Consider the following 287290-nt stretch of genomic DNA (forward strand, 5'->3'; position numbering starts at 1 on the left):
CCCTGCTCCTGCAGAAAGGCTTGTGAGCCAGATCTCAGCATTTTTTGGAGAGGCAGCAGCAGATATCTGATGAGCTCTATGAATAGAGTTGTTGATTCACTGCAAAATACAGGAAAATCTGGGGAGAAAACAAATCAAGTCAATTTAAACTGCTGACACATTCCTGGGTTGGGGAGGGAAATGAAAAAAGTGTTTTGAAGCAAGGCAATCACTTGGTAGCCCCCACAGCAGAATAAATTTCTGATTTGACACTAAGTATATTCAGAATAAAATGACCAAGTGTGATTGGAGAACTGAAAAACCCGCCTTTTGAAAAATTTCTGGTAATGGAAATACTGGGCAAAGGTTTTCAATGAAGAAAATACTAACATAATCCATTCAATATCTCCTATTGAACTTAAAATATTTAGATATTTTGAATGAAGAATTTATCCTTCCTCTCCTGCTGGGGAACTGGAGAACAACAAAATGAAATCACAGTTCAACTTTCCCCTCCAATTTTGCCAGTAAATGTGAATGCCCAGAGGTTTGGCCCAAGAGATGCTTCAAATGCAAGAGAATTCAGGGAACTGAGGTCCTTTTCAGTGTTGAGGAGGCTTTTAAAAAGCTGCATTTACAAGAAATTATTCTGTTTGTGGGGTTTTGTTGTGACATCAAAAATCAACAGCATGGAAGGGACCAAAGCTCAGTGTTTGAGCTGGAATTCACAACCCCCCCGGGGTCCCTGAGCAGGAACTGTGGAGCTGTGATAACCCACCTCACCTTAAAAACGAGTTCTGCAGGGTGATTAATTTGCTCTGGGATTATTTACTTGTCTAAATGTCAGCAAAAGATTTTGTGTTCTTAAAAAAAATTCTTCTCAGTGATATTTCTTCAACTGAGAGACTTTGCAGGTGCTGCCAGCACAGTTACAAAGGCTTTGGGCTTTTCATCCAGCTCCTTTTAACACATTTTACCAAAAATTCTTCTTTTGGTGCCTTCCATGTGTGTGAGCACAGAGCAGAACTGAGGGGCTTGAATTTTTAAATTTGGCTTTCTCTTATTTTTCCCTTTAAATATGAACTTCTTACATTTTTGATGCTCATTTGGGACATAATTAAAACAGCTCTCTTGTGTATATTCTTGGAATTGTTACAGCATGTTCTCCACCTTGGTGTCACCATCTCCAGGAATATTCCTAAATGTGCTCCAGATGAGTCCCAGAGTCAGAAGAGAAAGGAATCTTCCCCATCCTGCTGGGTGTTCATGCCCACATTACAGTATCATTAATTAGTTTGCTCAGTAGTAATTAGATGTTTTCTGAGGCCAGTATTTAATGAAAGGCCACCAGGCAGCAGAAAAATAAATAAATTCATGAATACATAAAGTCTCATTAACCACTGGAGCCATTGGAGGGAAGATCCACTCTGAGCAGTGAAGTTTCTCCGCTTTTCCTCCTCCTTTAACAGCTCATGGATCCCTGAAGACAAATCAGGGTTGTTTTCCTGCTAACCCCAAACTCAGGAGATCTCGTGGCTGCTGAAGCCCCACAAGCACAGGACCATCCCCTCTGCTCCAGGGGAGCTGTGCTCCATGAAATCCTCAGGGAACAGGTCCTGCCTGGAAGCACTACTGGTGACCCAGCTTTTTCCCTGTGTTTTATGGATAATGATCTCCTGGGCAGCAAAACCTGTCAGGCCAGATGCTGCCCAGCCACCCAAGAGGGTTGTAGGGAGGATGTTTGCACGGAGCTGTGATAGTAGGGCATGAAAGGAAGTTAAATATGTTTTACTGAGTTTAGATTTGCCATCTCCCAAGCTCAGCAGGTTTATTTCCCTTCTCTTTGTATCCTGGCAGGCTGTACATAACTTCAGTGCTTCCCAGGAGGTTGCTCTTGCAGCCACACAGTAAATTTGGGCTTGGATGTGAGATGCAAGGGGTGCTTCCAATGGTCTGGAAGTTGTGGATATTTTTTTTTAAATGAAAATTAAATAAACGTGAACTTCCATTCATCAAAATTTGAATGGAAAAGGAACATTCATTTAGACCTCACAAATGGAAAATAAGGAGGAAGAGGGCAGGAGCAGAGACCACTCAACTTGGCTCCCAGAGGTCTCATAGGGATGGATATTCCTGATGTGGGGGGGCTTCCAGGTCAACAGAAAATATTAATTTATCAGCCTGAAAATTAAGTTTTCTATATTCCTAAGAATTTAACTCAATCCACACACTGAGAAGTCATTCCATTTCTGCTCTTCCTTAGCTTTTGGTTCCCTGCTGCAAAGAAATAACTCGCCACACTCAAGAGGATATTGAGAAATTGTTTTATTAAAGCTCAGCCAGAAGATGAAAATAAATGTAAGAGTGGCTGAGAGCACTGGCATGAGCTGATAGGAACTGCCAGGACACAGAGGGACCTTCCACAAAGGGTCCCAAAAAACTTAACCATGCCCCAGGCTCTAATTTGAAATGTTTTAGGAAATTCAGGTGGTGATGTGGGGACCAAAAAACCAGGGCTACTCAAAGTTTCCAGCATTTCCAGCACATGTGGGATATTGGCTCATTTGGGAATGTGCAGGTTGAAGTAAAAGCCTGCAGATTCCACCAAAAATTGTGCAAATCTCCTCCTGGTGTCAGAGCATGGGATGAGCCATGAGGAGCACCCAGCCCAAAGCTGACCCACTGCCTGACAAACCAGCAACAACCAAAACACAGCATGAATGCACCAAATAACCCCAAGGGAGTAGAAATTGGAGGAAGTGGGGAGAATCAGGATTGGGATGTGGTGGAGGAGCCTTCACGCTGCTCCTTGACAACACTGAGCCATTGAGTCCCCTCACATGTAACCACAGACCTGTCAAACATTTGAACAGGCTTTTTGCCCTCTCTCCTTGAAACAGTAACAAAATCAAGAAATGCTACAGTTCTGAAATCAGGTTTTGGAGGGTTAAAAGTGCTTTTCTTGGCTGGGTGCTGCAAGGAGATGCATGGTCCCCATGATGCCATCAAGGTGTGCAAGGTCCCTGTGCCACCAGGAAAGGTGCTGGTGGTCCCTGTGCCACTGTGCACGGTGTTCTGGGTCCCTATGCCACCAAACAAGGTATGCCAGGTCCCTGTGCCACTGAGCAAGGTGTGCATGCTCTTTACACTATTACACAAAGTGTGCAGGGTCCCTGTGCCATCAGGAAAGGTGCTGGTGGTCCCTGTGCCACCATGCAAGAGGTTCCTGGTCCTTGTGCTTCCAGGTGAGGTGTGAATGGTTATTCCATCACTGTGCAAGGTGCAACTGCTCTCTGTGCTGCCATCCAAGGTGTGCATGGTCCCCGTGCCATCAGGAATGGTGTGTGTGATCCCCATGCTGCCATGTGAGGTGTGCACGGACCCTGCATCCCTGAGCAAGTTGTGCATGGCCTCTGTCCCACCAAGGAAGGTGTGCATGGCCCTTAAAGAATTATACGAGGTCCTTGCACCATCATACAAGGTGTCCCGCTTCTCTTGGAACCCCAGGGTGTCCCACATCTCCTGCCTCGCTGTTCGGGGAGCACAGGACAGCCTCTCTCCCACCAGACACCGCTTCTCGCCCAGCGCGGGGTGAATCCCCGAGCTCTGCTGCAACCCCCCGCAGCCCGGGCTCAGCGCAGGCCCCGGCCGGGGCAGGGCAGGCAGGGGCAGCAGGAGCAGAGGCCAAGAGCCGCAGTCAGCAGGGCCGAGCGCCGCGACGGCCGCTGGTATTTGCCGGCTCTCTTCACCTCGCCGCCCGTCTGGGCCGCGTAGTCGAGGGTGCGCAGGACGTGCTGCTCCACGCTGTCGGCAGCGCCGTGCTGCTGGGCCAGCAGCCCCTCCAGCTGCACGAACAGCCCTCGCAGCTCCAGCATCTGCGCCTCCAGCTCCAGCAGCTGCCGCTGGCGCGCCTGGGCCAGGCCCAGGTGATGCTTGGCCTTCAGCTCCTCCAGGTCGCGGCCGACGATGCGAGGCCCCTGGGGGCTCTCGGCCAGCAGATCCACGTCCTGGGCGCCCAGGTTGATGCCCGCCAGCTCCGCCTGCCTCTGGATCTGCTCCTTCAGCCGGTGCCGGTAGCGGCTCTCCCGGGCGTAGTGGCGGGCGAGGACGGCGCCGTAGCGGCGCAGCAGCAGCCACAGCTGGGTCTGGCGGACGCGGGGCCCCGCTCGCCCCGAGCCCCCGGCCGGGGCCGCCGGCAGCGCTCCCAGCAGGGGCTGCAGGGCCGCGGCCTGGCGGGCGAAGGCGGCCCGGGCCGCGCCGAGGCCGCTCTTCTCGCGGGCGATGCTCTCCTCCGAGGTGCAGCACAGCACCGACTGCTGCGTCCTGTCGATGCTCTCCGAGAGCTGCTCCAGCCGCTCCAGCGCCCGCCACAGCTCGGCCGCCTCCCGCAGCGCCCGGCCCACGGGGCTGGCGTCGTCCCCGACGAACGCGGGGTTGTCGAAGCGCGGGGAGTCGTCGTGAGGGTCCCCCTCGGCCGCCGCTCGCTGCCGCAGCTCCGCCAGCCGGTCCCTCATGCTCCAGGGGCTCGGGCACCGTCTGAGGGGACGTGTGAGGCTGGAGCTGCTGCGGGAGCGCTGCGAGCCTTCCCTCCCGGCACCAGAGCAAATATTGATGGAGGAGGGCAGGGCCTGCGTCAGCCCCGGGCCGGACACCGCCGGCGCAGGGAAGGGTTTGTCCCGGGCAGAGCGGGAGGAAGGCCCGGGCCGGGAGAGCTGCCAGCACCGCCCGCACCTGCATCACGGGACGGGCTCCGGCTCCACACCTGACCGGCACAAAGACGCTTTTATTCACCCAGAAACAAGGACATCCGAAAGTCCCGTAAGTGGAGGCATGGAGGGGGTGGCCCACTCGGCACCCTCGGCCTTCGAAACGGCTCCGAATTGGCACCGGCCTCACAGTGCGCCCAAACGCAGCTCCTGGATGTACCAAATGGAGGGAAATGACACAGAGTCACTGCCTCTGCCAAGCTGGGAGGGACCCGCAGGGGTCACGGAGCTCCTGGCCATACACAGCACCATACCCCAAAATCCCACCCTGGGCCTGAGGCGCTGCCCGAACGCTCCTGGAGCTCGGGACGTTCCTGCTGTGAGCTGGAAAGGTGCGATGGAGACAAAGCTTGGCCTCTCCCTGCTCCGGGAGCAGGATTCAAAAAGGTGCTCTTGGGGTTTTCCAGGCTGGAAATGAGCCTTGGGATGACCCAGCTGTCCCACAAATCACTGCAATGTTGACAGTGAGCAGTGTTGCCTCGCTGCTGCAATGCATGGAAATCACAGCTATGTTCTAAGACATCTATAAAAAATACCTTTAAAAAGGTACTGCTACAAAATGCATTTCCAAAGTGCACGGGAAAAATAGTTGTTCTCTACCATTCTGGTATTTTTTATAATGTATTTTATAACATGTATTTTATATTATGTATTATCGCATATGACCTAAACATGATGATATAAAGTATATACCAAGTATAATATATCAAATCTATATATTATCGACAGAGGGACAGCCATGGGAGGTTTAGCAAAGGTCAAGCACCTCTGAAGGCAGTGGAATTCCTTCCCTCCAATGCCATCTGATGGATGTACATAAAGGGGGGTCCAGCATCTCTGCAAAACAAGTTTAATTTTGTTCTCTGTAACCATCAAGGCCAAGGAAAAAATAAAAAAATAAAAAAAAGCCCTTTTGTCCCTGGGTTTTGGAGAATGAGTGCGTGTTAAAAAGGAAATATTCATTCCCATCAGAGAGGAAATGCCACTGGAATCAGCGCAATGAAGTGAAATGTCAAATAAGTGAGCAGATTAATGAGGGGAAAAGTCAAAATAGAATGACAGAATCCCAGAATTGTTAATGTTGCAAAAGGCCTCCCAGACCTGTGCCCAACCCCACCTTGTCACCAGCCCAGAGCACTGAGTGGACACCTCCATGGGTGAGGACTCCAAACCTCCCTGGGCAGCCCCTTCCAGTGCCTGACCACCCTCTCCAGGAAGAAATTCCTCCTGAGTTTGTTCCATATAATATTCCATATAATATTCCATATTGCCAGCACCTGCCGTAGGCCGAGCATGGAGCACCCCTGGCAGCTCTACACAAACCCAGCCCCATCCACCCCAAAAATCCCTGTTCAAACAATGTTAGCACTGCTATTTAACAAGGGCAAGAACAGAGGAGTAATTCCTTGTTTCCCCATGAAATATCCCTTAGGTAACAGGCACAACCTTCTCCTGCAGCCGAGTCACCCCCTGAACCCACCCATGTCCCACCGTGGCTGAGGGTCCTCACCCAGAGCCTCCTCCTCCTCCTCCCCTGCTCCTTTCATGGCATTTTTAACCATTTCACAGCACTTTTAGGCATTTTCCCCTTCTTTTTCCAAGAAATCATGAGCTGTTCCTATACTTTTTTCCCAGAAAAATGGTATTTTGGAGCCAGATAGGATGGTGACTGGGGTGAAGGCCTCCATCCCATCTTGTTCAAGACCTTCACAGTGTATAAAAGCTTCTCTATCCATTTATAAAGTTTCTATATCCAGTTTATAAAACTTCTAATTAAAACTATAAAATTATCCAGTTGCATTAAAAAGCTATTTTTTTCACATTAATACCTCCATTTTACTTATTTTTTTTATTTTTTTTTTACCTTTTAATGTCTCACCTACTCAGGAAGCAATGCAAAACCAAAGTAAGAGTTTCTCTTTTTATTTTTTTTTATTAAGACAATCCCACAGCTGGAAAATGAAACATCCTAGATTACATCAGTGACTTCAAAAAAACTCTAGAAAAAAATCTTTACAAATTTACATTTGTACAATACAAAAAACTAACAGCTCATTGCATATAAATATTACATTTGGTCTGCCAACATGTGGCATCAAAATCCCTGAAGTATTCATTAAAGGGACCTGAGATAGCGGATGTGAAGATATGGGCATAAATATCACCTGAAAAAAAATAATATAGAAAGCAGACATAATTCTAATAGTTTTGTGCATTTTTGGAGTATTTTAAATCCAGAACACGACCTGGAGAGCCTAAATCATGTGAATTTTGCTCTGACATCAAGTGGTATTTCTACATGAAATCTGCTCTAATGACTCATGGAGGAATGAAGAGCCTGAATTAATATTTCTACAGATAAATAATCCTCAGACACTGAGTTCTGAACACACCCAAACAGCCACCACTCTCTGAGGAAGAATTTTAGGAAGAGAAACGGTGGATTTGGATTTTACCTGCGAATATTCCAGCAGGATTTCACCCCCCACCCCCCCCAAACAGCTCCTCTCAGACCCAAAACCCAGGAAGATCTGCAGTGCTTGCCAATGAAAAACCCCAAACTGAAGAATTGCTCCTGATTTCCCACTGCTGGAATTATTTCCCAACTATTTACACATTTGCCAGCTCCCCAGCATGGCTGCAGTTACTACCAGGAGTAGTAACTCCAAGTGCTTGGTTTGCCTTGGAAGTCTCCCAGACTTGGATCAGGTATCCACATCCACGCACAAAAATGTATTTCAGCACCATTTTTAGAACACTAGAGTTAAGGCTGTGACAGCAATTCCCACTGGAAATCAAATTTTTCAGGGATTCGTAGCACAGTTGTGTGAGTTCGCTGTGGGCCGAACACGAAGTAGTAAAAATGTACAAGCTTCCAACAGGTCCTTGCATTTCTAAGACTAAAGAAAGATGAGTTTTTAGACTAAATTTTGCAGGCTGTTACTTACTGTACATAAAGGAGTTTTTTTACCATGTGTAAACCTTGGATATATTGAAGAGTTGAAAAGTCTCTGTCGCCCATGCGCAGGGATTTGCTATAATACACATTGTAAGAACACAACAACAGCTCCCTACCTATTAAATATTGAGTTAGCCTTGGAGGGTTAACTACTCCTTCAGGAAATCATCAGCATTTTATAAAACTCTGCAGGATGGTTTTAAATAAAAAGATAAAATTAAGACATGTAAACACACAAAGACGCTTTTAACCCATAAAATCCATGACAGGACGCTCCAGATCAGGACACAACATCCCTAAACTTGTAACTGTTCACTTTTCCCTGGTGTTCACCACTCCAAGATGGAATGAATCAAGTTTTTATCAAAAATTAGTGATTTAAACTGATTTTCTCATGTTAATATTCTGTGATTTGGAGCACAGAGACATTCCCGAGACTCCCAGGAGCAGCTTTTCCAAATGCTTGGCAAGGGTCATCTTGGTTTTGGGACTCAAGAAAGCCTCCAAATATTTTATTTTTTAAAATTAATTTAAAAACTCTCTGCCACACCCCTAGTGCCAGCTCTCTTTCATGCTCTCTGACCCACTCAGTCCTTCTGCTTCCCCACAGGAGGAGCAGCTGAAATGGACATTGGGGAAAACATTCCAGGAAAATGAAACTACGCAAAAAGGACGCAGAATTTGAAACAGCTAAAAATCCTCCATGAATTATTTCTCCACAATAATTTTTAGTTTTTGTGTCTGCAGGGTGGGGGTGGTTGGGATTAGGGGGTGGCCTCTGCTTGGCTGATGGAGAAAGGAGTGATGGAAAGAGGGAGGAGGGATAAAACTGCCCAAATCCATCCAAGTTCAAGCACCATCAGAAAGGTTTCAATTAAATCGAACAGCCTGGCAGGCCAGCCAAAATAAAATTCATCACGATAGTTTCCAAGAGAATAAATAAATAGCCCATAAAAGGAAACTACAGGAGAGAGGTGGGGCATGGCAAGGAGGAAAATAAAAGCTGATGGAGAAAATAAAAAACAGGTTAAGTTTGGGCTGAATCATAGAATTATTAAGGTTGGAAAAGGCTCCAAGATTATCAAGCCCAACCTTCAAACAAATCCCACCACGGCCACTGAACCACCAAGGGCCACAAGTTCCCGGATGGTGACTCTGCCACCTCCCTGGGCAGCCTCTTCCAATGCCTGACCACTCTTTCCATGAAAAAACTTGCCCTCATCCAAGACAACAGCACGTTCTACTGCCAAATAAGCTTTGTCATCCTTGCCCTGGTCTGGAGAGAAAGGGACAGTGCCTTGGGGCTGGGAGAAGCTGAGAGTGAAGACACCCAAGATTCCAGCCCTGTCTCTGGAGGATGGAGTGTGTGGGCCTTTCCCAAGGTGTCCCCAAGCAGCTCGGGATTGGGATCTGCCAGTGGGATGGGACACCTCAAGGGAACACAGGCACCAGTGCCCAAACACCTACAGGAACTGAGGAGCCCCTGGCCTGCCTGCTCGTCCTCAGGAACCCCATTCAGAATCAGACCTTAAATCCCATTCCTTAGGCAAAGTCTGGAGTTTTTTGTTGAGAGTGCAAGGAAAGACAGCACATTCCTGACTCTGCAGCCTGCCCGGAGCTTGACAGGGTCAGGAGCAGGGAGACTTTTGGATGGTTTAAATCACTTTAAATCCTGGTTCTGCTGCACCTGGTGGGCTCATCCTAAGTTTATCACACCCATAAGTGGCTCCTGATAGGATTTGAGAGCATCCAAGTTCCTATGAAAGTGTAATTATTCCACAGAACTATGAGAAATCAATTGCCCAACTCAGAAAAAGAATCCAGACACAAATCCAAGCAAAAAGAACAGCTCTAAACCCAAGTTATTTGTCATGCTTATAAAAGGTTCACATGCACAAAAAAAAAAAAATAAAAAGCTTTTTTTTTTTCAATTTTTACACTAAATTCTGCAGTCCCAGCACCCCCTGCTCTAGCTCATAGTCATGGGGCACGGTAATACTTACGCCACAGCAAAGTGATGCTTCATTGGTATCTTCACAGTACAGAGAAAAGATACAGTTAAGAACATATTTAATCTTAATCTAATTGCTGCTAAAATACACCAACTTATAAAATGATTTCTCTGGAATCCCTGTGGTTTCTCTCTCCCCGACCCCTACACAAAATAAATAAGGAATAAGTGGATTTTCGGCCAGTCAGAAATAGAGGAAAAAAGCATTTCTTTTGCATTTCAAGCTTTTCAGGCTTTAGGACAGAACCCATAGTGTTTACATTAGCTCACAGGACTGATCTAAGGGATATGATTCCAACTATGGACTGATGCATACATGCTATTCCTGGTTACCATATGTAAAAAGACCAATCAGTCAAACAAATAATACATTTCTTATAAATATAAATGCGTGTATATATACAGATATATGAGAGAGATGATAGGACAGGTGTTTATACTTTAAAGCCCAATGCAGAACTAGGAGAGCCTCTGCATTTGGTTTTTTCCCCACCCCCCCATCAAAATCAAATCAAGTCCAGCAATGGATTACGTCTGATTCCAAACATTCCTTACAAAATTAAAAGTGTAGTTTTTGTAATGTACCATAAACTCATATTAATGAGCAATTTAGGATATACTCTCCTCCATCACAAAACTAAACCTCTGCTTTTATTTTCAAGTCATTTTTGCATCTAACTAGGATTTTTTTTTTTGGAAAGCGAGATAAAATAGCTAGTGCTTAATATAGAAAGTCAAAAATTAAATTCCTTCTGCATCTGAGAATATACATGGGTCACTCTTTGCTGCCTGAGGTTTTCCAGAATTATTGACCAAGCTGTGCACAGAAGAACTTCAGGATATTGGATGAAAGCTTAAAAAAACCCCTAAAAACCTTGCAAAACTCCACTGGAACTTTGTAGTCTATTCTGACTTGCTCTTCTCTGTAACCTGACTCTGAACTGTCAGACAACAGGAGGAAATTGGAATCCCACATCTATTCCAGCCAGAGCCCAGGAAGGAAGGAAGAGGCTGCTCACCTCCAGCTCAGCCCACGCCACCGCCGAGGTCACCGAGGAGCCAGAGCAGGGATCTCCTCACCAACTGCACTACCACTGCCAGAGGATTTCAAGTCAGCATTTCCCAGGACAACAAGAGCACAGTGCAACAGGAATTCTCTTCTGGAAGCTTGAGACACAAGAGTCAGTGTTGGGGGGCAACAGCTCCCTCAGCACCTCCGAGGGGCCAGCGGGCCCAAACCACATTTCCATGGAGCATGGGGCAGTGGGGGCCAGGCAGCCCCTCTGCACAACCAAACCCCAAACCTGCCCCAAACATCTGCTGCTGAGAACTCTGAGAGCCACTGCATTTGTTTTCATGATGGCAACACAAGGAAGATAAAGCTACTCACAACTTCCACCCCTCTACGCTCCTTCTCGCCTCTTCTTCACCACGCTCTGAATAACAGCATCTATTTTCTTTTCAGTTTCCAGTAGTTGTAAATAAGAGGTAGCTGAGCTACTATTAAAAATCATGCTTTGAAGAGGAGGAACCTTTCAAATGTTGAAGTCACCCCTTTAGCTGCACAATCTCGATTAATACTATAAAAATATGAGAGGACAAAAAGAAAATAGATGCAAGTAACTTTTGCATTTGGCACCTTTTGTCTAGATATTCATACTTCTCAAGTATTCTCTTTTTAATAAAGTTAATGCACACATAGGACACACCACATCAAAGGTTTGCTACATATTTACAAGGCACCAACCCTTTGTCACTGTTTTTACACGAATAAAGAACCGATAGAAAGCACATCAGGACCCCCAAAACTGTAGTATGGGCATACTTCAGTTCAGCACAATTCCATCAACGTTTGGCCTGGGAAGATTAAAATAATCCAGATCCTTCTTACAATATAGAAACTGTAAACATTTTATAGCTGCCTTTAGGATTGGTGTATTGTGCAAAAGTTATAATTATTACTGTGTCTAAGGATTTATGGCAGAAACCACATAAAAACTCTGTAAGAAGGTGCTATTTCTATAATACAAAAACAAAACGAGGGAGAGAAGTCATAAGCGTGACTCGAAAATGTCATGTTCTTACTGAGAAGCTGGAAGCCTCTGTAATGTGATGAACTCGTAGTGTGTGGGGAAGAATTTCTGTAATTTAAGGCCTAATGACTAAGGCTTGTTTTGACCAATGAAGTGTGGAGATCTGAAGCTTTAAAACAAACACAAACTGACAGGATGGAAAAGCACCACTGTGAAACGTGAGTGGAGTCCCCGCACAACTTGCTTGGTAGAATTTCTGGTAAAATCCCTGCAGTAGAAGGCCATTGAAGTTCTTTTAAAATTGTTCCAAAGTTTTCCATCTGTCAATAATTCCATCCCATGAGATGGCTGACCCTGGCTTTTTCTGTCATTTTCCGCACCCTGCCTGACCTGGAAGTACCAAGGTTCAAAGGATCCTCGGTGTGCACAAAATTGTCATTGTCGGAGTCATCGTTGTACAGGACAGTTCTCCTGCCCTCGTTCCTGGTTTTGATCCGAGGGGGTCGGCTGAATCTCCCTCCAAACACGTTCTCCCCAAACTGTCCCCCAAAGAGGTTTTCAAACTCATCGTCGGCGAGCCGGGCGCGTTTCGCTCTGGTGGCTCCTCGTGAGGCCCCTCGGCCTCCTCGGCCTCTCCTTCCTCCTCGGCCGCCGCCTCTTCCTCTGCCGCAGCCTCTTCCACCTCTGCCCCCTCTTCCCCCTCTGCTCCACCTGCCCCACCTGCCCCATCTGCCCCTCCTCCCTGTCCCTCGGCCCTGCCAATTCCGTTTGCCCCCAGCGAGTTTCCGTTTGATTTTCCGTTTGGGTTTTTTGGATTGCACAACTTTGCTGTAGTCGTGGTCGCCGTCGATGTAATCCTGGTCTGTTCTGGAGGTTGATTCCGAGTCGGAATCAGAGCCACTTCTGCTTTCAGAACTGGAGCTGGATCCTGATTCCCCACTTTCTGATGAAGACAAACCAGATTTTTCCTTCAATTCTCTCTTCTTCTTTTCCTCTTCCTCCGCCTCCTCCAGGTGCTCGTCCTCTTCTGAGGCGCTCAGCAGCTTCCTCTTGACACCTGCCCGGGGTTCTCTGCCATCCCCATTGGTGAGTGGCCCATCAGGAGAGTGATCTAAGCAAACATAAAATAACCCCATCAGCATCACACCATAACCAAACAGGACACAAAAAGTGGGATTTGCCTCAGTTGCCTTTGGGATGCTCCTCAGCTGCGTCTCAGGTGTGCTCAGGGATGATCCACTGGGAGCTACTCACCCTTTATGTGCTGGGGACACAAGCAGGTGCTCTAAAGGGAAAATCTAAAATCTATCAAAGTAAACAGAGTTTTTATCTGGAAACAATGACTGCAAACTCTCCTGAGCAGGGGTTCAGTGAAGATCCAGGCAAAAAAAGGAGCCTAGAGTGACCAGGTTGGACACAAACATCTAAAACTCAGTCAGGTGAATCCTACCTGGGGTGCCAAGGCAGGCAAACTCTTAAAATCCGTTTCAAAATTGTACACACACAAAAATAACATTCTGCAAGCAGAATTTATTCCCTATCAAATGCATGTTCTCCAAAGAATATTAATGTTCTCCAGGGAATATTAATGGAAAGCATAACTCAAGAGAATCAATGACCCAAGAAAGCTCCCTGGGATTGCTGAACACCTTAAATGAAAATTAAATAAAGTATCTTGCTGGCTTGGGACCCAAAACCCTCCATGTTTTCAGGGTTATGAATCTGACATAAATATCTTCTTTAAGACAGGACAGGAAAAGCTCACCTGCAGCATCCAGCACCGCTACAGCACAGCAGTGTGGACTTGGGAAAGGCTCCAGGGTTCAGGAAACACCCATGCAGTGCCCACCTTGGTGGAAACTCTGAGTAACTCATCCCTGAGATTACCACACCTGAACTGTCTCCCTTCTATTCACAACTACTTTGTTTTGCATGTGAGAAAAATACTTAAATGTTTTTGTAAACTTTTTTTATCTTCGGTTTCATCTTGATTAATAAAAGGTGAAGGTTTCGGGGTGGGGATTCTCTTGGTTTGCTTTCTGTGAATCCTGAAGGAAGTGTAGGAATTTAAGAGCAATCAAGTTTTCCATCTGGAGAGATTTTAAAGGACTTCACTAAAGTGCACATGGAATAATCTGCATTCCACACCTCAGACAAGATACCACAGAGTAAAGGAGTAAAGTAAATTAAATTTTTTAGTATGGTTTAGGAATACATACAATGCTACACTGAGGCAATAATTCCTTAAACATCAGACAGAAGCAAGATCTTTCCTCTCTAGTGAAACCAGTCAGTCAAAGCACAGAATCTTATAATTTCTTACCTTGTTTCACTGGTGTAGATTTGCTCCTGACTGGTCTGCTTTTCCCTGGATCTATGGCATTTCCACTCCGGCTCTGTGCATTTGAGCCTGATGAAGATGGCTGACCCTCCAGCTCTTCACCAGTGGCTGAACCTGGAGGTTCTTCTGCTGTATCTGAAACTTCAGACAGGACACCACAAAGGGACAGGGTGATTTTTATGCTCTGTTTACAGGGCTGTGTCTGGGGAGGTTCTGTATGTCCTGAGTTAACAGCTCAAGTCAGGGTAATCTCACCAAGCTGCTCTGCAGCCATGGAAAGACAGATTCCTCCTGAATGTAACTCCAAGTAGGATTAATTTCATTAATTATTCATCACTGCTGTAGGAGAGACTCCCATAAACAGCAAGTCTAGGCTTTTGCCACTGGAATAATTCTTATTATGGCCAGACCCAGGTTCCCAATTCCCTGATCCTTACCCAGAACTTCCCAACAGCTAAACTCAGCTAAAACAACCTACAGACAACACACTTCCAGGACCTTGCTCCTTCAACAGGCAGGTTTTGCACGTGTCTCATGAGGACAAGACTCAACCTGCACAGACAAGCTGCTGTAAGAGAAAGGCTGGATTTTCCTCACCATGAGATGAGACTGAAGAGTTAGTCCTGGTCAGGGGCAGTGAGGTATTTTGGTTGGGTTTAGGCTGAATCTTCAATTGCTTCTGTTTCCCTTTTGGGCTGCAAACACAGAATACCCCGAAGAGAGAAATCTGTTATCACCAAAGACTCAAATATAAAACTGATTTCTCCTGTAGTGATCTCTTTTTCTAAGTGTGATAACACTAAATATAGTTACACCATGGTACTGTTTGCTTAAGGTATAGGAGTTTACAGGGACAAGACTTTATCTCCCATTTTAAAACCAAGTCTGTTTACTTAGATAATCTATCAGATGAAGGTAGGGAAGTGTTACACAACACTTTCTTCAACAGTTAAAAAATAAAGAGACAGCTGATAATTTCATTCATTTCCTCCAGAGGGAACACTTGTAGCCACATCATCTTTCATTTACCAGAATTACAAACTACAAACTGAGCATGAATTTATCTCCCAAAAGAGCACCTTCATCAGGAAATGAGCAACACTGCTGCTGGTTATTCCCAAAGCACATCAACCCCTGTGCTCTGGAATGGCACTGCCAGCCAGCCTCACTATCCCTGTCTTACCTGGATGCTCTGCTGGTTGAGGGGGAACTGCTGCTGCTCCTCAGCCGTTTTCGGTACCGAGGCCTCTTCCTCTTCTGACATTGCATTGCTGATTTGTACTCAGAGATGATGTTTTTCATGTGATTCTCAAATAAGGCAGAGAGTCGAAGGGTCATGCTATAAATCTGCAGTGGGGAAAAGTGGTCAGGCTTATTAGAGCTGAATAACTCGAAGATCAACCAAAAAACCATCACAGAGATGTCCAGACTTTGTAGCACAAAGAAAACATTCACAGTGATGTTCCACTATGAGGTTCTTTACTGATTATTTCCTTCCATGGGCCATGTGTATTCTTGCAACAGAAAGTGTTTTCATAAAAGGATTTAATAACAGTACAAAGTATTTCCAGAGTTGAAGGAAAATGGATTTCTGGATTACTGGAATACAGTCTGCTTTGTCAATCTCCATGAAGCATGGAAGTGGGCCTTAAGATAATTTGAATACCAAGGGAAAAACAATTGGATTTCATGTCTCCTCACCTTTGTTTTTGCATTAAATACCTGGTGAACTGTCCTTACACAACACTTACAGAGCTACAGAGAAGCAACCCAAAATGTCCTCAGTCCTAATTTCTGTAAACCAGATGTCAAAATCCTTAAACCACTTTCCTGTCCTCTTTCTAAGGCCTTGCTTTTGTATAGCCTCATCCACAATAGGTGCAGTTATCAAGTTTATAACCTTGTTTACAGAGATAAATTAATGAAAAAAATAAAAGCAACTGGTGACCAGTTTTCTGTTACAAATATTGCAAGGAACAGCTGCAACAGTGACCATCGTCCCATATGAAAATGGATGTTAAAAGTCATCTGGGAGAACAGAACAAAGCAAGTTTATAACCACAGAATTGGTGTATCCTGGTTATTTTTATTACACCAAGTAGTGCTTTGCTTTTCAGACCTCATTTCATGTGTCTTATTCATGTAGGGCCAAGATCTTTGTTTAAAAACAAACATTAAAGTTTATTACTTACACGAGACTTTTTATTAGGAGTGTAAGCTTTAGAGTTGCAGAATATTAAACGAATATCTTTGTAGAATTCCAAGGGACTGGTGTAGTTTCCTGCTTCCAAGGTTTCTTTCACAGTGCTGAAGTCCATGGGAGTGTCTACAATATCTCGATAATCCTGTAAGAACACACAGGAAGAAAATCAAAGCTCTCAAATCTCCCTAGCATCACCTCTGTGTTCAACCAGTGGCTCAAGTCATTCTTTTACTTTGAGAACTGTTGCAGATAATTCCCTGAAAACATCAGCTCATAAAGGGAGAGGACAGAGCCATGCCCAGCATGGATGTTCTGCCAAAGGAGGAACAATTCTGGATGTGGAAGCTGCACTTACAGGGTAAGAGAAGAGATCAACAGGCTGCCTGAAAGGCTCTGAGTCCTCTCGTTCATAAATCAGGTTTAAGAGCTGCTGGCACTGCTCCTTCCAAGCATCAGCACTGGCTTTCATGGGCTGCCTCTTCACTCTTCGTCTCACCTGCAGGGAAACAGGTATTGCAGATGGTATCAAAATGTTCACATTGTTCCTTTGAAGTTCCTACTGATTTCCCAGAATTCTGGTTCAAAGCATTCCCCAATTAAAAACAGAAATTCAGGAAGATTAAAGCAGAGCTGATGGCACAGCAAGACGCAAATTAGACAAATTTGTTTAATTTGCCTTTTCTGTTCATATATAACACTCAAACCCATAAGAAGCTGCAATATTTCAACTCCAGCCTTGCTGTATTTATCAGCTGCATAGAAATTTGATTGCTGGAGATATATTTTTAAAATTAAATTTAAAGAAAAAATTGACCAAAGCAGAAATTTCACTCACTCGTCTCTTCCCAGAGGAAGTGCCTGGAGCGTCTGAATCCACATCTACTTCTGCCACCTAAAGGCAAAGGGAATGATCACACACAGGCAGGTCTGGGTAACCCTCAGCCACAGAAAAAGGGTTAAACAGCAGCCAACGACAACCACAGGACACTTGGCAACAGGAACTACAGCACATTTCAAACTGCACTGAAGGGGAGAAGGTGAGCATCTTCCAGGAGAGGGAAGTAGCTCAAGGCAGCGATATCTACCCTGGATTCTACCTGATGTTTCACTCCAGGGATAAACTGATGGGAAATGACAGAATTACATAAGGAAATCAGCTTTGCTGCCTCGCTGACAATGGAGAGCTGCTGCCCTTCTGACTGAATAACAGCTCCACTTCCAGCTCCCCTCATTACTCATCCCTCCAACAAAACATCATGTACTGAGAGAAGATTAAAGACAGGCAGTTCCAAGAAGCATTTTTACTTCAGGGAGCTTATTGTTCCAGGTGAGCCTAAACAACCTCATCTCCAAAACTCAGTGCAATTATCCAGAAAATAAAGACTCAACAAAAATCAAGATTTCTTTCATGTGCTGAATTTTAAAAGGGAAGAAAATTATCTTACCTCCTCTTCCTCATCAGTACTGCTCAGGTCTTCTGCTTTCACCTTGTTGTAGATTTCCAATATATCAGTACAGCTCTGATCTCTGCAGGACAATGACAAAAACCAAGGTACACAATGAAGGATCCCAAGAATTGGAGCTGTGGGGTCTGTGAGGTCCAAACTCACCCAATAAAGCGGAGCAGGACATCTGTCACAATTTTGGCTGCTTTGACTATGGGGCTGTCTGGCTCGTTGAAAGTCCTGGCATTGTGTTCAATGTATCTCACCTCCCACATCAGGGCAGAGATTCTCCTGAGAAATACACAAAATTAAAGGAATGGGATGGAGAGGAAAGTGTAAGTTATTTTTCTTCCACGTTCAGAAGGATTCTTTGGTAAAAAACGGAGTTGGGAATTCAGATCAAGCAGAAACAGGTGGTCCTCAGAGGGAAAAGTAAGAGCAGGACATTATTTATTCCCAAATTAACTGGAAAAACCGAGATTTCCAGTTTCCAGCATTATTCAGTCCCCTTCTGGCAACTGCAATACAAGCAAAGCCCGTGCTCAAAGGCAGCAGGGGTGGAAACAAAGCAAACACGCTCTGCCTCCAACACAGAGCCATGCTCAGGGTGTTAAACCAACACTCCAGATCCAGCTACGGCAGCTTTTGCCTTAACAACATGGCCAGGAGAATTTATTATTCAGGAAGACTCACTTTGCCCAAGGCCAATCTGATCTTATGTAGTTGCTGAAGTGACTTTAAACAGCACTCAGCTCCACATAATAACAAACGCAATAAATGTCAGCTACAAAACCAAACTCACCTATAAAACCTGTTTTCAAGCCTCCTCCTGATGGTGGTGAGGTCAGTTGGATAAGCAACGACAGTGCAATACATGGGATAGGCACTAAGGTCCACTGGAACAGCAAAGGGATTAGAAATGTCTGCAAGACAAAAGACCACAATCATTTAGATGCCTCCTAGGGATGTTATACCAAGATTCTTTTTCATGGTTTCTGAGGTTTCTGTGGAAGAATTCAGCAAAAGCAACACAGATCTACAGCTGAGAATGTCATCATTACAACACTTACACAGGAATGTGCACTTACAACAGGAATACTACAACACATCATCAAGAAGAACAGATATGTCCTGGGTGTAAACAGAGGCAGAATTTAAAGCACAGTGTGCTATTAAATGGTTACAAAACAATTACAAAGAATTTGGAGGTGAAGGCATTTAGTGAAGATTTGCTGTGTGGTTTTGAGGGGTTTAATTATATGTTTTGCTCTTTCATCTTTAGATATGACCCACTGGGAAGCCCCACTGCAAGAAATCAAGCAAAGCCCCAGAAGAAAATAGGGATTTAGCTTGGAAACTGAAATGTAAAATTTACAAAGCTCTTTTCAGTAATTTAGTTGAGTACATCTCAAATACTCCACACAAGTCCCAGCTCTCCATCCAATCTACTCTTCAGTCCTATGCCACCTCCCTGATACTGTTAATCCTTCCCCCTTTTTTCTCCAAACATACCGAGGGAAAGAAGCTGCTCGATCCCTTGGATTACTCGTTCACATTCTTCATCTCTGGAATGGGCCCCCCATTCTCCTTCCTGGGGTTTGTAGAGAAGAGCTGTCAGCTCCTCTGGGGTCACAGGAACTCCAGCACCGACCTCCTCCGGATATGCAGCTGGAGAGGAACAATTCCAGAGGGTAAATCCAGAGCCCCAGAGCTGTTTGCTTTGTGCAGGGACAGGAACCCAACACACACTTACTTCCTTCTGGGATTGGTTCCATGTCCCATGGACTCATCCTCTCTCTTTCATTGTTGTCCCAGCTATTAAAAAAATCATTCAAATGCACAAGTTAGAGCTGAATATATAAACACACCTTTTCTTTACCAGATTTGACCTAAAAGGTCACTCCAGTTAGAAATAAGACATTCCAACTCCCTATTTTCCTTTTGTATCTCCTATACAGTCACTGCACTGCTGTTTATACCAGAAATGTTGCTTTAGGAATAAATTCAATAAAAAAGTAAATAAATTTTATAAGTATTTATAACATTTCAATAAATAAATAAAATATTCAAATTAAAGACATATTCTAAAATAAATAAATAGCAAGTAACAAATAAGAAGTACAATACGTGAAATTAAATAAGGAAATAAAAGTGTCTGGGTATGTATTTAAATAGAAAAAGGGTTTCTAGTTCTTGAGGTTCTTGATTCTATTTTTGAAGTTCTCTGAGTTGTGCAGGAGCCCCAGGACATGGAAATACTCACTGGACACTGTAACACTGGAAGGAACTATCAGGATATTCTGCCTGGAAAGGCTGCTGACTCTCCACAGTCCCAAACCACCAGGCATCATCAATAATACTGCGAAATCTATCCCCTGGAAGGGCAAACATTGCATTCAGAAAAAGAACAACATCAAGAATTGCTATATATTTCCTTCTAGAGAATCAACTCCCTCTTTTGTGAACATCCTACTCCCACCCTTACATTTTCACCACAGGAACTGAGCCCTTGCCCTGAGGGCAGGACTTGCCCATCTCTGGGAATTACTTGCAGCTGCCTCACGCCTCAGATCCCAACAGATCAGGAGATTCTCCTGCTCCCACTGCCCTTGGAACAGTTTCTCTCTTTTCTTTTCCTTTTCTTTTTTTTTCTACAGGAATTGCAGCAAACATCAAATAAAAATTTTCAATAATCTTTACAATATCGTGTGTGTATAGTTCTTTACATAATGTAATAAAGACACTATAATCCATTAAACAGCTGCAGAAATAGTGCAAAACACATGGAATGGAAAAAAAATACTCACCTATTTGCCAGTTCCTTTCTTTGGCTTCATTATAAAACTGATGCAGCACAAGGAAATCAATAACATCTGGCATATCGTGGTACCTTCAGGATATAAGTACAAAAAAAGTTATTATTACCCAGAAATACAGTTCTAGATGAACTAGAGAGTCCTCAAGTTCCATGCATTTGGGATAACCATTACTGCCATCATCATCATCCTTGCACAGGAAATAAGAAAGGAGGAAGGGGAAGCCTCTGCTCTGCAAGGAAAGCTCTTGAAGAATGTTATCAGCATTCCAGTGACTTACTTTATGGAAAAGGATTCTCCTGTCATTTTGCCTGTGATTGGATCCAGGAATGCAAGCTTCAAGCAGCAGAGTGTGGGAGGCCCAACTTCATATTTAATTCCTACAGTCTTCACAAATTCTTGTTCCTAGTTAGCAAGGAGCATGGAACAGGATTATTTTACCTTGCCAACAATAAAAATATCCATTTTAAAGTGAAACATATTAATAAAACCCAAATATGTTTCCACTCTACAGCACAGGTAATTTCACCCATTAATTTTCCTTTTCCAAATACTAAAATCAATCACTGTCACCTCAAAGAGAAAAATGAAGAAGCTCATTCCCTTGGCAGGTTTGTGAACAGGAATTCTACATATTATTTAAGAAGTTTCTGAGGAACAAACCCAGTTTTAATCACACCAGAGGTTCTCCCTGACCTACCCCAGGGCCCCTCACTCTTGCACAGGGGGGAAAAAGGAAATTCTTCCTCTGAAAACGGAAATTCCACAATAGCCTTTATGTTCATGTCCTGTCAAAGCCCATCCTAAGTGAACAGCTATTTCCTTTTCCTCACAAACTGATCATGCCTTGGAAAATTACAGCTGGAATCACTGAGTATCTGGGACTGCTAACTGGGTATTTTCCCAGTTCAGCAATTATTTTCATTAATAGAACCACAGGCAGGGTTAAGTGAATATGAACACATATATGGGCTCTTCTCTTGATATGAAATCCTGGGAAAGCAGGGAAAATATAGCAACACTGTGGATTAAGTCTTGGGAGATCATTCAAAGCAAGATCCAGTGTTTTAAGAGAATTCCTGCACACATTTAGGTGTTTACACCATGACTTCTTATTTCTTACCACAGCATTAAAAACAAGAAACAGAACCCAAATGCTCAGGTCACTGTAGAGTGGTGAGACAACCACAAACAGCTCTGCAGTGTTGGGTTCTGAATGAATTCAGTGTTCAAGCAAAAATAATTAGTGTTGAAAGAGACCCCTGAGAATCAAGTCCAAAACCAGTGAAGTGATGTAAAGAATTTGTGTTAATAAAAACTAACTTTAATATTTACAATTAAAACTTTGATATTAACATTTTAAAGCAATGCTTTCTTTACATTTTTCATGCTGGTTTTTCATGTCAGTTTAACATTACAGAGACATTCAGCTCTTTGAAGTATTTCTTGAACTTACCCTGAGTTCCATTTTGTTCCATGGTTGTTTTTGCATGTTAATACTGTAAATTTTGGCTTTCCTCACTGCCCTCACATAAGCTTCATGACCTTGCCTAAAGTAGATGATCTAAAAAGTTAAAAAAAAAAAAAAAAAAGAGAAAATTAAGAGAGAAAAAAAAAGAGCAAATGAAAAGAGAAAAGTAGAGAAAATTACTTTACTGATTCTACTCTTTCTGTTCAGTCTATACCAGGTCTTATCCCTTTCAGAACACATTGCACACTTACTTATTTCATCATAAAACACTCTTCTGGTTAAAAATATTTATATCAGCCCCCAAACTGTCGCCTTCTCTGTGCTTTAAAACTGGGGTCATTAAGAAATGTGCAGGTGAAGATGCACAACCAATTTTTCCTGCTAATCCCAAGTTACCTGTTCAGAAAAAGGGACGCAGGACGTGGATCTGTAAACAACAAACTGCCTGGTAATTAACAAAATTATCAAAACTCGGCCTGTCCTGAGCACAATTCCCTGCAGATGTTGCTGGGTAGGACAGTCCTAAGCAAGCTGAGCTGCTGATTCCCCTGGGAATGTGGGAATTGCTGAGGGCAGTACCTCATCCCCCATCTGGGGCACGAAGGGCGAGCGGCGGGGAATGGTGTCCAGGATCCACTGTGGGGCCAGCCACTCCTCACTGGGCTCCCCTTCCAGGGACAGCAGCCCACTGGCTTTCTAAACACAGCACAGCAGCACATAACAGAGGTAAGTTACATACAGGAGTTAAATATTTGCATTAATTTAGAATGCAATCAACAAAATATTCAGAATACAGTTAATTACTAAGGAAAACTCATCATGCAGCAGTTGCTGCAGGTAAGATACAAGGAAAAGCAAATTGTGGAGGATCATCCTTCCCAAAATCTCCACTAAATAGCAGAGAATAAGACAGATTTGTTATAAATATAATTGAAAATTAAAACCTTGATAAATCATTAAAATGCCTTAAAACTTTCATAAATCAGTAAAATGCCCATGGCAGGGGAGTGGGCTAAGATGATCTTTAAGATCTCTCCAAACCAAACCAGCCTATGGCTCTATAATTAAGAAATAAATTGTACTTTTATAAATATTCTAAATGTCTTTAAAAAAAAACACCAGGAAAAAGTAATCTGACCATGTCAATACAGTACAGGTCCATTATAATATTACAACAAAACCACCCTGCTGTAAACCTGACTGTGCTGAAGAGCATAAATCTGGGAGAAAAAACCAGGCATTTGTAATGAGGAACCACCTGTGGGAAACATGGAAGCACAATAAAACAAACAATAAAATTTCTTGGTACCACTGGTACCACATTGTGATTTCTGTAATTTTTTCTTTTACTCTACACCTATTTATGAAAAATTTTACTTTGAAAACAACCACTAAAACCCAAATTTATATTCATAAACTACAAAAGACACTGAGAATTACACTTGCTGACCTTTTTCCTTGGCTGTTTAAGTTTCCTTCGCTTTGGCTCCAGCCCTTTTGTTCCCTTCATATTTTCATCTTCAGAACTACTACAGATTTTCCGAGCTGCCTGCCTGGTTTGTCTCTTTGGGGGCTGCAGATTAATCCCAGCATCTGCTGTCCAGTCTGAATAGTCACTTGATGAATCACTGCAGATAATAAAAAAGTTGTAAGAAAGAGAACAGAAAACTTAAATTTCCCTACAGTGGATTGAGAAGTCCAAAAATTCAGCCTGCTCTCCTGGTTCTGCTCAGGATTAGCACAGAATTTTATCATGTGAATTTAAAAAACAAGTGCTCTCTGATATGTGATTTCAGTAAATCCTTTTATCAGTTTGAAACTCACATTAAAACTACACCTATGGCTGATATAAATTCTCACTGATTCACAGACTGACTTCATAAGAACTGGCAGCAAAAAAATGCATGAAACATTTGAAAAACTAGTGCACTTCTCCAAAAATCCAGTTCTGACTTCTTTAATACCAAATAATACATGTACAGGACTTATATGGAAAACTGGCATTGATTTCTTTCAAGCAGCTCTTTAATTAAAGACAATATTTTCTTATAAAAGCCTTTTTAGAATTGTTTTTGACTTTGAAAATAAAAAAAAAACAGAAAAAAAATTGCAATACAAAATGCTTCATGATAAACTGATTAAAAATCAGTCTTCAAAATGAAGTCTGAATATGTGAATATCAACTGTCCTACTTAAATCCCATAATAAACCAATGTTACCAATTCAGAGCCCAGTGGAGGTACCTGGAACTGCTTTCACTCTGCCAGGCTGCCACAGGATCATCCATGGATGCATCACTTGTGCCAACAGTCTCATCTTCCTGTAGTGAAAACAACAGGATTCACTCTGAGGCCAAGGGTAAAATGTATCATTTTTGTTTGCAAGCAAGTTGTGTCACCTGAGGAAAGCTTTGTATTCAAGGGCTGGTTTAGCTTTAAAGAAATAAATCCAGAATTTCTTCCTATATCTTAATTAATATTATACTACATCCTTATGTAGCTCCTATAGAAACAAATGTGAATTTTAATTCTATCAGAACTATAGAATGAGTTATTTATGTGTTTGACTAATAAATTTTAGTACCCAGGGCCCAGCTTTTTGAGCTGTTCTGTACTTTCAATGCATTTATAAAGCAACAATGTTCAGTCTCTTCCTTAAGGAGAACAAGTTATATTTATCTGGTATATTTTAAGTTCTTCCCTTGCCAAAATCAATGATTAATACCAATACTCCATCTCTTTCAACAGCAATCTACAGATGTAGATGAAATCAAAGCACTGCAAAATGAAATCAAAGTCCTGACCCAGAATCTATGTGCTGTATGAAATCCCAAAATAGCAAGTGGTTTAACACAACCCAGTTAAATTTACTTGAAAATATTTCAGGTTTCCAAAAATACAGGAGCTGTTTTAAGCTACTTTTGAACGCTGTCCTGGCATTTAGGTAAATGATCCTTTACTCTCCAAGACCAACATGCCACAGGAACACCACAAATCCCGTAGACTCAATGACCTGAGTGTTTCTTCCCATGTGGAGAATCACAGAATACCCTGAGCTGGAAGGGACCCACAAGGGTCAGAGTCCAGCCCCTGTCCCTGCACAGACACCCCAACAATCCCAGCCTGTGCATCCCTGGGAGCAGTGTCCAAACCCTCCTGGAGCTCTGGCAGCCTCAGGGCTGTGCCCATTCCCTGGGGAGCCTGGGCAGTGCCAACAGCCTCTGGGGGAAGAACTTTTCCTGATCTCCAGCCTGACCCTGGCCCAGCTCCAGCCATTCCCTGGGTCCTACCCCTGTCACAACCTCTCTGGATTCCCAAGACTGCTCAAAAAATCAAGTGAGGCTCTGTGATGGCATCAGCAGCATTTTGAGGATTCTTGGATGAATCCTCTCAGGCCCCATTGATTTGTAGGGATCCAGCTGGAGCAGCAGATCCCAGACAAGTTCAAGGCTGACTGGGAGTTGATCACTCTCAGTCATGGCCCTCCAGCTCAGAGCACTGGGACCCCTTTGCTCCATCATCCATGCACAAGACAGAGACAAAGGATGTGTAAAATCCCACTGCCCTGTCCTTTTGTCAGGTGACCATCCCCATCCTGGAACGGACCAATGTTATTTTTACACTGCCTTTTGCCATGAATACATTTGAAAAACCCCTAAATGTTTACTGCCCCCCACTACAACTCCTGGCAGCTCCAGCTCCAACTGAGCTTCAGCTGCACAAACTTCCTCCCTCCCGTGGACATGCAGAACCTTAATGTGCTCTGGGATTTGGGAAGGGGGAAGCTGCTGGAGGCTGCTGGGAGGCTCAGACCTCAGAGGAGCTGTCGGAGTCGTGGCGTGCACAGGGGTTCTGGCTGGCTCCCTGCTGGCTGTGCTCGATGGTGGAGCGGGTCTGGTACGCGTGCTGCCGCTTCCGCTGGTTCCTGCGCAGCGATCGGCCGCCTCCCGCCTGGAATTCGCTCTGCCAGGGGCACAGGAGCACAGACAGGAACAAATCAGGGAGTTACTCATGAGTTACACAGTTAAAAGGTGCCTGGTTACAGTGGTTGAGTGTTGCACCCCGGTTTGAATTTCTACGTTTCAAATTAATTGAGCAGTAAGAAATCACTTTAGAATTAGACATCATCTAACATATAACCAGACAACATCTCTGACACACTGTGGATGTTTCAGGTGTGGATTTTTTGGTTCAACAGAAATTCTACTTTATAAAGTAGCAGTCTTTGGAAAGAATTTTTTTTCTTCCTCTGCATAAGATAAATTCAGCCCCTTATAAAAGTTTGCCACCTCTACTTCCCACAAGTCAAACTGAAAACCCACCATGGCTCTGCAATTTTCCTTTCCCAGCATCTTCCCACCACTGAAGCCTCAAGGATAGAGATTTACCACTATCTGGATATTACAGACAGCCAAATCACAGTTACAGAAGGAAGAAGACAGTGAGCCAGAGAAACAATTAGGACTATTGATCTTCTAAATAATTCAACAAAATTGGTTTGGGGTTTTTTGTTGGTCTTATTTTTGTTGCTCAGTGCTCAGAACTGCTTCCCACCCAGGTTGTCTCTTCCAGGGCATTAACTCACCCGTTGTAAGGTGTGAGATGGCTTTCTCTTCTTGTCAGCAGTGTATAAACTGATTTCTATTTCACCTTTGGCAGCTCGACATTCTTCCTGGACCCTAATTACACGTAAGAAACACACATTATATTCATTAAATTATCATGGAATGCACAGCCTCCTTAATATATCCATTAAAATACTTGTGCTGCTCTAAGAAACCTGTGCATAAATCCCCCAAGCAGCATCCACCCATTCGCTGCTGAAGCACAAGTTAAAGAAGTAAATTTGTTTGCTGAGCAGCTGTAATTATTTTCAAATGTATTAAAATTATTTTCAAGTCTTTTTTAAATAAAACTTGAGGGAAATGTGGTATTGGAAGTACTGAAGTAAGACTGAATTGTGAAAAGAAGGAATTACCATTCTCAACTCTCCATTCTGATCCCAGTATTCCAAACAACCCAACCAACCAAGCCCCAAAGCCGATGCATCGCTTAAAAATCATTCCAGGAGTACGGAAGGATCGTTACACAATTGAACCTCTCGTCCCACTGAGCCTCTTACTTGCTGATGCCTGGAGGGAGCTCGTTGACCACCACCCTCCTGCTCCAGGCCATCAGGTCCCTCTCGGTGGCCATCTGGCTGCGGGGCGCGTTGTGGTGCATCTGCCGCACGCCCTCGATCTGCCCGCTGCGCCGCAGCCCCACGTTGGGCGGGGAGGACACGTCCAAGCCCGGGCTGCGAAGAGCTGGGGAAGAGATAAACAAAGAGCTTCTTCACTTCCATGAACCATCAATAAAATCCTGGAGTCACAGGATGGTTGGGTTAGGAGGGACCTTAGAGATCAAACAGCACCAGCTTCTGCCATGGGACAACTTCCACTATTCCAGGTTGCTCCAAGCCCTGTCCAACTTGGCCTTGGACAATTCCAGGGATCCAGGGGCAGCCACAGCTTCTCTGGGCAGCCTGTGCCAGGGCCTGCCCACCCTCACAGGGAAGGATTCCTTCCCTGTATCCCATTCACAATTTAAAGCTTAAGGATGGCACAAAGATTGATAATAATGGAATCACTGCCATCACTGTCCTTATTTATCCCTCAACACAATTCCCACAGTAAATCACACGATAATATTGCATTTATGGTTGTGCAAAGCTATATAAAAATACCTGGCTATTTAAATACTTTATACACACTCCAATTAACCTACTCAAATGGGCAGTTCATGTGGGCAAAATCCTTGATCAATGCAAGTTCTCGAAGGGAACTGCTTTAACTTCCACACCACTCATACCTGGAAATTCCTTTACACAACTACAGGGACACACAAATAAAACTGGGAACTGGAGCTGTACAACACATCAACATATCCTAAGCAGCAGAAAAGACTTTGTGTGAGCTGAAGCTGCCTTTTAGGCAACCTTTTTGAAATACCAATTTAGATCAAAGCAAAAATGCATTTTTGTATTTTTCCCTGGTATTTTTTCCTGATATTTTTCTTACTCCTTGAATTGAAACACAAGCAATTCCACATCCAAATCCTAATGAGCTTTGCCAGGAAATCTACTTCAAACACATGTAATCAGTCACTTAACCTAGAAGTGATTTATTAGCAGCTGTGAATTCTCCCAAGGCTCAGGCTGACTTGCAGCACAGTCCTGGGCATCTGCTCCCTCCCATCAGCTGCACTCACTCAGCTGCTCACTTCTGATTGAGTGTGGTTTCAATTTTTAATCTCTTTGTGTATTAAAAATAAAATCACAGTAGCAGAACACTTACCAGGAGAATAATCTCAGGCTTTCTAAGGAAACACTAAGACAGAGCAACATGTTTATTTTATTAGCACTGATGCTCAGCCTTGTGCTGCAGCAGGAAACCATTAGTCTGTCACAACACTGTATTCCACTGACAGCCCCTAATTATATGCTTTCATTTTGGCATTTTGCAGCTATGAAGTTTCATCTCTGCACTGATATCAAGACAATACAGTGAACTTCATGCTTATTTTTCATGAAACTGGTTTACAGCAGGAATAATTTCAGTCTAACAACTCCAAGCCATCAGATACAGCCCAGTTAGACCATTGGGTGCCCGCAGCTGCCCCTTAAATTTATAATTCAATTCCTCTGTTGGGATCCACAGAACATCCCACTGCTCCACAGGGGTTAACAAGGTGTTCAAGAAGAGAAGAGAAAAGCATCCTCAAAGACATTGTCTCATAACTGCATTAACACTTGGACCAGTCCTCCCTGTGATAAGGAATGAATCTGTGATGGAGATAAGGCTGGACACTGACCTCCATTAACAGAGTGGGATCTGTTGAGTGGAGGGTTTGGAAGAGTTTCTCCTTCATTAATTAGTCTGAGATCTTGTTCCCTCTGGAGCTCTCTGATCATTCCATCAAGGATACTCTCATCCTGGTCATTGGTTTGCTGCCCGATGACTTGTTCGACCACCTCACCGTCACCTTGACAAGAACAAAGCACAAATGCTGATAAAATGATGGATTGCTGTATTACCAAACACCACAGAAATAATCCCATTTAAAACTCTGCACCACTATTTGTCTGCTCTGCAAAACATCTGATCACCAGCTGGCTTTCTGCTCTCATGTAATAAATGGAGGCAAAGTTTAGAAGAGAAGTTACAATAAAATCCTGAAACTCCAGACCACATGTAGAACATAAACACAAACCCTTAGAAAGACCAGAAATAAATTATACCTCAGTAGGTAAGAACAGAAGGTCTTTTTTGGGGATCAGCATTTTGCTGAAGTTTATGTCTACAAGAAAAAGTAACTGTTTTAAAAAACAAAAGTTTTTTCCATGTTTTCCTCACCTTCCTTCTTTGTTTCTCACATCCACAAATACAGAGATTAATAGACAATTAAACATCTGCCACATACCTGGAAAAAATCCACTGATTTTGGAATACTCTTGCCTACAGTCAATTTGATTCCACACACAACCCCAACCCCACCCCCTCTTCTACCTGTATATTGAATTTAAACCATTAATTTATACATCCCCACAGCACCATCCCAGGAGCTGGTGCTCAATACTGTGCCACACTTGTATTATTCATGAGCTTCAGACAGAATACCATTAGCCACATATCCCAGCTGAGGAATAAGTTGTTCATCCTTGCAATTTTCCCTTCCTGGCACCAGCCGCTGGAATCTCGTGGGATGAGGATTTCCATCAACATCCACCAGGAATGGAGGAGGCATAAGGTGTGGAGCCTGTTGAGTCTGTTCATCCAGCACATAATTATTGGCATCCCGGATCAGGGGCCGATAATCCGTGTGGAAGAACATCTGATCGGGAATCTGAAAGAAAAGCAATTCAGTAAATAAATCAATGGCCATTTACAGCTGTCTTGCTGCTCTGGAATGGCTCCCATAAACCTCAACTCCTACACTTGGGACCAGCACAAGGAATGTTATGACAGAGAACAGATTCCCACCACAAATGTAGCAAGGCCTGATGCAGAAATTCAACAATAAAATAGGCCAAGAGAGGTGGACAGAGAAGATAATGCTTTTCTCCTCTATCTATAGAGTCACTTGTCTAAATCTTTATGCATTAGATAAAGAGCAACTGCTCCATGACCTAATTATTATTTTGTCTGGGGCAGGGTGAGGGAATAAATTGTAACACAAATACTTCCAAGATAAAATCAGGTCAAGACAGGGAAGAGTTTAAAATTCATTCAACCCACCTTTTCATAATATTTATTGCATCCAAAACCAAATAGTAGCAGATGTCCATGAGAATCTGTGCAGGCAAAATGCTGCCCATCTGGTGAGAACTTGCAATCAAAAACAGCTCCATGGCCTTGGCCCTCAATCTGTACCAAGCACAGAGAATTCCTTTCACAACCAGACATTCTCTATAAGAGCATTTTCACCAACATTTCCCCTGTGTTCCAACACATACCGAATCCACATTCTGTGATTTCTCATCTAGCTCAAGACTGATTTACACTTTTATTTATTAAACTGAATAACACAGTAAAACTTCACATTTTCTCTCTGTCCTGGAATTTCAGCCCAATTTTTAATGTATGTTCTGGAACAACCACCTAAAAGTCTACATTTTATGTTAATGGCAGACATAGGGCAAGATCACCAAAGATCTCAGAGCTGTACTGGCTCTGGAGGTATTTAATGACATCTGCTTTTGTCTCAAGGCCAGTTTTGTGAAAAAAGAAAAAACCAAACCTTCTGTGATCCTTCTTACCATGTTAAAGTAATTGCGAATTTTTGTTCCTTTGTCTATATCCCAAACGAAAATATTCCCATCGTGTCCTGCCGAAAGCACAATCCTTTGGTCAAAGGGATGAGCCTCCAGAACAAAAACTTCATCGTCATGACCCTGCAACAACAGCAGAGGGGAAAAAAGAGGTTTTATTTCTGCATTTGCTATCTCCAGATGTGCTGGGAGTTACTGAGCCCAGACCAGGCCACCTCAGTTTACTGGAATTGTGCTTGGTCACCACTCCTGCCTCAGGTTTGGCAGTGTCACTGCTCAGCACCACTGAGATGGGGAGGGATGGGGAGAAAGGAGCCTCCAAAGGGTTCCCTGTCATCCAGCAATGACCAGGATTCTGCACATCAGCTCCTTGCCCCATGGTGCACTCTCCTCCCAGCAGGCAGGGGACAGCTGGATACTTCAACACCAAATCCTCCTCATGGGAATGGTGATGAGTTCAGCCTGAAATCAATCTCAGAGTGAACTACATCCACTTGGGATTCCCCCCTGGAATTGTACTCACAGATAAGCTATGCAGAAGCTGCCCTGTGGATGAGTTCCACACTTTGAGGAGGAAATTGTTGACTGCAGTGATGACGGTGGCATCGTATCGATCCCAAGCCACCATGGTAACCTTCAGCTTGGTGACCTTGTCCTCTCCAGATGCCACATTGTTTCTAAGGAAATCAACAATTAAAAAAAGGAATAAATCAGTAAGTACACATGGAAACATTTAGCAGAGCTAATTCAGTATGAAATTCGGGAGAGGATGGATCACAGGCACCTCTGTGACTCTGGCTAAGGCAGGAGAATAAAGGATGGTTCTGCAGTGGTACAAAGTGAATACAGGAAATATTTAGTGCCACTGAGATTTATAGAGCTCTATTTCCTTAAAAAGGACATTTTCTCCTCTGCTCCTAAGTCATCATCCCTCTCTACCCTAATTTTTGCTTTCAGCTCTATTAGGCTTCTTCCTACAAGGCGTTTTTCTTATCAGTCATCAATATCAGTAAACTCCACAATGAGCAGGAACCTGCTAAATAAATCCAACTCACACTTCCGACTGCAAACACTGCAAATGCAACCACTGAAACATGGAGAATTCTGCAAAGCAAGTGCCTAATGGATTTCTCAATTTCTGCTCTTTGTTGTTTAGAATATTCAATTACAATTCAATTACAGGGCACTTAAAGAAGTCACTTGAGAATCTCAAAAAGAAAAACTCAAAACTCTAATGGAACCTGAGAACCAAACATTAATTTCACCTCTTACTTGGAAACCTAAGGTAGAAATACAATGTTAAGAACTATATTGGAGATATATATATATATGTGTATATATATACTAGTAAATGATCACTGGAGCTCTACCAAGACCTCCTTCTGTGAGATAAATTGTTTGACATTCTTATTTCATGTGTAAAATACTAAATATTCCTCAACCATTAGGATAGGGAAGTACCAACAGATTATTAGTTATTTGGGGGTGAATTAACTATGCAAGTTGACAAAGCCACAACACTTTGAATACATGCATGGAAGTCAACTAAAAATGGAAGCAAATAACCAGTTTTCCATATAATGGAGGATTTAGCTTGCAGGTAAATGTACCCATGAGGTGTGTTCTGCTTGCTTTGCTTTACCCTGTCATTTTTGTAGCCATATCCAGGACCAAACTCTTCCAGTCGTGTTGATGGTAGTGCCAGATTCTTGCTGTTCCATCCCTGCTTCCACTGACAAACCTTAAGCTGTGGGACAAAGGGGAAAAAAAAAGCCATGAAATTCTGAATAAAGATGGTTTCATCCCCACATGGACACCAATAAATTATATATATATGTACTTGTAAATGTGTACTTGTGCATCTCTACTTCTCTTACTCATGAGGTTACAATTTTCCTATCAGATATTGTAGGGTACAAGAGAGTTTCTAGCCCACAACATTAATTACATTTGGCTCCAGCAGCAGATGGCCTTGGAATGACTTCAATGTCGTAATTCATACGAGCTGCACATTCCCTTTTTAATGACATCAGCAAATCCCTGGAGCAGCTCAGAGTGGCAGCAAAGAAAGGGAAACTGTGTGCCAGGAGTCTGGCATAAATTATAATGCATTAACTTAGGGACAGGGTGAAGACAGGCAAGCGAAAGAGCCAAATGGAGCACAAGGAGGTTGTCCTGCCTGTGGAGCTGAAAGGGGAATATTTTAATTTTTAAACCCCTTCTTACTGAAAAATTTCAAGCATGCAGCAAATGTATTTAACCACATCATAGTGCTTTGGCCATCAATGTCACAGAAATAATTTTTATTGAGAAACTGGAGAAAAAGCTCTTCAAGTAATACATTTTCACAGGATGGCCAACAGCTTTGGAAGTACATTACATTTTGTCTACATTTATATACAAAATTACACTTAAAAGGCAAACCTATTCAATTTTATGAAGTAATTGTTTCACCTTTTCAGTTTCCCTGACCTAATTTTTTTCACTGTGATGAAAAAGAGTTAGAAAATACTTGTGACAAATTAATTTTCTTCCTAATTTTACTTCTTTATATTAAAATAAAATGGAAGGTACCCCTTTTCCATTCAAAGCATTGTTACAGAATATAAATTTTCAGTATGTGACCTCATTCCCCTGCACATGGCTTGGAAGGAATTGGTGGTACAATTACCCCAGCACATTCCCACATAATTCCACACGACAAAGCTCTCCCAAGTACAGGTGCACAGTTACAGCTGGGCTTGGAAGGCTCATCCCTTAAACATCCTGCCCAGCAAAATAAGGAACAGGAGCAAAAGTTGAGATAAAAACATCCATATTTACCAAATTTTGCTTTAGATTACACTGATTACAATGCTCTTCCTCCACAAGCAACCCCTCTGTGGGGGCTTCCTGGGAAGGTTCTTACACAGAAAAGTTATAGAATTTGGGTTCCAATTTGCTCTTTGAAAGAAAAAACAAATCAAAAGCACAGTTACAGAACACATTTGTTGTTACAACAGAGGACAACGAGTTCGAGCTTGTGGACATGACACACATCTTGCAACACACTGCAATAATTTGTCCAAGATTAAGCCAAGCCCACAGGCAAATCTTCCTGTTGCACCAAATTTTCCATGAAATGTTGCTTGGAAAATTACATATCATCATTATCAGGTCAAAAACCCAGCACTCACCTGTCACCGTTGTTACAGAACTGCACTGCAACCACTTTGTCCTAAACAGGAGGGAGGAAAAGAACAGAATTAAAAAACCTCAGCCTAAAAGATCTCCATGATGAGCTTTTTACTCAGCTAATAAAAAAAAAAAAGTCAAAAAATTCAAGTACAGAAAAGTTGTATTTGAAGTTAAAACGTCACCAGACACGTTGTGTTAAACACTGAAAGAGAAAGCTTCAGAGAGGTGACGGTTTCCTGCAATTTTTAGACCTAACATGAAAGTGCATCATAAAATTTAATCCAAAAAATGCAAACCTTGGCTTTATTAACACTTACATATCGTTGAGAAACAAGTGTTATGTTTTTGACATAGTTTTGCCCTTTTTTTAATTTCCAAATACTTGTGCTGGCTCCATGATTTGCTCTCCTTACTCCCACTGATGTCTCTATCTCCTGCTAACTGGGATTTGTTTTAGGGGGGGATGGTAACAGCTGTCTGCAGGATTAAGAGTGGATTTAAAGAAATTAAAGGAATTACAGCTTCTTCCAAACGTGTTCAATAGAGAAAACATCCTTTTCTTTTTGTGAGCAAAATGCTTGTTAGATGTGTTGGCTTGGAGACTTCAATGTGAGAGCCACAACTCCCAGTGAAGTTCAGGGAATCAATTTAGACCTTGGGCTCAATCCATGAAATGTTCCTGAGGTGGTAAATTTGTAGTTTGAATTTTTATGGGAACCTTTCTGCATTATCTGAAAAAAATATGCTTTTAAGCTTTATTTTCTAAATGAAATTACCATCATGATCCAAATTTTGACAGCACAGTCCAAAATCTGAATTACTTTGTTTTATGTGGATTTAACTGAACATTCAACGGCAAGTTTAATAGGAAAGTATGACATTGTGTAATGACATTGTGAATTAGAACTGTTTTAATTCCTCATTCCAACACAGACTTTTTCAAGAAAAAGGGAAAATTACCTGGTCCCTCAGTTTTCTGGAGGAATGAAATACATAAAGCCTACTTTGCACAAACCTCTTGCCTCAGAGGGATTTAAAAATAAACATCCCACAAATTTCCAGGCATTTAAATACCACAATGTTGAAAGCCAAACAAATTCTAGACAGTAAATTAAAAAAAAAAAAAAAATAGGATGTACAGAAATCAAATTCCTGAAATGAGGAAAAGGTGGGGGGAAAAAAGAGATTTTCTTTTGGATTTGCCCCTTACCGTGTGAGATTCCAGCTCAGCCATTTTCTCTGGAGATTCTGAGCCCAAATAATAAATTCTTATGACATGGTCAGTACTCCCTGTTGCAATGAACATGCCACCTAAAACAGAGAATTCTCTGTGAGAAGAAAAGTCATCCAAAGAACAACTTATTTTAACTTCATTTATTTTAATTTGCAGCTTTCTTGTGAAAGCAGCAAACTGGTTTGAAACAGAAAATTTCAATGTAAACAGGTAAATGTCGAATGAAATATTTAAATGCAGTTTTAATATCTACTTGACACACATCAGAGAAATTATTGCTGAGTTGGGATGCAGTGATTAAGGTATTTTATTGTAATTTCTTTACAGTATTGCTCAAAAAGGCCACTGTTGTGTGGTTTACTGCACTGAAATGGGTTTAGTTAATTCAGGACTTCAGCCTTTAAAAAAGGAACGTGGCACTACAAAAGTTCTCAATTCCGAGAAAGAAAAATTAATGAGTAATTACACAATTTTCTTTGTAAAAATCAGTATTTTTGCTCATTTAAAGCTGCAAAGAAGATTTGTTAGGCTGAGATTTTACAATACATTGAATTGATCCTCTTAGAATTCAGGCAAATGTGGAAGATTACCAAAAGTGTACTCTTTGACAGAGGATTTCCACAACTTTTCACTCAAAAACTTTACAAGGTGAAGTCTTAAAAGGATGTTACAGAGAAATATCTCTGATGTGCAAAACAAGAGACTGAAAGCCTTGGAAATGGTCAAGACATTTTAGCTTAATTTATTGGAAGAGAAAGAGCAGCTTGAGCAGACACTTTGCAGGGAAAATTTCCAATAACCACAATTTGACAGGGATAAAATTAACTGGAAAAGAGTTTAACCATATTTGTATTTAAAGAGAAGTAACAGAACTGTCACCAAAGCCCCAAATTCATGAAACAGCTGATGCTGCACACGTACCAGAACTGAAAGATGAACAGGAGATCTGAACACCAGGCCTGGACCTCTCTGCAAACTTCACAGGACGATCCCTACATGCAAAATACACTAGTTTTATTTTTCCTTCTTTATTCAACACAAACAGTTCCCTGCAGCTCAGCAGGTTGAGGTCAAGCTCATCTTAAGTCTCTTAATTCTCATCTAAGTTTGCTGGAATATATTTTTCATTTTTGGAATTTTCTTCCTTAGTTTAATAAGAAAACAATAATTCTCTAAACGGAGAAGATTATTTAACTGATTTAATATTACCCTCACCAATTCAAATCTATTTAAAACTGACCCTGCCAAACCATTAATCCAATAGCATTTCCTCCCAATGAAATATGGGTTTGATGACATCTACATATGTTCATTCTTCTGATTAAAAGCAAATTAATTCTTCTGTCTGTACATTTTGGACAGGGATTTAATCCTGAATGTAAAAACTGGAATTCCTTCCACAACTTTGGCTTGCAAAGCACAAACCTCAGAAATAACAACCCCAATCTCTGCCTCCCCTTTGGGTTCCAACACCACAGAATCCCAAAATGCTCCTGCCCCACACACCGGTTTATTGAGCAAGAAAACGCCCTTAATTCATTATCTCAGCACTCTTCTCCATGCCAAAATCAAAAATAAGTTCCTCCTTGAGTTAAAATAATTGTAATTATCTAAACAGTCTCACTTGAATTTCATGGTGTTCGCATGCCACTGCCAGAAACAGATTGTTCCGTCGGCACCAGTGGAAGTGAGGTATCGAGTTGTTCCTTTCCTTGCTGGAGAGAACTAAAAATAAAAGTTGTAACAATTAAACCAGCTCCTACTTTCTCTTCTTTCATGCTGGAAACTTGTTGACAAGAATGTTTTTCACTAACATACTAGTTTCTCCCCAGGAGTAGAGAGAGCAGGGGAAAGCACAGAACCTAAACTTCCATGAAAATAAAGCTGAGGAAATGGAAAACACCTACATTTTGGTTAGGAATTCTTTGTTTTTACCACACAAAGGAAATTGGACAGATGAAACAAGCCCAGACCCTGTAAATGGGGTAAAAATAGTTCTTTCTAGGATAGAACTGGATCAAGCAAACACAACTAACTATTCCTGCATCCAAGGCCAATGAAGAACAGCTGCACAGCAGGATCCCCTCTTCTCTATCTTCCTAAGCCTCTCTAAGGAGTGGGAAAGCTTTTTATTCTTAATTTCATAACTGCAACAATACCTTTAATCCTCTGGCTACCTGGTAATTTGATAAAGGAATCCAGCACTGCTTCCTCAAAAAGCAATGACTGATTATATTCTAAATTATCAGTTTTACAAAGAGCTTGAGAGAAACACACCCACCCATATATATATATATATATATATATATACACATGTACATGTAAACAAATAATACACCAGTTAGAAAGTCAGGCTGGAAAACACATTTCTAACATGATCACCTTAACATGGTTGAAATCAGACAAAACTGGAAGTGCAGGGAAGATGGGGAGAAAAGAGACTCCTGGGGAATACTGGCACGATGGAGAAGCCTGTGCTGAATCCAAGGCAGCACAACTCCAGGAGAAAGGGATTCTGAGCCAAACAGCCCCACTCACTCTCCCCTCTATGTGCATCATCTGCCAAATTGCAGGGATTGTCTTTTTTATCCTGGAATTTTGGTTTTTGGAGGTCTCTGCTGGCAGTTGTGAGATTTTTTTTAAGAAAATCTGCATTTGCTACAACATCCAGAACAGCTCTTTAAGCTACAAGTTAAAATAAGAAGGAAACAAGATATGGGGAGTAAGAAATTTTAACTGATTCTTCTGAAAAACAACTATTCTCTGTGAACACAAATGTCAGGTCAGGTGCTGTGCCAGGAGCACCACCAAAGATGCCAAACACGTCAGCAAGTTGAGCCAAGGAGATGCTGCTGCTCTCTGAGTTGCTTTAAAAGAGCATCAGAACTTCCATTTTCTAGACCTAAGGAAGCAGCAGTGGGATCACACAGCTAAAAGCACATGGAAGCAGAAGGATGATTCCCTGGGCACCATAGGATTGAGTTAGCCAGGAAAAACACCACTGAGTTGGGACACATCACAGAAATTTTATCCTTGACCGCCACAGCTCTTACTACCATTCTAACTCAAGAGTTTAGGGGAAAACCCCATCAGTCCTTACCTGTATGGAAGTGATGGAAGCTGAGTGGCCCTGCAGGACTGCCAGGGGGGCACAGGTCCGGAGGCACCACACCCTGACCACCTTGTCACAGCTGCCCGCGGCCAGCAGCGTGTTCTCGTAGTTGACGGCCATGTCCGAGATCTCGGCCGAGTGGCCCCGCAGGGTGGACAGCAGGCGCCCGTCATCCGTGGCCCAGATCTTCACCAAACAGTCATCTGACCCCTGAAATTGCACAGGAATTCCCAAAGATTACAGAAAATATGGGACACGTTCCATGCACGTCACACACGGATCGCTGTGGATGGACAGGGATCCCAACCCCTGGGAACCGGCAGAACAACTCAGTGGGATTCCACAGAGGCACAATTTTAAGAAGAAACTCTTCCTGGGAAGGTGCTGAGGCCCTGGCACAGGTTGCCCAAAGAAGCTGTGGCTGCCCCTGGATCCCTGGAGGTGCCCATGGCCAGGTGGGATGGGGCTTGGAGCAGCCTGGGACAGTGGAAGGTGTCCCTGCCCATGGCAGGGGGTGGTTGGATGATTGAAATATTCCATCCCATCCGAAGCACTCTGGGATTCTATGAACTGTGGAGTCTGGGGATCACCTTATAGAGTCAAGGATTTCAATTTGATAAAAGAGAATCATGGAATCACATGATGGTTTATGCTGGAAAAGGATCTATTTGGAAGGCAGGGACACCTTCCACTATCCCAGGTTGCTCCAAGCCCCATCCCACCTGGCTCCAGGGATGGGGCAGCCACAGATTCTTTGGGCACCTTGTGCTAGGGCCTTACCACCCTCAGAGAGAAGGATTTCCTCCCTACATCCCACCTAACCCTCTCCCCTCTGACAGCAGGAAGCTATTCCTCCTTGTCCTGTCACTCCATGCACAGGGATTAACATTAACAGCTAAAAATGCAACATTAATTTGAAAATTCTGTTCGTTTTTAAATATGTCCAACAAAAAGCAAGGGCATCACCACAGAAATGGATGTCACTGCGCTCTGGAGAAAAAACTTAAAATAATTGCCATGTATTTACTGACACACTACAAATCCAGGAAGGTAAATTTAGCAGAAAAGCAACTTGCAGCTGAACGAAGTCAGTCTGCTTCTCAATCAGTGACTAAGAGGCTCTTGAGGAACTCAAGAAGGAAAGAAATCAAACCAAAAAAAGCAATCTTTGAAAAGAAAAAGGTCCACATTTTAAACTTACTGTAAAAATTCTCCTCCCACTGCGATCAAAGGCTATGCAATAAACAGAGGAGAGGTGCCCCAAAATCCTCTTGTGCATCTTCATGTGTTGGTAGGTGGATGTTGGGAACAAGTGGCTGAAACGGCCACATCCAGTTAATTGCCTGGCAGAAAGGATATGAACTGGGAGAGAAAAATGAAGCAAAAAGAAGAGTGAGACATGAATTTTGTCCAGAACTCAGAGTAAATAAATATTAAATCAAATACAGTATTTATTAACAACTTTATTATTAGAATCAGTAATAAATCTGGACATCTTCCACCTCATCAGAACATTCTGTCCGGTGTTATAAAAAGAAATCCCACTCTTGATGGTGCCTTTCAATACCAACCACAGGCTGCACCTGCTTCCTTACCAAAAACTAAAGTAGAATGAAAAGTTCCCACCACAACTGGGAGTTATTCCAATGTTCAGTTCATCAACAGGTAACAGATACATTTATCCTACATGAACGTGGAAAATCTTTAAGAAAAATCTTTGAAGGAAGAAAGGAAATTTAGGAAATTACATGTAAGTAATATCAGTTACAAGAGGAGTATAAGAATAGTTTATTTTAAGTGCTTTTTTTGTGATAAAAGAAGTGATAAAAATCTTCCGTTGGAATGGCTTCTAGATCATATGTGAGGGCCAAAGGACTTCCACATCCACATCCTTGAATTCCCATGCCAATGAAATTGAAGAACAAGAAATAGGTGGCACTGATGGAAAACTCCCAGTGGCAGAATGGCAGGTAGGAGAAAGAACTGCAACAACAACAAACTCCTTCCTATTCCCATAGCCAGCAGCTCTTCCAAGAACAGCCTAAAACTCAAATGCACAAACCCATCCTGTAATGCACAACTGGAGACCATTTTGGGGTATTTAATTTCACCAATCCTCTCCTATTACTGTTTTCCCCAACCTATCCTCAGTCACAGCACTTGAACTTTGGATTTGAAAGTTTTGAGAGGGTTTTTCAGTGGCACTTGAGGATCTAACAGAGCTGTGCTGGTGGGTTTGTGGCGTCCCTGTGATAGCAGATCCCCTGGAGCAACTCCTTATCTTCCCCTGCACCTTGATGTGGGCTGGGCTTCACAGGAGCCCCACAAAGCTCTTTAGTGCCTTTCCCTCCTTTAGCTTAAAAGTCTAGTGAAAAACTCAAGCTATTTCTTAATTGTCTCATGATATCGCTGCCAATCTACACAAAAAAAAAGATCACGGAATACGTTAAAAAATTAATCTACAAAGTCAAGAAGTGCCATTTCAAAGGGCTCCTAACCCGTAACTCCTTGTGTAAATTGATACCATTGAAGTATTTACACACAAGCAAGGAAAAGAAATTGTTTCCAGCTTTAAAGAAAGCATTTTTGTGTCTCAGTTTTAGGCTCTGAAACGTGGATTATTTTTAATCACTCAACACAATTGAAACATGACACACGAGGGAAAAAAGCTGCATAAAAGATGCTTGCAAAAGGCATCAGGCTCCAGCATAACCTCACCCTCAGTCAATATTTGCTTTGCATGCAGAAACAGACATTCTGCAATACTAAAAAGCAAAACACACTAAAGCAAATTAATTTACTACCTACCTACTATTCAATTGATACCTGATATTATACAGGGCTGTTAAACAAAACTGTCTCCCTGAGCAAAGTAAAACTGAAATTTTAAACTCTTTTTCCTACCTCTAATACAGAGATCCCGCAGTGATAAATGCTCTATAAGGTACCTTAGCTTTGCCTACACATTATTTTATTTACTCTTCAAGTATGACAGCTTAAAAGCCGAATTCTTAAAAAGATTACACCTCCCTTTCCCCCACCCTGTGTGCCAACAGAGACGTGGAGTTGTTCAGCAACATGGTGATTCTGCTGTGTCTTTCAAGGCTTCAAGCATTTCAATATATATTTATATATTTAAATACATAATAACAGTGTATCTGCCTGTAAGCAATTTCAAATGGCTTTGAATATTTTTTTAACCAAAGAACTGTGTGAATCAAAAAGATACACTCTCATGTCATAATACCCCTAATAATCTCAATATTTTCTGTGTCCCCCTGCAATGCTTCTGAACATTTGCCACTGCTGTTTGTTGTAAATCCCATGAAGGAAGCACCAAAAGGCACCAAAATCCCACAGTTTTGGCACCTCACTTTTCCGGTCAAATCCCAGCCTTGCAATCAGTTCAGCTTCAGCGGATATGAAAGTAATTTCTTTTTTTTTTTTCTGTGTTTATTTCCCTATTTGCACAATGGGGACAAAACTCCTCCATCTCCCACGGATAATTACCAAATAAAAAGCCCTGTTTATGAAATGCTTCAATCAGAGACATCCAGAACTGTTGTTGAGCCATGAGGAGCAACAACTTTATCGAGGCAACAGCATCTTTGGACAAAAAAACCCAAACCTATCACTGCTTCAAAGGAACGACTCAAACATTCTCCATTCCTGTATTTTTTGGAAGATTAATACACAATATCTAAATAGGGAATTACCCCCACATGACAAAAATCCCTGTGAAATTTCCTTTCTACAGCACAATGAAGTTATTGTCCTCCTAAGGCCCCAAAGCACTAAAACCCAACAACAATTCCCACATGGAGAAATAGCAACTTAGTAACCCTAAAAAATTTTACTAACCTATCTCATTAACTGATGTATTTCATGCCACACTGGATGTAAGAGCTGCCAAGTCCACCCCCTCACTATTCCTTGCCAGGAAAAACTTTCAAGACAGTTATTTCCCATAAAAAGGGAGGAGATCCAGCCTTCTTGATAAGAAAAGTTAATTTTGTCCCAACACTGAAGGGCTATCTCAGCTCCTCCAACTACCAACCTGTAAAATACAGACATTTTTCTCTTTCTTTCCCACAGTCCTTGGTCCTGGAAAGCCACACCTTGAGGAAAATTGCAGTGCTTAATGCAAGACACATAAACTGACAAGAGCAATTCATAAATCACAATTTACCTCATATTCTACTATAGGAAACAGCACACCTTGCAAGAAAGCTCACCTAGGAAGGACAAACCCCAAACCTAGCAACAACAACCCACCAGTGAAAGCTAGATTTAAAAAACAATCACCAGACAGCCCAGACTTCAAAGTTAAATCACAACTTCAGAAGGAATTCAAGCATTTCAGTGAGACAAAGTCACTGAGCAGCACCAGCTGCAATTCCTGCTCTCCCTAAAAACCCTTGTCTCGATCCACTGTTTGCAAGGAAAATTCAGAAATGGGAAACTGGTGCAAATGTTTGTTTTAAAATCAGTTTCTCAGGGGTGATGAGCTCCTATCAGACTGTTTCACCTTCTGCAAGAAGCACTGTGACTTTGTAATGAGGACCTAGATTTTGCCCTCATCACAAATCCGAGCAGGGATCGGGTACCACTCACAGGAGAGACACAAGCCAGGATTTCACAGGAATGCCAGGAAACAAACACAGCTGGCTCACACATGGAAAACACCTTCTCAGAGAGTGGCTGTGTGGCCACAAAGAGCTTGGACCCAGGAAAAGCAGCGAAAGCACAGCATGTTCCAGCTCTGGGAGCTGCTGACCTCATGGAACTCATTTCCAGCACGAACCATCATCGATTCCTGACTTCATCCCAGCGCTGCTCTTTGGCAGGCCCAAGGAAGCTGCATCACCTTGACAGTGAACTTCCACCCAGCTAAATGCTTGTTCACTGAGACTGTGCTGAAAACCTTCTGCTTCTAAATTTTGTGTTGTTCTCATTAACAACAGCTGCCCATGGAAAGATTTCCATCCTCAGGTTAGAGCAGCTCTCAAAGAGAGAAAACAACCTTCCTTCTGATCTGCTCTGAGCTGCCTGTAAAAAACAAAAGAAGCCCAGACAAAATCGAAGTAGCATCAAAAGCATGTTTATCAAAGGGGAATCACTCCCAGTCCTGAGGTACTGCATGACCAGTCTTTCCACTTTCTGTCTGGAAGAGCACAAAGGGAGCCCTAAAAGTTCCACTACAGCAAAAGCTGCCCAGAAAGATTCAAGCAGATTCTCCTCCTCTGTGTTGTCCTGTTGGCTGCAGGAAGCTCTGACAGTGTTTTCCCTCCCTGTCCCCCACCAGCAGATCACCACAGCCCCAGCACACAGCCCTGGGAATGATTTCCACAGCTCAGCACTTTCCCAGAGACTCCCTCAGCCAGAAGATTCCCAGCTCTGCACAAACACACTGGGGAAAGGCAACACGGATTTCCCACTCCGGTTCCACTGTGCAGGACCGTTTATTTTGGAATACAGACCACAAGGTCCCATCCCAGCCACATGGAAAGGCAACCACTGCAACTCCCAACTCTTGCAGCTGGACTCCCAGTTGATCCCAGCTGGACCATCACCGACCCCACTCTCTCAGCATTTATGGTGGAAAGCTTAAATCCTTATCACTGAAAGGGAAAGGATGTGAGAATACTCCTGGCTGCTCATTCCATACCTTATTTACCACTTTGCAGGGGTACTTACACAATCACCTCACTCCTGAATACACATTAATGGGTGTCTTACTTCAGCCCTGCTCCTTCAGCAAGTAATTCCAGAAAAGTCCATCTGCCTGAGCCAGCACGGTGTGGGAATTCACCGTTATGCCAAAATACCAAAGAGGTCAGGCACACTTCTTCATCTTCTGCTTAAGACACACACACTGCAGTATCTCTGGCTGGCACCACTCACCAGGAAAAAACACACCCATTTTGCACAAATAGGCACAGAATTTTCTTGACTTCCTCTTCAGGACTAACAAGGAATCCCAAAATCAAACTCCTGCCTGAAGTCAAATCCTTACTTTAATATTTATCCACATTTTCCTCCCTTAGTAGTAGTTTATGTAGCTACAACAAGGACTGTATTCTTCCAGAAATCAATACTTATAAAAATTATTTCCTGGCTATTAAAGACCCTTTTTCATATAACACCTCTGCATTTCTTAAAAAAAACCAAACAACAAACAAACAAAACCAAAAAACCAAACAATTAGGGAAATGTCCAAACCAAAAAATTATTCTGTTCTTTAATTCACTAAATAGTTACCAAGCAAGCAGCACAGCCCTTTGCCACGAAAACATGATAAATGCTGAAGTCCAATCTGCCAGGATGCCTCATTAATAATACCTCATATTCCAAAACCACCCAGTCTGATGAAAGAATTGATCCAAGAATCTGTGCAGAAATACAACCAGAAGAGTTGTGTGCAATAAATCTGCAATTCAGACTATTAGTAATCCATCAGCACAACTGCTCACAGCAAAGTAACTGCAGAACCAGCCTAAAATAATAAATACACAGATAGGGTAGAAACAGGAAACTGCCAGCACCATCCCTACTTCTCCAAAGGGAGGAAGGATCCACATGTGAAAGGACTCTCTGACAAACCAGGAAAATGTATCCATTTGCACAAACTGAGATAAAATACCCTAAAAAGAAACAAACCAAGATTTACTTTTATGCCTGCAAGAATCAATTTTTTTGTGCTATAAAAATGGTTAATGCAAGTTCAAACCATACAAGGCAAACTCTTGAGTTTATATAAAACAGAGCAGCTCTGTGATGAGATGTAAGCTGAGAGCCCACATATATCTGAGTTTTATACAAGTTCTTTATCTAATTGTGTGGACAACTGAGGCTGAAGGAACACAAATGTTGCTTTGGTGATTATTTCCTTTTTGGAGAGGGATGCTGCAAGCAGTCTGCTTTCTGTCATAATCCAACTAAAAGGAATTCTTGAGTCAAAGAAGTTCCCTAGGAGCCAGATGCTTTGTTCTGGCTAAGATTCCATGATGATTCCAGGATTCCATGCTCCTGTGACCATGCCCATTCAATCTTACAGCCACATGTACATATTATGGAGGCATAAAAAGAAAAAAATACTCAAGCCCATTGCTCTCCAAACAACCATGCAAAACATGGCTACACACACTGTGGCAAATGTAAGCCTGAATAAAACAAAAATCATCCTATTGCCAGGGAGAGACTTGTTTTAGACTAATTCATCATGAAATGTCAAAGAAAACATTAATGCAAACCCGGAGTAGTGTTTTAGTCAGCGAGAGGAACTTTCTGTGGGACAGGAATAAATAGAAAAAGGAGAAAAGAACATTTTATGGACTTCCAGACTCACCCACGTTTGGTGGTTTCCCGTAGTTCACTGGGAGTTCTGGGGGTCGGCCCCTGTGCAGAGCTGCAAACGCAGATCCTTTCCATAGTGTGTGTCTGAAGTCTGCACCAGAAAGAGTGGCAAGGGAGAAGAAATAATCAATACATCAAATAAGCAAGAGATCAAGCACCACTCCCAACAGCCCAGAATAAGATTTATCTGTTTGTCAGATTCCTCATTTAAATATTGCAACTCTGCTTTCCAGTTCCCCAGCAGTGTCACTGTAAATGGTTTCAACTTATTTTTGCTTAATTTGGGTGATTATTGACTCTAAATCCATGGAGAGAAAAAGTGAATTTAAAAAGTGGGTGCACTTTATATTGAGGTCCAGCTGAACTCTGCCATGTTTTCCTTCCGCAATGCCAACACTTACAGCACCCCTGCTTAGGAACTGCACATTTGAGAATTCACATTTTGCTGCCTAAAAGTGAGAGAAGTGAGGGTTTTTTCCAATAAATCTGTTTTCCTGCAATATGTGGCAATGTGCCCTCCTTTCAGATTGTCCTCTGCACACCCCCCACCCCCCCCCCAAAAAAATCATTGTTTTAAAGTGAAGACTGTTCTCTTTAAAGACTCTCCAGCTCTCTGCTGCCAACTGGCCTCAGAGAGGCTCCTCTCTAGAACAATAGTGATTTTTCTGAGACTGTTCAAAGTGCCTCAGAAATTAGACCTGGATTTCTTCCATTTCTGGCCATCTGGAGGGAGAGAAATGAGCTTCCACGGTGAGTAAGTGCTAAAACAGAAGGACAGTGCCGCAGGTTGGTGGATCTGTGTAGCACCATGTAGGTCTCTGAACATAAAGTGCACAAGCTGAGGTGACTCAGAGACTCCTGAGAGCACCTTCTGATTAAACCCCAAACTGCTGCTGCACAAAGTATTAAATGATACTCATTAAAAACAGCACTCAGACTTCCTAAAATAGATCCTTCCACCTAAACCCTTCTGTTCCCCTGCAGAAAAATGTTTATTTTCTCTTTACATTTTGCTGCTGTTTGCTTCTAAGCTGCAAACTGAGTGTGAAATGAAGGAAAGTTTCACCTGAATTTCTGCATCCAATTACAGCAAAGCACAGGCAAAACAAAGCTCAGAACCAAAACTCTGTAGGCCAGTGTGTTTGAGAACAGCTCATCCCTTCAGGAGATATCCAATGGAACAGCAGATGCTCGTCAACATCACCACAGGATGCAGGGAATTAAGTGCTCAACTGCCACCAAAACAGGAAGGTCCTGCTCTGCCATCCCTCCTCCTCGCCCAGGATGATGCTCCTCCTCCTGTGTCACCTCCAGCCCTGTGATCCTTTTCCACCAGCTCATTTAACTCACTACAACAAATTTTGCAACATTTCAGCTCTGTGAATCAGCACATCACAGGATCAAGGAAGTTCTGGCTCCTGCAGGGAGGAAGTGGCAGGGGCATGGAGTGAGGAGGGAAGGAGGAATCACTTCAATAGAAGATGGCTCTCAGATCTCTTTAGTTCTAACACAAAACTGCTCTCAGGATCAGTCTCTCAACCAGAGAGAGTTTTTCAAAGGGAAAAGGACTGGTGCTCTCTTCATGAAAGGAACAGGGGCTTTCAAATTAACCTGAAGCGAGGACAAGCAGGAATTATCAGCCTGGCCTTCTCCTACTCCCCAAATGTCACCACCCTGTCCTGTGTCCACACAGCCAGGGAGTCACAGAATGGAAAAAAAACAGGCTGAAAAATAGCCAAGCTCAATGATTTTAGACACAGATGTGTGTAAATGTATGTGGAAAAATTGGCATTTTTCAGATGCATCAAGCCCCTAATCCCATTCACATCATTTACACAAACACAAACCCACTGGGGAAGGAGGAGAGGAAGTAAAAAGATCAGTCAACTGTAGGCAAGAATTGCTTAAAATTACATTTTCAACCCAAGAAAATATATCCAACAGGGCCAGCAACAACTGCATTTTAGGAAGAAAAAAACTGGCAAGCACAGGAGACAAACCAGAGCTCATGAAAACACACAGCCATCCCAACAGGAATGGCAACAAAAGGGGGTTAATCATTAAAACAGAACTCAAGCCCAGATAAACTGAGAATCTTACCTTTTGCTGCCCTCAGGAGAGACTGGCGCCCAACACCCAGCAAAGTCTGCACCCCCAAGACACTCTGGGGGATTTCCTTGTCTAAGAGGGGTCCAAGTCTCTCACAGATCCTAAGAAGATAATCTGGAGGGATGTGTGCATTGACAGCCACCTAAACACACAAACAACACAGACAGTTGAAAACCGGTTTCTTTTTCCTTCTACTGGTAGTACTCTGCTACATATTCAAGTGTAAAATTACTGCAACCAAGCCTTAACCCCCTGAAAATCCCCTCAAAATTAATTATACTGCATTTTAAAGTGATGTGGAGTGTTGCAAAAGCCACAGCAGAAATTTCAGGTTGTAACAGCTTAATTGTAAATTTAGGATATCCCTTCATAAGAAACAAAAATCCCCAGTGCAGTCCTCTGCTCAACTTTTTTTAAGCCTTTTTTACCTTTCAATTCATTCTCTTCTCATTTTTGCTTAACTGAAACACCCTTGCATTGACATCACTGTATGAAGCACATGTGCAAAAGAATAAAAACCTTAAAAATTACCTAAACCCCCTAAACATTACCCTAAAATCAATACTCAGTCTCCTACTTTCCTACTCCTGGGAGTAGGTATCTTTAAGACCCATATGTGTAGGCTCCAATTTTCTCATGTTGGGAAAACATCCTTTATTTTTCCCTTTGGACAGAGACTGTTTTCTATGGAGTGACAACAGTTTTTCTGACAGTCTGTTGGAACAACAAATAACTTGTGCCTCATTATCCAGAATGTCCTGCACTGCCTGACTCCTATATTTACAAACTAGCAGGAAAAGCTGCCCATCAGAGCTCCTTTGACACAGGACACACAGCTCCATCCACCCCTTTGCATGGATCAACAGTCTCCTTCCTACCCAGATCTCAGGGATGTGCCCAGCTCCCACCCCAGCACACAGGAGGGAGTGCCAGGCATCAGGAAGGAGAAGGTCTGTAATTCCCTGCTGCCAAAACATTGTTCACTCAACTGTGTCATCAAACAGATTATTAGGACACGTCGTTGGGAATTTTTTCATTCCAATTGGGCAACAGCAGTGGAGCTACAGGACCCAGCACAGCCAGGCAGGGCTGGATAATGTCACCACCTGCACCACGAGCAGGATCAACACTGTCCCATAATTCAGATTTTAACCAAAAAGAAAAGGGAAATGTCGCTAATTAAATATAAAAATTATCAGTTAATTAAATCTGACTAAAAACTCTTCCAATGTGAATGAAATTCTTGGAGAACGAAGGTATTGGAGAAGGTTCCTCCCTCTACTTGTCCCTCAGTCACTGCTGGTTAAAGAATCATCTCATCAATCATGATGATTCTAAAGATCCCAAATCATTATTTTTTCAGTGCAGGAATGAGAGACCTGATGAGTTCATTAAAATGTTCTCACTCCAGGACTTTTCATCTTGTGAGTGAGCATCAAGGAATGACCTTGTGAATGCTCTCCTGCACTGACAGGTTTCTCCAGTCATTTTAGCTTTTTTCCCTAAAATGGGAGTTCCAGAATTATATTGGCACCTTCCCAGTAGTACAGCCAGTGAAGTTCAGTGTATGAGCACGAATTGTCTTTCACTGTAAATGATGGGATATAACAGAAATTGAAATGAGAGAAAAGGATTATCCAAACTTTGGTATTTGCCTCTATTTTGGAATCATTCCTGAAACACTGTGTAAGTGTTCACACTACAAAATATTTTATGATGGTGCACCAGCCTCCCTTTAGCATGTAAGATTTCTGAAAGGGTCTGAAAGGGAAGTCCTAGAGAGAGAATCTGCAGTTAAGTAAAATCTGAGCATGAAATTCTTATTTCCATGTCTGACAACCAGCAACAAGCCCCTGAGTCACCAAATGCCAATACACAGCAATGTATCAATTTTAAGATTAAAAGATCAAGAAGACCAACCTAGAAGCTCTGAAATTTTATTGCCAGAGCATCAAAAGAACCGAAAACATACCATTCTCTCTGGAAATGTAAAAAATCCAAACCATTTTCCCCATGTAGCACAGCAAACACTCCACCCTGGAGCTGGTTTGGGAGTTTCACCATATTCCACGCCCAGGAAGGTGTAGAATTAAGCCTGACAGCAAACATCCCACTGCAGAGATGGAGCCCAAGGTGTTCCACAAGCAGTCCTGATTAACTCCAAGATGGAAAAGGACTTGGTGGCTTAAAGATGAAGGCACAGTTTTATAGGGAATAGCAAAGAACAAACACTGACACACATGGGGCCCGACAGCATTCCCTGATCACACTTCTTTCCCTGCACGTTTCCATGTTTCTACAACCCACAACAGCCCCAAATAAGCAGCCCTTAATCTGAATATTAGCACTGCTGTTACTAACAAACAGCTCCATAGGCAGGCAGCAAGAGCAGCAAATTCTCCTGATGATTTTTTTTCCATAATAACTTCCAGAAAAAATGCTTAAATCACAGCCCAGAGCTAAACAAGCAATTCTATTCTCAGGTTCCCAAAAGAACTTGAATCAAAAATCCTTCCTTTCACCTCTGTGTGAGAGAGTTGTAAATGGATTTTAAGTATTTTTCTAGAACATGAAGCTGCAAACATCCAGCTGAAAAAACCAACATTTCCCAGATCAGATTTTCCTTAAAAGAAGGATGGAAAAAGGCAAAGTTACAGTTACACCTCTTAATGGGTGCTTGTCCAAATCCCACGTGGCAAAATGAAACAGCAGCAAGGATATTATCAGCTCTTCAAATATATTAGAAAATATTTTAAAATACAATGAGAAAATATTTCAGAAAATAATCAGAAAATGAGAAAGAATTAGAAACAAGTAATACATGCTCAAACCATGCATGTTAAAATAATGCAGAACTGAAAATGTGCTGAGTGAGAATGAATGCTGTAGCTTGGGATAAATCATAAAGAAAATACGTTTTGCTGCCTTGGGATGTGAAAAATCCTATAAAACTTAAAATATGAGAGTAAAAGAATGCAATAGAACCAGGTGAGCTCTCTGACACAGAAACCACACAGGTACAATGGATCTAAAAAGTGAAGGATTAAATGAAGCAAATCTATTTTCAAAAAATCTCCTCTTTTTAGAAAACTCTCCCAGTCCTGACTGCTTGAGCCAGGCTGAGATAAGCTGCTCCAGTGATAAGCACAAGGAAAGAACTATTAGTGAAGTCACGTCAGGGCTCAGAGAAATTCAGCCCCGAAAACTGTTCATGGTCCTGTGGTTGGAAGCATCACCTCAGAGACCACGAGCAAAGAGTCCTCCCTGGAGCTGGGAGAAGCAGCTCCTTAATCCCCGAAACAAAATCCCCTGGTGTGCCTCTGATCCCTGTTTAGACAATGCCTTCAGGCACAGGGTGGGATTCTTGGGGTGTCTGTGCAGGGACAGGAACTGGATTTGATGATTCTTGTGTGTCCCTTCCAAATCGGGAGTCTGTGATTCTACAGCTGCTGACAACTTCTCCTCCAAGGAAGGTTTCAATGAACAGGAAACAAACAACCCAAAAAAGATTCTTTGTGACTACTACTTAAAGTAAGATGTCTGTTTTGCCAGAGATGGGAACCAGGGAGCTCTGGGAACCATCTCTGTTGGAAAATCCAGTGGAACATCTCTTCCAAGCACAGATTTAAGGCAGGAGCTGCAGACTGGAACGAGGCAGCAACACAGCCTTTCTGAGGCTGCTCTGTCCCCACTCCTGCTGGGCAGGCCCAGCTGGGCCTCAGCAGTGGATTTCTCTCCTCCAGGTAGTCATCCAACACTTCCCTCACTTGCCAAAATAACCATCAATTAAGAATCAATTGACAACTGTATCAAAAAGCAGTGGAGGAGGCCAAGAGGCCAAGGCAGCTGAGCAAGCAGGAAATTACTCACAACCTCAAATAGGGAATCTCAGCAAAAGGAACACTGACCTGGACCTGCACAAGATACCAACAATATGCAAATAGACTGGAATTAAAAAAGCCTTTACCCACTGGGGTCCCTGGAGAGAACAGGTTGGAACGACCATGCTACCACATGACATTTTCCTGAGGTGACAAAACTGTAACATCTCTGCTCTGCTAATGCTGGGATTGGCAGGATCTATAAATACCAGCACCTCGAACTCAGGGCTAGTATTAAATCAATGCAGATGGGCAAGGCAGGAACTCGGAGCCAAATCCCATAAGCTGTTCCATACCAGCACAGCCGCTCATGGATGCAAATACCCCACTGTCCAACAACAGCTGATTTTCTGTTTTGCCTGGAATTACATGTTTTTCAGCACAAAGACCAAACCAGGCTGAGCCAGAAGACTCAGCCCATCAGAAAGTTCTTAAAACCAGAGCAGAGCCAGTCACCTTTATCAGGAATAAACAAAGATAATGTGGAACAGCAGGTCACTGGAGACTGTGCTGATAATCAGAGTTGTTCAGCTTGACTCATCTGTACAGCAGCTGACTCCACACCGAGCTGCTGCGGCTCATTTAAAACCAGAGTGCTAATTGCCTGCAAGTTGGACACACTTCAGACCTTCATAAGGCTGGGCTGGACGGGGCTTGGAGCAACCTGGCCTAGTGGAAAGTCTACCTGCCCATGGCAGGGGATGGAATGGGATGGGCTTGAAGGTCCCTCCCAACCCAAACCAGTCTGGAATTCTGTGATTCACTGATCCTCACATGTACAAATACATCTCAATGTATTTCTCAAGACCACCAGCAGTCAATGAGAAAGTCAAACCACTGTGGAGTACACCTGCAGAATTCAGTCTGGAGAAGAAGGAACTGAGGGGAGAGTCATGGAGGGCTACAGCTCCTTCTGAGGAGCAGCTCCAATATCTCTCCCTGAGACAGGGACAGGACCCAGGGAATGGCTGGAAGTGTGTCAGGGAGATTTAGGTGGAGATCAGGGGAAGATTCCTCCCCCAGAGGGTGTCAGGCACTGCCCAGGCTCCCCAGGGAATGGGCACAGCCTCAAGGCTGCCAGAGCTCCAGGAGGGTTTGGACACTGCTCCCAGGGATGCACAGGGTGGGATTGTTGGGGTGTCTGTGCAGGGCCAGGAGCTGGACTGATGGTCCTGTGTGCTCCTTCCAGCTTAGGATACTCTGTAATTACCCTAACATGCAGCCACATGCTGCAGGCAAAAAGTGCTCCAATGTGAAAATAAACAGGAAAAACAAAGGGAACACAAGTGCACATAAACTTGTATTCGGTGTGGTTTTCCTCCCTAGGTACAATTTTTATCAGCATGTCTTAAATTACTCGTCTGCCCTGTGATACCTGACATTTAAAGTAAAAGATTAAGTTAAAAAAAAAAAAAAAAGGAACAAACAAATCTCACAGTGAGATTTCAGAGCTTTCAGATCTTGCCTAAAAACTCGAGTGAAGTGGGAGTAGACATTCCCTAGATAAAAAACATCCAGGAGCCATTGGGCTGTTCTATCTTTATCACTCCCAAAAGCTCAGGAGCCGTAACAACGTACTCAGTGGTCACAGTATTGACATGTTTTCTGAAAAATACCACTCAGAACTTGAACAGCCACACTGAGAATGGAAAACAAAGCTGAAAAAACAGAACAAGAAATACTCTGTCTGAATATTAGGCAAACAAACAAATCAGACTTCTCTGGGTTGTAAACTCCCATGAATTCAATTACCTGCCTGACCAGAGTAGCTGCACCACCCAGCTGAGATTGTAAATGATTTTGGGGTTCTGCCTGTAAAAAGCAGAAATGGGTAGAAAAAAACCTCTTTACCTCCAACTGCTGGCATCTCCAATTTAATTTTGGTTCATTATGTGCCTGAGATAATTAAAATGAAGGTCAGAGTGCTTTGTGTCCTTCACAACCCTGGCTCTGTTCTGAACATGGCATTCAGACATCCAGCCAGCCCTGAAGTCGAGGAGCTCAGGTTAATAAACAATCATATGCAGCCAAAAGTCCAAATTCCAAACACAGCAAATCCTAAGCAATGAGGGAGAAAAAGCCTTCCTTCAACATCCTTAACACTCTGAGGATTCACAGAGAGAAACCCAGCTCATCCCACCTGGCATCAACCTGTCTCACTGTAATGATTCATTTATAATCCTGGTCCTTACTGCAAACCATGAGAAACAGTTAAATAATACTAGATAAAAAGGCAAACTAAAAGCATTGGTTAGTGCTGATTATTTTAAGACATAGGAAAAAAAAATCTTAAATTAAATGATGAGTTTATACAGAAAGAAGAAATGTCCCATTAACTCCAAAACTCACTCCAAAATGGTTTTTCTCTCATTTCTGAAATGTTAAAGAAAAGTACATATTTCAACATGTAAAATAATAAAAACAGGTTTTAAGGCTTTTATATCTGTGCCACAGAAAATAAAAGGAAAAAAATTAGATGTTAATTGAATTAATTGATAGGCAAAACCACTCTCTCTGACACCAGACTTCACAGGGGCACTGCTAATATTCCTCTTGGATACTGGGTGCAGTCCCACACTAAACCTGAGGCAGCCCACAGTAAAGATTTCAGATTCCCTAGGAAGACCATAGAGCATTTATTGAATGCAGAACTTACTCTATGCCTGCTCACTCAATTTACAGTCCCAGAATTATCCACAAGATGTGTGAGGAAGCCCAGCTTCCACCTGAAATGCTGAATAGGCTTTGGAAAGGGAAAGGCAGCGGGTCCAAAGGTCTCCTCTGGGCACAAGGAATTCTGTCCACACCTGAACTCCTACAATGTTGCTAAAGTGGGAAATCAGCTCCTGAGCCAGATGCAGAGGAGTTTGAGCAACAGTCATGGCAAAATCCCACGTCACCACTGCTCCATGAGAGCCGGGAGAGGCCGGGGCGTGCTTTCCATTCCTTCCAGGTGAGGAGCCAAGCGCTGCTCGCAGGTATCAATGCTATAAACGCTTTTGGGAAGTTTACAGCCTTCCAACTGCAAAGTGCTACATCAGCGCCACACGACATTGCCCAGAGCTCCCAGAAATGAAACCAAGGCCGTCTGGACCCTTTGGAAAAGGTCTGGAACGGCTTCAGTTTTGTGGCTTTCACACAGACACATTTCGGGGGTGCGGGGCCAGGGGCCACCCCCCACCCCCGGCCTTGCGGAGGGACTGACCTTCCTCAATGACACACATTCACAGGGTTTATACCTCGGCAAAAGCAGCCACTCCGTGTATTTCACCGGCATTTAACAGCCAGAACACAACACTTCCTAACCCCTCCTTTCCTGCCTGACAGCAGGCCCAGACGCCGCGGCGAGGGGCGGGTTTCGCGCAGGCCGCCGCAGGCCGGGAATCCCTGACCCAGCCCGGCAGCGCCGGGCCCGGCGGCACGTCCGGCACGTCCCCCCCGCCGGGCCGCGGGAGTACGGCCGAGCCCGGCCCGGAGCGGGGCAGCCCCGGGGCCGCGGGCGAGGCGGCGGCGATGGCGCGGGGGGTCCGGAGGGGACCCGCGCCCCGCGCCCCCCGCCCCGCCGGCTCCGCCGCGGCGCCGCCGCAGCCAATCAGCTGCCGTCTCACATCGCCGCGCACCGCTCTTCGCGTTGTAAGGCGCAGCGCCATTGGCCGCGGCGGGCCCCGGTGCGTGCCCTCGGATAACCCCCGGCCCCACAATAGCGCGGCGCGGCCGCTCCGCCGGTGCCACCGGGCGGCCCACGGGGGTCTCACCGGCAGCCCCCGGCCCTACCGCGCCTCCGCTCTCTGCCCTCCCTTCCGCTCCGTACCCCGCGGCCCGCCGCGGCCTCGGCGGGGCGCAGCCCGCAGCCCCGGTGGGGGGGACCAGACAAACGGGGCGAGGGGGGGGAACGCGGCGCCCGGTGCGGCGGCGGCGGCGCGGGGGGCGGGGGGAAGTTGTCGGAAAAGTCAGGAGTGAAACTTGTCTCACCAGGTCCTCGAAGCTCCGGCGGTGCTCCTTGCCCTGCCAGTCCAGGCGCCGCGGAATCAGCTGCGGGAGGGACACGGGGACGGGGGCGGCCGTCAGAGCCCGAGCGACCCCTCACCGGGGAGATACCCCCGGTACCCACCCGCGCCCCCCGGGATGGAGCCCCCCGGCCGCTGCCCCCGGCCCCGCCGCGGGGCAGCCGCGCTCCCGCCGGGCGTCCCGGGCGGAGATGGGCTGGGTTAGACGGGGCAGGGCAAACGCCGACCCCGCCGTCCCGAGGGCTTCCCCCGTCCCGCCGGGGCAGACGCCTCACCTGGTGCTCCTCCAGCTCCTCCACCAGTACCTGGGGACAGAGGGACACACAGACACACACAAAGGACGTGAGTCCGGCGACCGCAGCGCACGGCTCCGCCGCCCCGTCCCGTCCCGTCCCGTCCCGTCGCCGCCCGGCCGGCCCGGCCGGAGCGCCGGCTCCGCGCTCACCTGGGCGGATTTCTTGCAGGGTCCGGACTGCAGGAACCGTGCGATCAGGTAGTAGAGCTCTGCGGAGGGGCGGGGGAGAGGGGGTTAGACACGGTTAGAACGGAGGGGATGCGGAGCGCAGCCCCCGCCGCCAGCGATACCCACCGGCTTCCAGCTGGGTCGGGGCGGCCGCCGCCGCCATCCTCCTCGGGAGGGGGAGGGGAGGTGGCGGATGGCGCCCCGGGGGGACTCGGCTCCTAGTGCGGGCGCAGCCCCATGCCGAAGCGGCGGTGCCGGTGCGGGGCGCGGGTCCCGGTGCGGGTGCGGGCGCGGGTCCCGCCCGGGCTCATCGCGGCTCCGCGGACCGAGCGCCGCCGGCACCGCCCGCACCGCCGCCGCCCGCCGCCGGGGGGCGCGCGCGGCAGCGCCGGGCGGGCGGGGGGGCAGGAAGGGCGGGGCGGTGACGCGCCGCGGGGGGGCTCCCGCCACTTCCGGGCGGCGGCTGAGGAGGAGGAGGAGGAGGAGGAGGAAGGGGAAGGGCCGGGCCGGGAGAGCCGGGAGATGCCTGAGGCGTTTGGCCGCCGTCACGCGGCAGCGCTGAGCCGGGCTGTGCTTCAGAGGACCCGGTAGCCGTCACGGGGGAGCGCTAACGGCCTCTGTGCTCGCGGCTTCGGCCCTCAGAGCCTCAGCGCTCCCGGTGACCCCGCCTCAGCGCTCACAGCTCCGGCCCTCAAGACTCCAGCCCTTCCTCACGGCCACAGTGTTCTCGGCCTCAGTGGTCGTGGCCTCCTGCCTGGCAGTGCCTGGGAAATGGAGCCCCATGTGGGCCTCAAATGAAGCAGTCTTTATGTGAACGAGGGGATTCTGGAATCTTGGGATCCTGTCAAGGACAAGGGGGATGGAACCCACGCGTGTGCTGTGGAGGGAACACAGGAGGGAGTGCGAGGTGGGGAGGTGTCAGCGCTCCCGGGCTCCCGGTAAACAAGGCCTGGCTGCAGGGAAATGTCTCAGGTTCGGGTAGCTTTAGGAGTCAAATAAAAGTGCTCCCAGAGAACAGGAAACTCAAATGCGATGGATACAGCACCCATTCTCCTCAAAGAACAAAGGGGTCAGACTCAGTAGATAGTTTTAATAGAAGGAAGTATTATTCCATGTAAGCATATTGCCAGAGCTCCTGAAATCAGTGTCACTTCAGCAATAAGTTGTTAAAACACATAAACTGAATGGTATTTTATCTCAAGTACCTGGCATTTGGTGTTAGAACTCCAGAGCCTTGGCAGTATAAAAACTGTTGTCATCATGGAATAACAAAAGACAACCTCTTTTCATGTCTGGAATATCGAGAGCTGAATCACTGTGAGTCGATGCTCTGGAAATATTAAGAATAAATTGAGTTTGAACATATATTTATAGCAGCTGCTGAAGACTGGGTTTGTTGTGAAGCACTGGCTCAGAGTTTTCTTGCTGTGCAGTCAGGTTGCAGTCCTTCCTGGTGGCAGCTCCACAGGATGCCTCCAGGCACCCAACCAATCTAGGGAGAAGGATTTAGGGATTTGGCATTAAGCTGCTCCACATAATTCACCTGTACTCACCTGCCCCGTCATCCAGCTGTGGAAGTTGTTTTTTGCCAGGAGCTTGGATTAACTGGATGATGTGTGCACCCTGTTTCCTCTTCATTGTCCTCTAAAGTCCTTGAGTTGTCAGTGGCAGTTTGGTGGAAGGGGCCTTAAAGCTCATCCTGTCCCACCTTCTGCCATGGGCAGGGACACCTTCCACTATCCCAGGCTGCTCCAAGCCCTGTCCAGCCTGGCCTTGGACACTTCCAGGGATCCAGGGGCAGCCACAGCTTCTCTGGGCCCCCTGTGCCAGGGCCTCACCACCCTCCCAGGGAAGGATTTCTTCCTAATATCCCATCTAAACCTCCTCCATCCATGGATCCATTCCTGTGCCAGGCCCTCAGCACCTTAATAAAAATTTCTTCCTAATACCCCACCTAACTCTGCTCTCTCCCAGTGGGAAGCCATTTCCCCTTGTTCCAAGTCCCTTTCCATTTTTCTTGTAGGCTCCAAACAATTACTCTTGGAATGTTTTCAGGGCAGGATCATTGTTCCACTTGTCAGTGGACAGACACAAGGTGCCTCCTCACCAAAATGTGAATTCCAGTGGCTTCCCAATAGTAACAGCTCTCCCAGCTTCCCAGCATGACCCTAGAGCTTCACAGGAGAGACAGGGTGAAACTGCTGTTCTCAGAATGAATTCCCAGCCAGGAGAAGCACACAATGATCCCACTCTCCAGAGAGGTAATGTTTCTCCCACCTGTCTTCAGAGCTCAGAACTGCAAGCTCATCTTTTCATGCTTGATGGGAAGGCAAAGGAGAAAACACAGATGATGTTTTATATTATGCCCTGAAAGTACAAATCCATCTTCCTGAGCTGAACAGAATTCCGTGTCAGGGAAAAACAGCCCCATAAATACTGTCCAGCACCATGTCCTGGTGCATTCCAGTGCCAACAGCTCCTTAATATATCCATGCTTAGGTGAGACCCCCTAGCTGCAGAGCTGCCTCCAGCCTGGGATACCCAGCACAGGAAGGACATGGAGTTGTTGGAGCAAATCCAGCGAAGGCACCAAGATGATCAGAGGGATAGTGCAGCTCTGCTATGAGGAAAGGCTGGGAGAATTTGGATTGTTCAGCCTGGAGAAGAGAAGCTCCATGGCGACCTAATTGTGCCTTCCAGTGCCTGAGGGGAGCCCACAGGGAGGATGGGGAGAGACTAGGTGGGTCTGGAGTGCCAGGACAAGAGGGAATGGTTTCCCATTGCCAGAGGGCAGGGTTAGGTGGGATACAGGGAAGGAGTTCTGCCCTGTGAGGGTGGGGAGGCATTGGCACAGGGTACCCAGAGAAGCTGTGGCTGCCCCTGGATCCCTGGAAGTGCCCAAGGCCGGGTTTTACAGGGCTTGGAGCAACCTGGGATAGTGGAAGGTGTCCCTGCCCATGGCAGGGAGTGGGGCTGGATAGGCTTTAAGGCCTTTCCAATCCAAACCATTCTGGGATTCCATGATTTTGTATTTCTTTAGGAATGTGATATTTCCTTGGTACCTTTTGGTGCCTTACTGAATCTCTCCACTCATGATTTGCTATTATTTGAGCTTGGGGGTGGCACAGGTGACACTGCAGCACCACCAGGCAGGATTGTTCTGTTTGGGCCTGTCTAGAGCCCGTGGGGATTTCTGCAGTAACTAAAAGGGGCTTTCAAAAGCCTGGGATAGAAAATGCTCCCAAAGTAAGCTTATCCATGCCTTGCTTATGTCCTTCCTGCAGCATTCCAGCTGAGAGCCTGGCCACTCCTTGCTTGGTGCTCAATCCATGACCTTGTGTCAGTGCCCAGCCGTGCTTGGTGTTGCTCCACAACGTGTCTGAGATAGATTCCTGCATCAGCAGGAGGGGAGAGTGTTGGGAATGCCCCAGGTGTGTCCTGTGTGTGCTGCAGGGCACAGCTGTGCAGGTACCTGCACCAGGGGTACAACCAACATTCCTCATTCCCAAACAGTTCACAGGGAGCTTCCCTCGGCCTGGCTGTGCCTGGACTGTGCTGCTGTGCAGTCATTCCCGAGCCTCTTCCCAACATTCCTGACTCCCTGGCATCTCAGCTCCCTCTCCTTAATCCTCTTCCAGTTGCTTCGTTCCTCCCCAAGCCTGCTACAAGGGCTGTTACCGATATCTCTTCCCACCTCTCCCGGGTTTTCCCCTCCAGGAGTCATGTCTGGTGAGTAATGCCCATCCTCTCTTTCCCCAGGAGCTCCATTTCCACACCACTCGAGGATCCTGCAGCTCCATGACTCATCTTTTTCCAGATCCTCTGCATCCAAGCAGCAGCATGCTGGGGGTGATAGTAAATCTCGGAGTGAAAGCAGGATTTTATGGATGTGCTGATTCATCTTTCCTCAGAGCAGAGCTGTGTTATGTAAATGCCAGCAGCAGCTGGTGGCAGGAGGAGGGAGAACAGACTAATGAGCCACGGAAGCATTCAGGAGCAGAGATGCTTTAAGGAAGAAGCTGGATTGTAGCTGTTTCCATACCACTCTTTCAATAAATAAAAACTAAAATTTTTGAGGGATTTTAGGAGTAGGAACTGATGACATTCAAATACCCATCACTTCTCCCCATTTGGTGTTGTAGGGAGTTTTACTCTCAGTTGTAGTTGAAAGTAATACTCAAAATTTGACTACAAAATTAAGTGGTCTTCCTCACAATCAGCTTGTAATACCAGGTAAAGGTGTCTCTCTCATATTTTATGTATGATTAGTCTGTCCTCACGAGTCAAATCCTGCTTTAGCTGTGTGTGGAAACAGAACTGTGGTTTAGCATAACCAGAAATGTACAGTTAAAAATAAAAAAAAAGCAGGTTAAGAGTGGAATTGTGTATGTGTGGTAGGTTTACCTGCATTGTACCTTTCCAGCAAATGTAGATGGGGATGCACATGCCTGAATCCAGCTGCTTTGAACACTAGAACAAATCAAGCATTTTTGTCTTTTTTTTTTTTTTTTAATATATTTTCTGTGTACATTTCATAGAATACCCTAAGTTGGAAGCAACCCACAAGAATTTCTATGAACATCCTGTTCATCTTGGGACTTTCATATGGAGCTAAATGTCAAACAAGGATAGTAGTTAAATCCAAGTTTTTGTTTAGCTGATTCAAAAATAAGAGCTGTTCAGAAGGAATTTAGGAGTTGGTGCCTTGTTCTACATACTTGTGAGTAAAGGAATATTGAAAAGTCCAAGCTTATTTTGAGATCTTTACATACAGAAACCTCAAATTTTGATATCATTGTTTATTTTAAAAAATAAATGAGGTGCAAAATAATTAGCACTAATTACAGTTGCCGGAGTGCAGGGCACACCAACATCCTGTTTTTGCAGGACAAATCTCCAAGTTCCCACTCCTTCCTGTGGTTCTCTCCCTCGACAAGAGCCGTTAAATAATAACTAAATAGCTGTTAGATATTACACAAGATCTGCTCTAGGATTTTGGCTATTTTTAATAATTTAATTCCTCTGCTGCATCATTCCAGTCATTCCTCTAGATGGTGCCAGACATCCAAGAGTTGGTGCGGCATTATCCCGTAGGAAGGCGATGGAGGAACGGCCAGGACGCCGCTCGCCTTTGTTTCTAAATTCTGTCTTGCAATAGTTCATCTTGTTGACAAACTACTTGTTCCGCTGATGTAAATACGATGGTTTTTTTTTTCCTTTTGAGAATCCTAAAATCCATTCAGCCTAAATTCCACCTGCCTGAAGCAGTGTCCTCCCTTGCTCCGTGGACTGATCCATATCTCATATTCCTTATGGCAGCCATTAGCTGCTGTGAGCTGTGATCAGTGTGTGCAGCCCTGCTGCGACTGTGGGAACTTAATCTGCCTGGTTTGCAAAGCAGTGAAATTTCTGACTATTATCTAAACATTTCTCCCTATCTCTGTTTCACACAGAAATGCCAAATCCAGCTGTGGATGAAACACGCAGGAAAAGGGGTGGCTCTGTGTCCCTGTGTGCTCTGGGCTCTGCCAGCAGAAGGACCAGGGGAATGATGTCAGTGTCAGATCCATCCTCAGCATCTCTGAATTCCAACTTTATACCTCAAAGTGCCTGGAACCCCCCAAGTTTTATAGCAGCAAAATTACTCCTGGGTGTAAGTGACCAGGTAGGTTTAGTTATTGGTGGTGTTGCTACTGCACTCAGCATGATCCCTGTCTAAGGGCCTGATTCTGACCTGTGTCTCCTGCTTGGGATCAAGCCCCCCATTCCCAACCGTTCCCAGTTTCTCCTGACATGCCTGTGGCTGCTACCAGTCCAAGGGTCCCCTGCACAAGGATCTCACCCCAAAAATACCGCCTGATATCACTACTGGGCTAATTCAGCAATTTCAAGTCATGCTAAATATTTGTAAATAGTTCTTTGATGTTCTGTTTGTGATTTTTTAGGTTTATAGGGCCAAACCCTGCATTTTTGGCTTTTCGTGGAAGCCTGGGCACAGAGCATCTGACTGCAACTGGGAATTCATCACCTCTCTCCCTGGACATGCAAATTTTACTGGAACTCCCTCAGCTAAGTAAACAATTTTAATAAAATTACATCCCTCTCTATCCCATACCTTTTTCCATAAAGTTTTGAGGATTTTTGTGGTTTAATTATATTTTTCATTTTACAAAAATAACAGAAATATCAGAAGGAGTACAATAGGGTTTCTTAGAATGCTGCTTTTATTGAAATAAAAGGTTATAAAATAGTTTAATGTGTTTTTTATATTTATTGACATCCCTAACAGGCAGACATTGTAAATAAGCTCATTAATACTCTTTAAATACAGTCTTATCAAATTAATTCTCAATTACTGCATGAGGTGATGGATTAGAAAACTGTCCTGTGTAAATATGCCCACAGGAGTGTGAGTTTAGAATGAACTTTCTAAGTCACTAATCATGGAATCTGGGGATGAGATTTTGGAACATTTCTAAAAGTGCTGTCTCATGCAGGAATTCTCTTCCCATTATTTTTATTTATTGAGTATAAAGCCTCTTATCAGGATCTTTAATTGGAGATGACATCGCCCTCTTATCCCTCTTAAGGAAAAACTTTAACATGGAAACTTCCATAAATTCCTCTGCAGTAAAGTGACCCCATATTTCATTTAATTCTTGTACTTCCATCATTTAATGGACATTCATGTTCTCCTGTAGCCTTCCACCTTTGTATCTCTGGGAAAAGTCTTTCCTCTGATGTCCTCAGGAGTTCAGATGTCAGAATCTCTTTTTATTTTTTGCCTTAAATTATTAGGGCTTGAGACATAACCTGCTAATATATGTTTTGTGTGTCATCTTTATTTGGAGAGGCCTGACATTCTTGGAAGGTCTTTTAAACTGTTTTTTTTTTTTTTGATTGAATGACTAATTTAATTTAATTTCCAGTGAGGTGGTTTTCAACACCTGCAAGTTCTTGCCCTGTTGGCTGTTCCCTTTCATTTCTCTTACACCAATAAAAGTGTATTTAGAGTTTGTGAAGTCCCTGAATTCTGTGTGGTTGAGTTTCTTCTGGAAAACCACCAGGGGTGGAAGGTGAAGCTGTGAAGGCCCATGGTGTCCATAAGGAAAGAATTGTGCCATCAGTCCTTATTTCCCTGAGGTGTTCATTGTTATCCCTGGATTGTAATGGGACAAGTGTGGAATTTGATTGTAGAGGTGGAAAAAAACATCTCCTGTTCGTTCTCCACATTGTCCTTGAAGTCTAAAGGATCTTACATTTTCCATTTCCTGCTGAGGATCCTCTTCTCTCCATGCATTTCCTGATGTCTCTGGACACCTTTCTCTCTCCTGCTCTGTGCAGTCAGTAGATCTCAGTCTTTTCTTTTTTTTTTTTTTCCTCTCTTTGCTCCTTCCTCCTTCTTCCTGACTGAGGTTGTTACAGGTCACACCTTTCAGAACTTGACTTTCTTCCAGCCCCATCTTCCCATCTTGACTTTGCTGCTATGGACTCTGCCAGTCCCCCATGCCCTTGTGTCCTGGGGGTTTTGTCCTTGCTGATTCCAGGATGTTTCTGAAGTGGCCAAGGAACATTTCCATGGGAGACACAGTGCATCCTGAAATGGGATATGGAAAAATCCCACTGAGAGTGATGCTGACCTCTTACTGCAGGTTTCAAGCAGACATTGGAGAAATCCTGGGAGCTGAGAACTGAGGGAGGGATTTAGGGAGACCAGAGGCTCATGAGATGCATCAAGACTCTTTAAAGCCTTGTTTTGTCTTTCTTGAACATGTGGAAAACAAACCAGGCTGCGGCATTCCCTCCCTGTCGGGAGAAGAAAGCAGCAGGACAAAATCTGTTGTTGGAATTTCCCTGCAGCAGCACTTCCATCCCTCCCACCTGAGGGCAGTCGGGGTGAGCCATGGCCATGCTTGGGGGGACTCATCCCAGGGGACCCGGCTGTCCCAGAGCTGGGCACTCTGCTTTGTTCCCTGCAGCCCCACCCACCCCCTCAGCCAAAAATGACGTTTTTCACCAACTGCAAAGCCTCCTGCTCCTGCTTTAATGTTAATTTTGGGAGTGTTCAACTGGACTCTGAGCTACCTCATCCAGGAATCCGCGTGGCAGCCCCAAGGTCCAGCCCCATCTGGGTGACAGAGTTTGTTTCCTTTGGCAATGTGGATTTAACAACCGGGCTTCCAGCCCTGGGAATCATTTCCCTCAAATAGCTGCAAAATAAATGATGGGACATTTTCCAGTGTAGTGCTGCAACCACCCAAAACACCACTGTAAAATTCACAGAGGCCAGGCAGAGTGAGTGTATTAAGCAAGGCTTAGGGGGATTATGGAATTAAATTGGGAGCCCCTTCCACCCTTCCCCCAGTCAAAGACATTCAAAAATAAATATTAAAAAAGGGTGTTAAAACAATGGCTTTGGCTAAAACCTCTGTAAGCAAAGAACCTCGTTGTGGAGGCTGTTGCTGAGCTGTGGACTGGTGTGTTCAGGCTGTGTTCCAGAGGGTTTCCATCAGGGATCCGGGATAATCTCAGGAACACCCAAGGGCCGTGGCTGGAACGCTCCCAGAGTGGCTCTGCTTCCCAAATTCCCTCTGCAGAGGAGAAGTGCACCAGCCCCTCGTACAGCACAGGACCTTGCCTCCTCTCCTCTGGATCCTGCTGCTGCCTTTGGCATTCCTTATCCTCTGCCTGCAGTTCCCAGCTCTGTCCTTTTCCCAACATCAGGAACATCCTGCTCCTTTCAGGGAGAGTTTGTGCAATGAAAGCTTTGCTTTAATCTGGGCTGGATTTAGCCAGATGCTGCAATCCTGGGAAGGCTTACACAGGGCTCAGGTCTGCCATGGGAATGTAGCCTTGATTTGATAATCTGGGAATGGTTTATTTAAAATTAAAAACATAGAAAACCTTTAAAACAGCTTTTTTCTTTTTGAGCTTCTTTTGGCCTTGCAGTAGAACAGGCACCCAGGCTCTCGGTCACAAATAGGGCCTGGCACCCATGAAATAGGTTTTAGGCTAATGAGGCACACTGTGCCTGCTTTAATTAAATTAATTAGAGCCAAAAAAACCCCATTTCCCATTAAATCTTTAGCATCATAATAACACAATGAATTTAAATATTTAATATAAAAATACATAAAATTAAATATTAATTTCAAATACACTTACAGAGCCCATTTGACCCAAATGACCCCACAAATATTCCCTTACCAGAGAATCCCTTTTCTTTGCATCTTTATTAATGTGATTACAGACCTTTGTATTTAAAATCTTTATTTTAGTACAATTCTCTTGGTAATAAAATAAATTCATGAGACACCTGTGCAGCAAGAAATAGGATGTACAGAGATTTTAAGCGATTGGAGGCAAACATGGCTTATTCTTGCCCATGTCAGGGCCTGGGGTAGATGAGCACAATGACACCAGAGGCAGCTGAGTGTATTAATTAGTGCTAATTAATAAAGCACCGGGTTATCTTTGACCTTCTCACAGCTCACTGCACGGGCTGAGGAGGAAGGATAAGGAATAAGCAGAGGAAAATCCTTTTGGTCGGAGTTTTTCTGTGCCTGCCTCTCCTCTCTGCCTCCCCCAGGTCCTGTGTCCCCCATGCCTTAGCAGGGAGCAGTGACACCTCATCCTGCAGTCTGGAATTCCAGGGAATCCTGCAGCCCCGTGGGAAGCTGCTGCCTGGGAAGGGGCTGGGGATGCTGACTGCTTGTGACAAGTCTTGCCTGGGAGAAAACCAACACGGCAGCGGTTGGAAACCTGAATGATGTCACTATGGCAACAAAATAACTCACCTTAAAATAAAATGTGCATTGGAAGCAACCTCATGTGCTCAGGGAATACAGGGAGGAAGCTGCTATTTTTTATATGTATATATATTTTTATGTTTATGTATTTCTTAATATTTTTTCAGCTTCCTGAATTCTTGCCCTGTTACCAGATACTGATGCAGATATAAGAAATATTTTAATTTCTCTCAGCAATGAAATGAAACAGAACATGACCAGACCTCCAGAAGAAGGAAAAATGTGTTTGCTGGAGGGCAGGAAAACCCTGGAGCTGCTGATAACTACAAGTCATTCTGATGGATGTGAGATCCAGACTATCAATATCCGCAGCTCACGGCAGTGATTTGGGACTAATTATTGCTAATATTTTTCATGGATGTAGTCCATCCCTTTCCAACAATTCCAAACTCCATTTCCATATTTGTTCTTCCCAGACAGGTTTCCCCTTGTTTCTCCATTAAATAACAGCAACAGGTGGAAACGGAGAGATTTCTCTGGAAATTCCAAATTCTCCCTGGCTCTTTTCATCCCATGAGCATCCCAGCCAGGTTGGAACTGTGGTGATTCGGGCACAGCGCTGCTGGTGAGATGTTCCCAAGTTTTCCCATAATCCTGGATGTTTTTTAGGCTGGAGTGAGTGACTTTGACCACCTCAGTGTGAGGGGAGCCAGGATGGGAAGTGCAGTGGGGGATGAGGCCGTGAGCTGTGCCGAGCTGTAGCAGCCCTGGCAGCTCCTCAGAGAACCAACCCCGGATCCAAGTCCTGCCAGGCTTTTCTCCTGCTTGCCAAGGGCAAAGAGCATTTATGGGATGAAGCATAAAGCCAGGGAAAGCCCAGAACCCCTGATCTGGTTCTGCAGTGCCCCTTGACTAATCCAGGGTAAAAATAGAAACACAAATTGTCCAGTGTTTTGCTGGGAAGCAGAAATCGGGCAGTGCTTGAGTTTGAATCACCCAGATGATGCGCTGCAAGAGGGGGTTGTTGCTCTGGAAATCCCAGTGATCCCCAGGGACTGGGATCACGGTCCAGGTGGAGAGATGTTCCCACTGCTCCAGCGGGCAGAGCGGGGCTGGTGCTGGAGCTATTTTAAGCCGAGCAGAGGCAGAGCCTTCATTGGTGCTGTGTGTGCTGGGAACAGCATCTGCCTGGGAATGGGCAAAGAAGTGCTAAAGGCTCCACAGCCACAGGTTTTTCCATGGTTTTTGCAGAGTTCAGCCCATTCATGAAAGCCATGGAAAGCTCAGCACATCCCAGCAGGAATCGTCAGCACCCACAGCTGCATGAGCAGCTCTGGACTTCCAGTTCTTGCAGTGCAAAAATAAATACATTTACAGAATAACTGTATTTTATATAATACTTATATAATGTATAATTCTATATTATAATTATATTACATAATATCATAATTTTCCTCCCTATATCCCATTTTCTGAGAGCTTTGCACCCTGTTCGATGGCAGTGAAAATAATTTACTTCCAACCACTGCTTTTATAGGAAACCAGAAAAAGTGGATTAAAAGGAATGAGGTTATGGAGCATGAAAAAATACTCCAAAACAACTGTGGAGGAGGGAAGAAGAGATTCTGCTCTGGCCCCGGGTGAGTTCAAGGGGATGCTTCAGATACTTGGGTGCCAAATAATGCTAATAATTGGGAATGTCATATTTTGACGTCATCAACACAGCATCCAGACACTGCCTCTCTCCTTCCCATCGGTATTTCCTTGCAATCCCACATTCCCTGCAGCCTGTGGTCATTGGGAGAGCCGGGAATAGCTGCTGTGGCTCCCTGCTCCCTGGCAGCGCGGGAGGGATGAGCCGAGATTGAAATCGTTTCCTACCATTCACATGAAGACGACTCCCAACACCGGCTCCGGCTCCATCCACATCACTCCTGCACCCCATCTCTGCAAGGAAAAGTAATCACTTGTCTTCCCTCCGGGTTTAGTTAGTCCCTGCTCCGGGGCTAATTAGGAGCGCGGTCCGCGCGGAGATCGGAGCCGGATCCCTCCCTCTCTCCCTCTCCCTCTCCCTCTCCCTCTCCCTCTCCCTCTCCCTCTCCCTCTCCCTCTCCCTCTCCCTCTCCCTCTCCCTCTCCCTCTCCCTCTCCCTCTCCCTCTCCCTCTCCCTCTCCCTCTCCCTCTCCCTCTCCCTCTCCCTCCTCTCCCTCCTCTCTCTCTCCCTCTCCCTCCTCTCCCTCTCCCTCTCCCGTGCCATCTGCCATTGCCATGACACTGGCTTTGCTTTTCACGCCTGGCTGGGCGCGCTGGATGTGCGGGGTAATGGGGCTATTTTTCCCCCCTTGGTCTTTGGAAAGGAAATAATAATAATAAACCCAGGAATGGCTGGAACTGCTGCACGCTGCCCTTTTCCTTCCCACTTTTGAAGCTTTTTAGCATTCAGTTTTCCAGCAACTGGGAGGAAAATTGCCCTGAGAGAAAGAAACAAAAATCTGTGTTATTTTTTAAACACACCCCCCCCCTCCCCGCACCACACAGGCAGCTGCAGAGAATTTCTCTTCCAAAGGGATGATGTAATGGGCTTTGTCAGCCAATGCTGGAATGAATAAAAGAGACCCAAAATCCATCCAGGCTTTTGATGAAACTCCTGAGGTTCCTGGAGCAAGTGGTCGCCAAAATAGGCTGGAACCGCTGGTTTTGTCATGAAGCTCTTGAGAGAAGTGAGGTGGAAAGCCAAGGGCTCCAACCACCAGGTTTTGTCCCTGCTGAGGGAAAGGGGACCTTGTAGGGCATCTGGGGACACTCAGTGAAGGTGCACAGCCCTTGGTGCTGGGATATCAACCCAAGCTTCAACACCCACCATAGAGTCACTCCTGATCTGAACATGGCACCCACATCCACATTTTATAGAGAGATATATGGGTATATTTAATATTATGTATATACAATATTATTGCCCAGAGAAGATCTGGCTGCTCCAGCCCTGGAAGTGTCCAAGGCCAGATTGGACGGGGCTTGGAGCAACCTGGGATAGTGGATGGTGTCCCTGCCCATGGCAGGGGATGGAACTTGATGGGTTTATGGTCCCTTCCTATCCAAAGGAGTCTGGGATTCTGTGATATGTATAAAAATGTATAAACTACACACAAATATCACCAATTCTGCTGCAGCAATGAGCACATTGTTGCTCTCCCAAGGATGTCGTGGGCTGCTGAGGCCAGGAGATCTTTCCTCTCACTCTGTGACTTATCCCAAGTCTCTGTCTAGCATTCTTTGGGGCCCCTTTAGGCACTGGGAGAGGCTCTAAGGTCTCCCAGAACACCCTCAGCTCTCCCAGCCTGTCCTCATAGGACACACAGCACTATTCCTGTCACCCCAAATTTCTGCAGTGAAGAGGCTGTGGGGCAGGCAGGGAGAGCTCCTGGCACTCCAGAAGGTTCCAGCTCTTGCAGGGACATCACACTTCCAAGTGATGGAGGAGAATCATGCATACATTTTGCCTTGGCTGCTCTCTGGTTCCTGCCAGCAGGAGCTGGGACAGAACTGCTGCCACCATCCCCCTGCCCTGTGGAGCCACTACCACAGTGCACATCCAGTGACACCCTGAGAGCTGTGGTACCTGCTCCTGATCCTCATGCTGTCACCCCAGGCAGCTGGACAACCCCAAATTCCCAGGGAGGATCTTGCTGTGTGTGCAGAGCAGCCGTGCAGGAATCCCCATCCAGGACCTAGAGGCCACAGCATCAAGTGAAGCTGAGGAGATTTTTGGCCCAAGATGGGCCAGAAAGGGGGTTGGAAAAAATTCCTGAGCCCAAATGGAGCAGCACTGTGAGCTGGGAATCTGGATCCATTCTCCAGCCCAGTGGTGGCCATCACCTCACCTTCAGCACCAGCAGCACCCAGAAAACCTGGGCCCTAAGGTGGCATCTGGGGAGGGAGTTTTGCCAAGAGCAGGAGGATGTAGTTCCCTTTTCCTCCTGGGAAAAATTCAGCTCCAATGGAGAATATTTCCAGGAACAAACCCGCACAGGAGGATGTGCACAGCCCAGGTCAGTGGCACAGGGCTTGGCAGGGACACAGGTAGTACCCTGGGTTCATCCACACCATGTGTCTGTCCCCACCAACAGCCACATACAGTGAACAGCAGGGAAGTTTTTCTCCTTTCAAAGTGTCTGGAATGTGGCTGGAGGGGCTCAGACCACAGGGGAGGTACAATCCTGTGTCCCCTCACCCCCCAGCTCCTTCCAGAGGTCCAGAGCTAGCAACAACCCCAGGGCCTCTCCCACCACCATGGTCCTGCACTGGTGACATGTCTTTGTGTCCCACAGCCCCACTGGATCATATTCCAAGAATTTGTGTAATTGTGTAAGCCCATTACGATTCCTGGGCTCCATTTAGGCAATGAGTTGCATGGTTTAATTACTCATTGTGTGAAATATGTTCATTTTACATCTGCCACTCTGTAATTTCATTTGGGGCCTCTTTGTTTGCTTTGTGTCCCTACACAAGAGCCACCGACCCCTATTCACTGTCCCTGTGCTGCTGCACCAGGGAATACAAATCCCACCTCCTTTTTCCCCCCCGTCTGTCAATTCTTTGCAAGACAAAAAGGGTAATTTACTTAATTGTTGCTGATATAATGTCCTAAAAGTCTCCTTTCCGCTCCAACAGTTAATTACACTTGTTAATTATTTTAATTATTCCCAGGGTAATGCTGTAGGTATAGAGGAGCACAGGAGTAAACACCGAGCAGGAAAGTTGGGGTTTTACTCCAAGATCTCAGTTGATAACCAGGCTGTAACCACATGGGTGGTGAAACCAGAGCAGGGAACGTTTGGCCTGGATTTGGAACTTTCTGTTGGCAGCATGGAAGGATTTATAGGAAGAGAAGGCAGATCCTGCAGGATTGCCCTCGGATGAGGCCTGGAGAGGCTACTCCGACCTTTCTCTCCTGGCAGAGCCAGCACAAAATGGAACTATGACTTGGGGAAGAACTTCTGGTCAGCACCTCCATGACTGTGGATTTATATGAAGGAAAAAACTAAACCAAGCAAACTTCCAGCCCGCTGGAAAGCTGAGGCTCAGCCTGAGGCTTAGGGACAGCCCAGCTCCAGCTCCAGCCGTGTTCCGAGGGGAGCAGCAGCCCCGGATCCGTGAAACAGCAAAGCTCATTTGTGGTCCCACAGAGCAGCCTCTGCCAGCGCCCCCGGAGCCAGGGTGAAACCCGAGAGCTGCCGCAATCCAAACCTTCTCCACAGCCCCTTTTATCTTCCTGGGGGGAAAACAAACAGCGCGGAAGCCGGAGCTTTGTGGCTGGGATGTCGCACATCTGGTTTGAGCTCCAAGAAATGCACTTCCACCCCCTCCCCGAATTGTTCATGTTAAACAAACAAAACCCCGGAGATTTTGTGAGATTTTGGCTCTGGGATAACTTTGGAGCGGCTTTGACTGAAAATTCTGGGCTTGTGCTACACTTCATCCGCAGTGGAAGCAGCACACCTCGCTCGCCAGGAGGGAGACACTTCCAAAGGGAACAGCCGTGCCCTGGAACCCCCTTACTGGGAATGCTGCTGAGAGTGGGAGGGGGGAGTGGTCTTGACCACTCTGTTTAGATTTCAATCCAGCATTTTTCCCTGTGTTATTTATGCTTCCTTCCCTCCCCCCTTTAAAGAACGTCTGGAATTGTTTAAGATGTGTCCAATTGTATTAAGTTGCCTTTGAGAGTTTTATGGTGTCAATTGGATTCTCACTCTTAGGAACAGAGCTTTCCAATTTGCTGTTTTTCTATCTTTTCGATCACACCAGCACCAGCTTCCTTTCGGTGCTTTCAGGTGTTACCTCAGCTTGAAGTTCACGCTAATCCCCGGACATCACTTCCATTTGACACAGTTCCAGTGGTTCCCTGGTTGGTGCTGCAGGAGGCAGGCAATGTCATTTCCTCTGGGATCCTCTTCCACCCGTCCCTCCCTGTTCTCTTCCAGCAGAGGTGGATAAATCAGGGCAGATCGTGGAATCATGGAATCACAGAGTGGTTTGGGCAGGAAAGGACATTAAAGCCAATCTCATTCTATCCCCTGCCATGGGCAGGGACACCTTTCACAAGACCAGGTTGTTCCAAGCCCCCTCCAGCCTGTCCTTGGGCACTTTCAGGGACGGGGCAGCCACAGCTTCTCTGGGAGCAGATGAAAAGTGTGGATGAAGGGGTGGGAGCAGTTCTGATCCTCCCTTCATCCCCTCCTTGACTTACCCTAGCCCAATCCCAATCACACCCCTTCCAAAGCAGGGGACAGTGGCCACACGGGTCACCAGTGACATCTGTCCCCCTGTCCACGCTCACTTGTGACCACCTCCAGTTCCTCTGGGCACTGGACAGTCTCTGGAAGCCACGTTGATGTTCTCTCCAAGGACAGAGGCTCATCGAAAGCTGCCCAGCGCCAGGCCCGGGGTGTTCCCGGCTTCTGGAGCCTCTCCAGAGCATCAGGTTTCAGAGCGGGGGCTCCCGGCAGCTGCACGGGAAAGGAGCAGCGCACTGGGACAGTCAGAGGGAGGAGCCATTGTTCCCATTGCAGAGATTCAATTTGCTTTCTCCTTCATCAGATTAACACCAGTGTTACTCCATTAACTTCCAGGGTGCTCTTGATCTGAAAATCAGACCTATCAGAATGTCACAGAATTTCAGACTCATTTGGGAAGAGACTTCATATATCCTCTAGTTCTACTGTCTGCCACAGGCAGGGGAACCTTCCCCTATCCCAGGCTGCTCCAAGCCCTGTCCAACCTGGCTTTAGTCACTTCCAGGGCTGGGGCAGCCACAGCTTCTCTGGGCACCCTCTGACAGGGCCTCCTCACCCTCACGGGGAAGAATTTTCCCCAATATCCAATCTAAATCTATCCTCCTTCATCTTAAGGCCACTTCCCTTTGTCCTGTCCTTCCATCCCTTGTCCTAAGTCCCTCTCCAGCTCTCCTAGAGCCTCTTCAGGCACTGGAAGGGGCTTTAAGCTCGCCCCAGAGCTTTTCTTCCACAGGTGAACACCCCCAGCTCTCCCAGGCTGGCTCCAGAGCAGAGGAGTTTTCTTTTCTTTGTGTACAGTGACTTGACTCAAAGGAGCAAAGGTACATGTGGGATGAACCTGCAAAACCCTTCCTTTTATGTGTTTGGAGGGCTGTTTTATTTTATTTTCCCCCATTTCACCTTTTTTTTTTACATCCCAAGCACCTAACTGTGATTTCTATTCTCTGCTTGCTGAGGCAGCTGTGCTGTTTCCCTCCCAATCCTCCTGTGCTGTTCCAGCACATCGCTGATGGTGGAGACCAGGATGAAGTCTGGAGGTGCCTCCTCTGATTCCCCCGTCCCTCCCAGGACAGTGACCAGTGTTTTCAAAGTGGTTTTCAGTGAGTTTATTGTTCTGAGCAAACAAAAGCAAATGCTTTCCCAGCTCTGTTGAAGAGCCCGTGAGGACACTGTGTGGGGACTGTGCTGCTCTGGGAGCCTGCACCAAAAGCTGGATCTTGGAATTACAGGAACATTTAGGTTGGAAAAGCCTTCCAATTCCATTGAGTCCAACTGTTCCCACAGCACTGGCAAGGCCACCACTGGCCATGTCCTCAAGTGCCACATCCACAGTTAAATCTCCCCAGATATGTGACTCCAGCCTGTTCCAGGGCTGGCCAACCCTTTTTTTCCTAATATCCAACCTAAAACCTCCCCTGGTGCATCCCAAGGCTGTCTCCTCTCATCCTGACAAGCTGCATGGACACCTCACCATGGCAGGGTGTTGCCAACATTGCTCAAATCTCTTCCCGTGACATCAGAACCATCACTATCTTCAAACTCATTAATCTGTTCACTGTTGCATCTTCAAGGTCTCCAATTATGATGAATAATGATAATCAGATCCACAGCAATCTGTGGATCTTTCCTAACCCACCGGTAACACAGGGAACAGCCAGCCAAGGACCTCGGGGAAGATGCTTTCTCCACAAATGACAAATAAACCTGAAAGTAGGTTGACTCTACAATTTGAAACCTCTCCTTTTCAGACAAAATAAACCAAGCTTGGGAGCTGTCATGGAGCTGGTCTTGGATTCAGTGTCTAGACACCAGGACAGCCATAGAGGAGGGTTTGGCATAAACCAGACAATGCATTCAATTGTGCAACTCTCTCAATACCCCATGGCTCCGAAAAGTTATGAATTTGAGCAAAATGTTCTTGGGCAATTTTCTGTACTTATTTGAAAGAGGAATTTGATTAGAACAATAGTTATAGAATTAAGAACAACTCCCACCCTGGCACTCAGAAAAGAAATAACCAAAACCAAACACTCAGTTATATGTTCTGTGTAACAACCTCAGGACTCAAATGGAGAGACACAACTTGTGATCAGAGTGACCTCATTCCGAAGGTTGTTTGTACCTCGGCAGATGGATGGATCCTGTGCTAAGAAAATATCAACTATATTCAGTGTCTGCTGCTTAAATCACAATGCTTGAGACTCAGTGATTGGAGGCTGGACAGATGGTCCCATGGCACCAGGGCTGGGAGAAGGGGCTTCACCTTCCTGCAGAACTGGATTCCTGTTTAAAGCCCTTTTAGAGAAACCAGTGGAGTAGGAAATAACAAAAATCAAAAATATTTTGAATATGCATTCTCTCCCTAGAGCAGTATAGACCCATTGGGATTTCTCACCAACTGCTGGCTAAACTTATGGAATCATGGAATCCTGGAATGATTTTGGTGGGAACTTAAGAGATCATCTACCCCCTCCCATGGGCAGGGGCACCTTCCAGTATCCCAGGCTCCAAGTCCTATCCATCCTGGCCTTGGACACTTCCAGGGATGGGACAGCCACAGCTTCTCTGGACACCGTGTACCATGACCTCCCCACCCCACAGGGATTTCTTCCTAATATCCCATCTAACCCTGACCTCTATTTAAACCATTTTCCCTTGTTCTGTCACTCTGTGCCTTTATACAAGGTCCCTCTCCCTCCTTTTTATAGGCTCCCTTAGGCACTGGAAGGGGCTCCAAAGTCTCCAGAGCCTTCCCTTTTCCAGGTTGAACACCCCCAGCTCTCCCAGCCTGTCTTTATAGGCTGGAAATTCAGTGAATCATTTTTAAGCATCAGTCAGGATGACATTTGAACTATTGTGGGATCATGTTCCCACTGGGATGTTTGGTCTCCCTGGGTTTGCCCACATCTCAGCACACTTCCACCAGGCACAGGGAATCCAGTTACTGCCCCTTCAGTTTCCACTGGAAGAGAGACCAGAGCATGCCCCAGAATCTCTGCTGGATTAAGGGAATACACTGCCAAGGAAAAGGCTCCTCAAAACTCCCTCACCGTCACTGCTGAGGAAGCTGGAGCCCAGTTAACCCTGAGCATTTGTACAGAACAGGTGGAGCAGCAGGAATAAAAATCCCCAGTGCCTCAGGCCTGGAAAAGGAAATCCACATTTAAACATCCTTGAGTGGCCTGAGGGACTGATCCTGAACCCCAAGAATCCAAGACACTCTCACTGAGGTGCTGTTCAGGGTTTGGACACAAAATATTCAAGCTCTTGGAATTTCCCATTGCTAGGCTGAGGAACAATTTAATGGGAGAGAGAAGGTTTCTGCATTGCAGACATTTTTCTTATTATTAAATATATCCTGTAGTTGGTCATGGATGTGGAGACTTCCTATAAAAGCAGGTTTTAGCAGGAGTTGATAAAGTTTGCACAAAAAAGCTGTAACAGAACTGGGACTTAACCACAGTTCACTGGTCTGGTCCAGTTCTTTCCCAGAATAAGGCCTGGATTAATGGGAAGTCACACAACTGAGGCAGAGAGGGGCTCGAGCCCCAGCCAAAAGCCCAAAGCTCTCCAGCTCCATGGGCTCTCCCTCTCCCACTGCAGCTCTCCTGGAATTTGGGAGCTTTCCAGCAGCACAAGCAACAAACCACAATCAGCTTTTGAGGAGTCTTTTTTATTAAGATAAATCCAGCAAAATTCCTAACAGTGGGTACATACAACCAACCTGCCCTTTTTGAAAAGAAATGTTTGTATTTCATTTAAAAACAGGATTACACTTTTATTTATTTATTTTTCTTTTTTTTTTTCAAAACTGACAAAATAAAATTACATTTGGGAAACAACAGATTTCCAGCTCTTAGGTTTTTTTTTCATGAAAATAGCTCACCTTCTTTATAAAAGCAACCCACAGAACCACTGGAATGTTTCACACGGTTATTTGTTTTGAGACCTCCCCACTTTAAGAAACCATACAACACATACAAGGGAAAAATTAAAATCTGAAGTCTGTAAGCATGACTTACACAAAAAGGGACACACTGACAGAAGTCAAAAGCTACCACCACTTATTCTTTCCATGTACCATACAAACTATTACAATCACAAAATTTAAAAACAATGACTTTTTTTTTGTTGTTTTGTTTGTTAGGGATTTAATTCCCAAGTAACCGAGATGAAGATGTTCCATAATTAAATTCATGCTAAAAAAACCTGCATTTATAAAATAGTTGATAAAAATATTCCTCTCTGTTAACAATACAGCATGGAGGTACGGATACCAAATGATGGAGATATAGGGCAGGGTTAACATTACTCGGACTTGGCTTCCTTATCGTCAGATGCTTCAGCAGCTGGTGCCTAGAAAAGGGGTTGGGAAGAATAGAAATATTATTGGTAATGCTAATTGGATTCCAATCTAACCAGCATCAAAAAGAGACCAGGTTATTAACACAGACATGGACAAGGCTTTGAGTGGATAGACAGGAATGCACAGAAAATATCGACACAACAATGGGCTGATAATTCTTAAAATGAAAACACAGGAATATTGATTAGTGAGGTAACTTTGGAGTAAGTGCCTGCAGAGAGGCAGAGGTTTGGAATGTATTTTAATTAGGATCAATTATATATTAGGGGAAGTTCAAGCCCTCATCATGGAGCAGTGTAAGAATTACAGATCAACCACAATCCCGTCAAAACTTTGGGGAATCACTTCTCATCTTTCTCTATAAAAATGTGCTTTTACTTTTCAGGCAACCCATCAAAGCTGCAAAGCTCCCTCAAAGCCCCTCTGAAGCACATCAGCCATGTAGTGCTGTAACCAAGCAGCTCCTGATCTTGCTCTAGAAATGAAAGAATAAAGTGCCCTTGGCTGGTTGGTGACACTCAACCCATGAAGAGACACCACTGTCAGTGACAGAACACAACAGGCTGGGCTGTGCCACAGGCAGAGAGAGCCCTGGGAAACACTGCTTCACTATCAGCAAGGAATCTGCTGGGACAATCCATCAGATGGAGCCTGCAGCTGGGCCTAGCAAAAGGCAGCTGAGGTAAGGAGCTGCCACAGCAAGGACTGTGGGAAGAGGCTGCAGATAAGAGACAAGACCGAGTCTACTTTGCAAATCTCTTGTTGAATTTTTCTGAGGCAAATAATTGTTTTAAAGAATTGTGTAGAACTCAAAACCAGATTTCTGGCCCAGCACCAGCCCGTGCTGAGCAGCAGAGGAACCCAGCAGTCCAGAGGGGATGAGCAAAGTCAGCCCAGGGCTGGAGGGTGATGATGTCCCTCCACTGTTCCCCGAATCTTGGGCACTGCTGTGAGCCAGCCCCAAGAGGGACCAGGGCCAGCAGACAGCACCTGTGGAGGGGTTCCCACACAGAGAGGAAGGAGCTGGAAGGAGAAGGCCATTCCTGCAGGCCCTCCCTGGGAGCTGCCCTGGGCAGGCACCACAGCTGCTCTGTCCTCTCATTGTGGCAGTGATTCCCCACTCTCTGCAGAGCTCCTGCAGCTCTACTTCCAGCACATGTGGCTCTGCTCCCAGCTTTAGTAGAGATAAAGTACCTCATTAGTTTTGGTATCTCCATTTTCAGAGTGGTTTTCTTCTTTAGCATCCTCTTGTTTAGTTTCCTCTTTGCCTTTGGCTCCTTTCTTCCCTTTTGTTGCTGCCTTTTTGTCCTCCTTTTTATCATTTGCTGCTTTTTCTTTCTGTTAAGAAAACAGACAGTGATATATTAAATCCTGATTTCCACCTTGTACATCAGCATGTTCTCAACTCCAAAACTCTCTGCATAATCTCCTTCCACCCCCCAAACTTCCTATAGAAAAAGATGAGATTGAAGTCTCACAGGGGAAATGTTTTCCTTCTGTGTGTCCTGAATGTAGTACAGGAAAGTGCAGAATATAAAAGCAGCCATGGCTAGGGTTAAAAGAATTCTTATTTTAAATAGGCATTCAATTAAATTAGCTAAAAAATGTTGAACTGGCCTGTACTTCTGCCCTGCTGCTGAAAGGCAGCCACAGAACAAAACCAACATGTGCAAACACCAGAACACTTCAGACATGCTGTTAATGGCCACTTAGAAAACTGTAACAAAGCTGTAGGCAAAGGACTTTCCCCCTTCCCTGCCAGAAATATTCCTTGTGATAATAAACCACTTCCATGCCAGAAAAACTGGGGGCTCAACAGCATCACTTTGCTAACCACAAGAGAATTGCATTTATTATTTAAGTGCAGTTTCTTATATATGGATCAGGCTAAATCAAAACAGAATCCAAAACCTGATGCTTCTGTAGTAATAATTTTCCATAGGCAAGGTCAGATCCTGACCCAAATACCTGACCCTCATTAGTTTCACTTCCAAGGATGTGCCTCTTGCTGCCAATAAGTAACAGCACTGGCTCAGCCCCTTGCTTGATTAAGCTACTTCCCACAGAGGAACCAGAAACCCTGCAAGATCTACTCACAGCTGAGTGAGGATTAATGAAAATTACTGGATATACATTTATCTACTCAGGAGATGTGTCTCAGTGACTACAAGTTACCAAAAGGTTAATAAAAGTTTACTTCCCTCAGTTATTAATGCACAAAGTTAACTCACCTTAAAAATGAGCTGCTAAGGGCAAACTCAGAGTGTTAAGGGCTAAAGTGATTTTACCCTTAAATTTTGATTTAAGAATCAGAATTCTAATTCTTAAATTAAATTTTAATTCTTATTAAAAAATCACCAAAATTAACAGAAAATCCACCATTAATGCAGAAAATTTAAGGTGGAATCAGTACGTTCAGTGAGTGAGGGTCTCTTTCCTCTCTAACCTCTCACTCCTCAGTCTGAGGGATTTCATCCCACCTGGAAAACTCTCCCACAGTCTGGTGTCAGGAGTCTCTGTCTTGAGAGTACCCAGTATCCTGGTGCTGTCTGGCAGTGAGATGTAGAATTAGAACTGTACTATGGCACTGCTTATCTGTTCCCTTATCCCACAAAAAATATCCACAACACAGTGTTAACAGAGCTAAAACCAATTCTTCTGTGCTGGAAAAGTCCCTCTTCAGAAAGCAGTGGAGGAGAATCCAGGGAAACTGACTTCCATGGCTGGACTCAGTGGAAAGGGTCCCACAGGACACAACAGGTCCTCAGCTACAACATTGTGTTAATTTTCATCAATAATTTTGCTCTAGAGATGGCAACAACAGTTCAATAATCAGGTCCTGCATTATAGATAGAAGTGACAAAACTCCTTTGCCAGCTCTGTGTTTTTTAATATGGCAAAGTTTAACAGTTGAAATCTATTCTGACACACAGGAAACCATTCCAAGATCCTGAAGGCTGACAAGTAAAGCACTTGGGGCAGATACAAATTAAAAATGCCTCCACAATTCTTACTCCATCACTCTTTGCACAGATGTTGGTGCAGTTTGAGGAGCTCTGGAGAGCCAAAATCACAGCTCAAGTGTCCTGGCTTCAAACAGCACCTCGGGAGCAGGACCAATGCTTCCCAAGTCCAGCTGGGGGCAATTCCCAAGGCACAGCTCCCAGGGGATCCCTGCATGATCCCAAAGGGAGACCACACCACCCAGTAGTGCATTGGGGGCCCAAACAAAGCTTTGCCAGTCCCTTACAGACCTTAACTCTTGCATCCTATTCCTACAACTTTCCACATTCAGTTCACACAGTTTTAGTATTTAAACCCCTACCATGCTTCCATGAAAATAAAAAAGCAAACTTGGGAAAAAACCCAAATACAACAATGTGGATCATCCACTGGTGCCCTGCCCTGTGTGCCACCAGCAGCTGGCTCTGCTCTGCTTGGGGCACCAGCCACTAGAGGGAAGTGCAATGCAGAGTGTCCAGTGCTCCATCCAGCCAGGAATGTGGTCTAGAATTCCAGCTGCATGGCAAAGATGGAACGGTAAAACCTCACTTTGCACAGCACTGAGACTACAGAGCTGAGCCCAAAATGACACATGGGGTTCTCTCTCTTTCCACAGCACTTCTGCTGCTCCACACAGAGGATGTGGAGGGAAACAGTTCCCTCACCTGCAAGTCTGTTGGGCCATAGGCAATTGCAAATTCCCTTTCAAAGGAAAAGGAGAAACCCACTCCCCAGCCCATCGTCTCCCTCTGCAATCAAAGCATCTCTCCTCTCTGTGCTTTGCCCACCTCATCATCCCAAACCACAAGAAAAATGTGTGATGAGAACAGGTGAAAAAAAATCACTGAAGTTTTGTTGCTGGGGTGTTTATTGATTTAATCCTTTGGCTCCAAAATCCTAGATGTTTACAGAAAAATCTAACAAAAAAGCACTGCAAACTGATGGCTGGGAATGCTGATAAGAAGGGGATGGAAAGAAATCCCTCACGGATTGCAGAACTGCCCCCTATGAAACTTCAATCTGTTGCTCCAAACTAAAAAAGAGCTTTAAATAGTTTCTTTTTTAATTATACTGTCAGACATGCCTATGTTTTTGACATTTCCAAAAATATCCAGCCAAAAGGGTCTCTAGAACTCTGAGTGATTAAAATGTGATAAACTGATAACTAACTGCAGAGAGGGCCTCCAAATAGAAATATAGTAAGAAACTGTAATTAAAAGCACGATTTTCAATGCTTCCTCTAATTGAGTCTCTGATCTCTATTCCAAGCATCATTTTCCCAACAATGCATAATATGAAACTTCAGAATGGCCTTGTAAAGCAGCAGCAAAGCCTCACCGCAAGGGATTTCAAATCTGCTCAGTTTACCACATTCCTTCAGTAGAAATTGGATAAAATTATGTCTTTCCCATTCTTTTAGCTCACATAATTCCATCTTAAAGCTTTCAGGATAATTATGAACAAGCAAAGTGGTTAATTGTGGGGGGTTTATCCCTGTAAATATCTCGAGAAGGAAAACATAACTTCAATTCAAGACCCTTACCTTAGGTGCTGCCTTTTTGGGCTTTGGCTCCGGTTTGGGTGGAGCAGGTTTCTGCAAAAAACACAAGAAAGAAGTCAGGTGAATACCAGAAATAAATATTTATATTTTTATAAGCATTGTATTGGTAACTTTTGAAAATTATTTGCTGGCCCTGCAAAAAATAAGTGGCAAATTACCAGGCTAAGGAGAGAGCAGGTGATTTACAGAGGCACAGACATTTGTATGGAGAAGTCCTACAAGGAAAAAATCCATCCTGAAATCAATATTCCTTAACTCTGGATACTTGTGCCCAGATGGAATGTGCACTAACATGGGTGTTATATCTCATGTGAGAAACCTGGGATGTGGGGCTGTTCGGGGAACGGGAATTTTAAATACTCTAAGTGTGCCTTTCCCAGTCCTGCGGGAAAACCCCCAATAGTTTATTTTTAACTGTCCCTATCCCAAATGATAAAATATTAAAGGATAAATACAGATACTCACAGCAGATAGTCTGGCTGACCTTCTCTTTGGCTGCATAAGGAAAGATATGTCAGTAAAATTCAGACAGCACATAAAGCACAGCTTTCTCCTAACTGCCAACCAAAATAACATGGCATCATGAAGCCCCAAAGAAATCCTAGGATTTATGAAATTATGGGCATTATGGTGAGGGCCTTGATGTCTCCCCATCCCTGGAAGTGTCCAAGGCCAGGCCAGACAGGGCTTGGAGCAACCTGGGACGGTGAAAGGTGTCCCTGCCCATGGCAGGGGCTGGTACTGGATGAGTTTAGGATCCTTCCAACACAAAGCATGCTGTGATTCCATGATCCTTGTAGGTACAGGGTATTCTATCACTTCCTAGAAATGCACCTTTGCTCAGCAGTTCTCTGCAGCCTTAAATTTACTCTGCTGACATGGTAAGGGATGAAGTTTCTTTACCTGCAGGAGTTGTGAGGCTAAGAGGGACATGTTGCACTGGAACCTGTCCCTCACCTCAGCCCAGGGGAGCTGCTGGACCCCCAGAACCACTCAGGGCGGTCACCTGCCACCTCAGGCGATAATGATAGCCCCGAGCACCCCAAAACCAGGCACAGGTCACCCCCAGGGGCTGAACACCCCTCATGAGCTGCGTGGGCTTCCTAATTTCTGCAGAACTCCATGGGAATTCTTAGGAGTGGGGATCACACACGACTCCTACCTCCTCCTTTGCCTCGCCTTCAGCTGGAGCCTGCAAGGAAAGCGAGACACGGAGGTGAGAAGGGTACACCATCCCCTATGACTCCACCTGAACCCTGAGGGGAGCCGTGGGGGACTCACAGGGTTCCCCAACACCACCCGCAGCAATGGCGGCCTCCTCCAATCCCCGCCGCCTCACGGACTACAAGTCCCACAATGCTCCGCGGCCGCCAAAGCTACGTCATCACGTCGAGTTCGAAAAGTTCCCGCCAATTTCCCCTCACACAACAAGGTCGCCGCGGGCCCCGCAAGGACAATGAGGGACAACCGGGAACGCGGCGATCGCGCCCGCCCGAGGCGTTTCGACTTGGTCCAGGCCCCCGGCGGCTCCGTCCGGGGCCGTGGGGCGCCTGGACCGGGTCGAAACCCCTCGGGCGGGGGCCTGGATGACTGAGGTGCGACCGCGTCCCCGCCCCGCCCCCCCAGCCCGCGCTGCGAGGAGTGGGGGGGGGCGCCCCATATTCCCGCCGCCCCAAAGTTCCTGATTACGGTGATAAATCCCTTTTCCCCGATTTCCTTGAAGGCCAGTTTCAAATTCTGCGCCGCCTAATGGCCCCAAATTACCATTGCACAACCATCTGGTATGACAAGAAGTGGGAGGCAAAAAAAAAAAAAAAAAAAAAAAAAAAAAAGAGAACAAAGGCAAACGCAGGAGAAAGAGGCGACATTTAAAGGCGAATCCAGCCGGGAATGGCGCGATGGGGATTAAAAGGCTGGCGGAGGTGGGTGGGGGGCTGTGGAGGGGTCGTGGCGCAGGTTTTGGGGGGGTTTTGCTGCCCCGCGTTCTCCACAGGGGCAGCACAGCACTATGGCTGTTTGTAATCCAGCATGGAGACACTGCTGCTCCAGCCTTCTCCTCCTTCCCAAACAAAACAGCCCAAAAGTGAACTCGCCGCGCTGCCCTGCCCGCCCCGAGCCCTCTCCCTCCGCTCCCCGCTCCGCTCTAGGACATACACCCAAAATTAAAAATGCAAAAAAAGAGAAACCAACCAAAAAACCCAAAAAACTCCACACACACACGCGCGCGCGCGCTAATTTTTTTTTTTTTACAGCTAAATTTCCGCGATTGCCGCTTTAATCTCTCCCCCTTCGCTCCCCATCTGCCTTCCCTCGTTTTTTAATTATTTTTTTTTCGTACTTACCTTTCTTTTGGGCATAGTTGCACCTTAATAGTTGATTGCAAAACCTAATAGAGATAAGATATCGAAAAATAAATGGAAGCGGCGAAAAACTGTTCCGACCGTCCTGCAAAAAAAAAAAAAGAAAAAATAGACAGGAAAAAAAAAGCAAAAATAAAAAGGAAGATGTTTAAGGGACCAAGAGTTAATTGCGGCAGAAACTGAACAAAAAAAAAAAAATCCCCCCCTCTTTATTGCAAACAGTAAAATACACCAACACGCAACCAAACTGCATGAATGGGGAGCGCGAGATGGGCCCGGCCGCTGACTGACGGCCGGAACGGCCAATCAGAGTGCGGGGAGCGGCGCGGGGGCGGGGCGTGGGCGGGGCCGCCGTAGCGCGAGCGCCGCGCGCTTTCCGCGTGTGCGCGGCCCGGAGCGCGGCCCCGGCGCCGCCGCCTCCGCCCGCCCGCCGCGGGGCCCCGCGCCGCCCGCCGCCCCCGGGCCCCTGCCCCCCGCGGGCCGCCCCAGAAACTTCCCCGAAAGTTCCCGCAGGCCGCAGGACCACAACATGGCCGCCTCGGCCCCGCGGCCTGCGGGAGCGCCGCCGCCGCCGCCGCCTCCCGGCCCTGCGGTACCTGTTGGAAAGGGCCGTGGCCCGCCCGTGGCCTCGGCCGGCGCAGGGAGGGGGCCGCGGCCTTTGTCCGGCCCGGCCCCGCGCGGGGTGAGCGGCTGGTTTAACTGCCCCGGGATTGTCTGAGCACTTGGGGCTCTGAGTGGCCTCTTGGGCTGTTGCACCTCGGCTGACGCTGTTGAGGTTGGCCCCGGAGCGGGGCCTGCGAGCCTGAGGCTGTTCACAAGGTGAAGTCTCAGATTTCGGCATGGATTAAGGAAAATCAGCTCTCGTTTCCATCATAGCTGCAATGTCTGGCAGTGCCTCCACCATCTATTTTGTGTATTTCCAAAGGGAAAGCACGAGGTGTGTTAATACCACCTTCAGGACCAAAACGTTTGCAGTAAGACTTGGAGCAGGAGCTGCTGCTCTGAGGTGTCACTGCCCAAAGCCAGGACAAACCTTTCTAGAACCTACAATAAAGTGGATTCTGCAATCTCCCAAAAAAGCCAGTTCCAGCACCCAGCTGGCCTTCATCCCCCAAAGTTTTCCCCAGCATCTAAACTCTACTTTTTGAATTTCAGCTTCTTTGTGCTGTGTCCAGCAGATCCAAAGAACGATTAATAAGCATCAAATTCCAATAACATTTTACAGACTGTGCTGTTTGACATAATATTATCATTTTCTCCCAAAAACTTCGTTTTTCTAGACTAAACAAAATCTTGAAGGCCCCATGATCTCATAGGCCATATTTTCTAAAGCTTTTGTCATTCTTCGTCTCCTCTGGACTCCACTTTGCATTCCTGCCCAGGTCTGTATCCAGTAATCAGGTTAATTAGGTAACAGATCTGAGCGTGGCATTTGCAGAGTCAGCAACAGCATCACCATGTTGGTTCAGACTGCTCCTGATCCCCTGTAATCCCCAGATCCCTTTCAGTGCTGCTCCCTGAACAGCTGTTCCCCCATTCTTGACAAATTCATGGTGACTTTTTGATTTGTCACTTTTTACGTCACCTCCCTCTCCAAGGGCCGAGATGTCAATAGTTTATTATCTTCCTGCACTTTGCAGTTAAGCTGAGCAATTTTCCCTCCACAGAGCCACCCTTCTCCCCCTTCCTCCAGTCAATGTTGATCCATCAACGCCATGATTATTTTGTTAAAACGCACCAATTATTTAAGGATGCGTCTGACTGGCCTCCTGAATCATGGTAAAGGCATTTTCCAGCCTCAGTGTAACCATATAACCAGATACAATCACACCTCCTTCAAGTTCTCCTGTGTTAATCAAGATTTTAAATAGCATTTCCAGTAGTTTTCTCCATCTGCCGAATTAAACGTGGTGAAACATTTCAAGAGCTCTTGGTCTATGAGTTCTCCATTACCATCAAGGTTTGTGTTTGAGTTGCCTCAAGAGGTTTCTCCTGTCTCCCTGCAGTTACTCTTTCATCCTTTCTATATTATGGGAGAAGTCTTTGTGGAAGAGAAACTGGAATTTATTGAAGGATCTGTCAACATCTCCTGAACAACTTGCACAACAAACAGTTTGGATCAAAATGTGCAAGTGAAGCACAGATTTAAAATTCACAACTGATTTTTGCATTATATTTGCTCTGCCTTCTTTTTCACCTTTACATTTTCTCAAACACTTTTATTTAAAAGAAAAAAAAAACATTAAACCACAAACTGACCTAAATAATGACTAGTGAGAAGATGATTCCCTCTAAAGAGACAGGATAAAATGCTGTGAGATGCTGTTATGCTGCAAGTATAAATGGCTGTAACTACGCAGGAAATTGCAGACCTGGTTGTAGCCAGGAGAATAATAAGTTTTTTTCTGGAGCATCGGTTTGCAACATGTGATTTCTTGCATGTTTTTGCCCAAACTGGCATTTTTTATTCAATACAAAATCACCCAAAACTGAATTTACAAATCATCTCAAATCAAAGCAACAGATCAGAAATTAATCTTCTTTTTGTGTGCCACTGTTTCAATGAGAAAATTCCATGCTAAAATTCGAAATCTCTTTCTATAAGGAGTCATTGACTGCAGAGGTAAAACCACCCAGTCTGCAAACAGAAACATGGGACTACATCAAACCAGAAGTGAGCAGCACAGGATGGTCACTCTGAACAGCCCACACTGAGCTTACAGAGTGATGCTGAGGAATGGTTTGAAAATTTGGAATGGCCTGCAAAGGAGAAGGGCCTGCTCCTGATATCAGAGATCTGTAGTACCTCGGGAATGTTTTCCTGGACCACCTTCTTGAACTGAAGTAGATCAGGACATTCCTGAATAAAGGCAGAACAGACCTTGGGTGATTGACTTCTCACCTTCCTGGAACAGGCAGTCAGATCCATGTTCATTTCTCATTCCTTTGTGCTAAAATTCATGGGGGTTGGAACGTTGGGAGATTCCACACATTCTGCTCTCAGCCTGGTTCATTTAACTGTGCAACAGCCCCACAGTCACGATTTCAGGGGAAGGGAAATCAGGATTCTGTGTACTCATGGCACATATGACCAGTAATATTAATACATATTTTTGTGGCAAAATACCACAAAGCACATTTTTGTGTTCTGTACTGAGTGTTTAAAGTGTCCTTCTGCCTTATTTTATATAACTTTTGGGATGAGTGGATTATTGATCTACAGAAGAGGTTTGTGCTTGGTTAATTTTATAGTTTGTCCTGGGTGATTCTGTGGTTTGTCCTGGGTAAAAATTGATTTATGTGTCAAATTCAGTATTGATTTCAATAAAACATTTAAAGCTTATTAATTTGGGAAGATGAGGATGAGGAATTTAGGATTCTCATTGAGTCTGTGCTTCAGTAAAACCTTTGGCTCAGCTACAGCTTCTTACCCGGTCCTCAATAGCGAAGGGGGTGACTACATGCTTCAGAATTGTATTAAACACAGAACACAGGTAGGAGGATACAAGAATGACTTCCAGGGAGCTTCAGGCATCTATCCCAAAGCAGGAGCTCACACTGAAGTTCTCTGGACTCCCTTGACAGTTCCTTTGGGAACTGGTGCACTCCATTCCAGGAGTTCCATCAGGTGTTCTAAACCAGAAAATGTGTTTCCTCATCTAACAGCAAGGGGACTGTTCACAGATTTGGTGCATAAAAATAAATGGAAATGTCTATTTCCACTTACAACACACTGGCACAGGTTGTCACAACAGAGCAGCTGTGGCTGCACCATCCCTGGACGCATCCAAGGCCAGGTTGGAAGGGGCTTGGAGCACCCTGGGCTAGTGGAAGGTGTCCTTGCCCATGGCAGGGGATGGAATTGGATGAGCTTGAAGGTCTCTTTCAACCCAAACCATCCTGAGATGCTATGATGCCAGGTTTTCAGCCCAAATAACAGCAATAGTTGTTCTGTTAACACTGTTTTAGGACACTTTGCTCAACTCTGCCTTCAAGGGTGGCTGCCCTGAAAGGCAGAAGACACAACCCCAAAATCTGCCAACAGCCTTGTCTGGCCCTGGCTCCTTCTGACACAGGACTGGGCTGCACAGAACACGTTTTGTGCTCTGAACACTAAATCCTGCCTTTCTCCAGCCCATCCCATGAGAAACCTGCAGTTCCCACTGGCTGTGAGCTCGGAGCCAGCTGGAAGGAAGGAAATGGGGCTGCAAATCAGTATCTGCTGCCTGCCATAAGGTGATGGAGGTTTTTACATACTTGGAGGTGGCCCCTTGCATTCACTGTCTTAGACTTTGCAGAGTCCTTGGGGTCTCCTAGGACTGGGTCAGCTTTGCTCAAAGGGTCTGCTCACAGACTTGCTTGCCCCCAAATCCTCTGGGAATCTTCAAATGTCTTCTGGGAAGATTTGTAGTAAAATAAGTTCAAATCAGTCCTAAAAGTAGCATGGTTTTTGAAACTTTGCTGAGCTTTCTTGGTCAAAACCCTCTAAGTTGCTGAGTCTCCCTGGGAATGGATTGTAAAAGCAGGGAGCACCAGCCATGTCCTGAGGCTGTGTGTGGAAGCAGTTTTACCCACTCCAGGGGTGCAGGGAGGACCATCTGGCAATGGTTAGGTTGTTATTATTTGCTGTGTCCATTGATTCTACCCCAAGCCGATGCTTTGGCGTGAGACAGATCCTCAGGCAAGCTCGTGAGTTCCTGTCTGGGAACTCCCCACCCTCCTCCTCCTCCTCCACAAACACATGCAAAAAAACTCACTGTGGTTTTCTGCCCCAATTTTGGCTTTTCTGAATATTCCTGTCAGCCCTCCATGGCAGACTGGTATTAGAAATCATCTTTCAGGCCTCCTGCTCCTGCCAAGACTGAAAAATGACTGACTTACTGTGGGTTTGAATTTTTTGTAAGTCTGGTTTTTACACAATTGTCTTTATATTTAACTTCGTGGAATCACAGAATCCCAGGAAGAGACCCTTAAAGCTCATCTTATTCCACCCCCTGCCATGGCAGCGACACCTTCCATTATCTCAGGTTGCTCCAAGTCCCATCCAACCTGGCCTTGGACACTTCCAGGGATCCAAGAGCAGCCACGGCTTCTCTGGGAACATGTGCCAGGGCCTCACAGCCCTCACAGGGCACAATTTCTTCTTAGTACCTAATCTAGATTTATTCTCTGTCAGTGGGAAACTACTCCTTGGATGTATTTGTAGTCTTGCAGCCTTCCGTGTACTTCCCTTGGGTACTCCAGGGTAACTCAGTGCCCTTCAGGAGCAGGCACAGGGCTTGCCAGAGCCCAGGCTGGCTGCTGGCTCAGGGCTGGGAGGATGGATGGCCAGTTTGGAGCACATGGAAAAGCAGGGATTCAAGGCTACGTGAGGAACTGTGTGTGGCCAACCCCACTCTGGATAGGAGATTATTTTCAAAACAGGAAAGCAGTGAAGTCACCCATCCCTGAAAGGGTTCAAAACTGTGTAGATGTGACACTTGGTGAAACGGGTTAGTGAACGGTTGTATCCATGGTCTTGGAGGGCTTTCCCAACCTAAATGACTCCATGGTTCTTAGAAAGCTCTACTGACCCCCACCCCCCAAGGCACCAATGTGGACGCACCCAGGCGTCCAATGTGTCACAGAGCCCCAGGCAACTCCCTCTTCCTCTTCTTCCTCCTCCTCCCTTTCTTCCTCCTCCTCCTTTTCTTCCTCCTCCTCCCTTTCTTCCTCCTCCTCCTTTTCTTCCTCCTCCTCCCTTTCTTCCTCCTCCTCCTTTTCTTCCTCCTCCTCCACCTCCTCCCCTCGGGCCGAGGGGAGCAGGCCGGGCCCCGGCCGCGGTCCCGCCAAGCGCCAGCAGGGGGCGCGCCCCGGCTGCCAGCGCGGGGCTGGGGCTGGGGGCGGCCTGGGGCTGAGCCGGGCCTGGGGGGATGAGCCGGGCCTAGGGGGCTGAGCCGGGCCTGGGGCTGAGCCGGGCCTGGGGGGCTGAGCCGGGCCTAGGGGGCTGAGCCGGGCCTGGGGCTGAGCCGGGCCTGGGGGGCTGAGCCGGGCCTAGGGGGCTGAGCCGGGCCTGGGGCTGAGCCGGGCCTGGGGGGATGAGCCGGGCCTAGGGGGCTGAGCCGGGCCTGGGGCTGAGCCGGGCCTGGGGGGCTGAGCCGGGCCTAGGGGGCTGAGCCGGGCCTGGGGCTGAGCCGGGCCTGGGGGGCTGAGCCGGGCCTAGGGGGCTGAGCCGGGCCTGGGGCTGAGCCGGGCCTGGGGGGCTGAGCTGGGCTTGGGGGACTGAGCCGGGACTGTGGCTGAGCTGGGTCTGGGAGGGGTAAGCCGAGTCTCTGGGGCTGAGCCGGCCCTGGGTGGGTTGAGCTCAGCCTCTGGGGCTGAGTTGGGCCTGTGGGGGTCTGGGGGTGCTGAGCTGAGTCTGTGAGTCTGAGCTGGGACGGGCGGTTTTAAGGCAGCTGCAGTGAAATGTCACTCACCGGTTCCACTGCACAGGTGAAAAGTGGCACTCGGTCCCCGCTCTGTGCCCTGGGAGTGACCTCCTCCCGTGTGCCTGCCACAATTACACGTAAATCAAGGTTGTAAATCAAGGCCTTGCTGAGCTTCCAGATGAGGAAGATCTCTTGGACTTCCAGGCATACTGCCACAAAGTTTATGGAGCAGAGGAGCAGTTTCCACCTCCCGCGGCCGGGGATGTAGCAGGACACGGGCAAAGCCAGGAGACACGCTCTGAGTCACGGTTTGCCCTTTGGCTCCAGTTACTGCCAGGCTGGGACTGGGAATGAAGGATGGATTTCTGATTTCCTGTTGAGAGTGCTGAGCTGACGTCCCTTGCCCATCACACCTTCTCCATTTCACACAGATCCGGGTCATCTCCTCTGGCACAAGCACGATCCGAGAGCGGACCTTGGCACAGCCTTATGTTACTCACAGGTGGATTCTGGATTAATTTCTCTCTGTGATTACAATGCAGCTGTGGAGCTGTGGAGCATGTTCTTCCTGACCTTTTGGATGAGAAGGAATTTGCAGTGGACACTGCAGTGTCTTTCATTGTGAGATTCTCCTGCAGTTCCTTTTTTAAAGCAGATGAACATGCCAGCACTCAGAAGGCTCCATCCTTGCCTGTGCTCGAAGGAAAAAGCAAGGGGATCTGTGCCATCACTGGCAGTGTTTTAATGTAAAAATCCCAGGATGACTCTGGGATGGCCAATCCCTTGGGCTGCTCTTTTGGGAGCACCTAAAATTTGGTCATTTTGCTTTAGGTTTTGTTCTACATTGAGAAGGATGTTTCATAGCTTCCCAAATGTTTAACAGTGAAAACAAAAACAACACTGTGAATTTTACAGGAGTAGCGTGGGAATAGAAAACATCGCACTTTCCCATCAATAAAGTAGAAAATTTACTTTTATGAGTCAAGAAAACCAAGTTGTGTCAACGATACCTGATTCGTGTATTGCTCTTAACTTAATAAATCTCATTTCACGAAGATAAAATGCCTCCTAGAGTGCACTTTTGAGAGTAATGATGATAGCAGTGTTTTTAGGAGGCAAGAGGATGAGGTGCAGCTTGCTCCAGGTGAATCTCACCTCTGAGGAGCTGATTCCAAGTCTCCAAGGAGAGGAAAGCTGGCAGGCAGCCAGAAGCATGACAGGGGAGCCCAAAGTTCAAGTGACCCTCCCTCTCCCCTTCTCCACCTGCATTTTTTCCTTCTTTCTGATAAGCTGTGGTTTCTCCCTCCTGCGTTCCTTGCTGTGAATCAGGTTACACACTGGAACCAACAGGAATTCCCAGGGTGTTTCTTAAGCAGCTGGGAAGAGGCTGCACAAACACAACTGAAGAAACATTCCTTAAAGAATTTTAATCTCCTGGATTAAACTCGGTTTGTTTTGAACAGATTAGAAAGTACACCATTTATTTTATTAAATTTTGAAATTCCTTGAACCAGGGAATTTTTATGGCGTACCATCATCCTCAATAAATTCTGGTTTATTGCTTTTTCAAACATACTTAAAACTCATGACTGCTTCAAAGATTCAGGTCAGTATCATAAATAATATCAAATTGAGGCATGTCCTCCTCAAAACAGTTTCCTTTACTATTGGCAAATTAATAAAGCAAATATAGATTACTTAATTCAATACTTTTTAATTCAATGGGTTTTTAAAGAGAGAATTTTTTCCCAAAAAAATAATAATTTGAAACAGGAAAGCTTGTTTGGAAAACTCATTTCAGAAACACCTCCTTGTTTTTCACCAAGAGCAGAACAAACATCTTGCTTTCATTTTAGCTTGTAGGTGTAAAATTGCAGCTTCTTGTGCTTATCACTGTACATATTTTCCATTTGTAGTGAACCTGCTATCGGAATAGATAATACAACATATGTGAGGTAATAGTTGGAGTACCAGAGGCAAGTGGGAGACAGGTGCTGGATATAAATTTCCTTCAATAACGTGTCACTATGACTGTAACAATTAAAAATGTGGGGGATTTGATGCCGTTTTTATTGTGTGGGAGATTAGTTTACAACAACCGCAGGAATGTGAATAACTCCACAGGATGCCACCTGTCCTTTGGCACGGGATGACACATCAGTTGGGTAGTACCTTCCACGCTGGAATAGATTTTAAAAGGAAATTCTTAATTCTAAACACCATTTCCCAGAAACAGCCACCCACCCCTGACTTCTGGTGCCCCAGGTCGAGGTGAACGGCCACGACATGGGGCTGGCGGTGCTGCCGCTGCCCTCGCACCACGGGCGGGGCGGGAGCGGGGCAGGGCCACAGCGGCTGGAGGGCAGCCGGGAACGAGGGAGCCCAGCACGGGGCCATCGGTCCCGGGGACCCGGCCGTGAGGGAAGCGGCTGTGAGGGGACCCGGCCGTGAGGGAAGCGGCTGTGAGGGGACCCGGCCATGAGGGGACCCGGCCGTGAGGGAAGCGGCCGTGAGGGGACGCGGCCGTGAGGGGACCCGGCCGTGAGGGAAGCGGCCGTGAGGGGACCCGGCCATGAGGGGATCAAGCCGCGAGGGAAGCGGCCATGAGGGGACCTCATGCTGAGGGGAGCCGGCACTGAGGGGAACCAGCCGCTACCATGGCGACCCCCCACGCTTGGCTCCCTCCCTCTCTGTGTCTCCCGCCCCGGTGTCCCCCGGTTCCCCCCGCCGCTCTCCCCCGCCCTGAAGCGGCTGCCCCGCCCGAGCCCCCGCGTCCCCTCGGCGCGGCCCCGCCGCCATGGCTCCCCCGCCCCCTCCCCCGCACGTCTCGCGCGGCTCGTCGAGAACGCTCCTCCTCTCCCTTTTCTTTCTTCTTCTTCTTTTTTATTTTTTTTCCCTTTCCTTTTTTACTATTTATTTATTTAATTAATTTTAAAAAAACCATTTTCCGCCCTTCCGGGCTCGGGCGGTGGCAGCTGCGGAGCGAGGCGGGGCGAGCGCTCCCGCCGCCTCCCCGCGCCCGCCCTCCCGCCTCAGCCCCAGCCCGCGCCCGAGCCGCCCTCACACACCCACCGCCCGCCCGGCTCCGCATCTCGCTGCTCTCAGCATGGTCATCAAGGTCTACATCGCCTCTTCCTCCGGCTCCACGGCGGTAAGCGGCGCCCGGGGGAAACTTGTGCCGGGCGGGGAACGCGAGGGGCGGTCGGGCAGCGTGGGGAGAGGCCGGGGCAGCCGCGGTCCCCTCACGGCGCCCGGCGCTGTGCGGGCGGTGCTGCGGCTGCCTCCGACGGAAAGCGGCATTTCCTCGGTGATCCCGCACCCCTCGCCCTGTGCTGGGAAGACACAGCCACCACTAGCTGGTTTTCTTTTTGTTGTTCTTGAAGTTAAATTCTAAATGTGTCGCCCGTCATTTGGTTTTGATGAGTTTATTCCTCGTTGATTGTGGCAGGCGTGTGTGGCCGCTGTCCCAGTAGCCTCTGGTTCTTGCCCTGTTGGGAATACTGGGTTTCGCTTTTTGTAGCCCCAGTGTGTTGTAGGCAGAGCTCGGACTGTGTTTTTCAAAGGGAAAATAAAGGTACACAGAAATAGCGGGATTTGTGCCTGGGTTCAGGTGTACCTCTGTGTCCTCAGGATCATCTGGTTTCTGTTGGATCCATGTGGGAGATGCTCCGAGGCTGAAATCCGGGGGATGTGGTTGCACTTGGAATGGATGTGCTGGAGAACTACAAAATGCCAGGGACTCAGAAAATGCCAGCTATTGCAGTTAATGATCAGTGACTTTTACTGCGAGGAGATAGAGTCTGAGTTGTGGCTGTATGATGACCTTTTCCTGTCACTGTTTGTGCTTCAGGTCCCCAAACTTTGGGAGGACAGTGATGTAGAGAGCATAAAAACAAGCCCTAACTGCATTCTCCTTCTTTGCTTGAGTGCAGCCACTGGTCTATGGGCTTCAACAGACCAAATACCAGTTGGTAAGCTTGGGGTGACGGGCTGCAGATGGCACAGGAGCCTGTGCCTCAGGTGTCCTTGCTGTCCCTCCCTTCCTGGGTCATTTTCGTTAAACTTGATGCCAGCACTGACAGTGCTGGTGGTGGTGAAGAGCAGAGGATTATTTCATGCTGATCTGGGGAGGGTCTTGGCATCCTGAGTAGTTAATTCATAAAAGGGATCCAAAGGGATTTCTTCTGGGTTCGTACAGAATGATCATCTGGAAGGAAAGCAGCAGATTGGAAAAGTAATCCTTTCTTTCTAATGCAGCTGTTAATAGGTTTCAAGTTGACTGCTTCAGTTGCTATAGATTTTTATCAGCGCCCTCTTCATGGCACCTATTGATTTCTATCTGTCTGGTGATACTGAGCTCTAGGGGTCCAAGCACAGATCTCAATCCCAACTGTGTTTTTCTGGTTTTAAATTAAGTTTTTGATTATTAGCTTAGTGTTTTCTACAGTGCTGCCTGGTCCTTGTGTGGGTTGTACATGTTACAAAGCTCCAGTCTGACTAACTGCTGCCTTTCAGGCTCCTTTGTGCATCCCTGCCTGTGGAATTTGAATGTAGCGTTGGTGTAGTCTGTTTTTTGGGGAATTTGAGCGTAATGTGCACATAATTGCCAGTTTTATGACGTGTATTTATATATATACACGCACACACATACACTCATGCCTGTGTCTAAAGCTGGAGCAGCTCAAGGGATCTTGTGGTAATGAGCAAGACTTTCACATTCTTAGATTCCTGCGTACACTGAGGGTGTTTCTGTTGGCAGGACCAGCCCAGCACCTCACTGAGTGATGTTTTCTTTCCAGTATAAGAATTTTAATCAATGTTTCAACCTAAAGTAAGACAGAGAGGCACGTCTTTGGTGGGAATGGGAATGAGTTGTTTCTGTGGCTCTTAAAACCATTGGTGAGACAGGCTTTGCTTGGAGGACCAGAGAAGCCTTTCTGGGCGCTGAATTTGAAATAATCCACTCCAGGAATGAAAAATCCACATCAGAGAAGATTGCTACAGAGAGATGGAACAGAGACAAGGCTGTGTGCAGCAAAGTGACTGAACTGGGTAACATCAGCCTGGGAAGGGCTCTCACTTTGTACTGTAGTGACACCCAGCACTGTGTTTATTTTGGGTTTTAAAAGGCTAATTTGCCTGACTAGAAGCAAACCAGAAATAAGTATCAAATCTCCTCCTTCCTGCCCCATTTCTGTAAGCTGAAGAAGCTTTTGTGAGAAAAGGCTTTTGTGAGACACTGGAAAGTGTCTCCCACTGAAGGGAAAAGGGTTGAGGTTGCTTCACACCTCACACCCTGGGGCTGTGAGTCTTGGAGAGTGCCCAAATTTTGTGGTCTATTATTGGCAAAGTCCTGCTTTGTTATATGGTATAATTTGCCACATCACAGTGCATAAAATGTTTCCCCAAGGCACTCTCTCTATAATGTTTATATTCAGTATGATGTATCTGTGAGGAAAAAACGCCGTGTGAAGCTCATGTCTAAGCAAAGACATTTTATGAGTGTGTTTCAAGGGATTTCTGGAAAGTATGATGATTGACATCTTGTCTGGCCTCCTCTCACTCTATAATGTGGTAGTTCCAGCACCAGTTTCCTGCTGTGTTTGAAAGTCTTGCTTGGGAAGTGGTCCGTTGTCTTTAATCTTCCTCACCGTGAATCCTATGCTGGCGAGTTATAGGCTGGGCAGGGATGCATGGGGATTGTAATTATGAAGATGAGGTGAAGACACCCACATGGGAATGTGCATGTGGAGCTGCTGTCCGGCAGCTTTCCTGCATAGGAGACAGTCAAAGTGAGCAGTGTACCTCAGCCTGGGACAGTGGTGAAGGCTATGGACAGACATGAGATGTAAGTAGTGCATTCAGAAGTGCGGGAGCATTGCAGGAACAGGGATTGTGCTGGCTGTGAGAGGGGTTTCACTGCGACCTGCCATTCAAGTCCTTCAGGAGATGCAAGGAAGAGAGGCCTGAGTCATTTGACTCTTTGTCCTGGTAGAAAAGGATACAAGAAGGGAAGAAGCTGAATGGCACAAATCCAGCGTGTGATTTTCTCCACAGGATTTTGGTATTTTATTGATTTCAAGGCAAGAGGTTTCCCTGCACCAGAATCCGTTTCTTTCTGAGGGCAGCTGGATTGCCCATTTTATTGATCTCATGTGGAAGGGAACCAGCTGCTTAAATTCTTGGTCTTAAAAGTGTGCATTTGTTGCCAACAACTGCACAGGTGTTGAATACGGACTTTGAGAGAATTGTATTTGTTCATCCAACACCACCCTGCAGCTCCATGGCTCTGGCTGAAACTGCAGTCTGTGGCTGTAGAACTGAAGTGGCAGCACTGGTTGTGGTGGGCTGAGCTCTGCCCTGTGCCGCTGCCAACGCTGTGGGCTGTGGAAACTGCCACATCAAATGTCTGATGTCCTGATGCTTCATCTTTGTGATCTACATCTCACATTTCCATCTCTCCCAGCTCTGCTCTCCTCCCTTGTTTTGATGGCAGTGTGAGTGGTTTTCTTTCTTTGCCTCCTACTGCAACTGCAGAAACGGCAGAAAGATGATCTCCAGAGTCAGAGTCAGATGATCTCCAGTCGGAGTCAGAGTCATGAATTACACAGACCTGCCACTGTTGAGGGATGCTTTTAGAGAGGAAAGGAAATTCAAATTTATTTTTCATTCACAAAGTTAAGGATGTAAGGGGTTCATATTTTTCTTGTATTGTTTTCTTGCTTGAGAAAGGATCTAGGTCTTCCTCTCCCCACCTCCCAGGAGATGAAGAGGAAAGTGGCCCATGGTCTGGAGACTGAACATTTGCTTGCAATTACTCTTCTCTTTTCCCAGTAAGGCACCAGAGAACTTGCTGGTGCTACTGGAGGCATACAATCAGTGGCAAGTGCTTCCTGGAGCATTCCAGGGAGAAGAGCTCTGGAGAACAGCTGTTGGAAATGATGAGGGCGTGTAACCACCATCTCTTGTCTCTGTTTAACAGCTCAGAGCTTTGGGAGGGCTGCTGGGGCTGCTTCATCTTTCTGAAGTTTGAATCCCGGGGAGGTAACACATGGAGAGATGGAGATTGTATAAAAAAAATTCTGTTTTGAACTTAAATCCACCAAGAGCCTTTTTTCTCAGATGGTCACAATAAATGCAAATAATGCCACCCTTACAGGAATGAGCAGAGTCTGTGTGCTTTGTGTTTGTGTTGTTTGGCTGCTGTGAGGTTTCATGGAATCAGGGAATCGTTCAGGTTGGAAAAGGCCTCAAAGCTCATGGAGTCCCAATGGCTTTGCCGTGGTGGTGCCGGGCTGTGGCAGGAGGTGGCTCTGAGGGGAAATGCAGCCACAGCAGGGTGGCTCTGTGCATGCAGTCCTTATCAGTGTGGATCACAAGTGTCCCTTGTTCTGCTGCCACATTCAAGGTTCCCAGCGTGCTGTCTCAGCCCGGATGTCTGTGGTCACGTTTGTCGCTGCGGAAGCCCCGAGCAGCGGCAGCAGACGATCAGGAGCTGCTTGTGAACTTCCTTGGGCTGCCTGGCAGGGCAGTTTATGTGGGAAGAAAACACTTACACAAGTCTTTGGTAAATAGTCTTGTACTGTGATGCAAGTTTAGGTAAACACACATATTATGGGGAAATAAGCTGCATCTGGCGTTAAAAAACAATCTCATGGTGTACGTATGTTTTTGTGATACTCGGCTCATGCAATTTATATACCATGGGTGAAAAGTGACTTGTTAAGCTAGGTATTGATTTTTGGACCCCTCTCTTGTGGAAACATTATACATGTGAAGGACTTTTTTGGATACCCAGTGTTCACCAAACAGAGTTTCTCTCAATAAAATGGTAGGAGTTGTTCTGAGTTACAGCTTTTGGGATGGAAGACAAAATCCGTAATGTGGCTCAAGCTGGGATATTTTCCATCTGCCTCCTGTTGTTTTTTGTAAAGTCATTGTTCCAAGCTCAAGATAAGTCAAATATTTTTCTTAAAATATTGCATTCAAATTTTTAATGGAGCCAGAGATTAAATTGGTTGCAGTTGTTGCAATAGTTTTAATATATCAAAATAAAAAACATTCTACTGTGCTTAACTAAAACCAGTTTATGACAGCAGGATAAAGATGGAAAATTCTACTCCACAGTTAAAGCCAGTAAAGGCTTTTCATTGAGAATTTTTCTAGGTTGTATATGCAGGTAGGACAGTGTTTATTCTGAGGTGATGCATCAGGATTGTGTCTCTGCTTGGGGAGAAGAGGCAGATTTTGGGAAGAGGCTGGATGCTGTCAGCTTGTGCTGGCTTTCCCTTAAACCCTGAACTGCAGCATATTCTAAGACAGGATCCACACAGCATCATGTCAGGGCTAAGCACTTGTGGGTTTTAAATAAATATTTATAGAGTTGAGCACAGAACTTTCCTTGTCCTGGGACATTAAAGTTACACTGACAAAATTCCTATAGCAGTCAGTGAATTGGCATCTGCGTTAATGAGCAGAGGGTGTCAAGACTTGAGTCTCTGCAAGGTTATTCTTATTCCTTCCAGGAAAGGAGTAATTGGTGAGAGGGGAGACAAAGGGAACTCCACCAACATTGACAGAACTGAGCTGTTTAAGGTCAAAACTGAATTGAAATACTCCCTTCTATGACAAAAACAAGAACTAAGGATGCATTGTTGCCACAGCCGAAGAGAGGTGAGCTCTGCCTGTTCCTTATGCTCCTCAGCCTTGGAAGCACCAATCTCAGTTCCTGACACTGGTTGGAGAGCTGGAAACCTGAACCAAATCCACATCTTATATCAATATTCTGCTATTCATACATAGGAATGTTTCTGCTCAAATGGGAAAAATCAGTGTTAATGCCATTTGTTTAACCCTGGCCATACGCAGGGGAGACTTTCAGTTTATGATTAAATTGAAATGCTTTTGTTGGTCAGATACTTAATCAAACCTGAAAGAGCTTTAATTGTAATGCTTATCTACTCTTGTTTGTCCCAGAAAAAAAAAGCCTCCATCCAGGAGCAACGTCCTTTCTGGGACAGCAGCTCCAGCTCAATGTTAAGGCCATTTCCTAACACTGAAAAGGCAGCAGAGTGAGACAGAGGTTTAAAACACCAGAAAAAAATGTGAAGGGTCAGCATCCAACTGGCCTGACTGAGATTTGTGCTCTCAGGATACAGCTGAAGTTGTTTTCACATCCTGACTTACAGCTCCTTCCTGGACTTGGTTTCCCCTGTGAGACATGGATGTGGTGATTTATTTCTTTAATTAATGATCTGCAGTTCAGTTTTTCTGGGGCTGTTTCCATGCATGAATCAGCCTCTCTAGAAAATCTAAAGGCGCTCAAGTGTAAAATTTTAACTATTACCTGTTGTTTGATTGCTGGAGTGTTGGACTGAAGAGAGGAGCCAAAGGCAGCTGTGGTTTGAAAAAGGATCTCAGGGAAATCTGGGAGCTGTGAGCCATCTTCCGGCCCTGCACAAATGGATGTTATTCTTCACTGGGCTCTTTCCCAGTGAATGCGTGGACAGAGACAGAGCAGGGAGGAGAATCGGGGCAGTGTCAGAGGAGAAAGCTGTGCCTCACACCTGAGCTACCTGGAGCATAGGAGGGAGAGGGATCCATAATATTGAATCCCTGGACTTCTGGAAAGTTTTGGACAAGCATTGGCCAGGTTAAAAATCTTTTTTTCCAGAAAGAAACTAAGCTGCTGTGGGATAAGAGAAAAGGATTATTTATTTTCTTTTTGGCTTATGTAATCTATTGCACATCAGTTACGGAAAGCAGATAACAATCAAGATTTGGAAATACACAAGCATCTTTTTCAATCTGCAGAAATTACCACGAGATTCCTCCAGAGATCTGTGCTGAACTCCAAGCAAACAGTGTAAGAGCAGCCTGCTGTTGCTGTCCCAGCTGGAAAACGGGGAAGAAACAATGGTTGTCCTGTGCAAGAATGAGTTTTAAACTCTGCTAAAATACTGTTTAGCAGAGAGGTCTTGGAGCCATACTAGGTAAATCTACAAAAATACCATATTCATGGCCATAAAAAGCAAACAGAATGTCAGGAATGTTTAGGACGGGAAGGGGCAAAAAAAAAACCAAACCAAAAAAACCCCACTATACAAATGTGTGGTGAGTCTGTCTTTAGTAGACTGGAATTGTTCTCTTTAAGTGATACACAGAAGTGAGAAAAGGGAAGAAAGTAGGGTGAGGTGATCACTGTAGGAGGAACAACCAAAGAAGGCAGAATTTGTGCATAATAAGGTGGAAGCTGTGGCTGCCCCATCCCTGGAAGTGTCCAAGTCCAGGTTGGATGGGGCTTGGAGCAACCTGGGATAGTGGAAGGTGTTGCCCATGGCAAGGGGTGGAACTGGATGGTCTCTAAGGTTCCTTCCAGCCCAAACCATTCCATGATTCTGTGAATTGTGCAGTTGAGAAAGAAAGAGCTGAAAAAGTCAGAAATGTGATAACATCACGTCAGGCATGGGAGAACAAACAGGACGGGTTTATTAATAACTTTTCCTAATGGAACAACTGGGAGAGAGCAAGTGAAAGTGGCAGGTGGCAGGTTCAGAGTAAATGAAATGCTTTGTTTGACAACACAGATTTCAGGGAGGAACTCCGTGCCAGAGGATGTGGCATACAGCAGAAAGTGCATGGGCTTGGGAAGCAGTGAGACAAATTAAGGGGAAAAGTCTATGAAGGGCTATTAAACATTACTACTACACCTCTGACTCAAAACTGTGAATTACTGGAGTCTGGGAAGAAAGCTGGATGTGGTGTAGCTCCTTGTGCTCCGTCTGTTGGCGTGATCTTCCCTGGGATCTGTGACCAGTGGAGACAGGAGACTGGGCTAGACAAGTGTTGGATCCAACCCAGTAAAGCTTCCTTCTCTTTTTGAATGAAATTGGCTGTGCTCCCAAAATTATGTTAACAGTTTGCATTAAAAAAATTAAGACCATGTTGTCCAGGAAAATGTTTGGTGGGAAATAATGTATGTGTGTATGTTGGTTTGATGTCTCTGCATTTCTTACATATGAAACAAGCATTTGGTGATTCCAAGACCAGCATCGCTGTGCAGATGCTGACACACTGCATGTTTAGCCCATGTTTAGGGTAGATGATCAGACACCTCTCCTGCCTTAGGCATAGATCAAAGTCAACTGGAAAAGCCTGATGGAGACAGCAAACACAAAGCCTCTGGGAAAAATAATCATGATTTTCACATAAACCCATGTTTTATGGGAGTACTCATTGCCAGGCAGGTTTAAACAGCACATCTGTATTCACCTCATGGGATCAACCTCTGGCTGTGCTTATATCGCTGGGAACTCTGCCATGGACTACAGCAGGACAAGATTTTATTCCTTAGGAAACACTTAATGCTGCTTATCCAAGACATTCCTGTGCACATGTTGCAAATGTATTTGGACAGAGCAGCAGCTGCAGAACAACTGGCAGAGCAGGAAAGAAGCAGAATAACTCCATGAATGAATTGAAATATATCCCAAAACATTCTCACTAGATATGAACAGAAATGAAGTTCAAATGAAGCTGATTTATGGCTAGTAGATGTTTGGTGGTTTTGTTTTTTTTTTCTTTCCCTAGGTAGGGAATACATTATATGTGAATAGAGATATAAAGGAGCAGGTTTGCAAATTTCCTTGTTAGTGCCCTGGTAATCCCGATTAAGAACTGGAAATTCCACCCTGTAATGCAGATAAACAAGTCCCTTGTTCTGGTAGCTCAGTCCATGAAACTTTTGTGCCTGAGCAATCTTCTTCAAAAGTTCTGTTCCCTTCCATCACAATAAAATGAACCAGGATGTCCCTGTGAGATCCTCCCTTCACCTGCAGAAGTCTGGAGTTTCTTGTGCATGCTGTGGAAAGATCAAAGTAAATCTGTAACACTAACTTGGGAAATGTTCCCCTCGGGAATTTGCTCCCTGATGAACTGAGGAGCAGCTGGACAGACAGCTCTGTCTTCCAGGGAATGATTTGGGACCCAAGCCGGCAGCTTGGAAGGTGTTGGGAGAGCCATCACCTCCCACTGCCAGCCATCAGCATTAGGCTGAGACAGAGGAACAGCAGGGGAATGAAGCCATTTTGGCTGCTTGCCCAGGCCTGGAGAACTCCATCCTACAGCAAATAAACAGCTGGGGACTTAAACTCCGATAAAATAAAATGCAGTGTGTATTTATCTTAGTTTCTGATTGGGGTAAGCAGATGTTGGCTTGCACTGAGGCAGAAGGAAGCTTGTGGTTTAGGGAAAAAAAAAGCAAACCCAGATACCATGGTGACAAGAGGGATCTGTAAAACTTAAAAAAGATAGTGGGGAGTTGCAAAGTGGCTCCAGGTCATGGCTCCAAGACATGGGTAGCATCCAGATTAGTGCTCCTGCTCTGGGGTGAAGGTGGCACTTCCCTGTGGACTGCAGGGATGCAGTGGGTGGGAGCAGCCTGGTGATGGGAACAACCTCACTGTGTTGCAAAATGCTCCATTTTGTTAATTCCTGAAAGAGTCACTTCAGGATGTTTCCTGAGCAGTCATAAGAGCAAACCCCCAGGCATTGGCCTTCCTGCCTATGGCAGGCAGAGCTTGGCCAACTCCTGTATTGTTTCTGCTGCCTAAAGTGTTAGAAACTGCAGTGTTGCCAGGTTTTGTGAGAACAATTTATCTCTCGCTCTTAAAGACAGTTTTTAGACAATATTTTGTCCAAGTATCATAAAGAAGGATCTGGGGCCTCCAAGATGATTCACACTAGAAATGTTACCCAGGGCAATTAATTACTGGGTCAGAAAACTGCTGCCCATATGGGCTGTGCTCTGCTGAATCTTTCCTCTCCAGGATGCTTTTGGGATGCTGTTCTGTCTCAAGACAGCCTGGCTCTTCTTGCAAAGAGGAAGAAAATTTGTATTTAATCCATAGCCTTTTCTCTTCTTTTGTATTATATTTAGGTATTTTAGTTGAAGAAAAAAACTTTGTTCTCTTCAAAAAATTACTTGGTTTAGTTTTAGAACAGCAGTCAGCAAAACGACTCTTTGTTAACTAAGATCTGTGGTATATGAATTCTTCAAAGATAAAAAATAATACACATCAGAAGCACCTGGATCCCTGAGGCCATGTTGTATTTCTTCTTAAAGTAGTCTTTCATTTAAAGAATAAATGCCTGGCAATATAAAGGCAGTGAAACAGCAATTAATGCTGTAAACTTTTACTTCTGTCGGTTAATTTAGCCTCTGTGTGCTAAACCATACAGGAAATAAACTTTGCTTTTATTGTAAACCACAGGGGCCTCGTGCAGAACTGTCTGTGCTTTTAACTCCTTCCCCAACCAGAGTTCAGCTTGTCACACAAGCACAACCAAACCTGTTTTCCCTCTGCTGTGCAGGGCTCCTCATTGCCAGCAGAAATCCACAGCTTTTGAAAAATAATTACAGGAGCAGCTGTTTCAATAAACCCCCCGAACTGCAGCCCTGTGTGTGTTGTTATCTCAGGCTGCTTCCCTGGAAATATTATTGGAGTGCTGGTCTGATGTGGAGGATGAGGTCTCAGGGGCACTGAGGTGGGACTTCAGTGTTTGTGTCAGTTCTTACAGGGTGGAGTTGCTGCCAGCTTTGAACAGACCTGTCCTGGGATGTCCATGAAGCTGAAGATAAAGGAGGAGTAATTCTTCTGGCTTTCAGAAAGAGGCTGGCTGAGAAAAACAGATTTAGAACCTGACAGTGGGGGTGAGGTCCAGACTATCAGGATATTTTAAAGCTTGCAGAGCAAGCAGTCAGGTGACCCAGCAGCACCTTCAGGGCCTTTCTCAGCCACAAGGCAAATATTTGAGTATTTAGGAATATATCATATGTCAGAGAGTTGTCTGCATCTTGTGATACCGAGCCTCACTGTCTTTTTGGAGATCAGTTTTCTGTGTGGTAAATTGCTGTATAGTCCGTGTGCAAAGCCTGTCTGTGGGGCTGGGCTGTGGTGCATTGATACCGTTTGTAGAATCATCCAGAAATGATGCATGAAAGTAAATAAGCAGTGATTTCAAAAAATCATTATTCCTGATGACTAACAGCTCAGGAAAGGGAGCTTTGAGAGGTGAAGAGAAAATTGTTCGAGGAGTCTGTGAGTCTGTGTCTCTGTCTACAGAGTTAGCTTGGATTTAAGGACTTTTTTTTTCTTCTTCCACATAGCAGAAGTTCCCCTTTCCCTGTTTTGTGACTCAGGTAAGAGGTCCAGTGAGGTGCGGAGGCTGTGGAGACCCCAGGACTACACAGAACAGCTGCTTGATGGATGGGGATGCTCCCAGGCCTTGCCACTCTCAGCCTGTGCTGTTCAGGAGTTGTTAGTTTGGTACTGGGCTTTGGGAGGAGTGAATCTGTTTGTTTTTATTTAACCCAGCCCTGAGTTTGGATGCTGTGACAAGGCACATGGAGGCTTCCAGGGAAACTCAGCCTGCCAAGCTCCACGTCTGCTGCAGAAAACAACTGTGTGTAATAAATGAAGAGTTCATATTCTGCTGCTGCTCATGCTTTGTCAGTGCATAACTGAGATAATGGAGCCTGTATTCCACAGTAGGAAGCTCGCTCTCTGTTGGTTTTGGACCAGACAAGCAGTTTTCAGGCTTGTAAAAGTCAAATGCCACGAGACTGACTTAGAAAATTGCCAAGGGTCAATTTATTTAGTATTGTATTGGTGGTGTTTTCCTTTAGAAAATGACAATTCCTGGTGCTCTGGTGGTTCAAGGGCAGTGTCAACTATGGTTTGCCAAACATCAATGTTTCTTTACATCCTCACCTAAAGGAAGGTAAGAGGAAGCCTAGGTCTGGAAGTTTGATTTTTCATATGTTTATTCTGGATAACTTCAGTAGTCATTAAGAAAAGTAAAAAAAATCATGCTGATATGTGAATATTTACATTTGCAAATCCTTCCTGCTGCTGAGTGAAGCAAAAGCCTGTGGCAGGAATGGCTCGAGGCCATGGTTTGGGCCATGGCCCTGCTTTCAGTCCTTATTGCTGCTGGGAGAGGCAGTCTTGCCTTCCCTGGCTCATTTTTTCCCTTGGCTTGTGATGGCACAAGAATCCCCACGTCAGCTGTGAGCTGGGCTGGGGCCCCAAAGCAGCACTGCTGTGTGACTGGAGGAGATCCCCGGCTCAGAGCTCCATGGAGCCTGGCCAAGGCATAGCCTGGCACTGACCTCTGCTCTCTGACCAGGGACAGGACCCCAGGGGATGGCTGGAGCTGTGTGAGGGAAGGTTCAGACTGGATGTTATAAAAAGATTCCTCATTGGGAGGTGGTCAGGCACCAGAACAACACCCCAGGGAATGGTCACGGACCCAGAGCTCCGGGACCACTTGGACAGCGCTCTGAGGCACAGCAGGGGATTGTTGGGCCAGGAGCTGGACTTGATGATCCCTGAGGGTTCCTTCCAATCCAGGATATTCTGTGAGTCTGTGATTCTGAATAGTGAATACATGCTCAGGACAGGTCTTTGGACTTGGTGGAGAAGGCCTCTTTCCATAACCCTGATATATGCAGGTTGGGCATCTACAGTCCTGGTAAAGAGCTGTGCTTCCCTGACTGTCTCTCCTGGACAATCCTGCCCAGACCTGGCTGGATGAGGTGAGGTTTGGGAACAGCCTGTGCAGAGCCCCTCATGAGGATGGGCAGGCTTTGGATGTTGGAGTAGTCAGGCTGTGGGAGTTTGGAGCTACTGCCAGGCTGTGCCCAGAGACTTCCCAGAGACTCAGGCTGCTTCCCGTGCAAAGTTCATCCCTAATCAAACACAACTCCTGGTGGGGTTGTTTGCAGAGATCACGTGAAGGGAGGGGAGACTCCTGCTGCTGTCCCTGGCCCTGGAGCCCAAGGTGAGCAGAGTGAAGAGGAGTCAGGCACCTCCATGTCTATGAGCAAACCTTCCTTGTGTGAGGGGACAAGTGTCACTCTGACACCTCTCCAGATGTGAGACGCCTCCCAGCATTCGGCAGTTGGAAGCTTCTGTTGCATTCACTGTTTTTCTGTATTCTGGCTCTTGGGTTGTCTACAAAAAGTAGGCAGGGAGCTTTGGGGCCTCTGCTAGTACCAGCTCCAGTACTGCCAGAACTTCTGGGGACTTTTGGGTTTTAACTTCTCCCTTGCTCAGCTGCTGGAGATCTTGTGTTCCATGTGCATGAAAGTACAGTATAAAAAGGCTTACTGTCATCCCATGAGCAAACATCTATTTTTTGGCTGATGTTGGAATATCTTAAATGTTAAAATCTTTCATTAAAATCCCTGCAAGTGGAAGTTTTGGCTGCGTGGGGTTTGTTTAGTTTTGAAATCCAGGCAAATAATCCCATTGGGCATTGCTGTCACTTTTCACAGAACTTTAAAAAATGAAAAAAAAGGAAGGAAAAATCCCGGAGAAGCAGGAAGTCAGTCTCTGGATGCACACAGAGTGTGCACAGCCTTTAAGCAGGCCATGATTCCTGTGGGGAAGAGCTTTGGTATATCCTGACTTGTGAATGACTTTGACTTGGCAGTAGTGACCCTCTGTGAGCTTTTTACAGAATGAACAGAAGCACCTGAGCAGAGAGTAGAGGGATGTGTCATTTCTGGCTGTGGTGAGGACACAGATATCCTGACTAAAGAGGGTGCAGCTGATCTGTGCCACCCCCGGAACACTCCCAGGAGTTTGTGCATCTCTGGTAAGCTTGAGACTGAGCTGGGCTCTTGGGCAAAACAACTGGATGCTGCCAGTGCGGTCAGGATCCTGGATAGGCCAGGAAGTGCTGAATGAGCAACTGAAAATGTGTTGGGGAGCAGCCAGGAAGGAGGAAAGTTGAAGGAGAATGCACTGTATCACCCTTCTTTTCATGGAATCATGGAATATCCTGAGTTGAAAGGGACCCACAAGGATCAAGTCCAACTCCTGGCCCCGCACAGACACTCCAACAATCCCACCCTGTGCCTGGGAGCGGTGTCCAAATGCTCATGGAGCTCTGGCAGCCTTGGGGCTGTGACCATTCCCTAAAGAGCCTTTTCAATGCCCCACCACCTTTTCCTTGCAGCTAAAAAAAGAGAAAGATTTACTTCTGAATTCGGTGCTTCATTAGGAAAAGAGGTGAGGTTTCAGCTGACAGAACCATTTTCATGTGCTGGAACAAAATGTGAAGTTTATTAAATGGTACTTTTAAACATGGGCTTCATGGTGTTGTTGATAAGATGTTCTGTTAGAATCCTGGTAACACCACATAAGCCAGGTGCTAAAGGATGAATGGATTCACCCCCACACACTTCCCCAGTGCTTGGGTTTCATTTGTTAAGAGCAGAATTTGCCTTAAGCTGTGATAATAATGTGGATCCTTAAGGTGCCTTCATGGAAAGTAAACCTAAAACACATTAAAAAGTCATCAGGACTTCGTTAGGCAGTGCTGCTGCTGCTGTGTGCCAGAAGCTGGGGAGGTATAAATAAGGAGATGCTACTTGTCCTCCTACTTGACAAATGGGTAAAGGAATCTGCTTTTGGCCACTGCAGGAGGAAGGTAGCTAAACAGACACTGGATGTTGTAGCAAGACAGTTCTGACCTATTTGTGGCCTTTCAGTGTTTTGTTAGAATTTGACTGTAGTCGAGGGGTGGTAGAATTGGCTGTACTGCATGTCTGACACATTGGTGACACTGAAAAGCTTTGCTGGAACACCGAACTCAGACCCTCCTTGCTGCAACAAGAGAGAAAAGGTTTATTATTTTTTCGTAACTAATTCCGTGAACTCCAACAGCAAGTTGGCAGTGTGGCACTTAGGGACCTGCTCAGCTGTGCTGGGTTGTGCCAAGCAGAGGGGCCAGGCTGGTGTTGCTGGCTGAACTTCCCAAAGCAGCCCAAGGGAACTGAATGCCAAATCCCCTGGGATTTTATTCTCTTTGCAGTCTGTGTCAGGGTAAATAAAAATGAGTGGGAGTTGGGTCTCTAAGTGCCCTTGGCTCCCTTGAGAATTATGATTCCCCAGGACTTTAGTACATGGAGGTGACGTTAATTTTCCTGTTTGGTTCTTCTGGTAGGGAAAAACTTGTTGCATGCACAAGGATCTTTGGACTTGGGTGTTGTCAGTGTGGGATTTAACAAGTTTTTAGGCATTGGGTTATTGAATGAATGCAGTTACAATGGCATTATAATCCATGAGAGAAGCTTTTATTTTTATTCTCATGAATCAGCTTTTTCATTTATATAACTTTCTATGGTTTCTGGAGCAAGTTGTGGTCTTGTTTTGGGAAGTGTAGACTTTGTCCTTTGTTCCAGCTATATTTTTGGCTTGTGTTCCAAAATCTGGTCTGTGGGGTGGTACCTTATACCAGGCTAAAGCCCTGTTGCAGACAGCCCATGTGTGCTGCCAGACGTGATGTAACCTCCAGGTTAAATTGCAAAACCCCTTTGGTAGCCTGGATTTTCCCCCAGCCTCACTCTTGAGTGGTGGTCCCTTTGCATCCTTTCACCTTTTCTTGCTTCTAAAAGGTGTCTTCCAAAGCCACACGTGAGCAGCAGGAATGTGGTTGTTGCTCTCAGTGGGAGCTGGAGCCTGTTCTGTCCTGTCCCACGTCTTGGGCTGGTGATGCTGGCACAGCCCACGGTTGGTGGGTGCCTGGTGGTAAAAACCAGTTCCAAATAAAGCAATTTTAAGCTGTTGGGGTCTAGCCACATCAAACCAGCGCTGCTGTGCAGGATTCATTCAGATATTGCCATGGGCTTTCCCAAAGGACCCTGCAGGGAGAGAGTCTGTACATATGGAGTCCATCTGGACACTGCTGAATTTCTGGAAAATGAAAAAAAGAGGAGCACAAGTCCAGCATGAACTTTTCCAGCCTCCTGTGTTTGATTTAGGTCCCATAAGTTCATGGTGGTTTTGCTGTGTTTGTCCTCAATCTCATTCCCTCCAGACCAGAATCCATCGGCAGAAACAACGATGGCACCACTCATGTAATGCTCTGCTTAAAATAACCAGAACAAAGAAGTGCTTTGAGTTCTGTGATGATAATTACCCAGACCTAAAAATAAGCAGATGTTCTACCAGGCAGGGAGAAATAAGTGAGACAGGAATTGCTGGGGGACACCAGGCAAAGCTCTGATCAAGCCAGGTCATTGCTGGAGTTTCCTTGCAGGTTTCCCACCCTCTGACCACATTTACAGCGGCACCACCAAAACTGGCACATTGGATTTTTAAGCTATTATAGGGGGGAAAAATTGACTCATTAATACAAATAAAAGCAACAAAACCACTCGAGACAAAAAATAGCTTCTGGAATATTAGAGTAAAAGCAAGGAGAAAACCATGATGGAGACCAGGACTGAGGCTGCTCAGATGGGAGCCCTACTGCCATGTGCTGGGGTGGGGAATGAGCTTAGAGGGCTGTCAGGAATCTGTGACATTTAAATCCGTGGCTGAGCTGCTGGGATGTTTAACTCCTACAAATTAGGTTGTAGTTGGAGCAGAAATTCTAAGCATTTTGCAGCTCATTTGCAAGGATGAGGTTTTGCATTAGGGACTCGGGTGAGGAAGGCAAGGTCATTTGAGAAATTAGGTGAGACAGATAAAAACCAAACCAAAACTCCCAATAGTTTTTACTCTTAATTCCAAAAAGTGGCAGTGGATAGTGGCAGTGTGGCCACAGCTCAGTCCACAGGACACCCTGTGACAACTCAATTTGTCTTGGCAGCGCTTGGCATTCCTCATGCTACCCATTCCTCCCAGGAAAATCACCTCCTGGGGTTTTCCACCTTGCTGCTGCTGGCTGACAGTGGAATTTGCTGAACATTTCATGCACAGCACTTTTCCCATTCAGTGCTTACATTTCAGCTTATCCATCTTCAGGAGACTCTGAAGCTTCTGGGGAGCTGATGGCTGCAAGTCTGGCCACAACCAGTAGCATCACCTGGAGCTTGGACTTCACCTACCTGCACAAAGCAGCTGCTTTTGGGATTTAAAGGTTTGCTCCTGCTAGGATGAAGCAGCATCTTTAAAACCATCATTGGCATACAATACACCTGCTTTAAAGCTGTAGTTGCTTTGCTAATCTAGAACCTAGAAGGCTGGCATCAGAAATGGAAAAATAATCCCCTTTTATATGTGGTGTTGTCTTGAAACTGAATTGAGAAATGTGTAAGTTCAAATGTGTAAGATCTGCTCTAAGGTGTTGCTTCTCTGTCCTGGTGCTGGATCCCAGCTGTGAGGTTGGGAGAGGCAGCTCAGGACACACCTACAGCAGGAGCTGGAGAGAATCACAGAATCATGGAGCCGTTATGGCTGAAAAGACCTTTGAGATTGTCAGCCCAGCCCCAGGCCCGTGTTCATCACTAAATCATGTCCTCAAGTGCCACATCCACACATTTTTTGAACACTTCCAAGGAATGGTGACTCCACCACTTCTCTGGGCAGCCTGATCTAATGCTTCATAACCACTTCCATGGAAAACTTTTTCCTAATTCCTAATCTAAACCTTCCCTGCTGCAGCTTGAGGCCATTCTTTTTGTCCTGATGCTGTAATGGATGACATAATGATGGCTGGGAGCATCATAAGAAATCTCTTTATAATTCTTTTAAATCCTCACAATAAAGCATGAGCCATTTAATCCCATCATTGGGAAAGAAATTAATAAAATCTATGTTTTTCCTCTGCGTGGAGGTTGGGACACAGGAGCCACAGAAGAGGTGGAGAAACACCGTGCCAAGGGCCAGGATAGCAGAGCCACAGTCAGTAAGTTTGTTTTTGGATCAAAACAGCAGCACTCAGACTGTAAACCTAATTTGAGTTCCAGTGGTCCATAAATAGATTTCCAAACATGTCTATTGTCCAACGAGGGGTTTATTTATAAACTGAAGAAATAACAAGACTGAAAGAAACCAACCCAAAGCCCTTCTTGGCCAGCAGTGTGGACTGGACTGTGCTGTGTGCCTGTGTACACCAAATGAGATAGACCCTTCTGTGAAGTTCAGCTCCAAAAAGTGTTTAAATTAGTGTTTCCCTGCAGTGGGGTGGGTGCTGGGAGAAGTTGGCTCTTGAACAGCCAGCACAGTCCTGGCTGGAGTTGAGGCTGGAATGCTGCCTGCTCGCTGGACCAAGGTCCTGCAGCATCATCCCTGCCTCTTTTCTGCTTATTATCTTTTAGCTGAGTTCTTTTTTTAACTTTTCTTTTGTTTCAGTGAGTAAAGATTTGAAAGAGAGTCTAAAATGTTCCAGCATTTTCTGGAAAGTTTATTCCCACTTTGGGGTTAAATTTTTGTTTTTGATAGATTGATTTGTTGGCAAACATCACCTGCTTGTACTCTTAGCAGCTTTGATGTGGTTTCTCTTGTTACTGACATCACTGATGGGAGATAGATCTGAGAACAGTAAACTGAATTTCTGATGTGTCCTTAAGTGAGGGGCAATACTTGTTCACAATTCTATACTCATTTTTATCATGTTATTTTGCACCCATGCTCTGTTGAAAGTTTAATGTTTCATGATTGGCTTGTAATTGGAAAAGAAGGGATTCTTGATACCCAGTGGATTTTGTAGCACAAGATCACAGTGTGTGCTGAGACTTTCCTTAACCACCAATAACTTGCCATAGAGCTCTTAATGTCTTGAGACCAGACCCTGAAAGCCAAAACAAAGAGACAACAGATTTATTTCATTAAATGTTTCTTTCAGTACTATCTTGGGAACATCAGCAAGGAGGAAGATATCTCCACTCACCTTAGGAGTCATTTTTCTCCCAAGTGTGTGTTGAGGCAGAGAAAGCAGGATGTATTTCTGTCTCTGAGGTTGGGATTATGACACCTGTGAGCCAGACAGGCTGTTCTGAGAGTATCTTTGTTCCCAGGCAGGGCAGTGGGGATACAGCCCTTCCTCCTGGCAGTGCTGACTTCACCTGCTCCCACCCCTTCTCCTTCCATCCTGCTGCGTCCATCCCACCAGGATTTTCCCCTATCTCTATCCATCCATTTTGGTCATTCCCTCCACTCCTTCCCCCAGCCTCTTCCCTTCCTTACAGCTGTCTGTCCATCCCTGTTTTTCATTTCTCTGTTCTTGTGCTTTTGTGTTTCCATAAATCCTCCTGCCCCACCAGTGCTGATCCCCAGCCTCAGGGTCCTGCTCGGCTCCCCAGCTCCTGCGCTGACTCCGGGTGCATTCCCGGCTCTCCACTCCTGCTCTTGGCCCTGCACAATGTGTCAGGAGCACTCGGAATAAACAAGGATTTTCATGTTTGCCAACTGCAGTGAGCTGCCCTTCACGGGCCAGAATGGCTTCAGACATGACAGTTGTTTACACAGGCTGAGGTGCGGGGTCTGGGAAGGCGCTGGCCGCTGTCCATGCCTGCCCAGGCAGCTGGGGGAGGTTTTCTGGGAAGCGAGTGCTGCGTGTTGACAGGCGCATCCTAAAGAAAGGTTCCTCACTCCTTCCCAAACATGGGCAGCAGGAACCATCCTCCAGGCTCTGTCCCGAGGAGAACGTGTGCCCTTTCAAGTAAGACAAAACACCCTGAAGCATCAGCAGACGTCTCTTGCTCTATTTTCGGCCCTTCCCTCTGATCCTGCCTGAGATTAATGGAAGTTTTCTAAATAAAATCCCATAAAATAACAGGATCTGGCATCTTTGTGTCCCTACTGCCCAGTGGTTGGTGCCCTGTTTCTCTGGAGCCTTTACTGCTCTTGTGTAAGTGCTCATCACTGTGCCCGGAGGACTTGTCTGAGGAGCTGGGAGAAAACATTGCTGCTTAATCTTCCAACTTTTTTTTGTCTGGCCAGAAAACATGGGCTCCAGACTAATATTCCTCATGCACCAACACCATCCTTGCTTTTCTGTAGAGTTCTCTAGAGAATTACCTCCCTTGACTACGGACAGCCTAAGAGCAACAGAAACCAAACTTCATGCTTGCCTTACAATGGTGCCTTTTATAGCAGAAAAAAAAAATACATTTCTAGCTTTGCCAGCTCTTCAAAAACAAGCAGAGAGGGTTGTGATCACCCTTTGGAGCCACAGTTCCCAGTTTGGGATGTTGTTGTACCTCCTGGAGTTGAAAAACAACCCAGAGACTGTCCCACTGTTGAGATGCTGGGAGGGTGTGAGGATGTGTGTGTGCCTAAGACAGTGTAATATTCAAAATGATTAAAGAAAAATAAAGTGACTTCTCAGGGGATCAAAGTGCTGATTCCTGTCCAACTCGGATCTCTTGTTTTACGTGGCAGTGTACAGGCTAATGGTGGAGTGGGTAAAAGCTTGGTTTTCTCTATTTCCTTAATAAGTCTGTGGTTATCTCAAAGTGTGTTCTCACTAAGCAGTGGATTTTGGACAAGTTAAGGACCTGAGAGTAATAAAAAGTATTTGGATCTGAAATACAGAGATAAGAGGAAATGGTTGATTAAACAGGTTCAGGGAAAAAAATTTACATTTACTACCAGGTCATACTGACAGAAGAGTTTACAATTCCAAAGACCTCACCCTTATTTATTCATGAAGGAAGTGCTCCCTTTTTTCCCCTCTGAGCTGTAGAGCACGACAGAGAAAAGCTTTCCCTGCTTCTGCTGCTGTTAGAATCAGGCAAGAAAACCTCTTACCCAGAGCTTTGAGTCTGCTGAGAATGTTTTTCTACAGCCTCTACATGAATTATTTCCTCGGGGCGGTATTAACTCCTCCAGTTTGATTTATTTTTAGCCATGATGAAAATTAGCAATATTCTTGTGTTTCAGGGTGCTCGCACAGTGAGTCCAGTGGCTCCTGTGCTGACGTGGTTGGAGGAATTACATTGGCTTCTCAGCAGGCAGCTTCCCTGCTGGAGCTGGGAGCACATTTCCCTCTGTCGGGAGAGTGGGGTCGGTCCCTTTGTGCTGCACTGAGCTGGATGCGCCCCTCCCGAGCTCTGCTTGAACCTGCCATGGATAGAGCAGCTCCACACCGAGTCAGGGAGTGCTTGAAAATTCCCTTTTGGATTTGCCGGGCTCTGCTCCCCAGCCCACATCCTTCAGGGCAGCGCTGTCCTCATACTCCCTGCTGCTCCTGGCGCTCCAGGCGCGGCTGGGTGCCCGTGGGTGCGCGGCTGGGTTGCGGTGCCGGGTGCCCGTGGGTGCAGGGCTGGATTCCCGTGGGTGCGGTGCCGGGTGCCCGTGGGTGCTGGGCTCTGCAGGCCGGGGCACAGGCTCCATATTTGGCTCCGGGCTGGCTGTCCCTGACCCCGGCAGCTCCGGGTTTGCCTGTGGCCGTATATGGAGCGGCTGCTCCGGGAGCTGCGGCTGACCTGAGTTAGCACCAGCAACATCTGTGTGAAACGCTGCTCCTGCGGCACCCAGCTCATTAGGGTAAAGCCAGGCCTTGGACTGACTTTGCAGTGAAGGGGGTTATTTGAAGAAAACAAATTTCCCATTAAATTCCAGTTTTTTATTGTTTGCTAGGATGTGCATGGTTATAATCTCCTTTGTGGTGGTAAAGTCATGCAGAGGGAGAGCAGAGCATAAGCAGAACATCTCTGTGTCAAGAAGTCAGTAATTTACAATGACAGTAATAAAAACCTCCTTTCCTGTGCAGAGCCAGCACTGTGCCTGCCACACAGATCCTGCTTTTCCCTTGGATGCTGTGTGAGTGCACAGGGATGGGTGGTGTCAGATGTGGGACCTCACCTGGCTTCCCTGACACAAGTTAGGATGGGGATGTGGGGTCACAGCTCTCCAGAGACTGTACCTGCCCTGCTGACATGCAGGACACAGCGGGAGAGGGGTTTTTGTGCAAAGAAGCATGAACCAAAAATGCTTGGTATCTTTTGTCACCAAGGAGGACAAAATCCTGGACTCTGAGAAGGAATGTGGGGTTCAGCCTGTGCTTCCAAGGGCACAAGGAAGCTTTGTACCTCAAATGTGCCTCCAGCAAAGTCCACTGCACCTGAAAAATTCCCTGAGTTAACTGTAAAGTTCCCCTGAGTTAACTGTAAAATCTGGCCAGCACAAGGGCCCTGCTCATACCTCTGCTTTTGGGTGGGCACCTTCTAGGTACACAACACTTATATTTGTGTAGGGGCAGCATCTTTAAGCTTTAGCCTGTTCAGTTTTGTAAGTTTGCACCCCCTGGTTTCTAACTCGAACCCCAGAGTGGCATCAAAAATTATTTCACTGATCTTGTTTGCCTTATCTCCCTCCCTCCCTCTCTTGTAACAGATTAAAAAGCAGCAGCAAGATGTGTTAGGCTTCTTGGAAGCCAACAAAATTGAATTTGAGGAGAAAGACATCGCAGCTAACGAGGAGAACCGGAAATGGATGCGGGAGAACGTCCCTGAGGACAGTCGGCCAGCGAGCGGGAACCCCCTGCCCCCCCGGCTCTTCAACGACAGCCGCTACCTCGGGGTAAGGGCTGCTCCAGCTCTCCTGTGCTCCTCCTGCTCACCTCCAGCTCTCCTGTGCTCCTCCTGCTCACCTCCAGCTCTCCTGTGCTCCTCCTGCTCACCTCCAGCTCTCCTGTGCTCCTCCTGCTCACCTCCAGCTCTCCTGTGCTCATCCTGCTCACCTCCAGCTCTCCTGTGCTCATCCTGCTCACCTCCAGCTCTCCTGTGCTCATCCTGCTCACCTCCAGCTCTCCTGTGCTCATCCCGCTCACCTCCAGCTCTCCTGTGCTCATCCCACTCACATTGGGTTCTCCCTGTGCTCATCCCACTCACCCCCAGCTCTCCTGTGCTCACCCCACTCCTCTTCCTCAGTGCCACCGCCTGTGCTTCACTGCGGTGAGCAGCAAGGCAGAGCTTGCCCAGCTGCAGTTGCCCAAACTGGGAAGGCTGTAGGAGGTGTTAGACATTTCCCCCCATATTGGGCTTTTAGTAATAATTGATTCTTGAATATTCCAGTCACACCATAGAAGAGATTAAAATGTAGAGCTCTTGATTTGGATCCTACCTTGCAGTACATACATAATTTTCCTTTCCTGTGGTTTTTTTTCCCATCTTATGGCTCTGAAAGTTCCCAGTTTTTTTTAATCCTCATTTTCCCCATGATTGTGAACTAACACCTCACAGAAATCTGGCCCTTTTACACCAACCTTATGTTCTGTAGCAAGTTCAGAGATCTGTTCTGCCCATGTGGGATTTGTCAGTAGGTGTGAGTCCCAGATCATATGAATTGATGTCTGCCATGATCATAAATCGGTTTTCTGATCCTTCTTGGGATCAGCTCTATGTGCTGCTTGCACAAGGAAGGCTGCTGTGGTTCACTTACTCCAGTGCCTCAGACAGATTAAAACTCATGTTGCAAACACAAATCCTACTGTAATTATTTTAATGCTTGATCAAAAGTAAGTTGCCCTGCAGTACTTGTACCCAGCAGGCCATGCTTGAATGATTATTAGATTAACTGTTAGTTTTATTTTTAAAACTCAGTATCTTCTGAACAGAGCTCACAGTGTGCATTCCTCTAGTCCTTTTGATGTCTGGTTCTGACCTGCACAGTCTGTAAGTTAAGACCTGCCAGATCTGGACCTTTGTGAGACAAATCTATGCCTACTGAAAGAAATTATTCTCAATGTGCCAAGAATTTTTCTTGGTTGTAATAGAAGCAGAACTTGAAATAATATCTGCAGTGAGCTGTTGTGCCACTTGGCTCTCAAAATTTTACTGACTGGTTGTGACATGGAAAAAGGTTGGTTTGGAGTGACAAACATAAGAATCCGTAGTTATCTGAGGAGGAGCTGGTTACAAGGTTCTTGCTATGGGTTTATTTCTTCCCAAAAATTTGGTTGATGTCACGTTGAACTTTTGAAATTCGATCAGTTTGTGTTGCTGGATTTGAGTTGCTGCAGTTCAGCTTTCAGGAAAGTAAAAGTTAATTCTGTGCCCAGAATTTGAACCTCTTTCTGTCTTTATCTGATGCCTGTCAAGCATGAAGTTCTCAGTTTGTTCCATCTGATGCAGCACAACTGGCAGAGCAAAGAGCAAATTGGCCTTCCTGGCCCATGCACAGCGGAGAGGCTGGAACTGGAGATGCTGTGTGGGCTGGCATGAGCCCTGCTCCTCAGCCCCAGGAATTCCTGTCCTGGGAGATGCTTCGGAGCAGGCTCATGGACTGTGCACCAGTGAGATAAACAATCCCTTTGTTATCAAGCAGCCCCAGTCCTGTCAACAGAAGGGCTTCAGGGAGGATTTACCATAATCACACACATTTTTATCAAACATCATGTGAATGCTGTATGTGCAAATGGAGCAATAATTTGATACCCCTGAAGTCCAGGCAGCTGGAATCTTCTGGTCCCTGTTCTTTGTTCTGTTCTACTTGCAGCAGCCTCCCCTTAGAGCTGCCCCCCCCAGTTGCTGTTCTTTTGGCTTTTGCTGCCCAGACAGTCAGGAATCCAGAGCAGGGTGTCCTAAACAGCTCTCCCTGAGGCCAGCCTGTGACTGAGCTGCTGCCTGCCTTGGGCTTCCCAGCCAGGACTCCTGCATCCAAACATTGCCCAGGAAAGCTGGAGGAGGCTGGTAATGTTTATCAGTTAAAATGGAGAGCAGCAAAGTCACTGGACTGATCCTTGCTGAATTCAGAAGTCAGAGCAAGGGAATTGTGTGGTAACTTGGACAACAGTGAGCTTGCACAAAACTTCTGGGTTCCTTTAGTTGGGGTTTGGCAACTGGTATTTCTTTTTATGTAATTATTTTTTAACTTAATTTTCTTGGGAAGTGGCTGTGTGTGTTTAGGGCATTTGTAGTGCACTGTGAGTGAACAGTGCCACCCCATTGCCTTCACTTGCACAGACTAATCCTTAGTGGGAAATCTGATGGGAAAGAGGCACTCTTAGTGTAAAAGTTCCAGTTGAACTTCTGACAGATTTAAGAGCTGGAGTCCACAGTTGCACAGTTGCCATTCCTATCAGGATTCAGCAGTGACATCTGGGAACATCAGGGTTTCTGATGACAAGGGCCAGGCTCAGCTGCTTCTGCAGGAGGAATGTCCACACCAGACCAGTGACAACACCTGCCTTGTGTGGAGTCTGTCCCTTTGGGAGAGGCAGGAGCACCTCACAGCAACATCTTGCTGGGACATAGAATGAATTCCCAGCTTGTCCCTTTCCAGTTTTGTGCTGTTAGTGCTGACACCACGTACCTGAGCTGACGCTGGATTTTGCATTTGGCCACAGGAAGTAGATTGCTTGCTGTGGGTTGGGTGAAACCCCAAACTGAGTTGAGATTATTTCTGACAATTGACTCCTCTGTCTTTTATTCCCTCTCCCTCCTGCCATGGTGAAGGACTACGATGCTTTCTTCGAGGCACGGGAGAACAATGCCGTGTATGCGTTCCTGGGCTTGACTGCACCTCCTGGGTCAAAGGTAGGTGAGCACCTCCTCACAGTGAGCCTGTGGCTTTCACCTCCTTCTTCTCTGCTCAGAACAGGATCTGGTACATGTGCTGTCATTTTCCCCATCCATTTCCCTGGGAGATACTCAGTCTCCAGAGGTTCTCAGGCTTCATTTTCAAAAGAGCAGTTAATATTTGCACTGAAGAATGCATAAGAAACCTAGATGAAAAAAATTATCCCAAAATCAAAGAATATTTTCAATTCAGTAAAAAAATTTAATTCATGTGAAATTTTGATGAGATTTTTCTACTAGAAAATCTCTTGAAACCAGAGCCACTGTTTCTGAAATAACATGGTCTTGCTTCAGAGTAATTTTTTTCCTCTGGCTTGTTATCTAAAGCTTATTTTCCTTTGCCAATTATGAACTGGGCTGCTGTTCTGTGGATGCAATGGGCTGGAATTCTCATTTTGATTCTGATAGGATAAGACAAGCCTGCTTTATACGTTTCACTTGACAGCAGCAGGATCCTCCAGGTCACTTCCAGCTTTCCTGTTCCAGTGGATAAATACACCGCTCCCTTTCAGTTTTACTCGTGTACGAGTCGAAGGTCGTGCTGTGCACATCACTAAGAGACCTAATTTTAAAGGTGGATGGTGACCCATGGGCAGTGAGCACTGCAGGTTGTGAGGCAGACTGAAGCAGTTTTGGAAGCAAAATTTCCAGCAGTAGCTCCGCTGGGAATGGTGTGATGAAGAAAAACTGCCTTGTGCAGAGCTGCACAGATCTGCACCCCAGCAGTACCTACTGCCAGCATCAGACCAGCTGCACACAGCGCCTCAGTCCTGGTAAAGTTCCTTGGAACATCTGCACAGCACTGCTCAGCAGAGTGTGCAGGATGGAGCCAAGGAACCAGGATGCAATCCTGAGACTGTGGGATGCAGGGAACCTTGTGCCTTTCCCCTGGGAAGTGCAGTGGTACCAGAGAGCAGCTGCTGCCATAACAAATCAGGTCACCTGTCTCAGTAACGTTAGGAACATTGCTGCTACCCAGACCTGCCGGCTGGCAGGAGCAGCCAGCATGGCTGTCAGGAGCTCTGCTTCTGTCCTAAGGGATGCTCCAATTCTGTCCTCACCTAAGGAAAAGGTGAATTTTAAACAGGAGGGATAGAACACAACTGTACTCTGCTGGATTTCTATGTTATGTTGGGCTGATGATGGTAAATAACCTTTGCAGAAGTGACCTTGTACCCCCTGCATCCTGCTCTGGGGCTGACTTTGGGAATCCCTCTGACACTTAGAACGTCCAGTCAAGTTGGTTGCGAGCTGCTGAGGAGGGTAATCAGATTTGTAGGTGCTGAAATTGATGTTTCCAGCATAGCTGTGTGAAACTTGGATATAATGCTGTAGGGAATGACATAGCAACTGCAGAAAATGGCAGGGAGCAACCTTGGCAGGAAACCTCCATTCAGTGCCATCAAGAGAGATTTGGGAAGTTACTTGACTGTGAACACAAAGGTTTGATATTAATGCTAAACAGGACTGGCTCAGAAGTGACCATGGTAAATTCAAGCAATTACTTCCTGAGCCCTGGTGGTTTGGTTTGTCCTTCGGACAAACTCTGGACAAGCTCTGGAAAAGACTGGCCTTTAGTTTATCTTACATATCTCTACTTCAAGCAATATGTGTGGATTTTAAAGGATTTTGTGAGTTAAAAACTATGTTTAATTATTTCTTTATGAAGGATTTAAGGACTGAGAGGATGCTCAGTGAGGAGCCTTGAGGGAAAAATAAGGGAAAGTGTGAAAGAGGGACAGTGTCAAGCCTGGAAAGCTGAGCCTCTCCCAGATAACTTGGAGGCCTATGCCCAAGGAAATGGAGTTGGATCTCCAAGAAAAATAGGTTAGCAGGTTACTTGTACCAACCTTCTTGGGCATGAGGGAAATACCAGGAATCCTCTCCAGCTTTTCACTGCCTGTTCTGAAGAGAAGTACTCTGTCTTGGAAAAAAAACCCAAAAAGCAGTGAATTGTCACCATTGCAGTGCCCTGGGCTTGTTAAAGGAGTTGTTAAAAAGCCAAGGGAACCTTCTCCTCATTCTTACTATTCAAAGAACCACTTGTGTTTTAGAGAATATCAAACATGCTGCTTTTTTCCAGGCTTTGTAGCTCTTTTTGATCTTCCTTTTGCTGCTCACCTGCCTTTTGTGCCGCAGGTGGCCGGGATGTCCTCGCACGAGGCTGTGGGTGCACGGTGACATCCGAGCCCTGGTGACATCCTGCCCCGCTCTCTGACCTGTGACAGGCCAGCAGAGCAGAGCACGGGCCAGGAGCACGCAGCTCCAAGCCAGGCTCTTCCCACGCCCTGAGTTCAAAGGCAGGATGAGGGCAGTTAGCCAGGAAAACCAGAGTGAGCCACCACGTCCAAGATATGGGAGATACGCGTGGGACTTCCTGCCCTGCAGGCTGGGGTCACCCACTGTCTCCTCCTAAAAGAATCGTACAGACTTCTTGGAAATTGCCCTCTTCGTCCTTTCTCCTCATGTGTTTTGTTTGTTTAGCAAGCTGGCTCATGGTAACAATGATAGTGAATCTGTTATCTTGAGTATTTCTATGCAGTCACAAAAGTAAATGGCTCCAACACATCTTGGCAGATGTTGAACTTTGTCCTTTCAAATAAACCAGGCTGTCCTTGCTGAGGTGCTGCACTGAGAGCACTGGGAATTCATCTCTCGTTCATCTCCTTGTAGGTCATGGTGCTGCTAGCGGGTAATTAATTTAATCTGCAGTCAAAAGTACACTCAGAGAAACCAAAAGGAAATTCCTTTTGCATTTCTTCTGTTGTCATTCTGTTCCCATTTGTGATCACCTTACAAAGGCTGAAAGAAAATTGAAAAATGCAGGTTATTGTTTTATAGTGTTCCTTTGGAAACATACTGAGAAACTACTAACATGTAATTCTCTTTTGCTGTTTCAGGAAGCTGAAGCACTGGCCAAGCAGCAAGCATGAATTTCAACTGCCTTAAATGTCTGTAAAGGGAATTTCCACAGCTTTTTATAAAATAGTCCAAACTGTCTCTGCTTCAAGAAATGTAGATGTGATTTCTAACATTTGATTGGTGCTTGCAGCATTCACTGTCCATAACACAAATTGAATAAAGGATGGGAATGGGAATTTCAGGGTAGGGAGCAGGACTGGGCTCTGATGGGAGCCCAAGCAATCAGACATGAATGAGTTACATTTAGTTTAAACTGTCCTGGCAATTCGTCCATTTTGTGTAAACTTAAAGAAACTATTTTAGTACTAAAAATGCAGATGGGTTTTACCTAGAGATCCAACTATTTAAACTATGGAAAACAGCATCTAAAACCTCGTCAGATACTAATTTAGTGCCTGAATTGCCTCAAAAATGTTACTGAGTTACACAGTAAATATTCAGTGTCTTTCCTGGTTTCAGATGAATTTGTAGGTGGTACCGTGTAGTTTAACCATTGTAGTCACTTTGGAAAGTTGTGTTTGTCTTCTGTAGAATGGATATTTAAGGTTTGTATTGTTACACACTGTACAGGTGATAAAACCCCCAACAAACCCCATGTATTTCCCATTTAAGTGATCTTTGTGGGCTCTTTGGACAAAAAGGGCAACAGACACAGGTCCCTCACAGCTGCCTAAGCAGGAGGGATGACACATCTGGGGCAAGATTCAATGTTGCAAACAAGCCAAAACAGCCAGAAATGGCCTTTCCTTACCTGTGTAAGGGTGAAAGCCTTTAATGTATTTCTCTACAAAAATACCAGTTCACACTGCTTAGAGCATTAAACATCTCACTGCATGTTCAAGTAGCCATTAGGTTCATATAGTATTTTTTCAAATGAGGAAATAAATGTTTGAATAGCAAAAGTTACTGTAATTAAGTAAGATTTCTTTTTTTTTTTTTTTTTAAGGTTTAAAAACTACATTTCCATTCTTATTGCCATATCATAAAGCTATTACAGGAATTGCAAATCTCTCAGTGTCTTGTGTGGGTGAATTTACCATGTGCAATATTAACCTGTGTGTTCTCCCAGTGCTCAAGAGGGAGCCTGTAATTCCTGGCCGTATTTTAATTCCTGATTTATCATTTTGGGAGCCTGGGAAGCTGTTGAAAGCTTGTGCTTAGAAAAGCAGCACAGCATCACGAGGCAGAGGGATGGATGGATGCTACCTGACCTTAAAGATGAACACACACACAACTGTGCTCTTTTATTAACAGCTTTTGTCAGGAATCACTGCAATTCTGTGAAATTTCAGATCTTTGGGGAATGGAAGTTTGGTTATATTTTAAATCCAGCATCAAGATTTTTGTTGTTCACTATGATTTCATCTTTCTGAATGAAGTTGTTTTTCTTTCTTAATATTGGCCGAATCTTTCTCTGTGTCTAAATTCCTGCTCAAGTTTTGGGAGCTGTGGAATACTAAATGAAGTGTGGTGAGGAAAGTGGGATTTGACACACAGGTCTCTGTACCCACACCAGTTTGCTGTGCTTCCTCTGCAAGTTTGGTGAATTACAGCCATTATTTTGGGGAAGCTGTAATTAAAAGTCTCTGCCAAATTCTGTCAGTTCAGCGACCCAAAACATTCTGAAACGAGGTCAATCCCTGTCTCAACGGTCAAGAAAATTGCCAAGTTTAAGAAAGCAAAGTCACTGCCCTCGTCTGTCCCCCCCTTGCCATATGGGAGCATTCAAACTGTATCAGCATTCCTCAGGCAGCTCTGGTGAGCCAGGCTGAATTATTCCTTTGTCCGGGGAACAAGGCACCGACACAAACTGAAAATACCGAAAATCTCTTTGTTGTGTGTGTAAAACTTGAGTTTTCTGATGCAGATCTCTTGCATGACTTTAGGAGTGCCAGGAATCTGTTACCTCTGTGCTGGTTTTCTGTTTCCATGGGTGCAAGAACTGAATTTGTTCTTTCCTTTCTTATTTTTTTCCTATGTAGAAAGCAGGCATTGAGGATTTAACCTGTATATTAACCATTCCTGTATCATTCCAATAAAGTTGTTTTAGAACACTTTCTCACACCATGACTTGTGTGCATGTTTTGTTTACAGTTTCAAGTTTGAAGCTGAAAGAAATGAAATTTTGAGATAAAAATACTGCTCTTTTTAAAAGTCTAGGATTTATAGAAGGTGAACATCAGGGATCTGCTGCTGTGGGTGAAGTCTGCTGAGTTGGATCTCTCACCTGTTGCAGCTAATGGGATTTAATTACTAAATGGGATTTAATTTAGGATACACCTACCCAAAATAGTGTGTCAAGGTTTGGGTTATTTCCCTCATTATCCCACTTTCCCACACATTCCCCAGGGCAGGGACAGGTCGGAAGTGGCTGGGACACAGCAGCTGCTCCCACACTCGGAGCTCACCCACCCCTCCCCTGCTCGTTTACAAACTGTAATTAATTGGCTTTATGCTGCTCACAGCAGGGAGCCGTGCTATTTTATATTTGTGTTGCCACAGGGCAGTGCAGGATAAATTTTAAACTAAAAAAACTTCACTTACACTTTCCCTGTTTGCCTGGCAGATCAGCAGGCACCTCCTTCCTGCCTCATGCACTGAAGTTCTGCACCACCTGCAAGATCTGTAGAGTTACAGAAATGACATTCTCTGCTTCTGACCTGCCCAAATTCCAGACTTCACATCCTCTGGAGGAAACCAATAACATGATTTTTTTAAGAGTGGTTAGTAGTTTTTACAGCATCAGCTTCTGTGTGAGCAGCTAAATCACATCCAAGCACCATCAGGCACAGGATGCCTTTTCAAGAGGATTATTGCTTGTCCCTCACACTTGTCCTGTAGAGTCTTAAAGCTGCTCCATAAGATGGGAAAAGGAGCATGAATGCCATTTCATGTAATGAATCCCATTTACTTCCCCTGTGTATCCACTCCACTTGTGCAACTCAGGAAAATCGATGCTTTCCTTGTTCTTTTTAATTAAAAGTCTTAAAACCCCAGTTGTTACTCATTAATGTAAAGCTAAATGAAAATAGTTTCCCAAAATCTTCAAAAAATTAAGCTACACACGTGCATGCAATGTGTGACAACTTTCCCTACACCAGATTGCTCAGATTCTAATCCCATGGCACAAATAAATTATTCCTAAATTGTTACCTTTGATTGAGTTCCCTGACTTACCCATATTTTGTGATCTTGACAGAGTGTTTCAGATTGAAAGGTTCATTATGACAGTTTTGCAGTGAATTATTAAAAATTTTGAACTGTATTGATAAACTCGTGGAAATGCAAAAGGATTTTACAAGTTGAGGTGATGAAGTAGAAATTTCTGGATTACTACAGTAAGCACAGTAGTGAGTAGAGTATGCAAAATACATATATTTAGTGGAAAATACATATTTTTAGGACAAAATATATGCGTTGTATTCATGAAGTATTAGACTTGGCCCTGTATATCTTGTAACATGAATATACAGTAATTCATTATGTATATTTATAAATATTTATATACATACACAATATAGCAATATGTAACTCTTATAATTCCTTATAGCAATTCCTTCTCTCACACGTTGGTTTATTTAAGATCATCGTGAACTTGACCATTTTCTCACTTTAATTTGCTCAGTATTTCAAAATCCTTAATAAAAAGAAAACAACACATCATTAATCCGATGTCAGCAGCACTGTAATTTCCATGGGGCCTCAGTTCTTTCCTGAACCCTTCCGCAGCACGCACAGGAGGTTATTTTGTGTTTACACGAAGCGAAGCAGATCGCACACACATTTTATAAGCAGGATTATAAACATTTTATGCCCAAATCCGGCCCGCCCGCTCTGAGGGGCCGCAATGGCGCCCGTGCCCCGCAGCGCCGCCGCCACGCGCCGTTGCTGTGGCAACCAGCGGCCACTCAGCGGCCGGGGCGGGCACATCCCGCCTTTCTATTGGACCACAGAGCTGTCAATCACCGCTAAACTCCGCCCTTCCTCTACTTAAGGCGCGCCGGCTGAGGGTGCGGCATATGAGGGGCTCCTCGGCTGACGGGAGGTGTTCGATTTAAGTTCCCTTTGGAATCGAAAATAAAGGACCCGCAACAGCTGTGCTTAGGAAAACATCCCCAACATAAAACCTTTCAAACAAGTCAATATCTATGTCACTTTTATATGCATGCGAAGTACACAGGCTGTGCTGAAAGAAAGGACTTTGTTTAAATGCAGCCATAGTTCATATAGTATCATGTACTGTGCTAGTATTTATTTTTTCCATATACGAATCATAAGAGTGATTTTTATTTTTTTCCAATATATATTCAGCTCTAAGTTCTGGCACCCTTGTTTTGCTGTTTATCCTAACTGCAATCTGTGCTCAGCTTCTGAACTAACTTTGGTTCTATCTCGTTCTGACTTTATTTTTTCAAATAAAAGGGAATTTCTTCTTGGTAATATCTTATTGAGAGAATACATTGATTTCCTTGGATATTGATACATTTAATACCTGAATCCCAGACTTTGGGTTTGGGTTGGAAAGGATGTTAAAGCTCATCTCATTCCACCCCCACCATGGGCAGGGACATCTTTCATAGATCAGGTTGCTGGGTATGAAATGGAAGTTGATTTGCTTTTAATCACTCCACACAAATTACCTGACTTGATGTCTTCCTCTCTCTCTGTTACTTTTGTGTTTTGTTGAAACAGCTGCACAAAAATTCCAGCTGCAGCTGGCACTAATTGCAAGCTTGGCAGAGTTTAAAACTACTTGGAATTTGATCTGCTCTGGTTCCTGCCTGCCAAGATTGTGGGCAGTGACTGCTGTAGCCACACCTACTGTGCAGAAATTGCTCATATAAGGTGATTAAAAATCAGGTGATTTGAACAGCCTTTAAATATTAAATGAGTTTTATAAAAATCTGGCGGGAGTAAAAATAGCTTTCATTTTGCCTTCATAAAAACTGAAGTTTTTAATGAAATACAGGAGAAAAGGAGGGAAGAGAGCTTATTTTACAGACATCATTGAACCGATATGGCCAGAATTACTCCAAACCTAATTCTAAGGCACAACAGGATTTCCCACTGACAGGGGACAGGGTTAGATGGGATATTAGGAAGAAATTCTTCCCTGTGAGGGTGGGGAGGTCCTGGCACAGGTTGCCCAGAAAAGCTGTGGCTGCCCCCGGATCCCTGGAAGTGTCCAAGGCCAGGCTGGATGGGGCTTGGAGCAGCCTGGGACACTGGAATGTGTCCCTGCCAGGGCAGGGGGTGGCACTGGATGATTATTTGTGTCTTGCCCCTGTATTAAACACTGTCTTTTTAGAATCTTTTGTCTTGTACTTAGATGAGATTCAGCTTCTGCTGAATTGGGGTTTTTTTATCTTCTGAGAAAAAGGAAATTCAGAAAAGGCGTCAACAGAAAACTCTTCAGACTGTCTGTGGGCTGGATTCTGTGCTGAGGGGAGGGGTGGCTCTGTGCATGAGCTTGGCTTCAGCTTGAAGAGGACACCTAAAACCACCATGGGGGCACCTGGGATGTGCCAGAGGTAATTTTTGAACCCTTAAAGACAAGTTTGATCAATGAGCAACACGAGCTGTCCACTGGCTGCTGCTTTCAAATTGGCACGTTGTCCTGTTCGTGTGTCATAGACACAGGGTATTTAATCGAAATCTGGGTGGAAGGAAGTTGCCAACTTCTTTCCCATCAGTGGCCCATCACAAGACTCTAAATTTAGCTGCCTGTTTCCAAAGGGGAAGTGGTGTAAGTCCACAAGTCAGCTGAACAGCACCGAGCTCCTGCCAGTGGAAGTGCTGGTGGAATTCGGTTCCGATTTCACTCTGCCCAGTGCAGCCTGACCCTGTGCTCCTTCCCTGTGCCCTGTTCTGGCTGTCAGCAGCTCCTCAGCATCACACTGTGGTCAGAAACATCTCAATTCATTTTCAAACATCCTCTTTTAGACGTAGCCCTCTCTTTGTGTTCAAAAACCGCGCCCTCTCTCAGCAGGATCACTTCTGTTTTATGAGTTAAAAACCCTGGGGAACTGCATCATGAGCACGTCAGGCTTTTTCTGCACAGACAGCAGCGAGGAAAGGGTGTGTAACCATCTGCCCCCTCCCAGCTGCTATAGCAGGAGAGCTCTGGGCTTGGGCAAATCTGCCTCGGACCTGACTGGGTTTGGTAAGTTGGGCTTTTTGTGCCTTTTTGTTTTCCTTACGCTTTGTTCCAGAACACAAGAACCACTTATTTTGTTTGGAGGAGACCACTTTTTCCAAGATTACCATATTTTAGCTCTTCATGAGCACTTTCAAAGCAATAAACCATAATTTTTCAGCAGGTAAGGAGCTGGGTACCCTGAGGTCCTACAGAGCAGAATAAGGACCTGGTTACCCATGTCCTACCAGGCACAGAGCATTCTAAATTCCACGGATCTTTAGCAAGATTTAGACTGCCAATTCTTCTTTCTCTGGAAATTGATTTATCAAGTCCCTTGAGTGCTTAAGAAAGTGTTTCCCTGCTTTTTTGCATATGTAAATGACTCTGTAGATAACCAGGTTTGCTGCCTTTCCTACCTGGTTTGGCCTCAAAATTCCAGTGTTCCTTTCAGCTTCGGGGAGGGAACTGAGTCACAAACATAAAGAACCCCACAAAAATAAAAAAACAAACAACTGTGCTGTGCCAGTGTGTAAATTTTGGGGGAAAGGTCAAAACTTCCATCTCTGAAATAACTGAAGATTTGGAATATATCCTGGAAGGAGCACTGGGATTGCAAAGTGACCCAGTGTAGGAAGTTTCAAATATACCAGGGTGTAGGGGCATGGTGAAAAGTGTTGAGCCACAAGCACACTTTGGTTGTGTGGGTACTTCATTTATGCAGAGATTTAAAGGATATTTGAAGAATTGAATAATTTTCTTCATGTTTCCCATTCCTCCATAAGAGCAATGGTTCAGGTCAGACTCTTAATGTGAAGATTCCCATTGATTTTAACAGTAGGTAAATTGGAAAGGGATGATAAGGAATTCTTAAGTGTATAAACTTACTTTGAGACACTTATCTCTTCACTGTTATCACTATTGGGGAAGGCAAAGTAAGTATTTATATCTTTTAAGTTCATCTTTAAGAGGGACTGTAAACACATTTGATCTGCATTTTGAATACAGTTTCATTGTATTTGCAGAACTCTCAGTTTCTTTTGAAGCTTCTTGGCACCTCACAGGAGTGCTCAAGTCAGAAATACCTCTAAATATGAATATAGTCTTTTATTTCCTTTCTATGTCACCTCTTTAGTTCTTGGAAATGGTTGTCTTGTAATGAAAAACATTGATTAATTACTGATGGTATTGATACAGACAAGTAAAATGATTTTTCTGATTTTTGCAGCTTATCAAGTACAATCTGTCTCAAGTAGCCACGATGCAGAAGAGACCTGGGAGCAGAAGGGATAGTACAGATGAAGCAGCTGATTAAAACTATTCCTGTATCTTCAGAATGATTTTTGTGGACATGGTAAAGAGGAATAGCATGCAGTTTAATTTTTGCTAAAAATAAATGCTTGAGAGAGAAAGAAAAATCACTGACTTTATGAGAAGTGCACTGTTCATTATTAATAATAACAACAACAATAATATAATTATTCTATAATAGTTGTTGAATAATAGTTGTTGTTAATTGTGCCTGTCTTTCCATCCCAGGGCTCCACAGAACTCTGGTGATCCCTGTTGCTCACACTTGTCACCATGTTGGCAGAAGGCATCCTAACGAGGCTCATCTATAAAGAAAGCTGTCATCAAGATAAGCCTTGCAAATCTCCTGCATCCCAAAAGGCTAAAGAGGGAATCTGGAGACAGAAACTTGTAGACATCCCAAAAATTAAAGGCTTTGCTGATGGATGTGAGAAGCGGGAGGAGCTCTCTGCCAGAAGCAGCCAAGTGGAAGCCGGGAGCAGCCCCCGATGGAGATCCATGGAAAAGGAGCCTGCAAAAGATCAGGAAATGCTGGTTAAAGGAACTGCATCCCCAGCTTTACATATCCCCAAGAGAGGAGGAAGCCTAGACCAGGTGGATTTGTACAGATCCTGGCCTTGCAACAGCATTTACCAGAACTATCCTGACCTGCAGATCGGGGGGGACCACGTGGGGGGCCACACGTGTGACTCGGGCTGTGTCCTGGACCATGTGTGTGATGAGCTCCCTGATGGCCCCGTCCTGCTCTCCATAGATATTCCCCAGGATCAGTCCCCTCTGTGTGAGCATCCTGAAAAGCCCAGCGGGATGTCCCTGCCTGGAGAGGAAGCTGGAGAAAGGAGCCTCATGCTCAGTGAGGAGCCCCTTTCCAACTCCACGCTCAACAAGTACATGGAAGCCAAAGTGGCAGAGCTCTACAAACAGTTTTTTGAAGAAAGCCTGGCCAGGTGTGGTTCCATAACAAACCTCCTCACCTGCAGCTGGATAAGGAACAGCCTGGACCAGATAAGTGTTCAGATCTCCCAGGAGCAGAACATAGAAACCTCCAAAGCCAGAGGAGCCCTCTTGCATTCGTTGGCTTTGTTCAGCTCCCACAACGCTCCCAACAGGAACAGCTCCGAGTTCAGCACCCCAAACCTCCAAATCTCCAACCCAGTGGGTGCAAAACGGAGCTGCAGGATGGAATTCACATCCTGACGGAGCTGCTCAGCTCAGGAGAGGGATGGGATTCGGGTATGAATGTTTTGCTCTGAGGATTGGGTTGGGAAATGGAAACATTTGCACACTACAGTTGTTCTAATTAATATCTGAAGTCTTAAACCCCTTTGGTAGCAGGGGAAGTAAAGGTCACTGTTTTCTGTTTTCTAATGGAGAATTTGAAGTTAATTTCTCTCCAAAAACTGGTCAATCATGTTTTTATAATATATATAGAATCATAGAACTGTTAAAGCTAAGATCATCAAGTCCAACCATCAACCCAGAACCAGTAAATCATGTCCTTGAGTGCCACATCCACACATAAAAGCATTAATTTTCTGCAAAATCAGCAGAGATGACTGCAGTATTCCTGAAAAAATAATGCAAGATTCCTGCATCTTCATTTGGAAATTTAAACACAGATTTTTGAATGGAAATTCTGTTGTTTGGCTCTCAAATAAATTTTCTCCCCTTGCTCTTGCTTCTCAGCAAATATTTCAGCTGGAAATTATTCATTATGTCACTGCTGTAAAATGAGAGATGAATTGGAGTGTTACCTGCTCTGCAGAATTTTTTTTCTAATAAAGCTTGTCATTGGGCATTTTTGCTTTTGGTTGGGTTTTTTTGTTTGTTTGTTTTAATCTTTATTTCTTGGGCATTTCTTAAAATCATCTCTGAACTCAAAGAAAATATCAGCAGGATTGAGAAGAAGCTGCTTCTGAGGGAAAAGTGATCCTAGTGGGCAATGTAAGGGCTTCTTTCTCCTGATTAAATTAAAGATAATTCCTGATAAGGAAATAAATTTATAAAATCACACTCATACACATCCAAGACCTAACTGGTCATTGCCTGATCCAAAATTCCCACTGACCTTGGTGCAAGGAATACAAGCAATACTGAATCTCATCCTTGCTTTCTAGGTGCATGAGAGGAAAACGATTTGCTTCCCTATGCATTGCCCTAATTCCACGTGTGTCTCATTAATCTCCTTCTCAGCATCCAAAATCAAGCCAGGAATCCTTTGGAAGAGGCCAAATGACTTCATTAAATTCCAGAGGAGTCCAGGGTGGCCAGAGCTCCCCAGATTTCTTTGGTGGAGGTGCAATTTAACCAAGGGTGAGAGGGGAAATATTCCAGAGGGCAGCAGTAGCCGAAGGGTTTGCAATTATCTGTAGCAAGAAGTGCTCTGTGCCATTTGTGCTGCCGTGCCCCAGCCCTTGCTTCCCCCTGGGATCTATTTATAGTTCAAGCCAAAGTCTGGAAAGAAGTTAATTGCACGAGGTTCTTCCTCAGGAAATGAGGAAGTCGAAGGTTAAACCTGAGCTCCAGACTCTGGTGGTTTTCTGTTCTTCCCAGCGCTCAGGAGTGCGTTGGAGGAGCCCCTCTCTGCTCTGCTGCTCACCTCAACCCCCAGGGATTAAAATCAATGGATCAGCAGCAGCTGCTGCAGGGGGAGAATCCCTGATGGATCTGCTGCTCCATCCCCGGGACAGAAACGGAGTGGCAGAGGAGAAAACACATAAATAATAAGAGTTTGGCAAAACCTGACGTTATTGGGAGGATGTGTTCATCCCTTCCCTTCTCAGGACTGGTTTCAGAGCTCATTTTAAAATTAATTTTGTTAAATATGTGGACAATTTGAGCTGGAATGAAAATAAACCCCCATAACAGCAGTGTTTTTGAGGAAAATAGGTAATTTGGACCACCCCAATGGCGTGTTTTCACAGCACAAATGGAGGTGCAGGTAAATGCACATTGCTAATGTAAAGCACATTGTATTTTGTTACGGATTTTATGTAGTTTTGACCATAGAAAAATATTGTCCATGTGCTTTCTCCCCCAGCATTTGTTAAACTAGTTTAATCCACAACTTAAGTAACTTCTCAAAATTAATTTCTCTCTGTAGGAAGAAAGATGTTGCTGCAGAACACATTTTAGGGGGCAAAATCTGTTAATTTCTAAAAAGATGAGACATTTATTACTAACTTAAATACTATTTTAATTCAATTTTATTTTAATTGATATGTTGCAATCCATGACCTGCTTTGGATTTATTTATATTTGGAAGATCCTAAGTCCCGTTATGAGTTTGAGTAAAACTCCATCAGCTGCACTGGAGCTGTGCCCGTTTTCATAGGAGGAAAAATGCCTCAGTGAACTCAAATTCCATGGGGAAAATCCCTGGAAAGGTGCTTTTCCAGCCTGCTGAAGGGCAGCAGCTGGAGTTCATTACAAAGAAAAGCAGTGCCATATTTTACAGGGCAGACATCCACAGCCAGATTCTGCCTGGAGTTGATTTTTATCCACATGCCAGAAAATCTGATGTTAGGGGAGAAATGCTGGCAGGGAATTTTTACCTTCATATCCAGCTCTCAGTCCGTGTTCCCACAGAGGAATATTCACCAGGTCCTGGGAACCAGACCCTGTAGGAAGCTGAACTCTTTGGTTAAATTTCCCCAATTAATCCTGTAGTCAGGATGTTCCCCAGCCTGCTTCAGCTGTGGGAATTAAGCCCTTCTAGAAGGTGACTTCATCTACCTGGAGGATAATTAGGGTTTTTGTACATTAACAATTTTTTTTCTGAGATTTCTGAGATTTATTAAATAGTCAAATGGTGATATCTAGTGGTGGTTTCCTTTAGTACCTTCCAGGTCAGGATTTTGAGAGCTTTACAACCATTTTGCAATGAAATCTCAAAGCCCATCTTTCTCTGGAGGGAGGATTATTTCCCATAAAAAGGATGCCCAGGTGTGCAGAACAACAACTTCCATCAATTAATGTTCTATTCCAGTTAAAATCAAGGACTTAAAACCTGGAAGGCCAAACCCTTCCCTTTAAGACTAAAAATTCTGACTGACAATCAGAAAAATCTATAGCACTAAATACCTGTAGTTTTCATTCATCTCTCTTTTAATCAGGAAAAAACCATTTGCTTGTTAAACAAATGGAACTAAAGCTGAGTGGCTTATTTTTACGTTTTTCAAAATGTAAAATATTAATCTACCTTTAATGGGCTGAAATCTACTTTTTAGCAGAGTGCTCTTTCTTGAACTCCACTGGTTTATACATGGCATGGCAAAATGGATTTTTTCTCTCTGTTTTGCTCCTGTTTTACACACAGATTTCAAAAATTCAGATACTTGATTGTAATTAACCTAATTTTCTTTATCTTTACCAGAATATCCTCACCACTTAATCCTTGCCTGCTTTTCCTTTGAGTTCATTTATTTGTGATAATCCCATAAATGTGTTGGGAATATAAATCCCTTGTGAGGGTCAGTGGTTGTTTGGTAAATGAGTGCCCAGGTGCTAAAGAACCTTCCACTCCCACATCCACCATCCTGGCTTCCTTCTGGGGGGAAATAAAAGGGTTTAGTATGGAGCTGTGAATCCCAGGAGGTTGCAGACCTTTCCTTTTCCATTCTGTTCCACGTAGGAACAATTGTTGTGGATATTCTCCTTCACTTGTGGGCTGTGCTCTTGGGGAGGCAAAAAATCTGGAGGAGTATTTGATGCACTGGAGCAAAGTTGGGGGAGATTTATGTGTAGAGCTGAATTATTGAAACTTGCACAAGATGTGTTGGGAATCCTGTGTGGTCTATGCCCATCAAGGCTTTGTTTTCCTCAGGATGCTCGTTTGGGGCTCTCTTTGGAGGAGGAAATTTGTTGCTATTTTTACAACCTTTTAAACTGAAATGCCTTGGGAACAATGTGGCATCTCACCACTTTTCTGGGGCTTTATTTGGTGATGTTTCTGAAAGAAAGGTGAGCAGGGAGTTTCCCCTGGAGAAGGGAACTGCAGGACCCTGAGGGATGGGGATTAAAACCGGCTCCAGAAGATGAGCTGAGACTCACAGAGGTTTTCTGTGTCCCACCACTGCTGCTCCTCCTTGAGGGCAGGTGGGAACAGCATCTTTCCTAAATGGAGCTCTGGGTAAAGCTGAAATCTGGGCTCTGTGGAACTCTCTGGGAATATCAGCTCTGCTACAGAACCAGGCTGGGAGAGGTGGGGGGCTCTGGAGAAGAAAAGGCTCTGGAGAGAGCTGTGAGCCCCTTCCAGTGCCTGAAGGGACTCCAGGAGAGCTGGAAAGGGACAGGGACAAAGGCCCAGAGTGACAGGACAAGGGGAAATGGCTTCCCAGGCCAGAGGGCAGAGGGAAATGGGATATTGGGAAGAACTTCCTGGCTGTGAGGGCGGGGATGCCCTGTCAGAGGGCGCTCAGAGAAGCTGTGGCTGCTCCAGCCCTGGAAGTGTTCAAGGCCAGGTTGGACAGGGCTTGGAGCAACCTGGGATAGTGGAAAGGAGGTGGCACTGGATGATTTTTGAGGTCCCTTCCAACCCAAACCAGTCTATAATCCCATGATTTTTTTACCTTTTCTCTCTTTCTCCCCACACTGCTGCAGGAAGGGTTTTCCTGCCTCTCACTCCTGTGTTGGGACACAGAGACTTTGCTTTCCTGGGCTCTGATTTGCTATTTAGGGATGCTTGATCCTCCTCAAAAAAGTTTCTAATTTTGTGCAATAATACAATTTCATAATCTGCTGTGTTGCAGCTTTTTGTTTTCATTCCCCATCCGTAGTGATTACACACTTCTGCTTTCCATTGCCAAATTTCCAAGGCCCATGGACCATTTATTCCCTTTGTCTATTGCTCAACCATACAAAGTTAATATTTCAATAATTAATTACTAATCTGACAGGTGACAAAAGTTAACAAAGATGAGTGAGAGAACACCCAGACCTGCTATGACTTTTTTATTTTATTTTATTTTATTTTAATTTTAAGCTGTGTTGGCTCTTTGTTCAAATCAGTGAGATTTTTGAATGTAATGGAATAGAGAATGGAACTGCAAACAAATCTCTTGAAAATCTTGCCTTGAAGTTTTAAATTACTGAATTTTATCCCTTTTTCCTGGTAGTTGAATTATTAAAAATCCCTTTCCTGGAATAGAAGGATTCATATTGCACACATTAAATTGATACAAATCAGAGTGTGAAATGCTGTGTGTGGATATTGGTGCTGGTGTTTGCATGCTGGGAAAGGCCATGGCCACAGCTCCCTTTGCTGCCCAGGCTCTGCTCCAGCTCAGCCATCAAACAACAAGGACAGGTCACTGATCACAGAAAAATGTCCTGGGGACAATTTTATCGAATATTTTAATGTAACAAAGACATCCTTAGAAATAGCCACCTGCTTATGTTCATTCCACAAAGAGAAACAAAACGCTGTGTCCAGCAGGTAAAAGACTTCAGGGAAAGTGTGGATTTCTCCTGACAATGTGTGGGACCAGGGTGTGGTGTCCTGGGGGCAGCCAATAGATGGGAACTGATCTCCACACGGAGGTGAAATCTATGAATTAAATATCCCAGATCTCACTGGAAAGGAGGCAGAATGTGCTCACACCTCTGCTGAGATGAATTCTTTAAATTTGTTCCTTATCAGTATTCCAGCTGCTCAATGTAATTTTGTTGGAATTCTCCTTAAACCCAGATTTTTGGCTGGAATGACTGATGTTATATTAAACCTCAGCTTGCCTGGGCTCTGGGTGCCCATGAGGCTCCCCAGCTCCCTGCAGCACCAAGTTACTTTTCAGTGTCCCCCTGGCCTGTGATGTGCTGACAGAACCCACGTGGTGGCTCGGGGTTTTCTGGGGTTTCCCGTTCCTGCTGCCCAAAATAGCTGTGGCTGAAATCCTTCCCAGAAGGGGAAGTGGGATGAGTGGCTTGGAGGTTTTTAGGTTAAGCTAAAAAAAAAAAAAAAAAAAGGTTTGCTTCTAAAAAGGGCCAAAACCCCAAAAAACCACAAGTGGTAATGCTAAAACATCTCCTGGCTGCTCCCAAATATCTGTCCCGGAGGTCAGCATGGAGCACTGAAGGGTTTCCCTAGGGAAAGCCAAGAGCTCCCTCAGGGATAATCCACCATGGTACTTGAGGGGCTGCCCATGGTCAGGAGGTGGATGTTCCCTGGAGAAGAACGTGCAGAAATGTCACATTTTTATTGCAGAAGCCTGAATTTTGGTCACTGATATCACATCTCACAATAACTCTGTTCTTCTCCCAGTCTTCCTCATTCCACCAGGAGCAAGGTGCCCATCAGTGCAATTGTAGGGTTCAAAATCCAGCCTGGAGACTGGAAAATGTAGGAAAGAGCATTACATTAGGGAAAAAAAATGAAAGCCTGTTCATAAATATCAGATCAAGTGGTGCTCACATGAAAAAGTAGATCAATACCATCAATAGCCATTAGCAGAGGAACAGCATGAATTGTGTTATCACAGAACTTTGGAAAAATATTTTGTCTTTGGCTTTTGGCTTACTCATAGCTAATATGTAATTGGAACTTGGTGGTCTTAGGGGTCTTTTCCATCCTTAATGATTTTATAAGGTAGCTTTCTTTGAAAAACTGAGCATATTTTAAAATTATGCTCCCTGTTGACCTTCCTCAAATTCTGTCCCAGCTCTGTTGGGTTTTTTCTGGTTGCATTATTAAATAAATATAGATTCTACACACAAAGCCAGTTTTCAGGATGCTATTGAACTCCCCACTGCAAGGTTTTTTCCCCTTCAAGATGCAAACATTTAGTTTTTTCCTTAAGGGAAGTGTAGTTGAGCATTAACTTTTTTGCCTTTATTTGCGAGAATAGCAAAAGACAAAACGGATCGTTTGGGGATGGAGGGGAATGGGAGGTTGGCAGAACTCCTTTTCCCTGCTGCCAAATGGAACAAGTCCTCAAACCCTTCACTTTAACACCCAATATTTCAACAGAAGGAGGAAAATATGATGGCTTGGGATGTAAGCCCAGGCTCAGAGCTGCTTCCATTGCTCTTCCTCTGGCTAAGTAATTTCTTAATTACTTCTTAATTGCTGTTAAGAGCACTCTTCTCCCTTTTTCAGAGTAATGAGTGATTTCTTCTTAGATATTAGGAAGAAATTCTTCCCTGTGAGGGTGGTGTGGCCCTGGCATAGGTTTTCCAGAGAAGCTGTGGCTGCCCTGGAAGTGTCCAGGGGATGGAGCTTGGAGCAAGCTGGGACAGTGGGAAGTGTCCCATGGATGGGGGGTTTTAATGAGATCAGCTTTAAGGTCCCTTCCAACCCAAACATTGTCTGAATCTATGAAATTCAGAAGTGGGTCACCAGCCTGTCACTGGCACTCGATTTTGGTGTCACAGGCGACTGAAGGGAACAAATAGGCCATCGATCTGTCTGGCAACAGCCCTGGGCCCCAGATTTTAATTACCAGTGTTCTTTGGGCTAAATTTGTGTCTCTTGAAACATCATCAACCTAAATGAAACTTCACAATGGAGGAATTTGACCCAATAAATTTTTTTCCCCACTGCTTTATTAAAATCCATTAAACACTCTTGCAACTACCTTTATTTTTCCATTTTTCCAGCTATTCTGAGCAACTCAGTTTTTGATCTTTTCAGGAGAGATGAAGAGAACTTTTCCTGTTAATCTTTTTTATGGGAAGCTTTAAGCAATCATAGAGCCTTATTTGTCCCACACAGGTATCCTCCATCCCTGCAGCTCTGTATTTAGCCCAACAAACTGGGTGATTTGCTTGTTGCACCAAATGAAAACTGATTTACAGTAATGTTTGTGTTGTGTTCTTCATGTGGGTACTGCAGAAATCCAGGGAAGCCCGTTGTGTGATGGAGCTGTTTTGGGATGGGGTTTTTTATGGGACCTGTTCAGTCAGAAGTCTGTCTGTTCTAACAGCAGTGAAGATTATTTTTTTCCCCTCCAAGAGAGGTTTATGAAGGACTGGGAGCCAAAATACATCAAGAGTTGGGACTAAAATGTGAGTTGTACCATTGGTCTGAGGGCACACAAGGCATTTCCTCAGGGAAGCATCTACAGGAGGACACTGTTTGTGTACATGGCACCAAAAAACACCACTCTACAGTGGGATCTCCCAGCTGGAAACTGATGGACCAGGGAGGGAAACCAGCCTGAGGTGGAGCATTTGCTCCTCCCTTTGCAGCCGCCCCCACGAGCGCTGGTGTCTCCAGCTTCCAACCACTCACCCACCGCAGCGGGAGCAGCTGCGGCTCCCAGGGACATGGAGAGCCAGGGACACAGAGCTGCAGCTGTCCTGGCTGGGTCCTGGATCTCCTGCATCCTCCAGTCCCAGCAGGTGGGAGCCCTGCAGGAGCCGCTGTTGGAGGATGTGATCCTGGAGAACATCAGCTGGGCTGCCGAGGAAGCCCAGGGCAACGACTCCTCAGAGCACGCGTTCTTCTCTCTGGATTATCAGCACGTCCAGGTCCCCTTTGAAATCACGCTCTGGATCATGCTGGCATCCTTGGCCAAAATAGGTGAGGCCTCCTGAGAGGATGAGGAGGGATGGGGAGTCGCTGTGGGGGTGGTGTGGGCAGGGGTGGCCTTTGCTCCATGTCCTCTCTGGTTTGGAGCCTGAGGTGACATGCCAAACCCTCAGAATCTGCACACTGTGTGCCAGAAACACTGCACAGGTGGAAAACAAGTTGCATTTTAGGTTGGAAATGGTGGTTTTCCATCTAGAAATTCACACCTGGGAGTGCTGCTGCTGTTAGGAGGAAAAATACCGGGTTTCCAGGAGGAGGAATTTGATTTAACTGCAGGATGCACCAAGGTGTGTGTTCATCTTGATTTCCTTGCCAGCCATGCTCTGTGCAGGTGGTCCACTGACATCTTCATCTTAAAATGAAGATTCCTTATTCTTCACAGAATGCCTTGTGTCTGGCCAAGGAATGATTCCATCCATGTCAGGGTGTTACACAGCCTAAAATAAAATCTCTGTGCATTGATTGTTCATGCAAGGTCATCTATGAAAGATTTAAATTATGCAAAGTATCTGATTTTTTATATTTTCCTCTGAAAAATTTGGCACAGAAAAGTGAAAATTTTATATAAATATCATATTACATAATGAGACCCCAATTCTAGTCACATGCATGAAGACATAAAAATGATCAGAGATTTTAAAAATTCATATTCTAATTAGGTTTGTTTCAATGATTTTTTAATAACTCACCTTGTACTTGTGGTGGTTGTTCTAATGTTGGGCATTGCACAAGACAGGCTTGATTGCACATTTTTCAGCTTTCTAGCTTTAAATGCCAATGATTAAATACTATTAAAAGTGGACCTGTTTATAATTAATGGGAAGGATTTTTGTGATTTTAAAAAAATGTATAGAATCTGTATTGTGTTTAAAATTAGAAGTTGCTATTTCTGTTAGTGCTGAAGATGGGCTGCTGACTAGCTTACATAATTAATAATTCCAAATACTGTTTTATTTATGCAGATTATTACTCTTTGTTTATTACCTCAATATATCTCTCTAACCTTATGATATGATGAAATGAGGTCCGAACAGACGGGAATTTGAGGAAATTTGGTATTTTCAGTAATTTTTGGATTTTCTAACTGATTTCTGAGCAACTTCACCCTCACTGTGTGAATTTATTTGTGCTACTCTGAGGTGAAACCTGCTGACGGTGGGAGTGTGGGGACCTTCTGAGGGTTTGGGCTGGTGAGATAACACCAGTTTTATCTCTCTTTATCTGTGTCCTCCAGGGTTCCATCTCTACAACAAGCTGCCTTCCGTCGTTCCCGAAAGCTGTTTGTTGATATTTGTGGGGCTCATCATGGGGGGAATCATCTATGGGCTAAATGATAGGTCACCACCAGTGATGGACAGCGACATCTTCTTCCTCTACCTTCTGCCCCCCATCGTGCTGGACGCCGGCTACTTCATGCCCAGCCGCCCCTTTTTCGAGAACATCGGCACCATCCTGCTCTACGCGGTGGTGGGCACCATCTGGAACGTGTTTGGGATCGGCTTTTCCCTCTATGGGATCTGCCAGGTGAAAGCCTTCCAGCTGCAGGATGTGTCCCTGCTGCACAACCTCCTGTTCGGCAGCCTCATCGCCGCCGTCGACCCCGTGGCCGTGCTGGCCGTCTTTGAGGAGATCCACGTCAACGAGAAGCTGCACATCCTGGTTTTTGGGGAATCGCTCCTCAACGATGCCGTGACTGTGGTAAGGACCAGCCTGAACTGGGGCATTTAACCCGCAGAGGATGGTGCTGAGTGATGAGATGGGAGAGCTCAACCTGCAGAAAAGGAGACTCAGGGAAGACTTAATTTCCCTCTACAGCTCCTTGAAATGAGGTGGGGTTTGGTCTTTTCTCCCAGGGCGACAGGATGAGAGGAAATGGTCTCAAGCGTCACCAGGGGAGGTTTAGATTGGCTATCGGGGAAAATCTCTTCATGGAAAAGGCAGTCAAGCATTGGCACAGGTTGCCCAGGCAAGTGGTGGAGTCACCACATCTGTGAATATTTAAAAACCATGTGGATGTGGCACCTGGGGTTTAGTGATGAACATGGCAGTGCTGGGTTAATGGTTGGACTTGATGATTTTGGAGGGCTTTTCCAACCTCAATGATTCTGTGATTTGTTAAGGGAAAAGGCATCAACAACCCCTTCTAGCAGAGGACTCCTGGTCCAATTCTCTGGCCTGAGGTCCTGGGCAGCATTCAGGGGAACTTAGAGCTTTTCAGGTTTCTCTTTGACTCCATGTCTGGGGACAGAAATGTCCGTGAGGGCTTCAGCAGTCCCCTGGTGGGAGCCAGACCTCCTGGGCAGGAGGTGATGCTGCACTTGTAGAAATCCCAGTGGTGTATTTGGTGTCAGGAACACATCTGGTGAACATCCAGTTAACAGCTGTTCCCTCTTTCCCCCACAAGGTGCTCTACAAGCTCTTCCGCTCTTTCTGTGAGATGTCGACCATCAAAAGCGTGGATGTTTTTGCTGGGGTTGGAAAATTCTTCGTGGTTGGGCTGGGAGGAGTTTTAGTGGGGCTGAGTTTTGGGTTCACCGCCGCCTTCACCACGCGCTTCACCAAGGACATCCGAGTCATCGAGCCCCTCTTCGTGTTCCTGTACAGCTACCTGTCCTACCTCACTGCAGAGATGTTCCACCTCTCCGGGATCGTGGCGTAAGTGAGGCCCAGCAGCTCCTCTCTCCAGGAAAACTCCATGCCTCTATTCACTGAAAAATACCCAAAAACATTTTAAAATTTGGAAATCTCTGTATGACAAGGAGCAGGGCCCTCGCCAAGTGTCGCTCTGTTTCCCAAAGTGAACGTCGATGGCTGATGGTGGATTTATGTAGGTTATTGAGGAATGTTTATTTGAGCTCCATGGGTTTTTTTTGGAAAGGTTGGGTGTTCCAACAGTGAGATGTCTGGTAGGTTTGGCAGAGCTGGAAGAAGTTTCTTAGCTTATTTTGTTATTTTCCACATGGCCCAGTCAAAACCAACATGGAAAGAGTTACAAAGAGGATTTAGTCAGCTCCTTGGAAAGGTTTGGTCTCAGGTTTGCAGCACATCTGTTCTCACATCCCCTTCCCCATCTGCATGTCCGGCCTGGCAGCCCTTGGTGTGACAGATCAGTGAGTGATGGGATGGGAACTGAAGCCTGAAATATTCCTGCTTTGTGGGAGCAGAGGATTCTAATGGAAACCTCTGCTTTGGAGGGTCTGACTTGGCTCCAGAAGCTCAGACACAGCTCATGTCTGGCCTCAGGTGTCAACCAACACATCTGTCTCCAATAACACTGGGAATCTGCTGGCCAATTTCAGCCAAAGCTGTCAGAGATCATTCAGTTAATTTAATTTTCTTTCAACGGGGTAGATCTTTCAGTAAAATGAGTAATTTTAGGCCAGATCCTTCAGATTTAAGAGACTAATTAAGCATTGTGCTTACCTCGTTGGACATCTCACTGTCAGAGCAGATGCTGAGACAGAAGTAGCCAGAAAGACCCCAATGCTCACCAAAATCTCACCTTGGAAAGGAGAGAGAGAGAGAAAAACCGGAGGGATCCAGCCCTCCTGGATTCTGTGGGCTGGTATCTATTGGTTGTGCTTCTCCTACCCAAACTGAGTCAGCTGGTGCTGAGGATCACAATCATTTAATATTCCCCCAAAGACACCAAAATGCACCTACCCTGCATCAGTGGCTGCAGTGTAAACAACTGTGCAGCTGATGAGAATGAAGATAAAAAGAAAATAAAACAAAAGAAGTGGGCTCCCAGCTCAGCACAGAAGTATCTGGGAGATCTATTTTAAAACTAATGATGTTGCTTTGGATATAAACCATTCCTGCATCTTGCAGATTTTGTTTCCTCAGCTGGTTAATAGGAGCAATATTTGAGTGTTACTGAAAACAATTCCAGCTCTGGGAATAGGTAGGAAAAACCTATTTATAGGAGTGCAAGACAGAACAGTGAAATAAATATGCTGCATAATCATCGTGGAGCAGAAAACATTCAATCCTAATGGTGTCTCTTTCTATCAATCACAATCTGCTGTACCCATTATGGAACCCATTTGCTGTTCTTTTGAATAATGCATTTTTTTCTAAAGCAAAACAATGGCAAAGGCAGCTGATTCCTGCACTGTGCCCTTCTAATTGCCAAATTATAAATGCCTCTCTTATAGATCTGGAGTTCAAACAATTCATTCTGTTGTGGCCAGGGAATACTGTATTATAAGAAGCAGCTTTTGGCTGTTTGTTTCTTTGAAAAATAATTTGATTGCCAAAAACTCAATTCTACATAGTCCAAAAAATAGAAAAAATCTGAATACAGCTCAGTCTGTGAAATGGCTCAGCAAATTGGTTTTAGTTTGATTTTTTCCTTTCTTATTCTCCTTTTTTTTTTTTTTTTCCCCTGCCCCTTGCCTTGGTGGCAATGTCCATCTTTAGCCAGGACAAGAAAAGTTTATTCCCTTTCTGTGACCCTGCTGCCATCCCCTGTCTGTTCTCCAACACGCATTCCCAAACCACAGCTCTGGAAGTTACTTGCCCATAAATACTTGGATTTCTTCGTTTTTAGCTGCAACTGTTTTCTCCACTATTTATTGAGGCAGACACAGAAACTGAAGAATTTATTATTTTTTTTCAGTCTGTGGTTCAGTTCCTGTTGCTCTTTCTGGCAAAGCAGGTCAGACCTAAAAAGGATAAATCAAACCAGACTTGTATTAGAATATTTTTTTGTTCTGGTACATTTTCTTAGGAGATGAGAGATGTGAACCTAAACATTTGGTGAAAAAGGGATTTGAATCTTGGTCTCCTGCTGCTGGATGACAGAGGATCCCATTCCTCAGCAAAAGCATTGTGGCTTTCCATGTTCTGACCTTTCCTGTCCTCTGCTTTTGCCACAAATCCTCTCCCTAAAGCCCACTTTTGAATTCAAACAGACCCAAATGTTTGTGTCTTCAAAATAATGTGAGATGTTACTGAGATTCTGGGGTTAAACAGGCTATTTTCAGTGCAAAGCAGTAATTTCCTGACAGTTCTCTGAGTAGTTGATAGTTCTGGGTGAGCCACCACCTCTCTCAGCATCTTTCTTTGGGTCACTTACCTGTCCTGGTCCCAGCAGGTGTGACCAGGTCACACCCAGAGCCAGGGAGAAGCCAAAGTTCTGCTTCTCTCTTGGCTTTTCTGTGACCCAACATCGTGATGCTCCCTGTGGAGGTGGTTTTCAGTGCAATAAAAATATGGATGGCCTTACCAAACGGCACTGGAGGTCAGATCTTGGCAATTTAAAGCCCTTTTTCTATTCCTGCTGCAATATTTGGAACAAAAATGTTTTGGTCCAGACTAAAATATAAAAAATGGAGCTTCAGTGCTTCGAGTGCTCAATTGTTTTGACAGTCTGGGATTGCTGGCCTGAAAATGTATTGATTTGAAAAGCTGATGAATTAGGCTAATGCCATGTTCCCTGGAACTCGAAGAAGCAATTATCCATGAAAAATTGCCAGGCAATTGCTAGGCCAGAGTTTGGCAAAGTTAAAGAACTGGAAATGGTGTGTGGGGATGGGAAGAGTTGGGTGTTAGTTGGAGGTGTTGCTTTGTGCCCTGATAAAATGCAACATGTGATGAATTGTTTGTCTGTGAAAATCCACATTTGGACAGTTTCAGCAACCTATAAAGTATTTTACTGTCCTAGTGGTCCTGATACTCTTGGCCTGATGTAGGAAGTGAATCAGCCCTCAGTGAAATGTCTGCAAACACCCAAAACTTGATGAAACCCACTTTTTTTTTCATAAGTGATGTATTGATGTTTGTCTTAAGGTAGAAAAATGTATTGTTTCTTTTCCATTGTTCATTTTTCACTTCCTCAGCATCATTTCCTGTGCCATGGGCATGAAGCGTTACGTGGAGGCCAACATCTCCCTCAAGTCCCACACCACAGTCAAATACTTCATGAAGATGTGGAGCAGTGTGAGCGACACCCTCATCTTCATCTTCCTCGGAGTTTCCACCATCGGAGAAAACCACGAGTGGAACTGGCCCTACATTTGCTTCACGGTTATTTTCTGTCTCATTTGGAGGGCGCTTGGTAGGGGAAATTGCAGAACTTGATTTTTCATGTATGTTATTGTTCATGGCAGTGAGGGATGAGATTCCATTAGATGAGAGGGTGCTCTGTCCCTTCATCATCCTTTCCCGTCACTCTGCAGTGTGATTATTCCAGATGGGAATGCTAGGACTGGACTGGGACATTCCAGCCAATGCTTCCTGCTCCTCCACCTTACTCAATCCCAAATCTTACATTTGGCTGCAGTTCCCTGCTCTGTGCACTCACTGGTGCTGGATAGAAGCTCTCATGAGTTCTATTTTATCCATGTCTCTTTTTTTGCCATGATCTTCCTTTGCCCTCCTTCGTTGCCATGATCTCCTCTTCCATTGCAGTGTTTTTCTTGGTATTCTCCCAACAGGAGGGAATCTGTAGGTACAGAACTTGGGGTGAGAGATGCATGAAAATCCTCTGACCCCATATTCTGAATTGGGGCAGTTTAAGGGATTTAATTAATAACAAGCCATGTACAGCAGCATCCTTCACTGGGAAACTGGAGGAACATTCCAGTAGCTGTCCTGGGTAGATGAAATTTGGGATGTAAGGGATGCGAGGATGCTCCTGCACCTACTCAAGAATTTCAGGCCAGGGTTGAGAGTGGCAGAATTGGGGAATTGCTGAGGTTGGCAGGGGCCTGTGGAGATGATCTGCTCCAAGCCCCTGCCTGAGCAGGGTCAGGCAGGTAAGATTGTGTCCAGATGGCTTTTGTTTATCTCCATGGATGGAGAGTCTGCAGCATCCCTGGAAAACCTGTCAGGGTGTGTGACCAACCTCACAGCAATAAAGAGTCCAAGGCCTGGTGATAATGAGTAGCAAGACAGGAAAATACTCTCCTGATAACTGATCTCTGTATTTTCTTTAGTCACAATTACAGTGAAAACCCAAGTCCTGGTTCCAGAATTCCCTGGAATCCCATTTTCATGCATTGAAAATGACCAGAAAAAATAGATGTGCTGTGTTTCCATTCTCCTCAGTTGCATCTTGTGCTGATTCTGTGCTGGGAGAGGCTGGACCTCCACTTCTCTTACAGTGTTTGGCACCTAATGAGTGCAGAGTGCCTCAGTTATGGATATTTTTATATATTAACAATATTTGTGAAAATAACAGCTCCCATTTTTGGCAAAGAATTCCTGAGCTTAAAAACATTCAATGGAGGATTTATGTTTACAAACCAATGAGTCAAGCAGTGAACTTGAATTTGACAGACACCTCAAGAAATTGTTTAAATAGGTTAGGCTGTGATTAGCAAGGCAGAGCAGAATGGGGTTTATTAGCTGTTAGGACATGCCAAAGTTTGTTTTAATAACTGTGCACCATACTTGGAAATGTGCTCATTAGTCAGTTTTTTGTACATTCAAGTGTTTTATTACCATTAAGTGGTTTCTCTTAAATTATTTGCTCAGATAAAAGGAGTTCTCAGTGAGTTTGATTTTTTTTTTTTAGTTCAAAAATTCTTCATTGCAAGATAGAAGAAATATAGCAATGCTAGAAAAGCACCCCAAAAATCCTCACTAAACACAGCCCTTCTGAGAGCATCTTAAATTATGCAGCACATTATTAGGGGAGGGCTGAGGCTGCAGCCACCCTTTTCCAGTGAGAATCTCCCAGGAATTAAATAAGAACACACAAAGCAGGGTTGGAAATTGTCTGAGTGGTTCTGAACAGGGTGTTCCTGTCCTGCAGCACCTTCCTGGGGAGCTGTCAAGGAGCTGGGAGGATCAGAACTGGGAAGGGGCTGCACCAAGCCAGGCTGGGAAACTCCTGCCTTGGAGATGGTGGTTGAGATTAAACTTTGACCTGCTTAGAGCCATCCAGCAGCTCTGGATTAATTAATTAATAATTAATAATTGGATAGTAGGGAAAATTTCTTCATGGAAAGGGCTGCCAAACATTGGAATGGGCTGCCCAGGGCAGTGGTAGAGACAACAGCCCTGGAAGTGTCCAAAAAACGTGTGGGTGTGGCATTTGGGGACATGGGTTAGTGGTGGCCTTGGCAGTGCTGGAGGAATGATTGGACTTGATGGCTTTGGAGGGCTTTTCCAGTCTTAACAATTCCAGGATTCTGGGATTCTGGAGGTGCTTGAGGCACTGATCCAGAAAAGGGAGGTGCCTCCACATTTCCTTGCAGGATTTGGGGATTTTTGGGCAGTGCTGGGATTGGTGTGTAAACTGTACCCCAGTCCTTCATAGAACACTCTCAGTGCTTTACATATTTGAGAAATGATTCTGCTGAAATCTGGGGAATTCCTTTGGTATGAGGAAGATCATCTAAAAAGGAAAATAGAGCCCTTGCATGGCAGCACTGGGGCTCTGCTGATATCCAAGCCCTGGGGAGATTTCCTCCTGCTCTTTCCCAAGGTATCTGCAGGAGAAAATACATTTTGCTCAGAATGATTAATTGTATGTCATCTCTTGGAGCAAACTGGCCTTGAATTAGTTTAGGGAATGCTAATAATAATTTATGAGGAAGGATTAAATTAAGACAAAGGCCAGGATATCAGCTCAAGTAAATTTCATTGCTTTAAATCATTGGCACTGCCTGAGCTGTAGAGTAGGGGTGGATGTGATCTGAGGGAGGCTTTGTTTTATTTATTTTTTAAGTTGCAAAGAACCTTGACACCCAAGTGCTTCCCATCTGCTGGTCTGGGCACCAGTTGTGCAGAGCTCCAGATATGGGGAAGGTGTCACAAGGTTTCCTATTCCCAAACATCCCCAGCTTTTTGTTTTCTTCAAACTCCTCCAGTGTACAGTCAAAATTCAGCTATTTTTAGCTGTAGGTGTGTGGGAAGATGTTTGATATGTACATAATAAATGCACTGTTTTTATTTCTTTTACAAACACCCTCTAGAAAAGCAACAGTGCTGTGGCTCCAGCTAATTCCTAACGAAAGTCGGTGACAGGAGGTGCCATCAGTTCCCAAAAAGGCTTTTAATCTTCGGGAAATGGGATGTTTATCACTTCCATTGGTATTAAAATCATGGCCTCCTGATTTAAGGCCTGACTTTTTGTACCTTTCTGCATCTGTTTGTGCATTTGCAAATGGCTGTAAATCACAGCAATTGCTGTGTCACCTCAATTTGTACAGTATAAATCTGAGGGAAAGAAATAACATTAACACAGGTGGAATATAGCTACTTATCCAAGATACTGCTTGGAAACTTTGGCAAATAGGAGGGCAATTTGTGGCTAAGTTGTTGCTGATGATTTGCCTCAAAAGCATTTGTAACCTCAGCAATTCAGTCATTTGTTATCACCAATTAGAATAAATCAGTTAATATTTCGGACTGTAGCCAGTCAATATTTGTAATCCGTCAAATTAGAATATGTTGGGGATTAAGTTTTATCTGGACAAAGCAAATTTCAACCTGTTGGATCCAACCAGAACAAAAATTCTCTGGTGGGATATTGGGAATGTTCCCCCTTGTGCCCTGGCTAGTTCCTTGTGGTTGGTGTTTACCAATTCCATGATGTTTTACTGGAACTTGTAGGATAATGAGTTTTCTCTAATTGTTCTGTTTGATTGATGTGCCTCAATCTACCTTCCTGCTTTCCAGGGGTTCTTGTGCTGACTTTCTTTGTGAACAGATTTCACGTGAACACCATCACCAGTAAGGACCAGTTCATCATTGCCTACGGGGGGCTCCGAGGGGCCATTTGCTTCTCTTTGGTTTTCCTGCTGCCTGACTTCCACAGGAAAAAGCTCTTTATTGCAGCAACAACTGTCGTCATCCTCTTCACCGTGTTTGTACAGGTAAAACCAGTATTGGGCACAGACTGGGGATTAGGTCCCCTCCAGGAATCTGATGGAGAAGGTTCCCTCATGCTGGGGCTGTAAGTTCTGGTGCTCCAACAGTGAGTTTGAAGGAATTGTGGTGCTCCAGGGCTCGGGAGCAGCAGCAGCTCTCAGCATTGCTGTGACATCTAGTGGTAAAACCATTCCTGCAGCTTTCTGTGGGATGGGGGTCTTGGATGTCTCCCTGCTCCTCTCTGACCAGCAGCAGGTCTCTAAGGGCAAACACAGACACATTTGAAGGAGGATGTGGTGGAAAAACTGGGGTTGTCTGGTGCTGAAGTGATCAAAGCCAATGTCCACCTGCTGTTTATCCCAAAAAGTAAAGAGTGGGTCTCCACATGACTGAAGTGAGTGGGATGTGGAGGTTTGGGAAAGATCTCATGGAGGAAAACTCCCTGTGAGCTCCTGGTCAAGGACATGAGGTCCATGAGGAGCTGCTGACCAGGAGCCACCCTCCTCCTGCCCTGGGATGTGTCCAGTCACCTCTGGGAGATGGTGGCTTGTGGTGCCAGCTGCCAAGTGGCCCTGTGGCTGAGCATCACCGTCAGAGCAAATCCCTTCTGCTTTTCCTGACTGAACCCCTCAGGTGGGTTGGGGTTGATTTTTCTTCCCCAAGTCCACCTAAATCCTCATCCTGAGCTGGAAGAGTGGTGGAGGAAGGATCAGAGTGTGTTGTGCCAACGGGATCAGAGCTGGGAGCCGCAGGGCAGTGGGACTGGGCACAGCCTCAGCCCAAAAGGAGAGAGCAGGGGCCAGGCCAGGGAGGGGGGTGCGCTTAGGTGGAGCTTGACAAGTTTTAAGATGCAAATTTGGGTGAGAAATTGAAAAGCCCCGGTCCCCAGGCACGTCTGCTCATGCTGAGCCACTCTTGAGCCTCACACAAAGGTTGTTCTAAGGCAGCAGCTCCAGGCTTTGGGAAATCCTTCCCGGGGCCAGGAAAAAGGGCTTTTGTGTAACCTCAAAGCTCAGCTGGTGATGTCATCCCCGTGCAAAAGGGTGAGAGTGAAACAAGGTCCCCGTGTCACCGGGGAGACCCCCTGACCTTCAGCCATTCACGGGAACATTGTGTCTGCAGAGGGGCTGTGCTGGGGCTCCAGGGATCTGCAGGGCCCACCACAAGAACAGGGGCAGGAAAAAAACAGGAAAATTACTTAAAACCTGAGGCAGAGGGATGTTGCTGGAGGTCAGCACAGAAAAGGTGGGTAAATGTAACAGAACCTTCAAAAACCTGGGTTTGGAAATCAAGTTTGTGGTGCTGCTGCCAGACACATCGATGGATACATTATTGAGGACAAGATATTTTTTACCATTTCAGAGTCTTTCATGGCCACTGTGTGTGGAAAGGGAAAGAGAAATATTGTTTGTGAAACAACTTTTGTGCATAGTGGACATTTTTGTTCTTGTTTTGCAAATGTTTTCTTGTTTATGCAAAATGTTTTCTTTATATTCACAGTGATCTCAATATAGGCTTGGTGGGGAATGTCTGTGTTAAAATAGGACAGAAACCAAGGCAGAGGAGATTTGAGCCCTTTAAGGCTGGTTTGGGCCAGGAAAGCATCTTGTCAGAGCTCAGACCCTCCACATCCTATGACTCCCTTGTAAATCCTGCTCCTGCTGGCTGGGAACCCTCGTGCCACAGAGGAATGAGCATCCCTTGAGCAGTTTGGCTTGGTGACCTGTGGCTCTTTCAGTGCATTGCACAAGCCAGGAAACTCCTCTCTTTCAGCCTTCCTAACCCAGTTGCATAAGGCTCTTCCCACAACAAGCCTGGTTAATCATTTTGAGGAAGGTGACTGAGCCATTGTCAAGTCCTCAGTGCTTCCAAGCAGGCTGGACATGTGCCACTTAGACCAGGAAATTCCCCGGGGAGCTCTCTGGGCTTGTCTGGAATGTCACAACCACCCCTCACATTGTTCTGACTCTTGGTGTGGTTTTAAAATCAAATCCTGTTGGAAGTTCTCTCTCTCAACTTACTGGCCCCTGACCTCTGCCACGAAATTCTGAGCAAACATAATAATTGCGAGGGGGGGAGGTTGTTTGATGCCTGCATTGTCCCACTGGATTTCTGGAGGTGGAAAATGTTGTGTGAGCTGTGACAGAGCCGTCAGACACTCCCTGGGATGAGTTATCCCTGGTGGGAGGAGGAGCAGCACAGGGGACCTGCAGGTGTGATGTGAAATGATGTGTGGCCTGGAATGACACATGGGATTCCCCTAAGAGTCCCAAATGCTGCTTTAAAATAGAAACAACTGTGGCTGATTATCCAGGAAGGCAAGAGGCCAAATTGCACAGTCTCTGCTTAATTTTTGTAATATCTATTATTTTGGAATTTTTGAGTTCTGTGTTATTGACTCTGAATAGCGACACATTTTTTATTGCTATTAGCTATTAAAATGACACATTAATTGTTTCTGCAATTAAAAATGTGTTCAACTCTCCTCCGTGCCAGCATCTGTGACATTCAGAAGTCATAAACATCAACTACTCCATCATTTTTGCTGAAAACATGTCCTAGGAAAGTCATTTCATACGGAAGTCGGACTAAGAAACACATCACAGCAGCATTTTAGTTCTCTCACGGGGCTTAAAGGATATTAAAACTTTTCCCTTGACCCTTTCCACCTGGTGGATGCTTTGATTAGGAAACTTAGGCACTGGCTGGCCATCAAAGATCGCTGGAGTTATGGTGTGTGACACACAGTGCTTAAGGAGTGAGCAGACAATTGCTGGTGGAGGCTCCGTGCTGAGAAATCTCGAGGATTATCCTCATTTCAGGCATTTGAACTTGGATCATTTCAAGCCCCTTTCCATCTGGGAGGCCACCAGCAGCAGCAAACCACAGGCTTGACCTTGGAATTACTGGTTGGCTTTTTGTGGTCTCGGAGAGGCTGGAGGAGGCGAGCGGAGGTTTCCTCCCCCCATCCTGCAGCCTCTCCGTGAGTTCCCCTTGACAGGTTCCTACCAGGAGCACAAACAGAGTATTTGGGGTACACCTGGGAGAACAATTTCTAGTCCTGTTGAAGCTTTGCAGGTTTTATCCTGCCAGGAAAGCAGGGCAGGTGAGAGAGGCTGCTCGAACACCAGAACAAGGTCGCTGTGGCTCAGCCCCACGCCGGTGGCTTTTGTTCCAGTGCAGGGAAAAGGAAAAGCTGACTTTTGTGTGGGTGGTTACTTTGCAGGGAATGACCATCCGCCCCCTCGTTGATCTGTTGGCTGTCAAGAGGAAAAGGGAGAGTGCTCCCACCGTGGGAGAGCAGATCCACATTCGGGTAAGTGGAGCATCCATCAACGCACGGCCAGAGCTTGCTGATATCTTCTGGAATGTGCATGTCTCCAGGGACCCTGCAGATCTGCAATTTTACCTAAATCCTCTGCAGGTCAGCCTCTTTCCATGTGTGAAATCCTGTTCAGCTTCCTAACCATGGGTTATTTTTGCATTGGAAGAGCAGCCATCAATCAGGCTGATATAACATCAGCTGGTGCACAAACATGAGAGAAAAAGATGATTTCTTGCCCAAAACTTTAAGCTCTGACCTAACTCAAATTTCTCTGGTCTCTGGAGTGAGAGAAAGAAAGTCAGGCTTGGTTGCTTTCAGGATTAGGAACTTCCATGTGTTCTCCAGTCCTATCACCACCATTGCTTCAGATATTTTTGCAAAAAAACTAGGAAAGGGAGGATAAGGTTGGTTGCTGTATTTGGAGGGAACCTCTGAAGTGCAGCATCCCTGGAACTATTCTAGGCCAGGCTGGATGGGGATTGGAGCCACCTGGGATAGTGGAAAGTGTCCCTGCCCATGGCAGGGGAGTAAGGTCCAATCCAACCCAAACCATTCTGTGATTCTACATCCATAATCCAAAGGTGGGATTTCATTCCCCTTGTTCTCACCACCCAAATATTGGTATTTGTAGTCATAGAGGGCTTCAGGGCTCAGCTCAGCTCCATGAGATCAGCTGCTCTCCCACTCAGCTGAGCCTTTGCATTTGCATCTTCATCCAATGGAAAATTAATATATTTCTGAATCTAATTGTTCAATCCCAGCCACGTTCCTGTGGGTATGGCTCCTTCAGGAATATTATTGTCATTGTCCTCTTTAGCAATAAAGCCATTGGGGCTGAGGACATTTGTAAAACCTGTTTGGCATCCTCACAATGGGGTTGGACTGCAGGGCTTTGTCTGAGGTTAACACAACAGCTCAGGAGGCTGAGGAGCCTTTTCTAGTCGTGAACAGAGAAGACTTTGTTCTTTTGTTAGGGTGTGAATGGTAAATCATCTCAGAAATGTGTTTATTAGGAGGTGTGAGCTGAAAATGGCCACTCACCAATTTAGCTGAGGAGGTAAAAATGAAGATAGCTGGAAATCAGGGATGCAGAAGCCAGAAGCAGCTTTCTTTCTCAAGTTTATTTTGCCATCTGGATAGTCGGGATGTTATTGCTCACAGGAGTGATGATCAGAGTGTGTGAGGGTAAATCCAGAGAATTAGAGTAGTCTGGGTTGGAAGGGACCTTAAAACTCATCTCATTCCACCCCCTGCCACGGGCAGGGACACCTTCCCTTATCCCAGGTTGTTCCAAACCCCGTCCAGCCTGGCCTGGGACACTGCCGGGGATGGGACACGTCAGTGCTTCCCTCCAGTGCCGTGTTTGAGGAACACACAGCCATGTGAGGGCACTAAACCCACACCAGCCTGCAGGGCTGGGCCTGCTGCTCTGAAACTTTTCTGTCTCTGACCCCCCAAAAAGATAATTTTAAAAAGATTTAGAGCTGTAGGAAGTTCCTGGGTCATCAGTACCTGAGTGTGGATGGGCAGCAGAGCAGAGCGCTCTCCCAGTTTAGAGATGCCATTAGGAGGAAGAACAGTTTGGGAAATTACAGGGATTTAACTTGTAGGTGGGCAGCCCAACCAGGCTGGGATTTTTTATATAACTTTAAACAATAATAACATATTTATATGAAGTATGATACGCTGATTTCATTTAGTGGGAAGTGTCCACAGTATTTATTATTCAAGATTAACATTTATGTGTTACCTACATTTATATCCTGAAGATACTGATTTCCTGAGACAAATTGTCCTCAAAAACCCCAAGATGAGCCTTTCCTGTTGGTCAAGGCCCAGAGGGCAGAACATGGGAGCCATCAGCCCTCCTGTACCTATCACAGAGAGCAGATTCACAGCCCTCAGCATTTATTCTCTGCTTGCCCATATTTAAAAGCAAACCACTCATTGTACTCCAGCACCAATGGATGAGTGGATGGAGAATTATCCCAGTGCCTTCTCTCCTTGTTTCCCAGCTCCATATCCCGAGCTGGAAGCATCCCCTGTTGTGTGTGTGGCTGGCTGGGTTCATCACGTATGCAACTGGCATCAAGCGAAATCCTCTCTCCTCTTTAGTTCTTGGATCATTTGCTGGCTGGCATTGAAGATATATCTGGACACTGGGGACAGTATTACTGGAAAGACAAGTAAGGATTTGCCAAAATACAACTGTGTACACGTGTAGGAAAAAAAAAGGAGGTTGGTTTCTGTTCCCAAATATGTGGGCAGCTGGGCCTTGTTCATCCTCATGGCAAGAGGGAGGTGACAAAAGGGGACAGCAGGTTTTCAGGGCACTTCCCTGCTTGCAGACACCTCTTGTGCATCACCCTAAAAAGATCCTTTCTCCTTTCCTGTTGTGTTTGTCCCTTCTTGCCCAAAGAAATCTTCTGGAAGTGCCAAGGCCGTGGCACTCAGCTTGTTGCTGTGCACATTTAACATTAAAGAGCTGAGTTTGCAGCACTGCTTGTGGTGGACTGAAATTACAGAGGATCTCTACAAATTTCTGTAGCAAAGTGTTCAATTTTCATTGAATTCTGGGAGTTTGTACATTTTAAAATTAAAAAAAAAAAATTATCAGGATTAAAAAAAAAAATACCATAAAATATGCTAAGATGATTATTTACCGGGTTCCATTCCTTGGTGGTCCAGTCACAGATGCAGCTGGTAGAGATTTTTTAGGAATGCCCATGCTTGGAAGTGCCACTAGAGGGTATGGGAGTCACTGCTGCTGAGGAGCATCTCCTTGTAAGCAGATCTTAGAGAGATTGATGATCTCAGAGGTCTTTTCCAATCTAAATTATTCAACGATTTGAGCAGAAAAGAAGAGGAAATGGCTCAAGAGGGAATCTGGAAGTGTTGAAATCTGTGGCTGCTGCATGTGCTTGTAGCACTTCTACAAGAGTTCATGATATATCTGGCACTTTTGGGGAGTTTTTATTCTATTTAGCAGAGTTTTAATATTTTGACTCATGTACTGTAGTGCAGAAATAATTAGGACTGACCTCTTGGACCATCAATTTCTGAGGAGGAGTTAATGGGATATAATGGAATTTAATGGAATATGGGGCAGTCGTGGGCTATGACCCTGCTGCCTTGCTCACGTCTTTTGGTGCTGAGGAGTCAGGGGAGAGGTTAAACCCACCTCATTTTGTTCTCCAACAGATTGGAATATTTCAACAGCAAATACCTGCAGAAGATCCTGCTCAGGGAGTACGACCAGCCCAAGTCCAGCATCGTGCTGCTCTACGAGAAGCTGGAGCGCAAGCACGCCATCGAGCTGGCCCAGGCTGGGCAGCTGGGCCACGGCCCAGCCCACCCCTCCTTCCTGTGAGCAAACACCAGCCCAAACTCAGCAGCTGGCAGCTAAAAATGAGGGGCTGGATGAGCATCACCCGGCACTGATGGTGGCACGTGGAGGGTCACCTGTATCCCCACGCGTTCATGGGAAATGGTGCCCCGAGGAAGAGGCTCCTGCCCAATTTTGGATGGGTTTGCACTGTTAAATGTTCTGAATGGCCACTTCAGACCTCACAGATGGTTCTGCTCTGCCACAGCTCCCCATGGCTCTTTTATCCACCGGGGAGCATGTGGACAGCCCAGCAAACGCCGAATTCCTGCTTTGCCGTGAGCTCCATCTGCGAGGATGAGCTGTTGGCTGTGCTGGGATCCCAAAGGGGCACTGAGATTTGGGGATGCACCTCCTGTGAATCTTCCAAAATAAGGGGTTCTGCTTTCCTTTGCAGCACCAGCGACAGGACTGTCATAACAGACCAAAAACTGGAGGACACTCCAAATCCTGATGTCCTGGACAACATGCAGGAAATATTGGCGAGGAACCTGTACCGGATCAGGAGGACGGTATAACTTTTCCCTCAATCCATATTTTAAGTGTCCAATAACACAAATTTCCTCGGTTATCCGAACAGCCTGAGCAGATGTTATGAATATTTCCATAATTACCCAGGATGTCTCTTTGTGAGCAGAGAATAGTTGGCTGTGTGGAGCCAGATCCAGTTTCCAAGTCAGTGGCACATTTCTGTTTGCTGCCTGACAGCTTTTGAAAGGTTCACCCAGTCAGCCTATAATTTCATGGAATATTTTCGGCATCGGTACCCGGCAGTGAAAAGGAGAAAGGAGGAGCATGTGGAACATCAGGCACTGGGTTAGCAGATCCAGCAGCAGCTCCTAGGGCAGAGCAGGGATGGGGTTATCCTCATGGTAAATTTTTCCCCTTGGAAGAGAGGTGTGAGTGGGAATTAATCTGCAGAGCTTTTAAATCCACCCAGCAGTTTTGCCATGGAACTGGTACCAGTGGTTCAAGGGCATAAACCCCACTTGCTGTCTACAGGACCATGGATCATGTCTGGGCTTTCACACAGCACCTGGGGCTGTGCATTGGAATTGCTGTCTGTAGGGAGACTTAACCTTAAAATCCACCTAAGCCTTTGTTTTTTGGATTACACACAAAACACGGAGTCTTCAGAGGTGGGGCTGGTGTGGGCAGCTCAGCACAGAAGGATCAGCCTCCCCCTCCTGTCCCTTTGCTGAGCTGAGGGAAGCAATGGGATAAGGCTGGGAAGAAACCTATGGACATGGTGCAGGGACGATGATGAAGGCACAGCTCCAGTTTTGTGCTTAGTCCTGCATTAGTCCAGCCTAACCCCTCATAGTGACAACATTATCCCACTGGTGTTAGTGGGAGATTTCAGCTTGGCTGGGTGGTGGCTTTAGAAAGAGGATTTATGGTTCCCATTGTCTGCATGACTTGGGAAGGTGGGGTTGATACAAAACATTGGGGGCTGAAGCCGTGAAGGCACCTGGAGCAGAGTCCCTGCGCTCCTTCTGTCACCTGGACTTCCAGGTGTAACTCAGTTCTTGTCACTCAGTGACTTTTTGGGTGATTCCCCTGCAGGGCCCGGCGTACAACAGGCACACCCTGCCCGGGGACAGCGAGCCCACAGAGCGGGCCAAGGAGATCCTGATCCTGCGGCACAAGAGCCTGCTGGTGGAGGTGAGCGGGAGCGACTCCTGCAGCTCCAGGAAGGAGGTAAGAGGGAAACACAGGCAGGCAGGACCGTGCACAGGCTGCTTTCCCCACAGCCTGCTTCTTGATGGTGGTGTTCCCTTCCAAGGACAAGTCTTGTTACTTTACCTTAAAATCAAAGAAGGGTCTCAATCCCAAACTGCATTCCAATGAATGGGAAAAATTAAAAAACAAACCTCCCCAACCCAGCTCCTGGCAAACCAAGGAACCATCCCAAGCAGTGCTTTGTGAACACAGACTTCCACCCGTGCTGGGAAAGTTCCTCACTAAGCAAATGTAACTGAGGTCTGGTTTTCCCATGTTTTCTTTTCTGGGAGATTTCATCGAAGACAGGAATTTGTCTCCCCCATTGTCAGTGGTCCAGAGGGACTGTAAATATTTGAAACTGCTCAGTGTTTTTTCCCCCCCCAACTCTTTTGAAAGGGCAGGAGCATTTTTGTGATCTTTCTTGCTCATTCTGGAGGTGATTTTTTTTTTTTTGTTTTTAAACACATCTACAGTTCTGGGCAGGCTTGAAAGAAGTAAAATAGAGGGAAGTTTTGCTTACCAGATTCCTGTGAGAAACAAAAAAATTTCCAGTTTACTACTGGCATAGCTCTGTGTTGGTTTATGTTCTGAATCAGAAGAGAAACAGGGTTAATACAGTGTCTGTGCCCGATGAAGACTTTTGCTCTTTGGAAATTGGTGGGAGAAGCTGGGCCAAAATTTAACTATGGGAAAAAAATAAAAGGTTTCAAAAAATGATGCATGAAAAGCAGGCTTGGTCTTTTCAGTTCCTCCCATCCTCTGTAACTCTTTAGAGGAAAAACATTTAGCCCTTGTCATATTTTGCTCCCAAATGCCCAGGTCAGCAGCAGTGCAGAATCACAGAACATCCAGAGCTGGCAGGGATCCATGAGGATCACTGAGCCAACTCCTGTCCCTGCACAGGACAGCCCCAAGGATCCCACCCTGTGCCTGAAAGTGTTGTCCAAACACTCTTTGAGCTCTGGCAGGGTTGGTTCTTGCAGTAATTGCTGAGCCATCCCTAAATTTCACCCTAAATTCACTTCTTCAAATCTTAGGTTTTGATGGCTTGAGCTGGAGCACCATCCAAGCGTGAGCTGTGATCTCTGAGCAGCCAAGCTCCATCACTGAGGAGAACAAAATGACCTTTTAGAAAGAAATAAATTACCCTTCCCTATTTAGACAGTAATTTTCCATGACAGCACAAGAACTCAGGAGTGCTGTGGACTTTTTTCAACCCCAATTTCCTTGTGGAAGTGCCAATCATGGAGGAGCCCACCGAGAACGGCGGCACCGCACCAAATGCTGCTGGTGCTCAGCCCTTCCTTCCCAGAAAGGTGTTCTGGCTCTTGCAAACAACTTGAAAGATTTAATTTGATCATTTACATGCTGATTGGTACTTACAATTCAGAATAGATAGGCAAGAACATGGCATGTTCCTGTAGAACATTTGGTATAATTAAACTTCAAAAGAGCAACATCAAACTCCGGCTGATTTTGAGCACGACGTTCCCTACTTTAAGGATATTTGATTGTTAACCCTTGTGCTCCTGCTTTCCCCTTCTCTGCTGCATTTGGTGGGAAATTCAGGAGCTTTGGGAAAGCTGTTTCTCCTGTTCCTTTTGGTGCTCGTGGCTGAGCTTTGGGGGAACAGAATAGTTTTTGGGGAATTGCAAAAGCAGTAGGATTCACTCTGTGTCTGTACTGACTCCTGGATGATGAAAAATACCCTTTGAGGGCTGGAAATGCCCCGTGGATTATGGAAAATGTCATCTTGATGCTGAATACTCACTGCTGTGTCATTGTGGCCACTTGTTGGTGCTGCTCACACCCCGTCACTGCAGCCACCTTGGCTTTGTGCCAGGTGAAGGGAAGCAGATATAAATCCCAGAATAGTTTGGGATGAAAAAAAGATCATCCAGCTCCAACCCCCTGCCACGGCCAGAGACACCTTCCACTAGATCAGGCCATCCTGTCCAGCCTGGGAGATGATAGTAGATACTGGGAGCTGATCCCAGTGACACCTGTAAGGGTGGCTCTAACCCAAGAAGCATCCCTCAGTGCCCAAAAGGATAAGCCAGGCCTGTTTTGTGTCACCAGCAGCTTTTCTGCTTATTTTTAAGAGTAGCCACCTCATTTACTCTGAATAGAAATAAAATGATGCCCCAAAGTGATGGGATAATGCTCTAACAGAGCCCTGAAATATTAACACCATATTAATTTTATATATATAATATTATATAATATTAAGGAGGGTGGATGAATGCTGTTACTTCATGCTGTAGGAGGACAGATTGCAGAATTTGTCAGCTGAAAGAAGGAACGCTGTGCTAAAAAGTAGATTTTAGCCTATTATAAGCAGCTCAATACTTAGCAGTTTTTGGGGAAAAAAGCATCTACTCATGTTTCTTCCATGCCAAATTGAAAAGAAAATTGTATTTTCCTGATTAAAAAAATGCTATTAAATGAAAAATGTCGTTAGTGTTAGAGATTTCTCCAGTTGTCAGATATTCCATCTTTTGTGGTCCCACAGGGAAGGGTTTGGCCTTCCGGGTTTTGAGTCAGCAAGAAAAACTTGGATGCTGCTGCTCCCCACGTTTTTCTGTTCCACATCTCACCACGAGATGGGAGCATTACAACTGTGTTTGCAAACCCTGCTGGAAATGCAGGGATGGGAAACAAACTTCCAGCAAAGGGCCACAGAAACCCCTGTGGTGCTGGTGAAACTCCTGCAATTCCACTGCCAGTCTTGGAAAAAGCTTTGGTGAAACCTTGAGCGTTAGGAGCTGAGGGGAAAATTAAAAAAACCCCTTTGTTTCAGTAGAAACCCTGTTTTTTTCTGTTTGGTGAGTGGCTGTTTTTCTTCTTTAGTGAAGCTGCTGAGAGTTTCCCTGTTAAATGTGACGCTGTTGTAGCTCAGTTAAACTCATATTTTATTGGGGACTGGTTGGTCTTTTCCCCCAAACAAAATCAGGGATGTGTGGGAGAACATCCTCCTGTGTTCATCAGGCTGGGGAGGAGCCAAGTTCATCTTGGCTGCTGGACAATCCTTCTCCTTCCACGGGAGAAAGCAGTGTCCTCACCAGGATGGAGATGGACACAGGCCAGGGCTGCTGGGGTTGGAGCAGGATGATCTTTGAAGCCCCTTCCACCCCAGACCGTTCTGTGACTCTGAGTCACCTCTCCTGGGTGGCTTTAGGTGCCTTGGGGCTCTCCTGCACTTTGGGTGCTTTTACAGCATGGAGAGAGGGCTCTTGGAGCCTCCTCCAAGGAGAGTTTGGAGAGCAAATGGGGAAGAAGCAGAGAGAAGCAGCAAGAAAAGAACAATCTTGCTCCTTCCGGAGCAGGTTAAATGATTTACCCGGCAGAAGGACCTTGGCAGGAGAACGAGGTGACTTCAGCTCTGAACCACAGCCCAGAGGATTAACTCCAAGACTATCTATTTCCAGCAGAAAGTTCGCCTTCCTCCGCCTAAGGACAAAATTCCTGCCGAAGGCTGCTGCTTCCTGGAGCTGTGCATCACTGCTGGCTCCGAGCACCGGCCGCATTTGGGGCTTGCCTTATTTTAGGCAGGGATCCAGCCCAGCCTGAACTGGCAGGGCAGATTCTGAAACCCAGGACAGCTTTTATTTACCACGGAGCACCCAGAAAATCCTTGCACCTGTAGCCAGGCAACTTGGTCCTCTTTTCTCCTGCCAAAACACGAGTGCACTCCCCCAGAAGGAGCTGATTTGGAGCTGCCTGTGAGCCATGTGCGTAAATGACACAGTGCCTTTGGTAATTATGTCGGAGCCCTTTCATGGAGCATGCTCTGAGAATCATTAAATGCCCCTGGGAATGGCTTTCCAGGGAGCCAGGCGCTGCTGCTGGAGCCGGGAAGGCATTGTTATTAAAATGGTCAATAAAAGTGAGAACAAGGGATGGAGGGCAGCGGTCCTCGTTAGGGGAGGGAGGAGAACGAACCGAAACAAAATAGAAAACCAGGCTGGGAGGTGTCCAGAGTTATTTTGGCAGTCTGGGTTTCTGGACCGAGGTGCCAAATCACAGCTGCGTGAGAGACTTATTCCCAGTTTACAGAGGCACCGAACAATCCAGGCGGCATTGTGCTACCTGATTTTTATTTTTTTCGTTGCTATTTTTTTGTCCTGGAGGGTGGAGATTAGCACTGGAGTGAAAGGACAGGGAGCTCGTTAGTGCCAGCTCGTTACCTGCCTCCTTGGCCTGCAGCCAGCGTGGGGAACAGCCAAGGTGAGAAACATCCATATCCTGGGGACAGCTTTGCCTTCTGCGCTCCCTGCCCCATCCTCCCAGCTCCAGGGCTGCTCCTTCCCATCCGCTGTGCTGAACCATTCCTGGGAAGCTCAGACCTGTCCCAGAGCTCAGAACATAATTGTTGTATTGTGCAATTTTAATTATTTAAGCTTCTGACACTGGCTCAGTTTTATTTCTAAATTCTTGACATCCATAAAGAGCTTCCAGTGTTGTTTGGAGAAGCTGTGCATGCCCCATCCAGGGAAGGGTTTTAGGCTGGTTTGGATGGAGCACCTTGGTCCTTTGAGAGATGTCCCCACCCACAGCAGAGGGATTGGAACGAGATGATCTTTAAGGTCCCTTCCAATCCAGGCCATTCCATGATTCTGTGTTGACACTATGCAAATCAATGTCTGCAAATAGATTTCTTCAGTCTGTTTTTAGCAATCCTTCTTTTTTCTTTTCTTTTTTTGTTTATTTTTATGTGGCAAAAGTTAAACGAATGGGAGTGGAGTCCTTAGGGATTGCAGAGGGTTGGTTTATGAGGCAGGGGTGTCGTGAACAGATTTCACAAGGCACTGAAGTCCTTCTCTCCCTCAGTCCCAGAAGGAGGACTCGTGCTCGGCGCAGGGCGAGGCCACACCCCAGCCCAAGCTCTGCCGCTCCTTCACCGGTAAGTTGTGGAGCTGGGGGTTATTCCCTGCCCTTCCCTGCTCACCCTCATCCCCGTGGAATGGCCCAGCAGGTGACAGGGAAGATGTGGAACATCTTTAGATGAGCCTCATGGTTGAGCAAGGAGCGCCCAAAGCCTTCCCAGCCCCGGTGCCCCCTCTCAGCCCAGCCTGAGGTTGGTGTGAATGGTTTGGGCCCTTTCAAAGCCATCTAATCCAACCCCTCTACCACAAACAGGGACTTCTCCAACTAGCTCAGGTGGCCTCATCCAACCTGGGATGTAGCTGTTTTAATCCACAGTTTACCAGGAGTACTTCAGTTATGTTCTTCCTGAAGAAAACCATGACTGTAAGCAGAGAAAAATGATAAAAACCATTGTTTCCAGGTAAGGTATTTTTCCACCTCAAGGAAAACACAAGCAGCTTGGCCCCTGACATACAGTGGTGGCAAAGCAGAAGGAGATTGTAACCCTTCTGTTGTGGTTGCATGTTCATCCCTGCCAAAAAATCCCATAATGTGACAGCATGACATTCCAGGTCATGAATGAACTCCAGCAGGACACCTGCATTTTCCAGAGATGGTTTAAGGTAGTCACCAATGTGAATTTTTGCTCTGCAAAGTTGCAGGTGGGGACTGACAAAAGAATGATGATATTGATCCAAATACTTCATGTATTTCAAAGTGTAAACCTGGGTTTAAATTACCTTTTCTTGTTTTTTTTCTTCCATGGAAACGCTGATCTTTGTCTCCTGTTTTATAATTGGGAAGCGATCCGTGGAGTGGAACAGCTCATCCCCAGAGAGCACGCGGCCACCTGGGTGTTCCTTAATTCCTGCTGCAGCACAAGGAAGGGTGTTTCTCATGGTGTTCCTCATGGTGTTTCTCTTCCCACAGTGGGGAACACGGAGAAGGCTTGGGAGGTGAAGGAGAGCCGATCCAAGTCCGTGTGTGCCATCCCACCCCCGCAGCCCGGCGGCGCAACCTGGGCCGGGAGGAAAGACGCGAAGAGCGAGCTGAGTCTGGAGATGTACAAACACAAGGGATGCTCTGGCTCCCCATGAGGGTCTGACCCCTTCAGGGAGGGCTGCTCCACATGTACATAATGTAAATTAAGATGCATGTTGGAAAGGACAGCGTGGGCAGGGCGGAATATCCGGAGTGGTTGCGTGGAAAGTCGCTCTTATTGCCCAGTGCTGGGTTTTTGGTGGGAACCGAGGGAAAAGATGCTCAGCAGAGCATCAGCAATGCCAGGGAATGGCTGAGGAGATATTTATAGGGAATTTCTAGGAAAAATTAGCCTGTTTAGTTTGGGAAAATTGCTGAAATTGCCTACATCTGCAAGGAAGGATGTTTTAATAAGGTGAGATATGGGATCTTCTCATTAGTTTTCAGGGATAGGCTAAACAGCAGGGAGCATTTGGATTATAATTGGGAAAAACTTGATAATCTCAAAGAAGCTTTTATTAGGGGATGGGGAAAAGAGCAGAAACAGCAACAAGTTTCTTCTGCTCCTCAGGAACTGATGGATCCTGGCTATGAACATTAATCTCACGAAGCCCAAAGTTAAATGACAAAGTTAAGTAAGGGGTTGTGTCTCACCTGAGGGATTGTCCCACAGTTCTGCTAATGAAAAACTATTGCAGCTGAATTGAAAAGGGAGAAAAATGTTCTTACTGGTTTTTAAAAATTTATGTAAGAAATGGTTCACCTCAAAGTTAAAATGAGGAAGCTCTAAACCCAGTGGTGATACCAGGAGATGGTGGTGACAGCCTCTAAATAGATGGGAAAGGTTTCTGATGTGGTTGATTGGCTGCATTAATCCTATAAAGATATTTTGGGATGATCTGTGCTGCCATAGCTGGGAGCTGTGGGTTTAGAAGGATTTGAAAGTACCAAGAAGGTGACCCAAACCATGGCTGCTTCTCCCAGGAAAGGAGTGAGCCCTTTGCACAGCAGATGCAGGCAAACTCCAGGGATAGGACCTGAGGAAGACAGCCCCAGCTTTGGGTAATTTTCTTTGAAACTCCAGGTAAGTTCAAGCCTTTGAATTCGTGTCCTTACTGAACCTGACAGGACAAGTTTTAGTTTTGCTGTGACATTTTTCTTTCTCTTCTCCTTCCTCTGATCTAAGAGTGTTTAATCTGAATGAGTGGCTCTTTTTGAAACAGCATTAAAAGAAGCTGTAGGAATTCACAGACTCCCCTCCATGATATTTTTGGGCTCGCAGAACCCGTCTCCTATGTGCAGAAATGCTCCCTTAGGAGACCCCTACCCAGTACATTGGGGCTTGCATTTTATATTAAAGGCTCAAATTTGCATGAATTTGCTTTGCAATGATCCAAGGTCTCATTTTCTTCTGAAAAAAACCCTTTATGGTGTCCTGGCATATGCTGAGGCGGTTCCTGTCGACTTGAAGGTCACTCCATCACTGGAAATTCACTTCATTGCGAAGGAAAATTGGGGCTTTTAACAATAGATGTGTGTTTTATGTGTGTATATACATATATGTACATATGTATTGATTTTAATATAGGCTCATTGTCATCTTCAGTTAATTTATTACAATTTTGGTTTGTTTCCTAGTTTAATCCATGTGCATGGGAGCCATGTGGGTTTGGTTGTACTTGGTTTAGAAAACAGCCCATCTTTGAGTATGTTGTAATATATTTAGATACAATCTAAGACATTTAGGAATATGTTGAAGTGTTCTACGTTTCAATTTCAATTAAACTCGCTGTGTTATGGGATCATCTCTGAGTTATTCTCTCCTCACCACTTCAGCGTGCTGCTGGTGATATCATCAGGAGCTGGGGACACTCAGGGGTGCCTCTGGGTGTCATTCCAGGCAGATCCTCTTGGAACAGCAGCTCCTTCCACCCTTGGCCAGTGATCCCAAATCACCACTGAGGAAAGCGGTTGTAACAGGGAAATAAAATTGGTGTTCTTGTTATTGGTGAAAGCCATTGCATACAAGGGAGAGAAAAAAACACTGGTCCTCAGCTCTCTGGGGTTGGAATGTCCCTGTTCACCTGCAGTTTTATGTCCTCAGTGTTTTAAATTTCTCCTTAAATTCTGTGTAGTAAATTGTCATAAGAAGATTTACTAAGGTGAGTAGTTTTTATTCTATAGTGGGAGAACAAAAAGGAAATTAAATAATTTTGCTTGTCAAGGGGTATTTAATCAAGGATAGAAACTGTGATTGGCTAATTCTTGCTTGGGTTTTGTTTGGGGTTTTTTGGCTCTTTTATTTTGGTTTTATGCTTTTGCATCTGCGCTGTGCTATTTGGTCTGAACTACCTGGGTGTCTGTACCATCTTTGTCTTGCATCCATCCTTGTCATCTTTGTCCAGCCTCCATCATTTTTCTGGGCATCAGGCACTTAAATAAGGAGCTTTTTTTCAACTGAGATTCCCATCAGTTCTCTGCAATATCATTATGGGTTATCAAGGACCTTATTAAATGCTGGCTGTTTTGGTGGGGGTAGATTTCTATGTAATACTGTTGTAGGCGACAGAAGTGGTTCGAAGGATGCCAGAAAATGGAATGGAAATTTTATCTGATGTGGGAAAAAAAGGTAAAAAAAAAATTTCCTTGCATTTTTTTTTTTAGAAATGTACATTTTCATCTCAATTCAGCACAAGGGACGTTTCCATGGCAGGATCTTGCAGCTTCTGGCAGTTCCAGAGGTTGCTGGCTCCAGGTGTGCAGAGGCTGCTCCAGCCCAGCCCCACACATTCCCATGCTCAGGCATGGGATCCTTCATGGATCCCAGCCCATCATTCCCTTCCAGCCCCACTTCGAGTGCTGGGTCCATCAAAACCTCTCTGCTGCATGAACAATTTGCTTGATCTGCAGAGAAGACAGTATGTATTCCCAGCAGGACATTTTTTCCCAATGAGTCACTCTGCCCTAAATTTAACCTTCTGGATACTGTGGATTTTTTCTTAAAATTTCTTTACAAAATATAATAGCCCATCTAAAGCTTTTATGAAGTATTTTCCAGTCACTTAGCAGCCAAGCCCTCTGACTAGTTTGTATTTCAGCCCAGAGTACCTTTGATAATCTTTGCCAGTATCCAGTGTTGGTGGTCTTAAAATTCTACAACCAAGTGGAAAACTGTTAAGTGCTCAGGCTTCAGAGCATGCCTAATTAATTCTTTCCAGGGTTTTAGTCCTTTAAAAAGTGTTAAAAACACGGATTCAGTGTATCATTGAATATTGCATGGTTCTGTGGAAATAAATTGCTTCAGTTTGATTCCTTTAGGAGTTCAGAGAGTTTTTGCTCTGTGCTTCCCCTGGAAGTTTACAGGAGTCTGTGGAAAGTTCAGGTTAAAATGGGCAAAAGTTGTTAATAAGGGGGAGTAGCTTGAGAGCAAAGAGAGAACCCAAAAACCACATCAGAAAACTCTTTGCAAAGACATCAATCAGCTGCATTTGAAAATCAGGCAAAATCTCCCCTGCACTCAGAACTCCAAAAACATTTTCTCATGTGAACTTAAGTATTTTTATTTTGAGCAGAAAACCACGCTTGTGTTTATTTTATTTCATGACTGCTTAAGGAGATTATAATGACTTAATCCTGGAAAGGGCTGGCAGCGCCTGAGAAGCAGGTGAGGCAAATTTGAGCTCTTTTCTCTCCTGACATCAAGTCCTGGAGGGGATTCAGCCTCAGAAGAACCATGAAGGATCTTTCAACAACCAGGCTTATGTGCTCCTTCCAAGAGACGTGGAGACGGGGGAGATGAAAAGGGAGCATGTGATGGAGATGAACTGGAGATTATCATTTTAATTCAGAATTAAAGGGGCAAATGTCAACATGGGTATCTATTGCCCTCCCTTCCAGCACAGCTCAGACTGGGGGGTTGCTCTTTGTGAAACCATTGGGGATGCTGGTGGATTTTCCAAGGTAAAGTTGGCAGTGTTTGGGGGCTCTTGTTGTGGTCTGGTTGGCTTTGCTGTCCTCAGTGTCTGTTCTGAGGTTTGGGGGAAAAAAGAGTAAAAGAAGAGCCTCGAGACAGATTCACTCACCTACCTGAGGAAACACCACGAGGGACATCTTTTGGAGCAGGGCAGATCATAGAACCATGGATCATTTAAAAGGGCTTTGGAAAAGCCCTTTAAAACCATGGAGCCCAACCATTCCTCCAGCACTGCCAAGGCCACCACTGGCCCGTGTTCCCAAGTGCCACATTCACAGGGCTTTTAAATCCCTCCTGGGATGGAGACTCCACCCCTGCCCTGAACAGTCTATTCCAAGATTTCAGCACCCAGGATCATCAGGCCAAGCTCCAATGAAGAAAGGTCTGCAGATCTCCAAAGAGACTCAGTAATCTCCAAAGGCTGCCCTGGAAACTCATCTCTTTATCAAATTCCAAGAAATCCTCTGCTTTCCACATGAGAGAGCGAAAATATGTTGATCTATCTACATAAAATGTAAATTTTTCTGTGAGCATGGATCAAACTACAGGAAATAACAACACAGACTGTGCTGATGGAGTCTTTGATCAATTCAAAGGTAAAACACCCAATTCTGTGAAAAATCTGAGCTGACTTGTCCCAGCTCCTTGCTAGAATATGTATGTTTTGGAGAGTCACAATTTTGGTTCAAAAGCTTAAGGGAAAACAAACAAAAAAAACTCCTCGGGGTCAATTAGGAATTAATAAAATGCTCAGGATAGAAGTTTCCTTTCCATCCTCTGAAGTCCTGGAGCTGGCCAGGGTGGCACTATCATTTGACCTCTGTGGATAAGAGGATGCTGAAGGCAGCTCCCTGCTGGTGTCAGGAGAGGCAAGGGAAGAAAGGAAGGGCTGTTTTCCTTGGGAATTAAATGCTATTTGTGTCTGCCTTTGCATGGAATGTGGTGCTGGATGGTTGATTCACCCCCCCCAGCTTTGGTGTGGATGCAGAGACCCCAACAGGGGCTCCAAAAGACAAATACCATCATCATCACTTCCTACAGGCTATGGGAGAGAACACATGGTCTCACTGGCCAGGGATTTTTTGGATCCTGAAGGTGATGAGAACATGCTTGGGGCTGTGACAAGGAATCATAGAATCACACTGGAATCACAGGATGGTTTGGAAGGGACCTTAAAGATGATCCAGTTCCAAACCCTCCTGTGGGCAAGGACACCTTCCACTGGACCAGGCTGTTCCAACCCCTGTCCAACCTGTCTTTGAAAAGAAACACCTGTCAGGAGTGGGATTTCATGGAGAGACATCCCAACCTTGGGAGCTCAATTCCTGTTCCACAGCCTCAGAATTTGGAGGATATTTGACTGGGCAGAAGGCATCCTGTGAAGAGCCAAGGCTGGGCACCAGCAATGTTCTGCCTCAGCCACGCAGGGTTTTTCTGCCAGTGGGACCCAGAATTCCTGAGGACACTTCCAAATGGCAAACAGCACTAACTCGGGATGTGCAGTAGCACAAAAACAGCAGTGCCAAATACAGCTGGCTCAAAACACACCCAGAGATGTGGAAGTGTGCATTAATCCCTTTTTAAAAACAAAAATACACAAGTGCCCACTTTGCATTTTAATTTTATGTAATTGCAGTGTGAGCTACAAAAAAAAATCCTCTCTCCTGGTGTGCAAATCCTTGTTTTCACCCAGCTCCTCTGAGCATTGCCAAAGCTCCTGTCAGTCATGTCCAGCTTTGAGGAGGAGATCATGAGAAGAGATGGCAACCAATTGTCATTGTCACTTCAGACAGGTCTAGCCAGGATTGTGTGGTAGTTAAATGTCTGATTGGAATTGCACTAATTGATTATTTAGGTGATAGATAAACTGTACTTTGTATTTAATCAACCATTTTGTGTTCACTACAAGGAGCAGCAGTGAAGCCCCAGTGGCTGGGAGATGGGTGTGTTATTGCTGTTCAAAACTATGGAAAAAGAGTGAATATGCTGGGATGAGGTGGGAAAGGGTAATTTGTGTAGGGATGGGATGAGTGGAGGTTTAGGGAGGGTTGATCACAAGAACCTACATGGAAATCCCTCTCAGTGGCTGGGAGTGTTTCCATTGGAATGGCAGGACAATGGGATGGACAGGGTGTGTTTATTCCTGCAGAATCCCAGCTCTGTGGCTGGGTTTTGACCCTGCATGATGGTAAATCTGAACCTTGCCCTAGCTCTCCTTTCCCTGTCAGTGAAGGGCTTGCTCTGAATCCTGGATCTTGTGGAATTCCTCACCTGCTCACAGTCAGGTTAAACCAGGAGCAACTCAGCCCCTGGGACAGTGAGGGAAAGAGAGGCCTGATGTGTTATTTAACAGCTACCCCTGCAATATTTAAGAAAGACAATGCAGAAGATAAAATAAATTATTATAATTTAAATTCCGTTGTGCTTGTAGAAGCTCAACAGAAGATTGAGAACATTCAGCACTCTATATGCCTCAATAAGAAGTACAGTCAAAAATTTTCCCAGCCTTCTCCAGGTTCCCCAACCAGTGTGCAGTTGCTTTGAGATACCCATATGTTCACAGGTAACTTCAAATATTAAATTGATTTGGGAATCAATTTGGCAACACAAATTACCATAGGATAGAGAAGTCAACATCATCAACCTCCCCCCTGTTTAGAGCAGGTCATGACTAAAGCTAAGGTTAGAAAATCGGAATGCAATTTTTAACTGTGATTTAAATTTCTTCTCCCAGCCTCCTGGCATGTCACAGGAATATAGTTATTGCCCTACAGAAATTATAATTTTCCTAGTCTGGCATCCCTTTCCTGGCAGTGATCTACAGCAGATGCTCCAGCAGAAGCCAAAAACATTAGGAAGCAAATGGCAGTGAAATTCCATGCAGGAATGTCCTTGCTCCCAGGAGACACTTCTCCCACAGCAGGCCGGGTGGGTGGGAGAGGTATGGATCCATATAATCCACTTTTCTCTGGGAGGAGGGAGAACATCATTTACAACTGCAGGACATCCCTGGTGTGTCCGTGTGTGCACCTGCTTGGATGCTCCTTGTCCAGCTCCATGTGGACCTGCCTGGTGCAAAGGTGTTGATTGCAACCCTTCCAAGAGGACCAGGATATTTAAGATCTCCCCATGTTTTAATGTTTTTCTTGCATCCCTGGGGTTGCTTTCTCTGAAAGCCACATCAGAGTTGAAGAATGAAGATGAAGAAGGAGACACAAATTCCAAAGGTGCCATTTGTGGGGACACGGTGAGAGGTGTCACCACAGTGGCTGAGGACACCATGGGCTCCACAGTGTGGGGAAGACCTTTGGGTCCAGCTCTGCTCGTGTGTGCAGGGAGGGAATAACTCCCTGGTGTCCCAGGAATTCTGCACTCGTGACCCAGAGCCGTGTCCTGAGGGCTCTGGGCTCAGCTCCTCCCGGAGCAGCAGCCGTGTGTCCCCTTGGATGGCTCCTGCTCTGCCTCAGTAGCTGTTTGTCATGATCCTTAATGCCACAGCTGCTTGCTTACGCCAGGTCATCTGCTTTTATTAGTCCTGCTCCACCACCCACTGAAACTCACACCAGCCAGGAGATTATTATCCACATCCAAAAATAGCATTTCTCTGGCCCTGCTCTCCCAGAGACCCGGGAAACTCGGGGGTTTTCCTCCTTTTCTGATTTCCAGTTGTGCTGGTTTCCCCCCTGCTGCCCCATGAAGGCCGGAGCAGCCGCCCTGGCAGCCGGGATCCTCGGAGGCATCGGGGTGTTGCTCTTCCTCATCGCCTTTGGGACGGATTATTGGCTTCTGGCCACGGACACCTGCGGGGTCTTCGACCATGGGAACAGCACTCTGAGCACCAGGGGGGTGAGCTCTGCAATCTTGTGCTTTGAAAGGACTTACCTAAATAATTTCAGATCTAAAAATTTGAAATCTGTGATAATATTTATGCTCAGTGAAAGTGACCTGTTAATGTAGAACGTCAGCGCGAGGTAAAACTTTAAATTCTTTAAAATCTAACCCTGCTTTTCCATAATATTGAGCATTTTGACTGGAGTAAATTGTGTCTAGGAAACATGAAGACGGCACCTCTGTAATCTGGCAGATATGAACATTAGAGAATGAAAGGCAAAAATGTAAGAGCTTTAGTTGTTGACAGCATTTCCCTCTAAAGACAAAAGATATGTCCCGATATTTGCCATTAAAAGATTTCTCTCTCTATAAGTTTCTTCATTTAAAACTAGTTCATGTTTAAAATTGTGGGGCTTGGCAATCACTTCCATCTGAAGTGATACAGCTGCAGCACAGACACCAAACAAAAGTGAACATCAGACACAGAACAGACAGGTTCCTGCCCATCCGACCAGTGGCCTGGATATCCTCAGAGTAAGATTTATATAGGATTTTAGTTAGCAGGAAATGTAATTTTCAAGGGACAGCTTGGTATTTTAGTGCTAAGGGCTGGTGTCGCTCGTTTATGGATCCCCCAAGCTGGATTTTCACTGCACTTGCTGTTGTCTAACTCTTCAATGAAATAACAACCAGATCAGTTCCTCGAGCCACCCACTCCCCCGAAATGTTTTTGTGCCAATCAATGTGTGGTTTCCATTACAAAATGACAGGAAGATCCTTGTTGTGTGCAGACTTTTTCTTACTTCAAAGTTCAATCCAATTAGGTTTGATTTTTTTCCTGGTGCGGTGAGTCACCCTGGGTAAGCATCATGATGCCAGCAAGAAATATTTTTCTTTCATTTCAGAATCCCATAATCAAATGTAGGGCACTGTTTGCTTGAGTCATGGTTCCAAATGACTTTCCCAACTAAAAAAAACCAAAAAATTATGATGGAAGAAAATGCCTGGAGAAGTGGAACAGAAGACAAGGTCTTTAGTTTCACACAGCTCAGTAAAGCCTGGGGATGGCAGAGACAGAGAAGTGCCACTTGTTTTTCGTGCACTTGGGAAGTGACAGTGTTAATTGTTTTGCATTTTGGTTGTTTTTGAAAGTGGAGAGAGCAGAGATGATGCACTGCACGACACGAATAAGCATCTCAAACATTTCAGAGACGCTCTTGGCCAAGTGTTGGGGAGCCTGACGCTGAGGCAGTGACTTCAAAAGCACCAGGCAGAAATAGGAACCGCTCTTACTCTTCCCTCTGAGCTATTTTCTTTCTATTTCAGACACTGTTTCTATTATTTCTATTTCTGTTACTGGTTGTGGATAACAGGCTCAGTTTTTACCTTCTCTGCCCTTTCTTGAACTGTCAAATCCTGTCCCTTACAGATAAGGATGGGCTGAGTATCTGGCAAACTCAGTGAAATGTGCTGTGGATGCACCAAGTCAGAGCCACCAGCTGAGGAAGTTTCAGGGCTGCATGTTCCCCTTGTCATAGTCAGGATTTTATTCTGAAAGTCAAAGGAGAATCTGGGCAGAGCTCTGGAAGCTGCTATAATGTGATGCATAAAAGCATGGAGGTGAGGGAAGCAGATCCCTGGGGAAACCTCAGAGCCCCTTCCAGTGCCTGAAGGGGCTCCAGGAGAGCTGGAGAGGGACTTGGGACAAGGGATGGAGGGACAGGAGAGGGGCAGTGGCTTCCCACTGCCAGAGGGATATTGGGGAGAAATTCTTCCCTGGAAGTGCCCAAGGACACGTTGGATGGGGCTTGGAGCAGCCTGGAATAGGGGAAGGTGTCTCTGCCCATGGCAGGGGTGGTGCTGGATGGGCTTTGAGGTCCCTTCCTACCCAAACCTTTTAACCTGTGACAGGATAAGTACCTCTAGCACCTCCCTGTTGTGTCCCTTCTCCTTTGTGGTTCACAGGGCAGATTCTTCTGTGGACATTCCCCATCCATCATAAAACATAATTTTGTCACAGTCTCCTTTGTCAAACTGTGTGAGGAAGATAAAACTGGTTTTGAGATAATTTTAATAAATCCTTTGGTAAATCTTCCATGACTAAAGTTTGCAATATCCTCCCTTCTGGAGAGACCAAAACCTTGTGCTCACAGGTCTGGTTTGGGGGTTGGAGGAAGGTGTTTGAGGAGTAGGGCACACCCAGAAGGCCCAGCTCCCTGAAATTCCCATCCCGCTCTGGCCAGCAGGGGTTTAAGGACAGGAGAAAAGGAAGCAAATGGTTTGTGCAGGTTCTCAGGACAATTTGTTAACAGAACATTTTGTAGCTGTGACACAGCAGAAAGTCAAGGACAGCAGCTCCTCCGTGTTCCCCCATCCCTCCAAAGTGGACCCAAAAAACAAATGAAAACCCCATAAAAAATTAAATCAACGTCTCTCTAAGCAAAGCATGCACTCTTTGCACAATGATCTTCCCTGTTTCAACCTCGGCTTTCATTGCTCCCCAGGCTGAGACTCCAACAGAGGTTGGGAAGGAGATCCTCACTTTCCACCACGAGGGTTTCTTCTGGCGGTGCTGGTTCTTTGGCGACGGCCACCCCGCGACCATCTGGACCTTCTGGTACAGTGAGTACAATGCCACCACTCTATATCCACAGCATTCCCTCACAGTTTAATGGGAAACAAACACAGGAAGTGCTCCCAGGGATGTGGAGACAGTTTTAATTTAATTTTTGTCATTCTCATCTTCTGTCAAAAGCAAACCTGGCTCACTCGTTTTGTCCCCTTTCTGTGCTCATTTTTTGGCTTGGATTTTGCTCTCAGAGGGCTGTTCACAGAAATGTTGCAACCTCTTGAGGCCATTTAATTTATCACCTACAAAGTTATGTGGAGTAGTGGCTTCCACCAGCAAGGAGAACTCTTCCTTCCTCCCCCTCCCTCCCAATACCTCTTGATATTCGTGTTTGGCAAAGTTCTGTAAATGTGAGCCCATGCCCTTTCTTGCATCACTCTTCTGTCCCTGTTTTCTGCCTTCCAGGTGCTCAGAATTCCCAGCTCCCACTGATTTCAGCACTGAGAAGGCTGGAAATGTGTGTTCGTGGTGTCCCTGGGTGCTCAGGACCAGTGGTGCACCACGGAAAGCCGTTTTATTTTAAGATCTCACCTTTTTTACTTTTTAAGATCACTGGAATTACACTTGAGAATAAACAGAGAGGGATGCAAAATCCTTTATTTTTTTGAAAAACACATTCATTCTTCAAAAAACAAATTGAAGAAAAGGGTGAAACCTGTTCTGTGATACTGGATGGTGCCAACCTGGTGGCCCTCGTGCAGTGAAGGGTTGGCCCAGTGACCCAGCTGTTCCCACCAGGAATAGGAAAGGAACAGGAAAGGAATAGGAAAGGAATAGGAAAGGAACAGGAAAGGCCCCTCCTGCTGGGGACCCAGCTCTACAGTAGGATTTGGGACAAAACACCCCCAGTTAAAAATAAGTTAAATATGAAATCATATTTAAATAAGTTCTGCAAAGGCTTTAAACACCACAAGAACCTTGGCCCTGTGCCCGCCGAGGCCTCGATGGAAGATGTTCCTGTGGTTGTGGAGCAGCACAATCACCTCAGAGGGCACTTCCCTGCAAATAATGCAGGTTCCTACACTAAATTTACTCTGCAGTGATTAAAATTTCAAATGACTTCGCTGTCCCCCAGCCCCTGACCTGTTTCCTGTAAAACCTTGCAGGAATACTTCCCGCCACCGTTCAACTGAACAATGGGAGGTTTTTCACACGGGAAATTTGTGATAAAAAAGGACAGGCTTGAGAAAGGGAGTTTGCTACTGAATTACATTATATGGAAATACATAATATAATTTTACCTGAAGTAAAATGAGTCACTCTGATAACTGGCAAATTTTTTTTTCTACTTCTTTAGGTATTTATTATAATAGGATTGATCATGGCAAATTAATTTGCTGCTCTTGTGGATGTAATAATTAATTCAATAGGTATTCCATAGTCAATTTAGCATGAACTAATGTCCACCTATTATAAAGTGCTCCTTTGAGCTGGGGAACATATTTAAATAAGTGGCCAACCATTAATTAATTCATTTAACATTCATTCTATTACTGTTAATCATGATAAGCCTCAGTGGTATTAATATTGATGGGGCATTTCCATTCTAATTGTGCTTTTCCTTCTCACCAGCTGGAGGTCTTGGAAGTACCTTGTTCTGGTACCCAAATATTTTGACCCTTCCAGGTGGTCATGCACATTTTTCTGGAGGAAAACAGCAATGAGAATATTGACACTGACTTCAGTTTTTCCATCTTTCATGATTTTTGTCCACCTCAGACTCAGGTTATGAAGATGAGAAGATGTGCAAGAAGTGGTCTCAGAGCCTCTGATATCTCCCCTCTTTCATAATTCTTATTTCTATTTTTTTTTCCTCTCTAGCCAATATTTATTATCTTTTTTTCCTCCCCAGCCTTCTGATTTCACTGAAGGTTTTTCAGGTTTTGTGCAACAGCACATCACTGTCTCAGTACTGTAACTGATTCTGCAGGAAATAAAAGCAAACAGGGATTTAATTCTTCTTTACCTTCATCTCTTCCAGCCAGCCAAGCACACCCCAAGTTCTGCATGCATGGCTACCTCTTCCCCATGCCCATTGCTGTGGGACCTTTCCCCCACCCCTCCTATGACACAACTGCAGGTGAGTTCCTCTCCTTCTCCCCCAGCAGCTCCTTTTCCACGGGGTCAGGCAGAGATTTGGGATGTGTGGCAGTGCTGTGCTCCTCCCACTGTAAATTCACACAGCCAAGCACAGCAGAGACCTTTGGAGAGCTCCTTCACCAGCCAGTCCTGCTTGGTTGGCTGCCCCAAGCACAGAGGTTCTCCTGTGTTTTCTCTCCTCTCACGGGGTGCTCAGCACCGACTCCTGTGAGCAAGGCAGGAGGATAAATCCATCCTCTCTCATCTCCTCACTCATTGGGAAGAGCTGGAGCCCTAACCCAAACCCAGCCCAGGTGCTGACTTGGTCCCAAAATCTGGTTTCCCTGGATAGCTCAGGTGTCGATTTGTTGCAAGACAAAATAAAGAAGCACTGGAAAATCGGTTAAACACCAAATTGTTAGAAAATCCACACAAGTGAGTGCCTTATTTTTAAAGCACTGAATACTACGCAGTTGGAGAGCTCCCTTTCAACCGAGTCCCTTTTTATTTATGTTTCTCTATATTTTCCAAGTTCTTTAATGAATCAGCTGCTGTTAGGAATTTTAATTTGCTAAATTGGTGGCAGCAGTTAGAATTAATTCAATGATCTTTTTTGAAATGAATTGATTTCTTTAAATAGTGTGCATCAGTCTGCCTTGCCTCCGGGGATGCAGGGCAGACGTTCTGCACAAACAAACATCTTGACCTTTTCCTTAGCCTTTAGTAGTACCTTTTTTTAGTTTCGGTTTTTTTTTTTTTTTTCCCCTATGAGAAATTAATTTATATAAAAAAAAAATATTGTCAGTAGGAGCATGTGAGGGAGATCAGCTCGTTTCTTTGGCTGTGCTGTGCAGAATTCCTGCCCCGGGGAACGCTCAGCGGTGTCAAATGGATACAGGGGACCTGTGGAGGGAGGAGGAGGAGGAGGAGGAGGAGGAGCTGGTGCAGGATGTGCAGCAAACACGGACAAAACAAAGTGCGGAATAAGCACTGGGATTGTTCCTGCCTGGGAGAGACGGGCACAGCGTCCAGGTTCTGAATGATCCTGCTGATAAACGCACACTCATTTTTTTTTCCGTCCTAAATAAAGGGCGCTGGAGGCATCTGTCCCTGCCTGTCAGCCCGGCTGTGAAACCCTCCCCAGCTGCCTCCCAGATGTGTCCCCTGGGGCAGCCCCGGGAATATCTCGATCTTCTCAGAGGTCTTTTCCGACCTTGATGGTTCTGTGAGGGTGCCGGGGAGGGGGCTCCTCTCCCTGCCTGTCCCCATCACCTCTGGGGACGTGGGGGCGGCTCAGCCTCCACATTTTGGGCAGGGGGAGCTCCCAATCCTCTGCAAAGCCCTCGTGGGGAGCAGCCACTCCTGTCCTTAACACCCTTTTCTTCCTAACCAGTCCGTCCTCATTTGCAAACGCTGACAAAACAGGAGGCTGTCCAAGGAGAGGGGTCCTCCAGCTGTTACCTGCTCCAGAGATAATTCTGCCTTATCTGCATCCTCTTAGACTCCCTGAGAGAAACGGGTGACGGGAGGTTAAACATGAAAATGAATTCTGTGGTTTTGGAGAGTTCAAGATACTTATCTCTCCCTAAGTGGCTCTCCTGACAAAATGGTTTCAAATGAGGAAAACACATCTTCTCTGTATCATTTTTCTTTCAAGTGTGAATCATTTCAGCACTACCCACTTGCTCATGCTCTGCTTAAATCGAACTGGAGCTTCTGGAAAGCTTCTGGCAGGGCAAGATGTGGTGGTCCAAGGGATAAACCAGGGGATGGGGAGCAGGGTGTCAGAGGGTCTCTGCTGGAAGACCTTTTGGATAAGGTTTATGGCAGTATCCCACTTGGCTGCTGGGAGACTTAAATTAGTGGGCTGCATCCCATCCTGTTCTGTCTGGTGGGATGTGATGGAGCGAGCCTGCTCAGCTCTGCCTGGGGTGGTTGTATGAAGCCACAGCCAAACCCCCAAATTCCCTGGATGGAGAGGCAGCTGCTCTCCTGCCCCTGGACTCAAGCAAGGCCATTAATGGGGGAACTCATGAGCTCCTGTTTTTCCTGCAGTCCTGCTAGCAAACACTGTTTTTATTTTAAACCAGGAGCCTGGCCCCTTCCCGAAGTGTTAATTAAAGTGGAACAAAGCTGTAGTCTGAATCCACCTCTCCAAATTTTTCAATTTTCTTTCCTTTCTTGCCAAGTTTTTCCAACCTCCTCTGGCACAGCTAAGAGCAGTGTCCTTTCCTCCCACCTCTTTTTTTGGTGTGCTTCCCTGGCAAACCTTCCCAGCCCTTTGGCTTCATTCCAGTCCCATCCTGTAGGGCATGACATTCCCCCTGAACCCGTGGCTGTTCCAGGTGCCCTGGCAAAGCTGCAGCCTCAGCTCTGCCTGACACAGCGGCGTCACAGATTGTTGTTTTCACTGCTGATAAATCAGGAGTTAAACATGGCATCATAAGAAAAAGATTTCTGAGGTAGAAGGAAGCCTGTTTCCCTCTCCTTTCACTGACTTTGCTCCTGTTGCAGTGTACAGAGGTTTTTGGACGGCGTTCATCCTGCTGGCCGTGGCCGCCGGGCTCGTGGGGGGGCTCCTGCTGGTGTGTGGGGTCCCCTTCTCCAGCCCCCGCTCCTACAAAGTTGGGGGAGGATTCCTGCTGCTCTCAGGTGAGGGGACATGGCTGGGGCAGGGTGGCTTTGGGATGGGGGAAGGGGGGGATGGATGCTGCCGTGGGAGATGAGGCTCTGGTGGGAGCAGCAAATGATTTCCCTCTTCCCCACTGGAATTAAACCCCTGGGAGCTCTGAGCAACCTGGTCCAGTGGGAGGGGTCCCTGTCCCTGGTCCCTTCCTACCCAAACCATTCTGTGATTCTGTGCTCAGCCAGGCTTTAGCAAGATAGTGCTTAGTCCTAGCAAGGCTGAGATTTTTGAAAATCACTTTGTTTTTACTATTCCTCTGTGCAACCCTTTTATTTCAGTAAAGCCTGCAGGTGTGTTAAGCCTGGGCACCGCCAGCCCCGCTCAATTCCCCAAAGTCAGGCTCTGCATTTGGGCTGCTCCTGCCTCTGCTGCTAGCTTTGATAGAGCTGGAAACCCACAGAGTGATGAAAGGCAAACCCCATGATCCAAAATGGGAGGGCTGGCTTAAGGAGACCTGAAAAGATGAAACGATGGCACTGCAGGAAAATGAATTAAAAATAGGCATTTATTCATTTTTCTCACTGCTGTTACCAATGATTCCACTGAATTATCACTTGGGCTCTTTCCTTTTCTGTATTTGAGAGGAATAACTGGCTTCAATAGTAGAAATACTTGATTTATACCAGTGACTCAAACTCAGAAAAAAGCTCTTTTATGACTCAAGCAGCCACAGGCTAGAGCTCAGTTGAGCTGCGCCAAGTGAAGAACTTGGTAATGAAATCAGGCCTTTCTCTGAAAAACCACTGCTAAATTGCAGATCCTTCACCAGCTCCTGCTGCCTCATATCTGGCATAAAGCACATGAGACACCGTCTTTGCTCTCAGTTTATGCTTTAAGTGAGCCCAATTTAGGAGGGGCTGAAAACATTAATGAAAATATTTAACAAGAAAGGTCCTGACATTGACCCATGTCCCCAGCTGCCACATCTATACAACTTTTAGATTTCTCTAAGGATGTTCATTCTACCCCTGTCCTAGGCAGCCTGTGACAGAGATGGACAATGAAGAAATTCCTGCTGATTTCCAGCCTGAACCTCCCCGTTCCCTCTCCTCCTGTCCCTGTTCCCTGGGAGCAGAGCCCGATCCCCCGGCTGTCCCCTCCTGGCAGGGACTTGTGCAGAGCCAGAAGGTCCCTCCTGAGCCTCCTTTTCTCCAGGCTGAGCCCCTTTCCCAGATCCCTCAGGAATTCTCCAGCCCCTTCCCAGCTCTGTTCCCTTCCCTGGACATGGACACGCTCCAGCCCCTCAATGTCCCTCTTGTCCTGAGGGGTCCCGAGGTGTCCCAGCAGTGCCCTGATCCCCCTGGACACCATTCCTGGTCCAAGCCTGGTGCCATTGGCCTCTTGCCCACCTGGGCACCCCTGGGCTCATGTCCAGCTGCTGGCACCAGCACCCCCTGAGCCTTTTCCACAAACAGATTCCCAGCCACACTGCTCCAAGCCTGTAGTTTTCCATGGGGCTGTTGTGATCCCATAATGGATAATAATCCAAGGGCTGTACCAGGGCCCTTTCTCTTCCCATCTGTAGTCCAGGCTCCCAGGAGGCAGCAGATGTCCCTGAGGAGTGTGTCCAGCCTGCACATTGGGCAGAAATATCACAGAAAAGGATGTCGAGTAACACTCAACTGTCTTCCTTTTTTTTTTTTCTCATTGTTTTTCCACTTTATTTGACTACTCCTTGATTAAAAGGCTGAGACTTCGAATGTGACACTTTTTAGAAGAGCTGATTATGCATCACATAAACCTCTTGGCATTAGACAAAGATGCTGCTGTTAAAATTGAAGTTTGTATTAATGCAGCTTCAATCTGAACAGCAATCATTGTTATTAACAGTCATTCGAGGGAACGAGTTCAGCTGGAAGACACTTCCTACTATATTTTCCATTCAAATGATAGCAGAAGGAATCAATGTGTTTTTCAGCAAAGTTTCCTTAGTGTTTCAACTGATGCTTTTATTCAGCAGGGCTTATCCTGATCTCAGACCTCTGGATCCTGCTTGGCCCTGGCTTCTGGATGGATTTGGGTTGCATCCCTCCATGGTTATTTTGTCGTTATCCCTTCTAAAAATATTTTGCATAATTGCACTGAGCAGTAGGAACAATGGATTTAACACAGCCTCAAGTCCCCAGCCACCCCTTTCCTTCGGATAGCGGGATGTGCAGGGATGATGCAGGAGAAAGCGCCTCTTGTCTTCTAATCATGGCCTGCAGGTCAGTTTTAATTAACCTCCCTTGCAGAAAGGATCTCTCCTTGAGGAAGTGTGAAAAAGCTGGCAGTCTGCAGAGTGGGAATGTGGTCTGGCAGTCGGAGTGGGAGATGGAGCACCAGAACCACGGGATGTCCCGGCCTCACAGGGAGCCCTTCACCAGCAGCTTTGTTCTGCCCACCAACTCCCTGCTTTTGGGAGAAGTTGTGGTTATTCATTGTTAAATGACACCACTTTTTCTGCCAAAAGACTGGAAATGCATTCCCAGACGTTTATGGACATCCAGACTGGTGCGGGTCTTGAGGAGGGTTGTGTGTCCATCTGTTGCTGGGGAAATCCAGCCTCAAAGGGTGAGGATTGTTATGGATCCCTTTGGATTTCCCTCAGAGATGCTTTTTATTTACTGAACATTCCAGAGGGCAAATCTGCCTGTGCCAGCTCCCGTAACCAATGGACCACTCTGGGAGGTGTTTCAGAGAGCCCTTCCAAAGCATTGGATCCATTTCTCTGGATTTCCTCCAGTGGGTGACTCTGGAAAGAGCCGGAGCCCATCTGACATTTGCTGGTGCTGCCTTTGCACATCCACAGCCTCAGCTGAGCAGTTTTCCCTGCCAGCTCTCCCAAAAGCACCTGGAATACGTGAGCCAGGAGCCAGTGTGCTGCTTTCCTCCCAGCCCTTGCCATCTCGGAATGAGCTTCAGCACTTCCAAGCGGTGGCAGATCCTGCCTGATGCCTGATTGTCCCTTTGTTTCAGTAGTCAGAGGCTGGTTAATTGTCACTACAATGTCACCAAGAGGTCTGGATGGGCTCTCTGCTGCAGCTTCTGGAAGCTCTGAGACAACTTTGCTTGTGGTCTTTCATTTTTCCTTACCTTGTGCTCCTCGGTTTTCTTTTCCTTTGGGTATTTTAGAGACTAAACTTAGAAGTGCAGCACTGGCACTGTTGCCCAAAGAGGCTGTGGATGCCCCATCCCTGGAAGTGTTCCAGGCCAGGTTGGATGGAGCTTGGAGCAACATGGGGTGATGGGTCACATCCCTGCCCATGGCAGGACCAACCTGTTCATCAGCATGACCCAACAGCATGGAAAAAAGGCCCAGTTTCCCAATCCTGTGAGCTAAAGCGCTGGATTTTTTGCTCATATTCTGCTTCCCAAATGGAGCAGCTCCACTTTGGCAGTCTCAGGCTCCCCACGTGCAGTGAAGGCTGACAGTTATGGAAGGGCAGCTGGAGGTCACCCCTCCATTTCATCGTTATTAACATCCTTAAGAGGCAACGAGTGAGAGAGGAGAACGAGTCAAAGTTCATTATTCTCCTAATTAGCAGATTACACAAAAGTTCAGTAGCTTCCCCAGAATAAGAGTTAAAGATTGAGTTCACTCACCTGTCCCCACAATTAGCAGCTATAAAGGTGTCACAAGGAAATAAAGTGAGAGAAAGGAAAAGCTCTACTTCAATTTGCCCACACGGAAGACACAGCTCCGCTGGGAGAGGGGGATGGAGCTCCAGGCTCCTGGATCTGCAGCTCACAAAGGAGACAGATTTAATACCTCACTGCAATTTTCTGGCAATTAGCCCCACCCCAGAAGATGCCGTTGACCTCATCTGCCTGGAGATGGAGTTTCACAGTTAATTTTTCCCAGTACCATCCTAATGGCAAAAGGGAGAAGGAGGCAAGGAAAGGGATCACTCGAGTAATTTTCCTGTGAAGGAAGTACAGGAATGCTGAGAGGAGCATGGGGATGAGGTTTGATGAGGTCTTTACTTCCCCAAGCCCAACACACACCCTGTGTCTTGTGTGTGGGTGCCAATGCCAGTGTCATGTTTAGGACAGAAAACTACATTTTTTCAGTTTTTCATTTTTCTGCTCAAAGCAGGAAGGAATCTACGTCTCTAGACCCAAAGCTGACAGGAAACAAAGATGATTTTCTGCTGTGTCCAACACTAAAAGCCCCAGAAAGGAGGGGGTAATGTAAAACATGTTCAACAGATGAAAAATCCCAAATTCAACAGCATTTTAAAACAAAAATGCCAAACACTTTGGTAACAGGGGAGTGAAACATCCTGATTTTCTCATGATGAAGAGGCTGCTGATGGCTGTAAGTGTGACAGATTTTAGGCAGGCTCAGGTACACTTGTGATTGCTCCAAACAGGCATTTCTGGCTGAGCAGATTTCGGTGAGCTGCCCTTCCCGAGCTGCACCTGCCCTTCTGATTTTCTCTTCCCACTGAGGACGTGGTGTAAATCCCAGGGATTCTTCATCACTCAGCTGTAATTATTCCAGGGAAGAAGGCTGCTGGCTTTACTTATTCTTGTCATTTTCCCAGAGTGTGAAAACATTCTTAATTTAGATGCCATGGCCATGCCATCACCTCCAGTACCTGTTTAATAATAATTCCTTCCATGCCAAGACCTGGAGCTTCTGCTGAGCCCCGAGGAGGGACCAATTCCCATTCCTGACCTCCTCTAGATGTTGGGCGTGGTTCCACTCACACCTGGGACTTCCCACACCCTCCTCAGTAAGAACTGGAAGGTTTTGATCTGATTACTTAAAAAAATGAGACTTAGGACGTCTGAACTGTCCTGGCAGGAATCAACACAGAATTCCTGGTTATTTAAAGCGAAATTCCAAAGCACTTTTCCATGCCCACGTTCTCTGTCCCACCGGGGCAGCGCTTTCATTTGCGTCTCTTACGGTAGGTATTATAAGTTAATGAAATAGAAATTGATCTTTAAAGGAGCACTTTTCAAGGTTCAGTTGCTATCTAATTAATTTAATTTTAAATTACATCAGTAATAAAGACTTAATTGCCTTCTTATCAATACATTGTATTTTGTAAAGGACATGCGACTATTTGAACACGCCATCGCTTTCTTATAGTAGAATAATTGGTATTTTAAGTGTACAACTATCATAGTAAGTGTAAAATATTTATTTGTGCACTTAATTTCAAGTGGTATCAAAACCTCAATGAACATGCAAATGTTCCAGCAGCTGCTGTTTAACTCCTCGCCTGCCTCTCCAGGAAACACAAGGACTCCTCCACATCAGGGAGAATGGCTGGAATATCACTGTGGGGTGATGTAAAGAATATTTGTACGGCTGCACCAATTTTTGATTGATAAGATTGCATCTTTTTAGGGCATGGGAGGCAGTTTAGTAAATGTGACAGCTTAGGGTGGGGAACTGCAACTTCTACCTCGTTCCTTGTGAGGACTTTGAAGCCTCTTACCTTCATGTGAGCCTTATTTTTGTCTCTGAGATGTTTTTATAACCATTATAAACAGAATCACAGTAAAACACAGACCTGTTTTCTCTGACTGAAGATTCAGTAACCTCCCTAAGCAGATAAATCAATGTCAAGCTTTACCCCTTTCCTTTCCTTAGCACAGGAGCTGGATTTTGGAGTGTATAAGCTGCCAGGAAGAATAATTAAATACACCACAACTACCTTTGATTTAAAAATGGCAAGGGGAGAAATTAAATCCTGCAGAAGCCACAACACCTCCACAGAACTGTGTGGTAACTTGTCAACTAAATTAATTTCGAGCGGTTCACTTCAACCATAAAAATAATATAAGCTGTGATGTATTTCTTTCATATATGTGTGTATGTGTATATCTATATGTTATACAGAACCATTTAAAAATAGCAGCTTCTACCTGTGAAGTAGCAAGATCAGATATTTCTGAACTGCTTTCAGACCTGTCATCACACCATCACTATTTAGCTTTAATAGATGTCGAGTCTAAAATGCAGCATAGAAATGTATTATTTTAACGATACACAGTAAATGAGATTTGGGCCACTCTAATTTTTGTCATCTGCTTCCAGCCTTATGGCATAAGCTGCTTAATATTCTTGTTATTATTCTGGTATTTAGTAGCCCATCTAAGATTAATATATCATGGCTTTAATTAATAATATCTATATTATATTTAATTAATAGATAAATATTAATATATAACATATTAATATATAATGCATAAATAAATATATTTAATTAATATCTCGTGCCTTTCCCACCCTGTAATGTGTTGGCCCTGCAGGCTCTGCTGGCTCTGGGGGTGGCAGTGCCAGAATTTTGAAATCAGGAGGATTTATCACGGCATCTTTGCGTTCCTGGTGGGGACTGGCTATGGCACTGCTTGCAAGGGTAGATATAAACCAGGAAGAACTAAGTTGTGGTGTCTCCTCATTAATACTGGAGAAATTAAAAGTGAAAAAAAGTGGAACATCCCAGCTTTGAGAGAGGAAGGCAGGACCCTGCTGGGAGCATCAGCCCTGCTCTGGTGGTTTCTCCACGGCCTCATCCTGCTGAAGCAGAGCCTTCACAAGTGCTGGTGCTCAAAGTCCAGGGTGTCAGAGGGCAGGAGCTGATCCCTGTGGTGTGAGGCTCTCCCATGGCAAGCAGCCTCAGCTTCCACAGGAACCCGCAGAGCAACGCCAGGAGCAGCAATCCTGCAACACAAAGCTTTGATGCCGAGCATGGATGACCTTGTTTCACTTTTATTCCTGAATTTCCTGCACAGACAATAACTCAGTTTTGTCTCTCTTCTCAGGAGGTTTGTTTCTCCTGCTCGTGTTTCTCTTTGTGATGTGGAAGGAGTTTGCAGCTGACTTTCAGAAGTACATCCTCCTGGAGAGGAGCGAGGAGTGCCTGGATGATGTCCCCGTGCACGTCTACTACGGGTGGTCCTTCATGTTCGCCGCCGCCGGGGTGCCCCTGGTGCTGCTCTCTGGACTCCTCTTCTTCCTGGTGGGCAGAGACATTATGGATTCCCTGCAGTAAGACAAATGTGGAGAAGGCTTTGAGAAAATTGGTGATGCTCCTTGTAAAGAAACACACCCAAGTTTTGAGGACTTGATTGTTTTCTTGTAGCTCTAATTGTCGGGATAGGTTACACTTGTTGTCATGGGGAAGCAGGGATGGAGAACTGGGCATCCACAGAATCCCAGGATGGTTTGGGTTGGAAGGGACCTTGAAACCCATCCTGTTCCTGCCATGGACAGGGACCTTCCCCTAGCCCAGGCTGCTCCAAGCCCCATCCAGCATGGCCTTGGACACTTCCAGGGATCCAGGGGCAGCCACAGCTTCTCTGGGCACCCTCACAGCCAGGAATTCTTTCCCAATATCCCATCCATCCCTGCCCTCTGGCAGTGGGAATCCATTGCCCCTTATCCTGTCCCTCCATCCCTTGTCCCCAGTCCCTCTCCAGCTCTCCTGGAGCTCCTTCAGGCACTGGAAGGGGCTCTGAGCTCTCCCTGGAGCGTTCTCCAGGTGAGCACCCCCAGCTCCCCCAGCCTGGCTCCAGAGCAGCGGTGTCCGAGCACTGCCCATCCCAAAGCAGCCCCAGCTGAACATCCAGCTCCAGCCTTCTTCCACTGTGGAGATATTTCAGCACGTTGGGGGGGTTTGCACCAGGTTTTTCTGCAGCCCAAGGGAAAGCAGCTCTCTGTCAGCAGAGCTCTCCACATCCATATTCAGCAGAGCTGGAGTTTTGCAGCATTCCCAGCATCCTGGTTTCTTGTAAAAGGAAATCGAATCTGGCTGCGATGGTGCAAGCAATAATGTCTATTTCTAAAAAGCAATTAAGGATGATTTTTTTTCCTTAGCTGGCTCTAATTGACGTCAAAAGAAAACCATTTTAATGGGATGTCGGGAAACATGAGAAACTTTTTTCTTCCTTAAAATCCCTGATTCTGAAGATACAAATGTGCCTGGACCCAACCTAACTTTCAATAAGGGAATAAACCAATTTCTGTGGCTTGAAACATAACAGGAATTAATTTGTATTTCTTTACAGCAATGCTTTACTCTGCATTTAATATTTTCCCTGGATACAGTTTTGTGAGGATTCCCAATGCGAAAACTGAAAGGTGATCCTGGTTGAGGGAAAAGGAGGGGGGACAACATCATGATATTGTGATTTCACTTTGGGCTGTGCCTGTGCCCCATCAGTTCTTCAAGTGGCAAATTCTCGATATAAATTTGTTTTGAATAATTTTTGTCGTTACTCTGAATTGAATATTTTCCCTGGACACAGTCTGGGGAAGTTTCTCAACCCAAAAACTGAATAATGGTGGGAGCTGGAGGAACGGGAGTGGGGACAATAGCGTTGGTATATTTATTGGCTTTGTTTTGGCCCTGTCAGGCAGCTCAGCTGGGACTTTGTTATATTCTACAGACACCTCAGAAAAGTCAGATTTAAAAAGACAAATTATATAATGCCTAAATACATTTAAATTCTTGCAGTCACTCAGGTGATTGGCTGACGTGGCAGTGACCCTCTGAAGAGCAATCACCTCCTAATTCTCCTCCAAACTATCCGGATACTGAAATAATTTGTCCTGAATATGCAGAGGTTTGTAAAGACACTTGAGAAATGACAAAGATTTGATCTTGTCTTGTTTTTTGGGCTGGAGCACGGTGCTTTGAAGTAGTTTGTTGGGTCCTTGCTTGCTGAGCTCATTTGCATAAATTTTAAATCAAACTTCTCAAAATGCGCCGTTCTCGTGGATGTCAGAGTTTGTGCTCAACTCACATCTCCCGAGCTTTATGTCACACTATTGACTCAGAGCAGTTAATTAATAATGGAATGTAAATCTCTGCTAGGAAGCGCTGAAGATTGTTGGCAGTGTAAAAATGTTTGTTAATGCTCTTCCTAAAATATTATTCAAGTCTGGCGTTTCTTTCCTTTCGGAGCAAGTTCTAATTATTCTTTTACAAGATTCATGGCATACACAGAGTGAGAAATTGTAATTCCCCCATGTAAAGATTAGTTCTTTCATATGAATAACAGGCTTGGGCTACAGTTCTTAAGCAATATCCACACTGTTTTCCCTTAATAGAAATTTTGTTTGAATAGAATTGGGATGTGCAGGTAAAAACAGGTTTTTCCTGGTGAATGGATGTTTCATGACATTCCCAGGTACACAGAAATTTTAGTGTTTTATTTGTCCATTCTAAACTGTTTTTTTTTTTTTTTTCTGGTTCTCCTTGGGTTATTCCGGTTCCCCATCAGTTCTTCAAGGGATAATTTCTCACTATAAATTCCCTTTGAATAATTTTTGTCATTTAATTATCTATTCAGTGTGGAGATGAACACTTATGGTCACAAAGAATAAAAGTATATAATCCAGGAGCAGAAGAGGTCAAGATTTACAGTCACTTGCCTTTCACTGATCCCATAAAACAATCCAAGCATGCAGGAATGATGATCCCATAAGAGACACCAGGGCAGAAGAATGAGAATGCAGCAAGAAATCCATCAGACTTATTGATATCTGTGAAGCTGAGGATCCCTGAAGTTGTGAATATAGAAGTGAGTTTTATATTATAGAATGAAATATTTATTAACTTTCTCCATCTGTTCTTTAAAAAATTTAGTTTAATGTCATCAAGGCATTTATGGAATACATTTAGCTTAATCATGCATTCATGCCTTAGGGAGTAAAGCATCCCTGGAGACTTGCTCTTTCTGGATCAGCTCTAGAACAAGCAATAGTTTAAAATTCCATCATTCTTTGGGAAGAAACCCACATGGCTTTGAATCGTTCTTGAACAGAGGGTATTTTATTTTAAATATCTGGTATTGTGCACATCCAATTGTTGTCTGGTATTGAGCTTTTGGGTAACCTCATCAAATCCCTGGATCTGCTACAGGTTTGGAAAATCTCTCAATATTAGACATGTATCAAATAGTCACAGCAATAAGAAAGAATGAGATTGTAGAGTTGCATAATTAAAGCAATTAACTCCTTCGTTAAAATTCCATGTTTATTGTAAGCACAAGGCCAAACACATCATTTTGGTGCACTAAAAAGTCCAGTTCCTTTGCTCTCAAGTTTCTCGTGGCAAGTATAACTCAAGCAGACAGAATTTGCTGTGAGAGTCGTCATTTCTGTAGGAGAAATTTCAAAAAAAAGGAACTCGTGGGCTCAGTGGTAGAGTTGGAAATTGCAGAAACCAGTCGCTTTCATCTGTTGAATGTGAAGTTTGATGAAAGGATATTATAGAGTAGTGACAAGGACCTAATTCTGATCCAAGTTTTGTCATTATAAATCATGAGTAATTCCGAAGGCTGCAGCAGACCCTTATCACTGCTAAACATCTGTAAGTCAGATCAGAACCGGGACTAATAAATACATTCAAAATGCATAATTAAAACAGTGATTTCACATCACTCTGATGAATTTTAGTCAAGGATTTCTTCAAGGATGCTTTTCTCACATTAGCATTTGATGTTAGTAAGCAATGAATAATTCCATTTTTTCTTTCCAACATCTGGGACACTTCCTGCTTTTTTTGCTACTTACTGAGCACTCTGCAGGAAATATTAATGAATCCTGGGTGTTGAAACACGGGCCCTGTGGATCGTGCTCAGGAGGAAGCCTTACGTAGGAGAGGAGAGGTGTCTTGAGATTAAGAGCTTGATTTTGGTGAAAGATATTGGGAGATCTGCCAAACCTGAGGGAGATACAGGCATTTGGGGAGGTTACCCTGCAGCAGCTTCTTTCATGCCATGGAGCTCTTCCCTCATACCTAAGAGACAACAATTAATAATAAAAGTCTTTCCTCTTGGCCAGATCAGCTCTTTTTGTGGTGATTCTGAAAGCCAACGCCCAAGGATGCCCCGAGGCTGGGAGGGTGCTGGTGCTTGGAGAGATGGCCCAGGGGACCAGCACACCCTGAGAGCATCAGTGCCCTGCCCAGCTGCTTCCTCACGTCTCCAGAGGCTCTTCTCTTCCTTGGGAAATGATGGAGTTCTGTGTTTGGAGAGCCCTGCTGGCCCTGCAGAGCAACCAGTGGAGGAAACCTGAGCTGAGCACCAGGAGAGCCTCTAAAGGAGGAATTAAATGTCCTCCTGGGTTAGAGTGAAGCGACTTTGACAGTTCAGCATCTGACCAGGGGGGATGAAACACCCTCTGCCATGGAAAACAGGTAAATTGGAAACTGCCCAACTTCATTCCAGCTGAGGGTGGAACAGCCCCTATGGGATTTATTACAAACCTTTCCACTTTTTCTTTTTTTACCCAGAAAAACTCATGTGTCCAGGTCATGTTTCAACCTTGGTCAGACACATTCCTTGGTAGCTCCTGTAGCAAAATGTGCATGAGCAGAACCAGGATCCCCACTGGAGCTGCTCCCCTGAGGTCCCAGCTTGATCCAGGCATTGCTGGTGATCTCTTGTCCCCTCAGTGCCCCCAAAACAGATGGAAGAGAGAAGTTCTGGGGTGTTCCATCCCTGTGGAAGATGCCCACGGCCCCTTTCCTGCAGCAGCCCCCATCCTGCTGGCTCAGCACCTCCTGAAGTGCCCCTCGGGCAGTGCTGGGGAGAGCCTGGGGGGACAGGGCACAGATGTGGTGCAGCAAATGAAGGCACAAACCAAATTAAAATAAATGGGGAGAGGGGAGCGGGCTCCACGCTCGGAGCACGGGGCTGTGCATTACAGCAGGATTAAGCCATATCAGGCAGAGTCCCCTTTACAAGAGTGCACAGCACCTCAATCCCAGAATCAATAAGCTGTACATGCTGCAGCACAAAGAGCTCTTATCTGCAGTACCACTTTGAATTTAGTGAATTTATTTAATCCCTGATGCCTGCAGAGCATCAGTCCTGTCTTCTGGGTTAATTTATTTATTCCGGTGATGTATTTTTAGTCTTTCAAGTCCTTGACATTTGAGAAGCAGATTTCCCCCCTCCCCAGCTTAGTTTCCTAAAAAACATCTGAATTGGGAAAAAAAAAATTATTTACAGAAAAGTATTTTTTTTCCTGATTAATTCCCCACTTTTCCTTTTGGGAGCCAAGAGAAATACAATATCAATACTAATAACCATAAACTGAATGGATTGGGAAAGGCTCCTTTTCCCCCCGCTTGGCAGAGCCTGTTTCTAAATCAGTGCTGGATATTCACTGACCTTCTCTCTTCCTTCTCATCTTTCTTTTTTTTTTTCCTACAAGTATTGTCTCCTCCTCTTTAAATTAAAGGAAATAAAAATCACCTATTTTTGAGATATAGCCAAGATTCTGTGCTGCATTTAATTTGGGAATTGTCAGGAAGGCAGGTGATGCTCTTATGTCCTGGAACTTGATATTTCCAGGTGAATCAGATGAATCCTTGGCTCAACCCAAAAGAACCAGTGGGTTAAAGATTGGGACTGCTGCTAAAAAGAAATACCAAAGGAAAATGCAGTCCAGCAGGTACTAAACATTTGGTTATGGAAAAGCAAATTGAAGCTTTATAATCTACAGGATCTGCAGAGAAGGAAAAAGTCTCATCTGGCCTTGGCTGAGTCAAGGATGGCTCCAGGAAAGCTGGAGAAATTAAAAATAAAGTGCATGAAGGGCAATTGTTTGAAAAACAGAGGTTTCTTTCTATATCCCTTATCTATTTATTCCCCCTATCCATTACCCAAAATTTCCTTGTGTTTACGTTAAGAAAAGCAACAAACAGCGAGAAGAAAGAGCCTCTCCTTGAACAGGGACTCTGCAAAGATATATTACATGTCCTCAAAAATAACTCTGTAAAGTCACAGAACAGAATTGTTTTTCCATTTCAGATGTAAGAGGTTTTTTTGGTGTTTTCTTGTATTTAAATACCAGTCCATGGGAGATGATGTTCAGCAAACCATCAGTGCTCAGATAACATTGGCTGAACTGGCTGATTTGAGATTTTTATATTAATTAAGCCTCATTGGTTACAAGCTGGAATAATTGCAGTGCATGGTGAATAAACGTGGCTTATTCTGAAACAGAGGCATCAATTTTTGGGCATACCTGCCCCCCCCCACAAAAAAAAAAAGGGAAATGTAACAATTTCAACAAATCAGCCTCAAAATTGGCCCTGCTGGGTGTCAAAGTGGAGATTTTGCATCAACTCCCCTGAAATGCAGGCAGAGGTTTTGCCTCTCAAATCACAAGCGAGGTCATTACATGAGTTAAATAATTAGCTCCAAACCCAGCCATTAATCAAATTTATTGCAAGGCTTTTGCATCACCTCCCCAAAATAAGTTTGGGGGTTGTGCCAGCTGCCCTGTGGGGTTGGGCATCCTCAGCCTCTTGCTCCTGGTGTTCCCAGGCTTTTTTTGGTGGTATTATTTCCTCTAAAGGGAATCCTGGTGCTGGGAGAGTGAATGAATTCTAAAGGCACTAAAAAATATTTTGGTCCCTCTGAAGGTCAGATAATTTCATCTGCATCTTCAGGATGGTGCTGATGAAGGCTGGAAGCATCTTAGAGATGCTCTCACGGTGGTTTTTCCTTCAATTTTGCTCTGCAAGTCAAGATCCCATTCCTGTTTTCCCACCTGCCTCGTGAAACCCCCATTATCCGAACCCAAACACAGGCACACACACTTCACACATTAAATATCTGTAAAATAACTGGTGTTCTCTGAGGAGAGACTCTTCCTGTGCCACAAACACTTCAAAGGCTTCAAAGCAGAGGTGCCTGCAGCGAGGGCTGAAGCTGAGAGCACAAGTGCCCATTTCAGCTGACACCAGAGGTTTCAGGCTCTTAGGGCATAAAGCATTTTTCACTCTGTTTAAATTAATTTAATTGGAAAAAAAAAATTGAAGGAGAAATAACTGAAGACATTTTTGAAGGTGGTTTTTTTTTTTGTGTGTGCGTGTGATTTTTTATTTTAAAGTGGAAAATGCCGTTTTGAGATTAAACCTGCCTTTAAGTAGATATTTTTAAATGAAAATATCTTTAGTGCTTAAGGAGGGATTCCAGAGACCTTCTGTTTGCAGCCATCTTAGGGGGGTGTTTTTGCTTTCTCTTGCTCTGCTGTTGCTCAAAGGATGTTCCAGCTCCAGGCTTTCCTTCTGCTGCCCCTTCTCAGAGTTAATGCATTGGTTCTGCAGGCAAAAAAAGAGACATTTTTAGTATTCCAGAAGCCAAAAGGCTGTCTGCTGGATGGGGGGATTTGCTGTACATCCCAGGCAGGAGATGCAAACCCAGTTTTATACCAGAAATGCAGCACCCTGTGCCCAGCACTGCCTGCACTCCTGCCCAGGGAAGGCTGACAGAGAGGACATTCTGCTGCTTTTTTTTTACATTTTTTTTTTTTTTTTTCAAATTAAAATCCTGAAGGAGTGGAAATACCTTGGTTTTGATGGCATGGGAATCTTCTTAAATTTTTGAATTTATTTATTTAGCTGCTCACTCGGAGGTAACCCTGAGACTCTCAATACTTCAGCAAAGAACACACCAGGTTTGTGTTTGCTGGTGTTTTCAGGTGGTTGCAAGAATGTGAGCAGGGTTTGGATGCTTTGTAGTGGAACAAAGATCTCCTTAGGATACACGGCTGCTCAAGGAGCTCAGGCAGAGCAGAGGATTCCCTGGACTAGCCAAAAGTAGCTCTTAAAAGATGGAGATGGTCTGTGCCATCACATTAATTTAAAATAAAAATGTATCTCATATACATATACACACACACATATATATATATATAATATAAATAAATTTTTATATATCTATATAAAAATAAAATGTATTGCTTTAAATAAAAACAAAGTCATTAATACAATAAGGAAAATAATTAAAATGATGTGGGAATGAGTGTGTGAGTGCAAGTACCTCCCTGACCCAGTCCAGGGCTGCATTCCATGATATCCAGCACAAGAAAAAAGGGATTTCTGCCCAGCTTTCCTGCTTTTTCCCACCTTCCCTGTGATTCCCTGTTCCCTCCTTTTCGGCCCAACCCTTGGTTAGGGAAAATCACTGGAGCGTCACGGCCGCATTGATTTAATTGATTTAATTCTCTGCCCAGAACCTCAGCTCCACTCCCAGACAATGCTAATCAGAGCAAAAGATAACAGCAGAAGGAATGAAAAGATTTCTTCCCTAGGACTCCAAAGTGCCTTTGGACAAGAGGAAATTACGACAATGTTTTCTCTCTGTTGCCCTGGGTTTGCCAGCGTGTGCCCAGCGCAGCCTCCGAGGGTCCCTCTGGATCAGCTCGGCTGCAAAGAGGCTGCTGCAGCTCCAGTAGGAGCAGCCAGGCTGCCGTGAGTTTGGGATTTTATCCACCAAATTTTATTATTTTTATTCAGCTCTACTGTGGAAAATCACAGCTGGGTCTCCAGCCAAGGCAGTGACTGAAATTAGCAGCAAAGACATAAAACCTCATGGTTTAGGGGACTTTGTTCTTTACTTTAACAAAACTTGAGTGTTTCACAGAGTGTGATGATGACATTACCCATTACAAATGGATATCCAGGGTAAATGGACCCATAAAATTAGGGGAAAGCAAGACTGCTGCAGCAAGCTTTGGTAACACCCCAAATAATTCACCCTCTTGCAGCAGCTCCTCAGCCCAGAGCCACCGACCTCCCCAAAGGGTCCCCGTTTCCATCCCATTAACGAGTGAGGCACAGATGGGTTTGGTCTTCTGAAATCAAATCAGAATAAAGAATCACCTTTTGCTCCCTCCTTGCTGAGGTGTCCTGAGGGGTATTCTGAGTTTGGGCCAAAAATGAATCATTATTTTGGAGCTGCCTTGTGCTGCTCCATCTTGGCTGGAGCCAGGAGGGCACGGCCTCAGCTCGACCTTCTGCAGTCGCTGTTTTGGGGTAAGGAAATACACAAAGAATTTTTAGAGAACACAGAATTCCATATGGTCATGGAATCATTCAGGTTGGGAAAACCTTCTAAGGTCATTGTGACCATCCCCCAGCACTGCCAAGGCCACCACTCCCCCATGTCCCCAAAAGCCACATCCACATGGATTTTGAACCCCTCCAGGGATGGGGACTCCATCCAAGCTTCTCCCTACATCTTTCAGACACAACCAAAGCAGAGCTGAGAATGGTCAGGGGCAGTTTGGCCATCACTTCCCCATGGGCATGGAAAGGGTGGGGAGCTGCCCTTAGGATGGGGAATTCAGGAGCAGCCTGAGTGGAAACAGATCCTGTGCCTTTCTTTACCTGAATGTGCTTCTGCCATAAATGAAATGCAGGAGTAAAACTCAGGGCAAAAGCTGAATCACTCTCGCTTAATTTAGCGGTGAAATCACAGGCAAGGCACTACAGTACCTGCTGAAGGGTGCAGTGATTTCTAATTATGGATTATGCAGCTAATCAGTACCAATCAACATTTTATGATCTTGACTTAATATTTAATATAATGTTAATTATAATTGCTTTTGCCACAAACTGTGTCAAATCCTAGGCGTGATTTCGCCTCCCGGCGTTCCTCACGGCGCTGGGTGGGCTCTGGGATGGGGGCTGAGCATCCCTTCCCAAAAATCCCACCCAGCAGCACAGACCCACCTCACTGCTCGCCTCCCTGCTCCCTCTGCCTTGAGTTGTGATGCTAATTAAGTGCTGGTGAGTCTCAGCGTTATTAGAATGGAGTTTTTATCTCACACAAGTACCTTCCAGCTACAAACAGGGGAAGTTCATTTAATTAAAAATAATTTTAGTGTAAGTTTATGTGAACACAGTTCAATTACTCTGAAATAGGTTTAATTTTTTTTTTCTTTTGCTTAGTTCAAAGTCTACCAAGAGGCTGCAGAAAAAAATCCCAAAAATTTAAACTAATATCAGATAATCCAGATGATGCATTCAGGCCATTTCTGTGTATTTAGACAGTGGCCAAAATGTCATTACAAGCAGGAGCAGAAATGTGTAACAATGGCAAAGTCACATTCACGGCACTGTTCCTGTGATTGTTTATTGAGCATCCTCAGGGTTTCTGTCCTTAAGTGCCTTTGTGCCTTTTCAAAGTGCTTTTGCCAGCTCTCACCTGATGTCTGTGCATGACAACTCCAAAGTCCTCAGCTCTGCTGTGCACAAACCACCCGGGACCATCTTCACAGGCCTGGTGGTTTTTGATCTAATTTAAACTTTATTATAAAAAAGAAACCTAAAAACAGTAAAACCAAAGGAAATCCAGAAAGTTTAAGGACGTAATCAGTGCTCAGGCAATTTTTTAATATCCTAAATGCTCTGTATGAATATCAGCAGGATGCTGCTGGCCCACCTCATTTAATTCACCTGCATATTCCCAAAACCCATTTCCAGCTGAGCTTGGGATCAGGTCCCCCACCTCATCTTGTCCTGGGGTGTCCCCTGAGCATGAGCTGGGGTTTCCTCTTGCAATTAATAATTTATAGACTTCTGCTTAAACCCAGGCACGTTTGATGCCTTTTTTGGCTTTCACAGAGTTAAGTGGAGCTACAGCCCAGCGTCAGCAGCTGGAGCTGCTGGTTTTGCCCCTCCAGCAATACCAGGGGCTGCTCAGGGAAAGGAGGGAGTCCTGGGAATTAACAGGAATGGGGGACAAAAGGGGCCATGAGCACATCAGCTATTCTGGGGCTGCAGCCCCCAAAAAACCACTGCTGGGGTGTTTCACCTGAACCCCCAGAGCTGGCACATCCTGGTGGGGTTCAGCACTGACCAAGAAGCTCTTGGAAGTTTTTATTGAATCTTTATGGCATAAAAGCCCCTGGAAGAAAATTTGTCTTTAATAAAATGAAATAAAGTAAGGAAAACAAGTAGCTCCAGCTGGTTCCTGCAGGGACAGACACTCCTTGGGCACCAGTTGCAGCCCAATGGCTCTAGCAGGTGAAATCCTTCCTCTCCATCCCTCCCCAAGCCTTTCACACGAGTTTGACCTCTCTGATTTGGGAAAACAAAGCACCAGATAGGAGAGAAAGTCCTTAGAGTTAATCACAAAGCCCATTGACTTTCAAATGCAATCTCATTGGGGTTTTTTAATACAAATCTGTTGTGTTGCATCTTGTGTCCTTTCTCTCAGCACCCATTAACTTCAGGGAATATTACCATAAAGGAAATTAATTCCACCTGCACAAACACATGGAAACTCCTCCCATCAGGGTATTTTAACATCACTTAGGTGCTGATGGGAAGTGATTATCTCACCATAACTCCTCTGGTGCCACTATAGCAGGTAAAGTCCTTCCATCCATTAAAGGCCCTATAACCTCTTGTTACATGTGAAGTTACATGGGAAGTCCTATTCCCAGAAAAGGTTAATTAAAACCTGTAATTCTGGCATGAGCTGAATGAGGGGGAGGTCAGGCAGGAATTTCTCCCAGGCACAGCCCCTTACTCTTTACTTAAATAAGAATTAAGTTCTCAGAAAGACACAGAGGCCCAAATTCTCCTTTGGCAAAGGAATATTTATCAAAACCCAATCCTTCTGCCTGTACAGCAGAGACCTAAAATATTCTTGTAGAACCCTGTTCAAGACTTGGAGCCCAGCCTGGTGACCTGCTGGGACAGTCAAGGGGATGGCATGTTTGTGATGCCGTGGGTAATAATTCCTGAGACTGAGTGGACAATTTAGGGAGAGGGGATCTTTGGGGGAGTAGTGACCTAAGAGCACCCAAATCTGGCCTTCCCTGCTCGTTGAGGGGGCTTGGACTGGATGACCTTCAAAAGGTCCCTTCCAGCTCAAACTATTCCATGATTCTACATTCCCAGGATGAATTTCTAAAGGCAAATGGAGTGGTTGTCCCACCACCCACCTTTCCAAACCCATCAAGAGAAGGAAGCCCTGCACAGAGAGAGCTGGAGGAAGGGGCTTTACCCGAGCAGCTCTAAGGGCTTCAGCGCTCTGCTGGAATTGGACAATTAGCAGAGAGGGCTAATGAAGCTCAGAGACAAACAGCTGAGTGTCCCCTCTAACACCTCCTCCCTCAAAGAGCTGCTGTGAGCAAGGTGGGCTCTGAGACCACCACCGTGTGGGAGCTGCTTCACTGGGAAGGATGACATATTTTATTTATTTCTGCAGCGTGAGGAATGGAGGGGAAGGTTATAACCAACTCAGAAATATCTCCACACACAGCCCCCTGTGAACGTATTTAATAGAAAATAGAGGCATTGGAGGAGACCACCAAGCTCCAAGCTCAGTTTTTGCCACCTTGCCTGTGTGCTGGTGGTGAGGGAATGTGCAGTGCCTGTGATAAAGGCGGCGGTGGGGTAGAACCATCAGCGCTACCTAAAAGCAAATGAAACTGGCATAAATAATTGTGCTGTAGAAAGCCTTTCTGTTGCACCTTGCCTATCACTGACAATTTACATATCTTAGGAAAACCTTTGTCAGCTTCTGTCATTTCTGCACTATTATGTGCCTTTCTGGATAATTACCAGTTAATGTGAAAAAGCAGATGGAAAAAACCTTGAAATTTCTGATAGAGAATCCTCAAACCTCTCCCCTTATCTGTGCACAGCAGCTTCCTGATTTCAAAAGAAGTTTGAAAACCTTTGTTAAAAATGTCCCTGATTCCCAGTTTGAATGAACCAAATGACATTCAGCTAAAATTATTCAGCTTTTTCCACAATTAAATTCCATTATCGTGAACCGCCAAAGTAAAATGGAAGGTCTCTTAACTAATGTGTCGGTTGTTTGCTTGTATTTTTCGTGGTGTGTATTGTATAAAGCTGTGTGAAGTAGAAGGAGGATAAACAATAACTGTAATTTTGCATCAATGAGCGGGGCATTTTTAGACCCTTTATTATGGGAACACACCAGGGTTGGTGGGTTTTCTCTCTTCTTTATTTTCCCCCTTCTTTTTTTTTTTTTTTTTTTTCCTTCCTGTTATTTTATTTATTCCTTTTCCTGAAAAACCCACTGAGACTGATTGGATATTTCACCAAACTTAAGGAGCAGTGTCAGGTTGGTTTTTAGCACCAGGAATGATTTCTTTTATGCAGCCCTGCACACCATGAGAGCTCAGCACTGAGCAAGCACACACTTCTCCTGTCCCTCTAATGAAGAGGCAGTGTAGCAGTACACAAGGGAAATAATTTCATTTAAAAAAAACATTTCCACATGCAGGGGAATTATCCTCGTGTTGTCTCAGTTGGTTTTCTCCTTCTGCAAGACTTAAAATTAAGATGCCCATGAGAAAGGCAGAAAGTTAATCACAGAATCTGGAGTGGGTTGGGTTGGAAGGAACTAAAATATCATCTCATTCCAGTCTCTGCCACGGGCAGGGACACCTTCCACTAGAACAGGTTGCTCCAAGCATGGTTTTCTCCTGTGCAGGACGGGGTAAAGCAAAAATAACCTTTAAAGCCAAGGAGCAGCTGAGCCTGCTGTGCTGCCCAGCTCTGAACTCCACAGGGAAGTTATTTCCAGTCAAAAAATGAGAGAAACTTTCTGAACACTGATGACAGGGATTTATGGGGGCATTTTCTGTACAAAATGCTTATAACAGGTTTAATTTTGCTCTGCAAAGCCAGGCCTCATTCAAGGTCTGTGGGTAACATCCCCCTGCAGATGTGCTCCGCAATCACAGAATCATCGTTTAACTGTGATAAGACCCTTAAAATCCTCGATTCTGCTCAGCAGGATTTTTCTAAGCACTGAAGGCTTCAGGCCCTTTGGGCAAATGCACCTTTGCTGAGCCATCCCTTCCCTGGAGCTCAAGCCCAGGAGGATGAGGAGGAGGCTTGGGAGAGCAGGGGGAAATCAGCCTGGAACTGCAAGGGCAAGGGGCAGGGGAAGAGAAAGGGGACAGTGAGGAGCCATAAGGACAGTTGTGTTCCTGCTGGGACATCTCCTCTCCCAGGAGATGGAGGAACACCCATGAGCAGCTCCCTGCAGCACAGGCAGCTTTGCAGTCACACCAATCCCACTGCAGAGAGGTCGCTCCTTTGCTTTAATGAATAGAAAAACACCCAAAACCCCTCATGTAACCCCCATTTCCCTTCAGCTTCTTAAACAAAACCAACAAAAGCTCACTCCACATCGGGTGATCTGTTCTAAAAACAGAGATTTACCAGCAGATACCTCGTGGTTCCTCACTGGAGTCCGAGATCTGCTCAGTTGAATCTGTGAGAGTCCATGTTACAACAAAAAAAAAAAAGAAAAGAATTCCTTTAGATGCAGAGAGAATGAAGGCAAGGTGGTGTTGGTGAGGATCCCTATGATGGGAGCTGAAGGATCTCGGTATCAGGACGTTGTATCAGAGCTCCACACACCGAGGCTGCTTCGCTCCGTGGTTGCCCCGCTGGTTTGTGTTGATGGTGCTTCTCTTCCTCGTTGGCATTTTAACATCCACATCCCCAGAGAATGACATTTCAGAGCCTGATTAAAATCATTGTCTTTCATGGCAGAGAAAGTTTGTTCTTCAAAGTAAAGAAGATAAAAAAAAAAATTAAAAAAAATAAAAAAATGCTGTTGCAAACAGTGCTGAAAACCAGATGAATAACAACAACCAAAAAAGGGTTTAATTCCATTATTTTCAATTAGCTCTTTAATTTGATTTAAGTCATTTGCACTTGTTGCTTGTTTTACATCTCTTATTGTCCAGCATTTTATTTCACACATCTAACAGTATTAAATCAAACTGTTTTCTAGTCTTTGCCTTCTTTTGAAGCCTCTTGAAAGTCGAAGGCAGAATTAAAAAAACAGATATTAAAAACAAACTTTCATCTCTCTGCAGGTTATTTGTAATCAGACCTTTCTCATCAAGGGCTCGTTTCATATGTGTTTGGGATCTGGGAATTATTAAAAATGCCAATCCATCTTGTGAAAAACATTGCCCAGGCTTCAGTGTTTTGAAACTTCAGCATCATGTGTGAATTCATCAGCAGCAGTGGAGACCTGGTGCTCCTGGTTGTAGATACTCACACATAGTAATGGCTCAGTAAATCAACACAGGATCCTACTTCACGTTGCAAACTCCTGTTTATTGATCCTTGGCTCTGAATGGCTGGTGGTTTTAATAATAAATTATAAAACAATTTATTATTAAAGGGACAGTGTTGCTTCTCCATTGTAAATTAATAAATATCAATGTGTATTTTGGAGAAGCTCATCACAGTCCCACAGCTGAATTCTCTTCTCAACTTGCTGATAATCAGTAAGTCCTGCCCAGGAAGAGCTTGGTAAATATCCACATCAGCATCTCAGTAGCTTCTTAAAAAAATAAGTAGTTAGGTCTGATGACAATTACCACTCAGACCTTTAATTTCCTTCAGATCCTCTTTTGCCATGAATTTTTGCCATCTTTCTCCACATATCCTACTCATTTTGCCTTTATTATCTCATGTCTACATGAAAATACACATTTTGTAGGTTGTAGGAAGGAAGTTCCTCTAAAGAAGTGAATGTAGGTGAGTTAAGCCAAGCTGAGAATTTCCTGAATGGAAGTTTAGGAAATTCAATTGTAAAGGTGCCTTTTTCAGAAACCCCTTCTTACCTTCTCTCTCCATTTCATTCCACCAAGAGAAAGCCTCAGCAGCCAAATCAGGTCGCATATTGATTGTCCTACTCCACATTCCAAGGCATTTCCACTACTGTTAGAACCAATTTTGAAAACATCAGATAATCTGGATGGGGAGCACTGATGGAAGAGCTGCACCTGCAGAAGCCATCCCACCTTCTATACCATCAGATTTTACCAAAATGTCCACAAATATATTTAAATACGTCAAGTTTTCACCACGTTGACACATCCATAGTGGAAGATAGAATGAGGAAAGCTGAACTGCCCCTGGATGAGCACAGCAGATTGCTGGGTGGAGAATGTCAAGTCCTCTTCCTTGGCAAATCAACATTGGGATTCACGTCTTGCAAACAAGAACGTTTCCAGCAGGGTGGTAAAATTTTCCAGGTTTAAAAATTTAAAAATTAATGGAGTCAATTCTCTGTCACAAGATGAAGGCCCATTCCCAAAGTCAGGGTGGGGCTGGGGAAGGTCAGGCACCAACTCTCTCTTTGATGGAGACATCCAAAAATTGGAGGTTAAGCTCCCTGGGAGCAGGCAGAGGAGGTGTTTATCTCGTGTGTGTCTCTCAGGAGGAGCTGTCCCACGCGGTGGGTGGACATCCCCGAACAAAGGAGAAACCTTTCAAAGCAGAGCCATCTTTATCTCAAAGGCAACATTTCCTCTTTGATCTCCCGATGAATCAGGCTGGCTTTATGCTCCTCAACTCCTCCTTAAATAGCACCTTTCTCCAAACAGGAAAAGCCTGAATAGATGTGAGGCTGGGGTGTTTTAAGAATCACTCTTCCCTTCTGAGAGCAAAATTGGGTGTTTCACATGGTGGGAAGGAGCCCTCACATGCCCACCTCCTGCCCTTGTAATTCTCCCAGATCCTGCAACTGAATTTCTGCAGGGTTTTTTTCCCATGATGGGAGGAACTAAACCCATCAGAGGATGGGGAGGCTTTGTGTGCTTTCACAGCGGGTTTGCCAGAGTTAATTCCACCACGAGCAGCACATTGGCATCACCTTCTTCCAAGACATCCCTGGTCCTTCTGTTTCATTACTGCTCCATCCGTAAAAGGGCCCCGATTAAAAGTGTGGCCTGTTGTGTGATGAACCAAGAATCCATACATCCTGTAATTTTCCTTCCTTCATCCTCTTTCCCCGAGTTTCTCTGTCATATTCAGTAAAGTCTCTTTTATTGAACATCTGTTTGGTGCATAGCAAGCTTATCCAAACTCGGCAGGAAAGCACCTTTACTCCAAAATAAATTAAAACAATGTATGTGCCTCTGGCCAATAGATCATTGGATGGGAGTCATGAATGTACATTTGTGGATATTTGATGGGAAGTTTATCATTTAAACGATGAAAATACAGTACTTCAACATATGGATCATTCTGAGCTACTATCTTTCCTTTCCAGTTGAAGAATCATTGTGCATTTAGAGGAATAAGACAAAATTAAGATTTTAAACTGGTCTGCTTGTAAAAGCTATTACCAAAGAGTGGAAATGAAAAAGCAAATGCAGGGGTGGAGTCTGATTCTGAGATATATGTGGATTAAACTGGTTTAGTTTTAGGTGGTGCAAACAAAGAGAAAAACATAATAAATTAGCAAAGAGGGAATTAAAAAGTGAATTAAAGACTTAAAATAGAAATTAAAGTACACAAAACCCCTCTGCAAGGATGGCAGTGACCAAAGAAAACTGGGAACTCAACATTTTTGTCTTCTCTGCTGTTTTATCCTGATGAATAAGATGGGTCCAGAGTGGTGGTCTGCACTAGACCTTTCCTACAGCTCTGAAATTATTTTTTCCTCTTTTCATACAATATCTAGGATAATCTCCATAATGAGAAATGTTTTCTGCCCTGGAGAGTTGCACTAGCAGGGGAATCCTTCCCCTGCTCTCAAAACCATATCCAAACTCCCGAGGCAACTGAGCAGCAGAAAACTCTTAGCACAATTATCAGGAAATAAAATCAAGAACATTGAACTCCAAAAGGAGCCTTGGAGTAATCAAGGCATTCAAGATAATGCTGCAGTTTGATTTCCAGTTATTAAGACACCTTTTGGTATCTGACAGTGTGAAAAAGATCTCCACATCTGGCCAGTTTGTGCCACTGTGCATCGTGACCTTGACACACCAAACCCATACTATAAAATGAGTTTTAAAGCAGACACAACTAAAACTCCCCTGAGACTACAATATATTTTCTTGCCTGAATTTTCTGCTGTCCACACTGTACAGACATTAAATCCAGACTGAAACTGTCCAATAAAATGCATTTTCTTTTCAGAATTATTTTGCCAACATGCCTCACAAAATTTTTTGAGATTTCTGAACTATGTTTTGCAGCTACTTTTAAACCAGAAATTATCACCTTGTGTTCAGTTAGTGAACATATTCCATTTAAGAAGCAAGAGCATGTGTAGTAAAGTATAAATATATACTTTATATAAAAGTGTAAGTTCAACTGCTGCCATGGAAAGAGAGGTCACAGTACAACAGGCTCAGAAAATCACACAAGAATAGATCTGCTAATGACAAAAACTGATATCAGAAATAGAAGTGAAAAATAGACTGTATTGCAGTTCTCTATTTAATGTGCAATAATGCCTAAAAGCCAGTATGTCAAGTAAGATTTTTGCTATTTTTATACACCTGCTTCAGCCCAGCTCCTCCTCTCCATGGATTGTCCAGCCCAGCACGGGGTGCCCGTGCCTGTGGGAAGATGAGCTGGGAAGGCCCAGCGTTTCCATCCAGGTGGAGATTTCAATGACTCCTATTGTTTTGGGTTTTTTTTTTTCAGTAAAACAAGAGTTTTTACTGCCAAAGCAGTACAACCTCAGGCCACATTTCATTAATATTTCACTGCAGATTTGTGCTTGGCCCTGGGACCGTGGAAAGCTGCCCCTCTGGCAGGGTTTTCCATGGGGTTTGTTGTCAGAGGCATGGAAAAGCTACCACCAGTCTTTTAAAGAAGACCTTGTCTGAGAGTCTGTAATCACTTGCCAGAGCAATCTTACCTCTGAGGGGCAGACACTTAACAATCTATTATGTCCTAATTAAGTTTGGCCGTGTTTACACTGCCTGATGATGATGATGCATAAAGATTAATTTACCTTTCCAGCCCTGCTGCCAGAACGTAGCGCCGCAGAACCCCATTAAAAATGGAAATAGCAGTGAAATCACCAATTATTTTATATCACCTTAAGTCTACCAGAATTCATCATTTTATGTGCTGTTACTTTAATTTATTGATTTATCATCTATTGAGGTAGTAGCAGTTACCACAAGTCATTCCATATATGTTTTAAATATGGTGGTATCATTTCCTATAGAGAAACAACCCTCCAGAACACATTATTTACAGTTTGTCAATTTAAGGAGAAGAAAACCATTTAATTGCCAAAGAAAGCCATTTAATTGCTTTTGAATAAAAAAATCTTACAGAGCCACAACTAAAATTGGGTTCCTCTGACTGTCATTGGCGTTTAGAATTAAACAAGCCTGAGATCTTCAGTGTGACCCTGATGAAATTAAGTGCAATCAGGATAAAGGCAGAACCACGATTAAACAGGTTGAGCTTTACACTTTGATTTTCTTGAAATATTGATTAGGGATGTGAATATGAATTAAAGATCTTGGCTCTGTTTCAGCAGAAGAGTGAAATTTGCTGTGAGATCTTGAGCACATTCATTTTCTCCTCACTTTGACAGATTCTGGAGTTTGCAAGTTGTGCATTGGGTCACTTGTTTGCCCAGTAGCTGTGGCCAGAAAAGGTGATGGTCACATCCTGCTGCCAGGGGCTCTGATGGAAGAAATGCTGTTCCAGAGGGATCCTTCAGCCCAGAGCACAAAACGTTCACCTTGCTGCAATGACAAAGCTGGGAATATGTTGTTTGTGTTTGAGTTTTCTGAATAGTGAAAGAAACTTCTCATGGCAAACGCTGTCCCTTCCTCCCATGGGGTCTGGAGATCTTTTTATTTGTGGTCTGGGACATCTCATCAAGGTCTGGCAGGGATTAGCTTGAAAGCCCTGGAAGCCAGGGAAGGACAGATGCTGAGGAACTTTTCCACCGTCCCAACAGGAGCAGGATTTTCTCCCTTATATCCAGTTGCCCAAAGTTGCCTAAAGCACCTTCAAAATTCCTTGAGATAAAGAGGCACTGCCAAGTTCAGTACCACAGTCCTGTCACCTAAGTGATAGTGATGAACATTCCCAGGAGCCATGGTCACCAAAGCTGTGCCAAACCTTCAGAGGGATTAAATCAAGGACAAGGATCCTTAGGAAAAAAGAGCATAATTAGCTCATAAATTTTATTTCTTGGTGATTGTACCCTTCCACTCTCATCCTCCATGTGACAGCATTTGTGCTTCCTCCTCCTGTGACTTTCTACACATCATTCATGGGTTGCTTTACTTATTTTTACTGAGTTGCCCCCCTTTTTCAGCCCAGCAATGCCAGCAGGAGATTCCAGAGCAGGTCAGGTTATTTAACAAGCAAACATCCTAACAAACAGCCCGTGTTTCCACACATCCTTGCTGGTTTATGGGGTCATGTGCAGCACTACATGGCCAATAAACCTTTTGACCATTTGTCACAGGTTTTATGAGCCGGTGCTTGGCTGGCTCAGATGCACCTTCCCAGGGCCAATGGCCCTGGAGAGCCACAGGAATAATTTATCCCAACATGGGCAGCACCCAGCACCTCACCACAAGCTGGAAACCATGGAAGGCGCCTCTTTTTACCTAATCATTGCTTTTTTTCCCCAATAAGGCAAAGTCTTGGCTGCCCACTGAGTGTGAGAAGGCACCCAGAGCTTGGGGGCTACAGGATGGAATCCTGCCTGATCCCAGACTCCTGGGTAAATATTGGTGGGATGATCCCAGCCCATTCCTGTTTGCACCCTCCTACAAGGGGTGGGCTCATGGTGTCACATCCCTGCCCAGCGATTACCACTGGCACCTGCCACCACACAATGAGTGGGGCAATGGAGGAAATATGAAATACCATCCATGGTATGCACAGTGGGAAATAAATCCAAGGTGAAATAGTAAATCTCCAGGGAGTTACAGAAATCCAGATAGATACCCTGGTGGAGGTGCATTTATTGTGAAGCGCTACAAGGTTTTTCTCTTATCTCTAATTTTATAGATCTGTGCAGCAGCAGCAGTCCTTGGATAGGGCACATATCTGAAAATACTATAAATTTCACCTCCTATTTGTTTCAGATTCATTGGCACTCTCTGTCTTTACTATCTCCTGGTATTTTATGCCTCAGTACTTGGAGAAAAAATGCTTTGTTTGCACTAGATGTAATATGAAAACTCTCTCTGACATTTAAACTTTAGTATCAGTTTGCCTACAGTGTTAATATCACTGAAACTGCTTATATGGATTAAATTGCCTACAGTATATAATGCCAAAATATGAACACAGCACATTTACTGATTTAAGCCCTTGAAAGAATTATTACCATTAAAATATTTAAGGTCACCTTTACAAATGCAATAAATCAGGAGGATGTCAAACAGAGAGCGTTTAAAGCTCCCGGTCTGGAGTAGCCCAGTGGGAAAATGATGGTTGATTCATTGTCGAGTGCAGACAGGGGTTTGGGTTTTGTCACACCCTTTTGGGGGACAGCCTTTTTGGGGTACAACCTGGGGGTCACACACCTCTGGGTGTACAACAGCTGTTCTCACCCAAATTCTGCTGCTGTTGCACCAACTCCCAGCCTGGTTCCACCAGCTCCGAAGGTCTCACAGGAAGAAAGAGCAGCAAAAGCTCATTTCTGTCATTAAAGCCAGGCACAGCAGCTCGTGTGCCCTCGGGAGGCAGAACTGATGAGTAAGAAGATGCCATTTTCATGCAGTCACTTTTCTGCACAGAACAGCCTATTCATGCTACAGGTCCAGTTCTGCAAAAACCCTTATTGAGGTCAACACAATTTACTGATAATTGAAGTCAGAGGAAAGTTTTGCTTCAGTGGGAACTGGCAAATCAAGCCTATCAGACAATTCTTTTTTTTTTTTTTTTTTTTTTTTAAATCATCCTTCATTATGCTTTCATCTTAAATATTAGGATTCAGCAAATTTCCCGAGAACAACCACTGTGTAAAACTTTAATCTTTTGAGAATGGATTGGGACTGTAATTGCAAAACCCAACATCCTCCTCCTGTACTGCATTCCCTCTCTCCAAATGTCAGCATTTACTAGCAAGTTATAAATGGGGGATAAATTTGCATGTGGTTATTAATCATACTTTCATTTGTTTCCAGGTGACTGTTTTTAATGTTTAGCACAAACCCTTTATCTACAGTGGCCCATCATAATTTACAGCATGAGGAGACAGACTAATGTTCATCACCATTGCCTGGGAAAAGAACAGGAGGATGGATAAAATCCTACTGAAGGGGTATGGTTTTCCCAAAGGCTCTTTCAGAGAAAGGTGAGATTTTTGTGCTGGTGGTTAGAAGACACTTGATTTAGTAAAATGTTCTTAAATTAAGGTAACCTGGTGCTTCCCCCCAAACTTGGGGCTTTTTAAAAGCATATAATTTGTTTTTTGCATCTTCAGAAAAGGCTGATTTGGGGAGCCCTGAGCCCATCCTGTTCCCACTCCCTGTTCCCAGAAACTCCAACTACACCCTGGGCAAACAAACAACAATACTTGTGCCTTTCCTTCCAGACTTCTCACAGAAAGAGCCTGAATTTCCTAAAAACCCCCTCTGCTAACCCTAAAGAAACGCTGCTGTCACAGGCCAGGAACGTGCGGCTCCCAAGGCTGAGCAGATGCTTTGCCGCGGGAGGAGAAACGGAGCCTGACCCTGGACTTTGGACTGCTCTATCCATGAGATTTAACAGTTGGATAACACATTTGATAATTGAGCGTGTTAATATTTTGCAAGAGAGACTGACAAGCAGATTGTTGTCAAATCAAGGCTCCGTCAGGCTGCGGATATTGAAGTTGGCAGAGCCCAATAATTTACGGCTTTCTCCTTCAGCTTCTCATAATTTACTTCCCAGCCACTGAAGGGAAACCTGCAGCCAAAGAAAATTGATGGACTCATCATGCAGACATGACACTCCTGAAACCTCAAATTGCTATTTTATACACATGGTGCAAAGAGGAATGATCAATGGGACCTGGAAACTCCTCATTTACAGGAATCCTGGAGAAGCTGCACCAGACCTTTCTGCTCTCCCACTTTCCTGGGACTTGCTGGTATATTCCAAATAATTTCCATTTAGTATTTTCCTCTACCCAGTGGCCTAATAATAGTGAAACCCCTGATTCTAAACTAATAGTTTATATTGGTACAGGGTCTTAGGCCCAAGTGGGTGATATTTTGCTAAAAAAAAGAGACCCAAACTCACTCCAACTCAGCCCAACTCCTGCTGTGTGATGTCACCAAGTGGAACAACCCAGCTGCTTATTTTCAAGCACAGGCTTATGTTTGTTACTAAAGTCACGCCTTGAAAAAGTTTTTGGGAGTTTCTCATTGCACATCAATGACCCCTGAATGGCTTCCATCAGCCATATATACATGGCAGTAATTTCCTTTCCAGTGCCATAAAACACACCTGCAATCATGGGAACACAGAGTTAAAAAATTCCTTCAGAGAAAATAGAAAATCAAGAATTGTTTGTATAAATAAAACCACAGAGGTTTCCAGATATAAAATGGGATTACTGGGACATAACAACAGTTACTGAAAACGGGACAGGGCTGGAGGGTGATGTTTCCCAAAGGAGTAAAGTCAGTTTTTGAAGCCACTATGTGCACAGTTTTTTTAGAATCTGTGTGCCCAAATCCATCATTATTGTCTGGAGATTTATCTGAGTAGAAACCTACCTCAGGCCCCAGAGTGAAACTTGGTGTTGTCACTGGGGAGGGATTGAGGCTGGTGCAAAGGCAGCCAAGCTCTTCCCAAAGCCTCTCTCAGATGCTTGGAGAGAGGCTCAGGCAGCACCGCCACAGGGAGGGGTGGGAAACTCACTGAAACTCCAGAAACACATCCAGAACAGAAAAATACCACTGGGTGTATTTTCCAAAGAAAGGAAGTCCAGTGGAGGCAGAAAAACTTGCTTCAGCAGGGAAATAAAAAGAGCAGGATAAAGGCTTGATTTTGCTCGCTGAGACAGGAGCTTGTACACCCATAAATGAGCATGGATGTGAATAAACCTGTGGATTCAGGAGGGTACAACACATTTCAATAACCTCAGGCTGAGGTATGTGGCTGAACTGAGCTTTAATGTGTATTTAGGTTTGTTTATGTTGCTTGGGGCTTGTGTCAAGGTATTTGTATTTGTGCTCTTTAGAAACACGTTGAAATGGGGTCTTTTACAAGCTTGCCATATTTTAGCTGTGCTGTTGACTCATTGGGTCTGTGGTAAAATTATCACTCTTTTCTGAGACCTTTTCATCCTTAGTAAAGGTGCTGTAAGATAAAACACATGGCTTGTGCCACAGAAGAGAAAAAACCATTTTTATGGTCCAAACACATAAGACAACAGAAAAAATAAAGCAAAAGCCACTTTTCTGAAAATGCAGAATCACTCCCAGTCTGACCTTACAGCCTTGTACCCACTGTATGTTGTAAAAACAAAAGGAGGAGTTTAGAAATAACACACACTTGGAAATATCAGATATTTAACTCCTATTTCACCAAGCAGATTTCATTTTACTGCATTGGTCCACACCAACAGCCAAACTGAATCTGGCCAACTCAAACTTATAACAGTGCACGTTTAAAACATATTTTTAACCACCGTAGAATGACTCTGAACAACCCCCAAAATCACACCAAGTTAATAAACACTACCCTGTATTTTTGCAGTGTTTCAAATGAAATAAAATATACTTTATTTTTATTTAAGTTTTCAGAGATCAGCTGAGGTAAACCTGCTTGAAAAACATGGTAAGCTTCAAATCAAATACTGCAGTTCTAAGAAATCCATTAACCGTTCACATCTAAACCTCAGCCTTCTACGCTTCACCCTATAATGCATATTGTTGTCAATTTTTGTCTTATTTACCCCCTGCTAATAACTGGGCTCAATTCCAAGAAACTTAAGACAATTGTGGAGAGATGCAGATCTAACATTCTTCAAGTTGACAGCCAATAGTTCTGAGCATTTAATTCCCGAGACGGAAGAATCTCCAAATCCTGCTTTTGTAATTCACCCGGGAAAACACATCAGAGCCAAACTGTGTCTGTGCAGCCTGAGCAAAAAATGTTATTGTTTGATCCAAGTTGTATCTTTCTTGGCAGATTTGTAGGGATTGATCCGGGCTGACTGGGGTATTTTAATAGGAAGCTGAGCACTGAACTCCAGATGAATTATCATTGTGTTGTAACCATCGGCATCTGTCCTCAGCACAGCTGAGGTAAAGGGTCACCCCTTTCCCCTCGTTAAAGTTTAAGCAGCTCTGCCAAATTCCACCAGACTTAGCATGTGTGACGTGACTAATGACTCCTCTAAACTTGGAGTCAAAAGCTTCCAGTGGGAAATGCTCCATCTTTATGTATTTGCCTCCAAGCAGTGGTGCAGGGGGAAATAAATAAATAAAAATTAAATAAATAATAAATAAATAAACAACATTATTCCCTTTGCTCAGGCTGGAAATGCAAGCAGCTAAACACAACTCTGAAAGTTGTACAATGTTTCTGAGTGGATTTGATAGGGGGTTTATGCTTAAAGCAGAAAACATGAAGGGTCAAGGACCTCCCTCCTCCCTTTATGAAGATAACACAAATGAACAGACCCAAAACATTTGCTCAGATCCTCAGAGCCGTGGTGCAAAAATGCATCCTGGGGCTGAGCTTCAGCCAGTGGGGATTCAGGTGGACTTGTCTGAACCTCACATGGTCCTTCTGCTCATCATGCTTCTCTCCTGATCTGTCTAGTCCTCATGTAACTCTTGAGCCACCTATTCTGGTTCAGTGTGATTTAAACAGAATTATTCAGCTTTCTTCCCCAGGCTGATTTGAGTTATGATTACCTAAACATTGTGGAAAATACCACCACACTATCTGTGAAAACACCACCACACTGTTTGCCTTTCCATCCTTTAGCCTGTTTTTAAGCAATACAGACTTTACATCCACTTGCAAATCCCCCTGTGTTTACGCCTCCAGGCTATGCTGAAGTCCCAGATTTTTTTCCCTCTGTGATTCCACTAAAACATGCCCTTCTCTGCTCATCCATCAGCAAACCATCAGCATTTTGTCTCCACAGGACCCCTCTGGACCCCCAGATACCACCCAGGCCCATCTGCTGCCCACACCCAGAGCGGGTTGCCGAGGATCTGGTCCAGCCAAGCTCTGAACTTTTCTACCTCACCCAGTTCAGTGCTGGGATGACAATAGTTTCAAGAAACCCATTTTCTCCATTCATCCAAATAACCCTACACATGTAGGAAGAGTGACTGGATTTTTCTTTAAATCCAGCTGCAAATTTTTCCTTCCTTGGCACGGCCACAGAATGATTTGACGTGGGTAAAATTTATGACGCTTAGGCAATTAATATTTCGCTAATTACATCCCAGTCTTTCATCCTGGATTGGAGTTTGCTGTCATGAAGCACTAACACAGATCCATCCCAGGCCACAGCTAAAGCATCCACGGGTGGTCATACAGAAGAATAATTAATCACCCCATTTTGCAAGTGAGTCATTAACTGCTGACACAGGTTTTCATCCAAATCCTGGGATTCTGGGACACACCATATCAGCAGCTGGAGACTTTGACTGGCATTCTCCTTATTTCAGTATCATGAGCTGTATTAATTTTGTGTGCTTTGCTCCTTGTGTAATTCAGTATCCAGAGAGACTGGACAGGGTTTTTTCCTGTGTTTATGCAGGTCCACCCTTGTCTGGAACATCTGTACAGTGCTGTTCTCATGTTTGCCAACACAGAGGTTTAGTGTCTCCTGGAGGAGCCCCAAACTCCAGCTTCCATTCCTATCCTACTGTAAAAATAAACTATTTGGAAAATTTACCTGAATTAGGTAAAGATTCTCCAATGAAATATTCAGGAGCCTACAAAATGCTTTGCTTTTACTGGACAAAAATATTTTGCTTTGCCTTATAATAAAATCAAACCTTTGGTCTGGGGGAGAAGAAAATCAGGATAAATCCTTTCTAGAGCAGAATATGCCCCATCGTGTTTATCCATGAGAAACTTGCCCTTTGCAGGAGACCTTGTCTTCAACAGCTCCTGACTCCTGCTGACTGCACAGCTTGGAAAAGGGTGTACAAAAAATTAATATATTGTTGAAAAGCCGCCAGCTGGATGCCTTGCCCACCTCTGGGAATCCCTTCCTTTGATGAAAAATAAATATTTGCAGTTAAATAAAACCTTGAATGATTTTGGAATAATTTTTTCAAACAGCAGTGCTACTGTACAGCGTGAAAGGACTCAAAAAACCCCAGTTGGTTCATTTTTTAACTTCAAAGTTTGATGGATACACTCTAAATCCAAGATAAAGTACATTTAGGCCAAAAGGTTTGAAAGGTGATCTCTGATCTTTGTGTGGTTCTCCATCATCAGTTCATAAAAATGCTTGGCAAGGTGTTCAGTACCTGTGGGTCTGTTCCTTTCCAGGTAACTTTATGGAGCTGGTCCAGTTCCCTGTAAAATCATGAGGGAATTGGGCACTGCCTTAGCTGCAAATTTTGAGAGAGAAAGGGCTGAAAGCTTCAACTGGCGCAAATCAGCGCTGCTCTGTTCAAGTCAGCATTTGGAGTCTGTTCATGGCTATTTGGGATATTTCAAATAAAGTCTTCATTTCCTTAAGGAATGCCAGGGCTTCAGAACTAAAAGAAAATAAACCTGACTTCTGCTGAAAACCAGCATTTGCCAAAATAATTTCTCAAATCCAGCACTGAAAGGTGCAAAGACTTTTAAGTACTATAAATTATGCCTTATGTTATACCACGGGAAAAAATCAGCCATCCAATTGATATTAATATCTCAATTTAACAAAATACGCTGTTGAAAGAGTGGTTAAACTTGCCCTTCAGCTCTAGGTATGACGGCACAAAAATCAAGAAGATTAACTTCTCTATAAACATCTCACAGTCTTAAACCCCTCAATAAACCTGATAATAATTAATAATTTTTGATGTTTTTTGGTGGCTCACAAGACAAAGGAGTCAATACAACATGTCCAAGTTCACTGTGCTGAGTGAATGAACAGGATGTCCCTTGACACTGGTGACAAACAGTGTAAAAGACTTTTTGCCAGTGAGATGACTCAAGGAATCAGGTGCCCCATAACAACTGCCATATCTACCATTTGCCCCCAAATCAGCTCTATCAGGAGTGTATTTTTATAGATCTTGATGACCACAGCATGTTTGTGGTGGTTGGGCACCTCTTCCCATCAAAAAACCTTTGGTTCTAGCAGGTCTTGATTAAACTTAAGACAGTTTCTCTCTCTCAGAACATAATCGGTAAAATTGGAAATATTTCTTGTTGTAATAGCCAGGCCACCCCTCTTTATCTCAGGGTGGTGTATTCTCCTAGCAGGATAATCATTAAACAGGAAAAGGTCAAATTTCCTGGAGATCTGGAGGACTTACCCATTTATTGCTCTTGGGTTAAGTGGTGGAGATTTTATAGAGGTGGTTCCTGAAGAGCATTTATGGATCTCTGAAAGGTCATCAGACTCACAGCTTGGTGGGTGTATGGATTGTGAATTAATTGCCAGTTTGAAGAATTTACAGAGCTCCTGTCCAAGAAGAGAACCAGGCTGTGGGAATGATGAGTATTTATGGCTGTAGGGATCTCCAGCAGAAATGGATCTACCAGGAATGCTGACCAGAGGGATGAGGTCCTGGTTTGGGTCTCTCTCCACTCCCAACATCAGGGAATTTGTGCCTCTGTTGGATACTGGAGGTCATCACCCCAAACACAGTGTCCATCATCCTGGTGATACCTCCCAGATGTAGTTCTTATTGCCATGGAACGTCTCCTTACTTAATGACATTTGTTAAATAATTTCCATGGAATGTGAAAACAACACTCTGTCAACACTTGATCTGGGATGAGGACACCACAGCAATCTTGGATCAGCTCTGATGCTCCACTTGTGTGCCCGTGGCAGGGGACAAAGTGGGTGGCTTTGTCCTCACCCTCACACTTGTCACCCCTCAGTGTCACCCTCAGGCTGCACAAGGAGCAGGGATCAGCCCACCACCAACACCACCTGGCAGCAGAGTAACAAATATGAAGTGGTTTCAGCTGGTATTTTTCCACTGAAGGAGTGAAAGGAGAGAGCTGACTTGTTGTGTCAACATGTCATGGCAGCAGTGTTTGTCCAGGACAGAGCCCTGCAGGTGACAAACAGCTTTCCTGGTAAACACCAGCTGGGAATCTCGTCCACAATGCTCAGGTTTTAGGTTTCTTTACATCCATCCTTACGTGCTGGCATTTAAACCCTGAGGGTTTTGCTGTAGTTTTTCTCCTCAGGTTCAAGCAACCAGATTAAACACATTAAACTAATTTAAAATTCCCATTCAGGTTATTACGTATTGCATGTGTATATACGTGTGTAAGATGTATAATATAAATGTGTGTGCACTGGAGACAAAAACCACTTGCAAAATCAACATGGAGTTCAATGGTCTCTTGCACACAAAAAAAGAAATTTCCTGAAACAACACATCTGAAATACCCTTACAGATGTTTCTCTGCATTACCAAAAAAAACCCGTCCCCTGAGCTAAAATGAAAATTGATTTTGAAAAAAAAAAAGCTGAAGGATATGAGTGGATCATCATAATTGGATCAACATGCTCCAAAAGCTTCAGGCTACTTCAACTTCATTTCTTAGCTGACAGCTTTCTTTTGGAATTCTTCAAACCAAACACAAATGGTTTGATTGCAATATGTGAAACATTTGACCATCATATCCTTGACAGTCAATCTGCTGCAGGGGAGATTTGATAACTGTTGTCAAATTCATAACAGCCAGTCTAATCCAGAGAACCAACAAAAAAACACAGGAGCTGCTTCCACAAAGCCAGAGATGATATTAATGTAAAATGACACCATTTACAGGGAAAATATAGGAAAAGGCTGTATTTATTGGGTCTTTTCCAAATAATGTTGCAACCACATGAACTGATCTTACTGGTTCTTAACTGGTAAATACAAATTAGAGCTGTTTAAAATCCACTTGGTTTTCTGTTCAAGTGTCATGTGGAAAACGAAAGCAGCAAGATCAAGTCCCTCAAACTGAGCCTGCGCTAATTTATGGACAGCATCGTCTGGGGAGATTAGAGCTGAATTGTTCCTTCCCAAAAAAAGAGGTGTTGCAGGGTAGATGTTGGGGCATTTGGCAAATTTCCACATCCTCCTGCATTAAATGCATGAAAAACCTGTTTCCACAAAAATTAAAAAAGATCATAGACTAAAATCTAACGGTACCTTCTCTGTTTATTTCTATGCCAGGCAAAAGTGAAAACTGCAGCACTAATTGGCAGAAAAGAACTGAAGGATATCATGGATGAACTAATTACTGGATGTCAATATTGTATTAAACATCGAGGCAGAGGAGTTTTAATAAGTACATGCTTTCTAAAGTTGAAGCTGCAAGATCTCTATCAAAATTTTATGGAGGATTTAATTCCCAGTCCTGGATTTTAGGAGAAAATATCCTTGATTCTCACTGTAGCTATGCAGGGTTAGGGAGGATGACGAGTCAGGAGCTCATCTTCAGCAAGTAAAGATTAATTTTAACAGCAAACCCCTTTTTCCTGACAGATCTCAAGCTCTCTGTCTCCGTCAGAGCCGGTTTTAGGGAGGTGATAACTGTCAAACAAATCCCTCTCTGCAGGGAGGTTTCCAACACTTGACTTTCCCAACACTGCCAAGACGTGGGATTGATCCCATTCTCCAGGACAGTGATTGAGCTTCCAAGCTTCGCCCTTGCACTTTGCTCCTTGTCTCTTTTCCATGCCCACAATAAACATATTTACTCCAGAGTTTTCCTTTGCACAATTTTCCCTCAGCAGTGGTTTGGGTTTTTTTTTTTCCCAATTCTTTTATCTGTTTCTGTCTTGGAAAGCTCAGGAAGCAAAAGGGATAAAGTTTAACGACTGTTCACAGTTCAGTGTCCTGCAAAATTAGAGAAACATCTGGAAATTGTTTTGCTTCAGGATGACTTTTAACTGGCTAAATGATCTCATCTGCAGAGCTGGGCAGGCTGGTGGAGGATGGAGAGCAAGAGTTGCTCCCTCCTACCTGAAATGCATCACAAATCACATTCCAAGAGCTTTTCTAGCTCCCTAAATCCTCTGGATTCTTTTTTACCATTTAGGAACAGCCTTCATTAAACAGCTATAAAAGTAAATTAAGAGAAAGCAATAACATCTGATTAGAGCCAAGAAAAAAAATCAATTGCTCAGCATGAACAACTAAGTAATAGCAAAATATTCCAGACACTTCCAAAAGAGGAGATTTCGCATAAAAAAACTTTGCTCATGGGAAAAGAGCTGTTATGTGAGCTGGAATTTGAACAACTGGGATTAATAAATCAGCATTCTTTAATTCCTCCTCTAGCTCTAACAGCCAAGAATTTTCATTTCCAGTAGGAAAGAGCAGTGCTGCAACATTACCCAGTTGGTTATTCCTCAACCCATTTTTTGGGATGTCACCTGTAAGGAAAGGATGTGTTTCCTGTTGGAGTTGTACAGGTGATGGGCAGACCCAGCAGGACAAACCTGCAGAGGATCCGGCATCAAGGCCAGGCTCTTATGGATGGAAGTTTGGGAATGACAAATGTAATTATAACTAAATTGTGACATTCTTTGGGAATTTCAGCCAAGAATAGCACCCAGGATAGAGGATGGTAAGGAAAGAGCACTATAAAAGCTGATTTTGTTGAGAAAGCTGCCTATAATTTATTTTAGAAAGTAGCATTTATATACTATTTATATATAAATATATATATAAAATATTTACATTTTTTTCTTCAAGTAGCATTTAAAAGCAGAAAAATTTGGTCTGGAACATTAAGCATTTGGGGATGTGTTTATGACACGACTATTTTTTGATCTGATAATACTGACTAATAATTTTATTTAGGGAGTAAAAATATTTGTGGGAGGAGCCAATTCTTTTCTATATCATTGAGCCAGAAGGAGATCCAAGTCCAGTATTTTCATAATCCATCTTCATCTGCTCTCCTGGATATATTTTCCCTCTTTTCCAATACTCCTGTTAGCAAGACAACCTTCCCTCTCTGACTCTTTGCTCAAGTTACCATGGAATCAAAACAGCACTTACAGGCTCGTCTGCACGTGTTGGAAATCGATTTGATGGCCATTGCAGGAGACACGTTTCCAGGTGGAATAACTTGGGAATTCTGCCTGGATGCATAGAGACAACAGAATTACTCTGCTGCACCAGTTATTCTTCCCAGATGGCACTGGAAAGGAAGCTGGGGTGTTTCTGCTGGGGGAAGGAACTTTCTTCCTAAGCCAAGGTGATGGCTGTGTGGAAAGGCCCAGCCTGGGCCATGTGCAGCACACATTGTCCCAGCAGCTGGAAGCTGTTAGTGCTGGGAGCAGGGCGTGGATGGAGACTCCAGGGAGCAGCTGCTGGGATTGCCCACGGAACGTGGAGCAGTTTCCTGATAAACAGAGAGCACTGAAGGCTACCTGGAGGAAACCTCGAACTCAGGAGAGCAAATGAGGAGCAGAGATTGTTTCCCCCTGGAAAACTTCCCGAGGGAAAGCGCTGTAGCTGGGTGAGCTTGGCCTTTGGAAGAACTGAAGTGGTGCATTTGGGTGGCTTCAGCCTTTGCAGGCTTGGGCTGTAGATGAAGCAGCTCATTTGCATTTCAAAGCTGGCCTATATTCTGCTGATTGAGAGTAAATAATGCACCATAAATATGTATTCCCTGCTCCGAGGTAACAGCACATCACAGCACGAGAGCTTTTCTGTCATGGCTTCAACTGCTCCGGGTGGTTTTCCCCTGGTTTTTCAGGAGACACCCCTGTGTCCAGCCAGGTGTGAGAGCACCTGCCTGGAGCAGCCAGATGTGTCAGGTGGCAGCAGGGATGGCTGCTGGGCACCACCAACATCTGCATGCAGGAAGAACCCAGAATTATTAAGGTGGAAAAGACCTCCAAAGTCATCAAATCCAGCCTCCAATGAATCCCACCGTGGCCACTATACCTCATCAGGAAGTTGTGCCTCATGAAGTGTCCACTCATTTTTTGAGGACTCCACTACTGCACTACTGAGCAGCCCCTTCCAATGCCTGACCATCCTTTCAGTGGAGAAACTTTTCATAATATCCAACCTGAACCTCCCCTGGGTGCTTTTCCTTGTCCTTTGTTGTCCCTTTTCCCTGGGAGCAGAGCCTGATGTCCACATGGCTGCACCCTCCTGTCAGGAGTTGTGAAGAGTGAGAAAGTTCCCTCTGAGCCTCCTTTCCTCCAGAGCAAAAATTTCCAGCTCCCTCAGCTGCTGCTCATGGGACTGCTGTTCCAGAGCCTTTGCCAGCTCCATTCCCTTCTCTGGACACAAGATTCCCAATTCCTCAAAGCCCAGCTTGGGACTGTTCTCTCAACAATGGCATAGATGGATGATTATTTATCCAGAACAATTTATCACTTGCATTGTGATGAAAATTAATGAATTTGATGATAAATTCTGCTATGAAATTAATGATGCTAAATCCCAGAATATTAAATATAGACCTTGAGAATCCATGATTAAAAAGCTGTGAGATCTCTTTATTTTTGGGGCCTAACAAAGACACACTGTCTATATTTCTCCCAGCTACAGTTAGTTCTCCTCCTACTCAAAATGTAAAATTGATTTGTTGCGTTGGGAAATAAACAACAAAAAATGATGCTTATCTTAGTTCTGTGATATGGCCATGATAAAAATTAATTGGTCACTGAAAATTAGTATTCAAAGCATGGAACACTCAGTAGGGCAAAGAGAAGACTGTTAAAGCATCCACTAAAATACAGATCTGGAAATCTTGTTCTAGAAATGCAATTCAAGTTCTCCAAGGTATCACTGAGGTGATGGAGATGGATGTGAGCTCAGGAATCACAAATATTGGGCAGGGGTTTAACAAAAAGACTTCAGGTATGAGCAGAACCTGGTGGTTTTTTTTGCTTAACCTCTTTCTTTCTCATGTCAGAAAGGGCTTTGGGTCATTAGGATGTTTCAGAACATGGCACAGACTCCTCCTCCCTGCTGTTCCCAACCAGAAGAGATTTGGTCCCTGCTGCTCCCCGGCTCAGTACATATTTAAATATATAAATATATATATGAAATATCCAGAAGAAAAAGTCAGAAAAACCATCATGATAAAATGAGGAAATGAAGGCAAATAAAATAATTCCTCTGAAATATTAATACAGAATATTATTATACCCACATTGACTTTTTTTTTTTTCCAAAACTAAACCAATATTTAAATCTTATATAAAACATCCACAGTTTTGGATTTTATGAACTAAAAAACAGACATTATTTGAGGGGTAAAAAAAAAGGGAAATATCCAGAGACTGGTGTAGACTTTGACCAATCCTGCAGGCCTTGAGGGAAATTATTACAATAGACATCAAAGATCTTTCCCTCCAATTACACTTAAAGTGTGTTACAATGTGTTCTGTAAACATGGGGAGAACATCCTGTGTCCTTAAATAACAAATAGACTTTTGAAGTAGAGAAAATTTAAGATCTCCAGAGAAAGCTGTGGTGGCTCCAGAGGAGTTCATGCCTTGCAGAAGGACTCAGGGACATTCCACGTGGGACCACCACAAGAATCGCTCAGTTTTGGAAGAGGGAAGGGACTGACTAAAAACCATCTCAGTGGAAAAGGATGGACAATTGTGTATTAGCCTGAAGTAGGTTTTATAATCCAGTATCACTTGTTATGGAATGTGAACAAAAACAAAGGCACAGAAAATAAGGACAGGATAATCCCAGCTGGGTCTCTTGAAAGGGCAAGAAAAAGAAACGCTAGATCCTGGGGAAAAAAAAATAAATTCTGTGCAATGTTCAGGCACACGAATAATTGCAATTAAAGCCAGAATAGGCATCAACCACACTGAATCTCTGAGACCCAGCTCCACTGGGACAGACTGGTGTAGAATCAGCAGCCAGTATGGGAATTATTTCCCTATTTGTACATGTTGTGGGGTTTTATTCTTAAAAGTCAGAGGAAGTTAGAAATAACAGATTTCAGGGGAAACCCCCCTATAAACCGAGAACCCGTAACTTTCTCAAAAACTGATAATTGATTATTCTTCCTTATGCCTATGGCTCAGTCATCCACACTGTACCCACCTCATCCATCCCACCCCCTGGAGCATTCCCACAGGGAGACAGCAGGGCTTCATTTCAGGGCAGGAAGGATCTTACCCTCAAGGAAAGAAGCACATCAGGGTGTTAAAGCCGTGGAAAGCAGTGGGAGACCTGCCTGTGTCAGCTGGGAAGGCTGGAGGAGCTGGGAGCTGCTCCCAAAAGGGAATAGTTGAAAGATCTGGTGCATCTGAGTAGATTTACCTGTAGGAGCAGGCATGAATAAACTGGGGTGAGTTCAGAGGTGTGCAGATGTCTGTGAGCCTGATGAGGTGATTGTGGTCAGTAATCACCCTTTGCCACCAGCCCAAGGCCCTCAGGCTGAATTTCAATCTTTGCAATGAATTCTCTGCTGGACTTTAAAAATTTGAAGGAACAGTATCTAAAACCAGCATTCTTGCCCTCCAACAGCAGCTCAGCAACCCCAGTTACATTTATTTACCTTTTCCAATTACTAATTTTGCAAGCTTGTGACAATGTAGTTGAGGTTGTAATTACTCCCATATGGTGTTAAGGAAAGATTATCCAAAATTTGGTCTCATTCTTAAATGTATCCATTAAAAATAAATATAACAGATCATCAATTAATATGTATTACTAATACAAAGCAAACAAATTAATCCTTCCACCTGATTTTCATCCTCATATACATTCCAAAATACCTGGTTTTTTTTTCATTTAAAAATTGTAATTTAAACCTTTTAGCCTTCTTGCTGATCCACAAACTACACAGCAAATTGTCCTGTGAAGAACAGCAGATTCTTGATCCAAAAACACCACAAAAAATCTACACACATGTATGTAGATACACACGTATAAAAATAGGAAAACTGAAGGGAAAAGAGAGGAAAGAAGAAAAATTACGGGTTGGAAGAAGGCCATCAGTGCTGAGACCCCTCCGAATTCACTGCTTCTGCTTTCTTCCATTCCTCAGTGTCCCTGCTCTCCTCCTGCCACACAGCTGGGAATAAAAATTTTGACTGAGATACTTTTCAAATGCTGAGAAGAGTCATGATGAGAATGGAATTCAGAAATCTGCAATTGTGGAGCATGCAGAGTTTTTTTATTTATTTCTGTTTCCCCCACCACCTTCCATACAGAAGATTTAATTGGGTGAAAAGATCTGTGATTGCAAAGATACATGCACACAATATATATCATAGTTTTGCAGATGTGATTCTTTGGCACTTATTTTACTAAGAAATTTCAAATCCACTTTAACCCAAATTAAGAATTCCTTAGTCTAGATTATGCTGGAAAACAAACATAACTTGGAGCTGTAATTTGAGAGGTAGTTTGACAAAGTAAAGGCCGCACTGCTCTGAGAGAGCAAAGTAAAGGGCTTCCCTGTAAATGAGAAAGGATTAGACCCACGGAAAAGTATTGCTATAGCAACAAAATAATTCCTGGGAATATGGATAACAAAGCCAGAGCCCCGGAGACGGGAGGGAAGAGGCTTTAATCACATCCCGCTCCCCTTGGCCGAGCCAACACGCGGAAAGAAACGAGCGCCTGCTCGGTTTGTGGGCTTGGATTTGAACTCATTTTATCAACACCAATGAGCAGCTTTCAGCCTCTGACAGGACAACCTGGCTGAAGGGAAGATAATTGGCAGAACATCCTGGCTGAAGGGAAGATGAGCAGCCATGGGATCCCCGCTCTGATGGGAACAGCAGCTGGGCCAAGATCGTGTGGACATCTCACAGCCAGCCCCTCTCATTCCCTGGGCAGGATTGTGAGTGTGGCATGCCCAGCTCTCCATCCCACCCAGCAGAAATCCTCCCATCCTGGCAGGCAGCTCTTTCCCAGTATATTTTGCTAATTGGAAGTTCCAACAGGGGTCTGCAGTCCCAGTTCTTCCCTCTCCACAGCCATGCAGGAAAAGCTTTCTGCATCTTCCTCTGGAATATGGCTTTAAAAGTTCACAAAATTTATTATCATCACCATTTATCCTTTCAGGCTGTAAAAGGCTGCCAGTGAAACCCCCCCAAAAGGCTTAATGCATTACCAAAGCACTAATTTTATTCTTCATTATTCCCCCAAACCTGCATTCGGAGCTGGAGCTCCCGCTCTGCGGAGAGCTCCTGGTTAATGTATTTCTGTGTGTAGATCCTTGACAGAGACCATTTTTCTTGCCTCTCAGGTGGCTCGTAGAGCGAGATTTATGTCTGTTATGCATAAATTCCTTGCAATATTGCTCCAGCATAATCAGCAGAAAATCTGAGCCAGCACCCACAGCAGCCACAAAACACTGCCAGAGACAGCTGAACTCTGGCCACTTCCCTCAAGTCCCAGGCACTCTGTTCCCGTTGAAATCAGACGCTGATTTTGTCCCTGATGGATCTAAGGGACTGCAAGGGTCCCCTTGCCATGCTGACACCCAGCACTGTCCTGGTGTGGCCTCATGCAAATGTCACCGTCAGATGGGACAGCCCAGATTAGATACTAAGCCAAGTTTAGATTCTGAGCCTTCCATAAGAGCTGAACCTGAATTTCTGTAGCTAAACATAAGAATTTAAAACTGTTTAAAATCACTTTGCATCCCTAGAGCAGTGTCAGCATCCTCCTCTCTGGATTATATTTATTATACTTTTGCACATCCCCAGATCTGACCACACGAATATCCTCAAGTTCCAAATCACCAAAATCTTTCAGTTTCATTATAAGTTTGGGTAGGAAGGGACCTTAAAGATCATCTAGCTCTTACCCCTAATTAGGGTTAATATAAACAACCAACTACTAATTATGTATGTCTGACATATCCTGATTTCATCACTGATTTCATCCTGCAAGAGGCTCATCAGTGCCACACAAACTGCAGCCAAGCCTTTGCCCCCTGAGCTGGGGGCTCAGGAGCTATTCCTGATTTACACTGCAGTGGAGTAAAGAAGAATTGTGTTCAAATTGATCTGAGTTCTTTGAGGAGTTTTGTTTTTTTTAAATTATTTCTCAGCAATGCTGCCACGACATCTTTATAGAGATCCTTGGTTTTGCTGAGTGAAAAGCCATAATTTAAAAGGGATTAATTAGTTTTGGGCAATGGGAAATCACCACGATGTAAATAATTGCTGGGGTAAAGAGGATTCTTGGTTGCCCCTTGGGGAGAGGCTGCAACAGCCCACGAAGGAATTGTTGAGAGGGATGAGATGAACTGCACCTAACCTGGGCCAGCTAAAAATTGGGCACTGACGTCCCATGTGGTGATGTAGTGCCTCTAATGAACACCCTCCCCCAGAACATGACTCATCCCAGCTCTCAGCTGACTGTGAGGAAGCCTCAGCCAAAATTTTGGATTATTGAAGTTGGTGAAATGAATCTCTGTGTCCACGAAGTAAAACGAGGTCTTTGAGAGCTGCACTTGAGTTCTCACACAAAACCAGCCGAGTCATTCCAATTTACATGGGCTGCCTTTCAATTCCTGCAATTCCCACTTGTGCCTCTTGGAAGGCTATCCTTTATATTTTGATTGAATTTATTGATTTATATTTATTTATTAAACTTCTTTTCTTCCCAGATTCTCAGATCAATATCAGGTCAACAGTAGCACAGAATGATTAGCATGGCTGCCTGGCCACTAAACAGGGGGAAATTCCCACTGCTCTTGTTACTGGAAAAAAAGAAAACACAGACTACCCTGAAAGTCCACAAAGGCATAAAATTAAACTGGAAACTCAAAATTCATCTCTATGGGTTATGTTTAAATGCTCTATCATGGCAATTAAACACTTCTGGTTTCCCATTTCAGCAAACATTGAAATAAAATCCTGATGTTCCACCTGATTTTCTGCTTTGCTCCCAGCTCTGGGGACCATGTCTCTGTCCCCACCCCTGCCCCTGCTGTACAGCTGCATCAGTGACCAGCAGAGCACCCAGCAGCACCTCTGGAGGAGCATCCCTGCCCAGCAGGCACCTCCAAAATGCCTGAGGATGCTGCAGAGCAGGGGCACCCAGGGAGGGAGCAGTGTCACCACTGCCAGGCTGAGGACAAAGACAAAACCACCTTCATCCTTCATCCACCCAGCAAAACCACATTGGCTTCGAGTTCAGCCTCCTCCTCGCCCAGAGAGGAGGCAGGGAGTAAATTTCTTCCAGAAAATGTTATTAGAATATAACTTTTAAGCTGCATTTTCCACGGGCACACAGGGTCTGTGTCACTCCCAGCCCCTAGAAGCTGAAACACCTTTATTCAGCACACTGGAAGCCTCCTCTGGCAGGGGAAGGGGGGGTTTCATCCTCATTGCGAGCCCCTAGAGGGAGACATGACCCCGATTTTGGGATGAGGATCTCTCGGGATCCAGGCAGCGGCTCCCAGCAGCGTCCGGCCGGGGAAAGGGATGCTCCGGGTCTCGGCTCCTTCTCCTCGCCCCGCCGGGGATGCGCTGGGGGAGCTCCTGGAGAAACCTCGGGAAGGGCTGCAGGGATGCAGGAGCAGCCCCAGGAGCATCCTTCCCACTTGGTGCTGCAGGATGGATGCAAGAGCAGCTCCCACCTCTCCCTCCGGGAAAACCGCGGCTGTAGCAGCCTTTAATGTGCCTCTTTTTTATCTCAGGCCGTGCTGGCCCTCTTCATCTCCTTGTTCATGGCCACCGTCATACCCCAAGTGCGAGAACAAAAAATGGTTTTCAAGCACCACAAGAAGAGCAGGACTAGATTATCAGCACATTTGCATGGACAGCAAAATATCACCAATTCGCCAAGATAAACTACGTGGAAGATTAGTCTGAGCTGCCAATTTCTTAAAATGTTTCTCATTTCTTGGTTATGGCGATTTTTTTTTGCAAATTTCCCTTTCAGAAATCACATTTCTTTCAAATCAGCTTGTTGCCCTAGGGTTGTTGACCTTTATTTCGCCCATCTGGAAAACAAATGAAGCAGGAAGGATAACAATATGAGATCCTAATCAGAAGTGCTGTTTGTTTTTTTGGAAGCTTGATTCCAAACTTATATACTTAAAATACCTAAAGGCACTGCCAACAGTACACTGGATAACCCTGCTGCAAGAAAAACCAGAAACTTGGCCAAAAGTCTTTGTGGGCATCTTATCAGTGGTGAAATGAAGACAAAAAAAGCACCAAATTATCAGTAAAAATGAGCACAGATGTAGCTACAGCAGCAGAGCTCAAGGCCCAGGTGAGGAGCTTTGATGTTGCATCTAAAGATCTGTCAGCCCAGATTTGACTTAAAAAGTTTAACCTGAGGTTAACTAGAGTGATAGGCAAGAATAAAACAAATCATTACTGCTAATTTTGGTCAAAAACTATTCATAAATTGAGTTAGGAAAAATAGGTATGCATAGGGAGGGGTTCATTGAGGCGCCTGAGCCAGAGGGAAGAGGAGAAGCACATGAACACCAAGGCAAACCAGCTTTGGGTTTTCTCACCAAGGAAAGCCAGCTCCCAGGATGAGGATGCAGATGAACACAACAATTTGTTAGACTGGAAGAAGAATTTGTTAATTTGGAGGATCCAATTCCCATAGTTCTAACTAGAGAATTTCTGAGTTCACTCATGCTGGAAATAAACCTGATTTGGGGGAATGATAGCAAGGCTTTAAATTTTTTATTATTAGAAATCTGTGGGCAGCAAAATCAATAGTTTTTAGGCAGCTCTGTTAAAAAGGGAATAATACATTTCAGTGCTCATTAAATGCTATTCTTTTCTCAACAATCTCATTGTTTTTCACACCAATACCTGTCACCCAGGTATTGAATTAGCCTTAAAATCAGCCAGGTGTTGGACTCCCTGGTCTCTGAGGGTCTCAGCTCAGGATATTCTCTGATTCCATGAGTCTAAAACTCTGCAAGGCTTTGTAGAAAAACATCACAAAAATGCAGTTGGTCTTTAAGGTGCCTTCCAACCCAAACCAGCCTGTGATCCTGTAATTCCATGAAAACCTCTTTCTGCAGACCCATGAAAGACCCGTGGCTGAGGGAGCACTGCCTGATCACGGATGGAGAGAGGTGGGACGTTTAAAGAGAGTAATACTGAGCCAAAGAGAAGAATTTGGGGGAGAGCAGCAGCGGCTGCCAGCTGGGGCAGAGCCAATTTGATGGCACGGATGGAGACCTGTCCTAAGTCCTGGGCTGCTGCTCCAGGAGTGGAGCCATTCCTTGTGCAGCTCCTGTGCCTGCTCCCAGCCTTCAGAGAACCTTGGTGGATGATAAATTGTATAAATGGTTGTTGTGACCCCCAAATTCCAGAGCATCCCCAGTGTCCCCTCCACACAGCACCCACAAAGAGCACAAGGGCTGTTGGAGCAGAGTCTTCTCTGAAGGACGGACTCCTTGTATCCCATAATAGCAGATTCCATTTAAAAATAGCAAATGATAGTCAGAGGAATAATAAAAACTAGAAAATCATCCAAAACCCCAGCAATACATCAAAGACAGTTTAATAGCCCTTAATACTGTCACTGACACAGCTTCTGTGCTCGCAGGGCTGGATGATGGAATGGGCAGAGGTTCCCAGGTTTGGAGCCATTTCACCCTAAAACTTTGCTGCTTCCTGCATGTAAATTATAGATAATGGTTCTGCTGACAAGAGGTTGCACTTAGCTGACTCTGCTACGAGGTAAAATTGGAAGAAAATACCTGTTTAAAGAACTTCTCTCATTCTCCCCCCTTGGAAAAAGAAAAAAAAAACTACAACCAACAAAACAACCCAAGATGCAAAGAGTTAATTGCAAAGGGCTTCTTCTATCTCCTGGCTGGCTACTGAGCCAGAGTCATAACTGAGGGCTTTGGGATACTCAGAGAGGAAACATGATTTGATGTAGTAGGGGCAATCCCATCCTTATCAAATCATCTTGCTTGCCTGTAAAGCTGAGCTCCAATTTATGGTGTTTTATGAAGCCCCAGATCGAGCTAAGGCTATAAAAATTGGGACTTAATATTCAGGAATAAAAATGCAGAGAGAAGCACTGAAGTGACTATTTTTTTTTATTTTTATTTTTTTGGTAAGCACTTGTATCCTCCTCACATTAAACATAACCAAGGAGTGTGGCAGTAATGGGATGCTGTCCACCAGAGAGAACAAGACAAACAGCCCAGGTCTGTGATTCCTAAGGCACAGGAACTTGCTGCTCTGCATGGATTAAGGCAGAATGTTGGCTCATACACCAGAACAATGGCTAATAAACCACCATGCATCGTATAGCCCTTAGCAAGCTTATTCTTATTTTTAAACTTTTTCCCCTCTGAGAAAGCTTAGAAAAGTCTTTCAAACATCTGCCCACCAGACAAGTTTTTTCTTTTAGTGACCAAATGCCCAGAAAGAAGCTGAACATTTGTGTGCAGCTGTTTGGAGAGCAGCCCTTTCATTTACTCACCTGAGGAAAAGGATGAGATTCCCTTTTTATGTGCATGAAAAAGGAAAATAAGAGAGATGGGAAATTTCTAATCCATCCCTGCGCTCTCCAGAGCCACCACTGCATCTGACACACTTTGCCACTGCCTTCCCTCACTGATCTTATCACAGTCATTAGGGGGAACACCCATCTACTTAAATTACATTTTAAGACTTAAAAATACCCGTTTAATGTTAGCTCTTTATTGAGCAAACCTTTAAACATTCACCTCACTTCCAAAGGTGTTCCTATGATTTAACAGCTGCCTAAATTATTGCTGTGCAGAGATAAGGTTATTTACACATTTATATTAAGTGCACAACTGATTTAATCTCCTAAATCCAGGATGAAAACCCTCCAGAAAAAAAAAAAAAAAAAAAAAAATTAACTAAGACAGCAATTATACAAGAATTGGTTAAAGCATCACTTGATTTTTACTTGGAGATTTTGGGATCTAATTAAGCAGCAGGACTGATGTGTTCAGCTCTGTCCTGCTGGCTTCCCAAAGGGATCCAAACCCTCCCTCTTCTGAGCGGTCCAGCCTTGATCATTAAAGGATGCGCTAATGACGGGCATGGGCACCACCAAGGCAGAAGGAACCCAGTGAATTCAAGCACTGCAACACCTGAAGTCACTTTCCCTGTGATTTAAAGATGGAAAAAAATGCTCAGTCTCTTCAAATGTCTTAAGGATATGCATGGATAGGCTCTTTAGGAGCAGCCTGTGCCGGGAAGAAGTCGCTCCCCCAGCTGCTCATTAAAAGCCGCTTGCCGCAGGTTTTGAACAGATCTGTTGGCAAAGCAGTTCAAATGAGCACTTTAATTCTCTCCAGGCAGGAAAAAATAATAATAATAAAAATAATCAGCTGGGGTAGCTGGGACCAGCAATTCAAACAGTTTAAACCAACCTGGCTGAGAGGAATTAGGAGTGTGAGCACACAGCCCTGGACCAGCAGGCTGGCAGAGGGGGGATACCATCGGCTCATCCCACTGGATTTCCCCTCAGCTGGCACACAAACCGTGTTCCCATTCCTGCCCCACATGAATCAATTGTTTGTGTACTTAAATAAAAATACTTGCTGCAACAAAGGTCCAAAATACAGTCATAGTATTATTTTAAATATTTTTTTCCTCATCAGTATGGATATCTGAATTTATTTTTCTGAGGTTTTTTTTTCCTGAACGTTGAATTTCTGAAATTTCTGCATTGCACCTGACTCAGAGTACATGGCACAGGGCTCAGGAGACAGAAACCTTCAGATCCAGCATCTCTGCCCATGACTATTCATGTGATCCCAGCAAAACTGAATAGATTCCTTCAAGCATCATTATTAATCTGCAACCAAATTCCTCAGTAACACTCCAGGGTACAAAACCTGTCTGGCATTGCCATTCCCTGGATAAATCCCTGGTTCTGCTCACGAGTTCCTTTGCACCAGGCTGGAATTCCACCTGTGGATGCAGGATCTGGGCATGGCAAGAGGTGTTTGAGGCCCAAGGTTGTTTCTGACCACAGACAGAGAGCATTAAGCAGATATCAAAGGTGCATTGCAGGTAATATATTTGTTCCTACAGATTAAAATTCATGATACAGATGCATAGTCAGCATTTAAAATCCGGGATTTTCTTCACACTCTCTCTGTGCTCTGGGGGTGGGGGGGAAAGTCTAATCCATGCTGAGGCAAAAAAAAAAAACCAACTCACTAAAACACCATCTAAAACAGGAGGTTTGAACTCATTGAAACTCTATTATATGCTTGAGTAACTCCTGGAACAATAGAAAGCAGTGCATGATTATGCAGGCAGGCAGAAATATTCCAGGCAGGTGTTGTCCTTACTGCCACTCCTGGAGTCTCATCCCTGCCCTGGACACCATCATCCCTACAAATGTCCCTTTGAGGTGGTCACACCTAGAGAAGATGGTAATGGTGCATCTCTAAGCCAGGTACTGGTGTTTCTTTATGTTATCTGTATGATCTCCATTCCTCTCAGCTCTCTTTTAAAAAATAATAAATATGTGGCTGTCAGGTTTTCAGGGAAAAGATTTAAAATGAGGACCTTTAAGGATGTGCCATAAAATACAAGCAATTGGCTTTTTGTTTTTATCAGGGGACACCTGACTGATCATTTCCAAGCTCTTGGTGATGGGGAATTCTTAAAAGTGTAGCGTTGGAAAGGCAAATGGGCAAAGGGAAAACCATCAGCAATAATGTCCCTAAACTCCCAAGCAAATTTACACGGGTGCTGTGGGAGAGGCCACAACTCCATCATGATTCAGTTTACATTTAGTTCACACATTTGCACCTGCAAGCCACACAAACTCCTGCCTGACCTCTCCACCTGGACATGGAAGTGCCAATGGCACAAGCACACAAACTCAGTGAGGAATCAGACTTTCCAACTCCTGTCATCCCACAAGGAGGGTGACTGACGGTCACACCAGCAGTGTCACCCCAGAGCCACAATTGTGGGTGCACTGCTGTGCCTGGGTGCTTTCATCCTATGGAAAAAGCCCTATGGAAACGCTGAGCATGGCACAGTGCCCGGGGCACCTTGCTGTGTTTGCACCTTCCAAGAGGAAATGCAGGACCTGTAAAGAGCAAGGCTGAGCACAGATCATGCACAGGCTCTTCCCTCGCCTCGTTCAGATCTAGCTCAGGTCGTTCTTCCTTGAGTAGAAAACTGAGCAGGGAGGAGGCCCTGGTGTGGTTTTAGTTTTATTCTCATGTTTTATTGCAACAAAGAGATCAAATGCTGGCTTAGAGATGGAAGAGCTCAGCAGCACGAGGCTCACAACCAGCCCTGGTTCCACAAACTCCTGCCTGCAGCTGCTCACTGAACCAGGCAAGCACCACCTCCATTCAGGTAGTCCCTCACGTGAGAAACCCAAAGAGTTTATAGAAATGATTGTCAAAGACCCCATCATTTTGCAGTTAGGATAATTAATAAGGTGTGCACAAAATCCAGGAGTGTTTTACCACATGTTTGCAGCTGAATTGCATTATTGTTGTGTTATAATAAAAGAGAGCCACATGGTAACAGAGCACCAGGGACCCAGCCTGATGCAACTGTTAAACATCAATAGGAAAATCAGAGGGGAAACATCAAGTTTTCCTTTAAAATCAGTTTGGTTTTCAAGAGCTGTGACTTTTATTTAGTAGATTTTGTGAAAGAGCTTCTGTTTATAAAAATTATTGGGTAGTGTTGGCTGTCAGAAAACATAAACAGGCAATTAGAGCAATAAGTAGAATGATGGAATGAACTCCTCTGGCAGCCTCCTATCTGGAGCCAAGCAAGGCCCCTATTCCATGGAAAATTAGGCATGGGTTTAAGTCCACAAGATCATCCAAGGAGTCTATGGGGACAACTCACACATTAAAGTGTGTGTGAGGGGTTTGTAAAGGCTCAGAGACACCTTGGGGAAACTGAATCTCTGCTGGGATGTGGCACTACCTAAAACTCATTCCAAAAAGTCTTCTGGCAGTGCTAAATATTCTGCACACAGTTTGGATCACCCTAAATGGATTTAACCTGCCTCTTGACCATGGAAGGACTGTTTAATTCTCTGTCTCTCTATTCCACACTCAGACTCTACACTGTGTTTTCCTGCTGAGTCTCAGTGGTGGAAATATCTGGATTTGCCATGAAATAACAAGGACTTTTGGCTTTTTTAGTGACTGTGAGCTTACGGACTGTGGAATTGTGTGAAGAATAGAGCAGCTCTGACAAGAGAAATGTGATTAAGTGCACAACATCACTCAATTGCCCTTGTTTCTTCCACTCTATAAAAATCCATTGAACCCAATTTCCTGCACGAAAACCTGACCATTGGTGTGCCTGAAACTGCTCTCAGTAGCTTTGCCCCAGATCTGCACCTTGTCTCCTGCACGAGTTCCATCTTTAAAGTTATTCTGATGGACCCAAAGGAAGCAAAAAATTGCTAAAACAAACTTCTGTGATGCTTTAACATGTTTTTGAAATAATCTTGGGTAGGACCAACACATGTGGCACTCTGGATGCCTTCCCCAAGATTGCTTCCAAGGGATGTTTCTCCTGAGCTCATTCTCAGACACTGGGGTTGTTGCAGGGATGCTGAACAGGGGGAGCTGAATCAGATTTCTGGGTGGATTATTCTGAAACAGCTGTTCCTGAAGAGTTCTTACAGGGGGGAAATGTTCTGGAGGAAACTTCTCAGCAATTGCTGGAAAACTGGGCAAAACAGATCAACAGAGTAATAAATGCTGTCAAGAAGGATGTCCTTGCTCCCTCCCTCTCCAAAAAATGCATGAAGCCAGACCAGATCTTCTCCTAACACAATTCCCCCAGAGCCAGGGCAATTATCCCTACTGGCACCTTGTGTTGTGGGTTTTGTCTGAGTGAAGGGCAGACTGAGACCTGATGATAACAGCCACTCTTTGCTTCAGTGACTTCTTGGTAACTTGAAGCACTGAAAAACCCCTTTCTCCTGGGACAGCTGGACCTCCTAGGGGGGTAAATCAAATCTGTGGGGAAGGACTCTGCATGACCTTTGCCAGCCAGGAGGCAGAAGTGGGCTGACTCCTTCCACCCTGCTCCTTCCCATCCCTCTGTGTTTTGCTCATACCCAAAACTTGACCCAAACTGGTTCATCCCAATCCTAGCTGAAGCCTTCCTGTTAAACCCAGCATTGTTTACACCCTTCAGCCAGGAAGGGTGCAAGTCAGGCAGTGAGGCACCACACTTAAACTCTGCTCATGCCTCATCTCCCTTCCCAAGCACAGAGAGCACGGACAGTGTCAGCTGAAACACGCAATTAGTCCCCCTCTAGCACGAGCAGCTCAAACTGTAACATCATGCCAGCCGTGATTAAGAGTGATACAGCACATCATCATTGTCAACACTATTCAACCAATGTAAACCTTAGTTAGAAATGTACTTGTCAGAGAAAAATGCGCCTTTGATTTCTATTACACTTTCCCCAGTAATTGCTGTCATCAGTGGCAGGTTATTATTACAGTTGAATAGAGTTTCAGTAATTACTTTTGCACAGATTCTAACAGCTTTTAGATTGAATGATATTCTGACAGTTTGAATACTCTTGACAACAATTACCTTTTTCCTGGTTAACACTGATTCAGGAAAATTAAAAATTAAATCTGTTCAGAGGAAACACTTATGTATGGCACTAGTAAGTGGGCTGATACAAAAATGTGTAAATTACGGAATGACTTAGAATAAAAAGTTCTTTTGCTCTTCCTCTTATGCTTTTTAAAAAATCAGCACTTAGGGTACATGCAGTTCATGCTGGTTAGATTACCAGTAAATGATGTGAAATGATTTAAAGCACTTCTAAATCCACTTCCTACTGATCAGCTTGAAATGAAGAAAACACTATTATGGAGGAAGCCTTGTTGCTCCCACCCTAATTTTTGTCTTTGGTAACAGTCAGATAATGGCTTTTGGCTTTCAGACCATTATTGTTAATCTCACATCATCAGATTATTTAAAAAAAAAAAAACAACAAACAAGCAAACTGCTTTACAGTGGTAGCCTAGAAAAAAAACCCCAGCATGTTTGTTATTCCTGAAAAATTTATCGAATATTGCAGGGGTCATAACTCAAATGGCTTGATTAAAAAGAAGTCTCCTGCACAGAGCCCTCCAATTTAATTTTGACAGGATAACTGGCCTTGTGGATAAGGGAGACAGAGTTGATGTGATACATCTTCTTATTAGTAAGCTTTCTGATACCGTTCCACATGACATTCTTATAATAAAACTAAGAAAATATGTTCTAGAACTAGATAAAATTACCGTGAGGTGGAGGGAACAATTGGCTGAAAAACTGCTTTCAAGGAGCAGCTATCAATGGTTCACTGTCAAAGCGGGAGGAAGTTTCAGGTGAGATTCCTCAGGGATCTGTCCTTGCTCCAGCTCTGTTCAATATTTTCATAATGACTCAGTTAAAGGGAAAAGAGATTACATTTATAAAATTTGCAATGTTGAGGAGCTGGGATGGTGGGAACCCTTGGGAGGTCTGGATCAAAATCTGAAAAGATATTAACAGTTTGGAGTGATGGCCTGAAATTAAGATGAAATTCAATAAAGCCAAGTGTAAAATGTTACACTTAGAGAGGAGAAATCAGATGCAAATGGGAAATTGCCAGTAAGGGAACTCCATTACACATTCAAATTTCTAGTGGCCTACGAACTCCATATCAAACAAAGGAGTAAAACTGCTCCAGAAAAGGTAATTTCAGGGATTTGTTAACACAAGACCACTGTGATAATTCTCCCATCATCATTGAGCTGGGATGTTGTGCCCTGTCCTGAGCTCACCATTTCAAAAAATGTGCAAAGAAACTGGAAATAATTTAACAAAGTCCAGCTGGGAGCAGCAAAAATGGTGAGGGATGAAGTAGGGCTCATGGAAACACAGAATCACGGAATGGTTTGTGACGGGAGGGATGGTAAAGCCCATCCCATTCCACCAGGGACACCTTCCACAATCCCAGGTGCTCCAAGCCCCATCCAACCTGGCCTTGGACATTTCCAGGGATCCAAGGGCAGCCACAGCTTCTCTGGGAACATGTTCCAGGCCCTCAGCACCCTCACAGGGAAGAATTCCTTTCCTATATCCCATCAAATCCTCCCTTCCTTCAGCTGAGAGCCTTTCCCTCCGTTACGCTGCCCTGCCTATGGAGTCTGTTGCAAAGCTGTGATTGAGCCTTTAGTTTCTGACACCACTTCCCACCTCTGATCTACTTGTGTATTAAAATATCATCGTCCTTTTTTTCTCCTGCACATTAGAATTATAGATATAGTTTATTGTTATACTTTCCATAGAGCCTTCTCTTTTTATTAGCATTGTACAATCTGTACAAAAGCAAAATTTAGTCCTTTCAGGGAGCTGAAAGGAAGCAATCGTTTACATGACAAATCCAACATTATCATATGTAAACCTCATTTACTATGTAATGTCTTCCTGTTTCCAGTTCATTAATTGAATGAAACCTATTTTCACATTCTGGTAGGCAGCAACAGAAATAGTGCTTTTAGAGAAAAAAAAATAAACGTAATGCTAGAAAATATTTCACTTGCTGGCTGGTCCAAAAGCTATATGGATTTCTGAAAAATAAAATTATTTTCTATATATTTCTCAAAAACAAAAATAATGGGATGTACCCCAATCCAGGCTTGTGCAGCCAATTTGGATGGAGACCTGCCTAGTAAAGTACCGCCCTTTAACCTTCATTGTGTATTAAAATGACACTTGTGACACCCAACCACGCTCCTATAAATACAGTCAGATAAACACAACCAAAGTACAGCCTAATTTATGACACACAACACCTTGGAGGTTCAAGACTGATGGTTGTAATGGAAAGATGCTGACAAATATTTTGCTGCATTTCCTCCCAAGAAAATCTATAGCCCTGAAACAGCAGTGGCAATAAAGCTCATCACAGGCTCCAGACCTTTAAAAAAATTAACTATTTTTGGAGTTCTACTTAGGTACAAGGGAAAAAACCAAAACCAAAAAATACCCAACTGGAAGGGGACTTGCTAAAACCAACTATTGCTCCGTATTTGCATTAATGTGGCATGAAAACTAAGAAAACACTGATGATGTTTTAGAAAATTGTGACATTTTCTATGGCACAAAATAAAGCAGCATCACCAGCACCTCATGCTCAGGCCAACCATAGAAATAGAAAAGGAATGGAATTATGAAAAACAAACCCCAGTGTCCTTCCCTCAGCCCATAAGAGAAAGTCCTGGACTGGATCCTGGGATTTTGGACACTCCCAGGGTTTTGGGCTCTGGTACCACAGCTTCATCTGCATAACGTGAATAAGCCAAACAAATCTGATATTAAAATGAGAAAAATTGGAAATTTAAAATTGCCTATTCCAATCCTTTTCTTTTTGACCTCAATCCAAAGCCTTTCTAAGCCAAAGAAAAGACAAGCTCACAATTAGTGACTATGACCAGTTAATGGGTTTGTTCTGAACAAGCTTTTAAATAAAACAATAAGCAAGCCTGGGAAAAAGCAACTTACTGGGCTATCTGAGGCCATTTTCTTTTAAGCACAGGTCACATTATTTTAAAATAAATTTCTTTTAGCAATTGTTCCATCAGGATTATGTCAGTCCAAAGGGAATAGACCCAAAATCTCTTGTTGCCAAATAACTTCATCAGGGTGCATCTGTAACTCTATTTTCTCCAAATAAAACTAGTTCATAATATGGGTGGATTTGTTATTTTTCTGAACAAAGTTGTTCCCTGGCAACTTCAAAAGCAAATTACATATAGGAAAAAAACCCCAACAAAATAACAAAAAACCCCCAATGTTTAGTTACAAAGCTTGGTAAAAAATCCATGGAGCCATAACAACCGAACAGCTTGGTAAGAAAATCAAAGTGCAGCTAACTGGAAGGAAATAAAAAGAGAAACAGACAACTCCAAAATGTTTCTGAACAGCCAGGTTGTCTAACATTGGAAACTGGCAGAGATAGCAACATAATAAAGTAAAATATTCCCAAAAAAGTAGCTTCTGATCCCCCTCTCGCTACCTCCTCGCCTCATCAGAATTCAAATCACATCTACAATTCCAGTATTTTCAGTTCCATGCCTTAGCAAACAAAATACCAAGCTGATGAGCAGGGATGGTGGGAGCATCTTCAGCTCAGCTTTGCTCTCCTCCCAAGCCCCAGGTGAGCAGCAGCAGCAGAGCCCAGCAGTCCCACACTCACCTGGCTGTGCCCAGCAGAGCCCCCTTCCCACAGCAAGGACTCTCCCAGGTGTTTGCCACCAGGCTGAAGAAGCAGCTTGCATTTGTTACCCTCTGACAGGAACTACAAGAGGGCAGTGAGAATCCCAACAGCCACCAGTTATCCCCCAGGATTCCTGAGCAGTAAAATCATCCCTCTGCCCATCGCAAGGCTGGAGGGAAGGCAGGACGTGTGCTGATGGTTTTGTTTTACCATCCAGCGTGCCAGGAGTGTCTGATTAACAGTTTTCCATCCCTATTCAGGCATCTTTGTTAGGAATAAGTCTTTGCTCTTTTAGATCCTGGTCCAAAGCCTTTCAAGGAAATTGAAAAGTCTCCCATTGATGAGAAGGGGGTGCGCCCTTGCTAATTGTTCCTTTCACATCAGAGTGAAAACAAATTCTTCAGCTTCCATTTGAAACCCATGAAGTTCAATCCCTTGATATATTGGACCCTTACTTTAAGGAGTCTGGGGAGGAGAGGAGGGGAAGGGAGGACAAAGCCCAGGACTGAGGGCGTGTGTAGGCTCCAAGTACCAGCCCACATCATGACACACCACAGGCCTCAGATTCTGCTCTCCAGAGAGGCTCCAAATGCTTTAGAGCTCACAAGTTCATAAAATTCTGCATTTAAAGTACTCAATGCTCACCAGCAAACTTGAGATCAGAAAGCCACTCTGATGCTCCCCAGTTGCTGCTCGCTGGGAATAATTTCTCCTCAGGAAGTTTTAGTTTGCTCTTCTCACAGAGTGAGACGTCATCTCTGGTTAAGGTAAAGGTTGGATGGGGAAAAGTAGGAGGTCTACAGAGCATGGGAGGTTTGGTTTGGGCCATCTCAGAGCCAAAAAGATATTGAGAAATCAAAGATGTCCATTCCAGACCGAGAAATGTGGCTGGTGAATGGAAATGAAAATTCTGAGGGAAATCAAAAGTTAAGCACGCACATGTTAGTGATAATGGAATTTTACAAATACTGCAAATACAAATCAACAAACCATAATTAATGTAATTATTTAGAAAGCTGAATTTAACTGGGTACATAGGTGACGTCATCTCCCAGCACAGGAAAACCGGAAGAGCTCCATGATGGGACAACTAAAGGTTGCTTTTAAAACAACCCTTTGCTTCAGGAAGGAGATGAACTGGATGGAATTGTCCATCTATAGGTTAAAAAAAATTCCTTGTAAACACAAGGACATAAATAAATACAGATCTATAAAAGGAGGGAAGCAGAAATAGCACATGGGTGATGATTTGGGAGTCCAGGAGAGAGCCTGGTCAGCCAAAGGATTCCCCAAGCTGTGTGTTGGAAGATAACAGACTGATCTGGGCAAACCACCCATCTCATCAATGCTGCTATCTCAGCTGAAGAATTTTTAAAGAGACAAATATATAAAGTGCAATATAACCTGGAAAAACACTGTTCAAAAACCGTCTTCTTACAAGGAAATAATTTTTCTTTCCTCCACAAAGAGGGATTTCACCCTGGAGTTGTTTCTAAAAGACAGTAAAACATAACAGATGAATGTTGCCTTGTATAAGGAACACACACATGCATTTAAATCACTTATATTTTACTTTTTTATGATGCAATTGCGAATTGTGTTATTTTGCATTTGTAATTAGAGGTTGAAACAGATGGCAGAGGCTTGGTTTAAAGGGATGTGCTGGATGGATCAGGTCTCCTGTTCCACTGAGGGCTGAGCATGGAAACTCTTCCATCAGCTGGTCAAACAGAAAAGTGCTTCCTGCATATCAAAGAACATTGTAAAGGACCAAACTGGACTTTCTAGAAGAAGAATAAGCACTGGTGAATTTTTTTCCCCCCCCAAAGTGCTTTTAGAGTGCTCCCAGTACCATGCTCTGATTTTGGCTGTTGAGGTAGGTGACATTCGACCCCTCAACAACAGCAGCAGGATTTTGGTGCAGCCTCCAAAAGAGAAGAAGACTCAAGGGTCTTTTCCAAGGGCCCTTTATCCAAAGGAGAAAAGCTTGAAGAACTCTTGAAGAAAAGCCCCAAAGGATCAGTGACCCAAGGTAACTGGAACATCAGAACATGGAAGCATGGAACACAAACCATTGATGCAGGGATGGCAGGTGGCATTTCCAGCTCTTTCCTCATGGAACAAAGCTGTGAGTACAAGGAGGCTCATCATGCCTTTCCCATCATACGCAATTTGAGACACAACCACTTTATTCCATAAACATTCCAGCCTGAATGAGCCCTGGAGCTGGGACTCACGGCTGCTCCTCAAAGCAGAGGAAACCTTTTACCAACTTTGAACGGGTCCAATTTGAGTTCTCCTTAAATTACAACTGAGCTGCCCACCAGTGACTCTTCCCTTGAGTGGGGTTTCCCAAGGTTTGAGATTCCTTGCTTGAGGTGAAGACAATCTTCCCTGCCCAAGGAAGAGAGACCCTTTCCCCACAGCACACCCTCAGTGAGGATCAGTGAGTCACACCCTGACTGAGACCTGCTGAATTATTACTCAGTATTCATTTATAAATTTGTAAACACGCTTCCATCAGACATAAACCACTGCCCAAGTCTGAGACTAAAGTTAGGCCCAGCTGGACCTAAACTCCATCAGTTTATTGATTGCTTATTTTCTACCAAAAAAATGCAGCAAATCCTTTAGGTAGGTGTACATATACCCTAACAAAAATAAATATCATGGACTTTTAAGCATGAAGGTGTTCATGCAGCCCCAAAGTGGTATCTAGAGCTACAACCCTCAGGGATCCAGCCAATGATCTTTTCACCTGCAAAAATCCAAATCCATAAGCTCCAAATCAGCATTTTAAACCACTGCAGAGCATGGATCACTATGGGAATATTGAAAAGTCATGCTGACCTTATATGGTTTATATATGTTATTAGAAACATTCATTGAAACAGCTTTTACAAGAACTACCAATATTATCTACCCCACTTGGCTGTTACCAGAATGATTTTTAATATTTTAATGATCTCTTAAAATATTTTTCAATTTGACTTTTTTTTTTTCTCGTACTAGCAGAGCAATATTTCCTGAATGCCCAGAATGAGCAAGGCACCTCTAGCTGCTGCTTTGTCACTTCGTTGGTTTCTCTGCATTTTTTTATAAATACAAAAAGGGATCTGAAGTAAACAGGTCGTAAAATTGCCCTATAAATATTATCTGTTTACTGTCTTTGGGGATGGGCACGGACAAAGAAATTGAACCAGAATGCCGTAAGAACAAATTTTCTTTGGGGAATTCATTCACATCTGTTCCTGTATGACAACAGGAGGAACAGAAATTATTAAGAAAAAAAGACAGAAAAGAAAGGAAATGTAACTTTCAAAAGGAAAAATGGCTTCCTCTGATTTTTAGCTGATGGTTCTGATGGTTTTTTATTCTGCCTGACCTGATTATCCCAATGCTAATAAAGAGGTAATGAAGAAGAAAAGACTTATCCTGAAAGTTAACTCCTTTCTGCAAAGGAGATGGATGGGTTTCTGAAAACAGGGATAGGTGGAAAACACACTGGTGTCATCTTTTGTTTCCAAATTTTAATGCAACCCCTTTCAAAAGGGCTTCTAGTCATGAAATTTAGTAAATCCTTAAATTAAGTTATTTAAATGTTAACAAATTAACTAACTGTTGATGTGCTATCATCATTAATCAGCAAATTATGTATGAAACGGAAGAAATATCCTTTTCCCTTTATCTCAGTGGGGACCTGGCATTGCTCTCACTGCTGTGAGGAAAAGGGGCACTGGGGTTCTGCCCATGCCAGCCCTTCCTCCTCATTCCTTGTGGGAAGTTGGCCTGGAGAAGAGTGAGATGGGCTGGATTATTCTCTTTGCAGACCCTCTTTGCACCCCTTCATCTCCCTTCAGTATCCCTTCAACTCTCCCTTTGGAATTTCCATCAGTGTTGCCAACATCAGATCCATCCTCCCCAGCCACGGACAGAGACTGGACTCTGCAGCTGTGCCTTCATCACAACACACTGTAAATACAGTACAAATACAGTATATTAATGGTAAAAAATCATGGAGACTCCTTGGATGGATAAAAAATGCACCAAGGTATGAAATGCAAATTGATACTATAATGCCTTTTGTAATTTATAAATAATCTACCCTGCATAGACCTAAATATCTTTTTCTGTTTGTGTTAGACCAGGCCTGACCCAGAACCAAAGGAAATGACTGGGGGCTGGTTTTGACCAATATTTAACTCCAGTCATAGCATTTAGTAAAGAAATATACATATATATATATGTGTGTGTGTATATGTGTGTGTGTGTATATAGATAAAGGCACCCAGAAATTATATAAGGATTTTTATAATAAAATTATTTTCTTAATTTATCTGATTTTTCTCTTTCTGGTCTTTCTGCAGTGGAAAATGGTGATGTAATTCTGTGATGAAGGAAGAACTACTTCTATTAAATAGACAAAAATCATAAAGTCTATTTTGATTGAATTTCCACAGCTTCAGTGCACACAACTGAAGGCCTGGAAAATACTGAATTCTTTCAAGAACTATTTATTTCAAAGTTACAAGGATGATGAAGGTTTCAGAGTTACAAATTCCTGTTTTTCTTGGAGCAACATCTTTAAAGATATGCAAAGAGGGATTTCTCAGCACTAGTCAGAAACGAGTCTCAAGTGATTTGCCACTTTGGAGTACAGAGATTGTTTTCTAATTCAAGCAAACATTTTGGGAAAAAAGAAAAAACAACCAGAAAAGGATGTGAGAAAATTCTCATTAGGAAAACAACAGCAAGAATCTCAGTAGAAATATTTAACCAAGTTACCTGATTTCACAGTTGTGCTTTTAGGTCCTGGAGCAGGAGCAATGCACAGGTTTTTTATATAAGGAGAAATATAAAAGTCACCAGTGAAAAAATGAGGCTTTCAAGGGTTTGGGACAGGCTTGGAAGAAAACCCCAACCAAGTTCCACTAAGACCATATTCCCAAACTGAAGTTACTGCTGGATCTTAAATTGTTATATTTCTTTTTTTTTTTTTTCTTTTTTTGAGGTGCTATTTTGGCTGCAGCATGCTGTGGAAATATGTAGGTTACCCTCACAAAAACAGATATTTAGTACAGAGCTATTTACATAATAAATGGACATTTTCACGGGAAACATTTGATAGATGGATGAAGAGATCCAATTTCTCTGGCTTGCTGATAAAAGAGCTCTGTGCTATGCATAGAAAATTCCCTCTGTGTGGGTAATGTATATTTGACTTCACCTTTTGCATATTGATCACTCCCTGACTTGCAAATCCTGAACCATGTGCAAGTGTGCGTAATATGAATAACTTTATTCCAAACTTGCATGTCTTAAGCCATATGTTCACCGAAATCTGAGCATAAATCTACTAAAATTTACTGTCCTAACGCTGCAGATCAATAAACCCTACAGTATTTCAGGAGTGCTGGATGTATATTATGTTTGATGGCTTTGAAGATGCATATTTCCAGCTATAATTATTTACATATAGGGTCCAGGACCAGGAGATAACCTTCAGCTTTGGTAACATTAACACTTGCAAATAATCATCACTACTCTATCACTCTCACACCCCATAATCTGCTAACATATGTCTACATTTTCTATGTGTTTATGTAGTACTTTATATGGAAATGTTTCATTACTGCCCGCAGCAACATGTGGCATTTCTTCAAGAACATTTCAGCACCTTTTAACATGGTTTCTTCAAACGTCTCTCTAATTGTGAGGATTTCATTCTGCAAATGTTATCACTGCTCAAGCAGATCAATTTTCTTAACTGCTTAATATGCATGCTCTAGGCATTTCCACAAAAATGCAAAATATACAGTACGGAATTAATATAAATAAACTACTACCAGGCTATTATGGAGCAGATTTAAGGCAGCAGGGTTGGAGATAACTCCATTTCCAGACTTGCAAGTCTTCTTATTGTGGCAACATGTCATCTAAAATTTTTGTTTGAGATATAAAGCAATTTTTTTCCAATTAATTATTATAGTACCATTTTCTCTAAACCAAATTATTATATTCTTACTTACCAACACAGTGACTGCTGGTGCAGAGAGGGTTTATGGTAGAAATTTCCGTTAAAATTCCAGATTTTCTGAACTTTGGTTGATTGTGTTCATATTTCTGGCTGACCAAGCATCTTCCAAAGCTGCACAAAATCCAGCTGGGTGGAGAGACCTCCAGGCAGGTACAGATGTGGACAAGAAAGTGGCATCTCACACATACAAAGGCTGGTGGCTGCCACTGGTGCTTTTATGTTGCATTTAAACACTTCAGCCTTCCAAAAATAAGGGACCTGAAGCTGTCCAGGGCTCCCAGGCCAAGCTGCTCTCAGTCAAGAGCAGGCCTAGATGAAATCTGAAAGAACTAAAAACAGGTGGGACCAATCCAAGCCCCATTATTTGATTGGGGACATTGTGAATCTCAGGAAACCATTGCTGGAATGTGTCCTTCCAGCATCCTGTCCATATTCCATCCAGGTCTGAACAGTCTGGTTTGACACTGGGGAGTGCTGGCAAGAGAGGATTTATGGTGTATTCTCGATTTTTACATCACTGCCCTCACCCTGGCTGCACAGAGGTTCATCAGGTGCTGATGTTCCTGTGTAGCAATTAACATAATTACACAAACAGCTTTAAGAAGAGCACAGCAGAGTCCTCCAGAGCCGAGCTGTCCATCCCAGCCCTTTCCCCTGCACCACCTCCTCTTGCCCTGGGTACATCCATCCAGCCCTTGGCAAACTCCACAGAAATCTCCTCTTTCTGTAAGGAAACAGAACAGAGCAGTCCCTCTGAGAGAAACAAGCTGATTTCTTCAGGAAGGTCCACGGAAGCCTTTTTGAAGCTGGAAGAAATGCAGTTTCCTTGCTGTGAGGTTTGGTACCGATGCTGCTGGAGGGATGAGTCATTGTTTCTTTCATATATATCATCCGAGTACCTATAACTGTCTCTCATCTAAATGTTAATTGTATCCAACAGAATGACTTTAAATGAATACTCTGTCAATAACACTGTTATTAATGTTCCTTGATAGGCATGGTTGGAATATTTTGTAAGATTAGTCTAATATTTCCTACAGAATCTGCTTCATGTGTTGTGTTATTGCGTCTACTTTGGATCAAAACCTGCTTGTAAAGCCTTGGGTGGCTTTTTTTACTCTCCTCTCAAGAATTCCCATATCACTGAGTTTTGAGAGGAACTATTTTACTACAGTGATCCTCATTTCTCTGGACCACAAGCATAAGTTTAGGTGTTAAATTGATATTTTCTGATTGCTCAGCAGGGCGTTTTATTGCCTTCATCCGGTGCAGCTGGCAGTGCAGGAGCTGATGGCATTACAGGGGACAGAGTTAAGCTTGGTTTAGCCATGTGAATATTTTGATTTATGCCAGCTCCACCTCTGCCTCTCCAAGCGACCACGACAGGAATAATTTGGCAGCGATTCCTTGCTGTTGGCTGCTCACCTGCCTGAGACAAAGCGAGGCAGAGAGGAGAACCCAGGTGTTTGACTGGAAAAGGAGACAGAACAGCTTTTCTGTGGTGCCCCAGGTGTATCCCTGGCTGGATCCAGAGGAACAGCAGCAGTGCCAGGAACACCTGAGCAACAGGTGGGAGCCTTTGATGGAGCTGCTTTGCCGGCAAAACCTCGGCAAGTTTAAAGCACTCCCAGCCCACTTTGTTTGCAAAGAGCAAATAACTGATCCAAAGGCTGAAAGCCTCTGAGTTTTTTTTCTCTTCTTCCCCCCTCTCATCTCCTTTTTCTCTCCTCCTGCTGTTCCTTCAGATTTAGGCCTTTTGTTTCTTCTGCTCCAGACATCTGTCCTCTGCCTGGGCTGCTGTTCCAAGAACAGATATCCCACCTCTGGTCCAGCCCACTTTGATAGTTCACAATGAGACACCAAAGCTGGAATAAAAACATAGCTTGGGGGGTAAGGGGGAGGGAAAGAAAAAGTTAAATCCCTGCTTGAAAACCTGTTTTGTGTTTTCTTATTTCTTAAAGTTATTTTTAAGTGTTTAAACCAGACCAATTATAGTCAGAAACTACTTCACTTAATCCATTCCTTTATCTCCTGGGAAAAATCACCAAAGCAATTCTCAAAATGTTTAAATCCCACAGTGTGCATAAAAGCAGCAAGTAAATCTGCTCCTTCCCAGGCAAACCTTAAGGATTTCACTGACATCTTTAATTAAACCAGCAAATAGGTCGGTTTCTCTTGTATTCTGACCAACACACTGTCAACAAGGAGTGGAAAGAAACTGAAAAGGAGGATTTGTACTGAAAAACAGCACCAGAAACATTTGTATAATCATGATCATGGACTGGAACAGGAATGTAATCAGGAATTATTAAACATTATCAACTACTTCCTGGCAACATATTGCTTGGATAACACTCCTGCAACTACAGGAGAGTTAGTTATGAAATAATTAAACTGCAAAATTGGAAATAGAACAAAAAAAAAGCAAACTCAAAATGCATGAAGCTGTGCAGAAGAAAAATATGTTTATGTCTGTGAATTTCTAAGGATGGATTTAATTCCAAAAGGGAGAATTGTGCAATTGTTATTAGATCAGTAATATGCACAGATGGCTGCAAAGGAACCATTCCCCAACCCATCCTGCCATCTCTACCCTGCAGCACTCGTGGAGGAGAAGGAAATACAAGAGTAGGGAGCAGCAGAATGGGGAATTTAATGTTTTTAAATTTCGAAGACTGAGTCTGCATCCTCGTGTGTTATTCACTATCAGTAACACTCCTGGAAAATTCACCCAACACAGATTTTAAGACATAATTGTCTAAGCTCCTCTCAGAAGTTAGACCCGATGCCACCGGGTAGCTTGTCACAATCTTCTGTCGATATCAGCCCCTTACAGATTTTTTTCCTTTCCTGCAGGAGGAAACTGATGTTCCCAGGGATGAAAAGGTTGCATGCAAAAGCAGGATCCCAAAATCATGCTCTCAGCTCTGTGGAAGAAGGATTTATGATGCTCAACTAGCAAAGATAGCAATTAGCTGGAATACTCAAGAGCAGAGAGCTTGACAATCTGATGAGTTATTCTTTTGAACTGGGGCAGCAATTCATGCATAAATTTCCTTGTAAACAATTATTACAGAAATGCACTGTAAACACAATTAATCATCTCAAGGTGTTATCTCTAGGTATTTTCCCCACAGATTATGTGCCACTTGCTCAATAAATCAAATTTTAACATAAAGACATCAATAGCTGGTATTATTAATATTCCCATTCAGCCAAACATGGTTGGGTAGAAGCTAACAAGCTTTGATTACATTTTGAAAACACAGAAAGTATTACAGAATATGGGAAAAAAGATGTGAATTGTGAAACTTTGAATGAGAATAGGATTAAAGAGGAGACATATGAATCAGAACATTGGCTCAGATAAAATACGAGTACTTTGTAATTTAAAATGCATTTTCACTGATATGAATTGGAAATAGTACAGTACATCTTGTTAATAGGAATATTAAGTTTTACATCATCTTAGATAGGTTCTTCTTATGAAACAGTATTTACAAGAGCCTTACAATAATAGGCTGCCTAATATTTCCATATGATTTCTTCTTATGATATATCCCAAGCACATTTTCATCCATTGTTCATGATTATCAGCTGGGGATTGGGGCAGCCAGCAAAGGGAACGAACACATCTCCCTCCCTTTCATCTCCCACAGCCCACAGAGCGACCTCCACTCCAGGTTTATTTGAAACCCACCCTTTCAGACACCAAGCTCCCTTTGGGGATTGTCCTGTGGACTTTGGCAGGAGCTGAGAAGAAAATCTGGCTCAGAAGAGTGGAGCTACCAAGGCTAGGGGGAAAGTCTGATGGGGTGATGAGGAAAGGAAAGAGGAGTGGTGGGAACAGGGAAGAGGGCAGGAGGAAAACAAGAGGAGGAGGATGCTGGATAGGACCATTAAGTCTCTCTCCAGCCTGTCAGCTTTGAGCAGTTTGCAGCATGGGGAAGACAGAAGAGGCACAGAAATACAAGAGGCACAGAAAACAGACACTGGAGGGGCTCACCAAAGTGCCCACAGGAATTTTTCACAGGAAAGGGGACAGGGGCAGGGCAGCCAAGCTACCAAAGGAGTTTGAAAGACAGAGGGAAGAGAAAGCACCAACATCTGCACTTCCTGCTCTGTTTTTCCTACTTATCTTCCAGTCAGCATAATTATTCCTGTTTACAAAAGAATGACACGTTTGCTTTGGCTTCTGCTGCTCTGCCCGATGGCTCGTGCAGCTGGTGGCACAAACACACCAGCCCAGTCAAACAGGTGACTTGGGGAGAAGGGCACTTGTGCTCTGTGGATTCCATGGATGGAAACGATTTCTGAACTATCCCCTGGGGGAGGCCACAGGTGACACCTGAGAGTAGCTCCTCTGGGAGAGGAGACCACAGATCACAGCTTTAACGTTGTCCTCACGTGTGAAACCAGAGATGCTGCGGGAAGAGGGAAAGCAGAATTTGCATCTCCTCAGGTTCCTCTGCTGATGGAAGAGGATTGTCAGCCCCCAGTTATCTGTGGTTCTGCAAGGTTCAGGTCCACCAAAAGTGGGGAGTCAGGACCAGTAGGGACCTGGGGGAACAATTCTCTTTTTCCTCTTCTCAACATCTAACCTGATGCAATCTTTCCTCAGATCTCCCTATATTTGGAATCAAAGCCACAGGGGATGGATACAGATGCTTCAAAGCTTTTTCATACCAGTCTGCTTTATTTCTTCAAGTCCATTCATCTAATTTGACAGCCTCCTGCCTGTCTGAGGAGATGATCTTCAAGATTTTAAGAAGTTTGGTCACCTCTTCTCTTCAAGAAGCCACCTGTTTTATGATCATGATGCAAGGTATTAATTTTCTATTCACTTCCTGAGCAGGAAGATGGAAAGTGGCCAACAGACAAATCACACTAAAATATTGACCTAATGGTCCCTGAGATTTTTAAACTGACACTATTCACCGAGGCTAGGAATAATGAATGTATTGCATGTAGAGAGATTTACTGATTGATATGGGCAGCAAAATAGCACTGCTCAATAATTATTTCAAAGATCAGGAAGTCACCTTGGTATATTATTCCTGGGTTGTCGCCAATTTTTGTTACTGTCCACTCCTGGTGTCCTGTAAAGCCCTGAAGATAACTTGGTGTCTGCAGAACTCTCGCTTGCAAATGCGAGTGAAAATCAATTAAAAGCATAAGCACATCTGTGAGTGTGCAGAAAAGGGCCATGCTTGGAGACATTTGTCCCTTTATGTCAAGAATAGTCCTTACACAGCAAACTTTCTCTCACCCAGCACTGGAGAGTGGAAGGGAGGCAGCTGAGAGCCCATAAAACATGAACAAAGGGGAGCAAAATCTACTTGATGAGCCACCTCAATTCACCTTAATAAGTTCTCATCGTGGTGCTCTCTGGCATTGCTGATGTGCTGCACACCATCAGCACCGAGTGGCTCAGATGAGTTTTCTGCTTATCAATGGCTTCTTTTTCTTTCTGTGTCTGGCAAATTTCTAATAGTGGCTGATTTCCTGTATGCAGATCCCATTTATGGTTTGTAGCACTGTATTATGATGAATTTACACTATCAATGAACATTGCTGAAGGGCCTCATTAACTTGTGCAGGCGGTGAATTTGTATTTTTCAAAATGCCACTCTTTCTCTAAAGAAATCTCGCTGACAGTGGCAGTCAAGTACTTGACTGGTTAATAAGGCAGCTCAAAGGAAACAGCTTCACTTCACTGCGAGTTTTTGTCCTTGTTTAATTTCTCCTCCTTTCTCGACAGGTTTGGAGGATGTGCGAAGATAATATATTTCAGTTTTTAATCTCTCAGTCCTGCTGACTACGATGATATAAACAAAAGCAGAAACACAGAAAATTATAGAGATACACTTAAAACAGAACCGGTAATAAAAAACCTGGGGTTCTGGCAGAGATTTCGCTCAGGCACTTCTCTACTTGGCATAATTAGGAAGTTTCTTCAAATCCTGCTAAATCCCAGCTCCGTTTTTCTATGCCTGCAAAGTGAACAAGATAATCATGCCCATAATGCAGGGCCTAAAAACCTGAAGGCATCAGCACCCAGCCCTCCAGACAGACTGCAACCTGCAAACAGTTCAAAAGCAAGCTTGTCAGACTGGCTGCGACATATGGAGCTCCAACGAGAGTATTTCCAGATATAGGAAATACCAAGCATTCTGTAAACAGAGTCGTTGGGAGTAGTTTTTTTGCAGGGATATTTTTACGACTGGTAAGTTGCAAGAATCTGTTCACAATATCTGCGCTCTCGGTTACCACCTGTGTTTTTCTCAGCAGAACGTGGGTAACATGCAGGCTTTTAAGATAACAATTTTTTTTTTTAATCCAGCACTGTGTCTTCCAATACAGGCTCAAAGCTTTGTGGAACCTTCAGGGAGTACGTGGAAATCTTGTTCTTTGAATATGACAATATTTAGCTCTCGGAGATCTTTAAACACAGCTAAATGTTCGCGAAGGCCCTTGCTGGAGGGGAATCTCTGGGGCCGGGGTTTTCGGAAGAATTTTGGGCACCAAGGTTGGCAGAGCTTGGCCAGGGCAGCCCGGGGGAAGAAGTTTTTATGGTAAGGGTGGTAAAACACCGGTGCAGATTGTCTGGAGAGGTGGTGGATGCTCCATCCCTGAGAACATCCAAGGTCAGGTTTGACACAGCTGGGAGCAAGCTGGTCTGGATGGAGATGCTCATGGCAGGGGGTTGGACCAGATGACCTTTAAAGGTCCCTTGTCAAGGTTCCTTCCAACCCAAACCATTCCATGACTGATTCCACAATCTCTCCTACAGGATCCCAGTGGCTCAAGAACCACTCCTTCATCACCCTGCTCATCTCACTCACTGTGGTCTGTGCTGCAGGAGGGTGGAAATGGGATATCCCAAATATTTTAGGTATGGCTGGAAAGGCTGGGCCAGGTCAAAAAGACGTGCAGGAACCAGGGCTGACCCTGCAGAAGAGACGTGCTCAGTGTTGCCTGTGCCATATGGGCAGCAGGAACCACAAACTGTGAGGTCAAGCCTGGGAAATGGCAGCAACAGGCGAGACAAAAACGCATTTTCATTCAGCCTTAGGATCCAAATCTTAACACAGAGCGAGTATTTTCACTCTTTCTTTTAAACATACATGAACACATATATAACAAATATGTCTCTCTCCATACACACATTCCCATATAGATGGAGGTGAAATAAATCTGTAAAACATGAGAAATGACATCCACAAAGGTACATTTTTAGTAACATAGAAGAGAAGTGATTGACAGAACAAAGCATATGGAAACGAAGAAGAATCTAACCCACATTTAGATCTAAGAAAAAAATATTTGCCTGAAGGGAAAATATTAATTAGTTTGTCTACATGCAAGATAAAAGTCTGGAAGACATATCCATCAAAAGGCAGCAGAATAAACAGCAAAATGGAAATTATTTGTAAATTGACAGTAAACTTGGCAAACATTGAGGGGGTAAACAAGTTATTTGGCATGCAAAGCACTCAGAAATCACAGCCTCTGTCAGGAGGCATCTGTGCATATATTCACTTATTTGACAGAAATTAACATTTTGCAGAAATCTTTGTTGCATGCTAAAGATTTCTTCACCCTCCTTAATTATTTTAATTGCTGCTTCAAAAATGTTCCATATAAACATGAAAAAAGACATTAAAATCCACCAAGTCCAGTCCCACATTATCAATAACACACAGTCCCTCTGTACAGGAGTTTAACACAAAACCCACGGAGACAGAAAATATTGACAGAAAAGAGCCACATTTGTTTTTTCTCGATTGAAATTTAAGAATCACGCGAAGACTTTCTCAGTGTCCCTTCAGCATCGTGAAAGGCTTCAAAAACAAAACATTGTCTCACAAACTAATTAATCCAACTGCTGAGAGGCCCAGGGTTGTGAAGATCCTTGTGCCCATAATTCAGGTGGAAACTGGGAGGGACCGTGCCATAACAAACTCAAATGGTCAACACTTTTATTTGAGAATAATGCAAATTAATCTACACTTGAAATATTCTCTTTGTCCCCTGCAGGGTGAAGTCATCATAAGCCCAACCAACAACTGGATTCTGGCTGTTTGAGGAAAAGATGGTTGGAAAAGATGGGCAATCTGAAGGTGTCAGGCTCAGAGGAGTCCTGGCACGACCCCAGAGGTCAACAGAGCCACGGGAGATCATTAATTGCACCAAGAAAGCACCAGAAAAAGGGAAAAAACCTTGAATTTGGGTTGTCCTACAGGAATGGGGACTTGAGCCAAGTTCCATCAGCCTGCGCTGTGGATGCACAGGCCTTGCCACAGGTGTTCTGGTGGCAGGACAAAGAGTTTTAGCTTGTTTTGTACTGAAAAAAGAGCTGATTCCCCAAATTATACCAGATTTCCTAAGTATGGCAGTGGTACTACACTGCTAATTATAGCCAGCGATTTATGCAGGAAGCTACATTACAAATTCAATGTAAAAATAGGCTTTTCAAATGGAATCTGAATAATGTTTTCTGCAAAATGTAGATCCACATATTGCACTTGACCCTCCCCAAGTGTAAATTCACATAGTTCCAGCAGCAGTTTGATATCAGATGAAGATGTAACCCTTAAAACACAAAATAATTTCCTTTATTACACTGGAGCCATAACAGAATCCCCCGACAGTTTGCAAAACTGAAGAGGTCCAGATAAAAACCACAACTTGACAACAAGAGCTGTCCCTTGATGCACTGGCTCCTTCTCCAAGTGTCACTGATTTTTGCCATGCCAGCCCAGTTTGATTAAAACAGCAAAAGCAGGAAGAGTTCATCCAAACACACCCAAGCACTGAAGGAAATATCATGTGAGCCCAGATTAAAACCCAATCAAAATAAATAAATAAAAAATTAAAAACAAAATCAAATCGTTCCACTTTGCCAAATGTGAGACAGTTTGTTCCTTCTCATTAAAATGAAAAGCAAGTCAAATACTCCACTTTCTCCAGAAATCCATTTCCAGGTCGGCTTCCAAAGCCAGAATGTCTTGTTTCCTGCATTATTTTTACATTGTACTGTAACATCAGAGCGATTTGAGCAGTCGTCAGGCTGGATGTTGGTGATTCCAGGCATTCACAGCGACGCCAGGGCTGTGGTTGCTGCAACTGGAACAACAGCAAACCCTTGGAAAGGTCTCAAAAATGCCTTTGCAACTTTTGACATCTATTTGCGATATTTGGAAACACAAAATTCCTAGGAAGAAGTCCAGAAATACAACACAACAAAATGGAGGCAACGGGAAATAAATAATAAGCCAAAAATTATTTGCATTTCCAAGACAACTCTGTAAATACTGAGTTGTAACAAGTTTCCATGGAGTCTCTGGGTTTTGAACATAAAATTTCTGGAGGTTCAGTGACTTTAACAGGCAGGAATTTACAATTTATATTTCTAATTTATAATTAAAATTTATAATTTATAATAATATAGATAATATAATAAATATAATACAATAAATATAATATTATAAATATAACATAAAATATAATATCAGTCATAATTTATATTTATAATTTATATTAATTAATTAGGAAGGGTTTTAGCAGGCTTTGTGGGGAGCTCCACACATGGAGCTGAGGGCAGCTGTAGGACACCCCTTGCTGCTCCTGGGAAGAGCAGTGACAGCAAACACTCACCCCAGATGGTCTTTGCCCAAAAAACAAGTCCAGTGTTAATCCACAGAATCACAAAGGTTGGAAATCCCTTCAGGATCAAATCCTAACCAGGACAGCCAGACCCAGCTCTGATCCATGTCCCAACACCACCTCCATGTGGGTCCTGAACACTCCCAGCGATGGGGGCTCCACCCCTGCCCTGGGCAGCTGTGCCAGGGTTTGACAACAGTTTTTGGGGAGTTTTCCCTCATATCCAACCTGACCCTCCCCTGGCACAGCTTGAGGCTGTTCCCTCTCCTCCTGTCCCTGTTCCCTGGGAGCAGAGCCCGATCCCCCGGCTGTCCCCTCCTGGCAGGGACTTGTGCAGAGCCAGAAGGTCCCTCCTGAGCCTCCTTTTCTCCAGGCTGAGCCCCTTTCCCAGCTCCCTCAGCCCCTCCTGGTGCTCCAGCCCCTTCCCAGCAATGTTTCTCTGGACACACTGCAGCAAAATTACACATTTTATCCAAGAAGTTCCTTTCTCCAGTGCCAGACCGTGACCCATTGCTGCTTTCAAAGCAAAACCTCAGAATTTTCTCACCTTCAGAGTCTTGGATTGTAGATCAGAGATATGTCCAGTGAGCTCAGGGGAAATCCAACCTCGTATCTCTGCTGGGAGATGAGCAAAGCAGGAGCAATTCCTTATGTGAACTTCCTAAAACAAACCAAGATTTGTTGAGTTTTATAAATAGCCGAAAGCAGCAGTAGGCAGAGCAAGGTCTGGCCTCCAGGCACAATGGCAGAACCAGCAGAAGTTCCAAGTTCCCAGCAGCAGGAAAGCTCCTGCCCATCTGAAGGAACACCCATCTTTACCCTGGCAGGTCTAGGTCTCCTTTCAACCATTCACAATTATATCATCTGCTACAAACAACCATTTCAGCTTCCCAGGGGTGGATTAGGACCTTCTGCCCTCTCCTGGGACTGGTTATCTCCTGCTGTGGATGCTGAGGTTCCACCACAAAGCAAAGCCCAGGGAAGTCACCAGCCTTAGGAACTCTTTAGGATCCTTTTTACTGAAAAGTTTTACTGTGTAATGGGAGTTGGTCATTATTTTGCTGCATTCAGAAAAAAAAGTATTTAAAACTCTCTATTTAAAACTCTCTCCAGATTTTCTTTTTCTTACAGGAAAGAAATCCAAATAATTAATTAATTAATTGGATAGCCATCAGGATGTATTTTACCCTGCAAATTTTGCCCTGGATGTTACCTGGCTCTCTGCTACTCCCTGGGGCTGCTGCTTCTCTCCCAGCACGGTGTGGCTCTAACTCCCCATGTCCAATTCCCACCATTTCAGAGGAAAGGAGGAACTTTTAATCTATCATGCAGCACTACCAGCCACCACTTTTTCCTGAAATTATGAGCTGGCAGCTCTTGGCCCCAGATATTTTACTCTAGGAAGTGTAAAACACCACTGGTAATCCAAACTCCTACCTAAGTTGAAAGTCTAGGCATAAAATAATTAAATCAGCTCTTTCCAAACCCTTATTTAATGTAAGTTACAGTCTTTCTCTCCTTTCTGTGATGGTCTAAGGGCAGAGAGGTGAGGTTTTCAGGGAGTTTTATGACTTTTATAAGCTGGAGCAGCCTGGCTGGAAGGAGAGGGACAAGCTCCCAGGCACACAAGGACACACGCGCTCTAAATAATTTATAAGTCTGTTGACAACTCCAAGTTGTGCCATGTGTTATTTTGATACCTTACTCTTCAAATGTATAATGCCCCTCTCTGTCAACTCTCAAATTCTCCTGTGCCCCAAAGCTTGTTCATTTTTTCCACCCCTAGCAGCCATTCTAAGAAAAGATCTTCCCTCACCCTGCAGATTTGGCCTCTTGAGAACAATGTGGGTTTCTAAATGTCACCTGCCCCTGGTCACGTTTAGACCTTGGCTGCTTTACAAGGCCAGCCCAAATTGTAAAGAATATCCACTGCTAAGGGGCTGCTGTAACTGCTCTGTGCAGAAAATAAATGCATAAAAACAGGAATACTATCAAATATATAATGGCTTATAACAGATCATGGTTTCCTTTTCCTTTGCAAAAATATCTTCAATTCATAAGGGAAATATTTCTATTAGTGTTTATCCTTTAAACACAGCAAAGGAAAATATTTGGAAAGAAAAATCTCTTGAAGACACCACAGTTCTTTTGTATCTTTAGTTTTCAGCCCGTCACTCACATTGTTTCTCCTCAGTCAGCTCAACAGACTAATTCTATTTAATCCTTTTCTTTTTATATGTAAAATGATACAGTTTAATGCTCCACAGTTTAATATCTGTGAAGTTTTATCTTTATTTGTTTGGGAAATTTGAGTCAGATACTCACCTACTGTAATTTCCCAAGAACAAACAAATGAAAAAGGGCAGTCCATTTTCATGCAAATCCAGCCAGCTGTTTAGCTCGGCCTGCCCTTGCCTTCTGATGTGAGGATCTGCATAAAAACCAAAGTGGAGATATGATAAAATATAAAAGGCTGACAATAACATGCAAATCGAAATCAGTCATTGGAAAACTGTGGACTCATTGTCATCAAAAGAATTAGGTGGCAGAACAAAACAAAAGAGCCCGGCTGATAAAAGTAACTATGGCACGATGGCTTTAAAATCTACAGATTTCTTATACCACAAAGAAAATTGAAATTAAACACCTCTCTAGACTGCCTGCTTTTAATCTTTTCCTTCTGAGCTGCTTCCTGACATATTCTCTGTTAACTTTTTATCAAAGGTCATTTATAATCATATTTCAGAGATAAAATAAAAATAAAATTGCATTTATTTCCAAAGTTTTAATCAAGTGCCCAGGAGAAAAAAAAAAAAAAAAAGCAACAAACCCCAACAAAAATAAGCAGCTGAACTCTATGGATTGTAGTCCAGACACAGTAAAATATTTACAGAAAATATTAGTGGCCTCTTATGTTTACAGCCTAGAACTTTTGAGCATAATTTTGCTGTCATTTAGACTTAGAGTTAAATCTGATGATGGATTTTGGGTGTTTTTGAGGCCACACAAAACAACAGCAAATCCCTGGGGTTTGAGATCCCATGAGGTAAAGATGGTGCCAGAGGGTCTCTTGCAATGAATAGTGTTTATATATGAGAGTAACCTCACATTTCAGAACTGAGGGAGTATTTCAGTGATTTCTCAGAATTCTCTGAAAATCTTCAACAAAGTTTTCAACTTGGTTTAAAGTTTTTTTACTAAACTTGTTCCTTCCTCATAGAAAAAACATGGATTTCCAAAGCAATGTATTTTTCATTCCAGAAGAATAAAAACAGATCCCCAAAAATTCCAAAATATTTTCAAAACTAGGCCACCCTAAGAATAGAAATTGAAGAATTTCACTCTGAAATTGAACAGAAAATAAATCCAGTTTTTGTTTTTCTTTGTGTGGATATTTCAGTTACGTTGATGCGCTTGGGGTTTTCTTTTAGAGACAACATCAAGAATTTGGTTGTAAAAAGAGAACTAAAAGTAAGAAATTTAAAAGTGTGTTAAAAGGCAGTTTTTCAGTTCATGTGGATACATCCTTAGCTTAAAAACTGGGCTAAAAATTGCTAATTCCACATACTGAAGTGCTCGATAGCTGGGAAATGCTGGAACTAAAGGTCCCTCTGCAACTCTAATTTGGCCCTTGCCTGTCTTCACCATGATGTGGTTGTTAATTACTTGCTCACACACAGCTTTTAAATTTTTTTTCCAGAGAAACCCAGGCTCATAAGTGCCCGGGAATGACTGTGCATGGAGATAAATCATGATTTTTATTTTGCTGCTGTCTGTAGTTGGTGGATACAGAGTAAATCACGGAAATGTAGAATGTGTTGGGTTGGAAGAGACCTTAAAGCCCATCCAGTGCCACCTGTGCCATGGGCAGGGACATCTTCCACTGTCCCAGGTTGCTCCAAGCCCTGTCCAACCTGGCCTTGGACACTTCCAGGGACCAGTGACCTCACAGTGAAAATTTCCTTTCAATGAATGAATGAGGTGAATGAAGCCAGAAAGATAAAAACCAATTTATTGGTGCTTAGGAAATATCTTTTATCTCAGTGCCTGATTATGAATGTGTAAAATGGAGCCAACCCTCTCTGAAAGGAAGAGATTCCTCTCTACTCCTACACAAACAATTGCCAAAGATCTGTTCTTTGTAAAGAGCCCAGGGGATAGGGTCAGGGGAAAACCCATGAGGAGAAGTCCAAGATTTGGGCAGTGTTTGGGAAATAACAGGTGATGAGAATGTGAAAACCACACTTGCTGAAAGAGGAGGAGAGACCACTCTGTAGGATCATGAAATTAACAAGGTTGGAAAAGACCTTTGAGATCCTCAAGTCCAACCATCAACTCCCACCATGGTCACCATTAATCCATGTCCTCAAGGGCCACACCCAGTTTTAGGACAATTCCATGGAATGATAATCCCACCTCTTCCCTGGTCCCCATGTTTTACATGCTTTACAAGAAAGAAGTTCTTCCTAATATCCAATCTAAACTTCTTCTAGTGACATTTGAGGCTGTTTGCTCTCATCCTGTCAATTATGGCCTGGGAGCAGAGCCTGATGCCCCCCAGTTCCATCCTCCTGTCAGGGAGTTACAGATCAATCAGGTCTCCCTTGAACCTCCTTTTCTCTAGCCTGAGCAACCCCACAACTCATTTTAGTGCACAGCACAGAACAAAAGTCAAATAAATATATAAAAATATAAAAAAAATGTGTCTGTAATAGCATTTTCTGACTTTTCAGTCCTTAACTTCCCAACCTTTGCATTCAAAATGCAATTCCCCAAACAACAAACAAGCCAAGCCTGAAAAGTGTTCAGCCTGCAGGACCAGACGACCTTCCTTCACTTCATCAGCAAAACTGGGACCTCTAGACTTGTTCTGCCACCTCCTGTGCCCGAGCTCCCCACGCGCTCTGTGACAGCAAACAGCTTTTTGTCCCTCCCCCGTCGCTCCAGACATGGAAAACACACAATTTGCCAGCGTTTGCACAAACATTCAGCACCGAGAAAATAATGCTCAGTTGGGTGGGCTTTGTGCTGTCCCTGAATCAGCAGGAGGCAACCCCAGAGCACAGGGGGAAGTGTTCTCTCCTCGGCTCCTCCGGTGTGGCCGCGCCACGGATGCTCCGTATGGGCGCCGCATCCGCGCTCGGAACTGCGAGGAGACGGATCAGCCTCGGTGCAGATGGACTCAGCAAGTGCAAACAGATTTTTAACATGCCTATAAACTGGGGCACAGGAGGGTTTTTTGACAAGAACAAAAAAAAAAAAAGCGTCAAGTAATGAAGTACCTGCTCTGAGCCTGGAGGAACTGGAGCTGCTTGGGAAAATCATTATCATTTCGAAGACTGTGAAAGAACACTCATTCCCACAATCTCTTACAAAAAAAAAAAAAAGAAAAAAAAGAAAAAAAAAAAAAGAGGAAAATCTTACTCATTTTAGAAAAAAGATTCTAAAAACCTATTCAACTCACAGCTGGCACAGAAAATATCCCCTCCAACGTTTGAAGTCTGCCAATACTCCAGGCAGATTCCAGAGGGGAGTTAAACACGGAGCGCTGGGCAGCTGACCCAGCACGGAGCCTGTCACTGCTGCAGAGGAGATGCTTCAGGAGCAGGAGATAAGAGGGACTGGGAATTTATGAAGGTGAATTGTTCCCAGCCCTGGTTTGATATCTCTGGTGAACAATCCCCCTGCTGAGGGTTATCCCTGGGGGTGATGGAGAAGGGTGATTATGGTGCCCATGGAAGCAGAGCCCTCAGGCAGAGTGGAATTCAGCTCAAAAGACAAAGAAGAGGCTCTAAGGTCTCCCTGGAGCCTGCTCTTCTCCAGGTGAACACCCCCAGCTCTCCCAGCCTGGCTCCAGAAGGGCCCTTGGGGCATCTCTGTGGCCTCCTTCACATCCTTCTGCTGTTGGACCCAGGGCTGGGGCTGTGGATGCTAACTCTGAAACAGAGAGCTGTAGAAGTTGCAGGCCGCATAGCTTCTCAGTCTTGCCTGAGAATGTGGCCTGAGAATTCATGGGGAGGATTCAAAACAATCCTCAGAGATAGAAAACAGCCTTGCAGGTGTTGTTTTCCTGTCCCTTGTTTTCTTTGCAGGAGAAGGTGAGGGGTGTGTGCCCCACTGACCAATGATGGTGGTGTAGTAGTTTGCTAACCAATAAGAGTTTCCTTTCTGTACTTTCCACGTATCAGTCTATAAAAAAGGCCTGAAGCAATAAACTATGAGGAATTCTCCTGCTTAACTCCTAGAGAGTCTGTGTCATCTCTTCCCAGCCGTTCCTAATAGAGCGACATGGGGCAGCTCTGCAGGTGTGGTCTCACCTGAGTGGGGCAGAGGGGCAGAATCCTCCCCATTCCTGCTGCCCATGCTGAGGAGGAAGCCAGGACAGATGGGAATTTCTGGGATCCCACAGCTGGGACTTGGGGAGATTCATGTCCACCACCATCCCCAAGTCCTTCTCCTCAGGGCTGCTCTCCATCCATTCCCCATCCAGCCTGGATTTGTGCTTGGGATCACCCTGACCCAGGGCAGCAGCCTGCGCTGGTTGAGCTCCATGAGGTTTGCATGGTGTGATGCTTTGGAGATGCCAGTCATGGTGGAGGGAAGGATATCCTTCCTTCCTGAGGATCATCTCACACCTAAGCAACCCCCATCTCCTTCTCTTTGACTGATTTATCTTTGTCAGGTTTGTGGAAGATTCCCTGTTCTTTCAGCCAGCCAATAATTTTTGGCTGAAATTGCTGGAGTAAGAGCAAACATCACTTTAATTGAGCACAATTATCATTGAAATCTGTTGCCTAAACCAGGATTTCAGGAATCATGACTCAAGCTTCAGGAAATAATGAAATTAGCCCCAAACTCAGAAGATTTTAACAAAATAAGTGATGAGGTCTTTTTTTCTGACTCTTAGTTTATAAAACACAAGGTAATTTGAAAGTAGCGAACTAGCAATTCACTTTTCCTTTTTTTTTTTTCATGGAAAACAGCAATTCCCATTGCTGCAGCTCAGCAAAGAGAGTTTTAAACAGCCAGTGGGTGTGGGTGGCTGTAATGTCTCCAAATCTGAACCCTGAACTTGGTGCAAACCAGTTCTCATGCCTCTGTGCACTTATCCAAACCAAGCCAGGCATCCAAAACCTCTCCAATTATCCCCAATACCTTTGGTGACACACGGAGGTTCATCGGTGTCACAGGAGCATCACGAGGACCAAAGCAGACCAAAACATTTCAAAAGCAGCATGAGATGACACAAATGCTCAGCCCTGAAAATAAGTAATTTAGCAATAAGTACATTTTTGTTGTCGTTGAGAACAACATGAAAGTTTTGTGTCAGTTTTTATCTTCCAGATGTGCTCCTAATGTTGCCATCAATAGCAGCACTTAGTATTATACCATTTTAATAGAAAAAAAATATTCAACTCCTATTTTGAACTTTTTAATCTTTCCCTATGTGCCAGAAAGTAGAATAACTAAAGCTTATCTATTTATGCCTGTGCCTAAATCTTCAATGCATATATAAATTTAAATCTCATTACACTATAACACACTGCTTTAAAAATACGGATACATTTTAAGAGTCTGCTACACATTTTTATCAAACAGAGGGACTTAATTTTTATTTTTCTTCCACATAAAGCCAGCGAAATCCTGCATGTTAATACTTCAAGAAAATAAACTTGTGTAAAGATTTGCCTATCCAAAGTACAGTATAATTTAAATTTAAATCCCTCAGAAACCCAAAGCACTGTGTTTATAATATGAGAACAGCGGGCAGTCATGCCCTTGACTGGAGGGCATGTCAGCCAGTCCTCTCCTTCCCTGCAAAACCATCAGGCTGGCAGTAGTGACAGATGAACAGCTTACCATTAATTTCTCCTCTTTCATGCCTTCAATCCAAATGGTGCATATTCTCCACAGGGAGGCATCAAGGTCTTTGCCTTTATTTCTCTTGCATACTCGCACTGACTTATAAATCAAGTGCAGATAAGAAGAGAGGGCAAATATCAATCTTTTTTTTTTTTTTTTCCTGGCCAGTGCCCACTGGCACAAAACTGAGCTTTGACTGAAAGGTTCTTCAAATCTTTCTGTGATTCATAGGCAAGGGAGTGCTCGGCGAGGACAAAACAACAAAGGAAATTTGAGAGAGAAAGGATTTGTATATCTTGGCTTATAAATTAGAAGGCTCCTCTCCATGATGTTTAAATATGGGTTCCCAAAAAAAAAAAAAAAAAAAAAAAAAAGGAAAAGAAAAAAAAAGTGAATCTAAGTTGTTATTACTTTATTGAAAAAAATCTTTGTGGAATATAAAGCAGGCAGTCGCTGGAGCAGCTCTAATCAGCATGTGGTGTTTTCCACAAACAGGCTGACTTTTGGGGGGGCAGCTCTTTGCCACTGAAGCAATTCAATCCTTCAAACCAAAGTGTCTTTTGCTGTTTCTTTGCAGCGTTATTGATTAGGTTTTGTCTCTCTGTGAAAAAAAAAAAAAATGAAAGAAACCTTATTTTAATTTAAAACACAAAGAGCCAGATCTACATCCTGTGCAATCCAGTGGAGCTCCACGGGCTCTGGTGCAGCTCTGCTGATTGACAGCCAGTGGAAAACTGTCCCCCAATGTTTTTTAAGTTCAGTGGTTTTTTAACTACATATTCTTTGAAGCTGCTGCAGCATCTTTCAAAGTTCAAAGAGAAGGTATTTCTATATATTGTTTAAACCAAGTTTCAAAAATCATCCTTGTTTGCTGTGATTTGGGGGGTTCATTAGAGACTTAGATGTTAATTCTGGAACCAACCTGCCAATGCAATGAGGGACGTGGGTCTTCCTCCTCTGGATCTCTTATTTTCTTTTGGTGCATTACTGGAAGAATTTGCTATTCAGTTGCAATAAATTGATCTTGCATTTAAAACATATATTAAATCATTGGTGTGAGTGATGCAACATTATTACATGTCAGGAAAAAAATCTATATTATGATAGTTGTTGACAAATGATAATATTATTTTCCGGCTAAGCATGAGGTGTTAATGCTGCTAAATGGCTGCAAATGTTGATGTTAAAGGCTGCCTGCTGGCCATTTCCAGGTGACATATCTGGGGATTTGGGGCTATTTCATTTTCCAGCCTTTTTTAAGGCTTCAGGCCCCATCCATAAATTACAGCTGATGACAAAAGTGGAAGCTAACAGTGGCAAAATTAGGCCCACAGGCAAAATAATTATATATACAGCCTTTAGCAGTGAGGGAGAAAGCCATCAATCAGCCCCCAATTATTCACTAGTTAATCAGCTCTGCCCTTCCTTTATTGAAGGGTTACAGTGTAATTAAGTTGGCAGCATCCTTTTAATTCATCAAACATACAACACATGGCGGTGTTTGCTGCAATCAGGGGACAGCACCTTTGTGTGCCTGACCTCGCACTGCTGTAGGAGAGGGGGGAAAAACTTCAGAGGGAAGAGAGACAATTTCTGGGAGAACAGAGCAGCCCCCGGCCCCGCAGGGTGGGCAGGGCTTTGAGGAACACGTGCCTGCACCCAGGAGTAAACCCAGTGAGAGTAACCACTGCAGAAAACTCGTGGTTAATGGGCTTGGTCACTCATCACCTGGAGCAGGTGGCTCTAAACCACGGCACTCATGGATAGAACGCCCTCACGCCTCTTCCCAGCAATCCTGCTCCGATAACCAGAGCCGCGCATCGCTCCGGGATCCCCGGATCGGTGCTGGACCGGCCACCAGACACAGGTTGGCCCCTTCCAGGTCAAACAGCCAATGGATTCATTTCTCCACTAAATATTTTTTGTGGAAATCGCATTTCAGGGAACCACAAAAGCAGTTTTTTGATGGCAGCATGGAGTTTGCATCCTCTCTCAAATTAGTGACACTGGATTTTGATATTATACAGCAGATTGGTATTTTCAGTGGCTTTTTGCCAGTAAGGAAGTATTTGGACATTGATTTTTATCTCACCAGTAATGGAAATTACTCAAAATCCTGCACTTTTCTCTCTGCACTAAATTTTAACCTGTGCATGCCCTCGATGGTTCTAACTTCTCTCTTTGTACGTAAACCCCAGTAATGCCATTTATTGTGCATGTCATTTCCTTCCTATATTTACCTGACCATAAATCTGTTTTCCTGCCACATATACTTCCTGCTCACAGCATCCTTGGAGAGGCTGAATGTCCTAAGTGTCCTTCCTACCTTGCAGAATAGACACAGAATTATTTATTCATAAACAAGCTCCGTGTTTCTAACCTGCTTGTAATAATGAAGTTTTATACAGTCATTGGCTCTACCAATGATTCAGGCAAACAAACCCAAACCCCTCAACATCTGCACGTGCTGGGACTCTCAATGTTCAGAAGCTTTGGCTTTTGGACAAAAAATCTTTCTCACTCTCACATGAAAAGTAAAAGACCATTGTCCTTCTGGACACTTTTGAATGGTTGTTTTACCTCATTCAACTGGATTGAAGACATTGGGATTTTCTCATTATTTAGCAAAGTAGCTTTCCTGAAGACAGGAATGATAATGATATTTCATTCTCGTTTTGTGGATTTGGGGTGTTTTTCTTTGGAGAGGAAGCACACACACAAACAGGAATTATACATCTACCCACAAATCTCCAAGACATCAGGAGCAAAGCCTTGGTCAGATCTGGCCAGCAACTTCCAGCAGCTCCAGCAGTGATCCCACCTGGACCTTGCCCTATCCATTTTCTCGTTATCTCACCAAAACTCACCAGGAATGTTTGATACCATCTGTGCTGTTCTTCCTGTCAGCATTTTTGCCCCATCAGACACCCCACAGTCCAGCAGCTTCACAATGTTCCATGTTCTCTGGGATGGGGAGCTCAGACCAAGTGAGGAAGGACAGAAGGTGGAAACGTTGGCCCTCCTGGCCAGGAGCTGTTGTCATCTTGTTAACAGCACACGCTCCCCCAACGCCTTGGGGAACCTGATGTTCTGAAGTCACTTTGGCTTTTTCAACCACTAAATATCCATCTGGACACTGTCCTGGTGTAGGAATGAGCTGGGTTTGCCAGATCCCATGAGAGACCTCTCACTGACAGCCACAAGCAGAGATTTCTGATTCCAATCTCTGCTGCTGTGGCTCCTTCTCCTCCCAGGACTGGAACCTGAACTGAGCCACCCAACATCAACCTCAGCTACCAAAGAACCTGCCCCAGCAAAGAAATTTGTGCTAAATAACGGTTCTATTCTTGCTAAACACCAGTATTTGACTATTTATTTGTCTGCTGGTTGTACTCACACATCTCTTTACTCTTGGGGGATTTTTTTCATGATGGAAGCTCGGGCTGCACAATTTAGATCCCGCATTATCTCAATGTCAATAAGTATCATCTTCTCCTAAAGAAAACACGTGCCATATTGCAAGTCAACCTCAGTCATAACTCAACACAATCATGTCATAATATAATTTTATACAATGAGATTGTATCTGTTGTTATTGAGGGTCATTGAATTCCGTCTGTCAGGGTGATGTTATTGAATAGGTTCAAGTAATAGTTTGTGCTGATTATCAGAAAATATGTTTAAAACTGTCACTCTGTTTATATCTTTCAGGGTTGCATTTGAATTATGCAGATAAACAGGATCAAGAGGTGTAATGCAGCAAAGAACAATTCTTGATAGGAGCTGCAGAATTAAGTTTATATCAAATTTTCTGAGAAAAAAGGGACTTTGTACATGCTGGTTCTGTTTAAAATATAAGAGGCTGAATAGAAAAACAGCACATTTAGATTTCTTGGCATTAAGCTTAAAGTGCATTCTTAGATGACAAAAAATAACACAAAAAAAACCCCCAAAACCTTCAGTATGCACATGACCAAGAATAGTATTTTACAGACGTATTAATTTGATTTTTAAAAAAAATTTCCCAACACATCAGGTCAAGATGGTCAGGGAAAACACTTTTTGTGGACAAGCTTCATATTAGAAAGCTGCCAGCTGCATTTTAAGTCCTTCAATAAAAGAAAAAAATCTTAACAGTGAGTAAGAATGTAAACCACATCATATTTTTTTCCTAACTACCTAATTTTGCCATTTTAATATACAATTTAAAATTCATTGCATCTTAGTTAATTACATAAATTATCCACTTGAAAAAAAAAGACAATCCAGTGTGTCTATTGGAGCTGAACACGACAGCCCTGGTTGCAATTGTATACTTTTGAAATTTGAATAATTTGAATAATGTTTTATTCTCACATATTTTCCCTTGAAAATATTTTGGTCATGTTCCTGTGAACCTGTTCATTTTTTCACGGACAATTTTAAATTTTAAATTTAAATTTTAAATTTAAGAAGATAATGAACACTAAGAAAACACAGATTATGTGGGAATTTATTCTCTTGGTGATTTGGTTTAGAATACAGTGATGTATAACCAGAAGAAGCACCAGAACTGCTACTGGGGTTTTAGTAAAAACTGAACTTTGGTTAAACTCACGATTTTTCTGTATCTGATAAGAATAACACCCTCTTGCCCAGAAGAATTTGGAAGAGACCTCTCTAACTGCTATTTTTTAAGGATAACTCTTCCTAAAAATAAAGTTATGTATTACATTGCTTAGAGAAATTAAAAATAAAATATGAAAGTTCAGTCATATTCAGGTTTTATATAATCAAGAATAGATCTTGCTTAAGGTCTCTGTCTGGATATTCATATTTCCTTATGCAGAACATCAAAGGAATTCAACTGCACTTACTCATAGTTCCCAAGATAACTTTGGAACTAAGTACATTTTCTGTGGCAGAGATATTGGGGGTAGAGTGGAGCTGGAGGACAAGATTCCTTGGAGCCAAACTCACGACTCCTCTCTCTTCCACACAAAAACACATTTCAGCCACCTATCAATAGCCTAGAACAGAGATGTTTTGGAGCAGTTGTGAAAACAAAACCTCGAATCAATCTGGAAACTGAATATTTGGAATAACCTCTGAAAAAACTGAAAGCACTGAAGTTCTTGCTTTTGCATAGACAAGGAAATCTGCTTTAAACCTGACGTTCTAATCAATACAATTTGAAATAATTGAGGAAAAATCAGCTTCCTTACAGAGAAATGAGAAAGGGAAAACCAGACTTAGATGTGGAAGGGGATTCTTTGCTTTGATCTGCACAAGAGGTAAAGGTGATCCTCAAGGCATGAAGGGGATTTTTATACAGAAAAATTTCTTGTCCCACTGATAAAACACTCCTTTTCCATGATCTGTACCAAAACCAGACCCCAGGAAATGCATTTGTAAAAGGATAAGAGCGACAATAGCTGCATGGAATGGGCACCTCAACAGCCCAAAGTTACACCATGATGTTCCAACGTGGCATGATCCATATCTGGGAATATCAGACATCAGCAGAACAAGAGGAGACAATGAAAGGAGGCAGAAAACTTTGCATTCTTACCACATAAACTCCAAGGGGAATATTAAGTTGAAAAACAACATTTTATATAAAATGTTTGCACGGCTCTTGAGAGAGGATTTTTCTTTGCATTCACCCTGCAAAAGCGTGGCTCAGCCTAATGCATTAGATTCATTTATTTTGTTGTGGAGCTAATGGGATGAAGATAAAGTGACTTCCAGGCCGAAAACCTTGTTAATCAAAACCAATTTGGGCCACTTGTACATGTTGTTCTGACTTCCTGAGTTGGAACATCAATTTTTTACCAGAAATGCACATGCCTGTAATGAAAAAACGACTTTGTGTCGGAGTTTGTGTTTCATTTTTGTACAGCCACTTAGACTATGTAAATGTTTTTATCTGAGATATCACCAATAAACAGACTTTTCTTCCCTTAAACAAAAGCCCTTCATATTTGGGAATAACCTCTTTCTATTTTAAAGGCTATTTCCAAGATGTGTTTATGAATAGATTCACTCCTTGTTATATTTTGCAGAACTCTGAGTAACTTGATGGCCTACTGGAAACCAAATTCACCTACTGGATAGAAGAAAATTGAGAAAAATCTCCTAAAAGATGTTTAAAATAGAATATTGATGTTTGTGATTCCTTAATGATTGCTAGCTTGATGGTTTTAATGTATTATTTGAGGAAACAAGGTGTCCCCATGGAAGCAGGCACCAGAATGGAGTAAGTGACCAATAAACATTTTGCCCTCTTGCCATATTTTCCACAAATTATTAAGAATGTGTGCCAAGATGAAAGGCACTGGAAGTGAGACAGTTAATATTAAAAGGCAAAGCAACAATCACTAATGAAGCATTTGAATGTTTGTGAGTGAGAAGGAAATGTAAATTTACCAGGGACATTTATTAGCAGTAGAAGCAGAAAGGTGTTGAAATCTTGCATTTGTGTAAAAAATGCTTGACAGTAGCTTCCAGCACTGAATCTCTCCCCCCTTCTACACACCAGGGCCTGGATTTGCCTTAATTTCTCGTTGCCCTGTTTCTTGGGAGGTAGAGAGACTGTACTAAGGCAGATCAGTGTACGACAACAACATATTTAACTCCTTTAAGCCTCCCTGTGCCCATTTTTCTTTGTAAATTCAGACAAACCACTGGTCAGATTGTCCAGGTTCAACTAGACACGAGTGAGGCTCTTTAGACCCAGGGTTTAGACCTCCATCTATTTAGAGTTCCTCAATACTGGGTTAAAATCTCCCAGAAAAACTAAAAATCTCCTTGAAGAGGGAGCAAATTAAGTCAACAGAAAGTTTTGCACAGTTTCAGATGAATTATTAAATCACCTTCTGCAGTGCACAGCAAGAAACCCAAAACTGCCCTTGGGATTTCAAACTCCAGTGAACTTGGTCAGTGCTCTGCATCCCTAACAAGCCTTGCAGTCAGACCAAGTGGCTTCTTTGTGGACCCTTTTTTTTTTCCATGCACCATCTGGTAAACACATCCCTTTTTATCCCACTTACTTTTGTTTGCACGGTCCATGTATTTCTTTATCTGTATTTTCAGATGCTGTTAAACTCCTCTCAGTATTTCTGAAGAAAGTCTGAAACTCAGTAACTCGGTATTCCCGAGGCAACCTGCAATAACAACCTAGCTCAGGATTGCAAAGGATACTCGGTCAGGAAAGGGATTTTGTTTCTAGTGGGCAATTGCAAACAACAAGGGAAATATTATTTTTTTTAAATTAAGATAAATACCTTAATGGTGTACTATTAAAATAATGTGCCCAGTTTACACAGACCTGAAAAAAGAGGCTCCTATCAAATTTTCCCTCTTCAGGGATACGCTCTTGTTACCAGCACAGGAACATTAATCACATTGAGGCTGCCTGGTGGAGCCATACTGGAAAAACGGTCCCTTTGTCCCCATCTATGCAAAGCCCCTTTTCCTCACACCCACCATCTTCCCTCTGTGCCTCCTCCCCAATGGCCACTTCATTGTGGGGATGCAAGGAATGAGAGGCAACTCTTCCCTCTCTCCTGAATGGTGGTAATTTACTCTTACATCATCTCCAAACCTCTGTACACATCTGTAAACGCCATGAAAATGCTGCTTCTGGACCCACCTCTGCCAGCCCAGCACGGTGCAAGAACTTCTCTAGAGCAAGGACTACAAGGCCAATAATCACAGAATCATGGAATTATTGAGGTTGGAACAGACCTTTGAGATCATGAAGTCCAGCCTGTGACCCGACACCATTGTCACCCAGACCATGGCACTCAGTGCCACGCCCAGCCTTAAACACCTCCAGGGATGGAGATTCCACCACCTCCCTGGGCAGCCCCTTCCAATTCCCAATCATCTTTTTTGTGAAGAATATTTTCCTGTTGTACAACCTAAACCTCCTCTGGGACCAGGCTGGGCCAGACAGAGGAAAAATCAAGAGGTAGACCTGAGAATTGCATTTCTGTGAGGTGCTGCACGTTGACCTGAGACATGGAGCCATGTGGAGCCGGTGCTGTGGGTGATGTGCCACCACCAGGAGCAGACACAGGTTTGTGGGTTAACATCTTGACACCAAACTGCCATGGTAGAGCCTGTCACACACTTGTACAGCTCTCATTTAGCAGGTGGGATAGCAAAGAATATAAATAACCAGCACCGAAAGCAACAGTCCTGTCCTCTATTCTGCAGGTCACGCTACTTCTCTACCCTACACAAGGCAATGAGAAAATAATGACATGCAATATAGTTAAAAGTGAATGCCTTCATCCTTTTGTTGTTTATCAGTTAACAAAATGACATTATAGAGATGCTTTATGTATTTATTGAAGGGCTGGGAACATCTATCAAAGCTCATTTTAGCTATTGTTAGCGCCATCAGACTTGTTCTCTTCTGCCACGAGCTGGAGCAGGACTGTCAGCGAGAGATGACTGATACAGGCAAATGATTTTGCATCATTTGAGATACATACAGAAATATAATCATAGCCAAGGTCAAACATTAGAGAGAGGTTGGGCATTTGGGGCAATGAAAGCAATGCTGTCAGATATTGAAATCTCAGCAGGAGATTCAGCTCCATTAAAACTGAATACACAATTACTTTCAGCTTGCTACTTTCCATGCATGTATAACTAGTTTGTTCATCTTGGTGCCCCCTGCGTTAGGCAGAAAAGGTAAGATTTGAATATTTGGAGGAATGGGGATGGTACCTCCTTCACAGGAGTGATAAAATGACTTTATAGTACCCATGCAACTAGTGCATCACTTCAACAATTAATCTGCCTCGAAGAGCAGACCCCAGTGACAGAAGGAACCGGCTCTGCCCAAGAACCTGGGAATTCTCCACTAATATTTGGCTGAGTTTTCGTGAGTGGCCTTCCAGAAGATGCTCCTTTGGTGGCCAGGAAAGGAACTGAGGTGCCTGCCAAGCAATGCTGATGGAATAGCACGAGGCAGAAAAGACCCAAGGAAAGAAACGAGGGGAGAAATGAGTGAAGGATCATCTGGAAAAATTAATTGTAAGTAGATATTAAAAAAGCAAAGGAGAAAGGTGGTGGGAAGGGTTTTACTCGGATTGGGAATTGCACAGGGAGAGCAGGGAGAAGCTGCTGGAGTTACTGGTGTTTTTGCTCTTTCCAAAAGCTTCATAGTTATCCATAAATTGTGCAGGAAGGAGAAAGCTCCACCTGCACTTGGCTGCTTGTGCTACTCTCTGCCACTTAATGCAGCCCTGAGGAGACACTTCCAGCCTCAGAGGTGCCCCACCAGCTTCAAAACCAAAATATTTATTTAAAAAATCATCTTTTTAAGGGATGTTCCCTCCAAATCTGGGCTTTTTATCCAAGACAGCACTAGCTCAATTATCATGGAGGCATTTCAGGTTCTGAGCTCAGTGATGGAATGGTATTTTGGGACTTCAGGATCAGGTTAAAGTGATAAATGCTCTGATCTGGCCCCAGAAATGAAATAATTCTTTTGGGGAGATTTTGCATTCATATGTGCTTTTTTTTCAAATTTTATTTTATTTCTGAGAGGTGTGCACTGACTTTTTTGTACTCAAAAAGTAACAATATCAAAGTTTCAAATTTTATGGAAAACCCAAGCCCATGATAATTTTCTGATTACATTTCCACATTATTAATGTTATGAAATTTCATCTAAGATTGGATTATATGGCTATAAACTTCCTGGAATTGATGTCAGGCACCAAAAATCTTCAGTTTATCTTATCTGTGTCCTTCATAGTATCATTTCCTGATCTATTTAGGGTTATGAGTACCTATGTGATGTGTAATGCCAGGAACACACAAACATTTATTCTCTGATTTTGACACAGCATCCTGCAGAGTTAATGCAAATTAATTTCTGATATTACACTCAAAAGTTTTAATTCACACAGAATTTTTTAGGAGTAAACACTACTCATAAATAACATAGGTTAATACTGAATAGTTTTGCTATTTATTGAAGTTTCAATAAATAAAAAATACCCACGTTGTGCTCTTCAACTCTTTGAGTATGATGAGAAATAAGATGCTGATTTACATTCCCAGTTCCAAATAACAAGGAATTCTTTGTAATGTCATTTCCCATTCCCTGTTAACACATTTGTTCTCTACTTGCCAAGACTGTGAGGCAGTGACTGAATATAAAAAAAAAAAAAAAAAAATTAAAACTTTCAAATGTGGGATGAATGGGAAACACTATTTATTTTTTCAGAAATTTCTACCTATGCAGACTTTTGTTTTCTTGCAGTTGTGGAACCACCAGGATCCATGGCACCAGGATTCCTGGCACAGGAAATGTGTCATTTATCCAGCAATTCTGAATTTCCCACGTATTTCACATCAGCCTCCTCCAGGGAGCATCTCTGGGCTCACAGCTCCCCAGACATCACCTGCTCCAGGTGGGGACCTGTGTTGTTCTCTCTGGGGTGTGAAGCTGAGCTTCCCCCACACCCCATTGCAAACCATTCTCTCACTGACCCAGCATTTCTCTCTGAAAATATCATCACAAGGCACAAAAGTAACCATCCTGTTCAATTCTGCCCTTTAGAGGCAAAAATACATTTGTTGTACAATGTCTCCTGGAAGAACAAACCCTCTTGGCCATGTTCCCCAGCAGCAGCAGAGGAGGAATGGATACACACTCACGTCTCTTGATTCCAGGCAGTGTCTCCAGCCACGGCTCCTCCAGCCCATCCCCTTCTTTCTTTGGGAAGCCTCTTAAGATAAAATGAAACAACAATAAAAATGTGAAATTCTTTGAGGTTGTCCTGTCCACTGGGTACCTGAGTCAGGTGTGTAAACATGTACATGTGCGTGCACACACACGTGCCAGAGAGGGATCACCCAAAGCATCGGTAGAGCAGCCTCTTGCTAGTTTTAATTTTATTTTTTTCCTGCTCCACATGTCCATGGTGTCTAACGCATCTCAATGGTCTTTGAAGTTCCCATGCTTTCAAGGTCTCACATCTGTCATGCTATCAGTATCCTGCCGCAGATGAAAAGAATATAATTATGGATTTAGTGTAATCATTGATTTCTGGGCTCCAAACCATTCAAAGAAAGGTCACGAGTCCACATGGCTGCCCCTTAGGAAAAGGATTTGCATGCGACTATTTTATTTAGCTGAAGACACCCCCAATTAAACGTAGACTCTTCTCTTCGGGCTCTGCACCTGAGGCAACTGGAAGAAGATGGATCAGTCTCTCCCCGTGCCAACTGTGCCTCGTTTGCGCGGCTCCCACCTGGCAGAGGCGGCAGCGGTGACTTTTCGCTCACCAGCCCCTCTCATTCAGGAGGCAGCAGCATCTCCCCTTGGAGAAGTGCCACAGCAAGACGTGGAGGACGTGCATCCGAGGAGCTGCACTTTTGGGAAGGTGGCAGGGTGCCAGAAGATTGTGCCTGAAGCAGGGGAGCTGCTGTCAACCCTTCAAGCGTTTAAGTTACTGCAGCTCCGCGAGAGCCGCAGTGCAGATGTAAAGACATAATTTTGCCCACAGTGTTTGGATTAGCAGTAAATCTACTAATCCAACACAATATCCAAGGGGGCATGGCTGGATCTATGGGTTCATAAATTCACACCACTCCTTTTATTATTCCGGGCCCCAGATGGTTTCAAATGGGCACGGGCATAATGAGATCTTGGAAGACATTATTATATTCTTAGGTCAAAATTCTCAGTCCAATCTCTTTTATCAGGCTCAGAGCCTTTGTGTCCCTGAAGTGCTAATACTTTATGCTGATTGACTATGCAGGCGTCGGTGGGAGTTCACATTGTTTTTGATACAATTATTATTGACGGCAAAAACTCCACCAAAAAGAGAAAAATCCCATTTTTATTACTTATGGTATCACATTGCCCGGAATATACAATGCCTGCGACTTTCATTATGGTTATGTTTTCATAACAAAACAGATGAGAGGGGAAAAAGAGGGCAGGATAAAAGTATTATTTTAGTAACGGGAAGACAAAGTATGAGCTTGATCATAAAAACCAGTGAGCTTTATAAATGCATCTTTGAACTGAGAGAGGATTTTTTTTTTTTTTAAAATAAATGGTTCTTTGAACCTGGTGGTTGTAAGGAAGTGAAACAGAACAAACTTTGAAAAGTGTGCTTGTCTGAGGCTCCTTACACCGTATCTGGCTGAGAGTACAGGTGGCCAAGCACAGAAAGTTCCTGCCAATTTCTAAAGTTACACTTTTATCCACTAAACAAGCATCCTGATCCGGGTTACCAAACAGGGCACTCAACAGGAGCCTCCAAGTGCATGTATTAAATATCACTTATTCCACAGCCTGGGCCATCCAGCCTAGTAAAGCTTGATCTAATACTGTTTCACCCTTTTCCTGTGCTCGCTGGATTTTGGGTAATGGACCTTCCCAGGAGACTGCTCTCAGAAAGTGTCTTCAGTAGAAGAGTTGATGCACATGCTTCTATTTTAAAAAGCACATGTTCAGCACATTTCACTTTTGTGAAATGGAATATGGTTTAAGTTTGTTTCAATAAAAAAAAAAGGGATTCTGCTGGAAGGACTTATGTCAAAGTGCAAAAGGTTTTGTACACAATGAACAGATTTTTTTTCCTTGAGAGCCAAAGAGGAGACACTAAAATGAAATCTCCCTGCCACAAAAGCAGTTGCTGTTTTACACACAGAGAATCTACAAGGCGGCTTGTTATGAATTCTCCATCTTTGTATTTATTTTGGATTAGAATGATTTAATCTAAGAGTCACATCAAGAAAACCAGACCTTGTCTTTAATGAGAAACTTAATATGTATTCACAGTAAACACTTTAAATGTCAAAGTTTAATGGACAGTATTCAAAGGCCATTATTATAGTAACGCAATTTTATATCAGCATGGCTGATTAAGAGCAATTATTTTAAAGACACTCTTCAAAAAAAATCTATATAAACTTTAAATAATAAAAATAAAAACCCCCTACAGTGCATTTTAATCCAAAGGAAGGACAGTAACAAACCTCTGCATAACCAAGAGATCCAAAATCAAGGCTTGGCAATGATACTCAGCCTGAAAAAAAGGGTGAGTGGCATGACTGCAGTGCCCTATACCAGTGAGAAATAAAAACAGAACAAATTTATATTCTTGTCCCCTGAGTTCATGCCTAAACCCACGTCAGCATCAACCTCCCCGAGCTCAGCTCTTCCCTCCTCTGTGTTTTCCTCCTCCAGGTCCTTCTCACCCAAAGAACATCCCCACGTCACAGGACACAGACGAAATGCACCCCCAGGAGTCACTTGTGCATCATTTAAAAGTTCTGCACCACAGAAGTTGACAGAGGAATCTTGTTCTCTGTATAAAAATGTCTGGAGTCTCCCATCTTATTAACAGGAGCCTCTTCCCCAAATTCCAAGTCTTCCAACGCGCCTTCTCCATCCCACTTTCCCGGGAGTGCGGGGGTTGTTGGGATGGGGAGCTCAGCCCAGCAGGCACAGCATCACTTTAGCTTGATTTTGCTGATTAAAAGCAGTCTCAAAATCTGCTTTTCCCCCCATAACTCCCTGCAAAGTCTGATCCACCCTTGGTCCAAACACATCCAAGGTGTCCTGCGTTTCTGTACACACTTGGTCTCAATATATCACATTTTATTTCCAGATCTACAGTGGACACTTAGACCTTCTAAATAGTATTTAAGGAAAGTTTCCATAAAGATCCTTGCACATATTCCAGCATAATTACTGCTCACTGAAACAGAGAGTGAGAAAGCTCTGGAATGCCTGAGTGAAGATTTGTCTTGATCTGGAAGAAACTGCTTCATACATCAGTCCCAAAATCGAAGGCTGTGACGTTGTGACGTTTACCAGAAAGAAGAAAGCCTGCTCAAGCAGGCCGAGGTTTTATTTGCAGCCACAGATACGTTTACCAATTTATAGACAATTTTATTTAATTGCATTTAGAATCAATTAAAGCAGTTCATTTATATGGAACGATGTAGCAACAGAAAGCTGCTGCTTACTCATTCTCTACGCTGAGAAATTTTCCCTTTGGCAGTGGGGACGAACTTTAAAAGGAAATGATAATAGTTACATTCATGCAAACCCTGAAAGGCACCAAAATAATTCCTTTTCAAACAGACTTGGAGAGATCAAAACCTCTGGTTCATGTGGATTCAGTCTCTGTAACCAACTAAGACGATGCCATGTTATTTTTATCTGGGCATGCAGAAAATACAGAAATGGGGGAAAGAAGAGAATTTCTTTATCCAAGTGTTGCTACTGTATGGAGTCCCTAAAGGAAAATGAGCAATTATTGCATATTTATTTAATTTGCTGAGTAATGACTGAGTATGTGCTGTTTTACTTTGGTTACATCTCTGCTCCAGTCTGAGCTGCTGATGAGGGAGAAAACACCACAGACAACCCCCAGCAATGGAATTTCCAGAATTATCCTTAAACAACTCTTAGAGAACAGCGAAAGGTACAGATACCAATCGGTTCTGACTTATTTTACTCCACAGTGTGCATCTCTCTTGCTTTGGTGCCAGCTGCTAATGAAGGATGGAGCTCTTTGGCAAAGAGCAGCGGCAGCAGCGGAACAGCACAAAACCAGCGCCGTGCACGGGACTGGTTCTCTGCTAATCCCACCCAAATCAGACCCATCTCAACAGAGATTGCACTGTGAGCTACCCAGGGAGAGATGAGGCCCATGGAAATGAGCTGTGAGCCCTAAAAATCTGCAATTGATACCCCACAGCCAGAGGAGACACTTGAAGGGATGACATTGATCTGTCAGGTCACCTTGAGCTCGCCACTCTGACCTTTGAGGTAACAGCAGTAATGCCAGCCAGCTTAAAAAAAATAAAATAAAAACATATATATATAAATTTATATATATATAAAGAAAAGGAAAGGGATAATATCAATTATCCTTCAATGAGGCACATTTTTGCCACTTTGTCTTTGTGGAATCCTTGAATTTTCCTACAAAACACTCGCCAACCAAGGACTGACAATACCTGGAAACAGTCAGGATTGGCCTCCTAAAAGTTGTTGCCTTCCTTTTGTCTTTTGGGAAGGACTTTGTGGCTACTTCACTGCAAAGAATTTTGAAAAAAGGCATTGATTTATCACAAAGCAGAAATCTGTGAAATCAACAAAAAGTGCAAAACCAAACAAACCCATAAAATTTACTACTGTGTTTTAGTATCTGGAACCAAATAAAAGGAGTGCACTTGATGACAGAGCATTTGCAAAGATGCTAAGAGAAGGTGCACTGTCATCTTCTACATTAAATAATGCATTAAATAAATGCAAGCAAAATTCTCCAAACAACCTTAAAATATTCCCTAGCAGTTATCCTCTCAAATTGAAAATTTGTGTTTTTTCTAATTGGCTTTAATTGCCTTGATTGGGAAAAAATAACCCAGAAGTGATTGTCCTTCACCTCTCCATTAATTTTTATTCCCAGCAGAAGCCAAAGGATGCACTTTGGGCATCTTGGAGCCACAGGAACATCTCAGAAACCTGAACAGCCTTTGCTTTTCTCCTTGGTGCCTGGGAACACATGGGATGTGTCTCAAAAATGGGAAGGGAGAGGTCAGTCACTGTCCTTGCTACTCTTGCTGGGCTATTTTGAGTTTCTGAGGATCAGCTCCTCAGTTTAATGTTGTTAAAACCATGTTGAGAGAGATCCATGTCTACCATGTCTGCTCTCTGAGCAGTCAGAACTGAAAGTAGCAGGAATCTGGTTTTCTGTATTTAATATGTAATGCCACATCCTCTGCTCGGTTTTAGATCACAGAGATTACAGGATTATCCCTCTCCCAAAGTTTGAATCATCTTCTCACGTGTGATATTGTTAAAATTGCTTTTTGGCCTCTTTTCAAATGGTGGCTGCTGAATGATGTGCTCCGAATTCTAAATAAAGTGAAACTTTAAATATCCCGTGCTCTGTGTTTGGAGCACTCAGCTTTGGAATGTGCCAATTCCACATGCTCAGGAAAATAAAACCCTTTTAATTGGCAGGTGAGTCGATAAAGTCAATGCTGCTGTAACCTCCTGTGTAAGGGGGAGGCTTTGCTGGGTGCTCCAAACTCTCAGAGTGTCACATAAACATCAGGTGTGATAAAGGGGAGCACAAGAAACCGGCTCTGGTTTTGTTTCTGGGATCTATTGCTACGTGGTACAAGAAATAGAGGGAAACTTTTCAACCCAAACACTGAGATTATCTAAAGCTCCCTGGTGCACCTGGAAACAAAACAGCAAAGTGAGAGATGCCCCACACAACATCCAAAAGGAAAGGATCACAAAGCAGATTCACTGATCAAAAAAAAAAAAAAAGATTAATAAAACAATGGATAATTGAATCCAGTTTGAACCTGGATTTTCTCATGAGAATTCCCTTTCTATCCACAGCACTGAAGATGAGTGAACAAGACTTTTTTTGGCTTTTTGGGGTTTTGTTTGGGTTTTTTTGGGGGGTTTGTTGGTATGTTTCTGGGCTGGTTGGTTGGGGTTTTATCCCCTTGGATTCCAGCTGAGATGACTGGCATATTCCTTAAAAAAATAATTTTTTTTTTCATGATTTCACATTTCAGTTTTTCTTGCTTTAGTCACAAACTGCTCAGGTAAGAAAAAGTAGCTCCAAAACCCTTTTCAGCCTGAACAACTAAAAATAATCCATCCCTATTCAGCAAAACTTGAAGTTTTGAGATGCTCTGATTTAGAGAACTGTTCCCTTTCTCAGGTAAACTCCACCAGGACACAGCAGAGTTCCTGTCCCAGGATTTTGTCTGGAAATCTGAGGAATCTTCAGGAATCTTTCTCTGGCCAAATCTTTCCCCAAAACATCGAGCTGCCACAGGTTCAAGACAACCTCCATTACCAAAACTGGAGTAAAATCTGATTTTACTGCTAGCGTTTTTCAGGAGGACAAAGGATTAAGCCAAATTTTATGCACATGGACAAAAGGAAACCTCATGAGCCAAATTCTTCCATGTCACTTGACAATTTAAGTATTTCACCACTTTGTTTGACTACAAGACATCCAGCTCCTTTAGTGCTCCAAGACTGAGTAAGTGGATCCCTACCCTCAACTCCCCACATTCCAGATGTGGCTGAGGGTGGTTCACATCTGGATGATTTAACCATTAAATTCCAAAATTAATAATCCAGCCTAAAGCTTTGCCAGGCCAGGAACCTGCAATTGTCTCTTGAAACCAAAATTTTAATCGCTGGGATCCAGTGATTCATGTGTCTTCATTTATCCCCTGACATATATATGTATATCAGACTTGTAAAATTTACTGGGTGGCTAAACAGGATTCAGTTGTTCACAAAGAATGCAATTTTCTCTTGAAAGTTTCCTAGAACTGCCTCGTTGCTTTGGAATTATTTTTATTCTTTGCTTTTATATTTTATTTTATTTCTTTACTCGCTAAAAGACTAAGCATTATCTACTAATAACATGAAGATGCAGAAAAGAAAAGGTCAATTTAATTGGAGCTACTATTTCCTGGGGTTTAAAAGGAAAATGTTGAAGCTAAGATGACATTGACAAATTGCTACTATTTATTTAAATTGTGTAATGCAATCTACCAGTAGTTCTATAATCTGCATGTTTGAAGCAGTTGACCCGTCCAACTAATGCAAACAAATTAGCCTCCTGGGTCCTCCCTAGATCCTATAAGCCATTAAATATCCTAATCTAACATCATTTCATACACAAACTCTCTTAGTTAAAGCTTTACAGTGAATATGTGTTATAAAAATTACAATATACGAGGTCTAAGCCCACCGAAGCCCAGGTCAGCAAATTTGTCTTTTCTGTCACTCATCCCATAATTTGTTTATTTATTTTAGTATTTATTGGTTATTTAACCACAACAGGGACACATTTGGGGTTTCCCTGTGCTGCTCCCCCCCCACCCCAATAAATTCATTGCCATGGGGTTCATTCCCTCAAAAGTCCAGCGTTGGTTTAAATGTTTAAAGTTCAAGAGTTCCTACTGTGAATATAGCACATAAATTTCATCCTGATCAGTAAATTGGTCTCAGGGAAGTGTTTGCATATTAAATGTTCCTAAGGAAATTAAGGCTCTATTATGCCCATGATACACAGGCTACCAACAGCTCTGGTTTCCCCCCTGATTTATAGAAATGCCAATCCAAAGACTTCACAATTCATGCAAATAAACTCACCTGAAGGGAATGGGATTGTTTGTCTCAGTAAAAAATGAATGAAACCTGGTGTAATTAGTAAAGCAATAATTCCCCCAGGAACTCAGTTCTGGTGCTTTGTGAAGAGGGGAAAATTGCCTGTACTCCATTATGATAAATACACCAATAGAAACCCACATAATTATTATTTTATCATACTCAGAGGTCTGTTCTGGAATTTATCCATGAGTAAAGTCCACCTCAGGCAGGAGCAAAACCAAGAGAGATCTGAGGGCTGCCACGTCCTCCCCTTGATTTCCCTTGCCCTTGGATCAGTCCTTTAAAGATCAGGGAGTCAGTCGTGTTTCATAAGAGCAAGGAGATAGATAAAGGTAGCATGGAATGATTAAATCAATCAGGAAAGTAATAGTCCCATAACCAAAGGAAAGTCAATAGGTTATATATCACTGACAGCCTATGAAGTCATTACAGGAGCTTATGGGACTGAGTCACACAATTAATTGCCAAAGAAAAATCTCGTGGTTGCGGTAAAAAAGTGTATTTTTAGCATATTGATATAAGAAAGCCGATCCTTTCCATGGACTTTTCTGGAAGATAACTAAGCAACAACAAAAATAACCCCACAAAACTGAATCCCCTCAAATTATCAAACCATGTGGAAGAAGCTTTTTCCAAGCTGTTACTAAACTTCCTTCTTACAAAATATGTTCTAGGTGAAAAAAGAGACCTTATCAATTTTACAAGGAGCAAGCTGAACCTGTTTTTCACAATGAAGAGAAATAGATGGGGTCAAGGACCACCTATAGAAAGTGCAAAAATGAGGAGGGGAAAACAAAAAGAGAGATTCTGCAGAAATTTTGGAAATCTTGCTGCCAGAGTACAGATATTAATAGTTTCACGTGCCTGGTTGTGAAAAGCACAATGGGTTTGAAGAGCTCTCTGAAGAGATTTAATTTCAATGAATGTAAGAGCAAGAAGGAGCTGAGCAAAGTGCTCTGATTCAGAGCCTGTGACCTTTCTCAGCAGAGTCATCAACAACTGCTCCACTTCTTGTGCTCACAAAGACAGAAAATAAACCCCTGTTATTTTAAAACCTTGATCAATAAATTACAAAACCAAAGAGATTTAGGCAAATCCGATCACGAGACCCCAATCTCTGCCTCCTGCTGCAGATGGGATGATTTTACCTCAAAGGGGGTTGTTTTTTCACTACAAAAATTACCACATATTTTCCTTTCTCTGAGGAGTAATTAAGTGACTCATGGATGAGATCTAGAAAATTGATACTTGTCAGAGGTAAAAACAATGATCACTGGAAGAGGTAAGTTTATCATAGAATTGTGATTTTAGGCTTTTTTCTCATTCCTTGCCTAGTTTGGAACTGTTCTGGTTCATAACAATCAGCTATTGTCAGCTGCTAATTATTAATTTCTCTTGGTTTAAGATCTTTTAAGCTGAAATGACATTGAAAGGCAGTTTGAAAGGTAAAGTCACTCAACCTTTTCTGAATTTTGGTTCAAAAACCACGTTTTTTAATGGGACCAGTAGCAACTGGTGGTTTGATTTTCCCTTTCTATATCATACTGGAATACCTTGGACCTGCATTAAACATCCCATTACCCTGAGAAACCCAAATTACTTTGCAGGTTACCTCAACCTGAATTTAGGATTTATGGAGAAACATTTACAGAGAAACAAATCCGCATTACCATGAATGATAACATATGAGGTATTTTAAATGAATAGTAATTAAAATTTAGTAGGATGATAATATGGTAATTAAATATCAATTGTTTGCGCAGGACCACTTATTGAGTTTAATAAGTATGTAAAAGATATTAATCTAGTTGTCATGCAATTACCTCATTGAGGGGGAGTGGGAATATGTGCGTGTGTGTGGGAAGAACAAATCATGAAATGCAAAATTCCGTTTTAAAGCTGCCTTAAGGTTATGACAGAACCAAACGAAGGGGAAAAAAAAAATTAATAAATTGCTCTCCCTTTTCTCACTGTGGGATATTCAGGGAGCTGCAGTGGGGTGAGCTGGGGGCATTCAAAGGGCTGAGGAAGGGATGTGGACAGGGAGCAGAGTCACAGGATCATGGAATGGGTTGGGAAGGGACCATAAATCCCATCCAGTGCCTGCCCCTGCCAAGGGCAGGGCCACCTTTCACCAGCCCAGCTTGCTCCAAGCCCAGAAAACCATGGCAAACACAGCTCTAGGAATGTTTCATTTTAAAACATCACCTGTGCATTTATGGTTACACCTGCACATTATCAGGTAGAAACCACCACACCTAAACCCCCTCTTTCAGCACTCAAAAGAATTATTTGGGATTCTACCTGCCATGGGCTGATGGTGCATTAAGTGCCCAATAAGTGTGAAGGAAATCTTGGGCTATTTCCCTGGGATTTGTACATTAATGAAGTTTTCTGACAAGTGCACATGTCCTTATCAACTTCACCCCCCCCAAATCAAAATCAGAACTTTAGGGATCATAATTCCAACCTGGCAGGTTTTGAAAACAGAAGATGGGACAGTCCCCACATTTTTCTTATAAATTATCCATCCTTTCTGCAGCAACTTTGGAAGCACTGCCAATTTTTTTATAGCTCAGAGCAGTTATAAAATATTAACCATATCAGACTTGATTTTTTCACAGCCCTGTGTGGAAAAAGGCAAGTTTTTTATGATCCCGTGTTTACACAGACATTAGAAGCAGAGGAAGGTGGTAGGAAGTTTGAGTTCACGTCCCTGCCAACCAAGGGGAAAGGGCTTCACCTACATTTTAACCAGCAGGAATTTGACAAATCTGTTCACAAAAACTCAGAGAAGAGAAGCCCTCACTTTCTGAGGAGAGCTGTCTTAATGTTTAACAACATTTTTTATCCAAAATCTTTGCTGCAAAGGAAGCTAATTCCTTCTTTTCCTAAGCCCAACAGAGAGAAAGAGATATTGACTTTTCTGCCAGCAAACCCAGCTCCTTCAGCCCTGTCTCCAACCCACTTTTCTGAATCTTTCATCACTTTTGGTCCTTCTCAGAGCTCCGATTCCTGCACAGCATCCTTAAAGAACTGTGTTTCAAAAGGGATCCTGCAGCAGCCAGAGCCTCTCCTGCCCCCAGGCTTCAGAAAAACAGCAGAGGCAGCATAGAAAAAATGTTTTAAGCACAAAACAGAAATGAACGTGAGGAGAGGCTTGGAGACAAATTACAGGGGACAGAGTTTCCCCCTGCCCCACACTGCTTTGTGGAGGTGCAGAGAATGGGCAGCAAAAAGTGTTCTCTTCTTTCAAACACGAGCTTTTAGACTATCAGCTTAATACGAAGAGAGAAAGGAGGAAGAGATGAGTGAGGTGAAAATTAGGGTTTGGGGAGGAAAATGGCACCAGGTCTGTGTGAAGATTGGGGTGCCAGCGGTGGGGTCAGGGCAGGGCAGCTCTGTGGAGCCCCTCAAGGGAGCTTCTCTCAGCCTCTATTCTTCTCCCCTCCAATCCTCCCTGCAGCCATACTTCAACACATCCATGTTCTGAGCCTCTTTAATTAATTAAAAGGAGAGAATAATTAATGCAGCAACTCTTATTCTGGTTTAGGCCATCAGAGAGAGGGTGGGAAGGGAGGCTTGGGGAAAATGCACCTGGAATCGAGCTCTTGGGTGATGCAAAGCTGCTGAAAACCCAATAAAGAGGTAACCCCAAACTATTTTAATGTAGTTCTGCAGCCCTCCAAGGCAGCTGCAGGATGCTGGTGAGTCCAAGCCACAGAAACAGCTGAGCTGGAAACCTTTCTAGCAGAGAAAATCCTCTCTATTATATTGGGAGTTACTGTAGGCTCAAATATGTTGATGGGTCACATCATTTCTGCAGATCATACCAGGAGATATTGGGAAAACTTGCTGTGCCATATGTGCATCCTTCTTCTCTTTCAAAGCCATCAGTTGTTGAAGGGAAAAAATAAAGAGTTGTGTTTGGGGGAGAAAAAGCAATATGCACCGAAGCTCAAAAGCAGGCGCGCGTTTGAAGTGTCACTTTTGGTTTTTATCACCATTTTATCACCACTAAGGGAAAGTGCTCTGCAGCTCACAGAGCGCTGCCTCATCCAATAACCCGTTCAGAGCAGGCTTTTTAGCCTGGTGATAGAAACAAACACAGGCAAAGGTAGAGGCAGATGATTAAATGGGCTGAAAATCCAGCCTGACACACTGGTACCAATTGAACAAAACTGGGGTCGGGGGAGAGGTACAAGAGCACGAACCACAGCTTAAATTATCCAGCTTAAATTCCTGCTTTTCACAGCACACCCCTGGCTCCTGGCATTGTATCTCCTTGGTTTCATATCTGTATTCAGCAGACTGGGCAGAAATTCCCAATTATCAGGGTGTAGATGAATATTTCCACCATTCCAGGATCACACAGGAGCCCAAAAAGGCTCCTCCAGCACCATCCCCACATGGGCAGCGCTATAAAACCCCGTTGTTGACTCAGACCACTGGGCCAATTCCCCAAAAGGATTTCTTATGAGATGTTGCTCTCTAATATCTCTAAACCTAGTTACAGATTTTTATTTTTTTTTTCTTCATTTGAAGATCACTGACCTGGTGCAAGAAAATATTTTCTCTCCATAGGAGGCAGACCTCTTCCCTTCCTGTGGCTTTCAAACCACCAGAACTTTGAAGAGTTACTGTGCATCTTTCCCACTCTCTCCAGCACCCAGTTCCTTACCCAGGCAGACCCCCTGATGTTTCCAAAACATAAATAAACACTGTATACATTCAAACTCTCAATTTCCATTTTTTATACCTGTATATATTTTACAGATTTCCCTCCCAGCCCACTAAAAGTATATTTTTTGCCAAGTTCTGTAAGCAGCAATCTTTAAGTCTCAGGATTCAAATGAACAAAAAGAATCAAAAGAATGATTTTTATCCTTGATTCTGCCCTTCTTTAATATTGGATCTGTGTGAAGTTCTCGCTCACTTTCAGCAAATAAAGGCTCATTCCTAGACTTATCACAGAATAGCAGGAAGCTGACCTTCCAACTGCTTTGACCTGGGCTTAGGGATGGTTTTTATTTCATTACACAGATCTTTGGGGTTGTAGTTACACAGAGCTGGGTGGGCCAGGTCAGTCTGGTCATGACAAAAGGCTGGTGGAGAGCTGGAACTCTGCTGGGCTGATTTGGTGGCAGGCATTTGGACATTCTGTAAAATCAAGGACAGTGAAAAGGTGAATTCCAAGATTTAAAGAGCAAATTTTCACTGGGCTTGAAATCAAAATGATGGAATCAAGTCATGGACGTAGCACATCCAAAAGAATCAACTCCAGCCAAGCCCCCAACCTGTGAGGATACAAAATCAGCTGGAAAGACCATTATTTGTCAAGGCATCACCATCTTTGCACTTTGGAAATGTCCTGCCTTTCTGTGGGAATTTCCATGTACAATAACGAAGAAAAAAATAAAGGAGTAAAATGTAAAAAGAGAGCTTCCAGGAAAACAAATTAAAACGTTGTGGTTGTTTTCTATTCTAGTGCCTCTCCCTCTCCAGGGCCCGGCCCACAGAGCTTTTTATATCAAATATTGTTGTCAGGATGCTCTGGAATGGTCATTAGAGCTTCCTGTGGGGTCACACTCAAAACATTCTTGGAAATAAAGGGCTCACAGCGTTCCCAGGTGGATGGGATGGGTCAGGACACCCAAGAGCTGCCATGAAAGACCGGGATCCATGTGATTTCTCCAGCTATTCCAGGCTGCACAATCCCTTCTACATCATTCCTCACTCCTCAGTAGCTCCTCCCAGACCAGGCTAACCTCTCTTTTATTCACATTTACAAGATCTGTAACAAATATACTCCAAAAATTTAAGCAGGTCTGATCCTGCTTTCCCAATAGCAGCGCCTAAAGCAGCAGATGGACTGTGGCTGCAGTGCTTCAATATATTCATTATTTAGGCCATTAATTTCCTTTGCACTGAAAACATCTGGCTTCTGATGCTCAGGGGGAAAAACAACATGACCCCAAACTAGTTTTAAGTACAGGTTCATTTTCTAGGAGAGCAGGTTAAATCACAACCAAGTAGAAAAAAAGGACAGTTTTTTTCCCTATTGGAGAGGATGGAAGGAGGTAAAAATTTTTTCAGTATAACATTCTTTATGTGATTTTTTGCCAGGAAAGCTCACTGGATGCAGTTTTCTAATTGCTGCCTGGAAAACCCATGGGAAGAGCTGCTGCTTTTCCTTTTTCCTCGGGTGTTTCTCACAAGCAGAGCTGTACCAGTAAGTAAAGCTGTGGAGAATCCCACACGGGGGCTCAGAGCATCCCCTGTCCCCAAAAACCCTCTCCCCAAAAGATTCCAGCCCCAACAGGGATTCCCACACATTCCTGCTTCCCTTGGACCCTTTCCCACCACACCAAAAGCGTTTCTTGCAAAACCAGCAGTGTCTGCTCAAATGTGGGTTTTTAAAAAGAGGCTTCTGTTGAGATTGCTGAGAAATTGGGGAGGGATTTCACACATCAGGGAAGGCAAATTCCACCTAGAAAGACAGAAAGGTGTGGCACAATAACCTGGAAATGAAACAATATTTTCCTACAATTAATCTCAAGTAAAATGCTGTCAAAATACGGTTTTCAGGCTCTGACACAGTAATTAATTATTTTATGGCAGTGTCCCATGTTAAGAGGAACTAAGGTTTAGTTGTTTAATAAACTAACAATCCCAGGGAGAAATTATTAACCTGTTTCCAGATTATTATGATTTCTTAAACTCTCCAAATTTCATGATCCCAAGTAGGAAAGACAGGAAAGAATAACCTGGTGGAATTAAAGAACAGGGAACAGGCCTGTTTCCTCCAGCTCCTCATCTCCTTCACTCACCCCACTGGTCAGAAACATGCCAAGATTTTCTGTGTTCTCATGCCAGGATGAGTTTTCCAAAAACTTTTTTTGACTTTTTACTCTCAAATGACAGGGGTTGCACAGGTCAGCAGACAAATCAGAATTTCAGAGCCAAAGTGTGCTTTTTCCACACAAATTCATCTTTCATGAGGTAGAAATGAGTCTTTGAAGAGAGATGACATCTCCAGCCACAGTTCTGTGTTGAGGACCTTATTTATAAACCATCTTCACCCAACAGGTTTGGTGAGAAGGGATCCCAAAAGTTAACAACAAAAAAATGAATTGCAGCTTTATAATCCTTGTTTTGCAGCTTTTTTATCTTTGTAGAAAATACCTGCTCATTAAACAGCAGGGAAAAAATCCAGATAAGCCAAACTGTATTTCCAACCTATCATCTTGCAATGAGTTGTCCTCTTTCTGTGCCTGAAAGCTTCCAAACAAGGAACATGAAAAGGTTCTCAAGTGTTTGTGGTTACAGATGAGCTTATTTTTAAGCTGCTCACAAAATGAGAGAACTCCACTAGCCTGTAAAATAATTATTCCAGCAAGAAGGTGGATTATGCATAAGAAATATTTCAAAGGTTAGATTTTACTCTAAGAAAATACTGCTTTAAATCTGAAACTACTCTTCAGCTACAGCATCTCCCCAACATTGGTGCTGGCCTGAACAGATTATTCTAGGAATTTCCTGCCCAAAACGTTTTACCTTTAAATTATTGGAAATTAAATTGGTGATGACAAATTGAGAGAACACAAAGCAGATGATGATGTCCTGCTAAAAGCAGAGGGAGAACTTAAAGACCACCTTCTTATGCAGTGGTAGCCTTTAAAATCTCTCATAAAAAGAACTGTAATTTTAGAATTAGCAATTTCCATGTTACTCCTCACCAGAAACCTGATGTGCTCAGAATTCAGCTGTAACTGGGACAAAGACACCTCTCCAAGAATTCAGTGTACAGCAGTGAAACAGTCAATAGCACTGCACTAATGCAAGGGAGAAGCAGCTCTCATTAGATGACTATCTCTGCATGAATAATGCACTATTACCTGTTTGGCTTTAATTAAATGTAATACATAACATTTTCTTGTAATGACTATAGGTATCCATACTCCTCTATTATACTTGACTTCAATAATTCATTCATTTTCCTCTCATCCTCTCATTTGGACAATTTATCTTTTTGCCAGGCTCCTAATGTTAGTCAATTATGAGAAAAGTTTTTGTAGTATTTTCCAGGCTAACTGGGATTAACACAGTCACTGCAGACCCTCAGTACTTCTGTAAACTTGCACTGGGCACAGCCATTCTGAGTGGATAACTACATTTAGAAGGAAAATCAAAAAGTATCCTGACATGATGGAAGGGTTTTAGGAGGATTTAACCTCGGATTGCTCAATTCTTGTGTAAAGATTGATGTGCATGTTGAAAATCTCATTTCTTTTCTATTGCCCCTTCCCAAAACAGAGGGAGAAGAGGGATGAAAAACTTTGCCAAGCCTGGGACAAAAAGTCCCTGAACTGAAAGTTGGGATTTGCAGTAGGTGCAGTTGAAGAGTGCTGAATTCAGCAAAGAATAACCTGGTAGAATTAAAAAAATTAAAAGCTGTACAGATGTGACATTCGGGGACATGGGGCAGGGGTGGCCTTGGCAGTGCTGGGGGAGTGGCTGAACTCTATTATCTTTGAGGCTTTTCCTAAACAATTCTAAAATTTTATAAAGCATTCCTTTGCTCCTTTTATTCACGTATTTTTGGAGCATAGCCCACATTGATGGATTCCACTCATTTTCAGTCTCTGGGCATTTGGAAATCTGGCTACTCTCAGACTCCTCCATTTGGAAACTCTCCAGAAGAGCTTTTTCTCTTTCTCAAGACTCACCTATTCCTTCAGAAGAGGTACCTATATCCCTGTGCTCCCTGTACTCAGTAAAATCTGCTTTGTTTTGGGATCCCAGCTGCAGGTCTGACCCAGCCCAGCTCCCCCACCCCACCTGATATCTGCAAAGCGAGGAGAATTCCACCTCCACACTCCTTCCCCAGCATCTGCAGATCTGATTTGCCTCTGTAAATAGATTATATCCAATATTTATAAAAAAGATTAAGCTAATCTGACATTTAATTAATGGAAACGGCAATGTTTGACTTTTTATTGTAATAAGCAACACCCTTTGTTCCCACAGAAATCATTACTAGCGGTACGCTCAAAAAGAAAATAAAAAAAAGAAAAAAAAAAAAAGAAAAAAGGCAGAAAGATTTAACAAAAGGTTCCATTAAATTAGAGAGCAATAAACAAACACAGCCAATTTATGCATCGGAGTCATTAAATGTGTATCCTCTCCACCACTCCCTTCACAGACACTACTTAGGGCTGCTGCAATGGATCTGCAGGGAGCAGTTACCTTAATTATAAAATGAAACACCTCTGCTAATGCAGTCCTGGAGCCTTGTTAGTTTACACCCCAGACATGTGGCTCCGAATGGGCTCCAAATGCTGATTCCAGGGATGCTCGGGAGTGCCCGGCGTTCCGTGACCGCGCTGCCTACGGGGCTCCCTGGATTTTTTCCCCTCCTTCTTCCCCTTGGGGTGAAGATAAAATGCAGGAACTCCTCGGTCCAGCTCAGCACGGACTCGTGAATAGTTCATTCATGGGCGGCCATTTGGACAAGAAGCCTCTTTATCTGATTATCTGCCCTCGTTGTTAGAGCCCTGCCTCGATGTGATGAGCCTTGCAGGAAAAATTAAAGAAGATGTAAACAGTAAATGCAGACATTTTGCAACATAGCTAAAAATAAATTGCACTACAGGCAATTATGCAAGTTTTACTGGATACATTAAAAAGACATTAAATGCACAGCTGTTTTAAGTGTCTTTTAAGCTGATAAATTAACTGTCTAATAAATTGTAAGATTTGTCAGCTAATAATGCTATTTTATCTGCTTTAACATATGCCTTCCTAGTTCATGAAGCATTATTGTAAGTGCCAAAAGGAGATAATGTGCATTTTACAGTGTTATGTCTTAAGTGGAATGGATCATTGGCCATGAAGAAGTGTGTTAATAAATCTCCTAGGCTTTGTTAATTGCACTCAATGAAGTGTCACTGTTAAAACACAAAAGATGTGATAGAGAAAGCTGAACATAATGTCTTTCAGTTTTACAATTAACAGTTCACTAGGCAAATCGACCAAAAAGACCATAATTTGTTGAAGCCTTATTAACTTACATTTTCCTAGTCAAGGTCATAATTGTGAATGGCTCAAAGCTATCTTTTAATGCTCATCAAGAAGAGTAACCTTGCTGGAGAAAATGAACTTTTCCATCTCTCAGCAGCACTTATCCCTCTCTTTGCAGGTAGCAGATAAATAAAGCTGAACTTTGCTGTACACCCCCAATGAGCACC

At 44.1% G+C, this 287290-nt stretch overlaps 7 protein-coding genes and 2 long non-coding RNA genes across 12 annotated transcripts; 5 read left to right on the forward strand and 4 right to left on the reverse strand.

The window, feature by feature from the left end:
- Positions 1-3611: 3611 nt before the first annotated feature.
- Positions 3612-4493, reverse strand: LOC131583716 (syntaxin-1B-like). Its single transcript, XM_058848128.1, has one exon. It carries the CDS (start codon positions 4491-4493, stop codon positions 3612-3614), a length of 882 nt encoding a protein of 293 aa, XP_058704111.1.
- Positions 4494-6659: 2166 nt separating this feature from the next.
- Positions 6660-56526, reverse strand: BRWD3 (bromodomain and WD repeat domain containing 3). Its single transcript, XM_058848053.1, has 40 exons — positions 56298-56526; positions 56154-56212; positions 55984-56013; positions 55674-55733; positions 47812-47962; positions 45704-45802; positions 39557-39717; positions 38344-38565; positions 36868-36968; positions 36165-36235; positions 35220-35320; positions 34009-34049; positions 32475-32579; positions 31356-31509; positions 30821-30955; positions 30300-30428; positions 29682-29907; positions 28876-29046; positions 27146-27329; positions 26609-26702; positions 25837-25986; positions 24268-24344; positions 23475-23652; positions 22604-22720; positions 22010-22117; positions 20834-20958; positions 20545-20627; positions 20001-20112; positions 19491-19552; positions 19250-19405; positions 18540-18660; positions 17903-18028; positions 17738-17819; positions 17128-17184; positions 16648-16788; positions 16282-16434; positions 15273-15436; positions 14687-14784; positions 14072-14230; positions 6660-12859 (listed from the first exon to the last, which is right to left on the reverse strand). The coding sequence occupies exons 1-40, from the start codon at positions 56332-56334 to the stop codon at positions 12072-12074; spliced, it is 5388 nt and encodes a 1795-aa protein (XP_058704036.1). The 5' UTR covers positions 56335-56526; the 3' UTR covers positions 6660-12071.
- Positions 56527-75868: 19342 nt separating this feature from the next.
- HMGN5 (high mobility group nucleosome binding domain 5) lies at positions 75869-84235 on the reverse strand. Of its 4 annotated transcripts, none has more exons than XM_058848081.1 (7): positions 84100-84235; positions 83486-83588; positions 82306-82335; positions 81609-81638; positions 81126-81176; positions 77774-77917; positions 75869-76569 (listed from the first exon to the last, which is right to left on the reverse strand). In XM_058848081.1, the coding sequence occupies exons 2-7, from the start codon at positions 83498-83500 to the stop codon at positions 76522-76524; spliced, it is 318 nt and encodes a 105-aa protein (XP_058704064.1). In that variant the 5' UTR covers positions 83501-83588; positions 84100-84235; the 3' UTR covers positions 75869-76521. The 4 variants fall into 4 exon arrangements, with proteins under 4 accessions (XP_058704064.1, XP_058704063.1, XP_058704062.1 ...); XM_058848080.1 differs by lacking the exon at positions 84100-84235 and adding an exon at positions 83740-83782; XM_058848079.1 differs by lacking the exon at positions 84100-84235 and having other exon boundaries at positions 83486-83784.
- Positions 84236-92902: 8667 nt separating this feature from the next.
- SH3BGRL (SH3 domain binding glutamate rich protein like) lies at positions 92903-123215 on the forward strand. Its single transcript, XM_058848082.1, has 4 exons — positions 92903-93061; positions 115047-115232; positions 118109-118189; positions 121132-123215. Exons 1-4 carry the CDS (start codon positions 93017-93019, stop codon positions 121162-121164), a joined length of 345 nt encoding a protein of 114 aa, XP_058704065.1. The 5' UTR covers positions 92903-93016; the 3' UTR covers positions 121165-123215.
- Positions 123216-127185: 3970 nt separating this feature from the next.
- Positions 127186-130390, forward strand: LOC131583677 (TLR adapter interacting with SLC15A4 on the lysosome-like). Its single transcript, XM_058848069.1, has 3 exons — positions 127186-127316; positions 128518-128643; positions 128829-130390. The coding sequence occupies exon 3, from the start codon at positions 128874-128876 to the stop codon at positions 129795-129797; it is 924 nt and encodes a 307-aa protein (XP_058704052.1). The 5' UTR covers positions 127186-127316; positions 128518-128643; positions 128829-128873; the 3' UTR covers positions 129798-130390.
- A 7654-nt stretch (positions 130391-138044) lies between these two features.
- On the forward strand, positions 138045-156427 carry LOC131583417 (sodium/hydrogen exchanger 2-like). Its single transcript, XM_058847458.1, has 11 exons — positions 138045-138117; positions 139361-139824; positions 140531-140781; positions 143970-144187; positions 147760-147956; positions 151178-151267; positions 153392-153462; positions 154478-154642; positions 155071-155173; positions 156228-156362; positions 156416-156427. The coding sequence occupies exons 1-11, from the start codon at positions 138093-138095 to the stop codon at positions 156425-156427; spliced, it is 1731 nt and encodes a 576-aa protein (XP_058703441.1). The 5' UTR covers positions 138045-138092.
- Positions 156428-160455: 4028 nt separating this feature from the next.
- On the forward strand, positions 160456-162366 carry LOC131583688 (uncharacterized). The gene is made up of 3 exons (XR_009278575.1): positions 160456-160613; positions 161217-161289; positions 162183-162366. It is a non-coding gene; the product is annotated as an uncharacterized LOC131583688 (long non-coding RNA).
- A 7423-nt stretch (positions 162367-169789) lies between these two features.
- Positions 169790-185440, forward strand: LOC131583680 (transmembrane protein 182-like). Its single transcript, XM_058848073.1, has 5 exons — positions 169790-170052; positions 172542-172659; positions 174648-174746; positions 177260-177397; positions 184197-185440. The coding sequence occupies exons 1-5, from the start codon at positions 169900-169902 to the stop codon at positions 184424-184426; spliced, it is 738 nt and encodes a 245-aa protein (XP_058704056.1). The 5' UTR covers positions 169790-169899; the 3' UTR covers positions 184427-185440.
- LOC131583687 (uncharacterized) lies at positions 179063-184190 on the reverse strand. The gene is made up of 2 exons (XR_009278574.1): positions 184068-184190; positions 179063-184032 (listed from the first exon to the last, which is right to left on the reverse strand). It is a non-coding gene; the product is annotated as an uncharacterized LOC131583687 (long non-coding RNA).
- Positions 185441-287290: the final 101850 nt, after the last annotated feature.

Source organism: Poecile atricapillus, chromosome 12 (assembly GCF_030490865.1).
Source record: "Poecile atricapillus isolate bPoeAtr1 chromosome 12, bPoeAtr1.hap1, whole genome shotgun sequence".
NCBI lineage: Eukaryota > Metazoa > Chordata > Aves > Passeriformes > Paridae > Poecile > Poecile atricapillus.

What these genes read in the sequence shown, in the direction of transcription:
- LOC131583716 (XM_058848128.1), bottom strand. Translation starts at nt 4,493, where the DNA reads ATGAGGGACCGGCTGGCGGAGCTGCGGCAGCGAGCGGCGGCCGAGGGG.
- BRWD3 (XM_058848053.1), bottom strand. Translation starts at nt 56,334, where the DNA reads ATGGCGGCGGCGGCCGCCCCGACCCAGCTGGAAGCCG. An exon ending in CAGAGTGAAAGCAGTTCCAG is followed by an intron (nt 23,653 to 24,267) that starts GTACCTCCACTG and finishes TATTATCTGCAG; the next exon opens with TGATTCATCAAGTGACTATT. An exon ending in GGAACCAATCCCAGAAGGAA is followed by an intron (nt 19,406 to 19,490) that starts GTAAGTGTGTGT and finishes GTTCCTCTCCAG; the next exon opens with CTGCATATCCGGAGGAGGTC.
- HMGN5 (XM_058848078.1), bottom strand. Translation starts at nt 82,377, where the DNA reads ATGGTGTACCCTTCTCACCTCCGTGTCTCGCTTTCCTTGCAGGCTCCA. An exon ending in GGTCAGCCAGACTATCTGCT is followed by an intron (nt 81,177 to 81,608) that starts GTGAGTATCTGT and finishes TGTTTTTTGCAG; the next exon opens with AAACCTGCTCCACCCAAACC. An exon ending in CCAAAAAGGCAGCACCTAAG is followed by an intron (nt 77,918 to 81,125) that starts GTAAGGGTCTTG and finishes TTTTCTTAACAG; the next exon opens with AAAGAAAAAGCAGCAAATGA.
- SH3BGRL (XM_058848082.1), top strand. Translation starts at nt 93,017, where the DNA reads ATGGTCATCAAGGTCTACATCGCCTCTTCCTCCGGCTCCACGGCG. An exon ending in CTTCCTCCGGCTCCACGGCG is followed by an intron (nt 93,062 to 115,046) that starts GTAAGCGGCGCC and finishes CTCTTGTAACAG; the next exon opens with ATTAAAAAGCAGCAGCAAGA. An exon ending in CTGCACCTCCTGGGTCAAAG is followed by an intron (nt 118,190 to 121,131) that starts GTAGGTGAGCAC and finishes TTGCTGTTTCAG; the next exon opens with GAAGCTGAAGCACTGGCCAA.
- LOC131583677 (XM_058848069.1), top strand. Translation starts at nt 128,874, where the DNA reads ATGTTGGCAGAAGGCATCCTAACGAGGCTCATCTATAAAGAAAGCTGT.
- LOC131583417 (XM_058847458.1), top strand. Translation starts at nt 138,093, where the DNA reads ATGCTGGCATCCTTGGCCAAAATAG. An exon ending in TCAACGATGCCGTGACTGTG is followed by an intron (nt 139,825 to 140,530) that starts GTAAGGACCAGC and finishes TTCCCCCACAAG; the next exon opens with GTGCTCTACAAGCTCTTCCG. An exon ending in GAGAGCAGATCCACATTCGG is followed by an intron (nt 151,268 to 153,391) that starts GTAAGTGGAGCA and finishes TCTCCTCTTTAG; the next exon opens with TTCTTGGATCATTTGCTGGC.
- LOC131583680 (XM_058848073.1), top strand. Translation starts at nt 169,900, where the DNA reads ATGAAGGCCGGAGCAGCCGCCCTGGCAGCCGGGATCCTCGGAGGCATC. An exon ending in CATCTGGACCTTCTGGTACA is followed by an intron (nt 172,660 to 174,647) that starts GTGAGTACAATG and finishes CATCTCTTCCAG; the next exon opens with CCAGCCAAGCACACCCCAAG. An exon ending in AGGATTCCTGCTGCTCTCAG is followed by an intron (nt 177,398 to 184,196) that starts GTGAGGGGACAT and finishes CTCTCTTCTCAG; the next exon opens with GAGGTTTGTTTCTCCTGCTC.